Source organism: Schistocerca serialis, chromosome 6 (assembly GCF_023864345.2).
Source record: "Schistocerca serialis cubense isolate TAMUIC-IGC-003099 chromosome 6, iqSchSeri2.2, whole genome shotgun sequence".
NCBI classification, from domain to species: Eukaryota; Metazoa; Arthropoda; class Insecta; order Orthoptera; family Acrididae; genus Schistocerca; species Schistocerca serialis.
In genome coordinates, this window is record NC_064643.1 from 649,210,408 (window position 1) to 649,498,765 (window position 288,358).

The window sequence follows — 288,358 nt, forward strand, 5'->3', positions numbered from 1 at the left end:
TGACTGGATCGCTGTGAGTGAGAACATGTCGGTGATCTCAGTCCTTTGTTTTACTAGGTTTATAAGAATAACCAAGTTAAGCTAGGGCTTTTTAAAATTCTATTACCACAAGCGTACTGAAACCGGAAGACTTAGAATATGATGTAACAAAACACCGATTTACCAAGAAACACAAGTAAACCATAGCAAAATAACTCGTCAAATCAACTAATGAGTGGAAAAATTTTTTATTCTGGAGACTTGAGAGATAGATAGCTTTATTTGTAATAATGCTTACCCCCACACACTGTTACATCAGAGTATCCCACAACTACTTTGATTATACTAAGAAAACATTAGAACAAAAACATCTTTCCTAATGTCGACCTACATAGCCCAAGGGAAATATCTGTAGTAATAATATTCACTGGGATGGGGGTACAGGAAAGGCATGGAGCAGGGAAGGGAAGGGAAGGGAAAACAAGATTGGGGGGTGGGAGAGGAGATGCTGCGATTCTGCCTGTGGGAGTGTGCAGGGACATGGCAGACACAGGTAGGTGGGCTGCCAAGTGCAGCATCAAGAGGGTTGTGCTTGAGAACCAGAGAAAAGGAAAGGATGATGCACATGAGCTCATGTTAAGAGCAGGGAAGGAGATAGAGGCAGGCAAGGCACAGGCCTAGTCCTATTCACGAAGATGGCAGTCCATGTTGCTCCAGGCATGGACGGGGAAAGCAGTTTTGCCAGTTTCAAGAACTGTTTTGGTATGTGCATAGAGGGGCTTTGCACTTTAAGAAAGCATGTATCCTGCAAACTATGTCCCCCAGTTGCTTGTGCAGAATTTCTTGCTTACCACTATCACCCACAAAAATTCTCAACAAATGGAGTGACTTTCAACACACAACTTAAGTTGCTGATCATGTGTTTTCACAGTAGAGGTTTCAGAATACTACAGAACACCCATTTTCTGTCTGAGAATGTGTGATATCAGGTGTCAAGAACGAGCCTAATTCTACCATCAAACATCGCAAAGTGGTCTTTCATGCAGTCAGGCAGCTTGTGTGTGGTCATGCCCACAGAATGTTGCACAGTGGTTGCAGCTATGCTCATTTCACAGGCAACCTCCCTCTGATGGGATCTTAAATGCCTGTGGCAGGACTGGAGTAGTTTGTACATTGAGGATTTATGAGACATATCTTCCAGCTACAATTTTTACAGGGGTATGAGTTACAGGGCAACAGGTTCGAAGCAGCAGATTAATGAGGACAGACAATAAGGACATTGTGAAGGTTAGAAGGCATTCATTATCCAAGTCAAAGTAGGGTGTAACAGAACACATTCCCTTTATCATTTATTTGTGAAAATATTACACAGTTAACATCAATTTCACTTCTTCTTCTTCTTTGCTTCCTTGCCTGCCTTGCTTACATCATCTGGATTCTCAGCAGCATCCTTCAGCCGTTTAGCTCTTATACCCACCAAACGAGCATCAGCACGTGCCTGGAACACATGAGATTTGTTCAAGTTTCTCTACTACATGATGGCTATGCATTAAGTCAAAAGCAAAGCATCTGCTGTGTCATTAACATGGTACAATATTACTAGCACACACGACCACAGGCAAAACAAGACAAAACTATCTTTTAAAATATATGTGTAGACACAAACCTTGCGCAGAGCAGTAAAGGCAGAGAACTTCTTATCCTCTTCGGTAATAGTCCTTGCTTTAGGTTTCACAGATGGCTGCTTTATTGGCATCACTGTTGTTTTCAGTTGGCTAGCCACCTTCCTCTCCTCCTCCTGTTAAGGAATTAAAACATAAAATAAATTAAAAATTATGCCATTTGCAGATTAATACACAGGAATTAAAACATAAAATAAATTAAAATTATGCCATTTGCAGATTAATACACAGGTATTCACAACAAAAAATGTTTCTCTAGTATCCCTATTTTCCCCAATATTCTTCTTCTCTGTTAACTGGATTAATACTAACAGACTGAAATAGGATGGAGACCTTCAGGGACACTCCCATTTTCATGTTGAATTTATCTTCAAGGTAAAATCAAATAATAGAAAATCCAGGATGGAGTAATTACAATATTATGAAAAGGACGGATTGCTAATCACCATATAGCAGATATTATGAGTCGTGGATAGGCACAACACACACACACACACACACACACACACACACACACACACACACACACACACACACACACAATTTATCAAAATCAAGGATTTCACCATACTCTGCAACATGAACTTCCACATTTTTTCTGCTGTTTGCTATTAATTCAACATTTTGGAATACAAATTACCACAATTTTTTATTATCTTTTTGAATACCCCAAAATTTCTATCACATGGTAGGTATGAATGACCACGTTCAGGAAACTTGGGCAATTACTCAAATCGACCAACTGTATTCAGTCCTATACACAGTCTCACCATTGTGCAATTTCAGTTTTGTCCAGTACGTCCATCTGAAAACTAGATGAGATGATGGTGTCTGGAATGTAGCTTTTAATGTAGTGGTATAGGAAAGTGCACACATCATTCGCACCTTTCCTTCCATCACCCTCATGATAAAGATATACCATTGTGCTGCCATCTTTTAAATTGCAGATATTAAACACATTTACCCATAGTTGCTGCATATAAAATAACTCTTGCACAGGAATTTTTGGTAACGGTAAATTCTGCATACAGTCAAAGGCAATGGCACCTATTTCTTCATTTTGAAGATACTGAGATTTGGCTTCTTTCAGGGACTCCTAAAACTTTCAACTCCTTTGAAGATGAATCTGCTCCGACTGCAAGTCGGAGTTTCACAGAAATGGGCACTTTTTAATTTCGCATTACACTCCTCAAAAAGAGAACATACATCTGTGGACTGCTGAACTAACAATTTTCGCAAAAATACTGCCCTTAGAAGTCATATTTCACAACTATGGATACGCAGTACAGTACACCCAGTACAATGTTTTCACATACAATCACAAATCTAAGTACTGAATTTCTTTTCCAGGACGTCAGAGGAAAAGACTGTAATGTTCATCTATTGTTTTCAGGAATTTTACTTCCTTTCACATTCTGCCCACGTTTATCTTGTGGCAGTTTCCCATTTATTAACGTGTAACAGAACACCAGTTTCATTTCATTTCAAAGGAGTGGAAACTGAAATGCTTTTTGACACACTTGCACTCTACGTGAGCCACACATTACACATACTGAAAACTGGAACAGAGCTTATTTTTTCCATCACCATCTAATTTCCAAGGTCTGCACTTCTTGAAATTATAAGTATCAATAAGGCCCAGTAGGTACAAATCTTGAGCATCTTTGCTTGGAAGGTCATGAAATTTCGGAAGGATATCAATCTTCTCACAGTCAGCAATTATCTCGCAACAGCCTCTCTGGTACCTACAGTCAATACGATTGTTTAACAATATGTCATTTACTCAGTTTTCTACAATAGATGTTGGAAAAGAATACAGGTACACCAGCATAGCTACTTCGACATCAGAAAAAGGGTGGAAGTAAAGCTTATTATTGTCAATACTGATGTAGGAATTTGTACCGACCTGCAGTTTTCTCCCGTTTTCATTTCTGCACTGTGTTTCCTACTGTACTTAACTGTTACTGATACCATTACCCCCTTTGATGCTCTTCTTTTTTAGAGCTCACACGGATATTCTGTGAAACACAAAATCCATCATTGCTTTCTAATTCTCTTGGCTGTGACGATTGGTGAGATTTAGTGAATACTGTTAGACCGCAATCTTTATTTGATACCTCCACTACTGTGGTGCAAACATAAAATTTTTGTGACACCATAATTAAGCAGTCCATCAAAATAAAGACATCGGGAAACCTTATAAACCGAGATGGTGTCAATAATTCCGATGTCTGAAATTATGCTGAAAATAAGGAGACTTAGGATCCCCAAAAGTGTAAAATTTTATTAAAACCATGGCAACAATCTACGAGACCATTTTGAATTGACTAGGTGTCATATCCATGGCTGGTCAATTCGAACACTATCGAAAGGAGCAGTTTGTCAGTCATTTGCGCTTTTCATGCCATGTAAAACACATTAAACTGAACTAGCAGAATAGAAGAACATGCCCATGAGAGTGTTGCAAAATTTTGCTAAGTTGAAACTGTTTCTCGTATATTTTTGTGCATTACATGACTTACTAGTAACACAAAAAAAGTTCAAATACTATTCTGATGATTTATTGCAGTTTAGAGCAAAGTCAGATAATAAAAACCTGCAGAAACATTTTGAAAGGGTCCCTAAAATGCCTCCTGCATTTCTAGTAGACTAAAACAAATATATTATCCTACATGTCGTGCACAAGTAGGTACACTATGCACATTCCGCAATGTGCGTAGTGTACCTACTTGTGCACGACATGTCGGATAATACGTAAGATATTCGTTTTAGATTCTACTAGAAATGCAGGAGGCATTTTAGGGATCCTTTCAAAATGTTTCTGCAGGTTTTCATTAACTAACTTTAAACTGCAATAAATCATCAGAACAGTATTTGAACTGGGTTGGGGAAGAGAGAAAATACAGTTGGCAGAAAAATATACTGTTAGCTTGTTTATGTTTATAACGTTGGCCAGATACTAAAGTGCAATGTAGAAACAAACAGGAGAAAATAAGAGATAATGTCAAAATTTTTAAATCACACGTGTGGGGAAACTACTGACATGAAAACCAGTGGGCAAACCAGTGGGCACTGCTGGACCAAGTACTTGCTGCAGCAGCTGCAACTTTACTTCTCACGATAAATTGGTATATATATGGAACATTATCTTTTCCATGCAATATATAGTAAGTTTTCCATAACTAACATTGCAACAGTAAAATTGCCATCAGTATACACTCTATACTACCGCTACCAGCAGAAGCTGAAGAGTACGCCATAGTTTTTTGTGAGTTCTGGCGGTTATTTAAAATTGCAGTTACTATGTATACATCAGTAGCAGAATTTCCAATGACGGCGCTCACTTGTTTCTTACTGTTTTAATTTCTGAATCATGTACACATGTGTATACTTGGGTGAAAGCAAATTGCATTGTGCTAATGTAGTTCGAATAATCAATCAGCATCCTCAGCTTTGATGCTGATGTTTACAGACAGGTTGGACACAATTTTGCCTAACTGTGAGCTTCAGTATTCCCTTAAACTCCATGGCTTGGCAATTTTGCAATAGTGCTACATTAAAGTTCATCTTCAGACTATAGCCTGGTTTGAGTGCAGCACTCTTCTCTGGACTTTTCATTCATATGGGAACTAAGAACAGCAATGCACCTATTTCCATCTACTTTCTTTATTTAGCCCTTTAATTTTTTTACCCTCTCCTCTCATTTTACTTTCCACACCAAATTAACTAAGCCTCGAGGCCACAGGATGTCTCCTATTAAACTGTCCCTTCTCACCATATAGTTGCAGTAAAACAGGAAATGAGCATTTGGCATCATTGGCCAGCAGGGTCCCTACGGGGCAGGTCCGGCTGCCTTGGTGCAGGTCTTATTACATTCGACACCACATTGGGCAACCTGCGCATCAGATGGGGATGAAATAATGAAGACAACAACACCCAGTCCCTGAGTGGAGGAAATCCCCAACCCAGCCGGGAATCAAACCCAGGCCGCTTAGGACGGCAGTCTGTCATGTTGACCATTCAGCTATCGGGTTGAACATAGTTGCGGTGATGAGTGGTCAATATGCATATAAACAAGACTAAAATGTCACTAAGCTTTGACAACTATTATATCTGTATTCGCAATGAAGTGCACGAGTTTGAAACACTGTGGAACCCTCACTATTTTAGGTAAAGAATGCTGGTTGAAACCCAAAATTGATAGCAGTGTGATACTTGGGGAAATTTTTTAGGATAGGCTAAAGGCAGATAAATGTTGTGTATATTTCACAGTAGACAAGAAACTATCTCACCAAGATAGAAACAAACCGCATGTGATACTGCTTGGGCAAAACTTAGTATCATGGGTGGGCATAAAATCATGTTCAATTCTTTTACTGACCACCACTCACCTCCAGATGCAGCAGAAAACTTTATAGAAACCAAAGTTCAAAATATGTTTGACCTAAGAGCAACAAACAGACTTGATATCTGAGGATACCTACATAAAAACTTTATCAGTGGCCATGAGGTAGTTGCAGCAACAATGATTACCAAAATACAAAGGGTAACTAAAAGACATTGGATTTATATTTTCAGTGAACTAGATACAGAAGCTGTAATGATTTATCTTTATGAGAAACTCTGAGATCTTTAGCTCTTTAGAGGAACATATAGATGAACTGTGGCTCACATCTAGAATAGATGACCACACAGTAAACATATGTACCCAGTACAATAGTTCATGATGGGAGGGACCCCACCATTGTATATGGTCACTGTAAAAAAAACTTCTAAAGAAAGACTACTGCATAACAGGTGTAAAACAATATACAGGACTAGAGACATGCCAAAGAAAATATGTTTGGCTCTCAACTGGGTACTGCATGAAGCCTTCAATGAGTACCACAGCAAAATATTACCAAAGGATCTCCCACAAAACCCAAATAAATGATGGTCATACGTAAAGGGTGTTCGTGATCCTGAAATTAGTGTCTTAACACTCAGAGATAACGAGGATCGAAATTGAGGGTAGCAAAATGGAAGCAAAAATGCGCAACTCCATTTTCAGACATTCCCATAAAAATGAAAAAACCCGGCTTCAGTTTAATTCTCGCACCATTGCACAGAGAAGTAAAATCAGTGACTGGAACTGAGAAGTGGCTGAAATCTAACAAAGCTCCAAAGCCTGATGGAATCCCTATTAGATTCTATACACAGTTTGCAGTGGAGTTAGCCTCAATTAACTACAATCTACCACAGACCCCTCCAACGAAGTAGTAGGAAGAAAGCACAGGTCGCACGGTGGGGCTGGCAGCAGCCCACATACTCAGAGGTGTGTGGGTGCATGTCAGAGTATGGTGCAGAGAGAGAGAGAGAGAGAGAGAGAGAGAGAGAGAGAGAGAGAGAGAGAGAGAGAGAGAGAGCGCACGCGCGCATGTGTGTGCAGTTTCAGATGTGCTAAAGGCGACTGTGTGTTGAAAATGGCTCAAAGAACACATATTGATGACGTTATGAGGGGTAGAATACTAGGGCAACAGGAGGCTGGTCAAACAGCAGGTTGTAGCACGGGCCCTCCGTGTGGCACAAAAGTGTGATATCAAGATTATGGCAACGATACCAGCAGACAGAGAACATGTCCAGGCACTACAGTACGGGACGTCCACAGTGTACAACACCACAAGAAGACTGATATCTCACCATCAGTGCCCACAGACAGCCACGGAGTACTGCAGGTAGCCTTGCTCGGGACCTTACCGCAGCCACTGGAACAGTTGTCTACAGACACACAATCTACAGACAATTGAACAGATGTGGTTTACTCGCCCGGAGACCTGCAAGGTGCATTCCACTGACCCCGGGTCACAGGAGGGCCCATAAAGCATGGTGTCGAGAACACAGTACATGGTCATTCGAACAGTGGTCCCAGGGTATGTTCACGGACGAGTCCAGGTATAGTCTGAACAGTGATTTTTGCCGGGTTTTCATCTGGTGTCAACCAGGAACCAGATACCAACTCCTTAAGGGCCTTGAAAGGGACCTGTATGGAGGTCATGGTTTGATGGTGTGGGGTGGGGTGGGCTTGACTGATGCACATACACCCCTGCATGTCTTTGACAGAGGACCTGCAACAGGTCACGTGTATCGGTACGTCATTTTGCACCAGTATGTCCATCTTTTCAGGGTGGTAGTGGATCCCACCTTCATCCTGATGGATGTTAACGCAAGACCCCACCGAGCTGCCATCATGGAAGAGTACCTTGAAACAGAAGATATCAGGCAAATGGAATGGCCTGCCTGTTCTCCAGACCTAAACCCCATCGAGCACATCTGGGACACACTCTGTCAAAGTATCGCTGCACGTCTTCAAACCCCTGCGACACTTCAGGAGTTCCGACAGGCACTGGTGCAAGAATGGGAGGCTATACACCATCAGCTGCTCGACCACCTGATCCATAGTATTCCAACCCGTTGTGTGGCCTGTGTATGTGTGCATTGTGATCATATTCCATACTGATGTCGGGGTACGTGTGCAGGAAACAGTGGCGTTTTGTAGCATGTGTTTCGGGACGGTTTTCTCAACTTATCACCAATACCGTGGACTTACAGATCTGAGTTGTGTGTGTTCCCTATGCATCTATGCTATTAGCACCAGTTTTGTGTAGTGCCACATTGTGTGGTACCACATTCTGCAATTATCCTTAATTTATGAGCATGAGTGTACAATCTTATGGGGGTCGAGGGAAATCTGTGACTGGACTGATGATTTTTGAGAAGGATGATGAAGAATGTTATCTTGGATGGAGTGTCAACAAAAGCAGGTGTAGCTTCATGGGTGCCTCAGGATGGTGTGTTGGGGGCTCTTCCTATTCATGTTGTATATAATGACCTTGCACATAATATTAATAGCAACTTCCAACTTACTGCAAATGATGCTGTTATCTATAATGAGACTTCAGAGTGGCAGTAAGATGGAAAATACCCGAGTGTGACAATGCACAGGGAAATGAACTGGAACTATCACACACGCTCAGTAATAGGTAAAGCATGTAATAGACAAGAGTCACTGGTAGAATAGTAAAAATCTTTCAGTTTACAAAGATTTCTTACGTACCACTTGGGTGATCCAGCCTCTAATGTTGCTGAAGTGTGTGGGACTCGTACCAAACAGGACTAATAGGGGATACTGAATGCATACAGAGAACACCACATGTTTGGCCCATGGGAAAGTGCCACAAAGATAGTGAACTGACAGACAAGTAAGAGGCAAACTATCCCTAGAAAGCCTATTTACGAAGTTCCAAGAAATAGCATTAAATGAAGGCACTAGGAATATATTACAATCCAACATATTGCAAGACAAGCTTACATTAACTACAGTGCATAGAGAAGCATTTAAACATACTTCCCATACTTCATGAATGGAACAGGAAGAAGCTCTAATAGCTTGCAAATTGGGAAGTATCCTCTGACAAGCACTTCACAATAGTTTTCACAGTATGAACATATATACAGAATAGCTACATTCATGAAACTCCACTGCAGTCTCAGATAGTGTGGGCACACATTAACATTTTTTAGCCCAGAGGGACATCAGAAAGCTCAATGTTGTCGTCTTGATTATGTCAATACTGAATACCTAATGCCTCAACCAAATTACTCAATCATGATATTATTGCACTTTGCCATTATTAGAACCACATAATGCTACAGTAAACAAATACAATGATGATGGAGTAAAAATCATTACACTTAAAACTTGCAGCTCAGTTATGCATATATTATCAACCTAAATTAGGCACTACCTCACAATAAGCCAACTGAAGAGCTCTCACTACATACAGTAACACCAATCAGCTTATCCAGAGAGTGGTTATCTACAATCCTTGATTTCCACTAATGACTTCCCATTACTGTATTTACAGGGTGTTTCAAAAATGACCGGTATATTTGAAACGGCAATAAAAACTAAACGAGCAGCGATAGAAATACACCGTTTGTTGCAATATGCTTGGGACAACAGTACATTTTCAGGCAAACTTTTGAAATTACAGTAGTTACAATTTTCAACAACAGATGGCGCTGCAGTCTGGGAAACTCTCTAGTACGATATTTTCCACATATCCACCATGTGTAGCAATAATATGGCGTAGTTTCTGAATGAAATTACCCGAAACCTTTGACAACGTGTCTGGCAGAATGGCTTCACATGCAGATGAGATGTACTGCTTCAGCTGTTCAATTTTTTCTGGATTCTGGCAGTACACCTGGTCTTTCAAGTGTACCCACAGAAAGAAGTCACAGGGGTTCATGTCTGGCGAATAGGGAGGCCAATCCACGCCGCCTCCTGTATGTTTCGGATAGCCCAAAGCAATCATACGATCATCGAAATATTCATTCAGGAAATTAAAGACGTCGGCCATGCGATGTGGCCGGGCACCATCTTGCATAAACCACGAGGTGTTCGCAGTGTCGTCTAAGGCAGTTTGTACCGCCACAAATTCATGAAGAATGTCCAGATAGCGTGATGCAGTATTCGTTTCGGATCTTAAAAATGGGCCAATGATTCCTTTGGAAGAAATGGCGGCCCAGACCAGTACTTTCTGAGGATGCAGGGACGATGGGACTGCAACATGGGGCTTTTCGGTTCCCCATATGCGCCAGTTCTGTTTATTGACGAAGCCGTCCAGGTAAAAATAAGCTTCGTCAGTAAACCAAATGCTGCCCACATGCATATCGCCGTCATCAATCCTGTGCACTATATCGTTAGCGAATGTCTCTCGTGCAGCAATGGTAGCGGCGCTGAGGGGTTGCCGCGTTTGAATTTTGTATGGATAGAGGTGTAAACTCTGGCGCATGAGACGATACGTGGACGTTGGCGTCATTTGGACCGCAGCTGCAACACGGCGAACGGAAACCCGAGGCCGCTGTTGGATCACCTGCTGCACTAACTGCGCGTTGCCCTCTGTGGTTGCCGTACGCGGTCGCCCTACCTTTCCAGCACGTTCATCCGTCACGTTCCCAGTCCGTTGAAATTTTTCAAACAGATCCTTTATTGTATCGCTTTTCGGTCCTTTGGTTACATTAAACCTCCATTGAAAACTTCGTCTTGTTGCAACAACACTGTGTTCTAGGCGGTGGAATTCCAACACCAGAAAAATCCTCTGTTCTAAGGAATAAACCATGTTGTCTACAGCACACTTGCATGTTGTGAACAGCACACGCTTACAGCAGAAAGACAACGTACAGAATGGCGCACCCACAGACTGCGTTATCTTCTATATCTTTCACATCACTTGCAGCGCCATCTGTTGTTGAAAATTGTAACTACTGTAATTTCGAAAGTTTGTCCGCCTGAAAATGTACTGTTGTCCCAAGCATATTGCAGCAAACGGTGTAATTCTATCGCTGCTCGTTTAGTTTTTATTGCCGTTTCAAATATACCGGTCATTTTTGAAACACCCTGTATAATTTGAATTAAGTTATTCCATACAGCTCTTGCCTGTCAAAAATCAATTCAGTACCTCTTGATTAATTATTTGGTCTGTCCATCTAATCTTTCACACTCGTCTGTTATCACCACATCCCAAATTCATCTTCTCGTGTGGTCTGTACAATATATCTTCCACATTTCACGTTTGTATCAGGCTACACTCCAGACAGATACTTTCAAAAAATATTTCGAACCAAGGATTCTCAACGAACTCGTAAAACCCTTAGAACATTGCCGAGAAAGTCACATTCTCAGCATCTGAAAACTGAATCCTACTGATCTCCACAAATCAAAATGACCACGGTGCCCCAAACTCCACAACAGGTAGGGTGACTTGGGGTTAATTTTTAGACAGGCAAATTTGGGGTAATTAACAGACGGCCCTACAGAAATTGAATTTTTGTCAACTTGTTTTCTCATACAGCAGTATTTGCCATGTAGTTTTACACACTTTGGATCAATTTTTAATTCCATAGTGTTTACATTAGAAAATGTAGCATAAAAATGTCAATCTTTTTATTTTCAACTTCTAACTTAAATTTCCATTGTACCAGTGCACCAACGATGGTTAAATTACATGGAGAGTTACCAGCCTACATCACACACTCTTGAAGCAAAGAAAATTTCCAGATAGTGTGGCAAGGAAGGAAATTTTACAAATACTGAAGTTCCAGACAGCATATTGCTAGTGGTTCTACAAGACAATTTTCATTATTTCAAGCAAAAAAGTGTCATAAACACACATCAAGAAAGGTAAATCCTACTCAGAGGACCAACTATTAACAACATCTACAGAAGTGAGTGAAAATCAGAGCAAGGATCAGAAGCACTGCCGGGAAGTACGAACTACAGGATATATGTTACCTCAAAGGACAAGGAAGTCACACAGCTGACCACCCGTTATGCCAGAAAATGAAGGTGGAACTAGCAAACTCTCAGAAATGTGGCCAAGTGGCAATAGAAAAGTAAAGGACACTATGAAAGTGTATGGGACTGAATAAAACGTTCGTACTCCTTTTACCAATTACAGACCACAAGAAGGCTTGTTCCGAAGTGATGAAATACCACAATTTGATAGTGAAGAAAGCAGAGCCCTTACAGCAAGCCAGAAGACATTTCACAATTGATTCACATCATAACTTACAATTTTATGATTTGTTAACATGCAAAAATGGCATGACTTGGTATAAAAGAGAATCAAAAATGAATTTACAATCTTTATGCCAATTTTTGCTTAGAACCATCTAAGATAAAAGTGATGAAAGATGAAATGAGGATTTTGGGGTGGTTACAGGTTAGATATTGGTCACTAGAAGCTGTTACAAAATTCTCTCTTTTTTTTTAAGCCAATCACGACAATGTTTATCAACCCTTTTCATGTTAAAGCCACCAAATGTCAAACATCAATGCAATGTAAAAAGCATCAGAGTTCTTTAACTCTAAGCAGTTATGAAGGATATATCCATACACACACTGATAATTCACAGTGCGTTGGACAGATATCCATCCACTGCATCCTGAGGCTAGCAGCTAGTGGCAATGACAAGTTATCGGTCTGATGTATTAGATGGCAGCTCTCTTCATGCAATACAGTATATTCTGTGTAGTTACATTATCCATTTGAGCACATGACGACAGTATGTGCCCATTGTTGCAGGAGCAGTGTTTACTGGCGCTTTAGCGAGTGATCTTTTGCAATGCAAAAAGACGTAGTTTATCAGATTAGGAGATGAGCAGCTGCTTTTAGAAAGTGACAATTTAAGTGACAGTTCTCAAAGTTTTCAAGATACAAATGTAAAGGCTAGTGAAAGACGTTTTGATTCAGAAACTTTTGATGACAAAACACTACTGCAACATATGGTACCTAGTGCATTTGTGCATGCTAGTTCAGTTCTTGATCAATATTTTCTCAGTGATAATAGTGGTACAGTTGTGCCTCAAACAATATGACGTGATGAGTTGTTTCATGTGTTTTGTGGATGATTCTTTCTGCAAAATGAAAACTGAATAGACAAACTTGTATTCACAACAGTTCTTATCTCAATTTAGCAGCGCACACAGTGTTGACAGATGGCAGGATATTCCAAGTGATTTGTTGGAATACTCATACTTCAATTCCTCCACTTTGCTGGCAATACCACTGATGGTACCCTAAAAACTATTAGAAGAAAAATATTCAAAATTCACATGACTATGGAGCATCTGCAGCATAATTTCAGATCAGGATGCAAGCCAGAAAGGAACATCATTGACAAATTATTGTTGCTCTGGAATGGGCAGTTTGGTTTGAAGCAATTTTTTTACACCAAAGTGCAGCAGATTTGGCATCAAATTCAATGAACTGTGTGAATGCAGCTGTGTGTATGTGTGGTTTACAGTCGAAAGAACATTATTTATCTAGAGGAAACAATTACCTCTACTTGTTTTGGAGCTTGCACATTATACATTCAGAAAAAGCCATTGTTTTTATCTTGACAGTTCGTACACCAGTCCAGATTTTGTGACAATACAACAGGAAAAACTTCAGCAGTTTCAGCAACTGATGTTGGTTGGTTTGTGGGGGTTGAAGGGACTAGAAAAGCCATCGGTCCCTCAGCACCTTAAGTCTACTGACTGTTCTGGACACTGTCAGCTTCAGCTGATGGTACTGTTCTGAAGATGGCCTAAGAGTAGGCCAAAACAAGTCATTTTAAATAAAATAACCAATGCAACCTAGGTTGTTTTTCATTAATTTTATAAAGCAGAATGAATTTCATGATTAGTCTTTGAGAACTGGCCAAATCTTCACCACAACAAGGGCCATCAATAGGATACCCACCAAAAGCAACACACTTTACAGCCAGGCATTTTCCAGACCACCACCTTTACAGCCAGGCATTTTCCAGACCACCTGACACCCACAAAGAATTGAAATTTAAGGAGGCATGAGAAAAGGTCTTCACAAAGACTTCATACTGGCACACAGTAGGTGAAGTTTCCTTGAGGGCAGCACCTTGCTTTAAAATGTTTTATGCTGGATAGTTGATTTTCGTTAACTTCGGCAATATATTTTATCCACTCCCACCCAATATTAATTTACATTCAAAAACAAAAATATGAGGGAAAACTTGTGTGAGAAAGGTGTACAGCACTGGTGCACATAACCAATTTAAAAAATTAATGTATAGAAAAATACTGCAGGAATACTATTTCAGTTATAAAGATTTTTATCTTCTAATGCCTAATGTTTCATAATTGTCTAAAAAATACCCAAATACAACACATGTTGCAGGCAGGCATAATTAAAAGAGACTTACACAAAGCTTTTGGCCACAGCCTTCATCAGAAGGAAAACCACCATTCATTCATATAACATGACAAGATTACAGCATATTAAGAAAAGACGACAGAAGATGAAATAAACGGGATGTTGGGAAACTCAAGAATGAAACTTAAAGGAATAGTTCAAATGACTGAGCACTATGGGACTTAACATCTGACGTCATCAGTCCCCTAGAACTTAGAACTACTTAAACCTAAAAAAAAACCCTAAGAACAGCACACACATCCACGCCTGAGGCAGGATACAAACCTGTGACCGTAGCGGTCGCGCGGTTCCAGACTGAAGTGCCTACAACCGCTCGGCCAAAGGAATAGTTCAAGTCTCGGTCCGGCACACAGTTTTAATCTGCCAGGAAGCTTCGAATAGTTACTATGTCTAAAATAAATTGGAACATGTAAGGGGAAGTGCAGAAGTCTATGAAGAGTGGAATATTGTTAGAAAGACAATGTTGGAAGGAGTAAAGACAGAAACTGTCGAAGTGGAAAGTACAAGGAAACGAACACGTTGGGTAAAATGGATAAGCACAGGAAATGAAAAAATGACAGTAAAATTTTACTTACAGCGGCATCAGTTTAGTGTTCTAATGTTGACAACGCGAAATCTGTGCGAGGACACTACGTGGATCAATGTTTTCTAGTATAATCAATGTGCAAGTATTATGAACACATATTAATCCACCTACCTTCTCCCACAAGTTAATTAAAAAGCATGGATCCACTTTGTGTGCTTGTGCAGATCGATTGCACTTTGCTAACATTAACACAGTACACTGCTGCTGCTGTAAGTAAAATTTAACTCAACCGATGATTCTGAAGAAGCCAGAAGACAGTACAGAAAATTAACCAGCAAACTAAGAAGGTTAACTGACCAAGCTAAAAAGGACTGGGTGAGGAAACTGAGGAAGAATTTTAAAAAAAGGAAAGTTGGAAGTGATGTACAGAACAGTGAAGTGTTGTTTTTTTTTTTTTAAGAAGAAAAGGAAGATAGGAAAATAAACAAGGAATGTTAAACATGGGAAGAAGACAATATAAACAGAAGAGAAGAATGTTTGGATGGGTTATGTGGAAAAGTTATAAAGAGCACAGATGGATAACACCAGGCAGATTTTAGAATAAAGGGAGACTGAATGAAGAAGACTGAGGTCTTAAGATACTGAAATGGAATTTGGGAACAATTCAGGAACTCCAGGAAAAGAAAGCATTAATCTCTGACAATACAATCTGAGCTACTAAAAGTCTCAAGATCCTAATGCAATAGCCAGACTGAGATAGGAAACAATTTATAACAAATTAAGTTCCAAGATCTACCTAAGACCACTATACTACCTAAACCTAAAAAGAGCACTGCAAAAGAATGCAAAGACTATAGGACAATTAGTTTTGTCAGTCATGTCACAAAGTCTGTATATAGGGTGATACTAAGGAGAAGTTAAAAGAAAATTGAGGAAAACTTAGGGAAGACCTGTTCCATTCAAGTTCAGAAAGATCAAACAAACAAGAGGTACCACAAGTTGCCTGAAAATGATTTGAGACAAAGTTGGAAATGAACAATGTTATTTCATCACCTGGGGAAGGAATTTGGTATCAACTAGAGCACACCACTGAGAATTTCAGAATGTTGGTCTAGACTGGAAAGATAAAACGTTAATAAAGGAGATGTACACAAAGCAGAAACTGACAGTAGCAAATAAGGAAACAGAAGAGATGAGCAATGGAAGGTGTCAGGCAAGAATGCTCATTGTCACTGAAGCTGTTCAAGAAATTTATTTTATTATTTATTTAAATGTCAAGTTCCGTAGGACCAAATTGAGGAGCAAATCTCCAAGGTCATGGAACGTGTCAGTACATGAACTTACAACATAAAAAGTAACAACAGATAAAAATAAATGTTCATGAACCTGAAAGAAAATCAGTCCATAAGTTTAAGCAAACGCTATCAGCAATACAATGAGAATCATCTTAATTTTTCAAGGAACTCCTCGACAGAATAGAAGGAGTGACCATGAGGAAACTCTTCAGTTTCGATTTGAAAGCGCGTGGATTACTGCTAAGATTTTTAAATTCGAGTGGCAGCTTATTGAAAATGGATGCAGCAGTATACTGCACACCTTTTTGCAACAAGAGTTAAGGAAGCCCGATCCAAATGGAGGTTTGATTTCTGCTGAGCATTAACCGAGTGAAAGCTGCTTACTCTTGGAAATAAACTAATATTGGTAACAAGAAATGACAATAAGGAATATACATATTGAGAGGCCAATGTCAAGATACCCAGATTCGTGAAAAGAGGTCGACAAGAGGTTCGTGAACTCACACCACTTATTGCCCGAACCGCCCGTTTCTGAGCCAAAAATATTCTTCTAGAATGGGAAGAGTTATTCCAAAACATAATACCATAAGACATAAGTGAATGAAAATAAGCAAAGTAGACTAATTTACGTGTCAAAATATCACTCACTTTCGATACCGTTTGAATAGTGAAAATGGCAGTATTAAGTCTTTGAACAAGATCCTGAACGTGGGCTTTCCACGACAGCTTACTATCTATCTGAACACCTAGGAATTTGAACTGTTCAGTTTCACTAATCACATGCCCGTTCTGTGAGAGTAAAACGTCAGGTTTTGTTGAATTGTGTGTTAGGAACTGTAAAAACTGAGTCTTACTGTGATTTAACGTTAGTTTATTTTCTACAAGCCATGAACTGAGGTATGTACTGCTCTACTTGAAACCGAGTCAATGTTGCACACAACATCCTTTACTACCACGCTAGTGTCATCAGCAAACAGAAATATTTTAGAGTTACCCATAATAGTAGAGGGCATATCATTTATATAAATAAGGAACAGGAGCGGCCCCAACACTGATCCCTGGGGCACCCCCCACTTGACAGTACCCCACTCAGATCCCACATCACAGCCGTTATCAACATTGTGAATAATGACCTTTTGCTGTCTGTCGCTAAAGTAAGAGGTGAACCAATTGTGAGCTACTCCCCTTATTCCGTAATGGTCCAACTTCTGGAGCAATATTGTGTGATCAACACAGTCAAATGTCTTTGTTAAATCAAAAAATACGCCAAGCGTTCGAAACTTTGTTTAGCCCATCCAGTACCTAACAGAGAAAAGAATATAGCATTTTCAGTTGTCAAACGACTTCTAAAGCCAAACTCTACATTTGATAGCAATTCGTGTGAAATAAAATGATCAATTAACCTTACATACACAGCCTTTTCGATAACTTTTGCAAACACTGATGGCATAGAAATAGGTCTAAAATTATCTACATTATCCCTTTCTCCCTTTTTATAAAGCGGCTTTACTACTGAGTACTTTAATCGCTCAGGAAACTGACCATTCCGAAAGGAAAAATTACAAATATGGCTAAATACAGGGCTAACATGTGCAGCACAGTACTTTAATATTCTACTAGACACTCCATCATAACCATGAGATGAAGAACTGGTAGATAAGATAAGAAAGGTTGGAAGAGGCATTTTAAAGGGAGGAGGATGGATACAGACTAACATACAATGAAGCAGTACTAGAAGAATCAGCAGATGGACAAGAGCAAATGTTTAAGAAAGACAGGAAGATTAGTACGCCAACTTAAACATCCCACCGAGAAGGACATTAGAGATGGAGCACAAGCCAAGAATAATGACAGTTGAGTAAGAAAAACCACTCATCCCCTTCAAAAGAATTATTTACTACGAGCAATTTAGAGAAATTGAACAAAATCAAAATCAGGATGGCTGGACAGAAAATTTGAAATGTTGGCATCCAAATGTGAGTCCATGTCACTGCCTTGCTCAGTCAGATGCTCAAAAGCATTGCATAATGGGATGATGACTATTGAATGAAAAGGAAACAAACGTCCTGAGCATAAGCAAGAGAGAAATGTCCACTCTTACATGAAAAAAAATCCTTCTTGTATCTGCAAGCTGTACAGGAGAACTCATGAGGATGGTGTCCATGGAAAAGTGCATTTGAGTGAAGTAGTTACTAACCAATTCCAATGGAACAGAGGAAAAGATTTGCTAATTATTACGCCTGGAGTGTAGTGTTTTACTGCAGGGAAGGATAAAGAAGAATATTTTATACTAGTCATTGGCTTTGACTAGAACCATCGGGAACACTTCAAATGTAGTAAACATGGCAACTGCAGTGTAGCAGGTTTTTCAAACGGGCTAAGTACATATAGGCTGTCACAACCAGGACCTTTGCTTCCACAAAAACATGCACCAAAAGGCATGACAGTAGCCATTAACATTATGTCACTGGTCAAGCTGACAACTAGTAACCAATAGTCCTCTTGACCCATATGTATCAGCCAGTTTTAAAAAGAAAGATATCTAGACACTTTTAAAATAAAGTGCAGGAGAATGCATAAGGTGCAGTGGAGTGACAATTAGGAGTGACAAAGTAATGAAAATAGGGCTGAAAGAAGATTGGAAGTGACCAGAAAGAGGAAAAATATTTGTCAGGACACATACTGTGTAGAAACTGTAAGCAACAAAGAATTATAGAGGAAAAGTGGGAGGAATGAGAGGAAGAGTTGTGAAAAGTATCTGAAGGGACAAAATTAGAAATGGGCAAAAATACAAATAGTTGATGCTATGAAAAGGGTACAACAGACAGCCACCAGTTCAACTCTATCATAAGACATGCACCACAGAACCACCCTAGATATTTAATTTATGAAGCAAGGCATTTTATACTGCATTTATATTTTAAACAGCTTTTCTACAATTTCATTGAACATGTTTCAAATTTTAAAACCAACAGGTTTAACACTGCTATTCCTTCCACATGGGAGAATTTTCAACTTACAGCCAACGGAATTGAAGACCTGAGTAACATTTTTACGAAACTGGCACAACTGAAAGGTTCTACATTTAACATAGCCTAGCCATGTAAAAACAAAGCTCTCAACTCTTAACATTAAGTGATTAAACTACGTAAAACAATGCTAAGAGCGGAAAATAACATACCGTGGCTTCACCCTTCCTTAGTCGCTTATTTTCATGAACAGGGAATAGTATGAGTTTAGATCGGTACTCCTTCAGACGTTGAACATTCTGCTGCAAGGATTCCACTGACTTGTTCCTACGACGATGATCAACAGCAATGCCAATCGATCTTGCAAAATTTGCATTGAGTCCAGCACCCTGAAATAGAAAGATGTAACTAAGTAAAGAAACCACAATAGGTAGCACAGCAGCACCAGCTGATAAAATTATACCTTACTGTTTGCTGAAATCTCTCAAACTTGATCATGAGAGCTTTCATAGTGCCACAATGGTTCATGAAAAAAAGTACTTTCACCTCAAAACCATATCACTCTATTCATTCCCAGTGACGCTAACAATCCACAGAACTAAAAATAAACAATTTTCACCAACAGATAATAATATATACGAAATGTACATATGATCCTATAGTTTGATGGTTTTAAATATTTTCCCATGTAATCACCAGCTCTCCAAAGCTAGCATACATTAATCTCAAACGCCAGCACTACTTACAAGACAAGCTTCAGCAAGAAACAGTACTAAACAGAAAATAGAGACTACCTAAACAGCTGACTACACGAAACAAGTCTTGTAATCCGCATCGTTCTTGAACGTGTTTTCGGTTAATGAGCATGAGCTACAATTTAACGGCAATACTACTGCTGCAACATAATCCTTCAAAATACCCGCAAACATAGCTACAAAGAAAACTCACATCTGAATACCTACATCACATGTTCATGTTCATACATCACGTAACATTACATAAACCACATGGTCATATTACACCTACCTTTATTTCTTCCAATGTGAAACCACGACCTGCACGTAATTTAGTATGATACCTAAACGTTGGACATCGCACAACGGGTCTCAAAGGACCGGCTGCTGGCCTTGGAGCAATAGCCTTTGCCTTCTTAATTCTGTTTTGTCTTCGCCTAATTTTTCTTGCTGGTTGGTTGAACCAAGTTTTCACAAATCGCTGCCAATCCTTATGAAAATGCCCATTAGGGATCATATTATTCCTCTTGGGCGCCATCCTGGCACTGAAAAACAGAGGTTAAGTCTCATTACAGTGGATTAACAAGTTTTAACACTGGACTTAGCAACATGCTTGTTCTATCTACAAAGCGATGAAAGAATATACTATATGAAGTATTACTGCACTTAAATATCGTCGAAAAAAACCGATGGCATGCGATACAACTTACCACTATTATTCTCACGTCTTCTCCTCACCACCCTCAGCCGACACGAGGAAAGACCAGTTTGTCAAAGATCTTATAAAAGACTGTGTTAGTAACTTTGGCAGTAGGAAAGTTTTCAAATAATATGTAGTTACTTTATATCCGTTAACCCTGGAAAGGAAATATAATTATAAGCACAAAATATTTCTCTTTATTTTTCAAATTTCTTACGTAGATATGTTGACGAACTTGATAAATTGCGATTTCACCTTTGGCTGCCATCAACAGGATCTTTGGCGAACCAGGTGCTTCCTAATAGTTTACAAAACATTAGGGGTAAGGGAGTGTTGGGATGAAGCAGTAGCAAATGAAAAGAAGAAATAGACCGAAAGACTCAAGACGCCACAATGTGCCATCACACATATGACAGATGTTTGTAGTACAACATTTAAAATATAACGCTAGGCTGTGTTATTCAAAAACTCGTAAGAAAACAAAACTTCAGAATGGTACCTGTGCCGGCGAGTATTTCGAAAGCTTTTTCAAGTTGTCTTCTCGAGAAACTTTCAAAGTATGGGAAGAACAGCAGGTGTATATCTAGTGGAATTAGGAGATGGGTAAGTAAAAGTATAAAAGAGAGACACCCCGTTTTGAGAATCAGGAGTTACATTATGGATGAATTTAGGAAATTTGTAGCGTTTCCAGCAACGTTTTGAAATTATAGGTCGATAAATTTCGGAGAAATAATCTGCTTCTTGCTGCATCGCAGTTAACTACTTACCCCCCCCCCCCCCCCCCCCCCAGTTGACTTCCAGTTTGAGTTTTTTCCCCAAAAATATAGCATTCAACTCTTAACGAGCGACAGATTGGATACAAAATAAGATTTGAACTGTAATGAAGCAATAAAAATAAACGCCAAATTTGATTTCCCAGACGTGTTGTTTTAGGATAATGCTTCAGGGTCCGCCCCCGGTAGCTGAGTGGTCAGCGCGACAGACTGTCAATCCAAAGGGCCCGGGTTCGATTCCCGGCTGGGTCGGAGATTTTCTCCGCTCAGGGACTGGGTGTTGTGTTGTCTTAATCATCATCATTTCATCCCAATCGACGCGCAAGTCGCCGAAGTGGCGTCAAATCGAAAGACTTGCACCAGGCGAACGGTCTACCCGACGGGAGGCCCTCGTCACACGACATTTCATTTCAGTGTCTGTGTTAGATACTAGTAGGCCAGTGTTTCCACTGATTAAAATAAAATATTCCTGTAAACGTGATGGTCTCCATAAAACAAAGAGAGCACACTTTGTATTGTATGCATGGCAAAATTTTCTTTGCAGAACAAAAATGTGCGTCCCCTGTGGAGCTGTCATTATGAAACATTAGGGCACCAAATACAGATTTCTTTTTCTTTCCATCTTTCAACACCTTTTGTTTGATTACTCCTTGTACTGATTTAGAATCTATAGGTTGTTTTTCGTATATGATCCAGAGGTTACAAGGGAAATGCATCCAGCATCACCAGTTTAATGTCATATTTGTTTAGAGGGTAATCAAACATGTTAACTGGTTCATAAAGTTTTTGTGCTATCTAATCATTTTTTTCTGAGAAATTGCAGAGCAAGCTGGTGTAGCATTAAGACACACCTTTTATTGGGAAATATGCTAGTTCAAATCCCCACAGGACATACATTTCTCAAAACTGCATACGGCAAATGATGGAATCGTTCTCCTTGGCCGTGGAAGAAACCCTCTTCTCTGGCACCTGGTGGGTATCAGGCTCCCTGCCCAGCATCTCTGGGACAAGAAACCTGTTACTTTGAGGACCAGTGCTCTGTGGTCCTCAAGGCTGCTCATTCTCTTTCAATTCCTGTTGCAATTTGCTGTCTTCTCGATTACACCTCCTCTCACCTTCCGAAAGAGAGTATTATGACGACGATGGTGCGTAAGTCTCAGCACAAGGGCCCCCCCCCCCCCCCCCAACATCCCAGGGGTTGTCATCCCCCCCTCTCCATCAGGATCTGATCTTACATTCATGGATGTAACCCCATCCTTACTGGTGATGGACACTGACTCTGCACAATGGCTGATTATGGACTAGTTGATGTCCATCAAGCCTCTTGTACTACTCTCCTCCAATGGAACTGTACTGGTTACTATTGTCACCTTCTAGAATTGCAGTCTCTTCTTTGTTTCTACTATGCAGCTTGTTTTATATTGTAGAAATCACATTTTCTGCATACTCAATTGTTGGCCCTTCATGTTTTTAAGCTTTTTGCCAGAACCGGATTGGCCATTGGTGAGTTGCTATTTCTGTCTGTACATTGGTCCACATGGACATTGTTAGATCCTGGGTTCCTCCTCGTACTGCACTGGAGCAGTGGTGCTCTGGATCCATTTAGACTCTGTGGTACAGATGAGTGATCTTTATCTTCCCCAGAGACTAACCCTCCTACCCTTCTTGCCACCCTTCTACAGCTCCCTTCACCCTTTGTTCTCCCTGGGATTATAATGCCCATAACCCTCTGTGTGGTGGTTCTGTTACCACTGACCAGGGCAGGGTTGTTGAAGACATGCTGGCAGACTTTGATCTTTGCTTCCTCAACACTGGTGCCCCTACTCACTTTAGTGTGGCAAATGACACTTTCTTGTCCACTGATCTTTCCATCTGTAGCCCTTGATTCCTCCCCTCAATTCAATGGGGGGTTCATGACAATTTGTGCAACAGCGATCATTTTGTTATCGTCGTATCTTTTCTCCAGAATCACTCATCTGGACACCTTCCCAGATGTGCTTTAACTAATGTGGATTGAGATGCCTTTTCCTCGGCTGTCATAGTAACTGCTCCTACACACAGTGACATTGATGAGTTTGTACAGAGTTTGAGCAATGCCATCCTTTCGGCAGCAGCTTCGGCGATTCCTTCTTTCTCAGGTTCTCCCCAGTGGAAGACTGTCCATTAGTGGACCCCTGAAATTGTTGGGGTTATTAAAGACCACCACAGTGCTCTTCAGTGTTACCACTGGCATCCATCCCTATACCACCTCCTGGTATTTAAATGCCTTTGTCACTGGGCCTACTATCTTCTTAAACATCAGAAACAGATTGTTGAGAATGATATGTTGCTGCCATAGGGCTGCACACTCCCTTTTCGCAGGTATGGGCAAAGATCAGGTGCAATTTTGGCCATTGTCCTCCTATAGGTGTCCTGGGCATTTCCCTGAATGGTGTTACCCTCACCAGTGTGAGCTCTATCGCTGAGCATTTTGCCCAGGTCGTAGTGTCTGTTCACTATCCACCTATATTCTGTCTTATCAAACTCTGTGTGGAATGACTTCCTTTCTAGAATGAGATTTTCACTCTGCAGCGGAGTGTGCGCTGATATGAAACTTCCTGGAAGATCAAAACTGTGTGCCGGACCGAGACTCGAACTCGGGACCTTTGCCTTTCGCGGGCAAGTGCTCTACCAACTGAGCTACCCGAGCACGACTCACGCCCCGTCCTCGCAGCTTTACTTCTGCCAATATCTCATCTCCTACCTTCCAAACTTTACAGAAGCTCTCCTGCGAACCTTGCAGAACTAGCACTCGCAGCTTTACTTCTGCCAGTATCTCATCTCCTACCTTCCAAACTTTACAGAAGCTCTCCTGCGAACCTTGCAGAACTAGCATTCTTTCAGGAGTGCTAGTTCTGCAAGGTTCGCAGGAGAGCTTCTGTAAAGTTTGGAAGGTACGAGACGAGATACTGGCAGAAGTAAAGCTGTGAGGACGGGGCATGAGTCGTGCTCGGGTAGCTCAGTTGGTAGAGCACTTGCCCACAAAAGGCAAAGGTCCTGAGTTCGAGTCTCGGTCCGGCACATAGTTTTGATCTACCAGCAAGACTTCCTTTCTGTTTTGTTCCCCCATTCCCCGCTGCATGTGTAGTGAGTGCGAATTCACAAGTGCCCTTGCATTTTGCCCCACCATGCTCCTGGACCAGGCTGAGTGCTCAACCAAATGCTTCAGCACTTATTGGTGGCTAGCCACCATCATATACTTGCCCTTTTTAACCACCTCTGGAGCAAGGGGAATTCCCTTCCCAGTGGCAAGAAAGTATCATTATTACAGTTTTTAAATCATACAAACTGCCTCCTCAACTGAACAGTTATCCTCCAGCCAGTTTAACCAATGTCCTCTGCAAGTTACTTGGTCCAGCCGATTTAGGCTACAGGTGTCTCGAATGTGGCTCGGTATCGCCTTTGATGTTACAGGTTCTGGAACCAATACATTATTGTGGTGTATGACTGGCAACTGGTGCCCTTTGGACTAGCCTTGTGATCGGTTTCCTTGGGGAGGCAGATGTCAACATTGCAGGTTCTGAACCATCAATAGATTATCCTTTATGTCCTATGCATACGCTGCTCCACTTTCTAGATATGGAGATCCACCTCCCACAGTGGTAGCCCACGTCTGTGTTTATGATTGCCATCCACATGTAATTCCTCTTTTCTGAACTACAGCTTTCCACTTTTATCACCTCTTCTATGGGCCTGCTCACGTACACCTCCATGGCGCATCCCTTGTCCACAGCTCTGTCTTGACCTATCACAAGTCCAAAAGCCTTATCTCATCGTAAGGCCCTCCGTTACCAACTCTTCCCCGTTCTCAATGCATTTGGGGGTTTAGAAGTAGTATATACTTATGGCTCAGTGGTTTCCTGTCATGCTGGCTTCACTTATATTCATGCAAGATGCAATGAACTCTGCTCCTTGCTGGAGAGTTGCAGTGATTTTACTTTGAAGCTGGTAGCCATCTCTCGTGCTCTTGAGTATATCTGTTCCTGCACTGGTGAGTCCTTCCTCATCAGTAGTGACTCTGTGAGCAGTTTGCAAGCACTTGACCTCTGTTACCCTCACCATCCCATGGTCCTGACGATCTGGGATTCCCCTCTTGCCCTCGAACAGTGTGGACACACTATACCCTTTGCTTGGATCCTGGGTCATGTTGGGAACCCAGAGAATGAACTCACTGACACACTGGCCAAATTGGCAGATTCGGTCCTTTGATTGGTGTTATGCCATCAGATTCTAAGGATTTGGATTGCAGTGTGGCAGACTATGACCTTGCTGAACAAATTGTGGCCAATTAAGGAGACCAGAGATTTGTGGAGGTCCTCCATGCGCGCCTCTCACAAGGACTCCATCGTCCTTTGCCAGCTCTGCATTGGTCATACTAGGCTGACTCTTGGTTATCTCCTTTGTTACAAGGATCTGCACCACTGTCATTGTGGTGCCTGTTTGACGGTGAGATGTGAAGATGAGGCTGCACAGCTAAAGTCTGAAAAAACTAGATCAGTGGAAATAATAAAGGTGGATTTTTTGTCTTCGGTGATGTGAAGATAGACTTTCAAGAAATGTATCTATGAACTGGAATGTAGAACGCTGTCTGACTCATATTTTAGGGTCTCTTGAAAGCTTCTGAAATTGTCATCAGGTTGTTGATTCTTTACTGCAATATCACTCCTATTGATGTGTAAGAAATTCAAAGTGCTAGAGGCATTGATGCTCTTGATCGTCCTCCAAATGACACATTTTGTGGGACTGCCCTAATCTAGCTGCCCTGCGACGGACACTCAATCTTCCTGACTATCTAGCCCTGCTGTTAGTGGATAATGCCTCAGTAGCTGAGCTTGTTTTACAATTTATTCATGAAAGGGGTTTTTACCAATCTCTCGTAGGGAAGTCACGTCAGCCTTGTTGGCTCTTTGATGGGTTGGCAGGAGACTCTGTTGCTTCCTTCGCCCTGACAAGGCTGTCTCGGTTTGGTGGTCTGTCCCAGACCTTGCCCTACCCACTCTTTTGTTCGTCATCACCCTTCTCGCATGTTCTGTTTGACTTAGTGTTTTTCCACTGCTTCCCTGTGCCTCTCTCATCCTGTCTGTGTCATTCTTTTCTGGGTAGTGTTGGGTGGGTTGTGTCTGGTAAGAGGCCGGGGGGGGGGGGGGGGGGGGGGGGGGGGGGGGGGAACGGAATATGTTCCCCATTGCACTTACTGCCTTTGGGGACCTCCAGTTGCTCTCTGGACAATGCACCTTGCCTGCCTTTCTTCCTTTCCCCCCTTTCTCTTGGTTATGTTGACATTTGGTAGATGTTGATGTTTTCTTTGCATGGATTTTGCACACTAGGTCCTTCTTAGGTATGTTGCTTTGTTGAATTGCCTGCTCCAGGTAGGATGGACTGATTACCTTGTAGTTAGGTTCTTTTAGTTATTAAACCAACCAATATCATGACTCCTCAAGGGGGACCAAAATAATTTGTACCCTGAAGCCAGTGAAAGATCAGGTACACATTGCGGTGTAACCCTAATTATTTGTGTGGGTAGAATCGTTAAAGAGGATGCTCACCAGCCACTTAAAGGTGTCTTATGCAATTTATGAAGCATCTCACTCCTCTGGAGTGTAGTTTCAAGTGGTAGCAACCCACCACCAATAGCCTGATTCTCTTGAAAGGAACAGTAGCAAAGGCATTGCTCTGCGCCTTATTTAAATAGTGTTTGATTTTCTTCTAAAAGTAAATTATCATGAAGATTATATTCAAAATATTAAAATGATATATTTGATATGAATGGGAGACAGAGTTGAGAACTTGCAGTTGTACATTTGCTTATTCTATTTTACACTGTATTTGTGTTTCATGTTGCAGTATTTGTGTTTTGTAATCACATTTATCTCAATTTGTTAGGTAAGGGCACTAATAATTGTATTGTCTAGGGCTCTAAATTATCATTCTCTATGATGAAAAGGCTTATATGTCATCTGCTGAAGGTGTATAACCTAACTGACTAAGTGATTCTGTAGTTGCTTCCTCCCTGTATTGCAGTGTGAGCTACTTCAGGTGATTGATATCAAGTTATAGTTATTGTGTCCTTCAAACAAGAGCTGTTACACTTTTTCTCTGCAGTTATCATCAGTGTAGAGTCTGCCTCTCCCCCTCCCCGACAAAATCTTCTCTCTTATCAAAATGAATCATTTAACGCCGAGGAAGCAGGAGGCTCGATTAACATATTCCTATAATAGGACTGAGGTTGTCATCCTGGTTTCTTTAGTAACATATGCAAGAAAACTGGGACCATTTTTCCCTCCCTCCCTCCCTCGCTCAACGAGGGTGGTGGTGGTGGTTTATTTCTCCCTCTAGAAGAGGGGGAAGAGAGAGAGTTGTGTTTGCACAGATACAGGTGTATGTGTTCTAATTTGGGAGAAGACATTTGGCCAAGAGCTTACTTTTCTAACAGTCTTTCTGTGACTCAATATCTCTGCTATATGGTGAGTAGCAGTCTACTGTTTTCATAATATTGTCCTCATTCAGTCTTCAATTTTCCATTGTTCAATTCTGATAGAAGTATTTTGAGCTTCTTGTACTTCACACATTGTTTGTTACTCATTACAGAAAAGAAAACTTCAAATGTTTTCTTTAGGCAGCTGTCAGCACTAGATATATGTTTCAGGAAATTCGTGAAGCTTGGCTCCATTACAACAATTTGTTAATTCGCTACCGGTTTTGGTCACTGACCATCATCTGGCACGAGAAATTGGCTACCAGAAGTCGCCTGTCAATCATGCTGAACTGTACAGTCGTATTAACTGTCAGTTTCATGAGTAATAATGTAGAACAATACTTTTCATACATCAGCAACCTTCATCATGCACACATAACAGGAAATTGGCCAGGTATAGTCAGGAGATGGGATGAGAAGCCTAAGCACTTGTAGATTCAAAGAGCCTGACTACATATGGCCAGTTTTCCGTTGTGTGTACATTAGGAAGGTTGCTGATGTATGAAAATCATTGTTCATCGATATTATTACTCATGAAACAGACAGTTAATATGATTGTCTGGGTTAGCATGATAGATATGTGACTTGCAGTAGCCACTTTCTTGTGCCATTGACCGAAACCAGTAGTGAATTAATAAATTGTTCTAATGCAGCCAAGTGTCATGATTTTCTGAAATAAAACTTATTACTAATCTGTTATCTTTCTCATTTATGCTGCAGAATGAAGACCTCAGCATTGACATAAAACATAGCATTGAGGAATACTGGAAGGATAAATTGAAGAACCCTGTATTTGATGAAAATAGTGATAAACCAAAATGTTATGTACTTTCTATGATACCATATCCTTCTGGAAAATTACATATGGGCCATGTGCGTGTCTATGCAATAAGTGATGCAATGGCACGGTTTCACATGATGAATGGAAAAAATGTGAGTCAATATTTTTATCGTTGTACACTGAAGTTGTTCTTAAGTAGAAGGAGTATATGTAACAATGCAGGGTCATTGCAGCCAGTTTCAGATGTTTACTCTGGTATGTTTTAATGTCTTTGTGGCATTCAGCAGAAACTTTGTAGTCAGTATGTTAAGTGGAATAACCTATCCTCTCCACTTGGACTTCACATGATAATCAATACTGGTAAACCCAGCAATGCACTACTCATGCTAAATATGTACGGAAATTGGATATTCATCCTAATCTGGGTTATCAGCAGGAATTGTATCAGGACTCAAATTTTGGCCCATTTTGGAGCTATTGGATTCAAATTATAATAAATGTTGCAGTATGTGAGTGAAAAAGACTTCTTCATTTTTGTGAGACCTGAGTTTCTCCTGGCGTATACAATTTTCAAACAACTTAGGTGAATTCAGCCAGGTAATATTTACAGTGACTCCTCCATTTTCAAGGCACGAACTGCAACAGAAAGGCGATGTACAGGCAAATTTAAAACCTCTGTTCTTAGAGTAATTCAGCAAAGATGACACACACACACACACACACACACACACACACACACACACACACACGCACACACACGCTGAACCCTAGTGCCACCAAAGATGACCATAGTGAAAGACTACAAACTAGCAGTTACTCTGTCCATCTGTTTTCTTGACAAGGGAGAGAGCAGGATTCCAAGCAGAGTTTAAACAAAAACTTCCATTCCTGTTTACAAGGTTGCTCACTAATTTAATCTCAGCAGCTTCCTTAATAACACTGTCCCAATAGCTGGACGTGCATGCCAATATCTTGGTATTGTTATATAACATAGGGTGACCAGTATCCAAACAGTGTTAGGCAGTAGCAGATCTACTTGGCTGCTGTAATCATGTGTGCCATTTATGCTCAGTACATTGGTCCTACATGGTCCTGATAGTCTGACCAATATATGCCATGCCACAGCTATAAGGAATGTGATATACACCTGCCTTACGCAAACCGAGCTCATCCTTTACAGAACCCAAAAGCACTCTAATTTTAGATGGAGGTCAGAAAACGCACTTCACATCGTATTTCTGTAAAATACAACTGATATTGTTGGAAGTGCTTCCTTCATAAGACTTAGGTGTCAACTCAATATTATCATCAATCACCTGATGTACAGTTGGTCAATAGTGCAACGCATGTTCACTCTGCCTTTCAAAGACAATCGATACCTCAGACTTTGGTCATCTTTGGTGGCACTAGTGTGTGTGTGTGTGTGTGTGTGTGTGTGTGTGTGTGTGTGTGTGTGTGTGTGTGTTTTATCTTTGCTGAATTACTCCAAGAATGGAGATTTTTAATTTGCCTGTACATTGCCTTTGCCTTTCCATTGCAGTTTGTGCCTTGAAAATGGTGGGATGTACTCCCGCCGAAATATCAGGGCTCGCTGCAAATATTATCTGGCTGTTGTACCCGTAAGTTATTAGAAAATTCTTCATTCCTGTTTTTGGCTTTTAATGTTTTTTAAGGTTTTTTTAAACTTTTTGAACACAATGCAATTACAAAACTTCAGAATGTACAATAGTTTTGGATACTGTGTGGTAAGAGTATGAACAGGTTTTTCTGAACTACCTGTTTGTGAAATTGATCATGCACAAACAATCTGATCACAAACCACTTTCAATGTATTTGAATGTCTGACTTTACTCTTTTTTTATTGTTCCTGCAAAGGAAACCTTTATTTGCTTAAATTGAATGGGTAAATCAGTTATGATCATTGGTATGAGAAAGATATCTACAGCTCCTGGATCTATGAGGATAGAAGCTTCAATGACATTATTTCACATAGTTTTAATCTGCAAACAGATAGCACTACAAAATTTTCGATGATTCATCAGATTGCAAAGTAGTATTCTAATAAGTTGATAAGCTAAAAAGACAACTTTCCAAAATACCGGTTTTCTGTTAAAACTGGCTGTGAGGAAGAAAACAAAATAGCACATTGCTGTGTATACCATTTTTGTTTAAAATTATGTATTGAAAGAAACAATTTGTTGATGGTTTAAATATCCAGCAATTGTAGCTGAAACCTATTGCGAGAAAAAACGAAGCGGCACATCTTCACAGCATAGCATTTTCTTTGTCACTACCATTTTTGAAAGAAAACCTCTATGTTGTTTTTAAAAAGATATATAGACTATGTCTGTCCAAATGTTTACTAGAGAATCATGTAAAAATTTGAAGTGAATTGATCAAGAACTTTATAAGTTCTTTGCTAACATCATTTCCCCTTTACATATTAGTATAGATTATTTTTTGCATTATATCTGATAATATAAAGTATTGTTGTTGTTATGAAGTATATCATGTAAGTTTTTGACCAACTTACTAACGACATGTTTGTGATATTACAGGTGAGGGGATTGTGCTATACACTAGCCTACTTATTATAAATGTTAATTGTAAGAAAGCAGGTGTTGACAGATGCGAAAATTACCGAATTATCAGTTTAATAAGTCCCAGCTGCAAGTACTAACGCGAATTCTTTACTGACGAATGGAAAAACTGGTAGAAGCCGACCTCGGGGAAGATCAGATTGGATTCCGTAGAAATGTTGGAACACGTGAGGCAATACTGACCTTACGGCTTATCTTAGAAGAAAGATTCAGGAAAGGCAAACCTACGTTTCTAGCATTTGTAGACTTAGAGAAGGCAGGGGTAAAATACAGGGAGCGAAAGGCTATTTACAATTTGTACAGAAACCAGATGGCAGTTATGAGTCGAGGGGTATGAAAGGGAAGCAGTGGTTGGGAAGGGTGTGAGGCAGGGTCGTAGCCTCTCCCCAATGTTATTCAATCTGTATATTGGGCAAGCAGTAAAGGAAACAAAAGAAAAATTTGGTGTAGGTATTAAAATCCATGGAGAAGAAATAAAAACTTTGAGGTTTGCCGATGACATTGTAATTCTGTCAGAGACAGCAAAGGACTTGGAAGAGCAGTTGAATGGAATGGACAGTGGCTTGAAAGGAGGATATAATATGAACATCAACAAAAGCAAAACGAGGATAATGGAATGTAGTCGAATTAAGTCAGGTGATGCTGAGGGAATTAGATTAGGAAATGAGACTCTTAAAGTAGTAAAGGAGTTTTGCTATTTGGGGAGCAAAATAACTGATGGTGGTCGAAGTAGAGAGGATATAAAATGTAGACTGGCAATGGCAAGAAAGCGTTTCTGAAGAAGAGAAATTTGTTAACATCGAGTATAGATTTAAGTGTCAGGAAGTCGTTTCTGAAAGTATTTGTATGGAGTGTAGCCATGTATGGAAGTGAAACATGGACGATAAATAGTTTGGACAAGAAGAGAATAGAAGCTTTTGAATTGTGGTGCTACAGGTGAATGCTGAAGATTAGATGGGTAGATCACATAACTAATGAGGAGATATTGAATAGAATTGGGGAGAAGAGGAGTTTGTGGCACAGCTTGACTAGAAGAAGGGATCGGTTGGTAAGATATGTTCTGAGGCATCAGGGGATCACAGATTTAGCATTGGAGGGCAGTGTGGAGGGTGAAAATCGTAGAGGGAGACCAAGAGATGAATACACTAAGCAGATTCAGAAGGATGTAGGCTGCAGTAGGTACTGGGAGATGAAGAAGCTTACACAGGATAGAGTAGCATGGAGAGCTGCATCAAACCAGTCTCAGGACTGAAGACCACAACAACAACAACAACAACAATTGTAATTCTATACATCAAAGCATACTGCTTACCTGTCAACAAGCATTGGAGATGATGTGAAATTCATATGTTATTTTTAAGAAGACCCCACACTATCCTTAATATTACACAGCATTCCATACTGTGCAATATTATTGACTGTCTATGGATAAAATAGGAGGTCATGCAATATATTGAACGATCTACTGAACTTAGATTTTTATTGCACAGAATACTGAACCATATATTCTCGGGCTAATATTGTATTTGTTTGTCTGTCACTCAGTCTCATATGATAAACTGTTTATTTTCTGCAATTTGTACTATAGCATAAATTGAATTGTGGAAGTGGCTTAAAAATTAGTGGAACACGTGTTCGTTTTAGAATTATTGGCAGTAAATAGGGTTTGTCAACCTTGTGGTGTGTAGAATCAAACAAGTGTATATTCAGTTAGTAAAGAAGTTCAATTCATTGTGGATGACTCACTGGAAAGAACTGAAAAAGGATTAAAAGTGTAATGACATGCAGAGCTTCTGCTACCAAGTTACTGGAGCCAACACTTTGGTAATTCAATGCCGTGAACTTTTTGCAAGAACAAGAAATCCCTTTTAATTCGGTAACTTCCATTAACATAAAACCATATGGATGAGAGGAAGCAGAGGATTGAGAGAGGTGTGATGTGGTTGTACTTAAGCAAAGCATTGTAAATAGCTTTATATCAATTTTATTTCGTATATTACTCTATACATTGGTATTTATACATTTTATCACCTAAGTAACAGCATGTACCCCATTACATACGTTATACCATATGGTTCTAATTAGGCTGAAGGTGTTAGAAGTGCTTCATTGTGGGCTGTATACATCGTAGTATGCTGAAACCTCATAGGTATGTTCATAAATCAGTGTGCTCATGAACTATGCTGAAAAAATTATAGTTCCACTTTCTGCTACCAGCCGAAAATATGGTGCTGTAAGCAATCAGAATGTGGTGTGGATGTAGGAAAAGCAGGACAACAGACAGACACATGATAACGGTGGTTCTGGCATGTTAATTAGAATATGATCAGTTGTTACGACGTTTTTTTAATATGGTCTCCTAGCTCGGCAGTATTCAGCATCTGTAACACGACATGGTCGCCAGTTGCTTGCGACAGGTCTAGTGTAACCAGAGCAACATGGTGCCATATGTTGTGCTTCAACAGGTATCATTAAAACCAGAATTTATGTCGGGGGATCTGGTAGGGCGCACACATCTTCAAATTGCCTAAGGGTGAATTGGTCATTACCAAAAGTTTCTCTAAGTAAATGTTTCACCTGGCAACCGAGATGTGGTGTCGCCCAACCTCGTATGAAAATAGTGGTGTGGTCACAATTGTGTCCTTGCTAAGTTGGAATCGCGTGTTTAACAGGGAGCAGATGTCACATGCAAATGTCACTGTACCCCCTGCTGCTTTGGGGGCTAGAACAGGCCCAAGGTATTCCTGCCTGTCGTAAGAGTTACTGAAAGGAGTCTCCTACTTTTTGGCCTTAAGTATTATGGTCCCCTTTTAGGGTTGGATCCCCACCTTTCAAATGCTACAGAAGTGCGGGCCATTTGGGGAAGGACGCCTTATGTGATGCATTATATATCGGTTCTAAGCTGAGACCTTCTGCACCAATTATTGTAATGGAAATGTAATTACACCTGTCATCCAGCCTTTTGGGCAAGGATGTCTTATGGGGTGCACCCACGATAATACTGGATCATTTTGCACCCAACTTCCAGCACATCATCTCTTGGGGGGCGGGGGTCATGTACCATCTTGTTTGTAGCCCCCTGGCAACACAGGGATTTCACTGCTGATGCCTGAGCTGCAAAATCCTAACAGATCCCAAGGAGTAGATGCCTGAGGCTTTGGGACTCCTGGCAACAGCCATTCTGCCAGGTGGCCATTGCTGTGGCTGGGTGGCACCCTTGAGGAGAGCTCCTGGTCGGAGTGGCGGAGTGGGTGGCACCAGGGTGAATGACTCACAATAAAGCAGACCAAGTCATCTTTTGCTGGTAGCTGAATGGCCCCAGAAGTCTCTAAGAAAGGAAGGCTAGATTTCAGCATCAAAAAGTATGACTTCAAATAATTCCCATCCCTAGCTACCAGGGCACATAGGGCTACAGAAACAAGAGAGCCATATTCGCCTTCATACTTAGTTTGCAGGAGAACCAACAGGGACTCCTTTCTGGCTACAAAGCCTCTATTTTTTGTTGAAAACCTAGAGGATAAGTTTGGGAAAGTGGTGGCACTGTCCGAAATGAGATATGCATCAGTTGTGATTAAGACAGCACCCCCAGCTGGTGATATTTCCATTTCAGTCACTCCCCATAAAAGCCCAAACATGGTTCAGGGCATTATTTTTCATCAAGACCTCCTATTGCAGTCCGATGATGAGTTACGCACCAATTTAGAATGATGGGCTGTTCACTTGGTCCAGCACATCTATAGGGGACCAAAAGTAGGACTGCTATTGGTGCCGCCATCTTGGCCTTTGAGGGTGATTTGTTACCTGAAAAAGTCAAGGTGATGGTATAGTGATGTCAAACCATACATCCCTCCCTCAATGTGGCGCTTCAAGTGCTGGAAATTCAGGCACATGTTTTTCCGGTGCAATTCCGGTGCCACATGCAGAGATTGCAGGCATACATCACATCTGAATACTTCCATGTGCCACTCCTCCAACCTGTGTCAACTGTGGAGAGCATCACTCCCACTGCTCACCAGGCTGTATGGTTCTTCAAAAGGAGAGGAAAATTATGGAATACAAGGCCCTCGACAGGCTGACTTACCAAAAGGTTAAAAAGAAATATGACCAGTTGAACCCCATTCGATTGATATTGTCCTATGTTGCAGCTACAGTGATGTCGTCCTCACTGGCGACTGTAGACCCTTCATCTATGCCTCCTACAGTGGACCCTCAGGGCTGTCCAACTACACCCCCACCCCACCCCCATTTGGTGGTTGGAGGCATTTCTTCTTCCATTGCTCCCGAAACACCTTCTGTGGGGGCAGTGCCACTGCCGCCCCCTCCCCCCCCCCCCCCCCCCCCAAATCCCGATGACATCGGTCCCCCCCCCACCTGCCAGAGAAGAAACAGCCTTTCCAACTCCTCTCGCATGGACGGGGTTCCTTGGGACTTTACATTCCAAGGTCTCCATCAATTCCAAAGTGGACACCAGCCAGTGGCTGAAGGCGCCACAAGTTGCTGCTCAAAGGGCTTCACACTCTTCATCTGTTTCTGAATCCACTTCAGAGAAGCCCTCCCAGCGAGCCCATAAAGAACAGCAAAAGAGCAAGCAGATGAAGAAGAAGACTGTTAAGAAATGAGAGACTCTGGTGGTCCCCACCTACAGGTTCCGCGTGTGAGGATGAGGTGGAGATTCTAGCATCCCACAAGGACCTCAATCTCACCGACGCCTCAGAATTAATGGTAATGGATACAAGCACTCAACTGGTGGCCACAGATGACCTGAAGTGTAAACTGTCTCCTTGGTTCAAGAAAGCGTCATCCTCAAGTGGAAATGTGGTGGTTTTTTCCCCCACCTAGCTGAGCATTACAACTCTTGAGCATTACACCTGATTTCTGCGCTGCCCTTCAGGAAACCTGTTTCCAGCAATGCAGAGTGCCGCTCTTTGTGGCTATTGGAGGTGTTACAAAAATCATAGTGACTGTCATGTAGAGTATGTGTATATGTCCTTGACCTCTGTCTGGAGTGTAGCTGTGTCCCTTCATACAACTTTAGAAACTGTGGCTGTCAGGGTGAGGACAGCACGGAAAATTACCATTTGCAACGTCTACCCTCCTTTTCTACTTTTAGGTGATTTCAACATCTATAACTCTTTTTGGGGTGGAACCGAGATTACTGGCCATGGTAAAAATGTCAAGAATCCACTAACTCAACCCAACCTTTGCCTCCTAAATATAGGTGCCCATATTCATTTCAGTGTTGCACAGGGTACATATTTGACCATTGATGTCTCAATTTGCAGTCCTAGCCTTCTACCATTTATACACTGGAGAGCTCATGACGACTTGCATGGCAGTGACCACCTTCTGCCCATTCCTTTCCCACTTGTGGCCACTTTTCACTCTTCCGTTCCCTCTTCCGGTGTGTCTCACCTGGATGCTTGCCCAGGTGAACTCTTACCAGGGCTAACTGGGATGCTTTTGCCTCTGCCACCGCTATTGGATCTCTGTTTCATGGCAACACTGATGTGGTGATCCAAAATGTAACTACAACCATTGTTTCCCCCCTGCGGGTTCGGGGGTTAGAATAGGCCCGTGGTATTCCTGCCTGTCGTAAGAGGCGACTGAAAGGAGTCTCAAACGTTTTGGCCTTATGTGATGGTCCCCTGTCGGGTTTGACCTCCATATCTCAAAATTTTTCCGAAGAGCGAGCCGATTGGGGAAGGGCGCCTTACTTGGTGCATTGTGTCCGTGTTGTGTTGAGAACTTTCGCCATCTTATTCGTCGTTGCATTGCAGTCTTGCCCGCTCTCCATCTCTTGGGCATCGATGCGCCCCTGCGTGCACTTTCTGCCAAGCACTGTGCAGGGCCATTTTCTGCACTGACGACGCCCATGGACCACATGTCACCTAACATCCAGCACGGTAGCCAGTCCGTTGTGGTGGGGCCGCCATGTACCCTCTTGGTTGTAGCCCCCTGACAACACAGGGATCGCTCTACTGATGCCTGCGCCGTTCACTCCCCACATATGCCAAGGAGTAGATGCCCATCTCCCTGGGGCATCAGGACTCCCGGCAATGGCCATCCTGCCAGGTGGCTATTGCTGTGGCTGGGTGGCGCCCGTGGGGAGGGCCCTTGGTCGGAGTAGGTGGCATCAGGGCGGATGACCCGCAATGAAGCGTGGTACATCATCTCTCGCTGGCGGCCAGCCGCCAGCAGTCTCTAAGCGTTCTCGGGCTCAATTTAATGCTCAGAAGTACGATCCGAAAACGTTCCCTTCCCTGGCCACGCCGTGGGAAGAGCGTAAGTCGCAGGATGGAGTTAACAGTTATTCGCCCCGATTCTTAGTTTGCACGCGAGCTGATGGGGAGTCTTTTCTCTCCACAAAGCCTCAGTTCTTCGTCGAGCATTTAGAGGACAAGTTTGGGGAGGTGGAGGGCTTGTCTAAAATGCGCTCTGGGTCAGTACTGATACAAACGGCATCCTCCGCCCAGTCCCGCAGGTTACTTGCTTGTGACAAGTTGGGGGATGTTAACGTTTCTATTATGCCACATAAGAGTTTAAATATGGTCCAGGGTGTTATTTTCCATAGGGATCTCCTTTTGCAGTCTGATGACGAGCTGCGCGCCAACTTAGAACGTAGAGGTGTTCATTTCGTCCGGCGCGTTCATCGGGGTCCGAGGGACAATCAGGTTGCTACCGGTGCCTTCATCTTGGCCTTCGAGGGTGATACGTTACCGGAAAAGGTCAAGGTGATGGTCTACCGATGTGACGTCAAGCCCTATATCCCTCTCCCGATGCGGTGCTTCAAGTGCTGGAAGTTCGGCCATATGTCTTCCCGCTGCACTTCCAGCCTCACATGTCGCGATTGCGGACGCCCGTCTCATCCCGATACTCCATATGCCCCGCCTCCCATCTGCGTCAACTGCGGGGAGCACCATTCACCTTGCTCGCCTGACTGCAAAGTCTTTCAGAAAGAGCGCAAAATCATGGAATATAAGACCCTGGACCGGCTGACCTATACTGAGGCCAAACGGAAATATGACAGACTCCATCCTGTGAGAATGACATCTTCGTATGCAGCTGCTACAACAACTGTGCTAGCTCCATCAGTTTCGAAACTTCCAGCCAGCTCGATAAGCAGTACGACTCCTTCTGCCCCCTTGCCCGTGGGGGGGCTCTCCCCAACCGGTTGCTCCTGCACCACCTACCTCAGGAGCAACCTCCTCCCACCCGTCGGGGACGTCCGTCCCCGCTTCTCAGCCGGAGAAGCGTCTAACTTCTTCGGCTACTCTCGCCCGTAAGAGTTCCCTTGGGACCCTCCCTTCCCAGGGTTCCACCAGCGGGAAGGATGACGGCCACCAGTGGCATAAGTCCTCACCAGCAGCTGGGCGTAGGGCTACACGATCCTCCTCTGTCCCGGAGACTGAATCGGTGAAGCCTTCCCAGCCGGTGAAACCCAAGGTTCAGCGAGAGAAGTCCAAGAGAAAGACCTCTAAGGCTAAAGAACTTGCGGTGGCACCAACCCCACCGCACCTTTCGCGCTCTGCGTCTGAGGATGAAGTCGAGATTCTAGCGTCCGCTGAGGACCTTGATCTCGCTGGTCCCTCAGACGCCATGGATGCCTCTCGTACGGGTACTGAATCGGTGGCAGTGAGTGAACAAGCGGCGTCAATTGCCTTCCCAGTCCTTTCACGCCTTTCTCAGCCATGGACAATACCATCCTCCAGTGGAACTGCGGCGGTTTTTTCCACCATTTAGCTGAGCTCCGCCAACTTCTCAGCCTTCGCCCTTTCTTCTGCATTGCTCTCCAGGAAACTTGGTTTCCAGCGATGCGAACCCCCGCCCTCCGTGGCTATCGGGGTTATTACAAGAACCGAGCAGCTTATGAAAGGGTGTCTGGTGGCGTCTGCATATATGTCCTTCACACTCTGCACAGCGAGTCTGTCCCTCTCCAGACGCCTTTAGAGGCTGTCGCTGTACGCGTGTGGACGCCACAGGCTGTTACCGTCTGCAGTCTTTACATTCCACTGGATGGTGATGTCTCGCAGCATGTCCTGGCTGCACTGGTCGCCCAATTGCCGCCACCTTTCTTGCTATTGGGCGACTTCAACGCTCATAACCCTCTGTGGGGTGGGTCAGTGGCAACAGGTCGAGGCGCCATCGTTGAGCATTTATTGTCGCAGCTCGATCTCTCGCTGTTAAATGATGGTGCCTTCACACACTTCAGTGTGGCGCATGGCACCTACTCCGCCATTGACCTTTCAATCTGTAGCCATAGCCTCTTACCGTCTGTCCAATGGAGTGTGCATGACGACCTGTGTGGTAGTGACCATTTTCCGATCTTTTTGTCACTACCACAGCGCCACTCTTCTGGGCGCCCTAGCAGATGGGCTATGAATAAGGCTGACTGGGACTTGTTCTCCTCCACTGCCGCTTTTGAGCCTCTCTCTACCGATGACATTGATGCGGTGGTTCAATCGGTCACCACCGGCATCGTTACTGCCGCCGAATCTGCCATTCCCCATTCCTGTGGGTCCCCTCGGCGGAAGGCTGTGCCTTGGTGGTCGCCTGAGATCGCTGAAGCGATTAAAGATCGCCGGCGGGCGCTCCAGCGTCACAAGCGACACCCCTCCCTCGACCACCTTATCGCCTTCAAACGGCTGCGTGCGCGGGCCCGCCTCCTTATCCGCCAAGGCAAGAAGGAGTGCTGGGAGCGGTATGTGTCCACCATTGGCCTCCATGTCACTCCCTCGCAGGTCTGGGCCAAGATTCGACGCGTCTACGGCTATCGGCCACCTGCCAGCGTCCCTGCGCTCTCACTGAATGGAGCAGTTTGTACTGACTCCGACGTCATTGCCAATCGCTTAGCAGAGCATTTTGCTATGAGTTCCGCTTCTGCGAATTACCCCCAGGCCTTCCGCTCCATTAAAGAGCGGATGGAACGTCGGAGCCTTTCGTTTCACACCAACCACCCAGAATCTTACAATGCTCCATTTAGTGAGTGGGAATTTCGCAGTGCCCTCGCTGCTTGCCCTGATACCGCTCCTGGGCCAGATGGCATCCACTGTCAGATGCTGAAACACCTTTCAGTGGACTGCCAGCGGCGCCTTCTCGATCTTTACAACCGTCTTTGGGTCGAGGGGGAGTTTCCGTCGCAATGGCGGGAAGGCATTGTCATCCCCGTCTTGAAACCTGGAAAGAACCCTCTGGAGGTGGACAGCTACCGTCCCATTAGCCTCACCAACGTTCTTTGCAAGTTGCTTGAACGGATGGTGAGCCGGCGCTTGCATTGGGTACTGGAGTCTCGGGGCCTTCTGGCTCCATCTCAGGGTGGGTTCCGTAAAGGCCGCTCCGCCGCCGACAATCTGGTGAGCCTGGAGTCGGCCATCCGTACTGCCTTTTCCCGCCGTCAGCACCTGGTCGCTGTCTTTTTCGACATGCGGAAGGCGTACGATACGACGTGGCGTCATCACATTCTTTCTACGCTTCATGGATGGGGTCTTCGGGGTCCTCTGCCGATTTTTATCCGCAATTTTCTGTCGTGTCGTACCTTCCGCGTGCAAGTCGCGGCCTCGTATAGTTCCTCCCACGTCCAGGAGAACGGTGTGCCACAGGGCTCTGTTTTAAGTGTCTGTCTGTTTTTAATAGCCATTAACGGGCTTGCTGCGGCCGTGGGAAATTCTGTCTCCGCTTCCCTGTATGCTGACGACTTCTGCCTTTATTACAGCTCTACTGGCATTACAGCTGTTGAACGTCAGCTACAGGGCGCTATCCGTAAGGCGCAGTCTTGGGCTGTAGCGCATGGGTTTCAGTTTTCGGCAGCCAAGACCTGCGTTATGCATTTCTGCCGGTGCCGAACAGTCCATCCTGAGCCGCGGCTTTATCTTGCCGACGAACTCCTTGCTGTGGTGGAGACCCACAGGTTTTTGGGGGTGGTTTTCGATGCCCGGTTGACTTGGCTGCCTCATATCCGGCAGCTGAAACAGACGTGTTGGCGGCATCTAAACGCTCTGAGATGCTTGAGCAACACCCACTGGGGCGACGACCGCTCTACACTGTTGCGGCTCTACCAGGCGTTAATTCAGTCCCGTCTGGATTATGGGAGCCTGGCTTATGGCTCAGCATCCCCATCTGCGTTACGGGTGCTGGACCCGATTCTCCACAGCGGGATACGCCTTGCCACTGGTGCTTTCCGCACCAGCCCTGTGGACAGCGTACTAGTGGAGGCAGGTGTACCTCCACTGCGGTTCCGACGCCAACGTTTGCTGGCCGCTTATGCTGCCCATGTTCTAAGCTCGCCCGGGCATCCAAACTATCGTCTCCTGTTCCCGCGGTCGGTCGTCCATATGCCAGAACGTCGGCCCCGGTCTGGTTGTACAATAGCGGTCCGCGTCAAGGAGCTTCTCTCTGGGCTCCAGGGTTTCACTGTTCCACCTCCTTTCCGGGCTACTTTGCATACACCCCCATGGTGTGTTCGTCGCCCTAGCCTTCGGTTCGACTTTGCACAGGGCCCTAAGGACTCAGTCCCTCAAGAGGCCTTCCGCCGCCGCTTTTATTCCATCCTGGCCACGTATCAGGGCTCTGGTGTTGTTTACACTGACGGTTCGATGGTTGCTGGTCGTGTCGGATATGCGCTCACTCTAGGGGACCTTTCCGAACAACGTTCCTTGCCGGATGGCTGCAGCGTTTACACTGCTGAACTGGTCGCCATCTTTCGTGCCCTAGAGTATATCCGCTCCTGCTCAGGTGAGTCCTTCGTTATCTGTAGCGATTCCCTGAGCGGTTTACGAGCTCTCGACCAGTGTTTCCCTCGTTCTCGTTTGGTGATGGCTATCCACGAGTCTCTGCATACTCTCGCCTGTTGCGGCCGCTCTGTGGTCTTTGTGTGGACCCCCGGTCATGTCGGTATCCCGGGTAACGAACATGTTGACCGCCTGGCGAAAGAGGCCACCAGTAAGCCATCTCTGGACGTTGGCCTCCCAGATACTGATTTGCGGGCAGTCTTCCGCCGCAAAATCTTGGCGCTATGGGACGATGAATGGCGCGAACTGCCAATGCGCAATAAACTCCGTGCTGTCAAGGAGACGACGGCTGTGTGGCGGTCATCCCTGCGAGCCACTCGCAGGGACTCAGTAGTTCTTTGCCGGCTCCGCATTGGCCACTCCCGGCTGACACACAGTTATTTACTGCGCCGGGAGGACCCTCCTCTATGTCGCTGTGGGGCAGCTTTGACAGTGGCCCACATGTTGCTGGCCTGCCCCCTTTTAGCAGTGGTCAGGCAGACATTTGCGCTGCCTGCTACGCTCCCTGCCCTTTTAACAGACGACTCCACTATGGCTGACTTAGTTTTACGTTTTATTCGGGCAGGGGGATTTTATCATTTACTCTGAGTGTTTCTGTTGTATTTTATTGTTTTGTGTTGATTCTGGCCTTTGGCCTATGGTTTTACACTGATTTTTTAATGTGTTTCTAAGTGGCTGGCCTTTCCTTTTTTATGTCTATGGTCGGCCAACCACCGTCACACTCTGTGTGGTTTTAGTTTGTTTTGTCTTGTCTTTGTCTCAGTATCCCTTGTTCTGTATCGTCTGTGGTATCTTCTGTTCCTTGTTTTTATTCTCTGTGGGTGTTCTTTGTCTTTGGAAAAAGGGACCGATGACCATGGCAGTCTGGTCCCTTTAATCCCCCAAACCAACCAACCATTGTTTCTGCAGCTGAATTGGCAATCCCTTGTTCTTCAGGTTGCCGCCGGCAGAAGACAGTGTCTTGGTGGTCACTGGAAATCACTGTGGCCATTAAAGATCGTAGGTAGGCACTCCAGTGTCATAATCGGCACGCATCGATGGAGCACCTCATTGCCTTCAAACAGCACTGTTCCTGGGTCTGTCAACTAATTAAAACACAGAAGCAGGAATGTGGGGGAAATGGTACATATCCACCACTGGAACACAAACATCTCCTTCCCATGTTTGGACTAAGACCAGACGACTTTACAGATATCAGAACCCTGGAGGTATACCTGGGATTTCCACACATGGAGCTGTATATACCAACCAGAAACAATCACAGAGCATTTTGCTGAGCATTATGCTTGAACCTCTGCGTCTCAGAATTACCACCCTGCCTTTTGTTCCCTAAAACAGCAGGTGGAATGACAACACCTGTCTTCTGCTACACGCCACCCTCAGTCATATAATGTTCCATTCAGTGATTGGGAATTTCTTAGTGCCCTTGCGCATTGTCCTGACACAACCTCTGGGCCAGACTGCATCCATCACCAAAAGATTAAGCAGATTACCAATGCCACATCCTTGTCATCTTCAACTGCATCTGAAGTGACGGCAGTTGCGTGCAAGTTGCTCAAACATATTGTGAGCTGGCAGTTGTGTTGGCTCAGCTCCTTTAGTGTCGAGCCTTCTGGCTCTGTCCAAGAGCAGTTGTTGCCACGAACACTCCACCATTCACAACTTGGTATACCTGGAGTCTGCGATCTGAGTGGCCTTTTCTTGCCGTCATCAACTTATTGACATCTTTTCTGACCTGATGAATGCCTATGACACCACTAGGCGACACCACGTCGTCATTACATTACACAAGTGCAGTCTGTGGGGCCCACCCCCTATTTTAATACAGAACTTATTGTCACTCCACACCTCCAGAGGTAGAGTCAGTGTTCACACAGTTCCCACCATATCCGAGACAATGGCATCTCACAGGATTTTGCACTGAGCATCCCTCTCCTTTTATTGGCCATTAATGGTCTTGCAGAAGCTGTGGGGTCCTCAGTAGCAAACTCCTTATATGCTGACAACTTTTGCATTTCCTTTTGCTCATCTACTACAGGTGTGGCTGAATGTCAACTGCAAGGAACCATATGGAAGGTTCAATCACGGACCGTCACCCACGCCTTTCAGTTTACAGATGCCAAGACTTGGATCATGCACTTCTTTTGCCATTGTACATTTCACCTGCACCCACAAATTTACCTTGATGACTCTCTCCTTACTGTAGTGGACTCTTAAAGCTTTTTAGGACTGGTTTTCAAAGCCTGCTTAACTTGGCATCCCCATCTTCATCTCTTAAGCAAAAGTGCTGGCAGCATCTTAACATTCTTCATTGTCTGAGTTACACCGACTGGGTTGCAGATTGCCCTACACTGTTGCAGCTGTACAAAGCCCCTGAACAGTCCCATCCTGGCTATGGAGGCATGGCATATGGTTCAGCATCACCCTCAGCATTGCAGATGGTGGACCACATACACCAGGAGTTTTCCAAAAGAGACCTGTGAACAGCCTGCTCATGGAATCTGCAGTTCCTCCATTGCAAATCCTGTGACAACAGTTGCTTGCCAGTTATACTGCACACATTCCCAGCTTTCCTAAACATCCAAATCACTGTCTCCTTTTCTCTAACATGGCGATCCATCTCCCACAGTGGTGACCCAGATGGGGGCTCCAATAGGCTATTTTCCTGTGTTAAAAATATGGTTCGGATTGTTATTTTGGCTCATTATAACATATAAATAGCATTTATGGTAAATATTCTCACAAAATAGCTGTTATTTTTATTTAATTTAAGCTTAAAAATCATTTAGCATCAGGATCTGGTCACATGATTAAAAATGCCCTGTTATTGGCTAATGTTCTGGTAACATCACAGGCTAGGAGAAATATGAAGCTATATGTGTGTGAAGGAGCGTTAGCCGAAGTTGTGAGCTTTATACGTACTTTTGCAATTGCAACTTTTGAATAATGAAAGGAATTTTGTGAACGCTGATATATAGCTTTAAATTAGTCTTGGTTTGGCCAACAGAGGATAAATGCATTTACTTTACAAACAAACAATTCACTTTTTGGGAAGCTTTGCTAGTAGTGGAGATATGGCATATGTCCAGAGCACAAAGAGGTGTGGGACGATGAGATTATATGGAGAGATATAAAGCATGTACAGTGTGCAGGTAGAAATAGAAGTAGAAGTTTATTGTCTCATTACATACTTAATTAAGCAGTTAATAATTTTTCTTCAAAAGTAACAAACTTTTAAGATTATCAGTCCTAAGTATTTGCTCTCTCCTGCTCAAATTTTCAGGTTGTCATTTATGAATTCTTCTACTGAATAGTACCATTTCTGCACTAGTTTCTCATATATGGATTTTTTCAGTGTTTCTAAATTTATGCGGAGCAGTTCTCTTCCTTTCACTTTGTTATAAGTTTTCATACCCATATAAGTGGAGTTTGAGCATTAAGTTTTAAACAGTGGGTGGGCAGCATAAAATTATTTTGATTTCTGGTGTTGTAATCATGTTGAAAATGATTTGCTTCAAATAAATCAGGGTTATTGTGTACAAAGATAATCAGCTCATATATGTATAGTGAGGGAACACTTAGTATACTCAGATTTTTTAGTAGTGGGCGACATGATTTTCTTCGCACTACATTGTACATATTTTAATGATGGCTTTCTGAAGTTTTAGTATTCGACACATATGGTTTGAGGTACCCCAAAATACAATTCCATTCCTTATTACTGACTCAAAGTAGCTGTGATATACTACTTTTCTTATGCCCATACAATATTTTCATCGCATATGCTAGGCTATTTAATTTATTTGCAGGGTACTGTATGTGTGACCCCATGATTGATTTTTATCTAGTTGCATTCCTAGGAATTTCACACAGCTAGCCTCCTGCAATTCTTGGTTTCTGTGACTGACCTGAATATCATTAATTTTGCTTGTTTTGTTTTAAATTGCATTAACTGAGTGTTTTCCATGTTTAATTTTAACCTATTTAAATCAAACCAGATATCTAAGTTTTCTAGAGTATTTAATACAGTTTGTGGAATTTGATCTGTAATGTTACTTTCAGTGATTAAAGATGTGTCATCTGCAAATAAAACTGAGTGTCACTCAATATTAAGTGGCAGATCATTTACGTACAACAAAAACAGAATGGGACCTAAAGACAGAACCTTGGGGTACTCCTTGTGAAATGGTTTTCCATTCTGAAGTATAAGTTCCTCTCTCTGATGTCATAACCACTCTTTGTCTTTGGTTGGTTAGATAGGATTTAAGCCATTCTAATACTGTGCCCCTAATTCCATACTTTTCCAGTTTACAAAGTAGCAAGGAGTGATTCACACTATTCAAGGCCTTTGATAGGTCACAAAAAATTCCTGTGGCATGCAGTGAGTTGTCTAGAGACGAGCTGATTTTATCAACAAAATTATTTATAGCAGATATAGTGGCTTTGCCTTTTTGAAATCTATACTGATTTTTTGAAATTATTTTAAATTTTTCTAAGAAATTTTGAATTTTTATGGTGACTACCTTCTCAAATATTTTTGACAGTGATGGAAGAAAAGAGACTGGATGATAGTTTCCCATGTGTTCTTTTGTGCCTTTTCTGAATAGGGGCTTAACTACTGCGTACTTCAGTGTTCCTGGAAAATAACCATCTTGAAGGGACTGGTTAACTATTGTAGTTAGTGGCTGCGCAATTATTTTAGAGACTGTTTTTAACACTTTTGTTGGTATCCCATCCCATCCTGCTGATGTTTTACTTTTTAGTGACAGTATCACATTTTCTATATCTTTTACTTATCTTTTACTGTAGTTTTTGTAGAGGTACTGAAAAATTCACTGTCAAGTTGCTCACCGTGGAAGAAGTTTACTGTGTCTGGATACTCTGCTACATTGACATTAGATTTGTTTACATGTATAAAGAATTCATTTAACAATTCAGAAATTTGAGCAGGATTTACAATAGTTTTATCCTCTATCTTGATTTCAGAAATATCGTGGCCTCTACCTGTGGCACCTGTTTCAGCTTTGATCACTGACCATAACGCCTTTGATTTGGTTTCACTATCCAATATAAATCTATTATTTGCCAGTTCTTTGGCTGCCTTTACAACTTTTTTAAAAAATATTTTTGTAATCTTTTACATCGGTAACAAAATCAGGACTTTTATTATATTTTAGTTCCCTATGTAGCTGTCTTTTTCTTGACACAAACGTAAGGGCTGTGATGTTAATGAATGTAAACTAACTTTAGCTTCTGAAGCAGACTTACTTCATCTTTATGTAAGATGATGTAACTGCAAAAGTTTAAACAGTAAGGATTCCAGCTGGACAGTATGAAGATAAAAACATTGTTTCTAATAAAGTGAAAAGTGTGTGGTCACACTAACTAGAAAATCTCTTCTTGGTCATGACCTGTGGACAGCATTGAATGCAAATGTAAGTGCATGTAAACAGCAAGGAACACACAATAATAATCTAATTCTTATCGGTGTGGTGAAGTTTTATAATTGTGATTTGGTTTTCACATGGGAAGGCAGTAGAGTCATTCTACAAATAAGTTAAAAAATGTTCTTTCACATTAGATTCGAACCAGCGATCTTTGGACATCGTGTTATAAAATTCGACTGTCTACCGCTGTAACAAATGAACTACTGAATAATTGAGGTGTAGTTGGGTAAAACAACAGTTTTCACTAGATGTTTAATTTCGTTGAATGACGCAGTCCTTCATTGTAACAGTAGGAGAACGTGTCTCAGAGGTAAATTAATGTTAATTCACAGTGCTACACATTTTTAGTTAAGTTAGTGAACTTGTGCATTGACATGATGACAATTTGTCGGTAGAGTGCAACCACATCTTGCACATCTTATTCTCTGGAACACTCAAAAACAACTTTTTAGGAGTTTTTGTAAATGTGTATACTGTGCACAATTTGTAAACGCCAAAACAAGACATCACTGTGAATTAGCATTATGACAGTAGGAGCACCGAGTTAACTATTGACGTCACTGGCATCACTTGACTTGGATGGAGCATTTTAGTGGACTTTCAAATTATTTGAATTTCATGTCCATTTTTATAAAATAATACTGAATTTCAAGAGGGAAAAAGCAAGGTAGGAGCATAACATGACACAATTAATCGTTGAAGATCATTTCCAGAAAGCAGTAAATACCCTACTGCAGTGCGTATCTGGTCCCTTCTCATTGAAGCTAAGTCTTTCCCTCTACCACCTCTTCTCCAGGTTCACTAACGTACACCTCCATGGTGTGTACCTCAACTACAGCTTCATCTAGACATATTACAAGGCTCAAAAGACTTGGTTTATCCTGATGCCCTCTTCCACCAATTTTTCTCTATTCTTGGTGCATTTCAGGGATCAGAAATAGCGTACACTGATGACTTGATGGTAGATGGTTAGGCTGGCTTCTCTTGTGCTCAAGCTGGACGTAACTGAACAGTGCTCCTTACCAGATGGCTGCACTATTTTCATCGTAGGGTTGTAGCCTTTTGTCATGCTCTTGAGCATATCCACTCCTGTACTGGTAAGTCTTTCCTCATCTGTAGTGGCTCCTTAAGCAACCTGCAAGCTTTCAACCACTGCTACCCTCACCATCCTTTGATAATGACTATCCAGGGATCTGTTTATGACCTTGAACAATGTGGATGTTCGGTGACCTTCATCTGGACCCAAGGACATGTTGGAATCCCGGGAAATAAACTTGCTGACAGACTGGCAAAGCAGGCTACCAATAAACCAACTCTGGTGATTGGTGCAACCAGAAACTGATCTATGTTTGGTATTATGGCATAAAGTTTTCAGGATCTGGAATACCAAATGGCACACACCTAAACTATGCCAATAAATTACTTGCTATAAGGGAGATAACAAATGTGTGGAGGTCATCTATGTGAACCACTAGCAGGGACTCCGCATCGGTCCTGCTTGGCTGACGCACAAGTAATCTCCACCCCAGTGTTTCTGCAGTTTCTTGATTGGCAATAGTCCACATCTTGTTGGACTGTCCCAATCTCGCCACCCTGAAGTGGATTTTTAACCTTCCTATCACACTGCCCAAGGTGTTAGGTGACAATGCCTCAACGGCTGATCTAGTTTTAAGTTTTATTTGAGGGATGGGAGGGGGTTATCACTCAATCTAAGGATGGGTGCCTCACGCTGCCACCCGGGCCCTCGCTCTACCTACATTTTACCACTTCTTGCTCCCTCTGGCACTGTCTGTTCAACGTGGTGTTCATGTTTTCACTGTCTGTGTTTTGTTTTTAGTCTGGAGATTTTAGTGTGTTGCAGAGCTGCTGGCTCAGCCTTTTCTATTCTTGTGATGAACCAGCCCAGGCCATCTGCTGTATTGTTTTAACACCTTTTACTGCATTTTTCCTATTAGTTAATGTTTTCTGTTTTGGCTTTCTACTTTCATTTTCCATACACACAAAGTTCTACACATTGTGTTTCTTCCTGGGACCTAGCGAGGTGGCGCAGTGGTTAGCACACTGGACTTGCATATGGGAGGACAATGTTCAAACCCACGCCCAGACATCCTGATTTAGGTTTTCCATGATTTCCTTAAAATTGCATCAGGCAAATGCCAGGATGATTTCTTTGACAGGGCACGGTCAACTTCCTTCCCCATCCTTCTCTAATCTGATGGAACCGATGACCTCGCTGTTTGGTCACCTCCCCTGAATCAGCCAACCGGCCTTCCCCAGATTTCAGGTGATAGGATTCTTTTGGGGTATGGTTTTAATCCGAGATCTGAGTAAGGGAAAAGGGAGTGATAACCTTGCAGTTTAGTCCGCTTAATCAACAAACCAACCAACCAGTGTCACTATACACCTAACAGCTGTCATCTCTTCGAAGAAATGCTGACTGAGAATGAAGGAGCTTGTGAAACCACACTGGACAGTGACACAAGCTGTGTGCAATAGATATTTCTGCACAGCGTGTGGCATAGTAGAACTCCATGTGCGATAGTTCTGTGCATTCACAACACTTTGCAGAGTAAAATGTGCCTCTTCTGACCAAAGAGTATACCCCAGCCACAAGTCATTCATTTCCATGCATCTGAATAAAGAAAGGGCAAATACACAGGTTTTTAGCGTATCTTGGGGCTTCATTTGGTGTGCATTCTGAATATCATTGGGATACAAGTGTAAAATGTGCCGCAATATCGTTTTAACTGTTGAGCGGGGGTTAGAGAATTCCCATGAGACAGCTGAAGCACTGGCTGCAGAATTTGAGGCATGTGTTGCACAGCTGGCTATAGCTACAGCTACAACAACAACAACAACAACTGCCATGAGAATGGGCTGTCTCCCTCTCCTGGCTGCACCACCTAGTTCACCTGTTTCTTCAAATTTCTTGATCATATTCTTTAGCCCATTCATTGACATGGAGCAGCTCTTTTTGTTGGTGATATTCCTGCAGTGCAGCACTGTTGTTGCTGCCTTTCTGATAAAACAACTTTACCAGCAGTGCACAGGGTTTTTTCTCAATAGCCATGGCATTTTGTACAGAAAACTTCAACTTTCTTAACCCTTTACACCAACAGTAACCTCAAAAAAGAAATTGACGTGTGTCACCAGAGAGCAAACAACATCCTGACAGCAAACCATGGAACATTTCACTTACTGACTGCTTACAACACCATATTTTCATCTTGTGGCAGGAAGCGGAACTTTCTTTCTCAGCATACTCTGTGAGTGCACTGATTAATGAATATACCTACAGTGTTTCAGAGTCCTGCAATCTACAGAACCCACATTGCACCATTCAGAGCACTGTCAGTTTATTTATATCCACCCAGTATGTATTACATGAAATTTGTTTGCCTTGGAACCTGGTGTTCAAAATTGAAGGAAGAAAAAAAAGTGTCCTTCACTGATTTTGCATGTCAGGAATGAGTGCTTCACTGTCCTGCTTCTCCTGATTCTCCCACCAAGTTCCTCGTGTGACATGACCAGACTCCACATATTCCATATTTATAGATCCATTAGCCATTTATGTGTGTTCTTGATTTTCCTGAGAAAGTAGAACAAATGGTAACAGACTAATACTACAATTTGGACTTCATTGGAAGACACATTCGCAGGTCTTTGAAGTATACTAATTCGTAAGACCAATATTCCAAATGCACTCTCTTCAATACAGCGTGCTTGATGTAGTCGATAATTAAAATTTTGCTGTTGTATTTATAATCCAATTTTGTTGAAAGGATTCAGGAAATTGTCAGTGGCAAAAAAAAAAAATGAATGAAAGATTCTTGTCACTATTTGGCAATATACAGGGTGACAGTTATTGAACTGTATGAAATAAAATCATCATAACTTCTGAACAGTTTACGTTAGGACGTTCAGACTGCATGGTTGGCCATGGGGCATGATGGAGATTATTATGCGCATGCGCCTTAGTGACAAAGCCTGATTTCATTTGGATGGGTTCGTAAGTAAGGAAAACTGGCGCATTTGGGGGACTGAGAACCCACATTTCACAATCAAGAAGTCTCTTCACCCTCGATGGATGACTGTGGTGTGCAGTGTCCACTAACAGAATAATCAGTGCAATATTCCGTGATGGTACGGTAACTACTGAACACATACGTGAAGGTTTTGGAAGATAATTTCGTCCCCCTTATACAAACTGACCCTGATTTCGACAGGATGATGACCATGCAAGACAGAGCTCGAACCAATTGAAGCAGGAGAGTGTTTGATGTCATGGAGGAGCACTTTGGGGATCACATACTGGCTCTGGAGTATACAGAGGCATGGGCTTCTATTGGCCGCCATATTCTTCAGATCTGAACACATGCGACTTCTTTTTGTGGGTCTATATTAAAGACAAGGTGTATAACAATAACTCAGAACCATTGCTGAGCTGAAAACGGCCATTCAGGAGGTCATTGACAGCATCAATGGTCAGACACTTCAGCGACTCATGCAGATTTTCACTATTCTTCTGCGCCGCATCATCACCAATGATGGCATGCATATTGAACATGTCATAACAAAAATTCGAATATCCATAGTGACATTTACATGTTGAATAAAGTGTGTGTATGCCTTAGTTTGTAACTAACTTACTTTTTTTCAGGTAGTTCAATGATTGTCACCCTTTACATTGTGCAGGGATTTTTTATTGCATTGTCAAGTAATGATTTTCAGAAATCAGTGTAGCTCAAAATACCTCTGAAATTCTGCTGTTAATGCAAGCATCAACCATTATAAATTCACAGCTAGTTTACAACAGCCATTAGTACTATGCTGAAAAACTTCTTATAGTTATAGTAACAGTAATCAGTCTGAAGTGATCTTTTCATGGAAAATTCTTCCTACCCAGTGCTCCCAAACGGTTTGGAAAACTCCATTGATATTGAAAGCCTTGGGCAACAACTTCTCATTTTCCTTCTCTTTCTGCAATGTGCAATAGATGACAGAAAATCCCATTAGTAGCCAATAGAGCAGTTGAAACTATTACACTAACGCTTGTACGTTATTTTTTTATGGTGTGGAAATCAGGGGTACCCACAAGAGGGGGGGGGGGGGGGGGGCGGTGGCAGTTGTCTCCAGTGAGAATCCATTTAGTTTACTATTGTGAACAAGGATCTGTAGCTGCAGGCCCCAGCTTTCATCTAGATAAGATACCTTTAAAGTTATAGGTAAATGAAGTGAAGATACTGATAAAATGTAAAATTGATATAAAATATGTATAAAGTGACCTTTACAATGAACTAGAGCAATTAAAAAACTGTAGGAGGTTGGAACTGGAACTACAAAATGGATAATTAATTTAAAATTGCTATGCTTTTCATAATTAAAGTCACTCTTTTAAGATTTATGAAAATTGTTATATAACCAGTGTAGAGTCATTGCAGTGTGTGTCAGTCAGCATGCAGATGTTTTTGAAAATGAGAGAATGTCTCTAGTCAGACAACAAGTGCTTGTGAGCAAGAAAATCTTTCAACATTTGCTGGAACAACTGGAGCGTGCACTTTGATATTTTCTTTTAGTTTCAAAAGAGAATCTAAAATATGGACACACAAATGTTGACATTTCCCAAATGTACATTACATTTTGTACAATATCAATACAAATTATCAATATTTTTGTTTCAATACCCATACCTGGTGCAAGGTAGCAACAGTAAGTGACATGACACTCATAATAAGCAGATGAACCATCAACTTACACTGATGTGCAAAACTTGAGAACAAAAGTAACTTTTGGACAATGTGTCAGTGCCAGATATCATAGCTCAATGAAACTTGACAACACATAGAAAGAACTGTTGCAGTTAGTACAGAAGGTAACAACTAAACATGCAATGGGATGAACAGAAAATACACTTTTTTCAAAGTCAGTAATTGTACTGAAGTCACCTAGATTGATATGCTCCCCTGTACATTACAAAAGATGGAACATGTTTCGTAGTAAGGTATTTCAGCACCAAAGATGGCAATGCATGGTCTGCTATGTACTCCCATGCTGGCCACAAGGTTGTCAAGTAGTTCTTGTGGTAGGACATTCTATTTCTCCACCAGCATGACTTACAACTTCCGAATGGTCATTGATGCATGTAATCTGGGTGTAGTAAGCGGGTGACAGTGCATGACAGCATTGAACAGTACAGATGGAGGAGCTCTCGGAACTTGAGGACGTTCGACGAATGGGCTGGCTTGCCTGGTCCCCAACTTGAACCCCACTGAGTACTGGGGAGATACATGGCAGCATGTCCACATCCACAAACGACCATCCACCATTTGTCAACCAAGCTGGTAGAGGAATGGAATGATCTACCACAAGACCATTATGGGTCATGGTGACATTGGCGTAATTATTGTCTCTGAATAAAAATGTCATTTCTGTTCATCTCATTGTGTACTTCTTTGTTACTATCTGTACTATACTTAAGCAGTTCTTTCTCTGCACGTTCCATGCTTTATCAAGCTATGTTACTTGGCAGTGCACATCGCGCAAAAGTTTACTTCATCGTTAAGTTGCGCACACTAGTGTATTTTCAATTTCCATACATATTCTTGAGCCAGATTGTTGCACTTTCCCAAGAGACATGTGCATTGTGTGTTCTTGCCAGCAGTAAAGGAATTATTGTCTTAAATCAATGCTGAACACAGACATGTAAAAACATGAAGTAAAACATTAAAAGAAAATTCGTCCTTAAAAAATTAAATGCAATGTGGTACCTATATGACGAAAAATACAAAACTAAATTTACCTTCCAGTAACCAGAATATTTGGGATTTTATTACTTGTGAACAGTAAAAGAAAGACAGATCACATGTCAACAAACTCCAGGCATTACTGGTAAGCTATAATAAAATGAAATGAAACTGCCAGTTGACTGGGTGATGAAACTACATCAGTACATTGTTCCATTAACAAGGATGTCCATGTTGAGAGTTCTGTCTCAGAATTGTTTCCTTCCTAAGGAATGAAAGTAACTCTCCTGTTTATCACATCACTAGGTGTGCCAAACTATCAGTTTAATAAGTCACAGCTGCAAAATACTAACACGAATTCTTTACAGACGAATGGAAAAACTGATAGAAGCCGACCTCGGGGAAGATCAGTTTGGATTCCGTAGAAATGTTGGAACACGTGAGGCAATACTGACCTTACGACTTATCTTAGAAGAAAGATTCAGGAAAGGCAAACCTACGTTTCTAGCATTTGTAGACTTCGAGAAAGCTTTTGACAATGTTGATTGGAATACTCTCTTTCAAATTCTGAAGGTGGCAGGGGTAAAATACAGGGAGTGAAAGGCTATTTACAATTTGTACAGAAACAAGATGGCAGTTATGAGTCGAGGGGTATGAAAGGGAAGCAGTGGTTGGGAAGGGAGTGAAGCAGGGTTGTAGTCTATCCCCCATGTTATTCAATCTGTATATTGAGCAAACAATAAAGGATACAAAAGAAAAGTTCGGAGTAGGTATTAAAATCCATGGAGAAGAAATAAAAACTTTGAGGTTTGCCAATGACATTGTAATTCTGTCAGAGACAGCAAAGGACTTGGAAGAGCAGTTGAACAGAATGGACAGTGTCTTGAAAGGAGGGTATAAGATGAACATCAACAAAAGCAAAACGAGGATAATGGAATTAGTCGAATTAAGTCGGGTGATGGTGAGGGTATTAGATTAGGAAATGAGACACTTAAAGTAGTAAAGGAGTTTTGCTATTTGGGGAGCAAAATAACTGATGATGGTCGAAGTAGAGAGGATATAAAATGTAGACTGGCAATGGCAAAGTAAGTGTTTCTGAAGGTGAAAAATTTGTTAACATCGAGTATAGATTTAAATTTCAGGAAGTCGTTTTTGAAAGTATTTGTATGGAGCTTAGCCATGTATGGAAGTGAAACATGGACGATAAATAGTTTGGACAAGAAGAGAATAGAAGTTTTCGAATTGTGGTGCTACAGGTGAATGCTGAAGATTAGATGGGTAGATCACATAAGTAATGAGGAGGTATTGAATAGGATTGGGGAGAAGAGGAGCTTGTGGCACAACTTGATAGAAGAAGGGATCGGTTGGTAGGACATGTTCTGAGACATCGAGGGATCACCAATTTAGTATTGAAGGGCAGTGTGGAGGGTAAAAATCATAGAGGGAGACCAAGAGATGAATAGACTAAGCAGATTCAGAAGGATGTAGACTGCAGTAGGTACTGGGAGATGAAGAAGCTTGCACAGGATATAGTAGCATGGAGAGCTGCATCAAACCAGTCTCATGACTGAAGACCACATCTTCATATACCTCAAATGGCTATTGTCATTTGGGATTTATTTCAGTATTACACCCCAAGACATGGAATTAACTATCCAGCCATTGATCAAAATGGTATGACAGTAATTGTTGAATCATGATTATCGAGATAATGATGGTTTAGATGTGATAGCTTGAAATGAAAATGACTTGGAAATGAGTGGTTTCAATCCCTTAACAGTCACAAGGGCTGCCTGAGCTTCCAGGTTTTGTTACTGTCATACCTCCAAAGGTTCCAGATGTGACAGTTTCGAACCATACGGCAGGAAAGGTAAAACCTAATTGCCATTATCTTGTAGCCCTGGGGGAAGGGTGTGATGTCTTGATCATGGGCAACTCAACAACCTTACTGAAACACATAGCATGTGGTGCTCGTCACAAGACTATATTCTGTAGCACTTACAGCTTCGTTTTGTATAGTCTAAAGCTGCATGGGCCCAATTAGGCCATTCTTGAAACACTCTGAGCTTGTGTTCTGTCTCTTATGACCTCAAAGTCAATAGGACATTAAACCCTAATCTTCCATCCTTCTTTTTGAGTTCCAAAAGGCATTCAGTGCAAATAAGCTTTTTGTGAGATAATTTTGAATGTGTGGTTAAAAGCCACTGACTTCAGCATCGAATATTGCCATGATTAGCGTAAATATATTTGAAATGTAAACTTTTCAGTTAGGTCCTCATCTAATTAGGCTCAAATTTCACCCAAGACCTATTTACACAAGAAATACAGTACAGCCTCATTATGTTACATGTTACTGTTTGTCCACTAGTACCTGCTGAAGGACACTCAAATGCATGCTTTATGGCTACAATGTGCCAGCACTGCAGCTTGACTGGACTGAGGGTTTTTGTAAAGTTGAGTGAGTGAGGGGAGAAAAGAGGCGAGTGATGGGAGGGAGGGTTGAAAAAGGGTGGTGATGGCAGTGAGTAGGAATGTGGCACTGGTGAGATTGTTATGGCTGTATGCAGGGTGAGTTGTGCATAGTGCACAGCGACATGTAGGACTAGATTGGAGGGGGAAGACAAAATAGAGACTGTGAGGGAGAGGAGGTGGGTACAGGATGAGTGAAGTTAGGGTCCTGTGGCTTCTTTGAAACTGGTTCCCAGGGATGGCCAGATAGTTAGCATGTATCTGTCTACTGACTAGATTTTGGGGATATGCCTTTTTGTGAGACCTTCAGCATACTGGGCAAGGGATTGCTTTTCATTGCAAATGTACTGTCCATGGGTGGCCTGCCTGTATTGGAGTGACTTTTTGGTGTGAAATGGATGGCAACTATCAAAGTACAGGTACTGTAGGTGGTTAGCTGGCTTCAGATGGACCATCTGAGAGGTGGAGTTCAATGTCCAGGAAGGTGGTATATGGGGCTGATGTCCAAGTAAAGCAAATCGGAGAGAAGGTGTTGAAGTTATGGAGGAATGAGGAGAGGGTGTCTTGGCCCCATAGACTGGTGGATTACATTTGGAAACCCTGTTATGTTGTTAATGGATGATACTGTAGTATATAGTGAATCACAGAGCCAGAAAATTGTAGCAGAGTGCAGGAATGCCTCTAGTGGAGTGACACTTCGTGTGAGGACTGACAGTTGACTCTTAACGTATCAAACATTATTATTTATCGCTGTAAACGTGTAGGAGTTGGTGCCTGGGGCACCCTAAAGTGATTCGTATACATAATATTACTTGAAAAATAATCCCTTCAAAGAATCGTAAGGAAATACAGTTCAGAACAGAAAGAAATGGCATACAAAACAATCGTTTGACCAGTTTTTGAGTATTTTTCACCACTCTGGGAACCATACCAGGAAGGATTAATAGAGGAGACAGAGGAAATTCAAAGAAGAGTAACATGTTTTGTCACATGTTTCTTTAGAAACCACATGACTTTTGAATCAAACAGGAACGAGATATGATAGTGGTTCCTAAAGTACACACTGCCACACATTGTAAAGTGGCTCACAGGATATAGATATAGTTGTAATGAGGATGTGTAATCAGGGTAATTAGTATGAGAGTCATTGTATAAAATTGACATTTAGGACTTGTTGATATTTGTTAGTCAGATTTACCAGTTTGTAACTAACTACTACTTCTGTTGCTCCTGCCTGGGTTTTAGAAAAACTTTCCTTTCAGCATATATTTATTTTCCATGTCAGCAAATGGTAAGTAGGCTGTCATTCCAGACAGTGTATGTTGGTAATGAGGATCACCCTGTGGCTAAACATGCCTTGGTGCACGGCCAGCACATCTTGGCACAGTGTTACACCGTCCAGGTTATCTGGATACTTCACACTAATACCAACCTGTCAGAACTCTGGAGATGGGAACTTGCCCTTCAGTATATCCTCTCTTCTCGTTATCCGCCAGGCCTCAACCTCCTCTAATTTCAAGTTGCCGTCACTCGTACCTCACCTGTCTATCAACAACATCTTTGCCTCTTTACTTCCGCCTCGACTGACATCTCTGCCCAAACTCTTTGCCTTTACAAATGTCTGCTTGTGTCTGTGTATGTGCGGATGGATATGTGTGTGTGTGTGTGTGTGTGTGTGTGCGCGAGTGTATACCTGTCCTTTTTTCCCCCCCAGGCCTCAACCTCCGCTAATTTCAAGTTGTCGCCACTCATACCTCACCTGTCTTTCAACAACATCTTTGCCTCTTTACTTCCGCCTCGACTGACATCTCTGCCCAAACTCTTTGCCTTTACAAATGTCTGCTTGTGTCTGTGTATGTGCGGATGGATATATGTGTGTGTGCGCGAGTATATACCTGTCCTTTTTTCCCCCTAAGGTGAGTCTTTCCGCTCCCGGGATTGGGGTGACTCCTTGCCCTCTCCCTTAGAACCCGCATCCTTTCGTTTTTCCCTCTCCTTCCCTCTTTCCTGATGAGGCGACCGTTTGTTGCGAGAGCTTGAATTTTTTTTGTGTGTGTGTGTGTGTGTGTGTTTGTGTTTGTTTGTGTGTCTATTGACCTGCTAGTGCTTTTGTTTGGTGGGTCTCATCATCTTTGTTATATATATAAAGATGAGGTGACTTACCGAACAAAAGCGCTGGCAGGTCGATAGACACACAAACATACACACAAAATTCAAGCTTTCGCAACAAACTGTTGCCTCATCAGGAAAGAGGGAAGGAGAGGGGAAGACGAAAGGAAGTGGGTTTTATGGGAGAGGATAAGGAGTCATTCCAATCCCGGGAGCGGAAAGACTTACCCTACCTGTCCTTTTTTCCCCCTAGGGTAAGTCTTTCCGCTCCCGGGATTGGAATGACTCCTTATCCTCTCCCATAAAACCCACTTCCTTTCGTCTTCCCCTCTCCTTCCCTCTTTCCTGATGAGGCAACAGTTTGTTGCGAAAGCTTGAATTTTGTGTGTATGTTTGTGTTTGTTTGTGTGTCTATCGACCTGCCAGCGCTTTTGTTCGGTAAGTCACCTCATCTTTGTTTTTATATATAATTTTTCCCACGTGGAATGTTTCCTTCCATTATATATATATATATATATATATATATATATATATATATATATATATATATATATATATATATATATATATATATATATATATATACACACACACGAAAGTGCTGGCAGGTCGATAGAAACACAAACAGACACATACATACACACAAAATTCAAGCTTTCGCAACAAACTGTTGCCTCATCAGGAAAGAGGGAAGGAGAGGGAAAGACGAAAGGATGTGGGTTTTAAGGGAGAGGGTAAGGAGTCATTCCAATCCCGGGAGCGGAAAGACTTACCTTAGGGGGAAAAAAGGACGGGTATACACTCGCACACACAAACACATATCCATCCACACATATACAGACACAAGCAGACATATTTAAAGACAAAGAGTTTGGGCAGAGATGTCAGTCGAGGCGGAAGTGCTTCTCAGGCTTGTCTGACATTTGGCATTACCCCCAAAGGCCTCACACTTAAAGTTCCCATCTCTGGCTGCAACCCTTCTTTCCATCAGTCCCTAAACCAGTTCCAAACAGAGCAATCCATTGCCCTCACCCACCTAATCCTTCACCTACACATCAACTCCTTCCGCCTCGACTGACATCTCTGCCCAAACTCTTTGTCTTTAAATATGTCTGCTTGTGTCTGTATATGTGTTGATGGATATGTGTGTGTGTGCGAGTGTATACCCGTCCTTTTTTCCCCCTAAGGTAAGTCTTTCCCTCTCCTTCCCTCTTTCCTGATGAGGCAACAGTTTGTTGCGAAAGCTTGAATTTTGTGTGTATGTATGGGTCTGTTTGTGTTTCTATCGACCTGCCAGCGCTTTCGTATGGTAAGTCACATCATCTTTGTTTTTAAATATATTTTTCCCGCGTGGAATGTTTCCCTCTATATTTTTATTTATTTTATTATTTTGAGCTTTTCCTCATTACAGAGGCTTATCTCCAACATAACAATTTACCTGGAAATGACAATACAAACAATAAACGTTCTTAAACTATACTCTCAAAATATTTCTCCATGTGTTTCGATCTTGCGTGTCCTCTTCCTCTGCGCCCATTCTCCTCATTGTGTGCTGTACATTTTGGAGCCAGGTGGTCACAGGTCGTCGTCTTCTTCTTCTCCCCTCCGGTTCCCACTCCAGTATCAATTTTGGTATTCTGGTTTCCTCCGTTCGTCGTACATGCCCGTACCACTGTAATTTCTTCCTATCCATTACGTCATATATTCTTTCTTTTATTTCAATTCTCCTTATTACTTCGGTGTTCCTTATCTTTTCTTTCCTGGAGATTCTTGCTGATCTTCTCCAAAAGTCCATCTCTAGAGCTTGTAATTTTTTAATGTGCTTCATGTTAATTGTCCAGGTCTCCGTTCCATACAGAACCACACTCTCTAATATGGATTTGTATATTAATTTTTTTGCTCTGCTCATTACATTCCTGCTCCATAAGACTGAGTTAAGCATCCCAATGACCCTCCGTCCGCTACTAATTCTTTTATTGATTTCTGACTCTGATTTTCCCTCGATTTCTAAAATGGATCCCAAATAACAGAAAGTGTTTATCTTTTTGATTTTCTTTCCTTCAATGTATAGCTCATCTGAATCATTAGTCAAGTATTCTGTTTTTTGGTAATTAATCTTCAAACCCCAAGTTTTGTATGCTACTGCTAGTTGATTGCACATATAGTTAGCATCCTCCCCATCTTGTGCTACGACTACTTGATCATCAGCAAATAATAAATGATGTAGGTAAACTCCATCTCTTATTTCTAATCCCATACTATTACGTTTACGAGACCATGTTCTAAGGCTAATATCTATATAGATTTTAAATAATGATGGTGACATGGGACAGCCCTGTAAAAGGCCTTTGCTTGTTCTAAATTTCTGTGAAAGTTTATTACCAACTTTCACTTGGCAAATGTTATCTTTATACATCTGTTGTATTATTTTAATCAAGGAAGGGTTTATGTTTGCCATATGTAGTGCTCTCCAAAGTAATTTTCTTGGAACAGTATCATACGCTTTTTCTAGATCTATGAAAATTAATCCTATACTTTTTGATTTTTCCCTATGTTTCTCCAAAATCTGTCGTAATGTGAAAATATGGTCTACACATGATCTCCCAGCCGTGAATCCACATTGTTCTTCTTGGGTTCTAAAATTTTTTTCCAGTTTGTTTTTAATTACTTTCGCAAAAATTCTCATTAATGTGTTTGTAACACAAATTCCTCGATAGTTTGAACAAATTTTGCGATCCCCTTTCTTAAATATTGTATTAATGTAACCTAGCTTCATTTCGTTGGGTATTGAATCTCCATGTATCATTTTGTTGAAGAGCTGTGTTATCAGTTTCACAATTTTGTCACCACCATATTTCAGACACTCCAGATTGATATTGCCTGGTCCCGGTGATTTACCATTCTTTCCTGTTCTCAATGCCTGAAGTACTTCACTTTCTAAAATATGGATCTCATCATCTTCATGTCCTTCATCTTCCCCTGTTCCTTCTTCTAGATATTCTTCTCTGTCCTCATTTAATAATTTTTGGAAATACTCTTCCCATTCCTTTTGTTTTATCAGTTGGAGATTAGTTTTGCTTTTTGTATCCTGTCGAAGCCCTTTCAATACTGACCATGCTTCTTTTGCTCTCCCAAATCCTAATTTGCTATTCACCTTGGCACATGTTCTTTCCCATGCTTCATTTTTTGCCATCCTTATTTTTTTCGTCACTTCATTCTTCTTTTCCTTGTATATTGACCTTGTTTCTTCTGATTTATCATTCAACCACTGAAGGAATGCATTTCGTTTTTCTCTAATGAGGACCTCTAGTTCCTCTGACCACCACTCTGCTGCACGGTTGTGGTTGCTATCTTTTTTACCCAACACCTCTGTTGCTATGATTTTCACATTAGCTTTTATATAGTCATATATTTCCTCTGTACTTCCTTCAAATGATTCAACCAGTTTCCTTTCCATCCTGGCCGCAAAGAGTGTTCTGATACTTTCGTCTTGTAGGCTGTCAATATTAAAAGGTAAATTTTCATCTTTCTCAGTCTGGTTCGTTTTATTTATGTTACTTGTATCACTCCTTGCATTCTTCCATGGCCAGAAAGACTTCATTTTAACTAGATAGTGGTCTGATCCACACTGGGCTCCTCTATAAGATCTGACGTCTACTGCCTTGAAACTACTTGTTTGCCTAATGATAATATAATCTATTATAGAACGAAGTTCTTTGGTGTTCTGTTGCCAAGTATATTTATGAATGTCCTTATGTTTGAAAAATGTGTTGGTAATTTTTAGATCAAATTGTTCACAAATTTCAATCAATCGTTCTCCATTGTCATTATATTCGTCCTCTCCATGTTTTCCTACTATTCTACAAGATTCTCTTATTCCTACCCTTCCATTCAGATCTCCCATGATAATCAGTTCCTTTCTTCTTGGGATTTTTTCAATAGTCTCCCTGAGGGTGTCCCAAAATGTATCTTTCTCCTTATCTTTTGTGTCGTTCGTGGGTGCATATACGCCAATAATCACAACTTCCCTAGCAAATAATGTCATTTCAACAGTTATTATACGTTGATTGATGAATGTCCAATTTGTGATTCTTTCTTTCCATGATTTTTTTATCATAATGGAGACTCCTGCTTTGGCTCTTACTGCTTTTGATACCCCACTCCAGATATGTAAATAATTATCCAGTTCTTCTTCTCCTTGGCCTTTCTTCTTTGTTTCAGAGAGTACGACAACATCCATGTTGAACATGTCAAGTTCTGTGGGGAGTAAATTTATTTTAGTGGAAATACCTTGCACATTCCAGCATCCAAACATAATTTTCCGTTTCTCATTGCCAGTTCGTCGTCCAAAGTTCCAATTTTTCCGAGGCATATTATTAGGTTTTTTAGCATTTTTATGTTTTTATGTGAGTGAGGAGCTGGCCCACTGCACAACCCCCAACCTGGAGGACCAGGTAATTTTTACTCGAGGTTTTCTTCCTTTAGCCTTTGATAAGCCAATATCATACTACAAGGCAGCAGTTGCTAGTTTTGGTCCACCCCGGGTATTTTATTTCCCCGGTACCCACCATATCTGGTGAGCATTCCCCTATCCGCCACCTGGGGAGGCGCCCGATGGGAGACCAGCAAACTCCACACGGGTTCCCTCCACTCACACACACACACACACACACACACATATATATATATATATATATATATATATATATATATATATATATATATATATATATATATAAAAAAAAACAAAGATGATGTGACTTACCAAATGAAAGTGCTGGCAGGTCGACAGACACACAAACAAACACAAACATACACACAAAATTCAAGCTTTCGCAACAAACTGTTGCCTCATCAGGAAAGAGGGAAGGAGAGGGAAAGACGAAAGGATGTGGGTTTTAAGGGAGAGGGTAAGGAGTCATTCCAATCCCGGGAGCGGAAAGACTTACCTTAGGGGGAAAAAAGGACGGGTATACACTCGCACACACACACATATCCATCCACACATATACAGACACAAGCAGACACATTTAAATGTGTCTGCTTGTGTCTGTATATGTGTGGATGGATATGTGTGTGTGTGCGAGTGTATACCCGTCCTTTTTTCCCCCTAAGGTAAGTCTTTCCGCTCCCGGGATTGGAATGACTCCTTACCCTCTCCCTTAAAACCCACATCCTTTCGTCTTTCCCTCTCCTTCCCTCTTTCCTGATGAGGCAACAGTTTGTTGCGAAAGCTTGAATTTTGTGTGTATGTTTGTGTTTGTTTGTGTGTCTGTCGACCTGCCAGCACTTTCATTTGGTAAGTCACATCATCTTTGTTTTTAGATATATATTTCCTACGTGGAATGTTTCCCTCTATGATAACTATATATATATATATATATATATATATATATATATATATATATATATATATATATATATATATATATATATATATCTGTGTGTGTGTGGTGTGTGTGTGTGTGTGTGTGTGTGTGTGTGTGTGTGACTTGCCAGGCGAAGGCACTGGCGGGTTGATGGACACGCAGACAAACACAAGCATGCACGCGGGATTCAAGCTTTTGCAACCAGCGGTTGCTTCATCGGGGGTAGGGGGGGGGGGGGGATGTGGCTTTTGGGGGAGAAAGTGGGGAGTCGTTCCAGTTCCGGGAGCGGGGGGACTTGCCTTAGGGGGAGGAACCGCTCCCGGGATTGGAATGACTCCTTACCCTCTCCCTTAAAACCCACATCCTTTCGCCTTTCCCCCTCCTTCCCTCTTTCCTGATGAAGCAACTGCTGGTTGCAAAAGCTTGAATTTTGTGTGTGTTTATTTGTGTGTCTATTGACCTGCCAGCGCTTTTGTTTGGTAAGTCTCATCATCTTTGTTTTTAGATATATTTTTCCCACGTGGAATGTTTCCCTATATTATATTCATATATATTGTATATTATTTATGTATTATACCTTGTATTTAAATATCACATTCTTATACTAGCAAGCTTTTCTTAGAGCACACCTTTGAATGATGTAATGAAATACCAGTAAAGGAACAATGAGCTAGCGTACTCTGAGCAACCCTTCTTGAGAAATGACCACTGTACAAGCTTGTGAATCATCATGGAGGAACTGCAGTCAATGACAAACTGAAATTTAAGTCTTTGTGTATTTCTCCAAACAGTGGATTACATTAGAGTGGACAGACTGTTCATTCTATAACCTCATAGTTAGGTGTTCCCCATATTAGGAAAACAAAAAATACATAATACATATTTATAGAGCAATTGATATGTTAATGTACTTTTTCCTTTTATATTGCACCAAAACAAGGAAAGCATTGTCAGAAACAAAAATAGTTCATGAGGTTTACTCACTTGGATTGCATTAATGCACTGCATCTGTGCGGAAGTTAGCATGGCATTCATGTTACTTGATATGGTTAAAAATAAGTTCATCTATTGGTTCTGTTACTGGATTCATCGATGGAGTGGGAGTTGGCTATTAATAAATTCATTAGGCTCCACTTAAATTCTACTTTATTAGCAGCCAAACTTTTTATGGATGCTGGCAAGCTATTGAAAATGTATTTCCCTGATTAATGGGCAATTCTCTGGAGTGAGCAATTGGAACTCTTTAATGAAGATCATTCTTTTTCCGGGTATTGAACTTGTGAACTGAGGTATTGATTTCTCGCATATGACAAATTTCATCAAGAATAAATTCACTGGCAGGCGGTAGGTAGTATACTCAGTTCTTTCAACAAGCTTCTGCACAACATACTAAAATTTACTTCCCAATCAAGTCATACTTTTGGAACCAGAAAAATTTAGTTCAGCTTGATGAATTACCACAAAATACAAAACCTGGAGCATTGAGTTATGATGTGCCATATTATATAGTATGATCTATTTAATTTAAATTTACATTTGCAGTTTTCTTTGCTACTGTGAGTATAATTTTCAGGTAATGCATCCAATGGGGTGGGATGCCTTTGGACTTCCTGCAGAAAATGCTGCCATAGAGCATAAAGTGGAGCCTCACCAATGGACTGAGAGCAACATTTCTCACATGAAAACCCAATTGCAGAAACTTGGTTGCAGTTTTGACTGGAAAAGAGAGCTGGCAACTTGTGACCCTAAATATTACCAATGGACACAATACATTTTTCTAAAATTGTATGAAGCTGGCCTAGTCTATCAAAAGGAGGTAACATATTTCAAGTGTAATATTGTTAGTATTTAATGTGATCCTCAGTCAGTAGGAGTTTGTGAAACATTTTGAAAATAAGTGTTCTGTCATTTATTCACAAGTTTTATATCTAGCTATTCCTCAAATATTTTCAGTCTCTAGTAAGTAGTCTTACATTTGTATCTTTCATTTTGCTTATGGAGAAATCATTTTGCATACCAAAACCCAATATAATTATTTTTCAGTTCTATAGGGTTATTATTCTTTGTTACTTGCTCCAGTTTTGATACCAGTAAAGCTATTTGTTAATTTGTCCGAGTGTAAATACCATAATTCTATAAATTAAGAAAACTGTTTATCATAGCTGCGAATGTTTTCATACACATAGTAATCAAGATGATGGAAAAGATTTAATATGTTGTGATTTGTTGTCAGTTACATACTCAGTGCAGAACCCATAAAAATTCCTGTTTCTGTGACTGGCCAAAAATTAATAATGTTGTTTTAAGTAAAATAATAAACTGTCATGAATTCAGTTAGAACCCCATTGCTATGTCTGTGATCCAGATTTTGTACGAAACATTGTCACTGTCACAAATATTTTACATTGAAAATATTGCAGAGGCGAACTAAGTAGTACAAATAACTAGTGTGTAATGTAATAAATAGCACAAAGTTGCTGCTGCTTTTTGAATATATTGAGTCACTAAATTCAGAACTAGCTTTAAGTTCTCATTTGAGTTAGTACCTTATATTTGGGACTGTCAGTTCAACATGTGGGATACACAAAGGTCATTTATATGAGGATATGTATAATCTAATGTGCAGAAACTTCCTGGCAGATTAAAACTGTGTGCCGGACCGAGAATCGAACTCAGGACCTTTGTCTTTTGTAGGCAAGTGCTCTACTGAGCACCCCATGCATAATTCACGACCCATCCTCACAGCCTCAATTCTGCCAGTACCTTGTCACCTACCTTTCAAACTTCACAGAAGCTCTTCTGCAAACCTTCGCAGAAGAACTTCTGTGGAGTTTGGAAGGTAGGAGACAAGGTACTGGCGGAATAGAGGCTGTGAGGATGGGTTGTGAGTTGTGCTTGGTAGCTAAGTAGAGCACTTGTCCATGAAAGATGAAGGTCCCAGGTTCGAGTCTCGGTCCAGCACACAGTTTTAATCTGCTGGGAAATTTCATATCACCGTACACTCTGCTGCAGAGTAAAAATCTCATTCTAATGTACAGAAGTTTGAGTTATGAAATACTTTTACTGTAGTTTGTGCTGCAGCTAGTATTTGAGAATGGAGGATTCAGTGGTGACCTGTCAACTGGATGTTAAACCTCAGTTACTGAAAGTTACAGATTTTTTTGTGTCTGTGTGGGTGGGGGGGGGGGGCCCTCATGTGGGGGTGCGGCAGTGGCATGGAGACATGGTGTGGGCATGCACAGGAGGGAGAGGGAGAGGGAGAGAGAGAGAATATAAACTTATCATTTTATTGGTGAGGACTGCAAAGTGGTAAAAGATATTCCATGTATTTTGTAAGGGTCCTTCTTCTTCTTCTTCTTCTTCTTCTTCTTCTTCTTCATTTTCATCGCCTCCTCCTCCTTCTTGCTTTTCAGGTTTTGGCTAAGATAAGCTTATTTCTGTCATCATTCTCTCCTTGGTTTGCCCACTGACCTCCACAGTGGTTCATAATGCAAAGTTTCTTTGGTATCCTGTCATCCAAAATATGCAGAACACATTCCTTTTATTCTGTTTGATCTGTGCAGCAGCTTTCTCTGTCATAAATTTTATGCATATTTCTACTCTTATGTAGTTGTTCCTGATTTTGTCCTGTCTGCTGCAACCTTTAACAGATTTGGAAAATTTCATTTCTAATATTTATAGTCACATAAGAACAGTGAAACACCGAATTCCCTTGGTGGGACAGTTTGCATGCTTCCACAAAACAGACTGTAGTTGTAGCTACATTGGAGAGGTATGTGTGGAAGGGCCAGACAAACATTTCATTTCTATAGAGGTGCAGCAGCATTTTCAGTAATTTCAGGGGCAACAGTCTGGAGTATGATTGGTTATTCTGGCCTTGTCACATTAGCCAACATAGCCTTGCTGTGGTTGTAAAGCAAACAGCTGAAAGCAAAGGGGAAGTGCAGCCATTATATTTCCCAAAAACCTGCCACTGTACTTTATGGTTTAATTACAATGGCATCCTCTTGGATAAAATGTTCAGGAGTTAAAACAGCCACCCTTTCCATTCTCCAAGTGGGGACTACTCATGAGGCTGCTGTCTTTAGGGTAGGGGGATTAGTGTTTCCCAGTTCATAGTGAGGAATGTTAACATCATTTAATAATGTAAGTAAGTTAGAGAATTTCAAAGGGAAGATAGAAAGGCTGAAGCTGTAGTGAGAATTAGTGTAGGGAGGTGGCAGGAGAAACAGGACCTCTAATCAGATGAAGACAGGGTTACAAATATAAAATCCAATAGGTGTAGTGCAAGAACAAGTATGATAATGTATAAGAAAATAGAAATGCTGGTGATCTACTTTCAACTACATAGTGAACCTATCATAGGTATGAAGCCACAGTGACCAACAGTAGGAAAAGTATACAGGGTGATTCACAAAGATATGCAGATATTTTAATGTGTTATTTTAGAAGTAATACTAAAGAAAAAAGTTCAGATAAACATAGGTCCGAAAATGTTTAGTTACAGAGTTATGGCTAGTAAAAGATTTTGCCTGAAATTTAGCAACTTCGCTAATATGAAGCCATCGCAAAACTGAATGAGGTTAAAGTAAAGCACCTAAATCAGGATGGTGGACGTGGGTTTGAACTGTCGTTCTCCCGAATGCGAGTCCAGTGTACTAACCACTGTGCCACCTCGCTTGGTACATAAATATTCAGTCAGGTCTTGATAAGATGGAGTGGTGCAAAGATTGGTGACATGCTTTTAATGTTCAGAAGTGTTAGATTATGCATTTCACAAAATGGGGAAAAAAAAATGTCGTATCCTATGACTACAATATCAATGAGTCACAGTTGGAACCGAGTCACAGTTGGAATTGACCAACTCACAAAAATACCAGGATTGAACACTTTGTAGGGATATGAAATGGAATGAACACACTGGTTCAGTTGTGGGTAAAGCAGGTGATAAACTTTGGTTTATTGGTAGAATACTGGGGAAGTGCAATCAGTCTGCAAGGAGATTGCTAACAGATGACTTATGCAACACATTCTAGAACATTGCTCAAGTGTGTGGGACCCACACTGTAGGACAAATGGGGGATATTGACCTTATAGAGAGAAGGGCACCATGAATGGTCACAAGTTTGTTTGACCCATAGGAGGGTGTTACCGAGATGCTGAAGAAATTGAACTGGCAAACTCTTGAAGATATGTGTAAATTAACCTGAGAAAGTCTATTAATAAAATTTTGAGAACCGGCTTCAAATGATGACTAGGAATATGCTACAACCCCCTACGTATCGCTCACTTAGGGATCATTGGAACAAGATTAGAACAATCACAGCATACACAGAGGCATTCGAACAATCGTTCTTCCCATGCTCCATAAGTGAATGGAACAGGAAGAAACCCGAATAACTTATACAATAGGACGTTCCCTCTGCCAAGCACTTCACAGTTGATGCAAAGTGTAGATGTACAAGTAGATATCATTCTGTTACTCAGATATCAATGTGTAACCCTACATCTACCTAATTGACAAATGGTGATTGCAGTAGTTGGAACAATTTATTCATTAAATAATTAAAAATAGGAAACTATTTTGAGGTTTTTGTAATTTGTTTTTGCATGTGACGTGATACAGATGGACGCCACACATTTTCTTTTGTGTTAGCAGAAGAGCCAACACCGCGTTAGAGTGGAGGCCGAAATGCACGCGTTTTAGCTCATGCAGGCTTGCGTGAGGAGGGAAGAACTATACCGACATGAGGCCTGGAACATGACAAGGAATGAGAATTCAGAAAGCGGACGTAATTACTTTGATACTTAACTTTAATCCATTAATGATGAACGTTGCTCTTGAAGGTACATGATTCACAATATTATCTGTTCAGAATACATTCTTGAAGTAATTATAGTAACTGAATAGGGCGCCTTGCTAGGTCGTAGCAAATGACGTAGCTGAAGGCTATGCTAAACTGTCGTCTCTGCAAATGAGAGCGTATGTAGACAGTGATTCATCGCTAGCAACGTCGGCTGTACAACTGGGGCGAGTGCTATGGAGTCTCTCTAGACTAGACCTGCCATGTGGCGGCACTCAGTCTGCAATTACTGATAGTGGCGACAGCGGGTCCGACATATACTAACGGACCGCGGCCGATTTAAAGGCTACCACCTAGCAAGTGTGGTGTCTGGCAGTGACACCACATTTTCAATGTGTGACAGAGTTTGCAGTATTATCACGAATTACAGTGCCTGTGGCCATTTGTATTTGTTCTGTGATGTGCCATCTCGTCTTGGAGTAATAAGGTGCGCTACGAGTAAGGAATGTGCCTTGACAACGCTGACAATGTCACAATGAGCAAAAGACGTCCACAGAAATGTTAAATCGTTCTTTTGTCCACGTAATATCACAGTCTAATGTCCAATGCTAAACTGAATGAACAAGTAATATTTCTTGTTATTAACTGTTGTAATGTTATATGTTGGGATACAATACAAGCAGTTATCAGAAGTAGCAGTATGTGTGTTCCTTTATAGAAATTTGAGAGACACACTGCACTGATGTAGTCAGGAAGAATATTAACTATAGATGCAGCCTGTTCAAAACTGAAGATAACAACAAATCTGAAAGTTAATAAACATAGACAGGGCGTCTCTTGAATGAGTGATCTGGCACATATTTTTTCCAAATGTTTGTACCTTTATTTATATCCTGGTTCTCCACATTAAAGAGTATTCATCTGTTACATTTGAGCTAGTTGCTGTCGTTAATGACCAACAAGATTTTCTCCTATTTTTCAGCTTTTTTTTATATGTCAGGTTTATAATTTGCAGTGCCAACATTGTTGATATATGATCAAAAGTATCTTTCATGGAAGTTTCTCACTGTATTTTCTAACTCATTTTATTTAGTTATTTTTTTGCATTAGTTCCTGTTGTTCCCTCTGGAACGTAGGGCCGTGACAAAATTCCTCCACCTGGTACAATTGCTAGCAAGTCTCTTCACTTCACTTCACTCCAGGTTTTCCCATCCTTGCAGCTTCTTTCTTGATCACCCTTTTACTGGTCTGTTTGGGATGACCACGTTTTCTAACTCCTTGAGGGTTCCAGTCCAATGCCATCCTTCCAACAGCTCCATGTGGTTTCCTCAATATATGCCCAATCCAGTTTCATTTTCTTTCCTTGATTTGTATATTGATTGGTTGCTGATTTGTCTCCCTCCAGAGATCTTCATTTGTCATTGTATCTGGCCATCTCACATTTTAAATACGCTGGAGACAGCAGTTGATAAAAACTTGGAGCTGGTTTTTGATGTGATTAGTCACCTTTCAAGTTTCGCAGCCATACAACAGAACAGCTTTCACATTACTATTGAAAAGCCAGAGTTTGGTCTTCTTTGAGATGTTCTTATTTCTCCAAAAAGAGTACAGTTGTACAAACACACCATTTGCTTTGCGGATGTGCCTACGGACGTCCTCCTCAGCACCTCCTGTAGTCATGACTATACTTCTGAGATAGAGGAAAGATTGGACCTGTTCTACGTCCTCTCCAATAACAGCCAGCCTACTCATGATGGTGGAATTTACCCACATTTCTTTGGTTTTGTGAACACTTATCTTGAGGCCTGCAACTTCTGCCTCTCTCTGTAACCTGGCCTGTTTCTCTTTGATGTCTCGATATCATTGTGCCATTAAGCAGATGTCGTCTGTGAAATCTAGATCTTCGAGCCTATCCCGCATCCCCCATTGCACACCTCTCTTCCCTCCCCCTCCCCCCTCCCCCTCCCCCTCCCCCTCCCCTCACTCTCTTCATCATATGGTCCAACACCAAAGGAAATACTCCTGAATTAACATGGAAAGGCTCTGTTAGTTCTCCATTATATAGTACTTGGCATTCATAGTCTTCATACATTTCCTTGGTGATTTTAATAATCTTCAATGGAATACCATATTTTGCAAGTGTATCCCACATGGCTCATTGATTGACAGAGTCAAAAGCCTTGATAAGGTCCACACAGCTTCGAAGTTTTCTAAAATGCGCCTGCTCTCTCCTCAGTTGTGCTTCCACAGAATCCTTAATGTGGTTTAAAATGATTCTTGAAGGTACCTTACTCAGTACTGACAACAGGGTAATGCCCCACCAGTTGTTGCAGTTAGTAACATCTCCTTTTTTGGGTATTTTCATGATAATACCTCATTTCCAATCTGTTGGCAGTTTCTCCTCTCTCCATATCTTCTCTAAGAGGATGTACAACAACCAGACAGTGGTGTCCAAATCTGTTTTCAGCATCTCAGATATATTATCTGGTACTGGTGCCTTCCCATTCTTGAACTGCTTCAGAACTATCTTAATTTCTGCTTTCGTGGGTGCATTTACACCAATGCTAGGACTACAATGATTGTATTCCCTTTGTTCTTGTTCTTCTACCTCCCTGCCAAGGTCTCTATTTAGAACTTTGTTAAAGTGTTCCTTCCATCTATCTGATTGTTCTTCATTTTTAGTTAGTACCTCCCCTTTCTTACACCTTATTGGTCCACCTTATTGGTCGGTTCCTCTGGAAGCTATCCTTGGAGAGCATCTTAGAGATAGCATATATTTCTTTCACATCCCCCCCTCGGCGCTGCCTGTTCTGCTCTGTCAACCTGTTCATCTATCCATCTTCTGTGGTCTCTTCTCACACTGCTTTTCACTTCCTTATCTGCTGCTCTATAATCAGCTTGTGCCTGTGCTTTTTGTTGCCTGGTCCTGCTCTGGTTTACTATTCCCTTGGCCTCCTTTCTATGGGTGATCTTCCTCCAGGTATGTTCGGACATCCAATCTCTCTGTTGGTGATTTTTCAAACCCAAGTTGTCTCTCACTCACTTGCACAAAAGTATTCTTAACTTCTTTCCACATTTCCTCCATGTTCTTATCCTCAGTCATCTCCATTTTCAGTGCCTGGAATTGATTCTGGAGTTCCAGCTGGGACCCCTCAGCTATCTGTAGATCTTTACTTACGCCAAATCTTCTACTCTTTGGCTTGAATTTCTTTCTGGAAGCCACACTCTTCCTTCGGAAACTGGCAGTAACAAGGTGATGGGTTGCTACTTGCATCTACTCCTCTTCTACTCCACACATCTTCCAGGCTCCTCCTGAACTTCTTGGATACTGCGACGTGGTCAGTTTGATTTTCTATGATATGATCTGAGGATACCCAAGTTATCTTATGACATCTCCAATGAGGAAATAAGGGCCCTTGTATTACAGGGTCATGGCTTGTGCAGACGTCACTAAATCTTTCCCCATTGTCATTCATTTCACCCAAGCCATGTACCCCCATTATCTGTTCTAACCCATCATTGTTATCTCCCACCCTGGCATTTATATCTCCCATAACAATGAGAATATCTTTCTCGCTCACTTTCCTTACAGTCTCTCGTAACAGGTACTTCCTTCTTCTCGACCTCTGATGTGTCTATGGGGGCATAGCATTGGATAATCATCACGTTTAGGATCTTCATCCTAGAAGGCTCTTCTTTGCTGCCTTGGTCAACAATAGCCCAACTCCATTCCAGTGTTCCCCCTCCTCTTCACCTCCTGAGTATAAAAACATAATTCCATCCGATGTCTGCATTTCACCAAACTCTGGCCACCTCACTTCACTCAATCCCAGGATATCAGGCTTATAGTTATTCATTTCCCTGGTCACTTGTTTCAGCTTGCTACTCTCCCTCAAGGTTTGTATATTCCAAAAGCCAATTTTCGTTTTCCTTTTCATGCCAGAGGTCGTCACGAGTTTATCCATCTGCTTTTTTATTCTCATCTTGGTTTCAGTAATCACGTTATTTAAGATTGGCCCACCACCTCTGAATGCCTTGGTGGGGCTGCCTCCTTATCGGCTAGGCAATGACGATTTACCAGATGTTCAGCGTATGGGCTTAACATTTCCTCCGTACCCCTATATGTGGTTTAACCGCCAGCATCGGTTAAGTGAAGGAAGTGGAAAGGAAAAGAAAAAGAATGGGCTAGGGATAGGAAAAGGACAGGAGACAGGTTTCCAATAGGCTGTTATGGGACACACTTTGTCTGGCTCCTCGCCTTCGGCCTGTCTGGCATGGGTGACCCTGCTGGTAGCTACAATACCACCAGCATAGCCCTCCAGATCCAGAGCACACAAACCACCTCTCCCACACGGACAGTGCTACAGTAAGGCGGTGTCCCCTTAGGAGGGTATTTAAGGAGGAATACTGTTTCGTATTGTTAAATTGAAAAGGTGACATCTATATTCGTATACCATCAACCAAAATATGTACTTTATTTATGTTAATGAAGTATGCTTACCTCTTTGGTATCAAAGTAATCTACCTCCAAAAAACATTGATTTGAAACTATCAATTGTTTGACATGTAATTTGTTTAGTATCAAACAACAAGAAGTCTAGAATTGAATAACAGCAATATTATGGAAAGTGTAGATTGCTACTCACCACATAGAGGAGGTATTGAGTCGCAGGCAGACACAATGAAAAAGATATGTATTCATAAGTTTTTGGACAAATTCCTTCTGTAACAGAGGGGTCACACACACACACACACACACACACACACACACACACACACACACGAGATGATTGTCTCTAGGCACTTGGGCTTCAGCTTCCGGAGAGAATTGCAATGTGTGTATTATTTTTGAATGTGTGTGTGTGTGTGTGTGTGTGTGTGTGTGTGTGTGTGTGTGTGTGTGTGTGTGTGAGAGAGAGAGAGAGAGAGAGAGAGAGAGAGAGAGAGAGAGAGAGAGAGAGAGAGAGTCCTACTTCAGATTGAGAACTTTGTCCAAAAGCTTACAATTGTGTACCGTATTTTAGCAGTCTTTCTTTTTTTACCTGCCTGTGACTCAATGCCTCCTTTATTTGGTGGGTAGGGCAATCCACCCTTCCCATAATATGTTTAGTAGACTTCTCGTAAAATTTAGGTCTTAAACACAATGAATCAGCTATATCAAAAATGGAAATTTCGCGATCTTGCCTCCTCTTGGGCAAATTTATTTGAGCAGCTACATGTCTGTTACCTGTGGCTGCTCATTTATAGCCATTCCATGTAATTGAGTTGCATTGTTATCATGTTCTGTGGCCTGTTGTATTGTCTCTTGTTCCACTACAATCCATGTAGACTTAAGTCTGTTATTAGAGTTACTGATTCAGACATAATGTTAATTTTCTTTGAATTTTAATAATATTTCTTAGATAATCCTAAGTAGTTTTTGTAGTGCACAACTAATGCAGGATCTTTACTTTTCTTGCCAACACATACATCTCCCTTTTTCTTTCACGAGATACTTTAGTCCCTCTAGTGATCCATGCATTGTTACATTGCTGAAAAACATTTGTCCTGAGTTATAAATTATTCTAAGTGATTTCCACTAAGGATAATTGATATTGTAAGGCACTGTCATATTGTAGAGGGGGACCAAAGGATGAGGATAGTAAGCTGGTTCAAATGGATTTAGGTCACAGTAGGTATTCAGAGGTGAAGAGGCAGGTGAAGAGGCTCGCAAAGGATAGAGTAGTGTCGAGAGCTGCATCCACCCAGCCATCAGACTAAATACGAGTACCACAACAATACTAGTCACATAACTTATTCCTGTCAACAAAATCAGTTATTTTTTCCAAAATCTGAGAGACTTAATTGTGTCTTTAATTTATATGTCAGTAATTTTTAACAATTATTTTAATGTAAACTGTACAATACTATGGAAAAGAGAGACTGCTACTTACCATAACGATGATATGTCAAGTAGCAGGAAGACATAATGAAAAGACTGTTACACATTAAGCTTTCAACCAAAGCCTTCTTCAGAAAAAAATGTGTGTGTGTGTGTGTGTGTGTGTGTGTGTGTGTGTGTGTGTGTGTGAACAGTCTTTTCATTGTGCCTGTCTGCAGTTCAGCACCTCATCTTTGTTGTAAGTAGCAATCTATCCTTCCCATAATATTGTTGATATTCCAATGTGGAGTTTGCATGTTTTGAATACCCTTGGCCGGCCATGGTGGCCGAGCAGTTCTAGGAGTTTCAGTTCGGAACCGTGCGACTGCTATGGTCGCAGGTTCGAATCCTGCCTTGGGCATGGATATGTGTGATGTCCTTAGGTTAGTTAGGTTTAAGTAGTTCTAAGTTCTAGGGGACTGATGACCTAAGATGTTAAGTCCCATAGTGCTCAGAGCCATTTGAAATACCCCTGTACTATTTGGGATAATTCATTTTTTAAGGTGCTGTGCCTCAGTTAGTAAAAATGGAACCCATATAAGATCTCTTTGTTGTCCATCCGACTTTTAAAAATCCGCCGGCGCGGTGGCCGAGCGGTTCTAGGCGCTTCAGTCCGGAACCGCGCGTCTGCTACGGTCGCAGGTTCGAATCCTGCCTCGGGCATGGATATGTGTGATGTCCTTAGGTTAGTTAGGTTTAAGTAGTTCTAAGTTCTAGGGGACTGATGACCTAAGACGTTAAGTCCCATAGTTCTCAGAGCCAGCCATTTGTTAAAAATCCTTTTTCTCAGGAATGTATCAAGCTGAATTTAAGTCAGTTCAGTTAAAAAGATATGCCCATTTGTGTCACACATGTTAATATTTAACAACTAAAACAATCAATTACTGACAAAATAATTTAACTGGATAGATAAAAAATTTACTCTCCAAGCGGCGGAAACACACACACACACACACACACACAGAAGACGGTTGTAATTGGCATGCTTTCAGATCCAGTGGCTCCTCCTTCAGGCAGAAGGATTGAAGGGGAAGGATGAGGGGTGAAGGAAAAGGACTGGAGATGTCTAGGAAAAGGGGTATATGTTGGGAAAGCCATCCCAAATCACGGGTCAGGGAAGGCTTACTGCATGGTATGAGAAGATATATGAAAACTGTAAATTTGTAATTATATCACATGATATTTCTGTCTGTTTGTCCATCTGTTAAGACCCCTTTTTCTCTGGAATGTGTCGACATATCAAGCTGAAATTGATCCCTTGGCAGTACAAGAAACATTAGGTTCTAAGTCAGTGCAGCCAAAAGGTATGGCTATTTACGTTGCATATTTTGATACTCACAAACTCATCCATCAGAACCTACAGCATACTTCCCATTGATCTAAAATGATGAAATTTAATGGTAAGTAAGGTTTCACAGTACAAGTAAGGGAAACAATCTGAAAGTATTGATTTTTAATTATATCACATGAAAAAAAATGTTTCTTTTGTTACTTCTTATCCAATGTCAAACTTGAAATTAAAATAATCAAAGTTCTGCATTCAGGCTGACTGGGTCACAGTGGTAAAAGTCAAGCATCAGGCAAGGAATGACTTTATTGCTCGTGTGACACGTTTCAGAATTTATCAGTCATCAGATATACAGGAGCAGTTACTGTACATAGGTTAGTATTTCAAGTTGTATGCGAATGTTTGTGTCACATACAACTTGAAATGCCATATCTATATGCAATAGTTGCTTCTGGATATCTGATGATGGATAAATCCCAAAACATGTCATATGAGCAATAAGATCATTCCTTGCCATTTGTTTGACTTTTACCATTGTGCCCACTCAGCCTGAATGGAGAACTAATGATTATTATAATATTCTCACTTGCCTCCTGCGTGATTTTGTCACATTTATATCATTAAAACATTCTCGAAAATCTTCAAATCCCTAGGCCCGATATCTTGCCACAGTATCAGTCTTGATGACAGCCAAACATTGTAGAAATTCTCTGATTATATCACATTGTGTAATGTGGTGGACCAGTTCTTTGAATATTACATCTCAGCTTCCATTAAATATTGAACTGCGAAAGTCAATTGCCAGGATCTGTGTAATGGAAGAAATATGCTGTGATATTGTATGTAATATACAACCACTATTACAGTTACATGTATTCTGCAAATATTATTTAATGTCAAATGTTTGCAAGAACTGTCTACTTTCAAATGTTTTTCTTTAAGCCAACACCTACCCTTAAGCCACTTTTGCTCTTTCTCCCCCACCTCGTTTCCCTACCTAGGACAGTATAATGTCAGCTGTTTGCTGAAATTTTCTGTACTTAGTGGCATTTGTTTTTTCACTTTTTAGTCCATGGTGAACTGGGATCCAGTGGATGAAACAGTTTTGGCTGATGAACAAGTTGATGTTAATGGCTGTTCGTGGAGATCTGGAGCAAAAGTGGAGAAAAAACTTCTTAAACAATGGTTCATTAAAACAACACAGTTTTCAAAGTTAGTTTAACTGTTTTTGTTGATACAGTTTTCATATTAGTTAGTAAAAGGATGTTTTAATTGTAAATAAACAGTAACGTTTCTAGTATGCACTTAAAGCATGGTCAGAAAGGCTGGCTGTCTTCGTTTCATAAGATGGAGCACTCAGCAGTATGTGCACGTGCAGCTGCCAACCCCTGCCCCTCCCCATCGACACCCCGCCCCCTCACACATACACACACACACACACCACTCCCTCCACTACCATCACTCCCTGTGCTGTTTGGCAATGATGATAAAGTTGACCCTTGGCATGGCTGGCCAGAAAAGCCAGAGCTGTGCCTTGCTCTATGTTCATAATGGTGAGACAAGAGAAGAGGTGAGGTAGGAGGGTAGAACTGTCTCCGTCCTGCAGTGCTGACACCATTGCCCTGGTTTTGTTCTTATACAGAAGCAGAGGTGACATGTGGAAATATTGATAGCACTTGGAGACAAATGAATGTCTTCCAACTAGTGCCAGTTTTCTCAGCCTGCAGTCAGCACCAGTAAAAAAGGGTCAACTTATCACGGCCAGATAGTATGTTGTCTTTCCCCATCTCCCTTTTAGCATGCGGAAAAAATTTCTGAGGTGATGAAGTGCAGAAACTCCCCTGTTATGAGACAACTTTGTACTTGGTATTTGAGGCTCCCAGCTTTTTAACATATTACTGCCACATACCTACCAACATCCATACCTTAAAAATCTATGCCCTTAACCCACACACAGAAACATACACCATAAAATCTGTGAATTACAGCACTGTATTACCTTTAACAATCAGCTTTATTTACTTACGCAAAGGGTTATAAGATTTTGCTAATTTCTGTAATTCTTTTATTGCTTCTCGGCTACTGTTACAAGTATGATCCTTTGGACATTGCTTCAGTCATTCGTTCATAATAACATTAATATGTTGTATTTGTAACTGTGTCATTCCCATGTCTGTCTCTTTTAATATGCTTTTTCAGTTATATAAATAAAATATGTGGAGCATGCAGTTATTGGTTCATATGCATATTAAGCCATTTTCTCATTGTGTAATGAAACCTTAATTTACATCACACTGCCTTAAAGTTAAAATCTACAGTTTTTTTTTTTAATTTTTAGATTTGCCAAATTGTTCATGTTCTCCTCAACAAAAAAAGTATATTGTGTTTCAAATACTTACATTTAATGTCCGAAAAAAACTGTTATCGCTCATTGATAAGTTGACTGACTAGCACTCATAATAATAATAATAGTAGTAACAATAACAGCAGCAAAAGTAGTAGTAATAATAATAATGATAATAATAATGTAAATCCTTTCAGATCCCTACTTGATGGTCTTGATGACCCTTGTCTGAAGAACTGGCGTGATGTTATTGACTTACAGAGACACTGGATTGGTGAATGTAATGGAACCACATTACAGTTTGAATTAGTTGATGTGCCTGATGCCAACACCGATAATAATTCCAAACGAACTCTAACTGTGTGGACTGAAACTCCGGAGTTCATTTTTGGTGCATCATTTATTGCTGTTTCCCCAAACAGTGTTTTGGACCAACTATATGGAAGATGTGAGCAGAATATTTGTTCAAAAGGCTTTGTGAAACTTCCAATATTTGCCAAAAATCCATTTACTGCTCAGTTGCTTCCAGTATTTGTGACTGACCAGGTGGAGTTCAGCGAAGGCACGGACACTCACCTGGGCATACCAGGAATTTCTGACTCTGATAAAGACTTTGCCCTTTCTGCCAATATTCCAATATTTAGCATTCCTGAGGAAGAATGTAGTACTCCTGAGTTTTCAAGTAGTAACAGTTCTGTACGAGAACAGATCTGCCACATTGCCAGGCAACGAGGCATTGGTGGATACCCGACAAGTTCAAAACTTCACGATTGGCTGATATCTAGACAGCGATACTGGGGCACGCCTATACCAATGGTACATTGTTCTAACTGCAAAGGGCCCCAGCCAGTTCCAGTTGCCGAACTGCCTGTTGTATTACCACAACTGCGAGGGAAAGAGAGATTGTCAATGAAGGAAGCAACTGCTTGGCTACACACGAAATGTCCCAGGTAAGTAACTTATCAATATCTGATGTAAAACAAATGTTAGAGTATCAGCATAAGAAATGTAGACCCATTTATTTTCTTGTTGAGATTTTGTATAGATACAGGTAATATTACCCTTCTAAGTACTGTGTTTCCAGACTTCATTATATCATCTACTAGGGTCACTGAAGCATGTGACTCAAGGAGGTGCAAGATTAAGACAGTCTCATTTCATATAGTAGTAAGGAATGAGGTTCTTATGGCAAACTGACAAGCCAAATAAGTACAGATGAATAATAGACCCACACTGAGGAAATCCTCAAGGATGTGATACAACTTGGAAAAAGATATGTAATACTTGTTTATAAATGAACTGATATATTAATGTTAAACAAAAACAATTTGGGAGCCATATTTACACAGATTTACTTACTTGTTCATTTAAATAAATACCGTACTTACTCGAATCTAAGCCGCACTCAAATCTAAGCCGCACCTGAAAAATGAGACTCGAAATCAAGGGAAAAAAAATAAAAAAAAAAAAAATTCCTGAAGCTAAGCCGCACCTGAAATTTGAGACTTGAAATTTCAAGGGGAGAGAAAAGTTTTAGGCTGCACCTCCAAATCGAAACAAAGTTGCTCCATTGTAATATGAGACACAATTTAGGTCGAATGAATGACGATACAGCTACAGTGGTGTGGTTTGAGTCGTAAGCTTAGCAGTTAAGCTTTACCAGGTAGCCATTGCTATGCGTCAGGCGCTCTGTCCGTATTTATATGGGTACCCTTCTTTTTTCACGTGCTTCGTATGGTTTGAATTGATTGCTTATTTTTCTTTGATAAGTGTCGTTCTCTTTGTTTTAGGTGTTTACGTCACTCTAAGCTGAAAATGCATGTATATATTGTTTGTCGCATTCTGATAATGTGTGTTTAAAAGAGAGGAATCGTCTCATTAGCGAAACAATGGCAAGAGACTGCTGTTTGTTGTTACTGCTGCTTTCTTCGATAATGATCAACAAGAACCAAATAATAGACTGCGTATGAAAGATGTTCTGAACGCGAGTGCAGCGAAAATTTTTCTCCGTTTGAAAATCTTTGCAGACGCCTCTTTAGTACATTATATTCTGCACAGAAATTAGAGTCATCTTAGATTTAAAAATCTAGTCAATTGCCGTGCTTCATTTCTGACTGTACCACTATTAGGCATAAGAATAATACGAATATAAACATGACATGATATGTATATTCTTCCTCGTTTGCTGTTGTCTCACTCAAGTTTCGTAGTTTATTAGGCAGACAGGATTTAAATGAGATGGCAGCAAACACGAAACAATACATGGCAAAATGTTTATATTCGTATTATTCTTATGGTGAAGAGAATACTGCACGTGATTCACAATACATAAAAGTTCCTATTAGCAACCATCTCTTCTCTCAGGTAGGAAAAAATTCAGAACGTAGAGTTCTGACAAACATCCCAAACAGTCTTGCCAGTCGGATTTTCATAGTACATTGAAATGCTGCGACATTCGAAGATGAACAATACGGAATTTGTATTTACTTCGTTGGATAATGTATGAAAATGCAGTGGTCGAAACTCGGAGCGGAGAAAAAAGCTCATCTTCCACCTTTTTTTTTAATTTATTTACTGGCGCAGAGGTTTTGACGCCAGTATTTATCTTTGTGTAGTGCCTCGTATATTCGACGGCAGAACTTAGTTGTGGCGGCACGTACCAACATTTTTCAGAACTTCCGCTTACTTTGCACTTGATTCTAAGCTGCAGGCAGTTTTTTGGATTACAAAAACCGGAAAAAAAGTGTGGCTTAGGTTCGAGTAAATACGGTAAATTTATTATTGTACTGAAGCTGTGCCAATGTTGGATATTTTGTAGCAGTCACATTATAAGATAGAGTTTGTAATAAGTACATCAAACAATGGAAACTCCAAGTAGGAATACAATGATTGCTACTTGCCATAAAGAAGACACATTAAGTTGCAGTATTAAAAACACACACACACACACACACACGATTTATACACACAAGCAAGCACACCTCACACACACGACTGCTAAGTAGTGCAGCTTTGACAGCAATGCAGCTATCATGTGGGTTGCAAGCAGCAATTGCAGTTGGGGCTAAGAAGGGGAAGAGGGAAAGAGATGATAAGATAAAGGGGTGGAAACTGTTGGGTGGAGGTTGTGGGGACAGTAGTTACCATAGGTTGAGGCTGGGATAATTATGGAAGTGAAGAATGTGTTGTAATGATAACTCCCATCTGTGCAGTTCAGAAAAGTTGGTGTTGGAAGGAGGGATACAGAGGGCTTGGGTAGTGAAGCAGACATTGAAATCAAGTGTTTTATGTTCAGCTTCATGTTGAGCCACAGGGTGGTGTACTTTGCTCATAGCCATAGTTTGGCAGTGGCCGTTCATGCTGGTGGACAGCTGGTTGGTAGTCATACCAAAGAATTCACTCAACTACGAGGTGAGTTGTTGCCTTTACTGTGCATTCTGCCTGTCACTTTCCAGTATATTTTTAAGTCTGATAACCTCTGTAAGAAATGAAAAGAAAAAGAAAAAAAATTGAGAGTATAAATTTTGAAGTGATATGGGAGTATAATGTTTGTAACATTAATTGGATTTTCTGTCTGTGCATGCTGTTCTGTAAAATTATATTTGTTTGGTCATGAACCAGCTTTTGGCTTCACCATCAGATGACAACTGAATGTTGCAAATACAGATAAAATTTCATGCAATTTACACAAATATTATTCATACTGAGGATAGAAAAGATTCAAAAATAGTAACATGTGGAGTGTTTACATAGGAAAGTATTACATTTTTTTGTCATGCAGAAATAGTTCTATTAAATGAAAGAGGAAACATGAAGTGTGTGTGTGTGTGTGTGTGTTTTTTTTTTTTTTTAATGTGGAGATACATTTAACAACTAATGAAAAGTAGAGTTGAATTTTTGTAATAACTCTTCTTATTGAAGCTGAGTTTAGGTTTTCCATCTAGTATTTGTAACTAAAACATATTTTAACAGAGAAGAAAAAGGAAATTGAGTTTGGTCATTTAATACTAACCTTGAATTCTGTCATACTTCCTTGATTTCCAGTAGGATCATCTTTCTGATTTTCTTACCAGAATACAAATCTTCACATTCTAAACCAGATGATTGGTTTTCTGTAAAAGATTCTATCAAAGGTTTGAAAGTATCTAGACATAAAAAACTTTGTTTCATCTCTCAGTTAGCGTAACAATTTCTTAGTGACAAAACAATTAATACTTTCCTTTGTTAACACTCTGCATGTAATTATTTTTGTATCTTCTGTATAAATATTATCTGTGTAAATCCTTACCATGTTACCTATGATACCAATAATAAATGACCAAAAGACAGGCCATCAGTAATCTTAATAGAGGTGTCACTAGATTGCAGGACATAATGGCTGAATATGTTACCCCCATTGTAGCAACGTCAGCAAATTACCTCCAAACATTAGATATTTACATACATAGTTCAAAGTCAGCTTAGAGGAATGCTGTTGTTGAGAAGACAGTGACTAAGATAGAAAAGATATAACCAAAGATTAAATTCGTTTTAAAAAGAAATATATTCCAACCTATATTTTCTATTGTCACAGTTTTTCAGGAATACAGCAGTATTTAGTGAGCTCAAGATAAAGGGAAAAAGACAAACAATGGACTGTTATTCAAACAGAAATGAAACATAACTAATAATAAAATAATATGAATATAATAGAGGGAAACATTCCACGTGGGAAAAATATATCTAAAAACAAAGATGATGTAGTTACGTAGGCTTTCCCGGCGTAATAAGTCTTGAAAGTCTCTTCAGGTTTGCTGCCGGATCCTAAAATCAATTTGACTTCATCAAGATGATGTAACGTACCAAACGAAAGCATTGGTATGTTGATAGAGACACAAACACACACACAAAATTCAAGCTTTCACAACCCACGGTTGCTTCATCAGGAAAGAGGGAAGGAGACACAAGCCAAGTCTGTATATGTGCGGATGGATATGTGTGTAAGTGCGCGAGTGTATACCTGTCCTTTTTTCCCGCTAAGGTAAGTCTTTCCGCTCCCGGGATTGGAATGACTCCTTACTCTCTCCCTTAAAACCCACATCCTTTCGTCTTTCCCTCTCCTTCCCTCTTTCCTGAGGAAGCAACTGTGGGTTGCGAAAGCTTGAATTTTGTATGTGTGTTTGTGTTTGTTTGTGTTTCTATCAACATACCAACACTTTCGTTTGGTAAGTTACATCTTCTTTGTTTTTAGATATAATAATAAAATAAGATGAACAAAAAAATTTAGAGTTATATTTTCAGAATGCCTTTTCATCCCTTCTTGGTTGAAGTAATTTGTCACTTTTTAAAACTTCTCTTTGGTTTATAAGCAGCGAATTTTTTGTGTATTGTACACTGCAAATGTATGAAAACTTTTCCTTGCAGGTGCAAAGGCAATGCAGTTAGAGAAACAGACACAATGGATACATTTGTAGACTCAGCATGGTATTTTCTCAGATTTCTCGATCCATATAATAAAGATGTACCATTCAACCCTGGAAAAGTAGACGGCATGATGCCTGTTGACATATATGTTGGAGGCAAAGAACATGGTAAGTCATATTGTTCCACCAACTGATTTCTCTTATGTAAATGAACTAGTTCTAGTTTCATGCCCATATTCTTAAGCCTAGTTTACACGACGACATTGGGTTGTGCCACTCGTTGCGTGGAATGAGTTACACGCAAGTGGTTTCATATATGACTGCAGACACGGTGACACCAGTGTACACTTCAGTTTCGTCGTTTTGTGGGTCCCTGAGTCATCTCTGAAATGAAAGTTTTGGCAGCTGCACGTCTCACGAGTTGTGATGGAGTTAAAGCTTGTTGTGTGGAATCGCTGCATAAGAAAAAAATAAGAAATGTGTTTCAATTCATGACTGGATGAAGAAAAAACGTCAGCTCGGTTGCTCAGCATCCTTCCTGAAATAATTTATAATGGAAGATCCAAAAAGTTCTTTTAATTATCTTAGAATGTCACCAGGACCGTTCATGTTTCATCTAAATAGAGTTAATTATGCAATAAGGAATAAAGGTACTGTTTGTGCATGAAGCACTGTTGCCAGAACTGAAATTACATATAGTGCGTGCATTACAGTCGAGAACACTCTGCATCCTATAAGATACGGTTTTAGTTGGTCATGACGCTTTTTCATTAACACCAATAATTATTGACATTAACAGTAATAATTATTAACATTAGCAACAGTAATTATTCAAAGCAAGCTGCATTAAGAAGAGAATGGTTTGCAAACTACTCTCTTGAAGATAGACCTGTACAGTGGCAATATTTCAAAATTCTAACATATGTGAATGGGGAGCACTGCAGCGACGTTTTAAACAGATGAATATTAAATAAAGAATGCAGCTTTTGAATTTGTATAGCCTTCCCTCCTGTCAAAAATATCTCTTAAAAAAGAGTTGACCAACTGGAACAATGGGATTTTAGTCTTGTAGACGAAAGCATTGCCACAGCTAGAATTGCACTTGCTTGTATTTTTCTTAATTCAGTTGTATATGTGCTGCTAACTCAATAAAATTTGCCCTGCAGCTCAGATACTGTCAAACCATCTATGTTTTGATCGCACACGACGGTCTCAGCGGCAGCAATATGTTGCTTATTTTTGTAATCAGTATCACTGAAATCCCACAAACACCTATGCAAAGCAGAGACAAACAAAAAGTGAACATTATTCTCCGTTCCCCACTTCATATTTCAGTTTGTCTACACTCTACGAACACACATAACCTCAAAACTCATGCAGCTAGTGTCTTCAAAGTTGGAACATACCGAAAGTGTTTAGTTTCACCAATGAGTTGGGTAAACGTGCGGCGCGCATGCACAGTGGCCGGTAGTGCAGTTCCCTGCAACCTAGTGTCGTCATGTAAACTAGGCTTTAGAATGAGATTCAACCCAAGAGAACCACTGGAGAACCACTAAAATCACAAGAGAGATGAATTAATAGCAAGTTTAACCCTTAAATGCACGATTTTTTGTTTCAAGCTGTAAAAATTACCATGTTTAGTTTATAATGCCTAAATTACGAAAAAATATTGAAAAAGTTTTTTAATTAAATTAACAAAGCACTATTGTTGACAATCGCTTTGTAGCCGATCAGCTACATATTGAGCTAACACCTTACGAACCACAATAAATGTGCTTATTTTGCTACCTCATTTGTTACCAAGTCTCTCATAATTTAATTGTTGATTATGATTAAATACTTTGCACGGGAAGGGAAAAATGCTAGAATAAATAAATAGGACATTGGTGTTGTGAATACTGAGCATTTGTTGCATATTTTTATACACTTTTATATATGAACAATATAGTATCTAGTTCCAAAAGGTTTGTACTCGAGCACGTGATAATCACTTTACATGAAAAGTTTGAAAACAGGTCTTTTGTTTGTGCAAACACAATGCAACTGCACATTTATTACACTGAACCCAAAAAACTCTCTTGCATCCTGGCATTTTGCACCTTTTTCTCATTCTCAAGTATGAAGGCAGATGACCTACTTGATCCAGCCTTACATCTTGTAGAGGTACACATGCTGTGGTCCCCGTTGTCTTCTTAGCTTGTATTTGGTTTTCGAGTTCCCTTTGGTTTCTGCTACTCTCCTACACATCAGCCAGAAATGGACTACTCCCATGTTCAGAAGATGGTAAAACAATCTTATATATCATTTTCGACTTTTCATCAGAATTTTATGTCGATCCGTTCTGCTGTCAAGAAGGTCAACACCTCCCATATGTTTATTGTAGACCGTAATTATTTGTGGACAAGGTATTGTTATTCTTGACTGTGTTTTTTTGTCATACCTCCCTGCTTCGTGAGTAGGGTGCTGTCCAGCAACGTAGAAAGCAACATCACACTCTTGTCATCTTTCCACACTACATTTGATACTTCGACACCATCCACTATTGCAATGTGCTCTACTAATGTACTTCGTGCCACAGTCTTCAGCTCAGCTCCTGAAGGGAGCTTGCAGTCTGGCACTCTGTTTCTTCTCACTGTCCCAGGTGAGTAAATTCGTTGCTTATGTAACCATACATGCAGCGCCAGACTTGTGTAATAATTGTCACAGTTTGTGGTTTATATTTCTTGGTAGTACTCTACTGAGTTGAACAACATCATTTGCACTTGCTCCCAAGTCTTCCTCCCCAGTCATTCTTTTTTCAGGGGAATTTTCATCTCCATTGAAAATCTCAAAAGTATAGGCGTAGCCATATATGCCACTAATAACAAATAATTTATATCCGTATTTATGAAGTTTGTTTTGCATGTATTGTTGCAGATAACTTCTAGCCTTTGTTGAACATACTGTTCACCAACAGAAACACACTCCTCAATAGGGATGGTTTCAAAGTTAGATCTCATCAATTCTATTATGGGTCTTATCTTGAAGAGTCTATCATGACCTTTTTCACCCCTGGATATCATTACACTGTTGTCACTGAAGTGCAGAAACTTAAGTATTTGCTCATATTCATTCACTGTTGTCATTGACTTGATCAGATGATTACCAGTAACTTCTCCCCAGTAATCCTTTGTATTAGGTACATGAGCAATTGACATTATGAGACAGATGTCTATAATTTTTTTATGTCATCACAGGACAAGTCTACTGGTCTATGAGGATTACACTGCACACAGGATTACACTGCACACTGTATCCATGAGACTCTTCAACAATTATATCAAAAAATTACATGTAAATATGTGTTTAAAGAATTGGTATGAAGTATCTAAGTTTAGTATTTCTTCTGGTAACAAAACATTGCCACAAAATTTTGACTGCAGTTCTGGAATAATTAACTGTTTATCTTTCCAAACCACCCTCCTGCTGTTTTTGGTCACACTTTTGCTGCTGTGTGGGAGTTTCAGAGAATTATCAACCAATTGTTACATTGATTCCTTCATTATAAAATCACATTGTCTTGTTCCAGAAACATCTTCAGTCCTAATTACATGAATTTCTTCAACATTATTGTCATTATCACTACCAACAGATTCTGGAGCAATGTTTGTCTCATCTTGAATGGAATCATCAGAGAAACACTCAAGATCATCATCACTGCTTACTGGAATCTCTAACCACTCCATAAGCAGTTCTTCGTCACTCTTTCGACATATTTTTAGTTAGCGCCTGAAATGCAGTAAATGCAAAATGTAGCTGATAAGCTACAAACACAAAAACAGACCTCATTTCAAATCTATCGTAAAGACACTCAAATTAACTGTTTACACCATATCTACTTATGTTTTCAAAATAAAAAAGTAGTTTTCAAACCCACAAATCAATGCACAAACTCCAAAAAAATCTCAACTCTCCGCCAAAACACACATGCGCAATATGTCCACACAGCTCATTGTTGAACTGCTTCAGTTCGTCCTGTCATCTATGTTTGATGCAGTAGAGTGTATACACTCAGATACATAATGAATTTGTAAGGAAATGTTGCTCAGTATAGGTTACATTGAAGAACTGAAGCCTGTAGCTGATCAGCTACACTATGCATTAACAGGTTAAATGTATAATGTAGTCATCCTTTTTCGGTTGCTAGTTCATTGCTGGTTATCTTGTGGATAAGAATAACTATTACTCATGTTCTGCATCTGAATTTTATCCTGTGTCTTAGCCAAACCTGTTTCAAACAATTGTTTTAGGCATCTTCAGTGGCTTTTATCTCTGCTACTTCTGTCATTGTCCATAGTTCCTCTGTTTTCATTTCTGGACAGAAAACCATAAAATTTCTCCCAGATAAAATTTCCCCATAGCTAAATGGATTTGCAACTAATACTACCTACTAAGTCTTTAATGTATAGCAGCAACAACAGTGATCTTCATATTCCCCTTGTGCACACCAGTTATTACTGCAGTGTCTGCACATGGCACCCTATCCAGCATAATATGCTGTGTGCTTCCTGTCAGGAAATTTCTGATTCCGTCACAAACTTTGTTACATAGCCCATAGTCTTGTGTTTCCTTCAGCAACCACTTCATCTATCCATGGCATTGAAGATATCATGTATAAAGAGTGCAAGTAGATTTCCTGGACAATCGACCATGGTGCTTAATCTGTCCATGTAGGAAGCCAGCAGGCATAGACAAGATTCCAATCTCAGTTCTGAAGGGATGCGTAGGAAGCATACAAGACCCATTAACAAACCCAATAAATGAGTCCTTTAGTTCAGGTACTTTTCTAAAGTACATAAAGCATGCCTAAGTTGTGCTCTTACTAAAGAAAGGTAACACAGAAGGTACTGAAAACTAAAAGCTAATTTCACTACTGTCTTTATTCTAAAAAATAATTGAATCTATCAAGAAGGATAGACTAATCAGCAGAGCCAGATTTTCATGCCCTGTCAGTATCGTATTGCAAAGCATGCTTGCATTCATGCATTATCATATAATTAAACATGCACAGTAAGACAGCAAAACAATAAAAATGTGTGGAATCAAAATTCAGTTCTGTAGTTATCCTATTTTCTCCAAAAACAGTACACACCACCATATTCTCATGATCTTCTTCACTTAGTTGCTTATCAGATAAAAGATTTTTATGATATTATGAAAAGGGTAGATTGTTACTCACCATGTAGAGTGGAGATGTTGAGTCGCAGAACGGCACAACAAAACAAATACACGCGCACACACACACAACTTGTACACACATGATCACTTTCTCTGGCTGCTAAGACCAGACTATAAGCAACAAAGTATGATGGGAGAATCATTCTGGGTGGTTGGTGTAAAGAGGAAGCTGGATCGGAGAGGGGGTGGGATAGTAGTGTAGGGGCTGCTTGTGGATGCATAGAAGGATGGGGTGGGTAGAGGGTAGGGCAGCTAGGTGCAGCTGGGAGATTACACGGAGTGGGAAGAGATGTGGTAAAGGAGATAAGGAAAAAGACTGTGGGTTCATTGGTGGGATAGAAGGCTGTGTAGTCCCCTCAGGGGCTCAGTGTTCATTTGCTGAGTAGGGGCTTGGTGACCTTGGGGTTCCTGAGCTGGAGACTGGTAAGCACCGCCAGCCCTGTGTCACCATAAGCTCTGGACATGCTTCAGGACCACCATCCATGCAGTGCAGCGGTGGGATGTTGTGTGTTTTGGAGAACACGACTCTTGGCTTCACCACCTGGATTGCAAGGAAGGTACACACATCTATTTAAAAAAAAAAAAAAACTCAACCTCAAGGTATGCTATGTGCTGATGAGGTGAATGGCTGTTGAGGTAAAACTGTCTCTAACCAATGGGGCACCTGCCTCCCCCCAGTTGTATAAGGCTTGCTGAGGCATGCAGGGCTCTGCCCAGGTCGACGGTTGTTTCCTCAGCATCTCATGGGATCCCTTTAAAACAGCCTCATCAAACTACTACTCCTGACAGGACAAGTGTACCGTCAGGTAGTACCTACATCCACTCATCGAAGAGAGCTCAGTTGGTCAATCTTCCCGAAAAGATGTATCAGCATCATAGTAACAGGGCATCAGTGTGCCATAACACTTTCATTGTAATCAAAGAAAAGGGGGGGTTGGGGGGGGGGGGGAGTGGGGAACCCTTGAGAGCCTTGTCTCACTGTGACACAAGGCAGTGAAAGACTGTCTCATAAAATTCCTGGGGCTACGGTATTTACCAGTTCAGCATGTACAGCTGGATGTCATTGCCCAAGGTGAATCGTTTGCCCCTCAGAGCCTTTTTAAGAAAATCAAAAATGGCATAATCACAGGGAGAGAAGTCTGGACTGTACGGAGGGTGGCCGAGAAACTCCCATTTGAATTTCTGCGGGAGTGCCACGACTGTGTTGGCCGTATGAGGCTTTGGAGCAGAATGACCCCATGGGTGAGATTGCATGGTTGTTTTGATTTGATCGCTTGGCGAAGGGTGGTCAAGGTTTGCGAGTAACACTGGGCATTCACTGTTGTCCCATGCTGCAGGAAGTGAATCAGAAGAGGGCCATCTTGGTCAAAGAAGAATGTCAGCGTAGGGGCAAATGATTCACCTTGTACGATGATGTCCAGCTGTACGTGTGGAACTGGTTAATGTTGCAGCTCTGGGAATTTTATGAGACAGCCATACACCGCCTTGTGTCACAGTGGGACAAGTATCTCAACAGCTAGGATCAATACTTATAACATACAGATACTGGTTTCTGTAATTATGCCTCCAGATCATTTATGTTTGAATGCCCTGTATATATTCACAAGGCATCCGAATGTACTGCTGGGTTTCTAAAAAGTGTCAATTGACTTTGTAATGGAATACTTCTAGTTGAAACTGCTAGTTCAACCCAAGTATCTAAGTTCCTGTGATGTAATGCCTGAGGTGACTACCCAGTTGAGGCTAAGTTGAATACCACCCTTAACTTTAGTAAAGGCGTGGTTACCTGCTCCGATATAGTGGAGGTGGACCCCCTGGAGTTATGTGAAGAGTGGAAAAATATGGGCATCATGGAAGTGCAGAACTGTATGAGGAGAATGAGATTTTCACTCTGCAGCGGAGTGTGCGCTGATATGAAACTTCCTGCCAGATTAAAACGGTGTGGCGGACCGAAACTCGAACTCGGGACCTTTGCCTTTGACGTGCAAGTACTCTAGACCACTTACTCGCGAAAGGCAAAGGTCCCAAGTTCGAGTCTCGGTCCGGCACACAGTTTTAATCTGCCAGGAAGTTTTGTATGAGGAGAGTCAATGGAAAATTGGAAAAATCAGCAAAATTTATTCTAACGTTTAGTACTCCGGAATTCCCTAAACATATCCTTCCCGGCTATGTCCATCTTAAAATTCACCTGTTTGTTCCTAACCAAATACAATGCTACAGATGTTAAAGTTTTGGCCATTCCACCCCCTATGGGAAGTAATGGGAGGGCTAAATGTGACAGTTGTGGAGACTCAGCTCATGAATCAGGCAAAAACTCTTGTACATTTCCTCCAAAATGTGTAAACTGGTCTGGGGATCACCCAATCTGGAGCAGAAAGTGTGAGGTTTACAACGAAGGAAGGAAAATTCAGGAGTTGGAAGTCAAGAGACGCATAGCCTATGGTGAAGGTAAAAAAGCTTTCAAAGCTGTGCAACCTCTGGTTTTCGCTACTTCTTTTGCATCAGTCGTTAGGACGCCAATCGTCAAGTGTGATGCCTCCACACAAACTCAGACCACACATTAAAGTATGAGCACATGCACTTGTTGGTGTACCCATGGGGGAAGTGCTCCACTTCAAACTGAAGTCATTCAGAAGCCATCAGCAATGGGCTTATCACCTAAGCCACATATCACTACCCACCATCAGAAGCCAACTAAGCCATCCCCACAACCCAGGCAACCAAGAAAAACATCCTGTGAAAAGTAATTCAAAGTTCAAGGAAGTGGTAGTTAAGCCTTCAGATCGGCGAGCTCTCTCCCTCTCTGATAGGGACTATGCCCTGGAGGATATGGACTTCCAGTCGGAGGAACCGGAGAGCTGGGAACTGGCTAACATTCCCCCCGACCTCCCCGGTCAATCACCACCCTCGAGGGAGAAAGAAAAGAACAATCGCTAAACAATGGTTTCTGTGGAGACTTTTGTATTGCAGTGGAATTTAAATGGATATCACTCACATTTGGAAGAATTACATCTCCTGGTCCAGGAGAAACTGTTTTGCATCTGCTTACAAGAAACGCATCTTGAAGTCATTGACACACCTACATTACAGGTTTACCACCTGTACGGAAAGGATGATACCATTGGAGACAGGGCTAAAGGTGGAGTGGTTGTTTTCATTGATGACAGATGCCACTCCTCTCCTGCCCCTCTTACCATTTCAGCCACTGACGTTTATTTTTGTTCCCCAGCTATTGCAGACTCAGTTCATTGGTAAGTGGCTCCAGATTTACATTCTAGTGACACTTCCCGGTGTGGATCCAACAGGCTGTCGCAGATCCATCCCCGGATCCGAACCACCTCAGATGATGGCCTGTACCTTGGTGGAATGATGAATGTTGATTGACAATCAGGGCCAGATGAACAGATCTGCCAAACTTCACACACTGTCCAACTACAGAAAACTGTCATACCTTCATATCTGCGAGAGCACAAGTGAGAAGAGTAATAAAAGAACAGAAGAGGGCTTCCTGGAGGGAATTCATGACTTCCATTAGTTGGTCCACTTCCACTGTGCTGCTTCTCAGGTGTTCCATAGGACTGCAGAGATGGGGAAGCTCAGTTTCTTCTCGCATAATAGGGAAGTCTACAACCTTCTGTTCTCCAAGTGGGAACTGAAATCAGCCTTGTCTGCAGCCAGACACACTGCTCCAGGACCTGATGAGATCCATTATGACATGGTTTGTCATCTGTGCCCTGAATTCAAAGGACAGCTCCTCTCTTGTTTCAGTCAGATCTGGTTTGATGGACACTGCCTCACAACTTGGGCAGAGGCAATATAAATTCCATTCTGGAAACCAGGCAAGGACTGTAGTGCCCCTAACAGTTACCAGAGTGTAGCCCATACCGGTTGTATTGGGAAGACTCTTGAAGGCATGGTCAACCCCCACCTCATCTGGCTGCTCAAATCCCGAGATAACCTGAGCCACTCCCAATGCAGTTTCAGGTGCTAACATTCCACTCTTGACAACTTAATTCTACTGGAGACAGCAATACAGGAGTCCTTCTTACACCGGAACCATTTGGTTTGTGCATATGACACTGCTTGGAGGTACAAGATCCTTCACCAACTTCATGAATGGGGACTACATGGACGCCTGCCATTCTTATCCAATTCTTTCTCGAGGACTGTCATTTCCAGTATCGCATTGGCAATGCCTTGTCTGACTGCTATGTTCAACGCAGTGTCCTCAGTGTCACATTGTTTGTCATCGCTATCAATGGCATTTCCTCCACAGTCAGATGCCCTGTCAAATGCTCTACTCCTCCTCTGATCTTATAATGACAATGAGGCAGCTACAGCTGATCATTAATAGGCTGAAAATGTGGGCCAGGACAACTGATTCTCGGTTCTCGCCTGAGACTACATGTGTCAATTTTACCCATGTTTGTTGAAGTTTTAACCAACCAGAGCTCACAGTGCGGGACAATATTTTATGTTTTCAAGAAACTGTGCACTTTTTAGGTTTATATTTGACTCAAAATTAAGTTGGCTCCACACCTGAAAGACCTACAAAGAAAGGGCTTCCGGTCATAAATATTTTTGAACTGCCTTAGCGGAAAAATATGGGAAACTGACAGGTGCCACCTCCTGCAGTTTTGTAGGGCATTTGTTCAATCATGTTTAGATTATGGCAGCATGGTCTGTGGATCGGCCTGTTCTTCTTACCTCAAGAAGTTAGATGCTGCCCACCATGAAGGCATTCAGATGTTGACTGGAGCCTTTTGGAGCAGCCCAGTCCCAAGTCTGTGTGCAGAGGCTGGTGAACCATCTGTCTGGATTCAGCGACGTATCCTTTTGGCTTGACAGGCACTGAAAATTTCAGCATCACCTCAATCATTTGACATTTTGTTTAGTGATCCAACCCACCTATGAACGGCTGTTCAGGAATCGGCCCCATGTGACCAAGCCATTTGGGATAGGTGCTACAGCCTGTCTGAAGGATCTGAATCTATCAGGCATCAAAATACCTGCCAGGGATGGAACACATTGCTGCCTTGATGTCTTCAGAGGCCCAAAGTGGTTTTAAGCTTGACACAGTACTCCAGGTTATGTTTTTACAACTTTGTTTTCGTCCATTCTCAGTATGTACCACAGTTTCATTGTTGTTTATACAGCTGTATCCCAGAAAGAGAATGGCCTCGGTTTTTCTGCTCTTTCCCTGATTGGGTTTGTAAAGTGCATCTTCTGGAACAATTTACAAATTACTATGCGGAGTTATATGGCATTCTGATGACACTGGAGAGGGTTCATAGACATCACCATACAAGGTTTCTTGTCTGTTCAGACTCGCTTAGTGCACTACAATCACTTCACTAAATGTATCCTGTTGATCAGCTACTTCAGCTCATCCATAGCTCCTTACAGCAGCTCCAACATTGTGGTAAGGTGCTGATCTGCTTACCAGACTGTATAGCGGACATAGCCCTTTAACACGTGGCTTTCTTCTCAGGTGGGAGGATCTACCACTCTGTGAAGTTCATGGCATGCCACTTTCGGTTCATCATACTGTGGCAGCTTGTGTCCTATATACTGATGTTAGGGGAGCCCTCAGTCTCAATGGAGATCTGCCCACCATTCTCACAGATACTGATTCCAGTGTTACAAGGGTGGTGAAATTTTGTGGACTGTCAGGCCTCACCCCTCAATTGGTGGGGAAGGGAGGCAGACTTAAATACATTATATGCTGCTCTACATGTGAGGACAGCCTTCACTCCCACCCATGAGATTAGCATGCTGACTTTTTGTCAGGGAGCTGATGACCATGATGTCGAGCACCTCTCACCTCAAATCATCATCATCAAGGCATGTGGTGCTGAAGTACAAACAGGGAAGGGGAGAGGTGAGTGAAGGACAGTGACTAACAAAGGTTGAGGCCTGGAGGGTTATGGGAACTTAGGATATGTTGCAGGGAGAGTTCCTGCACAACTCAGAAAATATGGCGTTGGTAGGAAGGATCCAGATGGCAAAGGCCCTGAAGCAGTCATTGAAATGAAGAACATTGTGTTGAGCATTCGTGCTCAGCAGTTGTTTGGTCAAGCTGTTTCTTGGCCGCAGTTTGTTGGCGGCCGTTCATGTGGACAGGCTGCTTGTTGGTTGTCATTTCCATGTAGAACACAGCACAGAGACTGCAGCTTAACTTTTAGATCACATGACTTGTTTCACTGGTAGCTCTGCCCTTGATGGGATAGGTGATGCTTGTGACCAGACTGGAGTACATTATGTGATCAAAAGTATCTGAACACCCCCAAAAACATATGCTTTTAATATTAGGTGCATTGTGCTGCCACCTACTGCCAGGTACTCTGTATCAGCGACCTCAGTAGTCATTAGACATCATGAGAGAGCAGAATGGAACGCCCCACAGAACTCAAGGACTTCGAACGTAGTCAGGTGATTGGGTGTCACTTGTGTCATACGTCTGTACATGAGATTTCCAAACTCCTAAACATCCCTACGTCCACTGTTTCTGATGTGATAGTGAAGTGGAAACATGAAGGGACATGTACAGCACAAAAGCATAAGGCTGACATCATCTGTTGACTGACAGAGACCGCCGGCATTTGGAGGTCGTAATGTGTAATAGGCAGATACCTATCCAGACCATCACACAGGAATTCCAAACTGCATCAGGATCCACTGCAAGTATTAAGGCAGTTTGGCAGGAGGTGAGAAAACTTGGATTTCATAGTTGAGCGGTCGCTCATAAGCCACATATCACTCCAGTAAATGCCAAACGACAAATCGCTTGGTGTAAGGAGCGTAAACATTGGACGATTGAACAGTGGAAAAATGTTGTATGGAGTGACAAATCACGGTACACAATGTGGCTATTCGATGGCAGGGTGTGGATATGGCGAATGCCCAGTGAACTTCATCTGCCAGCGTGTGTAGTGCCAGTAGTAAAATTTGAAGGCAGTGGTGTTATGGTGTGGTCGTGTTTTTCATGGAGGGGACTTGCATCCCTTGTCGTTTTGCATGGCACAATCACAGGACAGGCCTACATTGATGTTTTAAGCACCTTCTTGCTTCCCACTGTTGACGAGCAATTCGGGAATGGTGACTGCATCTTTCAATACGATCGAGCACCTGTTCATAATGCACAGCCTGTGGTGGAGTCGTTACATGACAGTAACATCCCTGTAATGGACTGGCCTGCACAGAGTCCTGACCTGAATCCTATAGAACACCTTTAGGATGTTTTGGAACGCCAACTTCGTGCCAGGACTCACCAAAAGACATCGATACCTCTCCTCAGTGCAGCACTCAGTGAAGAATGGACTAACATTCCCCAAGAAACCTTCCAGCACCTGATTGAATGTATGCCTGTGAGAGTGGAAGCTGTCATCAAGGCTAAGGGTGGACCAACACCATATTGAATTCCAGCATTACCAATGGATGGTGTCACAGACCTGTAAGTCATTTTCAGCCAGGTGTCCGGATACTTTTGATGGCATAGTGTAGATGGTGGTGAGAGGATGTATGGGACAGGTCTCGCATCGAAGTCTATTACAGGGACATGAGCTGTGAGGCAAGGGCAGGGGTTGAGTAGGGATGGACAATGATATTGTGTAGGTACAGTGAGCAGTGGAATACCACTGTGGGAGGGGTGTGAAGGAGAGTGGGTAGGTCATTCCTCATTTCAGGGCACAGTGAGAGGTAGTCGAAACCCTAGCAGAATGTGGTTCAGCTGCTCCAGTCCTGAGTCATTAGGTGGTACTGAGTCATCTGTGGAGGAATGTGGACAGGGTGTCCTCGCCCTTGATCCATATCATAAAAATGTTATCAGTGAATCTGAACCAGTTGAGGGATTTGGGAGTCTGGGTAGTTATGAAGGATTATTCAAGATGGCCCATGAATAGGTTGGCAGAGGATGGTGCCATGCGGGTGCTCACGCCATACCCCATATTTGTTTGTATGTGATGCCTTCAAAGGAGAAGCAATTTTGGGTGAGGATATAGTTGATCATGTGACTAGGAAGGAGGTTGTAGGTCTGGAACGTGCCATGTGTTGTGAAAAGTGGCAAGGCCATGGGCATTAGAGATGTTAGTGTAAAGGAAGGTGGCATCAGTAGTGACAAGCAGCTCATTGTGTGGTAAAGGAACAGAAAGTGTGGAGAGTCAGTAGAGGAAATGGTTGATATCTGTTATATAGGAGGATAGCTTGTGGGTATTAGGCTGAAGGTGTTGGTCTGTGAGAGTGGAGATTCTCTCTGTGGGGGCACAGTAACCGGCCTCAATGGAACGTCCTGGTTAGTTGGGTTTATGGAATTTAGGAAGCATATAGAAGGTAGGAGTGCAGGGAGTGCTAGGGGTGAGGAGAGATATGAACTCTGGGGAGAGGTTCTGGGATGGGCCTAAAGATTTGAGGAGAGACAGGAGACCGTACTGGATTTCTGGAATGGGGACAATGCCAGGTTTTGTAGGTGGGTGAATCAGACAGCTGGCAGTCTTTCTGCAAGGTAATCCTTGTGGTTCAAAACAACAGTGATGGAGCCTTTTTGAGCAGGTAGGACTATGAGGTTGGGATCAGATTTTAGGTGCTGGATTGCAGTTCTCTGCAGAAGTAAGGTTTGGTTGCGTGTTAAGGGATTTGGGGAATGATGGTGAGGCAAGTTTCGAGGTTAAGAAATTCTAGAAAATTATCAGGATGTGGGAATGGATCACAGTTGGGTGGAAGAATGAACTAAGGCAGGCAGAGTTCAACATTGGTATTTGGTTGAGTCTGATCAGTAGGGTTGGTGGCAAAAAGTGTTTCCATTGTAGGGACTAGGCGAAGGAGAGAGAACGTCCTTAAAAAGTCAAGCATGATTGAATTTAAGAGTGGGGCAAAAGGTAATGTTGTTGGAAAGGACTGATACTTCTGTAGGACTAAGGCCTTTGGAGGAAACTTCATGACTACATTTTGAATCTACATAGGTTCTGTATTCTCTCTTGTGGTGGGAGTTTGTGAGGATGGAGTAGATGTAGTAGGACTGTGAGGCAGGGTTTGTCAGTTATGAGGGGATGTAGGTGAGGTTTAGAGACTGTTGTAGAGGTGGTGCATAGTGATAGTCCAAGGTGGCAGTAGAAGGTGAACAGGTTGGAGAGTTTTTCGAGGTGCAGAGCAGGAGAATTTTATGGCTGGAGAGGAGGTAGTGCAAGGAGGTTTGAGTCTGATTTACATGTCGGTGAGGGTTACTATGTTGGTGAGGGTTAAGGACTGGTAGAATGTGACCAAAAGGAGATCATCGCGGAAGGAGGGGTTTGCAGTCGGAGATGAGTAACTTGACAGTAAGACTGTATGGGGAAATTCCATGAGTGAGGCAGCGGTGCAGGAACAGTATATGGGACTTGGTTCTTGATAGTGATTTTATACATAGAAAATGTACTTAGATAGGGAATTACCTTTTGATGTCGTAAGGAGTGCTAGGTGTTTACTTAAGTTAAGACATTTTGATAAAGTCAGACAAAGTTGAAAACCTTTTATATTTTTGTCACAAAATACTTTTCGATAACTTCGTAAATGCAAAATCACAATTTAATGTGATAACTCTTGCTGCAACAACCATTTCTCCATAGTATGACTGCAAAGATTTTTTCAACCTCTTCAGTAATCGTCAAAGATTCCTCCTGTTAGCTGTAGCTTCAGCTTTGTTATTTCCGCAGGCAAATGCACAAAATGTGATTTGATGTAAATCTGCTTTTTCTTAAAATGTGTTTACTTCAGTGCCACTTCTACAAGCTGCATTCATGGCTTCGGAAGTATCTATGACCCAAAAAAGTATTGGGTGCAGTATCATAAGGCTTTTCAATAGAGTGAAGCAAACAGGTTTTAACTATAATAAATTTGAAGGAATTTATAGTTTCTTACTGACTTAACTTCATTGAAATTATCATAGTAAAAAATGGCATCATTTATCCAGCTACTCTGCCCACCACCCCATCCCAATCCCCATCTGGTTAACATAGGCTATGGTGGAGAACTAAATCTGACAGTAAACCTCTAATTGCGGCAACAGAGATGACTTTGTTAGTTGTCAGAATTATCAAACCTTTGTATTTTGTGTGTACATCAGTGTATTCATGTTGTCAATTTAGACATACTGTTTCAGCTACATGATGTAGCACATGGGTGAAACATATAACATGCATTAGGGTAGGATAAATACTTTACTTTCGTTCCTGGCCTTCAACATATTAGGGGACAGCATGACTCATCAACAATAGAATTCTTTTTTTATTTATATTTGTTGGCATTAAGTATATTGACTTCTGCATACATCTACCAAGCCAAACTGGGGCACTTGAGCTCATTATGAAGTTGACAGGCTAACAGAATTAGTGAGATTACTTGTGTTCTGCATTTTCAGCATAATTCTAATGTAAAAGATGCTGTTATGCAACTTGTTGCAATACATGCACTGGGTTAAAAAAAATTATATATTGTGCGTTCTAAATGTCTAAGTTCATGCATTTATATTGATGATATCTTTGAAGTACGCATTTATTCCCCAAATGCTAAAAATGTGCAAGCATACATGCAATATGCATTTGTACAAGTATGAGGGGTGATCAGAAACTGAAGTTACAAGGCTGATGTTCCTGGAGTTTAGTCTGTTATAGAGGAATTAGTAATCTGCTGTAATCTTGATACATGTGGTTGGCAACTGTGCATAGTTGTTTCAGCCACACGCCTTCTACGTGCTAGTTGTAAGTAAACAGAAATGTCAAATTGTTTGGAAGAAATCCACTCAGTTATTTGATTTATATGGGCAAAACAAGTAATCGTAGTTGAAATTCATTGGCAGCTAGTAGAGGCTTACAGAGCAATGGTAATATCTCATCAGCATGTTGCAGAATGGTGTCGAAAGTTTGCAGTCAGTAGAGAAAATCTCACAGATAAGGATCGCAATGGCTGACCCAGCTCTGTGTCAACAGATCTACAGCTTGCTTGGAAGTGCTGATTCGGGACAACAGCAGGATAGTGCTAAAGCATATGACAGTAGAATTAGGAGTGTCATTCAGAAGCATTCGTCACATTGTTCACAATACTCTGCAGTATCGGAAAGTTTGTTCCCAATGGGTTCCATGAACTCTGACCAACTAACACCAGGAGAAGCTCATGGGAGCAAATTGGCAACTTTTGCAATGGCTCTCTTTGGAAGGGAAAAGTTTTCTTCAGCAGATTGTCACAGGCAACAAAATGTGGATCCACCACTCCATCCCCTGCAGCAAGCAGTTGTGGTGGAGTGGAAACACCCCTTCTCTCCAAAGACAAAAGTTTAAGACAATGCCATTTGCAGGGAGGTGATGGCCACAGTGTTTGAGGACAGTGCGAGTGTCATACTCTTGGGATTTTTGGAAAGATGAAGACAGCGACTGCTGACTGGTACTCCGAGACCTTGACACGATTGCAAAGAGCAATCGGGAAGAAATACAAGTAGCTAGGACTTCTCACCAAGAACATCATCTTCGTTCATGCACCATGAGACCCTGTACATCCAAGATCACTACCACACTGGTTCACTGGGATATCATCGACCACCCTCCCTACAGCCTCAATCTTCCTCCAAGTAACTTTGACCATTTTCCTCACTTGAAGGAGCACCTAGGAGGCCGACAATTTGCTTCAAACAAGGAGGTGAAACACTTTGCAGCAACATGGCTGAACAAGCAAAGAAAAGATTTTTACCAGGAGGTTATATTCAAGTTCATCCTATGAAGCAGCAAGTGCCGAAACTGGTACGGAGATCATTAAAAAATAACCTAATATGTGTACTATCATTTACGCCTTGTACAATATCAGCCATTACGGAGGTTACAGAAGTGTACTTGAAGCTGTTGACAAGGATGAATGTGTTCCAGGCATATTCTTGGTCATGTCAAGACTTTTGACACTGTTGACCATAAAATAATGCAAAACGAGCTACAAACACTAGGTGTAAGAGGAATAGTGAATAAGTGGTTCCAGTTTTACCTGGAAAACAAGATGCAAAAGGTAGAGAGAGTTCACACATTTTCTGGTGATAAATTTTTAGTGACACAACTATCCCACAATAAACACACAAACATAGCTGCTCCTTGTGGTAGTTTAGTGGGTCCAGTTCTGTTCTTAGTATAAAATGTGCACTGCAAGTATTGTGGGAATGGGAAGTGCTATTGACGTGCGGTTTTCACCAAATGGAATGGTAGCTAGGGGCTCATATTGCTATCCAATCAACAGATTCTGATAATACTTAGAAAGTGTATTATTTGTTAAACTTGCACTTTTTTACAAGGAACAATGGCAGTTTGCATTAACAAACTAAAAGTATCATAAATTAGAATGACAGTGGTGTTGGTTGCAGGATTCTAGTGCGAGTCATTTACAAGATATCATATTTTGAAACGTTCCCACACAAACACTTGTGCAATACCTGTGGCTCTACGCACCAAAGAACAACGCAAGTGGACACACCAGTTATGTGGATTCGGAGCAGTAACAAGACAATCGACCATCATAGATTGTGTTCAAATGACTACCGGCAGCAGCAATACAAGTTTCCAGCCTGGTGTGGAACGATAGCTGCACATGTGCTAACTTTTCAACAGAGATGTCTGAGCAGGCTTCAATAATATGTCGCTGCATATCATCGGATGTAGTTGGTATGTCCTTGCAGTCAGCACCTTCCAACTTCCCCTGCAGAAAAGTCTACAGATGTCAAATCTGGGGAACAAACTAGCCAAAGTACAGGTACTCTGTGTCCAATCCAATGATTTGGAAACAATTCATGAAGACATTCTATAGTATTTCGTACACTCTGGGCTGGATAGCCGTCATATTGTTCATCGTAGTCTGCAGGGGAATGTCTTGTGGCATCCATGTAAGATAGTATGTTAGGAGGCTACGATATTTGTGCATGTTCAGTGTTCTGTCTATGACAAATCGGCCTATGAGCTGATGGTTCACTATCCCACACCACCTGTTTCCTCTACATGGCCACTGATGGGCTACATGATGAAGCCAACAGGGACTGTCAGCAGAACAATAGCGAATGTTTCGGCAGTTTACTTGGCCATGGTTGGTAAATGGCTTCATCTACATATACATCTACATGATTACTCTGCAATTCACATTTAAGTGCTTGGCAGAGGGTTCATCGAACCACAATCATACTCTCTCCCTACCGTACCACTCCCGAACAGTGTGCGGGAAAAGCGAGCACCCAAACCTTTCTGTTTGAGCTCTGATTTCTCTTATTTTATTTTGATGATCATTCCTACCTATGTAGGTTGGGCTCAACAAAATATTTCCGCATTCGGAAGAGAAAGTTGGTGACTGAAATTTCGTAAATAGATCTCGCCGCGACGAAAAACGTCATTGCTTTAATGACTTCCATCCCAACTCGCGTATCATATCTGCCACACTTTCTCCCCTGTTACGTGATAATACAAAACGAGCTGCCATTTTTTTGCACCCTTTCGATGTCCTCCGTCAATCCCACCTGGTAAGGGTCCCACACCGCACAGCAATATTCTAACAGAGGACGAACGAGTGTAGTGTAAGCTGTCTCTTTAGTGGACTTTTGCATCTTCTAAGTGTCCTGCCAATGAAACGCAACCTTTGGCTCGCCTTCCCCACAATATTATCTATGTGGTCTTTCCAACTGAAGTTGTTCGTAATTTTTACACCCAGGTACTTAGTTGAATCGACAGCCTTGAGAATTGTACTATTTATCAAGTAATCGAATTCCAACGGATTTTATTTGGAACTCATGTGGATCACCTCACACTTTTTGTTATTTAGCGTCAACTGCCACCCCATACAGCAATCTTTTCTAAATCGCTTTGCAACTGATACTGGTCTTCGGATGACCTTCATCAGTGAAGAAGATACATGACAAATCTGGAGTATCCTGTCTTAGTGCCCATGTACAGAAGTTAACACAATTCTCATAACCATTACCATGAAGCACTTGATGGAGGGATGTGATTGGGATGGAACCTATGTCTACAGAGGAAATGTAGGAGACTTCCCTGACTCATGCCACTTCCTCATGCGACTGCACGGGAGCCAACATGTATATCAACTGCAACAGCAACAAGAACATTGTCTAGGTCTTACATTGTCACTTTCACATAACTGGTTGTAGGGGGTAATAAATAATTGCCAAGATGGTTGATGTCGGTTGGGATATCTTGCTGCAAACACCATAAAAGAACAAGCTGCATTCTTTCTACACTCTCCATATACAATGAGCATATCAACTTTTTCTGCACTGGTAAATCTCATTGTCCACTCACGACCTACTACACAGACTATCACATGCTGACTGAATAGCAATCGCAATCGCAATGCACTCAAAGAACAAGCAAGCACACTGTAAGAAGACATAACATACCTAGCAACTATGCTGGTTGAATGGCACAAACAAGTGTTGGTGCAGAAACTTTTCACAATACAATATCTCACAAAAGACTCACTCTAGACTCCTGCAACAAACACCACTTACATTCTCATTTACTCTATTTTTAGTTTGTTAATGTCAATAGGCACTGTTCCATTTAAAAAGTGTATTTTTGCACAAAAGGACACTTTTAAATATTGTTACAATCTCTTTACTGGTTAAAAATATGAGCCCACTGACAACCAATCCATTCTGTGAAAACCACACATCAATAGCACTTTCCAGTTCCGCAATATTTTTGGTGCACGTTTTAGGTGATGCACCCTATATATCAATGATTTTCCAGATAGTATAAGACATGGAGAAAGAATTCTATTCGCTAATGACAGTTACATCATAGACGCTGATAAAACACTAGAGCTCCTATTAGAGAAAGCAAAAGAAAACCCACAGGGTGTTTGACTGACCAACATGTACAAGAAATCAACATTGAAAGAAAAGAAAACAAACAGTATGCTCTCCAGCATAAAGAGGGAAAACAACTGTTGCATTAAGCATAGATGATGAATCTATAGTGTGTGTAAGAAGCACAGAGTTTTTGGTATCAGTATCAACTGTCAGTTAAAAACTCACAGAGATACTAGCAAAAGGGAAGTCATCGGCGTGTCATGCTCTTAGGGTTTTGTTGTCTGTTTGTAACAGACTATGTCTTGTGGTGACATACTATTCTTACATAAATTCAGTTGAATGTTAGCTGTAGATTCTTTCCTGCCAATCAAAAGCTCAAAACATAGCTGATTGACAACTAAAGTTGCTGCTCACTTTGTTCATGACATAGTTCATCATTAACTGACCAATAAACAAATATGTAATAAGGCCATAGAATCTCAGGTAAGTAATAAAAATAAATAAAATCATAAATTTCAATCTACAACTTTAAAATAAACTCCAGGCCTTTTTTTCAGTTCAGTTTTTGGTTAACTTTAGGCCTAGGCTATGCTGCATAACTACCTAGTCTGTTTTACTCTAGACCTTCTGCTGTGGCACAAAAACAGATGAACACTTGACAGCATTCCACATATTACCTAAATACTTAATCTTTTTTAACTTTATCCTGTTCATTTATCAACAAGTAAAAAAGAAAATAAGACTTACTACACCTGAGGCATGTAAATATTGTACGAGTCTTACTAAATAACTTTTGGAATAATTAAGTCATTCCAGCTCTGCCACTGATTTATGTGAGGCACATTACACCCATAATGATCGTCAGGTGCCCTCAACAAAATATATGATAGCTTTCTGTAAATCAGGAGAATAAGTACATCATAAGTCTTCACTTTCAAGCATTACACTAAACACTACACTTCTTACTAGTAAATACACTGCATTGATGTACTGTAGCATTCCTAACATAACACAGAGTCCACTAATAATAAACTCTGCTGTTTCAGCAGACAATAATTTGCATAACATGCTATGTAAAATACACTGACAGAAAAAAACATCACAACACAAAAAAAGAATAATGTAGAGTAATAAAATTTCAGGAATAAATTTGTGCAGGTAAAAATCAAACAATGGAAAATCCAGGCTGGAATGTAACAACATATTTAAGTGATTAACATTGCGAGATCACAGGTTATAATGTAAGCACAAGATAACCCATTAAAAATGTAAAATGCTGGTACATTAATAACCAGTGTAACTGCCAGACTGTTGAATGCAAGCATGCAAACATGCATACATTGTGTTGTACAGGTACCTGGTGTCAGTTTTGGGATGGAGTTCCTTTGTCTGTTGTCCTTCACCCGTTCCAATACAGGAACAGGTAATGCTGTTTGTGAATGACAATGGAATTATCTTCTGATGATGTCCCATATGTGCTCGATTGGAGACATATCTAATGATTGAGATCGAGCAGCCCAAGACAATATGTCGACATTACTGTAGACGAGGATATAGTCGGGAAGGGAGGGAGGGAGGTTCCGGACCATCCTGCCCTACAACCCGAATGAAATTACATGTGACCTAGTTGCCCTGTACTGAAATTGAAAGATATTTTGATTTTCAATCCTGCAATGAAAACAGAATATGCATCATTGGTAATCAATAAGCCCATCGAACAACAGTTCAGTTCTTACTTGTGCTTGAATTAAATGTAATAAGTGCTGGCATTCATTGTTTTTGTGCTGTGTGCTGTCATGATAGTTTTTAATTATCAATAAGTTTGTAAAAAGAAAGAAAGAAGAAGAAGAAAGACGATTTTGATTTGTCCACCAGCATTACGGACAGCTAAAAACATGTACACCCTACTATAATAGTCTAATTACCTGCCTGTAGCAGTTTAATGTTAGCACTGGAGTCCTTATTTGGAGACTGGTAAAACTTTGGGTTGCAATATTTCAGTATTTCACAAGGCAGCAGAGTGGTAAATATATCTGTATATAACATGAAATGGAAATCAGTGCATCAAAATAGACTTAGATTTACCTGTGTCATCCAAAAATCACATCAGTCAACAGAATTATTGCCCAAATTACAGTGGTTGCATTTCTTAAAAAAATTTGCTTGAACTTCTGTCACTAGCCCAGATGGCAAAATATTGTCTAATGTGGTCACATGGGTGGTACTCAATTATGAAAACCAGTTTCAGTGCAGAACGATGGGGAGGGGTTTGTGGAGAGTGAAAAAGCAAAATGGTTGTGTGCCAAAAGCACATTCTATAGTTCATTCATTTCTGAAAGCAGTTCTCTCGGGGCTGCTCGAATTTTTCCAAGCCAACAGTGTGCTGTATCCCCTCCCTTTCATCCAGAATCTAATTATGCCCCTATAATAACTGAGCCTGGAGTTCCATGCACAATTAAATCTCAGTTAGTTACATATTCCATGGATCCATGGATCATTTTACATGATAGATTGTAATTATGTGGAACAAGTCATTTTATATTCAAATTGCAAATTAATTTTTACATATGGTTACATTCTGATTCTGAACTACTTTTAAAGAAAAAGAAAAAAAGGGGGAAATATGGACTATCAGAATTGCATCTTTTGTTGTGATGCATTTTATTATTTTAAAACATTGTACAACAACCAGTGTTACTGAGCAAAGGGGCACAGTGGTTAGCACACCTGACCTGCATTCAAGAGGATGACAGTTCAAACCTGCATCCAGCCATCCTGATTTAGGTTTTCCGTGATTTCCCTAAATTGTTCTAGGCAAATGCCAGGATGGTTTCTTTGAAAGGGTACAACCAACTTCCTTCCCCATCCTCCCCTAATCAGATGGGACCTATGACCCTGTTTGGTCCCCTCCCCCATATCAACCTTCAACCAACAACTAGTGCTTCCACATTCTCCATCGACCGGGTAGCGCTGTTCATTGAGGCGCTGAGTTGAGGCAAATCCATATATTTGAGAGATGAGGTGGTTTGAATCCATCAGCTGACACGTTGCACGCGTGAAGTTTGGTGTGCCGTAACCAGCCCTGGTTTACAGTATAGCACTTAATCCATCATTCCACTGTGAAGATGATGGTTAAGTCATGGGTCTTATTGAAATATTCCTAACAGTCTTTCACTTTTTCTGTATGTACCAGTGTTTTACTGTCTGGAATTAGCATTTCTTGAGTGTGTGCATGTTCATATCTTCCTGTATGTTTGTGTAACATTTCAAACATACTATTTTGATGGATTGTGCAAACAGAACTGTAGAAATGGCTAACTTCCCCCCCCCCCACCCCCTCCTATCTCTCCACCCCTCCCTCCCTCCTCCCCCTCCTCCCCCTCCCTCCCTCCCTCCCTCTCTCTCTCTCTCTCTCTCTCTCTCTCTCTCTCTCTCTCTCTCTCTCTCTCTCTCTCTCTCTCTCTCGTTTAAAAAAATCTTGATGAGCATGTCTGCCCTTAGTTTATTATATAAGCTGTGATTAAGCTGTAGTTAAATTAATTCGCAGTATACATTGGCATCTCATGTATTTGTAACACTGTGTTCTTATTTAGTGACAAATCCTTCAGAATATAATCTATGAATGTTTTATTCATTACTTTTGTATTATTACAGCTACACTACACTTGTATTATGCTCGATTTATGAATCATTTCTTGCATTCTATAAAACTTGTACCACACAAGGAGCCATTTGCAAGACTCATTGTGCAAGGTATGGTGATGGGGCGAAGTTACAGAGTGAAAGCAACAGGAAAATACATTCCAGAATCAGAAGTGGACTTATCTGGTAAGTACATTGTCTGTGTATTGTTAGACTCAACAATTTTGTAGTTTCCATTGACTTGTACAAAAACAAGGCTGTTGCATTTTTCAAGCAGGATACAAATGTTTTAAGTAGGTATTGAATTGATGCAGAACATCCTAAGTATCTCATGAAAAAGTATTGCATTCACCAGTATGTAGTGAAGACAGAGAATTTATTTCAAACCACAGTAAACTTTAAGGTATATTTTCTGTTATAGTGCAAATTATTGTTGTTACATGCCTGATATTATCTCTAGTTGTATAAGGGAGATTTGAAATGGACTCAAGCATTTAAAAGAAACTTCTTTGAAGTTTGTGTGTATGGTTAAATGATATCACTGCTGATTACAAACTACATACAGATAAGCTTTATGATGTATGACAGTAAGTATATAAATACTACATACACTTTGGCACTCAGTATACAAGCCTTTGGTATTTCAGTTACAAATAGTATGAAAATTTCCAGAAAGGGAAGTTCTGAGCATAAATGACTTTAAACTATAATGTAACAGATGTAAATGAAAATGGGTAGAATGAGGAGGAATAACAAGGAAAGAAATTGGAAAAGTTTACAACATATGAGTATTCTCATGACCAATTGAATTATAAATAGCTGTTGTGTTGAAAAAAGAGATGGACACAGCATGTGGTGTGACTGGGATATTGTAATGGACATCTGCATGACAATCAGGCACAAAAAGAGCAAGGTGCGCAATGCCGAAGCATTTGTTAGTGGGCATACAGTGGATGCCCATCACAAGGGACTCTCCAAGGTTCTGCAGCACTGGAATTTCCATAAGACACTGTGTTCACGCTGTACTATAAGTACACCAGTCTGAGGAAAAACCACCCGTACCAGTCAGCAGCCATGCACAACACCATGTTGATGGCAATGACGCCCTTTGGCTAATGTGAATTGTAATAACAAATACCCATGCCACGCGACAGCTTAGTATTGAACAACAAAAACAACTGGTGAGCATTTCCTTCCTCATTGTTGTATGGTACGGAAGGTACCACCACTCATGTACATCTACTAATCACGTTGCATGGTACAGAGGTTGAGAAAATGGGAATGTGGACTGGCAAGTCATATTGATGTAATTGTGCCAATGGCATTGAAAACCACATGGTATTATGTATCCCTCTTGCTAGCAGGGCACTGCTCAAGCTGTTCTTGGAAGTATTTTTGTGAAGATGATGTTTACATGGAATTAAAAATGGTCCCTTGAGTGTCTGCTCAAATATCACTGGCAGTCAATTGTTGCATTCATTTCTTCATATAGTGCACCACCCATTGTTTGTGAATTGTGACAGAATAGTGTGAGCAGCACTGGATGCAAACAAGGGTGGTTGGTAGCACTTTGGTCCTGGCTCTGATCAGCCTCCAGGAGTTGTGATTGTTGGTTGAGTGGTAATGGGTCTGAATGTTTCTCTATTGCTTTTAATTTTTTGTGCAGTCCATGACTCAGTACACTGCTGCCAGTTTCAGAACAAATGAGTGTGCTATGAGGCAAGTGTTTTTAATTCACTTGTTCTTCACTGCAGTGTATTGCTGATAATGGGCACTCTGGAAGGGATGCACATTGTGAAAATAGCTCTGCAGTTGCATTCCACAATCTCTACTTCCCTCCCTCCCTCTCTCCCCCTCTGTCTCTGTCACCATCTCCCCATCCCCCTCCCCCTCACACTTAAAACTTGGATGTTAAACATCATTTTCCATGCTTGTCCCATAGCTTTTTGCCTAAGTTCTCATTAAATATTCTAACTCAGTTATTAATTATAACAGGATCCTGTGAGCATTCTAACTGGACAGCAATGCTGAACATTTTTATACATAAAACGATATTGTCAGCAACTGTTGCACTACACCCTTATTGCTAAGATTACTATGAAAAGCAGTCCAAAGCAATATCCATTCTGAAAATTTGGCAGTCAAATATTAGTTTGTATTGATTTACATGTATCAGTTGAGATTGCATCATTTCTAAGACTTTTTGATAAACCTTCATATTTCTTGTGTGTCCTTGGCTGAGGGGTGTTATGGACTACAAGTGAAATGCACAAGGGCCATGACAGCTGTTTATTATTTTTGTAAGAAACAGAACTCAAATACAAGGTCCATGGGTGAATGTCCACACAATTTAAATACAAACAGAAATATCATTCCTAGACATTGCTTGGGATGTGCCTACATGTTGAAATCCACAAGTCCTAGTAGGCAGCAGAGCAGACTGAGCCGAAGATGATCAGTGGTAGGCTCCAACAGGGCGCTTGGAGTGTGCCCTCGAGGACAGTGGGCTTCACGGATGTTGGGCATCAGTAGACATCGGAGGCAATGTGTTAGTGATGACAGCTCCTGGTGAGACTGTGGTGCTTCTAGGGCATCGGGTGTCAGCAGATGTCTGAGGTGATAGCTTGACAATGGCGGCCACTGGGTAGATGCAATGTAGCGAGGCGTGGCACTTGGGGCAGCAGACAGTGGTCCAGAGTAGTGTCAGCGACCAGTGCTCAACAGTGAGGGTGATTACTCTGATCAGTGAGCTGCTAGGGTGGCCGACATGAAGCCTGTAGTGGTACTGGCTGAAGCATGGTGAGACAGTGGCCTAAATATGCTCCAGCAGAAGGATACCACCAGTGTGGTGTTGAATGGGCATGTAATAAAGGTGACAGAGTAGTGCCCTGACTACAGTGTTCTCTACCACAATGGGCACACTGCCTATTGATGAGACTGGCACCAACAGATGCCACGGAGGCTGTGGGAAGCTGTGGCATAAAGAGCCTGAGCCATGCATTGCTAGGCATGTAAACAGCTCAGTGAGTCATGTTGATATGAGCTGTTCACTCACTTTTACCTGGAGAGGCGGCAGCCCGCAATACCTCCCTGGTATTGTACTTTGGACCTCGTAGCTACAAACAGGCCAGACCTTATCGATGACATCAGAATGTAGACAGGGAGTAGTCAATATGATGTCATTGTAGTGACTATGGTTACATAAGTTAATAAATCAGTCAAGAGTGCTAGCAGAGTGTTTCTGTTAGAAAGAACAGGTAAGCAGTTGTTAGCTTCTCATTTAGTGAACTGCACTCATTTTGTTCCAGAATGATGGACATAGAGGAATTAAGGGCAAAGTTTAAACAGATTGTAAATCATGCTCTGCACAACTATGTGTGGATTAACGATGGAAAAGAGCCACCATGGTTTAATAATGAAATTCAGAAAATGCTGAGGAAACAAAGGCTGTTGTACTTCTGGTTCAAAAGAAGACATGCAAATGATGACAGGCAAAGATTATAGAGATTAATGCATCTGTGAAAAGATTTATGCACGAAGCGCAGAACAGCTACCACCATCATGCCTTCGCTAAAGATCTAGTGGAGAACCCGAAAGAATTCTGGTCCTATGTAAATTTGCTAAGCAGGTCTAAGGCTTACATCCAGTCACTTATTTGATCAGTCTGGTTTGGCAGTAGAAGATAGCAAAAGGAAGGCCAAAGTTTTAAATTCCATGATTAACAAATTTTTCACGCAGGAGAATCATACAAATGTACTGTCATCTGATCATCGCACAGAGTCCCATATGGATAATATAGTAATAAACAACCCTGGCATAGAGAAACAACTGAAAAAGTTGAAAATAAATAAGTTGCCAGGTCGACATGGAATTCCAGTTCAGTTTTACAAAGAGTACTCTTAGGTCATTGGCCCCTTACATAGTTTGCGTTTATTGTAAATCTCTCCACAAGTGCAAAGGGGCAAGCGGCTGGTGTATAAAAAGGATAAAATTACAGACCAATATCCTTAATATTGATTTGGTGCAGAATTCTAGAGCACATTCTGAGTTCAAATATAATAAATTTCCTTGAGACCGAAAAGTTCATGTCCACGATCAGCACAAAAAAATTGTTCAAATGGCTCTGAGCACTATGGGACTTAACATCTATGGTCATCAGTCCCCTAGAACTTAGAACTAGTTAAACCTAACTAACCTAAGGACATCACACAACACCCAGTCATCACTAGGCAGAGAAAATCCCTGACCCCGCAATCAGCACACATTTAGAAAGTATCGCTTGTGCAAAACCCCAGCTTGCTCTTTTTTCACATGATATACTGCATACTATGGATGAAGGGCAACAAGCTAATTCCATATTTTTAGATATCCATAAAACATTCGACATGGTACCCCACTGCAGGCTGTTAATGAACGTACAAGCATATGGAATACGCTCCCAGATATGTGACTGGCTCAAAGACTTCTTAAGTAATAGAATCCAGTATGTTGTCCTCAATGGTGAGTGTTCATCACAGACACAGGTAATGTCAGGGAAGTGTGATAGGACCTATATACATAAATGATGTATATACTTCTATACATAAATATATCTAAAAACAAAGATGGTTATAATAGAGGGAAACTTTCCACGTAGGAAAAATATATCTAAAAACAAAGATGATGTGACTTACCAAATGAAAGTGCTGGCAGGTCGACAGACACACAAACAAACACAAACATACACACGAAATTCAAGCTTTCGCAACAAACTGTTGCCTCATCAGGAAAGAGGGAAGGAGAGGGAAAGACGAAAGGATGTGGTTTTTAAGGGAGAGGGTAAGGAGTCATTCCAATCCCGGGAGCGGAAAGACTTACCTTAGGGGGAAAAAAGGACAGGTATACACTCGCGCGCACACACACACACATATCCATCCACACATATACAGACACAAGCAGACATATTTAAAGACCAATATGTCTGCTTGTGTCTGTATATGTGTGGATGGATATGTGTGTGTATGTGTGCGCACGAGTGTATACCCGTCCTTTTTTCCCCCTAAGGTAAGTCTTTCCGCTCCCGGGATTGGAATGACTCCTTACCCTCTCCCTTAAAACCCACATCCTTTCGTCTTTCCCTCTCCTTCCCTCTTTCCTGATGAGGCAACATTTTGTTGCGAAAGCTTGAATTTTGTGTGTATGTTTGTGTGTCTGTAGACCTGCCAGCACTTTCATTTGGTAAGTCACATCATCTTTGTTTTTAGATATATAAAAACAAAGATGATGTAACTTATCAAACGAAAGCGCTGGCATGTTGATAGACAACTTCTATACATAAATACGAATATACATAAATACATATATACGTAAATGATCTGACTGACAGGATGGGCAGCAACCTGCAGTTTTTTGCTGATGATGCTATGGTGTACAGGAAGTTACCAAAGATCAGGGACTGTAGGATGATACAAAATGGCCTAGACAAAATTTGTAGTTGATGTGATGAATGGCAACTGGCTCTAAATGTAGAAAAATGTTAGTTAATGCAGATGAGGAGGAAAAACAAACCCATAATGTTGAGATAGAGCATTAGTACTCTCCTGCTTGACACAGCCACGTCATTTAAATATCCGAGCATAAAGTTTCGAAGCAGTATGAAATGCAATGAGCATGTAAGGATTGTGGTAGGTAAGGTTAATGGTCGACTTCGGTTTATTGGGAGAATTTGAGAAAAGTTTGGTTCATATGTAAAGGAGACTGCGTGTAGGACGCTAGTGCAACCTATTCTTCAGCATTGCTTGAGTGTGTTGGATTCACACTAGGTCAGATTGAAAGAAGACGCCAAAGCAGTTCAGAGGCAATCTGTTAGATTTGTTACTGGTAGGTTTGATCAGAATGCAAGTGGTACAGATATGCTTTGGGAATTAAAGTGGGAGTACCTGGAGGGAAGAAGACACTCATTTCGAAGAACACTGCAGAGAAAGTGTAAAGGACCAGCCTTTGAAGCTGACTGCAGAATGATCCTTCTGCTGCCAGCAAACATTTCACTTAGGGGCCATGAAGATATGATACGAGAAATTGGGGCTCATACGGAGGCATATAGACATTCGTTTTTCCCTCGCTTTATCTGCGAGTGTAACAGGAAAGGAAACCACTAGTAGTGGTACAGCATACACTCCACCACGCATCGTTTGGTGGCTTGCGGAATATGTATGTGGATGTAGATGTAGATGTTGATGTTGATGGTATGCGTAGCAGTTTAGTCCCTGGCAGATGCTCTATATTCTATGAAACTTTGGGAGAAATACAGGGTATCAGTAAATTACTGCCACTGTATTTCAGTCATTTGTAGAGTCTTCAGGCCATCTTCAGGTTATAATGCCAAAAGTACACTGATTTACTGTTTTATCCTGCCAGCACAAGCATGGTGTACTTGCAAGTCATTAAACAGGTGTTACTGGAGCACACACGCTTCTGCTGTGAGACTGTCCATTGTTCTGAACACATTTCATGACAAAAGCCCACCTCATTGATATCGGATCAGTCAGTTGGTAAAATCTCACAAGAACTCTGTTATGCAGAGCACAGAGTTTCCCAATAACATATCCCTCTGTGTCATCTAAATGGTCTGTTATGTAGAGCACAGAGTTTCACAATAGCATATATGTCATCCAAATGGATACCACTGTTATGGTTGGTCAGGTCCTCAGATGTATTTCTGCTGATCTGTTGACAGTGTAGTCCCAATATTTCAATGCGTGGGGCCACAATTTTTGTTTCAGAGCATCCATTGAATGACTAGTAGAAATGTAGTGGTTGGCAATAGCACTTTGGCTGCCTTACAGAAGACAAGTATGCCACTAATACTCCAGAATGTGGGTGGTTTGCCTTATATACAATTTTCCAAACTTGCACAGAATTCTGTAAACCATTGCCTTGCACAGTACCTAGTTGTCTTTGACCAATCTCAGAACTCCCAAGATTATTGCTGGAGGACCAAAGACCTCTTTAACCTGATGTTTTCTCAGTACTGTACATATGTTCATAGAAACATTCCCAATACATGACAAGTAAACTGCAATCCTGAAAGTCTCATATGCTTTCTTCCATCATTTACTTCTCTTTAGTGTCATATGCATCTGAAAAGGTGAAATATGTTTTTGAGTAACAAATTTAGTAGATGTTCCATTTCTGCTTGCAAAGCTGTTTGCATAGTCGAGCAATCTGTTGATTTGTGACTGACTGAGGATGTAATCAGTAAGAACAGGGGTTTCCATGTTGATATTGGATTGAATCCTGTCATTGGGAAGTTTCATTCTCTGCATAGTCAACATCTTCCTGTAATTTCACCAAATGCAGATGACCAGTCTCATATTGATAACATGAGAGTGTGATCAGAGCAGTGCACGAACTGTCAGCAGCACCACAGGCACTTAAATAAGTCTTGTGTAGCAAGTTGCAAGTACACTGTGTGCATACTGGAGGTGTCTTTCAGCAATGTACACCTGAGAATGATCAGAAATATTGTGACATCAAGTTACAGATGTCTGACAGTTCCGCCAAAATTTCATGTAACTACCTGTTTGCTAAGGAAGTTTTAAATGAATTACCTCTATATGTTTATGACTTTATGAAGGATGTACCGAGCAGCATTCAGCTTGGTTCTTGTTGACCCTTAGAGAACCTGCACTACAGAATTTGCTACCATGTCATAATTTTCTGTGCTGATTGAAAATTTCATTGTGGGTGGAACTCAGCTTGCCAACCTCATGCACAAACAGCACTGACAACAGAAGTGTGATGTCATGGTTATTGTTTACAAGATGCTGTGTAGTTCAGTGCTTTATTTATTAGTGCCACAGCTCAGCCGCTAATCTGATTGTTAAGCATTTGGCTCACAGTTGGATTTAAAAAATTTTTGAGCACACTATGTGACTCGTACCCCTCCTCCTCTTCTGCCTCCGTGTACCTCACACCCACTGTTACTGTGTGTGTGCGTGTGTGTGTGTGTGTGTGTGTGTGTGTGTGTGTGTGTGTGTGTGTGTGTGTGTGTGTGTTGACTCCAAAGGAGGACATTGCTTGTCAGCTCAGCAGCTGTTTCAGTCTCGATTGGGTGCATATCAACCACTCAACACTTGACATCTATGGTGAGTGGTCACCTTTATTCTTTCTGTTATACAGGGTGTTAGGAGTATAATCACAGTTTTTTGGTGGCTGAGGACAGTGTACTGAACAACATTGCATCAGTATTTACTTCATTTTTAGGCTAATAATTATAACTATTAGTAGTAGTATGTTCTGAAGTTGGTTATTATCTCCAAATACATAGGGCAAAAGAAAGCCATTAATGCTTACTTTCCACTGGACAGCAGGTCAAATGATGAAGTGTGGGCGCAAGAACATAAAACAGTTAGTCTAGAATGACAGGCATAGTCCACTTAGTGGTACAGTTATGAATATGCGGAAAACATCAGGTAGTAAATTATGTGATGTGTTTGCAGAAAGCCTGTTAGATGCAGCAAAAAAATCAAGTAACTCACTGAAATGGCTACGTATTAAGGTACCAATGATCACAGTATCTGCAATTACACCCCTAACACCCGCTATGTAATAAAACTGGCTTCTACCATCCCCAGTAGTGTCAAGCGTGCATCCAAGCAGTGTTTCTGATCACAGGTAGGGTTCATGTATATCTACAGTGCAATATTCATCTTGTTTCACAAACTGTAATAAATGTCTTGGAAACCACCCAACTTTAGTGTTGTTGACTGATCTTACTACACCCATAATCATAAGATAAAGATCAAATGTCCACAAACAAGTGTGTGTGTGTGTGTGTGTGTGTGTGTGTGTGTGTGTGTGTGTGTCACACTTCTCTTGCATGTTACAAGTTAATATTTTGGACATAGTGAATTAATTGCATATTAGTGCTCAAAGCATGTAGTGGAGAAAAGTTTCTCATCGAGATGGTCATGCTGCTGGTTTTTCAGGGAAGAAGCCTAAAGAGAAGAAAACTGGAGAACCTGTCATTGTTGCATGGGAGAAAATGAGCAAGTCAAAACATAATGGAGTTGATCCAGAAGCTGTATTCAAAGAGTATGGAGTTGATACAGCTCGCCTTTTGATATTAGGAAGTGTTGCACCTACTTCCCATAGAAACTGGTCTCCTGAAAGTAAGTACACACTGAGTAGAACATTCAGTATGTGTCGTGCCACTTAGTGTAAATCATATGTCAATGAAAATTCAAACTGCGGTGACAGAAGACTGAGTGACTTTGTGTTTATTAGATTTCTGAAATATTTGTTTGAAAGCTCTGCTGGTAATTGTCTTCTTCTACACATGTGTCTGCGGTAAGTGATTTGTACTTTGATAGATATGTCTAATACGTCATAAATTTATACACCCCCCACAAAAAATTTTCTTAAATGAATATTTGAAATTCATCAGTAACTTTTGCAGTATCTACATCATTTGTCTACACAGTACTTCTTTTATTACATCTACATCTAAACTGTGAAAACCAGTGTGAAGTGCTTGGCAGATCATACATCCCACTTGTACCCATTCCATTCACATATGGAGAGCAGGCAGAATGATTGCGTAAATGCATCTGTGCGTGCTGTAACTCGTGTTCACACTCCCTATGAGAATTGTATGTAGGTGGTTGTTGTATATTCCTAGGTTCATCACTTCAAGTTGGTTGTAGAGATTTCCATCTATTTTCAGGTGTCTGCCATTTCAGTTCTTTCAGTATATTTCGACACAGTCCCATGGGTCAAACAAATTTGTGACTATTTGTGCTGCCCTTTTTTCATATGTTTAGTATCCCCAGTTAGTCCTATTTGGTATGAACCCGACACACTAAAGCAGTGTTCTAGAATGGGACACACAAGTGTTTTGTATGCTATCTCCTTTCCAGACTGATGTATTTCTCTGGTATTCAACCAATAAACCACAGTCCACCACCTGCTTCGCGTACAACCGACACACAAAATGACTAAATTTAGATGCAAGTCGTGTCCATCCAACTAGTAACTAACACAAAATGTGTTCAGAAATACTATTTAGAAACATTAAATTGCACTTTCATGGTTAAAGCAGACACTACTTAATAGCAACCACCTCACTTTAAGTAAATTTATAGTGTGGAGAAAATTTAAATAAAATTTTCAATGTTTATAACACACAAAGCATTGTGCCATATACAGCTATCAAGATGTCAAATAATACAATTAAAAAAAAAAAAAAGAACAAGTACTATACAAGCAGCAAACATTCACTTGCATAGCAAGAAAAGCAAAATAAATTTAAACATTGATTACTCATGAATACTTACTTTTTGCGGACAAGATATACCTGTGTGTCTCACAGTGTAGTTATCTTGGACTAATAATTGATATGCTTTTGCTATCAACAGACTTTACATTTTTTGAACCTCCTTTTAAAATAATTAGAAAATCATTTATGTTGATTAGAAACATTAGTAGCACTCCACATGTTTTCCTATCTTCTGAGGTTAGTTTCATGCCTGTGATACATTCTGTTAGTGAGACCTCTATATTATGAAGGTAAGACTCCATCGTTGCAAGAGAGTACCTTTAATATGACAACACTTCAGTTTGCCTACTAGAATTTTGTGGTACAATGAACAGCTGTGAGGTGTTCACAGAGTATACCAACGGGATAATTTTAGTTGTTTAAATCAGCAAGCACTTCATTTGTGAGATTTTGTATTGCTTTCCCTGTGGAGAATCCGTCATAAAAGCCAAATTTAGAGGCAGTTAACAAGTTCTGCTTGTTTAGACGTAAATGCATCAGTATTCTATCATAGGCTATGTTCTCAAACACTTTTGAGAAAAACTGGGAGGAAATATACTGGTCTTCAGTAGAGGTAGTCTGCATATATCCAGTTTTGTGGATAGGTCTTATTACAAGCAATTTAAGTCATCATAGAAGCAACTCTACTAGAAACATCATTATAGCTACCAGAAGTATACCTTTTTAGTGACCTGATGAACTTTGTATTCTCTTTAATGATTCTGTTTTATCAATGTGTAGGTCCACACAAAGCAGTTTTATTTTATTCCATTGATATTTGGTATAGATAGGCCAAATTACAGCAGTAATACATCTGATGACTTCAGTAAATTATGTACAAACAGAACAACAGTAACTAATAAGATTGTAACAACATATTGTAGTAACAGGTAACAAATATAATTCTTTTAGATTATTGAGGGAAAATGATAAACAAAAATACAAATGTACTGATTTGTTCTGGAGTGATATTGCAGATATATCTTCAGGTTATACAGTAACTTATAAAGGGTAAAGATTAAGCATTTTATAGTGAAGGTCTGACAGTCAAGCCATAGAAGAGTGCAGAAAATACAGTCTTTTCAAAAAGTTTGTGTTTATCTTGTAAGTTTTTGCCTTTTCTGTTGTGAAAATGTCAGGAATATAAAAGACCTAACAAATATGCCATAGGGCTGAGTACTGGTCCATCCAACCAGTTAGCCTGGTTAGATTATGGTAACTAATGCACGAACAATATCTCCTTTGCTGGGATGACAACGACTTTATTTGTTCAATGGTCAAAGTAGCCAGAACATCTTACAGAGGCAGTGTATGCCAAAACAAGTCTTGTGAGAAAACAAATAAGACTTGTGGACTGGTTTAAGGGCTATGAACAATGACAAACATGATAGAACTCAATACAGCGTAAACATGAAAATATAAATTGCCATAAACTAAGAATAACTGGCATATAGTTAATAGACAAAACGCAGCACTCCTGGCAGCCAGTGCAGAACTAATTTGACAGCGTGAAATTGAACACCCACAGCGCAACACTCATGCACTACACTGTACAGAACTGTTAGCCATGGTTTCTATATACAGCCCCCTCGGCAGAAACAGAGCGCCATTCAGCAAGTGCACCGGTAAGTGGATGCATCGCCCACAACTTGTAGTGCACTGATCCCCTGGAGCTGAAGTTGTGGCTAGTGCTGGTGCCAGAGTTGCTGATGCTGGCCAAGTGCTGGGCGAGGCTGTGTTCGTCGAGTCTTGGTGGAGGGGCCGCTTGTTGGAGATGTATGGGGGCTTGACCCTGTTTTTAGTAGCAGCAGTGTGTTTGCCATTGACCAGAACAAGTAGGGTGTGATCTCCCCTCTTGACGACACAATGTAGCCTGATGTCTGGTGGTTGTAGGTCCAGTTTGACACCATCAGTACTCAACATAATGTGTGTGCACGTGCCAAGATCTTTGTGGACAAATGTGGCAACAGTTCCATGTCTGGACAGCTGTGGAGGTCAAATCTTCTTGGTGTGATCTCTAAGGTTACCCCCTAAGGTATCAGGCTGTGGAGCCATATCTACACATTCACTAGGCAGTCATAGTGACACTCTATACATGACTTCTGCAGAGGAACCATCCAGATTGGATTTCTACACATACAGTAGGTCAAGTAAAACCATCGACAGAGCTTCTGTACACCTGACAGTGTGCAGTGTGGCACATCAGAGCTGCTTGTAGTGTTCAATGCCAATGCTCCATCAGTGCATTGATGGCTGAGTGGTAGCTTGTTGTTTGTGAAGGATCATGCCACAGAATGCTGCCAGCTTGGTGAACAATTCCAATTTGAATTCCTTACGATGGTCTATTTTAATGTGCAGAGGAAAGCCAAAATGTGATACCCAGTTCAGCACGAAGACAAGCACCAAACTTTCCACAGAGATGTCATTCACTGGTGCTACTTCTGGCTGGTGAGTGAATCAGTCAGTCATTGTCACCTGGTACCGCTGACTGTTCGAAGATGGTAGCAGCCCCACGATGTCCACATGCACATGAGTGAAACACATGGTAACGTTTGGGAAGTTGCCGATCAGCACATGTACATGCCAGCTTACCTAGCAATGCCGACATTGTATGCAACATGGTCTACTCATGGCAACCTTTTTTCATTCCTGGCCACATAGGGCAATCTGTGATGAGGTGTAATGTAGATCACACACTGGAGTGACACAGGTTGTGTAGAGATTTAAAGCTATTCTTTGGAATATTGCTTGTAAAAGAGGCTTTGGTTATCAGTTGATAAATCACAATCACTTGAAGCCAGCGCTAGGAACATTGACTGATTGCAAGTCTAACATTGAAGTTGTTTCCAACAACAACTCTTGCAGTTCCTGATCAGTACATTGTGCTTCTGTGAGCTCTGCGTAGCCAATAGTGGAGTCACTCCTGACTAAGAAGAGACAGTCTGCTACCACATTCTCAATCCTGGACATTTGTTGCATGTCCATGCTGCACTGTGTGATAAACATAAGTGTTATGTGCTAGCCAAGAAAATCGACTTGTGACTTATTGAAAACACTCTTTTCGGTGTTATGAACAATGCCATATTTATCCAGCCATTTGAAAACTTCTGAGAGATGCTGGCGATGATCTTCTGGTGAGGCTGAGAATACCAGTATGTCACGAACGTAAGTGAAGCAGAATGGCAGGCCGTGCAACACGGAGTCAATAAATCTCTGCCATCAAACTTCCTGGCAGATTAAAATGGTGTGCCGGACCGAGACTCGAACTCAGGACCTTTGCCTTTCCTGGGCAAGTGCTCTACCATCTGAGCTAACCAAGCACGACTTACGACCCGTCCTCACAGCTTCAGTTCCCCCAGTACCTCGTCTTCTACCTTCCAAACTTCACAGAAGGTCTTCTGCATACTTTGCAGAACTAGCACTCCTAGGAGAAAGGATATTATAGAGACATGGCTTAGCCACAGCCTGATGCATGTTTCCCGAATGAAATCTGGAATCTCTGCCATGCCTGTGTGCTCATGAATTTTCTATCAAAGACGTCAAACAGTATAATGATGACCATCTTTGGGATGTGTGCCTGGGCCACAGGTATCTGTGTGTATGTCTTGATGCAGTCCAAACCACTGTATTGGTGAGCACCATTTAACTCATGATTGTAATCATGGAATAACATCAGTGGATAATGATCTGGCACTGTACAGGCATTAAGCACTCTATAGTCCCGCAAGAGTGCCATGCATCACAGTTTTTTGGCATTAGGTGCAACACTGAAGATCGATGACTACTGGACAGTTGCATGATGCCCTCTCAAATTCTGCCTTTGCAATTGCTAGCCAATGCGGGGCTAACCATCGTGGATTACAAATTATTGGGGGTCCCTCAGTAGTCTTGATATAATGCAAGATGTTATGCTTCTCATCTTTAGGTGTACCTGGCAGTCTCATCAGTGCAGTGTACTCTCACTGTCCGCGGTTTCAATCAGTTTGGTGGACTGGGTCGTCACATGGCACTGAAATCCTGCAGCCATTGGTCTGGTGGTTTGATCCACCAGGCATGTGTTGGCAGTGTCAGGCAGAAGGTTGTAGTATGCCAGGAAGTCCACTCCATTATTGGTTCTGCAACATCCACAATCGTGAAGTCCCACATGAATGTCTGGTGTAGGCATGGATCTAGCTCAAATCAGTGTGTGCTCTACGTCACAATAAAAGAACTTGCTTGTAGCAGCTGGATAGAACAATGTATATGGCATACACTGATGTAGCATTGTTTGTGGGAATATACACAGATCAGAGCCAATGTCAACCAGATATTTCTGTCCTGTACACTCGTCACTTACAGACGGACACTGTGGCTCAGACCAGCAATTGGACGGAGTGTGTGTGCATTCAAGTCCTGCTGGCATTTGGATATGCGCAGGGTTTGGCCCAGCGATGTGCTTCATTTAAATCTTCTGTGGTACCAGTGTGTCTCCTGCTGTGTTTCTGTCCAGGGTATAGTCGAGGTGGTTAACGATCTCCTGCGTGAGTGCTTCCAGAATCCGGCTCAGCCCCAGTCACTGTTCGTGTCACAGAGAGATAACATCTGATCTGCTTAGTTAGTACATCCACCTGTGCTGTCAGAGCATCGTAGTCAGTGCACAGTACCATGGCAGATGTGCATGTTACACTGATAGGTGCAGGTGATACAGCATCTTGCTCCTTGTCTGTTAGCTCTGCCAATGTGTCTAAAGACATGTTAGATTGTGACCCAATGATTGCTTTAACGGCAGGCGGCAACCGACTACTCCAGATGGTTCTCAGCAGGCTGACCAGTACTGTGCCATTGTTGATCTTGCTTCACAGGTACTGGGATGACTTGCAATCCCCATTGTCTTCCTGCATCAGGACCTGGTGGAGGTGTTCTTCTTGTGAAGCAGATACACAACGGATTAGCTCTGCTTTGATATGGTCATAGGAACCACTGTCTGGCAGCAGATTTACTACATCTTGCAATTCATCCGTGTACTGATGACCAAGTTGGCTCACAACCAGCACAAACTTGGTAGTGTCGGTGATTATTCCCAAATAAATGACACTGGCTTCAATTTGAGAAAATCAAAGGGCCTGGTTGTGAGGCCAGAATGGTGGTGGTAGTACTGTGAGTCTGGACACAGCAGATTTTCTGTTATCCTGCAATAGTACCTCCTCTAATTTGTGCATCAGGCAGGCATAAATCACATCAGTGTCACCAATTTGGCCATAGGGATGAATACTGACCTGTCCAGCTTGGTTAGTTTATGACAGATAATGCACAGACAATATCTAATGTGTTGGGACCATGATGACTTTATTCGTTCATAGGTCGAATAATATAGAACATGTTTTAGGTGCAGTGAGAAAACCCAAAAGACTCTTGACTGGTTACTAAGGGCATGCACAATGACTGTCATGATAGAACTTAACATAGAGTAAACATGAACATGCAAATTCCTGTAAACTAGGAGTAAATGGCAAGGAGCTAATAGATGAAAAACAGAACTCCTGGCAGCCAGCGGAGAACTGATTTGACAGTGCGAAATCAAACACTCGTGGCACAACTCGAGCGTGAAACAGTCGTACACTACACTGTACAGAACCGTAGGCCTCAGTTGCTACGTGCTGCTTAAACAAGATTTATTCAGTGTTTTAAAATCAGCAACTTCACAAAACAAAAACAAACACACACACACACACACACACACACACACACACACACACACACACACACACTCCAACAACTGAGAACTTCAAAGAAAGAGAAATTACACAGCAACACAGGTACTGAATCTTTAACTGTCTCCCGCAATATTCATATTTTATTATCACATCAAAGATTTAACTCAATCATTCCAATCAAAGTTTTCATTATTCATAACATCTTTATGGGTGAACACACAGTAAAAATGTCTGCTGCCTGATCTGCTGCCCTCAGGAGCTCAGCATTCATTTGCTGGGTACGGGCTTGACGACCCCGGGGTTCCTGGGCTGGGGACTGGTAAGTGCCACAAGTTCCCTGTCACCGTAAGCTCTGGCTATGCTGCAGCAACCGCCATTTGGCACAGTGGTGGAACATTGCGTGCCACAGGGAAAGGGACCTTGGCTTCACTGCCCAGATCACAAGGGTGATACAAACCTCTAAAAAAAGAAAAAATAAGAAAAAAAAAAAAACAGTCTTGAAGTGTGCTGCATGCCGATGAGTTGCGTGGCTACTGAGGTGGAACAGTTATTAGCAGGCAACCTCTGGGGTCCTGGCGCACTTCAGTTGTGTAAGGCTTACCCAGGCATGTGGGGTTCTGCCTGAGTGAACTTTCTTCCCTAGCTGCTCATGGGAACACCATGAAGCATAAATCTCATTTTTCTACTACCAGTGGTTCGGGTGGGCAGTTGGGTAGTATTACCACCCAAAATCTTAAGAGGCCTCTTGTGGCTAGTCCACATGGGTCATCTCTGACTGTCAACAACAGTAACCAAAGTAGCAGTACACGGCCTGTGGTGAATAATGTTTTTGTTGTTGTGAAACATGTGGAAGGTTCTTTTGAAAAATTGTCACCATTTTATATCCATAAAGTACTCGAGAGACTTGCTGGGCAACTCAAATCTACGGAATGGTACTCTTCTGCTGGAGACTATGAAGGTGCCCCAAGTACAGAAGCTGTTGAATGCCAGTCTACTTGGGAAATATCCCATCACTAGTTAGCTGAACACCGGGTTGAATAGTGTTAAAGATGTTGTTACTTGCCAGGACACTATGGATATGGATACAAAGAACTGCAACAGGAATGGGGAAGTGCACGGGCGACTGACGCCCAAAACATTATGAAAATGATTGTTCGAGAGCTCCGAAAGTCAGCATCATTTATCCTGCCATTCAATCTTCCGAAGTTGCCAGACTGCATTGCAGCAGGTTTTCTCCACCTTAAGGGGACAGAAATGAAAGAGGAAACCGCCTGGTAGAATTTTGCACAGAGCACAACATAATCATAACTAACACTTGGTTTAAGAATCATGAAAGAAGGTTGTATACATGGAAGAACCCTGGAGATACTAAAAGGTATCAGATTGATTATATAATGGTAAGACAGAGATTTAGGAACCAGGTTTTAAATTGTAAGACATTTCCAGGGGCAGATGTGGACTCTGACCACAATCTATTGGTTATGACCTGTAGATTAAAACTGAAGAAACTGCAAAAAGGTGGGAATTTAAGGAGATGGGACCTGGATAAACTAAAAGAACCAGAGGTTGTACAGAGATTCAGGGAGAGCATAAGGGAGCAATTGACAGGAATTGGGGAAATAAATACAGTAGAAGAAGAATGGGTAGCTTTGAGGGATGAAGTAGTGAAGGCAGCAGAGGATCAAGTAGGTAAAAAGACGAGGGCTAGTAGAAATCCTTGGGTAACAGAAGAAATATTGAATTTAATTGATGAAAGGAGAAAATATAAAAATGCAGTAAGTGAAACAGGCAAAAAGAAATACAAACGTCTCAAAAATGAGATCGACAGGAAGTGCAAAATGGCTAAGCAGGGATGGCTAGAGGACAAATGTAAGGATGTAGAGGCCTATCTCACTAGGGGTAAGATAGATACCGCCTGCAGGAAAATTAAAGAGACCTTTGGAGATAAGAGAACGACTTGTATGAATATCAAGAGCTCAGATGGAAACCCAGTTCTAAGCAAAGAAGGGAAAGCAGAAAGGTGGAAGGAGTATATAGAGGGTCTATACAAGGGCGATGTACTTGAGGACAATATTATGGAAATGGAAGAGGATGTAGATGAAGATGAAATGGGAGATACGATACTGCGTGAAGAGTTTGACAGAGCACTGAAAGACCTGAGTCGAAACAAGGCCCCCGGAGTAGACAATATTCCATTGGAACTACTGACGGCCGTGGGAGAGCCAGTCATGACAAAACTCTACCATCTGGTGAGCAAGATGTATGAAACAGGCGAAATACCCTCAGACTTCAAGAAGAATATAATAATTCCAATCCCAAAGAAAGCAGGTGTTGACAGATGTGAAAATTACCGAACTATCAGTTTAATAAGTCACAGCTGCAAAATACTAACACGAATTCTTTACAGACGAATGGAAAAACTAGTAGAAGCCAACCTCGGGGAAGATCAGTTTGGATTCCGTAGAAACACTGGAACACGTGAGGCAATACTGACCTTACGACTTATCTTAGAAGAAAGATTGAGGAAAGGCAAGCCTACGTTTCTGGCATTTGTGGACTTAGAGAAGGCTTTTGACAATGTTGACTGGAGTACTCTCTTTCAAATTCTGAAGGTGGCAGGGGTGAAATGCAGGGAGCGAAAGGCTATTTACAATTTATACAGAAACCAGATGGCAGTTATAAGAGTCGAGGGACATGAAAGGGAAGCGGTGGTTGGGAAGGGAGTAAGACAGGGTTGTAGCCTCTCCCCGATGTTGTTCAATCTGTATATTGAGCAAGCAGTAAAGGAAACAAAAGAAAAATTCGGAGTAGGTATTAAAATTCATGGAGAAGAAATAAAAACTTTGAGGTTCGCCGATGACATTGTAATTCTGTCAGAGACAGCAAAGGACTTGGAAGAGCAGTTGAATGGAATGGACAGTGTCTTGAAAGGAGGATATAAGATGAACATCAACAAAAGCAAAACAAGGATAATGGAATGTAGTCTAATTAAGTCGGGTGATGCTGAGGGAATTAGATTAGGAAATGAGGCACTTAAAGTAGTAAAGGAGTTTTGCTATTTGGGGAGCAAAATAACTGATGATGGTCAAAGTAGAGAGGATATAAAATGTAGGCTGGCAATGGCAAGGAAAGCGTTTCTGAAGAAGAGAAATTTGTTAACATCGAGTATAGATTTAAGTGTCAGGAAGTCATTTCTGAAAGTATTTGTATGGAGTGTAGCCATGTATGGAAGTGAAACATGGACGATAAATAGTTTGGACAAGAAGAGAATAGAAGCTTTCGAAATGTGGTGCTACAGAAGAATGCTGAAGATTAGATGGGTAGATCACATAACTAATGAGGAAGTATTGAATAGGATTGGGGAGAAGAGAAGTTTGTGGCACAACTTGACCAGAAGAAGGGATCGGTTGGTAGGACATGTTCTGAGGCATCAAGGGATCACCAATTTAGTATTGGAGGGCAGCGTGGAGGGTAAAAATCGTAGAGGGAGACCAAGAGATGAATACACTAAGCAGATTCAGAAGGATGTAGGTTGCAGTAGGTACTGGGAGATGAAAAAGCTTGCACAGGATAGAGTAGCATGGAGAGCTGCATCAAACCAGTCTCAGGACTGAAGACCACAACAACAACAACAACAAGGTAAGACCTTATATCCCAAACCCAATATACTGCTTCAAGTGCCAACGCTTAACGCTTTGGTCACACCACTAAGGGTTTTAACAGTCAGGCTACATGTGGCCGATGTGGCAGCATGGCCCACGAACATGGTTTCCAGTGCACTGCACCACCCAGGTGTGTTAATTGCTCCCAGGCCCATCTGGTTTGGAGCAGGGATTGTCATATCTACGCTGAAGAAAAGAAGATTCAGGGAATTAACGTCACCCAATATGTCTTATACTCTGATACAAAGAAGGAATTTAAGACCACCCAGCCACCAATTTTCGTCAAGTCTTTCATCTCGGCATTGATGCAGCCTGTCCAGAAGGGCACATCTACCTGCAACTGTAAATGTAGCTGCCAGCCTGCACTGCTGCTTCCTATAGCTGAAGCACTGAATGTTGCCAAACATAATGTCAGTGTAAGTAAACCTTCATGGCACACATCTTAAGAGATTACCAGATTGTTTCTGTACCATCAGCCTTGCCAATGTCCCCAAAGTCCAAACTGGTGACGAAGACCAAATTGCCAAAGCGGTCCGCTCCGAAGCCATCAGAACATGCACCCTTGTTATTGTCTGATGGATCTGAAGATCGTACGATCACTGGTATGGACATTGAATTTTATCTGAGGGTACCAGCTGTTTCACACCACCATGGAATGAGAAGGGGATAGACAGAGTAAAAGCTCATTTTTAAAATGGCTTTCATACCACAATGGAACTCAGTGGGTTCAGAACTGATGCAGAGGAAGTGAAACTGCTAGCATAGGTGCACCCCTTGTGCTTGTGTTTACAAGAAACACATTTTAAACATACATCCATCCCTGTACTACAGGGTTATATGCTGTAACTTAAGGATGACCTATCAGGGGAAAGAACCAAGGGAGAGGAGTGGTGTTTGTCAATAATGCGTACCACTCCTTTGCTCTCCCCCTGGCTTCTGACCTGCAAGCAGTTACAGTTGAAATTCATGCCTGTCAGAGGATTACAGTTTTCTCACTGTATTTACCTCCTCTAGGTGCAGTAGACTCTGAGGCTCTCACAGCTCTTGTGGATCAACTCCCTCGGCCATTTCTCTTCCTGGGAGACTTCAATGGCCATTGTGTCTTGTGGTGCTTAACCTCTACCTGCCCTCGGGGTCAGGCTTTGGAGGGCCTCATAACACGATCTGTGCATCCTGGAAACTCATCTCAGCCATTGACCTCTCTTTCTGCTCTCCCACCCTCACAAATTCTGTTCAGTGGAGATCATTGATGACCTTCATTCCAGTGACCACTTCACACTCTACATCCACCTACTGGATAGAGCACTATCTGAAGTGAAGCCACCTAAATGAATGGTCAGCAGGGCTAACTGAATGCACTTCAGGCAGCTGGCTGTGTTCGAACACTGTGACAGTGTCCATGGAGGGGGGGGGGGGGGGGGGGGGAGGACCACATCAGACAAGTGCTCCATTCGTGCCGCTGACTTATCCATACTGAAGTCCTCAGGCCACCTTAGGATGCAACCTGTACCTTGGTGGATAGATGAATGCCGTTCAGCAATGCGGGACAGGTATGTGGCTATTAGACATTTTAAATGCCGACCAACAGCAAACAACCTAATGGCCTTTTGAATTCCAAGGACGAAGACTCGACACATCATTAGGGAGAGTAAGAAAAGGTCATGGCAAGTGTTCCTGGACACCATCAATTTGTTCCATTTCTTCTACAACAGTATAGGAAGCTATCTGGAGGATTTCTGGTAAACACAGTCGTTTACCAATAGGAGCAGTGCTGAAACGGGGGTGCAGGTCCTCCTAACAACATCCGGAGACATTGCTCAGACAGGGACCAAGCATTTTACAAAAACTCTACTGCCAATGTAAGCTAGGATCTGGCATTTCATTTCTACTCTGCGACTGTAGTGAGAGGGGAGTTGGACTTCAGATCCAACAGTTCTGAGGCCTATAACTCTCCTTTCTGCATGTGGGAGCTTGAATTGGCTCTGACTGAAACTCGTGACACTGCACCCGGTCATTACCAAATCCAGCACTGTATGCTTCATAATTTTTCAGTCGTGTCAAAGGATATCCTCCTAGAATGTTTTAATCCCATTGGCAACAGGTAACTTCCCCAACTCATGGAGGGAGCAATTCTGATACCTCTCCTCAAACCAGGAAAGGAATGCACATTTCCGAGTAGTTATTGGAGTATCACCTTAACAAGCTGTGTAGGAAAGACAGTGGAGCGAATGGTTAACTGTCATCTGATCTGGTTGTTAGGGACCAAGCAACACCTTAGCTGCTCCCAGTGTGGATTCTGGAGATTTTGGTCCACTGTTGACAACGTGACCTTGCTAAAGGCAGCTATTCAGCAGGCTTTCTTATGTAAGCATCACTGTATCGGCTTATTCTTCGATATAGATAAATAGTATGATACTACTTGGAGACACTGTATTCTCACACAGCTGCTTCAGTGGGGCTTCCGTGGCCACCTCCCCATCTTTATATTGTCTTTCCTATCTCAGAATTTTTTTAGAACCTGAGTTGATGACGTTGTCAGATTGATTTGAGCAGGAGAATGGTGTCCATCGGGGCAGTGTTTTAGGTGTTACCCTCTTTACCATAACCATAAACAGTATCACATCTACGGTAAGGAGTCCTGTACTGTGTTCTTTATTTATGGGCCATTTTGCTTCTTTCTGTTCCCTCCTCCAGTGTTGCAACGGCAAGCTGCCAGTTGCAACTTATAGTGCAGGATTAGAGGAGTATGCTGCAAAGAAGGGTTTTCATTTTTCTGCAGATAAGTGTGTGTATGTTCATTTTAATCATTCTCATCATACTTTTAACTTACCTCCCTTGCATATGGGGGATACCATCCTATGTTTTAGAGTCTCAGTGAGGTTCCTGGGCTGCATTTTTGACTCCAGATTGTCGGGATTGCCACACCATAGACACCTGACAGCCAGTACCCTGAAGGCACTGAATATCTTAAAGTGGCTTAGCCACAGGTCTTGGGGAGCCGACAGGGTGTGTCTCCTCCATTTTTATAGGGCTTTCATGCATTCGCGGCTGGACTATGGTGTATGGTGTATGGTGTATGGGTCAGCTAGGCCCTCTTATTTGAAGATCATTGACACTGTTCACCATGAGGGGAATCGGCTGGCCATATGTGCTTATTGGACCAGTCCTGTACCCATCCTCTGTGCTGAGGAAGGAGAACTGCACTTAACCATCCGGTGAATCAGGCAGTTCCTCGCAGCTCTGACTTTTCTTGCACTCCGTCCTGTTGCCTATCCACCTCGGGAATGACTTTTCTCCAACCGTCCACAAGCCACAATGCTATTTGGGGTCCACATGCAGCATGTGCTAGAGTCACTCAGTGTGGAGCCAGTATGATCCCAAATCCAGGGTTTTAACCATCTGCCACCTTGATTACTTGAGAGATCCAGAGTGATTTTAGATTTGGTGCGGTACAGGAGAGATTGCTCTCCTGCTTCCATTTTTAATGTGAAATTTTCTGACATGGTATCTGAGCACCACAACTATGTCCCGGTTTTACAGATGGGTTGAAACGGGAAGTCTGTTGGTTGCTTATTGTTTTCCCAGATCATGACCTCAAGGTCCAGCTGCCTCCAGACTTTACTATCTTTGATGCAGAATTGTATCCAATCTTGCAGGCACTGGAGCAGATGAGAAATTCTTCTAGTGCTAAGTTTCTGGTCTGTTCCAATTCTCTGAGTTCCCTTCACACTCTGAAACGTTTGTACCCAGCAGATAAAGTAGTCCAGACTGTCCTGGACGCCCTCCTCCATGTACAATGACTGGAAAAAGAGGTGTCTTTCTTCTGAGTACCAAGACACCTGGGAATTTTGGGAGATGAAAGGGCAGGTCTCGCAGCCAAGGAGGCGTGCCTTGATCCTCAGATATTTTAGTGTGCCAACCCCCTTCATGCTATGATGTCGCTGTTGAGCTCCAGAGTCTTGCGTCAGTGGGAGGACGAGTGGCTGTAAGTGATTGACAGTAAGCTCTGTGCTGTAAAGCCCATAACTAGGCCGTAGCATACCTCCTTCCAGCTGCATCGCCAGGACGAGGTCCTCCTCACTCACCTTCACATAGGCCACAGCCTTATGATATTTGAGACTACCAATAATATCTTGGTAAGTGTCAGTTTCAGTGGCTGGCACTGGATTGCTAGGTATCCATCCAGGTTCAGTCAGTAATGGTATCGGGTTCGCATTAGTCATACCACACCTTGCCACCATTCTCTTTGCATTTGCCATTTGATTGATCTTCACACAGTTTTCAAATCTCTGGATTTGAATGCCAATATAGGAATCCACTTCACTTATCACGATATCAAATTCTTCTTGCGATTTTTTGTGCAACTATGAACCATTTCATCAGGTCACATCATCAGTCCATTATACCCATGAAATAAAAGGATTAAATTTTCATTCAAATACACATAGGGATCAGCACTGCTCTCCTTTAAAGTGGATTTCTTAGGATATTCTTACAAACACTGAGACCAACATTTTCCTACTTGCTTCAGTCCATACAAACTTCAAGGCAATCTGCCCACATGACCTGTACCATCACCATAAGCTTGTGGCTGTCACATGTAAATTTCTTCTTCCAATGTGCCATGCAGCAATACTGTTTTAACATCAAATAGTTCAGTGTTACAGTTTTGTTGAACAGCAACACAAGAAAGAGCTCACATAGTTTCAAACCTAACCGCAGGGCTAAATGTTTCAGAAAAATCAATTCTTGGCCATTTTGCAACTAATCTTGCCTTGCAGCAGATGAGGTCATTATTATTATTATTATTATTATTATTATTATTATTATTATTCAGTTTTGTTTCAAAACACCCATTGATTAGCAATAGTTTTCCTTCCGGCTGGTAAATCATCTAGTTTTCAGGTATAATTTTTTTTTTTTTTAACTGCATGTCTTCATCCATCAGATTTCCAGTTTTCTGCATCTGAAGACTTCATTGCTTCATCATAGTCTTTTGGAGGTTCCCTCAACATCATCACCTTTGATTCATGTTGATAACATATTGGCTGTCTAATCATTCTCTGTTTCTCAAAACTCGATGTCCATCTGTACTTCCATCTCCAGTTAAAGCGATGTTATTTCCATCTACATTCACTTCAGCACCATCATGATGATGATCGAATCCTGCAATGTAGTCTTCAATGGTTTCTTCATCATTCAGATTATATGGTGTCGTATATGTAAAACCATTCATAGACAAGATGTCAGCTAACTTGGTTACATCATTTTTCAATGGTTGTAATTTTTCATTCTTGAATTTTACATCTCAGCTGGCAATAACTACATACCTGTCTGTAAAGTAGACGTGATAGCCATAGCCATGATACCCAACAATATAACCTTTCAAAGATCCGGCATCAAACTACTTCTGTTTCTGTGCTGCAATCCAGACAAAACATTGTCCCAGGTACTTTTAGATGTTCAAACTGACTCTTCTTCCTCAAAAATATTCCAATTAGTGTATTTCCCTTGTCCCAATTCAGGTAAGAGTATGAGTTGCTGCAAGTACAACTTCATTCCACAATGCTTTTGGAATATCTCTTGCTGATTATAACCATCAATATAACATCTCACAAATAATCATGTTCTCACCTTCAGCAACTCTATCGTGCTGTGGTGTGTATGGAACAGTCAGGGAATGTTTGAATCCATATCTTTTTACATCGTAGTTATCAAATTCCTTGCCACCATCAGTTCGCAGTTCTTTAATGTTCACTTGATCTCCTGTTTTCACCGTCTCAATAAATATTAGTAACTTCCGTTTAACTTCGTCTCTTTACCTTAAAACATATGTCACCCTGAAACCAGAAAGACCATCCTTGAAAAAAGAAAACATCAGTAGACAGCAAAATCCTTTTCTACCATTGGACCACAGGCCTTGGCGAAGACTAATTCTCCTGGGCTAGTTTATTTACTTACTCGGTTACCAAAAACTAGTCAAGCATAAAACTTCACAAAATTCACCATCAACCTTTACATCAGTACCATGTGCTGTCAAGGCTGATAGTACATGGTTTTTAGTCCGGTGCCCAAGTAGCTACTTTTACAACAAAATGCTTTTCTTGCTAAATCACTTTTGCTGACAATTGATAAAGTTCATTCTCGCTTTCTGATAGAGCAGCAGCAATTGGTATGTTGTCTCTGTAAAATAACCGTATTTTACCACCATTTTTGATACTTTGATCAATACCTTTTTCTTCACCCTTTCTAAGAGAGAATAAAATACAAGCACCATCTGGGCAGTGCTACACGTCTTCAAAATATCATTTAGTCCACCTGTGTCCATCATAGGCTTCAACAACAGTACAACCTTCTTCCAAATGCTTTGATGTGGATATTAGTCTTAGCTCTGTCCATTTTCTTTAATGCCTCAAAAGGATTGTACAAAACAAACCAACTCCTTGGTTTGTTACATGATGTGTAGCACCACCATCCCAATTCCCCATTCTTCACACACTGCTATACCTTTACTTGGAGATAAACCATACATCTTTGATGAAATCTTTCTTGGATTTACTTCTGATGGTATTTTCACACCTGGTAACATTGCAGAATCACCACAGTTACGACAGTTCCTATATAAATTACATTTTCCTTTGCGAAATTCCAGCAAGCTGAAATATTTCAGCTCAGTAGTTTCCATTAATCAGTACAAAGGAAAGCCATCCGAACTTGCAAACTCCACTTTTTAATTTACTTGATGATTGGTTTTGGGCTGGGACCCATTTTCATATCGTGCGGATAGTCGAAATGGTATTTCAAAAAATACAAGAGTCAGCAGCACCAGAGATGCTTTGATAAATATGACCAACACATTCAGTATGATCCCCACAATACATTGCCCAACAAGATTAACAGAATGCACAAATTCCATTATTGACCAAATATTCATCTCAGATATAAATTACAGTTTCGCAAGCAGAGTACTGAGCATGGGTTATAGTGATCATGAGGCACAGCTGCTGTGTATAGAAATGCCAACAAGTAGTAGTAGTTCTGAAAAAGTGTTGAAAAAAGAACCTTTTCTGAAGATAACATTATAATTTTTAATCTCTTACTGGGAAGGAAAACTGGAAAAGCGTCACCACTCAGAACAATGTTGATAGCACCTACATGAGTTTTCAGAGCATCTTTCTTCACTATTTTAATGTAGTATTTCCAAAAGTAGTAAAAATGGTAAAACCTAACAGAGAAACAGATTTCTGCAGTACTGTTGTAAGAAATATAAAGTGACCCAAGAATTCACAGATTATTCAAAAGCCTACAAAAGAATCTATGGTAGAGTAGTCAAAGAGGAAAAAATTATGTGGAATGACAATTTGATAAGGAACTCATCTAACAAAATGACATCCATGTGGAGAGTTATAAAGAAAGAAACTTGTAGTTCAGCTCCAAAGAAAAAGAATGTATCATTAACACTAGAAGCCTCAAAAGTGACAGACCCAAATTCAGTTGTGGAAAAATTCAATGAATACTTCACTTCACTAGCTGAAGACCTCATCCAAGTACACTGTGTCAGTGATCAGTCCCAAGTTTCTCCAGCAAGTCAGTGATCTCGACTGCTTCTATGTATGTTTATGAAACAAACCCCAATAAAATTATAAGCAAAATTAAATCATTAAGCAATAAAATGTCAAGTGGTCTTGATGAAGTACCTGATTTAATATTAAAAGCATGTGCTCACCACATAGCAAACCCCATGGCAAAAATTTTCAACCTCTCTTTAAAAACTGGTGTATTTCCAGATATTTTTAAAATAGCAAAAGTTTCACCACTGCTAAAAAAAGGTTCTTCTGAAAAAATATCAAACTACCGACCCGTGTCACAGTTAAGTTCCTTCTCAAAAATTCTAGAAAAGCTCTTCTATGGCAGGCTTTTAAGTTTCATAAATAAATATACACCTCTTACAGTACAACAACATGGTTGTAGAAAGTCTAAATCTACACAGACAGCAATTTTCGAATTCATAGACTGCATTTTAAAATCCCTTGATCAACATAAGTTAGCTGCAGGTGTTTTTCCCAGATCTATCAAAAGCCTTTGATCTCCTGGACCATAACATTCTGCTCGAAAAATTAGAAAGACGAGGAGTAAGAGGTGTAGCACATACCTGGTTGTGTTCATATCTAAAAAACCACAGGCAGAAAGTATCACTTCAGTATGAATTCAACAAAATGAATAAAACAAGAAACAACTCTCTTTCTTTCTAGCGAACTACCAATAAAATATGATGTACCACAGGGCTCAATCCTATGTCCACTACTCTTCTCGATTTATGTGGACGATTTAGTTGAATATATGAGTCCCACAAAAACTATCCTGTTTGCCGATGACACCAGCATATTGCTCAATGGATCCAGTCCAGAAACTTTGCAGTCCACAGGAGAAAGTTCTATGAAAAGACTTTCTGAGTGGCTCACAAAAAACAAACTCATTATAAATACTGAAAAAAATGTGTGTGTCGATTTTCATTTAATTCCTCCAACTAATCAAATGTCTATTCAAGCACAATTAAAAAATGATCCCCTAGAAAATGTAAGTGTCACAAAATTTTTGGGTCTATGGGCTCAGCAAGACTTAAAGTGGGACACACATATAAATAACTTGTCTAGAAAACTATCACCTGTGTGCTATGGCCTAAGAATTTTAAAGGCTACAACAAGCAAAACAACTGTAGTGCAGGCATACTATGCGCAGTTCCACTCACTAGTCCGATATGGGATCGTTTTCTGGGGATACTCAGCTCACAGTGTAAAGGTTTTTGGAATACAAAAAAGAGCTCTAAGAATAATTTGTGGCCTTAAAAAGATGGAGTCCTGTAAATCCCCTTTTACTGAGCTTGGTGTCCTGAAAACAGGCAAACTGCTACAGAACAAAAATGTACACAACTATAGTACCAGAGGGAAATCAAATATACATCAAAAGTATCACGGAACAACCACCTGTCAGAGGAGCATAATTAACATTAGTGTAATACTACACAATAAGATACCAGAGGAAATAAAAAATGCTACTCATCCAATATTTAAAGCTAAACTAAAGGCATTTCTAATAAGGCACTGTTTCTATTCTTTCAGAGAATTTCTGAATACGTAACAAAATTAATTGTAATAGGAACCTATTTTTAATTTGCCTACTATTTTGCTAATACTATGTATAATTGTAACTTATCTTTGACCTGTCCAACATCAATTGTACAATTTGTGCTGTATGATAAAACTGGACCAATAAAAAATCAAATCAAATCAAAACCATATTATGAAGTGTAAATCAACAGTATCTGTATATGCTGTAACTGTTCATTTGCATTTCGTAATACGTGCATATTTATCATGACAGTATATTTTTACCTTGGAACGCTTCCATTTGGTCCGTGTTTGCATGCAAAAACAATAATACGGAAATTGTGGGCCTGCCTTGATGATTCCCCAAGCTAGTTTCGCCGTCTTCAGTATGTTTTCCTGTGTATAAAAGTAGCTGCAAGGTGTCTAATGAATGTGAGTACATTAAAAACTAAGGAACAACCTAGTACACATCAAAACTGTATCCACAACACTATCGTAATCCCAACTGTATAAGTTCACGTTTTTGGATTTGTTTACTAACAGCTGCTCACACAGTTGCAGATGACATTATGCATGCAGAGAAAAATGGCAACAGAAAAACACAGAAACTATGGTGCAAACAGCGACAACAATCTTAAAACCATGTTGTAATGTATAATAAATAAGGTATTATGAAAGTCTTCACAGAAAATAATATTTAAAAGAAAAACAGTACACCGGTAATAATGTTTTACTGTGTTTTGTAACTACGCTATTTTCTGTGTGTTTTAGATTTAAATAACCCACTGATGATGATGATTTTTGTCACTGAAACTAGTTTGGGGAATAAATAAATAAATAACAAAAGTGTTTTACATCAAGACAGACCCACAATTCCCGTATTGTTATCATGACATAGTTCTTGTATTTTTGGAAATACCATTTTGACTGGATGAATTAAAAATGGGTCCTGGCCCGAAACTAGTCACCAAGTAAAGAAGAAAAAGCGAAATCTGCTAGTTTGGCTGGTTTTCCATTGTACTGCTTTACCTTTCTGTTTACACTAATCCTGTGCTGCAGTGTTTTGAAATGTGTCTGCTTTTACAACAGGAAAAACATTTCCGCACTTCTTATTTTCTTGAATTTTCTCTTTTTGTACACTGATCATTGTATTTTTGCCTCATTGCTGGGATGATACATTCGCTTTTCACTTTGAAATCATTTCAGTTGCTACATTTGTTTCATCTCTTCCTTATATCTGCAACTAATAATTCAGACATCTTTCCTGCAATTTATGCCTTTTTGTTTTTCTTCTTGTGGAAGATCATGCCAAATCACATAAGTGTGATCAGATTCCTTTGTCAGTGTCTGAAGGAAATGGGCACACAAATCAGCTTCATCTGTAGGTTTATTTAGCATAGGTATCTATGTTTAAACTTCATCAAATTTTGCTAAATGACCTTGCATACCACCTGGCCATTCCCGTTCAATATTATCAAACTTATGTGATAACAAGTCGATATTTACTGCAGACTGACCATTGTAGATCTGTTGCGACTTTTACCGTACATATTTTACGGTTTCACATGTAGCAACTTGAAGTAATAACTTTGTATCTAATGAGAAAAAAATACCTTTATGCCGTGGAATTTGCTTTTGTCTACGCATCTAATTTTGCAACACAACCTTCAATGTTTGCTTCTGGTTCGATTAAAATGCACATCATCAAAAACTGGATCACATTCCAAAATAACCTTCATGAGAATATGCCAGGTTGCCCAGTTCTCTTTGCTGACTAATTTTTCAATTTGTTTTTCTTCTTCACTCATGATTTTCGTCTTATCCACTCACATTAACTGGAGTCCTTTTCCTCTTCTGTGTCTTTTTTTTGAGCTCACAAAGATGTCCTGTGACTTCATAAGCTGTTCACAATAATTTAGTATAACATCGCAAGCTGTCTGCTTGAATTCCTCCTTTCTTAGAACACGTTATTTAATTGTGCAGCTCAGTCATACATCAAATCAATGTTTTGTAGGACCATGCACATCTGCTATCATATCAAGAATACAAAAGATCTAATAAGTATGCTGCTTAAACAAAGATTTATTCAGTGTTCTAAAATCAACGACACATTACTTTTAGCAAGACACACATCAACAACTGAGAACTTTAAAGAAAGGCAAATTACACAGCAACACAGATACTCTTACAAATATATAATAGTATATGAAACTGTTATTTATGCAAGTTTTCAACAGCAGATATTAGTGGGAAATTGGTACTTCAGTCATGTGGACCATTGCAAGATGGAATGCGATTGTCACATCCAGCATTATAGATTTCACCAGTATCATGTATTGCATAACTGTAATCATTAATGATCTTAAGTTATCTGATTTCCAACTAAACTTGTAGGTTTAAGTACATAGCACAAAGCTGTTCATGATCTCTATCAATGTTGGTTTCTTAGACTGAGTTTGTCGTGTTATAACAACCCGATGTTGTTTCACCATTTCGTAATTTACCAGTTATATTACAAAAATGATGATAAAGGGGAAGCCAGCCAGTCACCTGCAGTTGGTTGCACACACATTTCTTCTCACTTTGTTTGCTTGCATTTTAGTTTTGAGTGTAATTTTATGAAGGAGACAAGCAAGCTTATTTTACATCCCTCAGTGTTGAACATAAAAGGTTGATTGTGCTTTAAAAATGATTTGTATGGATAAAACTGAATTTAATATGTTCCATAAGCCTGAAGTACTTTGTCATCAGGCGTATAGGCCAACTATTGTATCCATGTGTGTGATATCCACAACAAATTTACTTCCTTTTAACAAGATTGCATCAGGTCATCCTAACCAACTGAGACAGTGTGCATTTCCTTAAGATACATTGCTTCTTCATCTGGAGAGAACACCCATCATTTGCCAAAGTTTGCAGCATATTGTACACCACTTTCAACCAATGGCATTTAATTTGCTGAGAGAGGAACAGCACATAGTTTTCAGATGGCATGTGATGTCTGAATGAAATAAATAAGAAAAGAGTTTGAAGTATTTCAAAATGTATGAGGAATGAGTAGCGTTTTAGAATTAATTGAGTGGATGAATAAATGAATCTGCTTGGATTTTTGTTATAATCTTCTTCTTCTTCTTATTCTTATTGGTATTATTATTACTACTATCATCATCATCATCGTTGTCGTCATCATCATCACTGCTCTAAGTCAAGTATCCTTCAGTCTTTAGTTTTATTTGATACTTATATCTTTTAATGAGCATCTTTACAAAGATAGGTTTTTAAGCATGTAAGTACATCATATCTGTATGTCATAGAGACACTGCTGCCATTTGCTGTTCACTAAAAACCAGTAATTAGTTGCATCTGCTTTATTATAATTCATACAACTGATATTATTTTGTTTTTATCTTGAGTATTGATATGTATACTATATAGACCAGTGTATGATTGTAGGCTTCTGTTGGCAACATAATTAGATCTTGTATCTGACTTATGAGTGGAGAACCTAAAAAGAGAGAGTACCACATTTACGTCCATACTCAGGCGTACTCTCAATTACCATTGTAATATTTCTACAATGGGTGCATAATCTATTCTAGTCTTGTGGAGGGTATCTTCATAAAATGTCACTAATAATTTCCATTACCAAGCAGAAGCTTTCTTTCATTGTTACACCCACACACACGCTTTTGTATTCTACGAAAGAAATTGCTTTCCAATTCTGCGGACTTTGTTCATTTCTTTGTCATCTTTTCTTTTAGCATCTTTATTCCTAAACTAACTGAGCAGAGTAGGAAATAATTATTCCAATAATATGAATTCTAATAATAAATGTGAGATGGGCCTTGGAAGAAGGATAAAATAGTACAGAATTTTCTGTGTATTAATTTTCTGCCTAATACTTCTATCATTTACATTCTGTCCCTAATACATTCAGTGCTTCCTGGTCATAAGATTACTCTCAATATAAGTAGTATCAAAATATGTTCATACAAATAAGTGACTGTTTTTGTTTCTAGCCTTTCCTGGCATACTGAAATGGCAGCATCGCCTCTGGCTTACAATAAGAACATTTATAGAGGTTCGTTCCTCTCTCAGCATGGAACAAAAGCCTACAGGTCCTGCAAAACTCGAAGAGCATGAAGCAAGGCTGTTAGATGCCCGAAACTATTACCTGAAGAGTATAACATTCAACTATAATGAAACTTATCAGCTGAGTGTGGCTATTTCCAAAATGCAAGGTCTCACAAATAGTTTACGAGTAAGTTGATGATAATGTAACAGAACTTCTTAAAGGCAGAGAAGAGAAAGTATTACTTATTTTTTGGGCTTGGGCGATGGTTGTAACAATCTTTAACAATCTGAGCCATGTCAAGCTACACCACCGCTTTCTCAATGGGATGGTCTGTAGTTAAAATAGGACTTTGCTTTGAAAGGACCACTACTTGAATTCTTTGTCCATGATTTTGCTGTTTTACATTTTCTGTGGCTTCTTTGAATATTTCCAGGATGAAGCTGAAATGACTTCTAAAGAAATGATGACTCCTACACAACAGCTGTAAAACAAAATATAGACTACAGATAGAGAAATGCTAAATAAAATGTGTTTGACTGTCAGAGTCATTGTGTGAAGCCTTCATCATCCACTGTGCCAAAATGTTATCAAAAGATCTCTCACAAAGCCAAAGAAATTCTTGTCATATGCAAAGGTTGCTCAGTGGCATCAAAGTTAGCATCCAGAAATTCAAAGATGTTACTGGAACTGATTATAATTAAATTTCACATAAAGATTATAGTGTTTAAATCACTGAAAATACAGGCAAGCCTTTTACAAACCCGAAAATCTGAAATGATTTCATCTTACGTTTGTAGACACTGAATCACAAAGGATAATGCTACTATAACTAGTTCATTCATTTTCAGTGCTCTATGTTTTTCAAAGTATTACATGTACAAATAACATTGATGCATCAATAGAACTATAAACTTACTACATTTGCATTTTGCACTCAACAAAACAATCATATAAATGGTGTTTTAAGTATCTGTTATAGGAGAAGTTTAGCACCACAAGTCAGTAAACACAACAGTACATATGACAATGCTGCACCATGTGCATACATATTTCCAACAGTGTGGAAGTATACATAAATGGTTTTACTGCCCTCCCCCCACACACACACCTTCACAAAGTACGTGTGAAGATCATTCATATAAAACCACTTAAGTGCACTGCATATGTGAATGGAATCTGAAGATCTAGATGACATGACCAGTGAACCTACTGACATTTTATTCTTTGATCCTTGTGCATGAGTCTGAAGTAGTGATCTATCTTTGATGTCTTTGGTATCAATGACTCTAACAAATGACTTGAAAATGAGGATAACCAGAAAAAATGAATGGGCACAATAGTCACAGAAGTTTTAATTATACAGGAAAAGTTTTAGAAAACTGAGAAAAGTATAATGTTTATGCTCTACTACTTCTTAAGACTGTAAGCAAAAAGTTGTCTCCATACCTAATCAGATAATTGGCCTACGGTGTTTGACGGTCAGACTTTAGTGGTGTGTCAGGTCAGAGAAATTTTATGATCTAGGGGAATTATTTCTGTTGAGAATCAGGGCAAAGAAATCTCAAGATGCTAATCAAATGTTGATAAATACTAGACTCTGGACTACATTGTCTAGTAAGGAGCAAACAATTGATGTTGGTGTGTTGTGTGACTCTAATAGTGTTAATGGAAATGTTTCATGTGCTGATGTTCTGATGGCAGGGCAAAAGTGGTATTATTATTCTGACATAAATAGAGGTAGCTTCAAGCTGCTCAGTGACTTGTCAGAAAAGTTGATCTTTTAAGAGCGAAAGACTACTTTGCTAGATGGCTATGATTTGTGAGTATCTAAGTGGTAGTTATTGGTAGCCACACCAGCTGGGCTCACTTGTCAGTGATACTCAGTGTTAACAGCTTATAGACTGCTGGAAGTCAGGTTATGTCATTCAGCTTCTAAATCAGTAAAACTTGATATGTTAGAATAACCCTGGTCTAAAGTTGAGTTTCCATGCCCCATGTCACACTGTCCCTTCCATCATGGAATTTCTGACCTCAAAAGGCATCCCCTTATTCACCTGATCTGAATCCTTGTGATGTTTGTTTCTTTTTCCAAAATTGAAAAAGTCTTAAAAGGATATCATTCTGGGACTCTGGTACACATTCAAAAGAATGTGACTGACATGTAAAAGGACTTACCAGTTGAAATCTTACAGCACAATACCAAAACTGGGAGCAATAACTCCGCCAGTATGTACCTGCCGAAGAGGACTACTTTGAAAGGGACAATGTTGTTGCTTGAAAAAAAATAAAAACTTTCTATATTTAACCAAACAAAACTTATAGTTACAGATCTGCCATGAAATTAGATGGTACAGTTACATTAAAATGTAACCCTGTTGGTATTTTTAATACAGTGGATTCTAATTCCGATATTTTATTAATTATTGTTGAATGTTCTGCATGTAACTCTGTAATATATTGATTGAGTTTGTGATTAGTTACCAGCAGATCTATTTTTAAATCACCTCCTTGAGCCTTTAATTGTTCTAAAAATTCAACTTTATTACTCTATCTGACTCACTGTTAAATTCATTTTTGAATTCATTGCCCTAAGCTTTTATTCTTGCGTTAGTAGTTTAGTACTTAGTTCACTCAAACTTTTAAACAAACCTTTTAAGTTCCCCTCCACACCTCTCATCACTATTGGCATACAGTGAAAACTACAATAAAATGTTTGCAATTGATCTTAGTCTACTGCTAACAGTTACAGTATTTGCACTACTCTGTCAAACAACTAATCAACATTGGGTGTCAAATCCCCTTGTAATTACCCATGCAACACACACACACACACACACACACACACACACACACACACACACACAATCAATAAAAATGTGCTTGGATTAAATACAGCCCACCAGGCAATGTTTGCTCAGATCATCATATTGCAATACTGCCAGGAAGCTGGATCTGTGTGGTGGGCAAACTGTGTTGATGCGGGAGGGGGTTTGCATGGCTGAATCTGCCATTCTTTAGGCTGATGAGCCGCGAATGTGATTATTATTACTAGGGTGTCGTTGTGGCCCTGACAATCAATTGTAGCTCTTAAAAGCTGCAGTTGATGAACTTCTGACGCGTGGATTTCTTAAATTCTCTTTGGACACCATGAGACACCATGAGAAAAAGACTGAATAATTAAGGAAAGGGTAATGTACGAGGGGTGTTCAAAGGTAAAGGTAGGAAATAACACTGTGGGTATAATTGAAGTCTTCACTCAAAAGTAATCACCAGAGACCTGAGCACTACTATCCCACTGTTTCGTGAGCTGAGAGATTCTCTGTTTCCAGAATTTCTCTCATTGTGACAGGAGCCAGTCCTCCATTGTGTCCCCAGTTCGGCAGTAAATTGAAACACTGGCTTCTTTTAGTAGTAGACAAAACATATGGAAGTTACAGGGTGACATGTCCAGGTTGTAGGGCGGATGCTTAAGCTGCTCCCACTTGAACTTGGCCATTTGAGACATTTGGATGGATGTCTCACTATGTTATCCCAAATCGGTACATGCAAATTTCAACGAGTTTGGTTGTTATGATGTTTTATACCTTTTCATTTGAACAACACTTAAGTGTGCGATGTCTGAAGTTTATAAGTGATAGGGAAGCAAACACATCTGAAAAGGTGAACTCTAGACATAGTGGAGATCAGTGAAGTGAAGCTGAAGGAAGATTAAAGATTTCTGGTCAGACAAATGTGGGGTAATATCAACAACAGCAGAAAATGTTATAAAAGGAGTGCTGTTCATTATGAATAGGAAGGTGGGTTGAAAGTGAGGCAAAGCAAACAGTTGAGTGATAAGGTTGTTTTCATCAGAATCAACAGCCAGCCAATGCCAACAGCAATAGTTCAGGTATTCATGCTGATGTCACAAGCAGAAGATGGATGGAGAGAGAGAGAGAGAGAGAGAGAGAGAGAGAGAGAGAGAGTAATTGTATAAGGACACTGAATGAGTAATTCAGCATATAATGGAAGCTGAGAGATGATGATGTAATAGTGATGGTGAATTGGAAGACAGATAATAGGGTAAGGAATGGGAGGAGCAGTTATGAAAGAATATGGACTTGGTAGTAGGAATGAAAAAGGAAAAAGACTAATTGAATTTCACAATAAATATTAGCTAGTAATAGTGACTACACTGTTCAAAAATTGCAAGAGGAGGACATATACTTGGAAATCCCGTAGGTACAGGAAGATTCCAGCTGGATTACAATGTGGTGAGACAGAAATTGTGAAAATAAATAGTAGATCATAAGCCACACCCAGGAGGCGATGTAATAAGGAAGAGTAGGCTGAAGTTTAAGAGGATTGTCTGGAAGAATCAGTACACAGAGAAGTGGGATACTGAAGTGCACAGGAATGATGTGGTGCATTCAAAGGTCTCGAAGGATATATATAATGTAGCAACAAATACCACAGTAGGCAGTTCAATTGAATAGGTACGGACATTTCTAAAAATGGCAGTCACAGAAGTTGGACAGACAAATACAGGTACAAGGTAGGTAACTGTGAAGAAACCTTGAGTAACAGAATAAATACTTCAGTTCATGAAAGAAGGAAGCCCAAAAAAGTTCACAGAAATTTTGGAATACAGAAATATGTTACATAGGATTGAAATAAATAGGAAATGCAGAGAAACCAAGGTGAAATGGCTACAGGAAACATGTGAAGAAATTGAAAAAGAAATGTTCATTGGAAGGATTAATTCAGTGTACAGAAAAGTTAAAAAACTTTCAGTGAAATTAAAACCTAGGGCATCAAAATTAAGATTGCAGTGAGAATTCCACTGTTAAATGCAAAGGAGAGAGAGCAGATAGTGGAAAGAGTAAATTGAAGGCCTTACAAGGGGGAGGGGTGAAGTGAAAGTGAAGGAGAATTACAGGATGTGTTTCAGGGAGGGAACAGTCTAAGAAGTACAGAATAATGGATTGAAAGTAAACCAAAGGAAGACAAAAGTAATGAGGAGTAGCAGAAATGAGATGAGTGATAAACTTAACATCAAACTTGGGGACCAAGAAGAAGATGAAGTTAATAAATTCTCCTACCTTGGGAGCAAAATAACAAATAATAGATGAACTAGGAGGATATGAAAAGTAGACTAGCACAGGCAAAGATGTTATTTTTGGCTATGAGAAAACTACTAGTTTCAAATATTGGCCTTAATTTGAGAAAGAAATTTTTGAGAATTTGCTTTTGAAGCACAGAGTTGTATGGTAGTGAATCACGGACTTTGGAAAACCACAAAAGAGGAGAATTGTAGCATTTATGATGTTGTGCAATAAAAGAATGTTGAAAATAAGTGGAGTGACAACATAAGAAATCAGGTGGTGCTCTGCATAATCTGTGAAGAAACGAACATATGCAAAAAAATTGGTACAAAGAAGGGACAAGATGATAGGACATGTGCTAAGACATCATGGAATAACTTACATTGATACTACAGGGAGCTGTAGAGGGCAAAAACTGTAGGGGAAGACAGAGATTGGAATATATCATATAAGTAATTGAAGATGTAGAGTGCAAGTGCTACTCTGAGATGATGAGTTTGGCACAAGAGAGGAATTTGTGGTGGGACACAAGGTGCTGTATCATTACCAGTTATCACAGGGTGTGCACTGTGGGTGCCTGTACAATAGTCAGTCAAAGTAATCTCAGACTATTCAGACATATCGTGATGGTGCACTGTTTTGCTGATTTGCAATCAAAGTTCATTGAATACCAGCAAACTGCCACATCATCACTGTGGGGTTCAGATAATAATAACAATGATGATGATGATGGTGATGGTGATGTCCATTACACTAATGACAGTACTGCACACTACTCATATACTGTAACAAATTAAATTCATCTTCCCATACCATGCATAGTTTGTTGTTGACACCTCAGAAGATTACAGTTAATTGGATGATGTGTTTGCTTCTCGTAAAAGCTGCTTTTGAAGCTATGAGATTCATATGTCCACATGAATATTCACTGTTTTTGCTAACACTTGGATCATTCCTTGTGTGCATGCTTTTTGTTCTGTGGACAGTGGCTGGATGGCTTGGTTTTGGTATGATCACAGCCACAGATCATGCCCCTGACAAACTGTTATGTGTGGGATACCTGTTTCCATACTGTAATACCTGTCTGGTTTTGAAGAATACTGAAACAGAGCTTACTGTATGACTATAATGTTCGTGTTAATGGTGTTGACTTCAGTCTGAATACTGGTTTGATGCAACTCTCCACACTAGTCTAACCTGTGTTCTTCATTTCTGCACGACTACTGCAACCTATGTCCACATCAAGCAGTTCACAGTACTTAGGCCTTGGTCTCCCTCTAGAACTTATACCACTCCCCCCCCCCAAATCTATTCACACACACACACACACACACACACACACACACACACACACACACACTACTACTACTACTACTACTACTACCACCACCACCACCAAATTAGCTGTTCCTTGATGACTCAGGATGTGACCTATCAACCTATCACTTCTTTTAGTCAAGTTTTGTCATAATTTTTTGCCAGTTTGATTCATTATTTCTTCATTGCCTACTGCTAATGTGTACTGCATAGGCTAATTTGTACTGCATATACTTTTTACTTCTGCAAGTATGTGTTATTTTGCTGCCTAATTAGCTTAAGTTGTCTGCCGCCTTTATCATCTCACTTCCTAATCTCATTTCTCCAGTATCACCTGACTTAAATCAAGTACACTCATTTACCTCTGTGTATTACTTTTGTTGACATTCATCTTGTAACCTGTTTCCAAGACACTGTCCAGTTTATTCAACCGATCTCTGAAGTCCTTGCCATATTTGAAGAACAACAATTTCATAAGCAAACCTCAAAGTTTTTCTTTTTCTTAGTTTCCTTTAATACTTGCTCTACATTCAAAGTGAATAACATGGCACATAGTTTACAATCCTATCTGACTCCCACCTCAACAACTGCCTCCCTGTAACGTCCTGTGACTCCTGTAATGGCCACCTAATTCCATACTAGTTGTAGCTAACCTTTCACCCCCTTCATTTTATCTTCATAACTTCTCCCCCCATGAACCATGGACCTTGCCGTTGGTGGGGAGGCTTGCGTGCCTCAGCGATACAGATAGCCGTACCGTAGGTGCAACCACAACGGAGGGGTATCTGTTGAGAGGCCAGACAAACGTGTGGTTCCTGAAGAGGGGCAGCAGCCTTTTCAGTAGTTGCAAGGGCAACAGTCTGGATGATTGACTGATCTGGCCTTGTAACAATAACCAAAACGGCCTTGCTGTGCTGGTACTGCGAACGGCTGAAAGCAAAGGGAAACTACAGCCGTAATTTTTCCCGAGGGCATGCAGCTTTACTGTATGATTACATGATGATGGCGTCCTCTTGGGTAAAATATTCCGGAGGTAAAATAGTCCCCCATTCGGATCTCCGGGCGGGGACTACTCAAGAGGATGTCGTTATCAGGAGAAAGAAAACTGGCGTTCTACGGATCGGAGCGTGGAATGTCAGATCCCTTAATCGGGCAGGTAAGTTAGAAAATTTAAAAAGGGAAATGGATAGGTTGAAGTTAGATATAGTGGGAATTAGTGAAGTTCGGTGGCAGGAGGAACAAGACTTCTGGTCAGGTGACTACAGGGTTATAAACACAAAATCAAATAGGGGTAATGCAGGAGTAGGTTTAATAATGAATAGGAAAATAGGAATGCGGGTAAGCTACTACAAACAGCATAGTGAACGCATTATTGTGGCCAAGATAGATACGAAGCCCACACCTACTACAGTAGTACAAGTTTATATGCCAACTAGCTCTGCAGATGACGAAGAAATTGAAGAAATGTATGATGAAATAAAAGAAATTATTCAGATTGTGAAGGGAGACGAAAATTTAATAGTCATGGGTGACTGGAATTCGAGTGTAGGAAAAGGGAGAGAAGGAAACATAGTAGGTGAATATGGATTGGGGGACAGAAATGAAAGAGGAAGCCGCCTGGTAGAATTTTGCACAGAGCACAACATAATCATAACTAACACTTGGTTTAAGAATCATGAAAGAAGGTTGTATACATGGAAGAACCCTGGAGATACTAAAAGGTATCAGATTGATTATATAATGGTAAGACAGAGATTTAGGAACCAAGTTTTAAATTGTAAGACATTTCCAGGGGCAGATGTGGACTCTGACCACAATCTATTGGTTATGACCTGTAGATTAAAACTGAAGAAACTGCAAAAAGGTGGGAATTTAAGGAGATGGGACCTGGATAAACTGAAAGAACCAGAGGTTGTACAGAGATTCAGGGAGAGCATAAAGGAGCAATTGACAGGAATGGGGGAAATAAATACAGTAGAAGAAGAATGGGTAGCTTTGAGGGATGAAGTAGTGAAGGCAGCAGAGGATCAAGTAGGTAAAAAGACGAGGGCTAGTAGAAATCCTTGGGTAACAGAAGAAATATTGAATTTAATTGATGAAAGGAGAAAATATAAAAATGCAGTAAGTGAAACAGGCAAAAAGGAATACAAACGTCTCAAAAATGAGATCGACAGGAAGTGCAAAATGGCTAAACAGGGATGGCTAGAGGACAAATGTAAGGATGTAGAGGCCTATCTCACTAGGGGTAAGATAGATACCGCCTACAGGAAAATTAAAGAGATCTTTGGAGATAAGAGAACGACTTGTATGAATGTCAAGAGCTCAGATGGAAACCCAGTTCTAAGCAAAGAAGGGAAAGCAGAAAGGTGGAAGGAGTATATAGAGGGTCTATACAAGGGCGATGTACTTGAGGACAATATTATGGAAATGGAAGAGGATGTAGATGAAGATGAAATGGGAGATACGATACTGTGTGAAGAGTTTGACAGAGCACTGAAAGACCTGAGTCGAAACAAGGCCCCCGGAGTAGACAATATTCCATTGGAACTACTGACGGCCGTGGGAGAACCAGTCCTGACAAAACTCTACCATCTGGTGAGCAAGATGTATGAAACAGGCGAAATACCCTCAGACTTCAAGAAGAATATAATAATTCCAATCCCAAAGAAAGCAGGTGTTGACAGATGTGAAAATTACCGAACTATCAGCTTAATAAGTCACAGCTGCAAAATACTAACACGAATTCTTTACAGACGAATGGAAAAACTAGTAGAAGCCAACCTCGGGGAAGATCAGTTTGGATTCCGTAGAAACACTGGAACACGTGAGGCAATACTGACCTTACGACTTATCTTAGAAGAAAGATTAAGGAAAGGCAAACCTACGTTTCTAGCATTTGTAGACTTAGAGAAAGCTTTTGACAATGTTGACTGGAATACTCTCTTTCAAATTCTAAAGGTGGCAGGGGTAAAATACAGGGAGCGAAAGGCTATTTACAATTTGTACAGAAACCAGATGGCAGTTATAAGAGTCGAGGGACATGAAAGGGAAGCAGTGGTTGAGAAGGGAGTAAGACAAGGTTATAGCCTCTCCCCGATGTTGTTCAATCTGTATATTGAGCAAGCAGTAAAGGAAACAAAAGAAAAATTCGGGGTAGGTATTAAAATTCATGGAGAAGAAATAAAAACTTTGAGGTTCGCCGATGACATTGTAATTCTGTCAGAGACAGCAAAGGACTTGGAAGAGCAGTTGAATGGAATGGACAGTGTCTTGAAAGGAGGATATAAGATGAACATCAACAAAAGCAAAACAAGGATAATGGAATGTAGTCTAATTAAGTCGGGTGATGCTGAGGGAATTAGATTAGGAAATGAGGCACTTAAAGTAGTAAAGGAGTTTTGCTATTTGGGGAGCAAAATAACTGATGATGGTCGAAGTAGAGAGGATATAAAATGTAGGCTGGCAATGGCAAGGAAAGCGTTTCTGAAGAAGAAAAATTTGTTAACATCCAGTATTGATTTAAGTGTCAGGAAGTCATTTCTGAAAGTATTCGTATGGAGTGTAGCCATGTATGGAAGTGAAACATGGACGATAAATAGTTTGGACAAGAAGAGAATAGAAGCTTTCGAAATGTGCTACAGAAGAATGCTGAAGATTAGATGGGTAGATCACATAACTAATGAGGAAGTATTGAATAGGATTGGGGAGAAGAGAAGTTTGTGGCACAACTTGACCAGAAGAAGGGATCGGTTGGTAGGACATGTTCTGAGGCATCAAGGGATCACCAATTTAGTATTGGAGGGCAGCGTGGAAGGTAAAAATCGTAGAGGGAGACCAAGAGATGAATACACTAAGCAGATTCAGAAGGATGTAGGTTGCAGTAGGTACTGGGAGATGAAAAAGCTTGCACAGGATAGAGTAGCATGGAGAGCTGCATCAAACCAGTCTCAGGACTGAAGACCACAACAACAACAACAACAACAACTTCTGATTCCAAAATAGTGTATTCCAGTCAGAATTGCCAAAAGCATTTCTAAATCTGCAGATGCTATAAAAGTGGGTTTGCCATTCTTTAACCTACCTTCTAAAGTAAGTCTTAGGATCAGTATTGCCTCTTGTATTCTTATGTTTCTTCAGAACACAAACTGATCTTCCGCCTGATTGGCTTGCGAAGTTCAGTCCAACCTTCTGTAGGTGATTCATGTTAGTATTTTGCAGCCAAGACTTATTAAACTAATTGATGATTTGTTTAACCATTTTGGTATTCGGTTCATGACATTTTTCTTAGAATCTGAGGTTATTTTGCCTGGCTCTTATATCCTAAATACCAGGTGGAACAGTTTTGTCATGGTTGGGTTCTCCCAACTATTTGAATGATTCTGAAGGCATGTAATGCACTCCAGGTGCCATGTTTTGACTTGAGTCTCCCATCATTTGTTTCAAAATTCTTCTTGCAGTGCTGCACACCCACCTTAACTACATAATCTTCTCTTTCCTTAATACTGTTTTCAAGTTTATTTCCTTTATGTAGTACAGCTGTATACTCCATCCAGCTTTCAGCCTTTTCTTCTGTGCTTTATACTCACTTGCCATCACAACTCTTGCTATTGATACAGGTCCTTCAGTTTTCTGCAAATGTTTCTTTAATTTTCTTGTACACGGTGTCTAATTTTCATATAATCATTTATGCTTCTAGAGCTTTGAATTTTTTCTGTAGCCGCTCTTGCTTTGCGAGTGTATTCCTTTGTGTCTGTCAATATTATTTTGAAACACCTGTATATGTACGACTTAACAAGATTAATACAGATCTCTCTTATCTGCCTGTGACACAAGCAGAATTGTTACAGATCTATGTAGGGGCTGAATAACAACACAATAATAAGTTGTTTGATATTTGTAATTAGTTTATAGCTAATAGATCAACTCTTGGTTGCAACAAAACTAAAACACTATTAATGTAAGGGTGACATTATATGGCCTTACAATAATGACATGATAAAGGAAGTGGAAGACAGCAAATTTTTATTCTGAGCATAGCTGGGACATTTTTCATAATATCCAGCACAGTTTTGACACAGCTTCTTTATAGTGTAAATACTGTTTACTACCAACTACTGCAATACACTTAAAATGGTTTACATTTCACTGTCTCCCCATTGGCTAATATTTTGGAGCAACTCAGATGAAGCACAAAGTATATTTTTTGTAGAAAAGTGTGCCACCTATGCCACATGCAATTAATGAATCACATTACATTTGTTGTTGAGAACATGCACTGTTTTAAAAGAACTCTTACATCCGTTTATTTGACACAAGGCATAGAAGCAATCTTTGTGTGTGCATTCCATTCTCTACCATTGAGCAGAAAGTAACTTTAAATGTGCTCAATAAATGGAAAATATTTATAATATAGGTTGAGGAAGTCCTTCAAGCAGCATAAGATACAAACCCTAAAAAGATGTAAAATTTGTAGGTGGCAGAACCAGGAGTCTGTTCTGAAATAAATAAGGAAAGGCTGGTAGGAAAAGGAACTGGTAACATTTGAGGATACAAGAAAAGTATTTGCCCCAAGACCAAGGGAGACCTACCACGTGATTTTTAATTACATATCACCACCACTGCAGGAGTGGCTAGTTTGATTTGCAGTTCAGCAAGTCTTGTAGTTTTATTGGTGACCCAATAACTACCACTGGCTGGAAATACGACTCTGAATTCAGTGCGTTATGTGATTGTGCCATGTCCATTGTAGTCACTTGTTAAGTATTTAGTCTCATCCTGTGTAAAAGTACTTAAGATTCATTAAACAGCGTCTTTTTTTTTTTCAGTGGCTCACTGAAATGAATGAAATTTTGGAAATATGGTTTCTGTAATAGGATTTCAGTTGCAGCCATTTTAATTGAGATTTTCTGCTGTTTTCCCATTTTATTCCTGGAAAATGTTGAGATGCTGACAATACATTATTGTTGTCACATATCCATTATTAGTAATTTGAAATTAAGGTCTTGTGGAGCCACACTATTGCTATTGATTTTGTTTCTTCTGTTAAAGCATTAACCACTTATGTAGTGACATGTGGCAATTTAAAGTGGTTTTTTGGACATTAATAAGGGCTGTTGCACATAAAGAGACACCACATTTAAGGAATGTGGCTAGTTAGTATTTTTAGAGATTGTATAAGTACTGCATAAACCTCTAGCTGGCCTTGCATTACATATTAGAATAATGAAATAACAGCATTATACCTCATTTTTGTTTCAGCAAACACCAAAGGAAATCATTGCAACCAGCCAGCAGTTTGAGAGGGCTCTTGCCACTCTTATTGTAGTACTTGCTCCAATGGCACCACATTTTGCATCTGAATTGTGGGCTGGATTTTTAGCAGCACCTCACAGGATTGACACCACCTCGAGTGAAATTCTCTGGGATGCCCCAGTTCACCAGCAGAAGTGGCCTGATGTTGATCAACAGTATATTTTGGACCTTCTTTGCAAGGTTAGCAGCCAGTTCGCCAGGTCTTTCTAGATAGTGACAGTTAACAAGGCAAAGCTATGTACTAAATTACAGATACAAAAATTTCATTTGCTCTGTGACAAGGGCCGAGCTGAAAGTTTTGAGCAAGTGCACAGTTAATATTTTTCTGAGAACTTATCTCCGCTTCTTCTTAGACTGGGCAAAGTGATGCCGTGGTTAAGAGAAAAGTTGTATTTGTAAGGTAAAGGATTCAACTCCCACCAGTCGTTTTGCGATTTCCCTCCTTCAGTATGGTTATGGCTGATTTCCATCCCCAACCTTGTCCATTCCAAGCTAACATTCTGTCTCTGATGTTACGCATCCTTGAGAAGCTTGTCACAAATGTTTAATAGGCAAGCACAAAACAAGTGTGTGTGCATATATTTTTTCTTTTTACTCTCATTTTAGTGTGTGTGTGTGTGTGTGTGTGTGTGTGTGTGTGTGTGTGTGTGTGTGTGTGTGTGTGTGTGTGTGTGTGTTTGGGGGGGGGGGGGGGGGGAGGAGTGCTCTTTGAACGTGTGTGCTGTACATTGCTTGCAGGAGTGTTTGGATTCAGGATTATTTTCAGGATTATTTTCAAGCAGTGTTTGTTACTTGGCTGACCTATAAGCAAACAAGTTACAATTCTCAGTTGTGATTCTGTTAATTTATCTACTTGCCTACACTCCTTACTGGCTCTATATTGGTTAGATAAACATGTCTGTGATAAGATGAGTCACATGACCATGGAAGTATTTGATACCTGTATCATTCAGAATAACAGGGTTGGGCATAAAATCAGTTGAATGTTTATTAAAAATAGCTGAACATTACTAAGAAGTTTATTTTCACATTTCCGTTTGGTCAGCATTCAACAAATACTATACTCATCTTGCACAGAGGTTTCTCATAGACAATTTTCTTTGTAAAGTGTACCATATAATTTATTTTGTTATTCCACTAGTGTCAGCAATTTCACATACCTGTAATTGCCTATCATCCAACAACATATTGTGCACTTTCCCAATGTTTTCTTAGAATTTCATTCATTTGGAATTTTCAAGAGAAATATGGCCTGTTTTTGTTCAGTTGCCCATTTTTTAAGAGTTGAAAATAAAGGATTAGACTTCTTATAAGCCTTAAGCAGTGAAAATCTATTGGTGATAAATCATCCAGAATATATAATTTTAGAATGGCTTATTATTTCATTTTATCTTTGCAAAGAGATTTGTAAACCAAGACATTAACATTTCAAGTTTACACTTGCCTTACATTAATGTGCAGTTACCAACATAACAATATCAAACTTTCAATAACTGTGCTGATTGTTCAGCATTTAGTGTCCACTTCTCACATATAAAAACTAATCAGAGTTAAGGAGACAAAAATGTGTACTGTTGGATTGTACATTGGGTTTGGTGTTGTAGTGGTAAAACATCTTCCTGGAAACTGAAATGTCATGAGATTGAATTTCAGTCAGACCACATAATATTTCAGTCTGTCTTTAAACTAGCCTTCACCTCCGTGTGACACGTAGGTTTGCCAGGAATGAGACATGGTTCAGATTCCACATCAAATTATACATCCTTTTTCCATAGTGGGATTACTGGGGTAGTTTAGATACACACAAGTCGCGAAAGTGGCATGCTATTGAAAGACTTGCACCAGGTTGTTGAACCTCATAGTATTATTACATACAAAGTTTTTACGACTATGGAGTTTGAGGGCAGTACATTCTGAAAGAATGTACTGTAACTTAAACATAGGTTAGCAGTTTACCTTAACTTAAACATAGGCTAGCAGTTGCATCAGTAAAGAATGTCACGGCTCTCTTTCCGTTGCAGCAAAACATTTGGGGAGGGGGGATGCGATAAATAAAGGCAGAACCTAACTACTTCTTATGCACATGACTCCATGAGTGCTATTGAGTATTATGTGATTTGTTTGATAAACACCGATAAAAACGTGAAAAAAATATGTACCTTCCACAATTGAATATAAATGGATTCAAGGACTAATAATTTTTACTACAGCAATAGCCCACATGGTTTCTAGACACACGCTTTAAATTCCTTCTCAAGCAAGCAAGGGTGGTGATGTCAGAGCCGAGTAACATGTTTATTATTGATTAACACCACTATTTAGTTGCATTGATTGTGTCTGATTTACAGGCAATTATTATTATTATTATTATTATTATTATTATTATTATTATTATATTATTACTGCTGAAGATTGGTAATTGCCTATTACACTGGTTTGTGGTTTGCTTGTGCATGTCATCAAAATTCCTTCCAGTAACAATACTCTTTGACATAAACTGGAAATTCCCTTATACTGTGTGTGTGTTTTGTGTGTTACAGTAAATTAAGGACAAAAGACTGTCCAGTAATAATATTTGCCTTCTTTGTACTGAAAGATACAGTGCAGCCGTTATCTTTATGTAGCCAAAAGTGTGTATGTTGTGGACTCAGTACCCTCAGAAAGGTAGCCCATGGGGATTTAAATAGTTTTGGAATATAAAAATTGAGAACAGAAAGCTCAGGATGTACAGCAAGAATCACAACTAATATTTACAATGTAGGGAAAGATACCGTATTTTAAGGACTACAAGACACACCTTAATTATTAAGCATTAAAAAAAACATTTTTACTATTTTTATTATTTGAGTGCAAAGCCACACTAAAAAAAATCTTAGCTCATAGAACCGAACTGCCTTTAAAATCCCTGAAAATCGTCATCTGAATTTTCTTCTTCTTCTTCTTTCTCTTCATAATCCTCATCATCATCATCATCATCAAAGATATATAAGATTGTCTTCACTGCTATTGAGTGCATTACTTATGCTGCAATTCTGGACAAATTTAACAGTAATGTCTTCTCTCACTCTAGACCACAGCTGTTTTATCCACTGACACACTTGTTTGATTATAGGCCATTTTAAAGCTCCCTGCATCCTGAATTCCTCTTGGTTTTCATCCATAATCCATTTTTCCATCCCTCTCTCATATACTCCTTAAATGGTTTATTAATCGAGACATCAAGATCTTGCAGTTGCGAAGTAAGTCCCACAGAATAACAGCCAAGTTCCGCATTTCCCTGTCTCAATTTCTCTTTCACAGAATTTTTCAAATGACTGCTAAATTGATCTAACACAAGAAGAGAACTTTTCTTCAATACAGCACCTTTCCTTTTCTCCCACCCTGTAGGCACCTGACAGTATTTCAAAAGGTTCTGACATTGTTTTGCGTTTGAAAATGATCATTGGATTAAGTTTAGTACCATCAGCACAGCATGAAAGAATAAAAAGTGTTGTGCATTTTTTCATGTCCAGTTGTTTTCATGGCAACAATTCTGTCACTCAGCAAATCAGATGTCAGAGGATTGTTGCCCATATTCGCTATTTGGCTTAGTTCCACACTGGTTTACTTTTGATGTTGAATAAAAAAGCAATGGAAAGATAATATTTTGTGACATTTTCTGAGATATTTTGTTTTGGTCCACATGCTAAGTCCATGATGCTTCATAAACCGGTAGCATCAACCAACTCCACTCTTAAAGTCTGTTAAGTTTTATTGTAGTGCAAATGTACAAGCATATCTTCGAATCATTTTTGTATTGATTCCAATGCCATTTAAACAAAGATGATGTGACTTACCAAATGAAAGTGCTGGCAGGTCGACAGACACACAAACATACACACAAAATTCAAGCTTTCGCAACAAACTGTTGCCTCATCAGGAAAGAGGGAAGGAGAGGGAAAGACGAAAGGATGTGGGTTTTAAGGGAGAGGGTAAGGAGTCATTCCAATCCCGGGAGTGGAAAGACTTACCTTAAGGGGAAAAAAGGACGGGTATACACTCGCACACACACACATATCCATCCACACATATACAGACACAAGCAGACATATATATGTCTTTAAATATGTCTGCTTGTGTCTGTATATGTGTGAATGGATATGTGTGTGTGTGCGAGTGTATACCCGTCCTTTTTTCCCCCTAAGGTAAGTCTTTCCGCTCCCGGGATTGGAATGACTCCTTACCCTCTCCCTTAAAACCCACATCCTTTCGTCTTTCCCTCTCCTTCCCTCTTTCCTGATGAGGCAACAGTTTGTTGCGAAAGCTTGAATTTTGTGTGTATGTTTGTGTTTGTTTGTGTGTCTGTCGACCTGCCAGCACTTTCATTTGGTAAGTCACATCATCTTTGTTTTTAGATATATATTTCCTACGTGGAATGTTTCCCTCGTTTTCTCTATTGGTGAAGATATGAACTGCCCCTCAGTTGTTCTGTTTCTGTGTTCTTCTGCATATGCTATTACTTTCAATGCATCATATGAATACCTTTTATTTTTACCAATAGCACAAGTCATTTTCAGTTCAAGTTCATGGCACCGTAGATTGCAATGGCACATTGTAGTGATGGGTTTGTGATGGCAAAGCGGGAGGGAGACAATTTTAGCAAGCTTGTAAATCCCCACAACTCATGTTCGTCATAGCGGTGCACTGCTGCTGCTAGTTGAATCCATTGTTGCCAGATAGATATAGGTTTCCCGTGGCATTGAATATATGGCCATTTTTAAGACTGATGGGAATTTTAAATCAAACACTGGACATTTTTATATTAATTTTGAGTGAAAGGTGTTCCTGAATTTTTGAGGCAATTTTTCAAAACAAAAAAAGTGGGTTTTAAGACACTTACAGAAAGCTTTCAGCAACAGCCTTCATCAGCTAAAGAGAAACACACACACACACACACACACACACACACACACACACACACACACACACACAAGCCAGAGTTGACAGTCTTGTCTGTGAGATGTGCTAGCTTGTGTGTGTGTGTGTGTGTGTGTGTGTGTGTGTGTGTGTGTGTGTGTGTGTGTGTGTTGCTGATAAAGGCTGTGGCTGAAAGCTTTGTGTAAGTATCTTTTAATTGTACCTGCCTGCAACTTAATGTCTCTTCTTTTTCCAACACAATTAATATTTGATTCATAATTTTCATGAAATATCTGTTAATACCATGCTATCTGACAGTGAAAATGAGTACTTGTTGAACGCTATGGTGTTATGAAATCCAAGGTGCATCAGCACAATAAGAACAGTGGCCCCTACCAATTGTAACAGTATCACTGTCATAGAAATGAACACATACACTGAAGCAGTGAAGAGACTGATATAGGCATGCGTATTCAAATACAGAGGTATACTAACAGGCAGAATACGGCACTGCAGTCAGCAACACCTATATAAGACAGCAAGTGACAGTTGTTACATTGGTTACTGCTGCTACAATGGCAGATTATCAACATTTACGAGAGCTTGAAGGTGGTGTTACAGGTGGCGCACGAGTGATGGGACACAGCATTGCCAAGGTAGCGGTGAAGTGGGGATTTTCCCGTACGACCATTTCATGAGTGTACTGTGGATATCAGGAATCCAGCAAAACATCAAATCTTTGACATCATTACAGCCAGAAAAAGATCCTGCAAGTTCGGGACCAGCGACAGCTGAAGAGAATCGTTCAACATGATAGAAGTGCAACCCTTCTGCAAATTGCTGCCTATTTCAGTGCTGGGCCATCAACAAGTGTCAGTGTGCAAACCATTCAATGAAACATCATCGATGTGGACTTTCGGAGCTGAAGACCCACTCATGTTCACTTAGACAAGTCTCGTTTCAAATTGTATCGAGTGGGTGGACGTGTACAGGTATGGAGACAACATCATGAATCCATGGACCCTTCATGTCAGCAGTGGACTGTTCAAGCTGTTGGAGGCTGTGGGGCATATGCAGTCGGAGTATTATGGGACTCCTGATATGTCTAGATATGGCTCTGACAGGTGACACGCATGTAAGCATCCTGTCTGACCACCTGCATGTAAGCATCCTGTCTGACCACCTGCATCCGTTCATATCCATTGTGCATTCTGACAGACTTGGGAAATTCCAGTAGGGCAATGTGACACCCCACATGTTCAGTATTGCTACAGAGTGGCTCCAGGGACACTCTTCTGAGTTTAAACACTTCCGCTGGCCACCAAACTCCCCGGACATGAACATTATTCAACATCTTTGCAACCTGCTGTCCAGAAGAGATCTCCACCCCCTGGGGGTATTTTTACGGATTTATGGACAGCCCTGCAGAATTCGTGCTGTGAGTTCCCTCCAGCATTACTTCAGACATTAGTTGAGTCCATCCACATCGTGTTGCGGCACTTCTGCATGCTCACAAGGCCCTACATGATATTAGGCAGGTGTATCAATTTCTTTGTTTCTTCAGTGAATATTTACAATATATTGTCATACATTGTCTATTCTGACCGAACCAGTTCTAATCTTCTTACACAACTAATGTAGAAAATGATCCAGTTATCAACTGCCTCTGTCACCTTATCACTTGATGGAATTTGTTAGGTAATCAGATACGTGAAGCTATTTAAAGACCTCATTCATTTATCCACTCATTGTGACTGAGGAAGATTTAGTTGTTTGCCATAGTGTATATTGATTAGGCATTGGTAAATAAGCTCTTTTAGGTCGTATATTTTATTGAGTTTTAACACAGTTTTCAAGAAATAGCCCCACAGAAGAAATCTTTGTGCCGTAACCTGAAAACCATCTAAGCTAGCTAGTTGTATGGGGCCTACAGTTCAACTTAAAATCCAAACTAAGATTCAATTTGGCACTTCTGCATATGCAGGGTGTTGTGTCTAAATTGAGACTAATTTAAATTGAATTTCCGACTAACGTTTACTTCCACAATGGGTGCTACTCTTTATAATCTTGAACATATCCAAAGAATCAGTTGCACAGTCCTTTAATGGCTAAATCCCAATGTAAAGTATAAAAGTCTTTCATTACACAAATTCTTCTGTTTAGACCACACTAAAAAATTCTTTGTTTCTGAATTCCAAAGAAAATAGGTATGAACACCCACAAAAAAAGGTATGAAAATAGGTGAGAATCTCAAAAATAGCTTATAAAGAATACTGGTATACCATTTTAAAGATTACCTTCAGTTTTGAGTGTGAAAGAGAGTACTATACAGAGATTTACAAAGAAAAATGTACATCTTACAGAAAGAAATTTCAAGAGAAAGAGCTTTACAAATTGAGCAAGTCAATAATGCATTGGTCCACCTCGGACCTTCATGCAAGTAGTTATTCAGCTTGGCATTGATTGATAGAATTGTTGGGTGTCCTCCTGAGGGATATCATGTCAAATTCTGCTCAGTTGGTGCCTTATATCATCAATATCTTCAAGGTAGTTGGAGAGCCCTGCCCATAATGCTCCAAACTTCTCAAAGAGGGTGCGGGGGGGGGGGGGGGGGGGGGGGGATAGAATTGTTGGGTGTCCTCCTGAGGGATATCATGTCAAATTCTGCTCAGTTGGTGCCTTATATCATCAATATCTTCAAGTTAGTTGGAGAGCCCTGCCCATAATGCTCCAAACTTCTCAAAGAGGGTGCGGGGGGGGGGGGGGGGGGGGGGGGAGATCTTGTGACCTTGCTGGTCAAAGTAGGGTTTGGCAAGTACGAAGACAAGCAGTAGAAACTCTTGCTGTGCAAGCAGGCATCACCTTGCTGGAACATTTGTCCAGAATGGTTTGCTGTGAAGAGCAAATATACCACTGTGCTGTAAGGCTGTGAATATACCACTGTGCTGTAAGGGTGCTGCAGAAGACAACCAAAGGGGTCCTGTCTTGAAGTGAAATGGCACCCCAGACCATTACTCCTGGTTGTTGGGCCACATGGCGAGCAACAGTCAGATTGGTATCACACTGCTGTCAGGGGCGTCTCCAGACAAATCTTCACAGGTCATTGGAAGCAGTACTCATCACAGAAGACAGTTCTACTTTAGTCAATGAGATTCCAGACCTAATGTGGCCGGCACCACAGCAAACGGACTTCGTGGTGCACAGAGATCAAGGTAGTCAGTACAAACCCCTTTCAGTTAGCTACCTGTTAATGGTCCTTGTGGTCACTGAAGCACTAGTTGCATGTCAGATCCATCATAATGATGAATATGGGGCTCTCTGATGATTGCTCGGTCTTCTCATTCTATAATATCTCTAGGTCAACTGCTTCCTTCTTGACCTGTTTCAGCCATGGCTCCCCCTTTCCTACCAACATTGTTAAATAGTGGCATCACTCCTATTCAAATGTTGAGTGATTTGTTGATTACTCCAACCGGCTTCTTTGAGCGAAACTACATTACTGCCCATTAAAATTGCTACACCACGAAGATGACATGCTACGGACGCGAAATTTAACCGACAGGAAGAAGATGCTGTGATATGCAAATGATTAGCTTTTCAGAGCATTCGCACAAGGTTGGCGCTGGTGGCAACACCTACAACGTGCTGACATGAGGAAAGTGTCCAACCAATTCCTCAGACACAAACAGCAGTTGACCGGCATTGCCTGGTGAAACATTGTTGTGACGCCTATTGTAAGGAGGAGAAATGTGTACCATCACGTTTCTGACTTTGATAAAGGTCGGATTGTAGTCTATCGCGATTGCGGTTTATCGTATCATGGCATTGCTGCTTGCTTTGGTCGAGATCCAATGACTGTTAGCAGAATATGGAATCGGTGGGTTCAGGAGGGTCAACACGGAACACCGTGCTGTATCCCAACGGCCTCGTATCACTAGCAGTCGAGATGACAGGCATCTTATGCACATGGCTGTAACAGATCGTGCAGCCACATCTCGAACCTTGAGTCAACAGATGGGGACGTTTGCAAGACAACAACCATCTGCACGAAGTTTGATGATTTTTGCAGCAGTATGGACTATCAGCTCGGAGACCTTGGCTGTGGTTACCCTTGATGCTGCATCACAGACAGGAGTGCCTGCGATGGTGTACTCGACAACGAACCTGGGTGCACGAATGGCAAAATGTCATTTTTTCAGATGAATCCAGGTTCCGTTTACAGCATCATGATGGTTGCATCCGTGTTTGACAACATCGCGATGAACGCACATTGGAAGCGTGTATTCGTCATCGCCATACTGGCGTATCACCTGGTGTGATGGTAAGGGGTGCCATTGGTTACACGTCTCGGTCACCTCTCGTTCCCATTGATGGCACTTTGAACAGTGGACGTTACATTTCAGATGTGTTACAATCCGTGGCTCTATCCTTCATTCGATCCCTGCTAAACCCTACATTTCAGCAGGATAATGCACGACCGCATGTTGCAGGTCCTTTACGGGCCTTTCTGGGTACAGAAAAAGTTCGACTGCTGCCCTAGCCAGCACATTCTCCAGATCTCTCACCAATTGAAAACGTCTGGTCAATGGTGGCCGAGCAACTGGTTTGTCACAATACGCCAGTCACTACTCTTGATGAACTGTGGTATTGTGTTAAAGCTGCATGGGCAGCTGTCCCTTTACATGCCATCCAAGCTCTGTTTGACTCAATGCCCAGGCGTATCAAGGCCGTTATTACGGCCAGCGGTGGTTGTTCTGGGTACTGATTTCTCAGGATCTATGCACTCAAATTGCGTGAAAATGTAATCACATGTCAGTTCTAGTATAATATATTTGTCCAATGAATACCTGTTTATCATCTGCATTTCTTCTTGGTGTAGCAATTTTAATGGCCAGTAGCGTACATGTCCCCTCTCAAATGGTAACACCTGCATATGTTGAAACTTCCTGGCAGATTAAAACTGTGTGCCTGACCGAGACTCGAACTCGGGAGCTTTGCCTTTTGCGGGCAAGTGCTCTACTCGGTCGGGCACACAGTTTTAATCTGCCAGGAAGTTTCATATCAGCGCACACTCTGCTGCGGAGTGAAAATCTCATTCTGGAAACCTGCATATGTTGTTCATGTGCCTGCCTGTGAGGCACAGTTACTTTAAAACTGAGTACACAAAATGAAATTTGCAAATATTTTGTGCCCTAATAATAACATTCCCATTCACCATCTGTGCCAGGTGCATGGTGAAACTGCGCTGCAGCATCACACATTGATCTGTCAGCCACCGAAGTTTACAGTTTGGATTCTCGATCAATACCCATATGAATATCAATTTGTGACCAGTTTCCTGAACTTCTTTGTGGTTTGTCTTTTTTGTCTTAGAGTGCATTTTAAAGTTTTGCAGTAAACCTTGAAGAATGATAATGATTATTTTAGGCTGATCTTCCTTGTGGGCAATGACGTGAATGATAGGAACAGTCTGCAGTTATCCATGTCCTTGGTGCTGATCCTGTTGGGTTCACAATCAAATTTCCACTTAGTAACCTGCTCATGTGAGCTGTCTCATGTCCACATCTCAACAGTGAGCAAATGACCAGCTCACAATGGCTAATGCTGGGGGAGGAGAGGGAGGACTCAGAATAAGGTAGAATTACAAGAGAAACTTTTGTTAACAAGTCTAATTCTGCAGTCACTAAAATCAAGTTCTACTAAGCTGTATCCCTTCATTGTGGCTCATCAGTATGTTTCATGCTAAATTTATTTTCTAATATTGTTGAATTGATAAGAAATGATAATGAACTGAAACACATTTCTTTTAATATTCTGATGAATCCAAGAACTTGAGGCAGCTAAGTACAAAATATATTTTTTACAGTGGATGCAAGCCTTAGAATGAATGAAGTATAAATTGTCAACAACTTGTATTTCGTGACTATTTTATTCCCATGTTACACATAAAAACCTAGGATGTTGGTGAATATTCCTAATTTTGCCTTTCACTAAAGCATCAATCTCTGATGCCACTTTCTGAACACTGCTGCTTTGAGGATGAGCTTTTGAGGTGAAGTCTGTCAGTGAGCTTCTGTTGGTAGATTTTGTTCTCTTAAATGCAGAAAAAAGGTTGCTTGCACAGGTATAAAGAGCCAAACATCAATATAATTGTAGCTGCAAACTTTTGGTCATGTAGATGTATTTTGAAGAAAATCCGTATAAAAGCCTCTCAGACTAATTTTGTTATGAAATTTATCAAGCAGAAATCTGTTACATTGTAGGTCTAGAAGTTCTAATTTGTAGCTCAGTTTCCACACTGTCAACATCAATTGAAAAGGAAAGCAAAACTATGTTAAAGTTCTTTTGTAACTTTTGAAAATCCTGGACACAAATATTAAATTTGTGGAAAAGATCAATGAGTAGATTTTGATTCTGTTCAAAATTCCACTTTGCCCCCATCCGTTTCCATTTCTTGTCCACTCCACAAAGAGATGTTCACCTGAAGCTCCTAAATGTAGTCATACATCTCTGAAATGACAATGGTTTTTTTTTTCATGAAAAGTTTAAAACACTTATGTAGTGCATAATATTACAAAGGAAACCCTAGAAAATGCAATAAATTTTTTGCAAAAACCACTGCCGTATCAGAAACTTTATTGGCTAATCCTGAATTCTGATGGTTGAACGAGAAAAACTAACTGCCTGCATCTCTTAAAGTCTCTCTGCTGCAGATCCTGAACATGTCTTTATAAAGTCTCCTTCATTGAAACTGTGCAGTATTTTGTTAACATGAAAAACAATATGGTAACTTGCTCAAATTGCAGCTTCGTTTCTTGAGCGTTCGTTCTGAAAACAAAAATATATTTTCATAGTGAAAATGTTGGGGAAAGACATTTATTTTTCTGCTCTGACGTATGTAACATTTGTTTTCTCACATAACTTAATAGTGTTTTGTTGCTCTTTGCATTCCAGGTGTCCATAATCTTTTGCATGGAAGGTATTGTTGATGTGAATTGTATTCAGAGCTTTGAAGCACACAGAGTACCTCAGGACACTATCAGATACTATAACATATAGTCATCCTGCACTGAATATGTAAATTGATGTTGGTATGTTTGACTTTTGTTTTCGAGTTTCTAAACTGGCCACCAAGCTGCTTTTCATCAGTATAAAAGAAGCTACTCTCCGCTTAAAAAGCATTGCGTCTTGAGTACATATGCCCATGGGCTACCATGACACTTAACACATGGATATTCCTCTGAAGACAGTACACAATTTGCATTTCCCCTGCACTACATAACAACTGTGGTATGTGGTTGCATCCAATGAAAGTAAAAGCATAATACTTATGTTACAACAGTTTTAATAAACAACATCAAAAGTAATACTCTCAATTTCTTCCTAGATTATCTGCTCCACCTGTACATTGCATGAGGCAAAAGTCATGAAAAAAACTAGAAAATATTTTAAGTCTGTCTGGAAACTGAAAATACATACCTTTGGATTTGTAGTTTAACCCCCACAGGGCCATCAAGGCAAATGCATAAAACTGATAGCAAGGAGAGAGCAGAATGAAAAGTTCACTCTGCAACATTGTGTGCACTGCTCTGAAATGTCCTGATAGATTCTGGGTCCAAGTTTCAGCCTAACATACAATTTTAATGTTGGGAAGTTTCATTAAATAAAAGCATAATCATACTCGGTTTAATCATTTGTTTCAGGTAAATGGTGCCGATAATGCTACAGTCCGTATGCCTCGCTATGAGATGGACAACATAACGCATGATGAGGCTTTGGAGTTAGCATTAACACAGACAAAAGTGCAAGAAATGTTATCAGGATTCAAGATTATAAACACACAGTTCACACTTTATCCAGGCTACAAAGCTATTATCAACATTATAACTGAACGATCTGTGAACAGCATGAAACAACATCAAGAAGTGTAAAAACACTACTATCATTTCATTAGCCTGTCTTTGTGAAACTGATACATGATATTTCTGTGGTGCTCTGTTGGCACATTATGCTTATACATAAATGATGCAGAAACAAGTCTCAAATACAGATTTTCTATATGCTTTTACAAATTTGAATAATTTAGTAGCTTTTATCATGCAAAATATTGACGAGAAATAATTAAAGTAACAACTTTACTTTTGAAATGGTTGCCTGTGAAGGTTTCTTTCTGATAGAAAAATGCCTTAGCTTATAATAAGTAATTTAACTATGGGATTAAGCAATAAGTTGCATTAGTGAAAGAAGTATCTGTCATAGAATTGCTGAGTGTTTGAAAGTTTTTAAGCCTGATTAATAGTTCCAGATGTCCAGATGGATTCAAGATTACATTCTGCTGTACAAATATGAACAACTGACTAATCTTTTTCATCAGGTACTGCAAGTCATTACTTTAGATGTTGCCGCTGCTTGAACTCGTATTAGTCAGTCCATTTGCAGTCTAGACAACACACCTGTTTAAGAGAATTTTTTGCATCAATTGACAGAAAGATAAATTGTTGAAAGTACTGCATAAGAATGGATCTGTCAAACCACCTAGATGGTAGAGAAATCTCTCTTTCGCTTATGGTAAGGAAATACAATTTTTTTGAGATCACTAAAAGTCATTCACACTGCTCAAATGAAGTCTTGGGGCTGTAGCTGTGATATACACCATAACATTTCTCAAATATGGTTCTTATTTGCTACTGTGCCACCTTTATTGGTGACAAATATCGTGTTTATATTTGACATTATTTGAGGATACATTTTCTGTGTCAAAATTATATTTCACATAAGAAAATTATAAAATGCCAAAGAAAGAGAATGGCCGACCAGTACTTACCTTCAGGAAATGTAATTCCAGTTACTGCTTATAGACTTTTGTAACTGTTAGTTCCTTTGTCAGAGAGGAAAGGGACACAGACTGGGGATGGCTGTAAAGGAAGGCAAGTCATTCAAATCCTCAGGTTCAAGAGACCTACATGTTGCTAGGACAAGGTGAAGACAGGTGTGTCAGAGAACTCAGTTGGTACATCTTCAGACCAGAGATGATAGTAGGACATAGTAACAAGCAAATATTTATTAAGATGAAGAGAAATGAGAATTGGAATGAATAGTACAATTAAAAACTAGGAGGAAAGGAAAACCAAAAACAAAGAGAGAAAGAAGGAAAGATATAATGAAATTCTACCAGGACTTCTACTTTCTCAAGTCAAGTTCTGAAATAAGATCATCTCTCCCTTATAGCCTTCCCACACCATCATCCTACCCTCTGTAACATTCTTATAAAACCATATGACGTAACCAGTCCTCTATCCGTTCACAAAGGTTCCATCCCTTGCAGTAGTTTTACAATCAAAACATGTCCCATGGACTTGTACCACTTCCACCACCTGCACCGTTGGTAAACCCAACATCATCAAAGGCAGAACAACATGTGAAGCCACATGTATTATTTTTAAGTAACGTGTTCACTGTGTGGTGTGGTGATTTTGCCACAAGAGCTTGCAGGTTACTTTGCTGAACTCCTAGAAGTAGCCTGAAACTTGATACTTGTAACTTACATTCCCTTGTCCACATTTCAGCTCGCCTAGACTGAAAAATGAAGTCATGATGTCTACTTTGAAAAGCGATAAAGCAATGACTGATAATTTAAAAGGATACTGTTTTCAAAAGTATCATATATTTTAAAATAAACTGTTTCACATGCACTGAAATATTTTGTAAAACAAATCAATTTTTACTACCCTAATCAGCACTTGGCATGGTTCAGAGCCTAAATCTCATCAACATTCTATTTCATATTACTCCCTGTTCTGAAACAAATAATTCAAAGTACTATATATCACTCACCTAACAGTGTTAAATTTTTACTCTGCTTGCCACTTGGATTTTTAATGTGACAGACAATGTACAAACCACGTTAGATTGAAATGAAAGAGGCTTTACAAATATTGCAATTCATGTGAAAGTTCGCTCCTCCCAGTTGTATAATGAGCAATCCTATAGGTTTTTGGCATCACTCGAAGTGTTTGTATACAGCTATCTGATGTCTCTTGTTCCCAGTTGCAGATTATATCACAATGCATTTTGTCACAGAGTACAGCACAAACAATGTGGCGAAAGATTTGAACAAATGAATCATAATAAAGCTTTGAGATTCCTTAAATACCATTGGTATTACTTGGACCTGACCGCTAAAGGGAATACTTGCCTGTAAAATGTTAGTGCATCTAATTTGGTGCTCAAAGAGCATATTATAGTATTAATAACTTCTTCTATTGTGACTATATCCCCTATGTAATTTAATTCTTTTGTAAATATATGTTAGGTCATCATCTCATGTCTAATCAATTATGACTGTTATGACTTTTCCCATGTAATCTCGAGTGGGTGCTAGTCTCTGAAATATCTCTTGTATTAATGCTGTTTCCTTGAAAAGTTCATTAAAAGGACTGTAATTTGGTACATCATGAATTATTATATCAAATGTAGTGCAGTGTTTTCTCCATTCTGGCTTTTCTCTAATTATATGATAATATACTCCATTTTACTGGTTTGTAGCTCGAAATTTACATTTATTTAAAAATGTCAAACACTATTTAACAAAATTGCACCAAACCCTCTGAATCATACCTTTATGCCAAAATACATACATTCTCTAAATTTCAGCTTTTTCTCTCTCTTCCCTGCCACTAAAAATTATGGAAAACATCAATTTTTGTAGAAACTGCTTAGTCAGTGCTTCTCAAAGTGTATTTCTTACATCTTTATCATTCTACACTAATCTATGAACAAATTTTAAAATTCTAGCAATATTTAATTTCTGTTATATAGTTGCACAGTGCTCTCTCTCTCTCTCTCTCTCTCTCTCTCTCTCTCTCTCCCTCTCTCTCCCCCTCTCCCTCCCCCTCTCCCTCTCCCGCCCCCCCCCCCTCAACCTCATCACTTTTCTGTGCAGCTAAAAGTGCTTGCTTCCAACTGCACAGCTTTTTATGTGCGAATGACCACCACCAAACTGCCTGAACTCATTAGTGGCCCCAGAACAACTGTCTGCCTTAGCACACCAATACCCTGATGCTAAGCATGCACAACAACATGACTCAAAGGACCTGAGTGCCTACTACAACACACAAGCCATCTTGATCCTTCCAACCAATACTAGTTTCCCTGAATTCTAGAGAGGAACCTGCTCTTCCACATCTCCCCGCATCCCTACACCATCCTCCTGTACTTAACCCTTTCACTGGACATTTTTTTATAAAGACTCAGTGAAGATAGTTTTCTTGGTATTGTTTTAGAATTGTGATCAATTGAACATATTTATTTTTTTTATAATTTTATTTTTGTGATTTAGGGCCAAAAACTATTTTTGGGGAGGGGGGGGGGGGGGTAGTGGCACGGGTGGCATGGACTCAGCCAGTCTTTGGAAATTCCCTGCAGATATATTGAACCATGCTGCCTGTATAGCCATCCATAATTGGTGTTGGCAGTGCAGGATTTTGGGCACAAACGACCTCTCAATTATGTCCCATAAATGTTTGAACTGTTTCATGTGGTTAGTCTAGGTGGCCAAATCATTCACTCATTTTGTCCAAAATATTCTTCAGACCAGTTGGGAACAATTGTGGCCCGGTGACATGGCACATTGTCATCTATAAAAATTCCATCATTGTTTGGGAACCAGAAGTCCATGAATGCCTGGTCTCTAAGTAGACAAGCATAACCATTTCTAGTCAATGATTGGTTCAGTTGGATCAGAGGATCCAGTCCATTTCATGTCAACACAGCCCACACCATTATGGATCCACCATGAGCTTGCACAGTGCCTTATTTAAAACTTGGGTCCATAGCTTTGCAGGGTCTTCTTCACACTAAAAACTCCACCATCAACTCTTACCAACTGTAATTGGGACTCATCTGACCAGGCTATGGGATTCCAGTCTGGGCCCAACCAATATGGTCCCAAGCTCAGGAGAAGCATTGCAGGCAATGTACTGTTAACAAAGGCACACACATTGATCATCTGCTGCCATAGCTCATTAATGCCATATTTAGCTATATTGTCCTCACAGATATGTTCATCTTATGTCCTACATTGATTTCTGCAGTTATTTCATGCAGTGTTGTTTGTCAATTATCACTGACAACTCTGTACAAACGCCACTGCCCTCGATCATTAAGTGAATACCATTGACCCCTGCATTGTCCATGGTGAGAGGTAATGCCTTAAATTTGGTATTCTCTTGACACTGTGGATCTTGGAGTATGGAATTCCCTAACAATTTCCAAAATGGAATGACCCACACATCTAGCACCACATTCAGAGGCTGTAAATTCCCATTGTGCAGTCATAATCATACTGGAAACATTTTCATACATGAATCACCAGAGTACAAACAACAGCTCCACCAATGCACTGCCCTTTTGTACCTTGCGTATGTCATACTACTGCCATTTGTATATGTGTATTACAAGGCACGTTTGTGAGCTTTTAAGTTATGGGGGTCAGTGAAAGTCCCACTTCCCTCTGTGGAGCTGTTGTGTGTTGCCATTTCAAAAAAAAAAAATAAAAAAAAAATACAATAAATAAAATAAACTGCATTTTGTTGTTTTACTTTACTTTATTTCAAAAATATTTACTTTAAAAAGTTCAAATGATTGTCACAATTTTTATTTTCCATATATATGCAGGAGCAGCATAAGTATTTTGTTTTTTTCTCAAGCTTTTGTAGAACACTTTCAGCACTGTATGTACATTTTTTTCCCAAAATAGGCATATGATCTCCTATGTTTGCCAGTCAAACATGTTCTGCCATGGTGTTTTTCTTGGTTATTTACTGGACAGCCTTTCTTTATGCAGGATGTGAAGCCATTGGAACAATTGTTTTGCAAGTCGTAATCGAAAGTTCAGGTGATCTTGTTGCCCTTCTTGTCCTTTACTAATTTGATACAATATAAACACCTTTCTAAGTGCCATGTGTAGCAGAAAGTAGAGAATCCAATGCCATTATGTACAAGAACATCAACCTACTGCATAACATTCTCTAAGTTGATTGAATTGATCGGCACCTCCCTCTGTACTACTGTATGTTGCTCCATTTTCTGTAGGTACAGCATCTGATATTTCCTTCATGAATATAAAATTTTGTGACATTGCCTCTTTGAGTCTGCTAAACACAACACTTTGTATATTCATTTGATTGTTTTCAAAGGCACTTACAGCTTGAGCAATGTCCTTTGAAAGATGTCATGCTTTCTTCCATAGCTAATATCTTACTGGCAGTGTATGATTTATGTGTTCAAAAGGTTATAAAAGGTCTGACCTTATGGAGTGTGTTGTGATTTGTATGCTCTCTTGGAGGATTCCAAATACTGTCATTTACATGAGTAATTTCATGTATCTTCCTGAAACATTTGAATCTCACAGGCTTCGATATACAAGACTGACCTAGACCAGGTGCTGAGCTCTAGTAGTGCATTACACTTGGCAACACAATAAAACCCATCAGGATATTTGTACCAATCCAAGCCTTTTAACTCATCTGCTGATAAATTTGTCCAGTTGTTTATCGCCTGACTTACAATCTGAACAGATTGCTGTTTTTGTGTAAATTGCTCTGCATATGCATTTGTCTGCCGAATCACATGCTCTTAACATCTCAGTGGTAAATAAGGAAGGAAGTAGTCTCTCTCTGTGCTGTGTTTTGTCAGTGGGTGACATGACAACTGTTCTCCTTGTGTATCAATGTCAAGCAAGTCGAAAACAGAAGAGCAGAAGTGTCACCTGACCATTTCTCTTCTACCAATGACTATTCTACACTTACGGTACTGTGACTAGAAACCCAGTGTCCATAGGACAGGAACTGTCTGCACTGTTATTGATATCGAGCTGTGGAACCAGACACAGATCAGTGTCCTGTACAAGGCCTACAATGAATTCATTTTCTGTAACTTCATCACTTACTAGAATGAGACTTTGACTCTGCAGCGGAGTGTGCACTGATAGGAAATTTCCTGGCAAATTAAAACTGTGTGCCGGACCGAGACTCGGTTTGAGTTTCGATCTGGCACACAGTTTTAATCCGCTGCCAGGAAGTTTCGTATCAGCGCACACTCTGCTCCAGAGTGAATATCTCATTCTGGAAACATCCCCCAGGCTGTGGCTAAGCCACGTCTCTGCAATATCCTTTCTTCCAGGAGTGCTAGTTCTGCAAGGTTCACAGTAGAGCTTCTGTGAAGTTGGAAAGTAGGAGACGAGGTACTGGCGGAAGTAAAGCTGTGAGGACGGGGTGTGAGTCGTGCTTGGGTAGCCCTCAGATGGTAGAGCACTTGTCTGCGAAAGGCAAAGATCTCAAGTTCGAGTCTTGGTCTGGCACACAGTTTTAATCTGCCAGGAAGTTTCAAAGTTTCATCACTTACTGTTTACAAATCCTCAGGATTGGTAGGAAGTGAACATATCAATTCCACTGCTTCTTCTGTCATGTATTTCCTTGTATAGGTTTGCTTCTTTTACATTTTTGCCACAAAAAGTAATGAATGCTTGTGAGATGAACATTAAATCATAAACTAATTTTTAAGTTATATTTGTAATTAGCATTAATGTTTACTTACCACTCTGTGAAAGCAAACTTTGTTTACACACAGTAATGTCATGAGCAAATACATGTTGTTGTTGTTGTTGTTTTCAGTCCTGAGACTGGTTTGATGCAGCTCTCTATGCTACTGTATCCTGTGCAAGCTTCTTCATCTCCCAGTACCTACTGCAACCTACATCCTTCTGAATCTGCTTAGTGTATTCATCTCTTGGTCTCCCTCTACAATTTTTACCCTCCACGCTGCCCTCCAATGCTAAATTTGTGATCCCTTGATGCCTCAGAACATGTCCTACCAACCGGTCCCTTCTTCTTGTCAAGTTGTGCCACAAACTCCTCTTCTCCCCAATTCTATTCAATACCTCCTCATTAGTTATGCGATCTACCCATCTAATCTTCAGCATTCTTCTGTAGCACCACATTTTGAAAGCTTCTATTCTCTTCTTGTCCAAACTATTTATCGTCCATGTTTCACTTCCATACATGGGTACACTCCATACAAATACTTTCAGAAACAACTTCCTGACACTTAAACCAATACTCAATGTTAACAAATGTCTCTTCTTCAGAAACGCTTTCCTTGCCATTGCCAGTCTACATTTTATATCCTCTCTACTTCAACCATCATCAGTTATTTTGCTCCCCAAATTTTTCTTTTGTTTCCTTTACTGCTTGCTCAATGTACATGTAACAATAACATATACTGCAAAAATGCAGTACTGTGTTCCAACAGCAGTGATCCCACAACAAACAAACTGATTGTTGTAACAGTTTACGTGCACTTGTTGCAGTGTACTACCACAATCAGGTACATCCAGAGTTGGTAACATATTCCTAACGTTTGGCATACCACTATGTTTTCAGTAAGTATGCTTCATATGGACAACAGAAGACAATAATTTTGTGATATGAATTCTTCCCAAGCCCCTTTGAGAAACTACTTTGTGGTAAAGATACTTCTGAGGAACCTTTAAAAACACTGTTGTTTGCTGGGGTTTGAGGGTATATTTCACACCAAACAGAAACTACAGCTGGTGCAGTGAAATACCACTACATGCCAGGAGTACAAAGAAGCAGTACAGCATGTCCCCATAAACATAGTGAAGTAACACAGTTATTGCAAAGTATATCCCCCACAGCATTAATAACAATTCTGTGCCTTTCTTCCTCAGTACAATTTCATTATTTACTCAGAGCATGATGTGAAACACCAACAAAGAAGGTTACTTTCCTCGTTTTGTTACATTGCTGGCTACTAATGCATAGGTCACAGATTTGATTCTGGATAACCACAAAACTTTTGTGGAACTAAGTCTACTCACCACCAAGAGGCCAAAGGAAAAGTTATATGGATAAAAAAAAGCAGAAAAATTGACAGAAAAGCCAACAAAGTGACACATCAAATTGAAGCATTTGCATCAAGCTGAAGACCACACGACACTTTATGTCCCCTCTATCACAAGAAGTAGTACAAATAAATAAGCACTGCTAGGTGGGTTTTTATACTAAGTTGGTATTTTGGGAGTTTGCAGGAAACACACACACACAAAAGGCATTCGAGTTAAAAGAGCAGAACTAGAAATGAAGACCATAATGTATACGAACAGTTAGTATGACAACAGGTGTTGTTTTTTCCCGCAAATCAAACACAGGAATAAGTGTGGCTTGAACTGCTGGTAGCTTTCTGTCAACTTCCATAATGGACAAAGGCTGGTGAAAGTGTACCGAAGAAGGCAAGTACCATTTTATCAGCTGATAAGGTGATGCTCACTGTTTCTGGGATTCCTAAGGACTAATTCTCCATATTATTCAGAAAAAGGTAGAACCATGACTGGACCAAGTTATGCTGCATTGTCGGATTTTCTGAATGGTGCCCAATTTTGATTGCAACACTGGCCTCTTAGGAGATGCATGGTGGTACAACCCCTGGATGAAGAGCAGCCAACAGAACTGACTTCGAAATTTTTTTGCTGCCGCATCCTCATATCAAATCTGGTGTTCAGACCATAGAATGCTGACAGTTTCAGACATTGATCACCTCAGATCTGACTTGAAACGCCTTCACAATGTCTTCAGGGAAAATGGACACAGACCACATCACAATAGAGCTGCACTCACTGGTAAATGTGGGCACAAACCAATCCAGCCAACAAAAGAAGATAAACCTGCACCATTCCTTGCATTCTACTGAGCAGTGTCAAGCAAAATTGGGTGCATATCATATAATTCTGATGTTAAATCAGTATTCTGACTTCTGCAGAAAATTAACAATTTGCTGTACCCAGTGAAAGGCAGACTGGTTGGAAAGTATGTTTTACAATATGCCATGTGAGTGTGTGAAAAAATTACATAAGACAGACAGTCCACACTGTAACCGAGTGCTGCGCATTACATAAACGCTACATAAAGTATAGAAATCTTGATAAATCAGCGATAGCAGACCGCAGACTTATGGGAGGGCAGAAGGTCAACTTTGAGTAAATGGAAGTCTTCTCCCACACATCAACTTGCTGGAATTTTGTGATAAAAGAAGCAGAGGAAATTTGCATGTGCAGTGGCAGTTTTAACATAGATGAAGGTTTTAATCTGAGTGGTGCCTGGAAGTGAGCACATGAGACAGAACATCTTCAAAGGTGTGATACTGGGGGTAGTATCCCTTCCCCTTTCCCCCTCAATCATAGGAGGTTGGCATGTTGTGACATTGCCAATTTCCTGCATAAACGCAAGTGAATCCCGCTTTCCAGATGAATGTCACACTGCCTATAGAAATTAGAATTCCAAGTGATATTCCCTGACTAAAGACAAATGTGAATGCAACTATAAGGGAAGCAGATTTTGCTAACAGCAGACAATCATCTCCTGATGAAAATGAGGCTAATAATTTTCAATAGCTCAAGTTTTAATCCTGCTCTGATGCTGTCTCAACACCAAGAAGGCCACTGTGGTGATTGAGTGTGGTACTTCTGTTGTGGTAACTGTGCTTTACTTGTGCCTCCTCTTCCCTCCTTGCTTAGGAAAGAAAACAGCGGGGAGAGGGTGGCATTGCCTGGACAATAGTCCTGCTGATGCAGTGTCTGGATGATGCTGTGTCTGTAACATGTATCAGAGCCTCAAAGCAGGTCGTCCCTGGTCAACACATGAGGTGTGGTCTCTGTACAACAGCTCTATGTAGCTGGAAAGGATGGTGTAGATGTCTGTCAGCAAATGGGCTGATATTCCAATGTCTTAGGCCAGAGGATAACTCCATAAAAATAATCAACCTTCTGAGCAAACATGTTGTTGACACCTGGCAGTGACAGCTTGTTCCTTTTCTTGATTAAAAATCAATGTTTTCCGTGTGCTGTTCATGACTGTGTCTGTGTTGTTCCAGTCAAAAGAAAGTGTCTTCCTCCACAGACACACTACTCCACATTGCTCTTGCATTACATCTCCCAATTTAACCATTTCCACTGAAATGCCATTATCTTCTGAAACCTTTCTTTTCTTTGTATCAACAATGGCTTTAGACACACCTTTAGGCATTATTTCAGGAATACTGTTGTTTTCACTATCAACAGCCCAACACATTTTTTGTGTTTTTTTTCTTCATAAATTTATTTTTTTCAATTATTTTGCTTACTAAATTGTCTTTAAGTTTTTATCACAACGTATCAAAGAGCTTTCCAACTAGTTTTGGTTAATTCAGCATATTCTGCCATGCTTCATTTGCTTGAAATTCTCCCCTTTTCTTTAGTAGCCATCTTGTTCCATTTCAGATTCTAGATATAAAATTGACTATTTTTCTTCTTTTGCCTGGTCTTACCCTGTATGTCCATGGGGTTGGCATGTTGTTCTTGATTTGGCGATGTTAATGGTAGAGGTTGGCCAGACACCCTTCTTATTGCCAACTATTTCCTTCTCAGGACAAAATTTGTGTGCCCTGTCCCTCTGCGCCTAGTGTCACCATTGTGAAAGTGTGAAAGCATTTTCGAAATGTTCGTGAATTGTGTAAATGAGGTGGATGTGGGTACCAGCCCTGTATTCACCTAGTTGGATGTAGGAAGCAGCCTAGAAACCACATCCAAGCTGTCCAGCACACCAGTCATCATCAGTAACGCACCAGGTCTGGTGCTCATCCACGAATCCTGGATCTGTTTCAACGTGCACAGATATCTGGGCGGGTCTATGAAGTGGACCATCACTGACATTTTTCCCAAGTATGATCCACATAAAGGTCTTTTTTTAATGAAGATATCCAATGACCTCAATTAACATAATACTGTAGAGCATGCTCAGCAACTGGGTACTGGGTCACCCCAGTACAGGGAGTAGTTCTGTGTCCATTTATACACTCAATCAGTTTAGTGGTACTCTTTCCTGAGTAAAAAGTTGTGCTGTGTACACATGTTGGTAACAACTTGCATTGTTTTACATTTAGCTCTGCCTTTGGTTGTGTAGTTTCACATTGGTGGAGCTGGGTGGATGCTCAGGTTAACAGTGAGAACATTTGCAGGGGTAGTAACCTTGTGGTAGGAATAATGGTCTGGGAAGGATGTAATGGCGTTTGGGGGGGGGGGGGTGGAAGTCAACAGTTGGTGGTGTCTGAAGGATCTCAGGAAGAGGTGATCTCATTTCGAGGTATCACTTGAGAAAATCGGTTGTTACTGGGTGACAAGTGGGATGCTTCTGAGTTTTTTGGAGATTTGTGTGCAGAATCAGTGCTATAGCTGTAGAAGAGAAAAGCCACGGAGAGGTTGTAGATTAGATGTTGAGGAATTGTGCATAGGCTGTATAGATGGGAACATTTGATGTAGAAGGGGTGGCATCTGTCACGTATTGGTTGTGTATGATCTGGAATATGAATGTAAACTTCAGTGAGTTGAAAGTCAATGTTAAGAAGAGAGTTGGGGATATGGAAAAGGGCCCAGTGAATAACACTTGATAAAAGGAGCTAAGCTGTTGCAGAAAGTTTAGAAGTTATTCTTCACCGTGAGTCTAGATGAGCAAAGACGATCATCTTCTGGATGTTGAGAAATGCCTCTTCCATGCAGTTCATGAAAAGGTTGATATAAGATGGGTCATCCTAGTTCTTATAGCAGCTCCACTTACATGATAGATCGGGCCCTCAAACATGGAGCAGTTATAGTTCAGGATGAAACTGGCTAAGGTGGTGATAAACAGAGCTTCTAAGTCTGCTGGGACAACAGAGTGATTGTAAGCGGGTATTTTGGGAAATAGGTTGAATAGAAGGATGCGTGAGTCAGTCAGGAAGAATAAAGAGTTATATGTAGGCAATTGTGAATCCTTGTGAGAGGACTCGGCTTTTTAAGATTCTCTGCAGCTGTACTGGATTGAAGAAATGGGTTTAGTAGACATAATTTTATATGCCAAGGTGTAAGAGCTGACAAAGCCCCTCTGCTTCTACCTCATTCCTTTCTTTTACTATAGTTTTCTAGCCTTAAATACAAAACTCCCATTGTGCATTATTCAATGTGCCAATTTCTCAGTTTCCTCTTGTATTTGCATCAGTTTATCATCTTCTGCCTCCATGGTTTACAAATGCATAAAAAATAAACAAATTTTCCATTTTCAGGTCATATGAGATACAGCCATATAAAAACATATATGTAAATGTTGGTTTTTGGAGCCAGATGTTATATTATCGAGAAAAATGATGAATAGTGAGAACAACATAGACTGATCAGAGATCCATTGTTCCAAGTTGTCTCTCTTTTGCCTACTTGTTTGCAAAATACTATTCGGATTTAACTTATGCAAGTGTCCATATTTTCCATCATATTCCAAATAAACTCATCTGTAATTCATTCTAGTTCCATATGACAAGAGTAGTAGTTTGTTTCATTAATTTCTTCACAGTGTATCTCGCTATTGTTCCATTGATGACTCAATGTTATATGACTTATGTATTTCAATTTTCGTCATGTTTCTTGGTAACAATTTGTCAAAGTGTGCTATGCAAAGGTGATTTGATAAGTCTGGTAAAAAAGAAAGAAAAAAAGTTTGTTTCATAAAAAACACATGATACTCCATCTCTTTCGTCCCATTGGAAAATAGGTTCTGTCAGACTCTGCAAAATACTTGTTGACTACACTATCACTTCTTCATTTGATGAAAATTTCTTGCCAGCACACCAAAGTTTCAAGTTAAAGTAACGGGAAGAAGTCATTTGTGGGTGAATAGAGTGGATGAGGAACAAGTTCAAAACCCAGTTCATACATTTTCGCTATTGTTATTGCTAATGAATAGGATGGTGCATTATACTGGTGAAAAAGCACTTTCGTGTGTAGCAACCGTGGTCTTTTAAATCAGGTAAAGATGGTACCCCATTTTGTTTTGACTGCCATTTTGACTTTGGTGTGTAATAATGGATCCAGGTTTCATCAACAGTCACAAATTGGTGCAAAAGATCTTGCGGATTGCGATTAAACTTCACCACACATTATGTTGAGACATTGTGCCAGATGCGCTTTCGGTCAACTGTGAGCAATCGTGGCACCAACCTTGCACACAGCGTCTCACAGCCAATTTTCCATGCAGGACACTACACATTTACTCAGTTGGGATGCCTACAGTCTTGGCAGTCTCACTCATTTTTATTTGGCAGTCTTGCATTACCATATTCTGGAATTTGTCAATCGTTTCCTTTGTGGTGACCTCAATTGGAAGCGTGCTATATCCTCGGTGCTTGTCTGATTGTCTGACATCGTTTAAACTCATTAATACACAAGTAGCTAATCTTCAGTGATGATGTAGGGTCCATGTGAACTTCATGCAATTCTACTCTGATTTGTGCAGCAGTCTAACCCTTCAAATGAATTTTTTTTTATAACAGCACGAAACTCTCTTTACTCCACATTCAATCACTGTTGACACACTGACCAATTCAGACAGTTTTCAACAATAAATTGTACACTGTACATTGTTGAAATTCTTTGTATGATCCTTGAAATAACCAAGTTTACCAACAATGAAAGTACAACAAAAATGTTCCAGTCTTTCATGGAAATTTCAGAGACTTATCAATTCACCCTCATAGTATTCTGCTGGTGTAAAACTGTTGCTGCACCACTGAAAAGCTGGATGAGGTACAATATTACCTGTACTGCACGTCAGTGCTGCACTTAGCTTACCTTCTTGACTTACCAGGCAGTTACGTCTCCTAGTACTTTATGTAGCCAAAGGAGACAGTAGAAAGAATGTTGAAGTCTTGTGGAAGTTGATATTCTATGCGAACATTCATTTTTTACGTGATTTATCTTCTCATAAAAGCAAAACTGTTATGTCTTTGTTTAACCCACAAATTATGATGTGCATTCAGACAACATTACAGTGGGATTTAAATTACCAGTACAAAGATAACTGAAGAGAGTGCTCATCTCACCATGACTGTAAGAAAGTGTTGCTACACCTTTGTCAGCATATTCTATCACTGAGTTGCTTCCATGCAAGTTTAGATGAAAGTTCCATCAGGGCCTTTCGCTTATTGTACACACTTACACATGCAATTCAGTGCCCTTTATATTGGTCACTGAGCAAGTAATTACACTCCTGGAAATGGAAAAAAGAACACATTGACACCGGTGTGTGAGACCCACCATACTTGCTCCGGACACTGCGAGAGGGCTGTACAAGCAATGATCACACGCACGGCACAGCGGACACACCAGGAACCGCAGTGTTGGCCGTCGAATGGCGCTAGCTGCGCAGCATTTGTGCACCACCGCCGTCAGTGTCAGCCAGTTTGCCGTGGCATACGGAGCTCCATCGCAGTCTTTAACACTGGTAGCATGCCGTGACAGCGTGGACGTGAACCATATGTGCAGTTGACGGACTTTGAGTGAGGGCGTATAGTGGGCATGCGGGAGGCCAGGTGGACGTACCGCCGAATTGCTCAACACGTGGGGCGTGAGGTCTCCACAGTACATCGATGTTGTCGCCAGTGGTCGGCGGAAGGTGCACGTGCCCGTCGACCTGGGACCGGACCGCAGCGACGCACGGATGCACGCCAAGACCGTAGGATCCTACGCAGTGCCGTAGGGGACCGCACCGCCACTTCCCAGCAAATTAGGGACACTGTTGCTCCTGGGGTATCGGCGAGGACCATTCGCAACCGTCTCCATGAAGCTGGGTTACGGTCCCGCACACCGTTAGGCCGTCTTCCGCTCACGCCCCAACATCGTGCAGCCCGCCTCCAGTGGTGTCGCGACAGGCGTGAATGGAGGGACGAATGGAGACGTGTCGTCTTCAGTGATGAGAGTCGCTTCTGCCTTGGTGCCAATGATGGTCGTATGCGTGTTTGGCGCCGTGCAGGTGAGCGGTATAATCAGGACTGCATACGACCGAGGCACACAGGGCCAACACCCGGCATCATGGTGTGGGGAGCGATCTCCTACACTGGCCGTACACCACTGGTGATCGTCGAGGGGACACTGAATAGTGCACGGTACATCCAAACCGTCATCGAACCCATCGTTCTACCATTCCTAGACCGGCAAGGGAACTTGCTGTTCCAACAGGACAATGCACGTCCGCATGTATCCCGTGCCACACAACGTGCTCTAGAAGGTGTAAGTCAACTACCCTGGCCAGCAAGATCTCCGGATCTGTCCCCCATTGAGCATGTTTGGGACTGGATGAAGCGTCGTCTCACGCGGTCTGCACGTCCAGCACGAACGCTGGTCCAACTGAGGCGCCAGGTGGAAATGGCATGGCAAGCCGTTCCACAGGACTACATCCAGCATCTCTACGATCGTCTCCATGGGAGAATAGCAGCCTGCATTGCTGCGAAAGGTGGATATACGCTGTACTAGTGCCGACATTGTGCATGCTCTGTTGCCTGTGTCTATGTGCCTGTGGTTCTGTCAGTGTGATCATGTGATGTATCTGACCCCAGGAATGTGTCAATAAAGTTTCCCCTTCCTGGGACAATGAATTCACGGTGTTCTTATTTCAATTTCCAGGAGTGTATAAGGAAAAGTGATCTGTAACGAAAAAAGAGTTTTTTCATCAATTATCAGCGAAGCCAGAGACATCAGAACAGACTCTTTGCCAAAGTCAGCTTTGTTACTTCCTCCTCCTGATGCTTGGATGAGGCCTAATATAGCTCACTGACCCTTCATTGAGTTTACAAGTCTTCCTTTGCTATATTTTCCTATATTTAATTACATCTCCAAAATCTGTTCCTGTGGGGGTGATCTTCAGCCGTCCAAAGCAGCAGTACTTTGTTTTCCACGATCCTGATACACTAATGAAGATGAAGATGGCACTCTCTTTGGACAGAGAATGACTTCATTCTTCCTGGTGTGGAAGGAGGGTGCTGCTTCTGGTAGAGAAACTAGACAGTTTCTTTTTGTCAGGCTCTTATATCCCTTTGCTTGGGGGATACAGAAAAGACTTTGCAGGGCACTGAACTCATCTTCAAATCATCAAATTGCCCACTTGACCAGCCTTGTCACATTGGGCAATGTCAGTTGCTCCATTAGTACAAACATAAAATGGTTCTCTACACAGTGACATCAGTAAAAATTTACAATAGCTGTCACGCATATTAAAAATGTAAATGACAGTAATCGTCAAAAAATGGAAAATCCAGGATGTAATGTAACAATATTATGAAAAGCAAAGTTGCCACTCACCATATATAGTGGAAATGCTAAGTCGCAGATAAACCCAACAAAAAGACTCGCAAATAGTAACAAGGCAGTCACATGTAAGTTTGGCCCAAGAGCATCTGACATACTACAGTCAAAGTTGGTATTAGTCTAATAGTGAAATGAGTGAGCTTAAGACATTACTGTATAGTATAATGTCGATTTTAATGAAATGATTTTGCCACCACCATTTCTGTCTACCTGTACGTCATTGTCACATGTGATGGAAGTACAGCACACACGTTTTAATAATTATCTGATTTCACTTTACTGGATAAGACACAAAGATATTAGGTATGCAGTCAGCTTAGTAGCAATTCATTTCTCCCTTGTGCTTGAAGAGCCATATAAATACTTCTTGGAATTATGATAGTGAAAGATGTTGTACAGAAATGAAATTAAATTTATCGTCAAAGAAAAATATATCCATGCAGTTCTTTCAACAAATTATCCCCTCCTAAAGCTATTGCAAAATCAAGAAGCATTTTTACTACTCTAATTTCATCAGTTTGATTTGTCAAAGCAGAACACGAGTCGGGTAAGCATTATCTCTCTCTCTCTCTCTCAACCTTTCCAACAAACCTCAACCTCCTCTCATTGTGCACAGACCCAGTCTCTTCCATCTACTCCGTCCGCAGCTCATGGTCTAGTGGCTAGCGTTGCTGCCTCTGGATCACGGGGTCCCGGGTTTGATTCCCGGCCGGGTTGGGGATTTTCTCTACCTGGGGACTGGGTGTTTGTGTTGTCCTCATCATTTCATCGTCCTCATTTGTGAGAGTTGCCAGATTGGACAGAGTTAAAAATTGAACTGTGTGAAAACTGGGACTTCGAACGGGCGCTGATGACCGTGCAGTTGAGCGCCCCACAAACCAAACATTATCATCATCCCATCTACTCAATCTCCCACTTCCAGCTCCACTCCCCCCAAAACTTCAAAACTCTAGTCAACACAATCTGGAACCACAACACCCCAATTCAGTAGTTAACATTTCCACCAAACCTCTCTCCCAATCCGAAACCTCTGTCCTATCCAAAGGCCTCACCTTCAGCCCTAATCCCAGATTCAACCAAACAGCCCTCGTCAGAGATTTACTGTCCTACACTCGTAGTCTCTGCTGGAAATATCACTTTGCCATGAAGAAAAATAATCCTAATCCTACTCCTAATGATCCAACTCCCCAAGACACTATCCACATTGAACCCTGTCTGGAAGAGTTCCATCCTCCGTCACAGTGGGAGAACCTTAGGCCCCCTACAAAACCTTTCATCTGACTCCATCAACCTCCTGACACCACACCCCGCCCCTCTACCTTCTTCCTAAAATTCACAAACCCAAACATCCCGGCCGCCCCATTGTAGCTGGTTACCAAGCCCCCACAGAACGTATCTCTGCCTACGTAGATCAACACCTTCAACCCATTACATGCAGTCTCCCATCCTTTATCAAAGACACCAACCACTTTCTCAAATGCCTGGAATCCTTACCCAATCTGTTACCACTGGAAACCATCCTTGTAACCATTGACGCCACTTCCTTATACACAAATATCCCGCACGTTCAGGGCCTCACTGCTATAGAGCACTTCCTTTCAAGCCGATCACCTGCCACCCTACCTAAAATCTCTTTCCTCATTACCTTAGCCAGCGTCATCCTAACTCACAACTTCTTCACTTTTGAAGGCCAGACATACTAACAATTAAATGGAACAGCCATGGGTACCAGGATGGCCCCCTTGTACGCTAACCTATTTATTGGTCGCTTAGAGGAAGCCTTCTTGGTTACCTGCCAACTCAAAGTTTGGTACAGATTTATTGATGACATCTTCATGATCTGGACTCAGTGAAGAACTCCTCCAGAATTTCCTCTCCAACCTCATTCCTTTGGTTCCATCAGATTCACCTGGTCCTGCTCCAAATCCCATGCCACTTTCCTCTACGTTGACCTCCATCTGTCCAGTGGCCAGCTTCACACATTCGTCAACATCAAACCCACCAACAAGCAACAGTACCTCCACTATGACAGCTGCCACCCATTCCATGTGAAACGGTCCCTTCCCTACAGCTTAGGTCTTCGTGGCAAACGAATCTGCTCCAGTCCTGAATCCCTGAACCATTACACCAATAACTTGAAAACAGCTTTTGCATCCGCAGCTACCCTCCCGACCTGGTACAGAAGCAAATAACCAGAGCCACTTCCTCATCCCCTCAAACCCAGAACCTCCCACAGAAGAACACCAAAAGTGCCCCACTTGTGACAGGATACTTTCCAGGACTGGATCAGACACTGAATGTGGCTCTCCAGCAGGGATACGACTTCCTCAAACCCAATAACTTGAAAACAGCTTTTGCATCCGCAGCTACCCTCCCGACCTGGTACAGAAGCAAATAACCAGAGCCACTTCCTCATCCCCTCAAACCCAGAACCTCCCACAGAAGAACACCAAAAGTGCCCCACTTGTGACAGGATACTTTCCAGGACTGGATCAGACACTGAATGTGGCTCTCCAGCAGGGATACGACTTCCTCAAATCCTGCCCTGAAATGAGATGCATCCTTCATGAAATCCTCTCCATTCCACCAAGAATGTCTTTCCGCCATCCACCTAACCTTCGTAACCTCTTGGTTCATCCCTATGAAATCCCCAAACCACCTTCCCTACCCTCTGGCTCCTACCCTTGTAACCGCCCCTGGTGTAAAACCTGTCCCATGCTCCCTCCCACCACCACCTACTCCAGTCCTGTAACCCGGAAGGTGTACACGACCAAAGGCAGAGCCGCGTGTGAAAGCACCCACATGATTTACCAAGTGGCATGCCTACACTGTGAAGCCTTCTATGTGGGAGTGACCAGCAACAAATTGTCCATTCGCATGAACGGACACAGGCAGACAGTGTTTGTTGGTAATGAGGATCACCCTGTGGCTAAACATGCCTTGGTGCACGGCCAGCACATCTTGGCACAGTTTTACACCGTCCAGGTTATCTGGACACTTCCCACTGACACCAACCTATCAGAACTCCGGAGATGGGAACTTGCCCTTCAAGATATTCTCTCTTCCTGTTACCCACCAGACCTCAACCTCCACTAATTTCAAGTTGCTGCCCCTCGTACATCACTTGTCATTCAACAACATCTTTGCCTCTGTACTTCCGCCTCGACTGACATCTCTGCCCAACCTCTTTGCCTTTACATGTCTGCCTGTGTCTGTATATGTGCGGATGGATATGTGTGTGTGTATGTGAGTGTATACCTGTCCTTTTTCCCCCTAAGGTAAGTCTTTCCGCTCCCAGGATTGGAATGACTCCTTCCCCTCTCCCTTAAAACCTACATCCTTTCATCTTTCCCTCTCCTTCCCTCTTTCCTGATGAAGCAACCTTGGGTTGCGAAAGCTTGAAATTTGTGTGTGTGTTTGTGTGTTTTTTATTGAGTCTATCAACATACCAGCGCTTTCTCGTTTGTTAAGTTAAAGCATCTTTGTATATAGAGGAAACATTCCATGTGGGAAAAATATATCTAAAAACAAAGATGATGTAACTTACCAAACGAAAGCGTTGGGATATATACGATTAAAAAAGTCAACAGATTCATACTGACTACGAACTGCAGGGTAACTTCTCTTGGAAGTAACAGACTCGCCAAAGGGAAATGGCTTGTAGTACATTGCAACACAAGAGGAGGGAGAGTTGGTTAAAATCTCAAAACAGGGGATATGGATCGAGAAAACTACCATACTGCAAGCAATTAACAATTGACAGTATGAAGTTTTCTGATAACAATGGTAAAGAATTCTGTAATACAATAAAAAGAAAGTGTCCACCCTCAAAGATGGCTTACAACTCATTTGTGAGCAAATGATTGTAGAACATGGGTCTTCAAGTTTTTTGTCGTACTATTTCCCTTTCCGTGCTGTAAGCCAAACCTGGCTGCCCTATACATTACCCCCAGAAGTTCAGTCAGTGAGGGCTAGCTACGGGTGTAACATATCAAAGGTTACAGAGATGTGAGCTCGTTAGCTCCACGTGCCTTTTCTTACGTTAAGCTCGGGACATGGTGAGGCATGATGATGCAGCATAGTGTGCCTTGGAGAGTCAATGTCATGGCTTAACTACGGAGATTGCAAAGATGGGACCAACATATGTAACAAAAATTTTTAAAAATTATCCTCAATCTCAAGAGGAGCAGCATGCCAATGGGGTGGATTACTGTTGAGACAAAACAGTCATTACAGGGCGAGCTGTGCAAACAGGGCTCTGCTTGGGTGGATTGTATAGATCCCTAGCTGTTCATGGGAACACCTTGGAACCTCACAAACACAAAATCAAATCTCTTGACGGTATGGGTGTGGTGGGACAGTAGAGATCACTAAAACCAACACAAATTAGAGGGCTTCACAGAATAATCCTCTGGAATTGCATCCGGAAGCTGAAAGCTTGGTTATTGTAAGAAAGCCCGACAATGTAAGAATGTTTTCTGTAGTGGTAGGTTGTTGCTATAAAGTGTAGTGGATGAAAGATGTACACATTGAAAAACATGACTGTAATTAACAGTAGTGTAAAGATCTACTGTGCCCAAGTTTGTTGCAATTTATGTGCAGATATGAGATAGAAAAATGCAGGCACAGCACAGAAAGTGACTACAGATTTGTACTTTGGACTGGCCATTGAGTGGTCGTGCACGTTGCAGTCCTGCTTTGGGGATGCAGTGGACTTCAAAGAAGAAAGGGACCTGACGGCAATGGTAGGGCACTAAAAAAAAAAAAGAAAGAAAGAAAGAAAGAATGTTGTTATATAGACTCTATCCTAAGCTATCTCAAATTAAGTATGAACTCACTTTTAGTCAAGCACCGAAGCATCATACATAAAATGTCCTAAAAGCTTTCTTAATTATCAGCTGTTGTGAGTTGTGAACATTTCAATACAGAAGAATTACAGAAACTGTGTTTGGTGATTTTGTAGTGAATTGCTTAAATGCAAGCTCTCTTATAGCCCTTGGCCCGCTGCAATCGGAAATGAAGTCAACGGTCAATAACGTGGCACTGTATAGCAGAACCACATCATCACGAGAAAACAAGATGGCACCCAAGAAATTCAGGAAAGACTCTGTAAAGACTCGGTATCTTGCAATATATCGATCACTTAAAATCAACCCACAACAAGAAAAAAGCCTAATGTAGAGACTGTGACAGGATGTTTAGTCATTTAATCTGAAATAATTGATTGTGTACGACATTGAATATCATTAGGTGATGGTGTAAAGATGTTGATAAACAATGAAGGTTATTAGTGTGATATAGGCTTAATAAGCTGTATCATAATTTAGATTACATGTCTATCACGACTGTAAGCACAGATTGTAAGTTCTTAGCAGAAATTCTAGTTAAGTTTAAAGCATTAGGAAAACGAGATGAACAAGCAGATAAACTAGATGAGAGTCTAATAAAATGGAGCAATTAGATGAACTACCTCAAAATAATAAAAAAATAGATGATTTAGCCACAGAAATAGATAAAATTTCCAAATTAGAAGAAACCTTAGCTAATTTACCTAACAAGTTCAAAATGAAAATAGTCAAGCATTGTGATACTGTTAAACAGGAAGAGAAAATACGGTTTAAAAATGTAAATGATGATACAGTCAGAGAAATCATCTTTGAGCAGTTACTTAACTATATGTAATCAAATCTCAGAGACTCAAGATAGGTTAGAAATATTAGAACTAAATAAAAAACTTATTGAAATTTCCAGCATTCCAAACACTTTAACTGATTCGGAGAAGCATCTAGAAGAAATAGTAGAGCAAAAAGTGCATGAAAAAGTAGATATCAACAGTGTTATCTCTAATTCCGTGGACAGTACTATTAATAATAAGATTGATTTATTGAAATTATGGATAGAATTAGGAAACACTAAATAGGAAATTAGAAGCAAAATATCTACATCTAACACAGGATTATCAGCACAAGTATTAGAAGAATTACAAATAGGAAATGGAGTTAGTTGTGCTAAGCAGTTTCACAAATTTAAGCCAGAAGGAGAAGTACATTCAATATGTTTATGAGTATTTTCTCGATTTATGCTACAGAACTCAAATATATAGAAACACGTAAGTAAGTTTTTCCCAAAATATGCTGGACTTTTCAAGATAATAGGGATGCTACAGTCCAAAGCAGTATTTGTTATCAGTCCCAAAACAGGCCATGAAAAAGGACTTTATAACTTTGATACAATAAAATTGCTTAAGTCCTCAGGATAATCTGCCCTCTTTGCAGATAGGTGAGGTGATGACCGCTGAGCTCCGAATTAATTGCTTCAGTTTCCCCCCCCCCCCCCTCCCCCCCCTCCACTTTAGCGTTCTATGAGGCTATTTCTTCCTCTTTAACTATTCTACTGTCTTTCGACTTTCTCCAACTATCTTAGAGATATTGTGCCAACATGAAGGGTATCTGTTAAACAGGTACAAACAGCCCATATTTTGAATACATTAGTTTAGCATAATCTTCGTAAGCCATTGCAGGAAGGTAAAGATTTACTATAATTACTGAAGAAAATACAAGAGTACCATAAGATTAGGTACCTTATTTACCCAGTATAAGACGACACCTTATTTTTGGGAGGCTCCTTCAGAAAATTTATTTTTAAACATATTCTGTCTAAACAAAATTAGAAAATTTTACTGACGAGATATCTGCTTAAAAAGTTAACATCCTACCTGTTCTAAACTTCAGCCATTTATTCATTGTCTACATTGCATACTTGATAGTACAGGAGTAGTAAAATAAAGTAAAAAATTAATGTAAAAAATTTCTTTTTTTAGCCTTTTATTTGTGTGTGGTAATACCATTTTTAATCATCACTGTCATCACCTTAACAGGGCAGCTGTGGAACTTATTTCTCCATTGTCACAAATATTTTGCTATTTCTTCCAAATATGTTGTGATTTCTGAAGTTGTGGTTAAGGTGGGATCTGAGAACACAACGCTTCCATATTGATGTGAGAATGTTACATTTCTTGCTTCTAAACATACAGTCTTCCCACCGCTCTCTCTTTAACAACATTGAACCTTTCATTTGTGTCATATGTCACGCTGAGGGTCGACAACATTGCTGCACAAAACACATTAAGTTTGCCACTAGCCCCAGTCTAAACTCTTAGCATCTTCTGCAGAAATGTATTTGTCCAGTTTTAAAGTCTGTCAGATTCCAAGTACAAATGGATTCATCAAACTGTAGTTTAAACACGGTAGACGTTCATTAAAAGCCAAAATACGCTGTACTGTATGGATTCCCATGGTTAGCAGCATGGCCAAATTTGCTGCCCGCCCACCACTCCCCATCCTGCAGTCATCTTACTTGTTAGTTCTCTGCCAAACTGGTATCACTGTCCACCCTCAACCCTTTCATAGCGCTGTGCTGGAGCAGTAGTGAAACACAGACAGACAAACTAAGAGCATATGAACTTTCAGACAAATTCTGTGATTTGATTGAAGAATTCCTAGATGACAGAACGCAGCATTTCATTCTCAATGGAGAGAAGTCTTCCGAAGTAAGAGTGATTTCGGGTGTGCCGTAGGACCGTTGCTATTCACAATATGTATGAATGACCTTGTGGATAACACCGGAAGTTCACTGAGGCTTTTTGCGGATGATGCTGTAGTATATCGAGAGGTTGTAACAATGGAAAATTGTACTGAAATGCATGATGATCTGCAACGAATTGACGCATGGTGCAGGGAATGGCAACTGAATCTCAATGTAAACAAGTGTAATGTGCTGAATACATAGAAAGAAAGATCCTTTATCATTTACTACAATATAGCAGGTCAGCAACTGGAAGCAGTTAATTCCATAAATTATCTGGGAGTAGGCGTTAGGAGTGATTTAAAATGAAATGACCATATAAAATGAATCCTCGGTAAAGCAGATGCCAGACTGAGATTCATTGGAAGAATCCTAAGGAAATGCAGTCCAAAAACAAAGGAAGTAGGTTACAGTACACTGCTTGAATACTGCTCATGGGTGTGAGATCTGTACCAGATAGGGTTGATAGAAGAGATAGAGAAGATCCAACGGAGAGCAGCGCGCTTCGTTACAGGATCATGTAGTATTCGCGAAAGCGTTAACGGAGATGATAGATAAACTCCAGTGGAAGACTCTGCAAGAGAGAGATACTCAGTAGCTCGGTAAAGGCTTTTGTTGAAGTTTCGAGAACATACCTTCACTGAGGAGTCAAGCAGTATATTGCTCCCTCCTACGTACATCTTGTGAAGAGACCATGAGGATAAAATCAGAGAGATTAGAGCCCACACAGAGGCATACCAACAATCTTTCTTTGTACAAACAATACAAGGCTGGAATAGAAGGGAGAACCGATAGAGGTACTGAAGGTACCCTCCGCCACACACCGTCAGGTGGCTTGCGGAGTATGGATGTAGATGTAGAATATCTTCTAGGGCAGGTAATATGTAACGACAGCAACTAATGCATAAATAAAAGATTGCAACAACCATTCAGTGCAATTTTCGAACCTTTGCTCGTCCCGCAATCTAGTGACGTCTGTTCATTCTATCCTGGGCAACTAAAGATACTGGCCTGGTAACTGGAAGCCATATTGTTTGTGACATAGACAGAGTAGATCTGTTGTTCATAAGCCATGTGTCTCAAGATGTACTGCTCAACATGTTGAACTTTGTATTGACTTGTGGATTAAGTACTGTTGTTGTTGTTGTGGTCTTCAGTCCTGAGACTGGTTTGATGCAGCTCTCCATGCTACTCTATCCTGTGCAAGCTTCTTCATCTCCCAGTACCTACTGCGACCTACATCCTTCTGAATCTGCTTAGTGTATTCATCTCTTGGTCTCCCTCTACGATTTTTACCCTCCACGCTGCCCTCCAATACTAAATTGGTGATCCCTTGATGCCTCAGAACATGTCCTACCAACCGATCCCTTCTTCTGGTCAAGTTGTGCCACAAACTTCTCTTCTCCCCAATCCTATTCAATACTTCCTCATTAGTTATGTGATCTACCCATCTAATCTTCAGCATTCTTCTGTAGCACCACATTTCGAAAGCTTCTTTTCTCTTCTTGTCCAAACTATTTATCGTCCATGTTTCACTTCCATACATGGCTACACTCCATACAAATACTTTCAGAAATGACTTCCTGACAAGGTGTCTTTAATTTTCCTGTAGGCAGTATCTATCTTACCCCTAGTGAGATAGGCCTCTACATTCTTGCATTTGTCCTCTAGCCATCCCTGCTTAGCCATTTTGCACCTCCTGTCGATCTCATTTTTGAGACGTTTGTATTCCTTTTTGCCTGCTTCATTTACTGCATTTTTATATTAGCTGCTACAATCTTCTTTTAGCAAAGAAAATTTTATGAATTTGCAGTTCTTTGAACAGTAAGTACTTTATAAATGCCAATATAACTACTTTTTGTGACTACTCAATAAGCAGAGAACACTTGTGTTTGAGAGGTTATGCCAAAAGCTGCAAACTAACTAAATGTGTACAAATAAATTTTGAAATGTGTATATCTTCATTGCAAAAGCTACTCTAAATTTCTGTTTTCAGATACTGATCCTAGAAATGCCAAGGTGCTCTAGTGTGGCTGGCCGTAAAAGTAATTTCAGATCTCAAAACAAAGCTGTCAACACTCTTTTTGTTACCAAACAATGAGGAACTAAAAAGGAAATGGCCAAGGAAAACTCCCACCATTTTCACAAAGCTAAAGAAACCAGTAATATGCATAAAACATTTTACTGAAGAGTGCATAATCACGATGGAAAAGTTTGTCATTGATGGAGAAATAGACACATTTTAAAGAAGATATCCAAAGCTGAAACCAATGCAATGCCTTCAATTTTTCCAAATTTACCAGAACACTTGACAACAGCTGCACCCTCATGTAGAAGATTATGTGATGTAGTACGTGACAATCTTGAAAAAGCAGTGCAAGAAGTTTGGATGACTGCAGGCAATATGAAAAACAAATCACTATTAAAAATGGGTACAGTACTGCTGTATCAAGTGTGAACAGAAGATAATGCTCTGTTTCATTGATGTCAGTAATGAATTACCAGCTATTTTAGGTTCTGTAACTATTAATATTAATTTAAGGATCCTACTTTCTGTCAACAGATACAAAATTCCCCAGCATAAAGTGCCCACTGAATATAATTCAGTAAAAACCAAGCAAGTTCTTGATAGAATATTGAGATATGTTGCGTTCAATAGTGTCTGGGGGTGACAGTTTAAACAAGTGTTTGATAATTGAAAATATAGTGAAAGTGCTAGACGATAAATTTTCAGGTGATACATGTTCACAGCTGCAGCTGATAAAAATTCAGTTCCTAACAAAAAATGATAACAGTTGTAGATATTTTTGGAATACATTATTACTGGCCACTTGTCTGTATGTTCATTCATCAGCATACACAGCTATGCACAATAGTGGTTACTTATATTTGCCACAGTTCAGTTTAAATAGTATAAATGTAGATGGGAGTATAGATTATTCAACAGTTAAGACAAAATTTTTAAAAGATCATGAACTTGGGATAAATGTGCTCCTCAATGAAATTTACATTGAGGCTCACTTGATCTTCAAAGGAGGTACAATTTATGGTGACAGTAACACTGATAGCCATGATCTTGCCAAAACAGCTCAGCCTTTCATGATATCCATTTTATTTTCAAAATTTAAAGATAATGTGACATACCAATTAATAATTTAACTGCTGAACAGCTAAGAAATATGTTACAGAAAGAGTTGGGTTAACTTCAGTTTTAGATAATAAAGCAGTAAATCGAAAAGCGTTTGAGTTACTTACTCCAAGTGGTATTTTGCAGCCTCATATGCAGTACTAGGAAGCTGTTCCTAATTTTTAACACAGTACATATACTGAAATGTATCCGTAACAACTGGAGTACTAAATCTGACAGTCTTGAAATTTCCTGGTTTTGACTATTTTGAAGTTGCAGTTACTGCAGACTAAGTATTTAGAATGGATGTACAAGAAGGAAAAGGGTTTGATGGTGAAATACAGTCCTTTAAGGCCTTATCTCCTTCCAATATTCAGGAGCAAAATGCTAACCTTGCATTCAAGATTTTGATGATAGAAATATTGCTGCTTTAAAGGTCTTAGCTTCAAGAGAGACAGATGTTGCAGTCTCTGAACATACTTCATCACCTTTTGTACAAGTAATTTGTAACTGGTGGCACATTGTTAATGTGAAAGGTGCATATGAAGATGAAAGGTTTAATGATCAATACAGGCAGTCTATTAGGGTAAACAGCTTTTTACAGTGAGGTTTTTTAAGAAAAATATCTTTTTGGTTAAAAAAAATTGGAGATAGTGTGTTCATAACTACCTTACTTTGTGCTCTCAAACTTTTCAGGCACTGATCAATACTCTTGACGGGGTTTTACTACTGAGTCCACATGTATGTGAATGTTATAAGCCAGATTATATGTTACTGAGTAAGTTTCAGAATGACAATCTGGAAGGTAGATTAGAAGTTACTGTCAAATGAGTGGGGCAAATTATTCTGTAAGTTACATTCAGATATTTGAGAGAGAAAAGAAATTAAAATTCAAAGATACGGTACTTGGATGCTATCTGCTAAAGAAGTTGAAATATCCATCCCAAATTACTTCATAACAGAATATGACCATCGAAAGTTGACAATTCCCACTGAAACTGCTGTTACGGTGACTAGCCTTGCTTGGTTCGAGCTGAAAGCAGTATTACGATTTGTATTTGGGTAGTTTCATTGGTGATTCACACAAACTTTCTGTCTTGCTTAAAACTGGAGAGCTGGGTTCTTACTGAGGCTGACTTAAGTGATGTTTGTAAATGTCAGACAACTTTGAAGAACATACTTCCGATCCTGTAAAGTAATGATAAACAATCTCAATAAAAATGTCAATAATTCTGTAAGCAGTAATAAACGTGGCAGGCAGTTAAAGAAACTGAGGACAACATATAATATTTTTGTGTACAATATTTTTTTTGATTTGTTAACTCACTACATCAGTGGAGAAATTCTAACGGTTTCGGCAACAAGAGAAGCAGTGCAAAACTGGATTGCAAACTTCACACTTCTCTTACTACAGTTGACTTACTTGAAATGTTTAGCCGATCCCCTTCTCTGGATATGCGACTGCGTCGATCTCCATTACTTCTTCTCTGAAGAAATAATGCTGGTTAGAGGAACCAAAAAATTACTATCTCTTCAATATCAAATTCTAGTTTTTTAGCTAAATCCTGAAACTGGTTACTATGGGTCTGACTAAAGTCAGTGAACAGTTGGTTTACATGGATAGTCAGGGAATTACTTGATTCATTCTTTAAATCTAATTGCAAACTCTTCACTTCATCATTTAAGGCATTGAACTTAGAATTTCAAACCTCATGCTGTGCTTCTAGTTTTTCACTTAAAGTAGCTCTTAGTTCCTTTCTTATAGCAGCTGAATCCGCCTTCTGTTCATCTAATCTATCATTTGACTGAGTATTTATTGAATCTAACTTAAGACCTAGTTCTTGTCGTAAAGTAGCTGAATTTTCACGCTGTGCATCCAATCTATCATTTAACTGAGTATTCACTGAGTCTAATTTAAGACTTAGTGCTTTAATTAAATTTGCTACCTCAGTCCAGTCCGGCATTTCTTTTGTCACCATCATGGCCGTGGCTGGTTCTGATGTTTTTAGTATTATCCACGTTTTTCTTACTTTTAGATCAAGTTATCAGTAAAAAAAAAAATCACCTCTGAGTCTTATTACTGAACAGTGTCTTTAATTGCACACTCAAGTAATTGTCTTTCGCTCACCCGGCGTAGAGTTTTAGGCTGCATCAGTGAGCAGGTGGGGAATAGCACCAGTGAACAGCACGGGCGCCGGCAGCGTCAAAGGTTGGTTTCAGCGTCGGTGTCAATGAATGGATTTGTAGTCAGCACTGGTGAGCAGCACCTGGTGCCGTTGGCGTCGGTTGCTGGTTATAGAGTCCACGCCCTCGCGATGTGTGTGAGGGCTGCTTACTCTCCGCACTGGATCTTCATCGTCAAACAGATCTCGTCGTAACTCTTCTTAGTCTAAACTGTTGAGATTTTCCTTGCATCTTTTCTTGTATGGTATTTATTGATTTTCAGCCCTTTTTACCATTTATGCAGAATCCAACTCTGTGAAACAATTTCCTTGTCATGTTACCATTGGTTGCTATAGCAACTCACAATATCTTTTTATCTTGATTTTGTTTGGAAATTCCTCTTTCTTAGAGTCCTGATCATGTCAGTCGCCACGTTCTAACGGTTTCTGACGATAGAATGTGTGGAGTAAATATACAAGCTTCATGTTTTCACCAATTAACGATGTATTGGATTATGCAGAATAGCATTCTCGCATTTCACATGTAAATATTTCTGTCTTCTCGTATTTCACTCATATTTCGAGCTTTTAACCCATTTGACACAATTACATATAATCACAACTGCCTGGTTTTAACAACCAAATAATTTATAGACGTCCCATGTATCTTGCTTCATTCAGAGATAAGACGTGAAGTTATTTAAAAGTCTATAGGCAAATGTTCATTTTTCTTTTGTTTCAACAATCACAGTCACTAACACAGCAAAGAATAGCATTTAATTACTCCGTGTTCTCACACACAGCATCCGTGGCTCTTGCAGCAAACACTTGTCGGTGCCTTTCAACTGCCCCGCTTATCATCTTCTCATTACAAACTTCCAACCTGCACACAGAAACAGGCAGCGCAGTAGATACGTTTCCGCTCTCTTACTTACTTTTAAACTACCGGGTGTTCAAGACGGTGGAAGGCCAAGTGTCTCTAGAATTTACACCGAAATTCTCGAGTCACTACAAAGTGTCTACTGTTAATTAATGTGTGACAAAATAAATACAATTTTCTAACACACATTCACCACAAAATGAATTTTGTAGTTAGTAAGATAATGTTTAACACACAACGTGGAACAATGTCCATGACAGTTGTAAATAATGTATTCTACTACTTTAAAAATCATGGAATGTGTAGTTTTTCAATAAATTACTATGTAAATACTAAATACATTTCTTTGAAAAAATAATTAATTTCCCCTTGTCCTTTACAATAAGTTTTCAACTCTAATTTTGATGAAGTGTCTGCCAAGGAAAGACAGAGGATTCCACTTTAAGGATTGTATGTTTGACTTGTACAGTTTTTGGAGGTAGTTCATTTAATATTTGTATCTGAACACTCAGTTCCTCAATGTATGAGGAGATAAGACAGAATTGAAGTACAATGTTTCATGTTAAATATGCTGTAGTCTGATATAAAACAAAAACCATTTATAATCATATGTATATGACGATTTTTTTGCACTTTTATCGTGTTATCTAACATACGCTCCCACCCTCACTCTCTCTCACCCTTCCATAACTACGAAACTTTGTTTGTGAAAATTAAATGGTGAGACTGAATGACATTATTTGATAAACAAAATGCATCAGTAAAGTGTAAAACAGTTATTTATGAGCATCATTGTGAGTTAGTTTCACACCTTTTCTTTTTATAAAAAGTTGAAACAGTACAGTGTGTTGTTAAACTGTATTAATCAAACTCTTTTGAGGCCAAGGATTTGAAGTAATTTAAAAATAATAGTATTACTAAGATTAGTATTCTTTTAGTATCAAGAGAAAATAATAATGAACAAACAGTAACATCATTTGCAATTTTGTGAAGCAGAAATGGCAAATATGCGGGATCTGTGCATGCAAAGCTGGGTGACTAGAGCGCTGTGTTTTGGTTGTAGCACTACAAAGCTGACGTCGTCAGAGTGCACCCAGGCCAGTATCTTTAGTCAGCCGTGGTACTATCTTCACAATAGGTCTTTCCCTTGTAATTATTTTTGTGATGACAATTCCAGTCAGTTTAATGTTATTTATTTCATTTGTCCTACCCCCATGAACCATGGACCTTGACGTTGGTGGGGACGCTTGCGTGCCTCAGCGATACAGATGGCCATACTGTAGGTGCAACCACAACAGAGGGGTATCTGTTGAGAGGCCAGACAAACGTGTGGTTCCTGAAGAGGGGCAGCAGCCTTTTCAGTAGTTGCAGGGGCAGTCTGGATTATTGACTGATCTGGCCTTGTAACACTAACCAAAACGGCCTTGCTGTGCTGGTACTGCGAACGGCTGAAAGCAAGGGGAAACTACAGCCGTAATTTTTCCCGAGGGCATGCAGCTTTACTGTATGGTTAAATGATGATGGTGTCTTCTTGTGTAAAATAGTCCCCTCATTTGGATATCCGGGCGGGGACTACTCAAGAGGACGTCATAATCAGGAGAAAGAAAACTGATGTTCTACGGATCGGAGCGTGGAATGTCAGACCCCTTAATCGGGCAGGTAGGTTAGAAAATTTAAAATGGAAAATGGATAGGTTAAAGTTAGATATAGTGGGAATTAGTGAAGTTCGGTGGCAGGAGGAACAAGACTTTTGGTCAGGTGAATACAGGGTTATAAATACAAAATCAAATAGAGGTAATGCGGGAGTAGGTTTAATAATGAATAAAAAAATAGGAGTGCGGGTAAGCTACTACAAACAGCATAGTGAACTCATTATTGTGGCCAAGATAGACACGAAGCCCATGCCTACAGCAGTAGTACAAGTTTATATGTCAACTAACTCTGCATATGATGATGAAATGTATGATGAGATAAAAGAAATTATTCAGGTAGTGAAGGGAGACGAAAATTTAATAGTCATGGGTGACTGGAATTCGAGAGTAGGAAAAGGGAGAGAAGGAAACATAGTGGGTGAATATGGATTGGGGGAGAGAAATGAAAGAGGAAACCGTCTGGTAGAATTTTGCACAGAGCATAACTTAATCGTAGCTAACACTTGGTTCAAGAATCATAAAAGAAGCTTGTGGAAGAATCCTCGAGATACTAGAAGGTATCAGATAGACTATATAATGGTAAGACAGAGATTTAGGAACCAGGTTTTAAATTGTAAGACATTTCCAGGGGCAGATGTGGACTCTGACCACAATCTATTGGTTATGAACTGTAGATCAACTTATGAACTGAAGAAACTGCAAAAAGGTGGCAATTTAAGGAGGTGGGACCTGGATAAACTGACTAAACCAGGGGTTGTACAGAGTTTCAGGGAGAGCATAAGGGAACAATTGTCAGGAATGGGGGAAAGAAATACAGTAGAAGAAGAATGGGTAGCTCTGAGGGATGAAGTAGTGAAGGCAGCAGAGGATCAAGTAGGTAAAAAGACAAGGGCTAGTAGAAATCCTTAGGTAACAGAAGAAATATTGAATTTAATTGATGAAAGGAGAAAATATAAAAATGCAGTAAATGAAGCTGGTAAAAAGGAATACAAATGTCTGAAAAATGAGATCGACAGGAAGTGCAAAATGGCTAAGCAGGGATGGATAGAGGACAAATGTAAGGATGTAGAGGCTTATCTCATTAGGGGTAAGATAGATACTGCCTACAGGAGAATTAAAGAGACCTTTGGAGAAAAGAGGACGACTTGTATGAATATCAAGAGCTCAGATGGAAACCCAGTTCTAAGCAAAGAAGGGAAAGCAGAAAGGTGGAAGGAGTATACAGAGGGTCTATACAAGGGCGATGTGTACTTGAGGACAATATTATGGAAATGGAAGAGGATGTAGATGAAGATGAAATGGGAGATACGATACTGCGTGAAGAGTTTGACAGAGCACTGAAACACCAGAGTCGAAACAAGGTCCCGGGAGTAGACAACATTCCATTAGAACTACTGACGGCCTTGGGAGAGCCAGTCCTGACAAAACTCTACCATCTGGTGAGCAAGATGTATGAGACAGGCGAAATACCCTCAGACTTCAAGAAGAATATAATAATCCCAATCCCAAACAAAGCAGGTGTTGACAGATGTGAAAATTACCGAACTATCAGTTTAATAAGCCACAGCTGCAAAATACTAACGCGAATTCTTTACAGACGAATGGAAAAACTGATAGAAGCCGACCTCAGGGAAGATCAGTTTGGATTCCGTAGAAATGTTGGAACACGTGAGGCAATACTGATCCTACAACTTATCTTAGAAGAAAGATTAAGGAAAGGCAAACCTACGTTTCTAGCATTTGTAGTCTTAGAGAAAGCTTTTGACAATGTTGATTGGAATACTCTCTTTCAAATTCTGAAGGTGGCAGGGGTAAAATACAGCGAGCGAAAGGCTATTTACAATTTGTACAGAAACCAGATGGCAGAGTCGAGGGGCATGAAAGGGAAGCAGTGGTTGGGAAAGGAGTGAGACAGGGTTGTAGCCTATCCCCGATGTTATTCATTCTGTATATTGAGCAAGCAATAAAGGAAACAAAAGAAAAGTTCGGAGTAGGTATTAAAATCCATGGAGAAGAAATAAAAACTTTGAGGTTCGCCGATGACATCGTAATTCTGTCAGAGACAGCAAAGGACTTGGAAGAGCAGTTGAACAGAATGGACAGTGTCTTGAAAGGAGGGTATAAGATGAACATCAACAAAAGCAAAATGAGGATAATGGAATGTAGTCGAATTAAGTTGGGTGATGCTGAGGGAATTAGATTAGGAAATGAGACACTTAAAGTAGTAAAGGAGTTTTGCTATTTGGGGAGAAAAATAACTGATGATGGTCGAAGTAGAAAGGATATAAAATGTAGACTGGCAATGGCAAGGAAAGCGTTTCTGAAGAAGAGAAATTTGTTAACATCTAGTATAGATTTAAGTGTCAGGAAGTCGTTTCTGAAAGTATTTGTGTGGAGTGTAGCCATGTATGGAAGTGGAACATGGACGATAAATAGTTTAGACAAGAAGAGAATAGAAGCTTTTGAAATGTGGTGCTACAGAAGAATGCTGAAGATTAGATGGGTAGATCACATAACTAATGAGGAGGTATTGAACAGAATTGGGGAGAAGAGGAGTTTGCGGCACAACTTGACGAGAAGAAGGAACCGGTTGGTAGGCATGTCCGGAGGCATCAATGGATCACAAATTTAGCATTGGATGGTAGCATGGAGGGTAAAAATCGTAGAGGGAGACCAAGAGATGAATACACTAAGCATATTCAGAAGGATGTAGGTTGCAGTAAGTACTGGGAGATGAAGAGGCTTGCACAGGATAGAGTAGCATGGAGAGCTGCATCAAACCAGTCTCAGGACTGAAGACAACAACAACGTTTCATTTGTTGGACATTTAATTCTTGATTAATTTTTTTTTTCTCATTTCATCTGAACGTCACCACCTTGTTCTGAGGCTGATTGCAAATTTGTGACATTTTTGCCCTGTATTCCAGTATTCTCATTTACAACCCCCTTTGTAGTTCAATAAGGTTCTCATAACCAAATATAATACTGACTTTGGTTCAGAATCAAGTAATCGGTTTTGAAGGACAAAATTTTTCGTCTTTGAATGTTACCTTTACATACACTATATATACACTATCAAGACATGAATGACAACTTTCGTTGCAAACCTGTTTAAATACAACGAAAGTTTGTAATTTGATGGAATTTAGTGCTGTTTCCTCCTGTATAGCACTGTTTCTAAGGGTGCTCGCCTTCGGAATCTTCAAAATAAATTTATACAAAACCTAAATAGCTGAAAGCTTCGTCTATAAATGTAAGACAATAATGTAAAACTTTGACCTCAGCAGCAATAGTTTAATCTGTGAATATAAGATGACCCCAATTTTTCAAATGACAGATTTGGAAAAAACTTTGTCAGGTAAATATGGTATTTATTTGCACAATATTTTTAAAAATGATCTAAATACTTTTATATAGTTTGTATGTGAGATTTTGTCTTTTTTATCCTCCACATAAACAATATGCAGATGTTACTATTGCTGTAATCCTTCTCTTATCTGGCCATATACTGGTAATGACACTGTTTTTACAGGCAAAACCAGAGGTCATGACAGACATTGTTTTCTCCAGTAAGTTAAATGGCTGTAGATTATATTAGTGACATCATGTGAATGGATAAGATCACTATGCTGAGGAGAAATCTTCAATATGAGACACGGTAAAAACCATATGGTCAGAGACTAGGTATATGATTGTAAGCATGAAAGTGGAATGTATCCAGATTTGTAGAGAGGTATGACGATGAGAGTGTAAGTTTACCGAGGAAAAAAGGCACCTGTACCTGAGCTCAGGTGAATCCAAAGAAAGACGGACCTGAACCAGTTTGGTACGAAAGAGAGGGTAGCTTTACCTATGAAACAGGGAACCTACACCTCAGGTCAGGTGGGTCCGAAGGAGGATGGACCTGGAACTTCCTTTTAAAAAAATAAATAAATGCATACACAATGAAGGAGCACTTACCTTGTGAAAGCAATACAGCATGTTCAGTGTATCTGTATAGAGACTTAGGTGAGAATGCAGTGAATATAAAAATACAAAACTGGGAAAGTAAAGTAAATGGAAACTGGAAAGTATTCTCCAAAATAGTTTAAGCATATGACTTAGTGGGACTTGATTGATTCCTCAGACTTTTCCCTTTTGCTTACAAGTTGAACGAGAGCAACTCCGAGATTCATAAAAGTGGAAATTAAGGTAACATGAAATGCCGTAAATAGCATGCTAAATTTAGCATCTCATGTTAATTAAACAAACCATGCTATTAAAATAATGATCTTAAAAAAGTATAGTGTAAAGTTGGACAAAAAGTGTATATGAAAGAGAAACTGCCTCTTGTTTAATTTAACTTTATCGTCTTTCTGCAAAAAAAAAAAAGAAAAGAAAAGAAAGAAAGAAATCTTTACATGGTCAGAGAGCAAATGGGTTTTAAATCATGGTGATTGATATAAGAAATCAGTCTTAAATGCCTTACCGAGGCAAATAGGGCTATGCTTGGGTGGATTGTATAGATCTCTAGCTGTTCATGGGAACACTTTGGAACCTCACACACACAAAAAAAATCTCTCAATGGTATGTGTGTGGTGGGGCAGTAGACATCACCAAAACCAACACAAATTAAGAGGCTTCACAGAATAGTCCTCTGAAGTTGCATTAAGAAGCTGAAATCTTGGTTATTGTAAAAAAGCTCGACAGTGTAAGAATGTCTTCTGTAGTGGTACGTTGCTGCTATAAAGCATAGCAACACATCTCATTTTCATTTCACTACACCAATGAAATATGTGAATGTGAAAAATGTGACTTTAATTAGCAGTAGCGTAAAGAACATCTACTGTGACCAGGTTTGTTGCAAATATCAAATGTGGGCACAGCATAGAAAGTGACTACAGATTTGTAATTAGGACTGGCCAGTGAATGGTCATGTGCTCTTTGCAGTTGTGCTTTAGGGGTGTTGTGGACTCCAAAGAAGAAAGGGACCTGACAACAATAGTCGAGCACTAAAGAAAAATGAATTTTGCTATATATATAAAACAATTTTGCAATAGAATGCTTGTGATGAAACTGTTATGATCACACCACCATAGGTGGGAAGGCAACAGGGGGCAAATACAGGAAAGACACTCACCAATCAAGGTCAGTGTGTTCAAAGCCAAAATACACTGCCTGACAAAAAAAGTGAAGCATCCAGATAACATGAATAAATGTTTCACACAGTTATTGCCACATCAAAAGACAAGGTCAGATGTCAAGGTAACTTCATACATTTACACACCGTTGCCTGGTATGTACATACTTAGAGTTGCAGTTACCTGTGACAGGCAGGCAGGACAACCCCAATGCCCATTACCTTCGTACCTGTTTATTGTTTTTACCAGGCGTGGTAGGGTATATAAGTGCTGCGAACAGTATCAAATGTTGATTACTACGAAGGACACAAAGGTGCCGCACTCTCATCTGAGACACAACAGAAACAGCTGAGTTTGGAGTGATGCCGTGACCAGGAAGTGTGGACTGCTAATGAATGTCATCACACTGTGGTCAGCAATGAAGCATTCGTGTGTGTGTGTGGCCTGCAGACAGTGTCTCAGTGTAAAATGTGAACTCATATTATTAAGTATTGAAGTTGTGACTGTATCTTAAACAATGGAAAAGCCAGGATGGAATGTAACAATATTGTGAAAAGGAAAGCTTCCACACACCATATAGTGGAGATGCTGAATTGCAGATAGGCACAACAAAAAGACTTTCACAAATATAGCTTTCAGCCAGTAAGGCCTTCGTCAAAATTAGACGACAAACACACACATACACAATCACGCAAACGTAACTCACACATACAACTGTAGTCACAGAAGACTGCACTCATGTGCGTGATCACAGCTTGCTTTTCAGTTTACAAACAGACTATACCTTCCCAAAATATCATGTTCAGCTCTTTCATGCAAGTAGACAAAACAACCTCACTGAGCTTGAGAATAGTGGAGCTACTTTCAATTTATTGAGTGATTTGCAGTTGTTATGTGAGCTTTTATGTAAAATTGCATTCCTATAAACAATGGGTGAGAAGTGCTTAATTTGTAATTTTACTGTTGTCGGTGACCTATGTAGTTTTGGTGGGAAAGGGACTGAACTGGTAAATGTGATATCTTCAGTCACTGACTGTATATTGTAAAGCGATTTAATCATGTTGTAGTCACGGTGATGGATTAGTGAATGACCAGGTAGTTACTGCTCTTCTCTCAACATTAATTGTGTTACCGACAGGCTGCACAAACCTCTACAATTCAGGAATTCCTGACACTTGTAGAGTGAGCTGCACTGAGCAAAGTCACTTATCACACATCCACAGTGTATGTATCAAGTGTAGTGTCAAACGTGTCTGATGGAATAGGACTGAACACATTTATATCTGCAACAGTAATCTGCTGAAATCCATTGCTTGATTATGCTGAAATATCTGAAGTTCCATAAACCTAGGTGATCTACTGCTTTTACAGAGGGAGCCAATTTAAGTCTCTGGGCTTCTTCAGATGCTGGGAGAGCTGAAGATGGGGTGAGGCAATTTAAGTCTCTGGGCTTCTTCAGATGTTGGGAGAGCTGAAGATGGGGTGAGGCATTTGATAGCCTCAGCATGCAAAAAGAATACCAGCCATTAATAGTGGAAAAAAATTAAATCGACATAGTCGTATACATATCGACTATGTGTTACACTTGGGGTGGGGGTGTGGTAAACTGTTGACAGCCCCAGCTGTTGAGCTTTGTTTTATATTAGCTTATTTAACAACTGCAAATAAATACTCACTCAATGAACAGAAAATAACTCCACTGTATAAACAAGAGGTCAGTGAAGTTATTTTATCTACTCACATGAGTGAACTGGGCAGGAAGTTCTGGGCAGGTATAGTCTGCCTGTAAACTGAAAAATGAACAGCAGTCATGGTGGGGGTAGTTGTCTTTCCCAGAAGAATGCTACAGCAGCCATGCAGGATCACTGAGAATCAATTTCCCCTCTAGCACTGTAGAACAGTGAGCACAGATTTACATAGTATCTATTCATATGCTTTTCTTGCATTAGTATTATAACTCCACTTTGCAAATCATATCTATATTGAATGTAGAGTTAACACACTATGTGGAAAATAGACGCCAATCTGCAAGTGTCTGCACACTGTACCGCCATTGATTCTTAACGCGAGCTGCGGAAGGGTCGACTTAATGTTGTGAAGTACCTAGTAGTTTCTTTTTGTGACATAGTGCGGTAGAAATTAGGGAATTACCTGCTTGTTCTTCAGTTTACAGACCTGTAATGATGGAACTTTAGGACCATGATCCAGTAACCTACTTTCCCTCACGCTTCTAACTTCAACCCTGCCCAACCCCCCCACCCCTTTTTCACCCTGTTACACCTCCAGAACACAATTCATCCTTTAACATGGTTTCCCTGAACTTAGATGGAGTACACACATTTAATATTTGTTCTTAACCCACTTCACTTAACATAAATATTATGCCATTAAAATACTGTTTTTAATAATATGTGATTTTTCCGTCCCTTGCAACATGGAGCAGTACTCATGGTCCTAGGGAAAAAATGAATAGGACCTTTCTTGTACGAAATTTAATTTAGTTTAATTTTGTACTGGAAAACATTTCTGTTCAATGCCACATTTTTCGAGATAATTACGAAAAACATAAAAATGTGACCTCTAAAAAGAACCCTCATCTCTGCACTCACACCCCGCTGATCAGGATTTTTCGTATGTTGTTCATTACACTCCCCCCTTCACTCTACAAAAGTTTGTGACTATACAAATTTTTCCCCTAATTTTCCTTTGCTGACTGAACTATGTGTGGGAACTCTTGTTTTGAGGAATTCCACAAATTAAAAAACCTATAATTACTATTAGTAACAAAAGAAATTTTATTTTCCAAAGATAAAAAATGAACATATTTTAGTTTTTCTACAAGCCAATGAGACCACAGTAACAGAATTATACCAATATCTCTTTCGAAAATTAAAAAAAAAAGCCAATGAACACACAATTTTTAAATTGTTTTTGAATATGGTAATTCTTTCCAATAATTTGTCAGTAATGGGATTACACAAAAAAGTTATGCAGAATCCTCATTCACGGGAGAGACAACGTGGCAGGACTAGACAGAATTGGGAACTACCTCTTCCTTGACAAAAAGACTTTAATTTTTCTGAATCCTACGGTTAAGATTTCGTGTTGCAAGAACACACATTTCCAGAGAAAGGCATATTTTATGAATCAGCAGTACACATTTGTTTTCTGCAAGAAAATGCTTGTACTAATATTTATTGTATGTCCCTTCAGACTAGTGACTGTCACTGCCTGACTTCGTAAATCAAATTAAAAAAAAAAAAAAAAAAAAAAAAGACTGATGACACAGCATTATCAGTTCCACCACATAGTATTCAGCCATGTGAACATATTTTTTTTTTTTTTTTTTTTTATTTTTAATTTCCCTCTCCGTACATTCCTTAATGTTCTCCAATTTCTCAGCTATATTAACTACTCACCTTACACTAACAAATACTGCTGAAAAAGTAATTTCAATTTTTCCCTGCTTTCATATCTTATGTTTAACTTATATCCCTTTGCTGATAACTACTGACTTGAAATCAAGAACTGTAATTTATTACCAACACCTTCATAACCATTATGCTGTATTTTTTTCAACTGATTTATGTAATCATCTGGTAATCCACTTTCAATTGCTCCTTGTATGACAACATCCAAATAAAGTGCAGATGGCAGCCTGTTTTCAGGAATGATATCTCCTTCAGATATCTTTGTTGGCGTATCACAAAGCTGATATGAGCGACAATTTACAAATTCTCCTGAGGGCTTCTCCACATCAACTTGCATGGGAAAATAAAATCCATCGTTTACACCTTCTTGCCTGAAAACAGAAAAAAAAAAATGAATGACACAACTGAGGGAATTAGCAAATGATATATGTATAGTAATTAAACTGAAAGCATTGTTAATTTTCAAAGTTTACACATAAAATTTATTCAATTGTGGAGATTGTGTTCATCTACTGCTGACACCTCATAAAGCAAGGAGTAAGACTATCTTGTACAGGAGTAAATATTAAGCAATTATCTGATAACCAGACCATGAGTTTTAGCATCATATGGAAAAAATACAAAGAAAATTAAAAGAACTATATCAGCATTCCTCCTACAGGCATGTCATAAATTACTTAGTTGAAACAGGTGTTTGGCGAGTGTTAGTGTTTGAAAACACTCTTTGTGCAGAGTTGTACACAAATTTTTATTCATGGCTGTGATGTCAATCAGTCACATTTAGCTGCCTATTCTGCAAAACAAGATTCTGTGAACGTGCTTCTATTTTGTGGAGAGACATATTCATGGTAGGTACTGATAAAATGGGCCACATAAATCAAGAAAAAGAATGACACATGCAGCAGAATGCTCCATGTCAATATCTTGCATCACCCTGAAGCACCATCAACAATTAACCACTGTAAATAAAGAGGCAACAAGGATTCTAGTATTTGAAGACAAAGTGATTTAAAATGGAATAACCATGTTGAATAAATCAATTACAAGCTGAGTGCACAGTTAACTTTCAACAGTTCACGATTGTGCATAGGCAAGTGCTTACTATGAATATTTTAATGTGCATCTGAAATAGGGCTTAACATCCTGGGGAAATTCTACAGCAGCTCACAGGTCATTCGCAACCCAAAACTGAAACTTAAATCATTATAGGGAATAGTTGTGTGAACCATTACTACCATTAGCATGCATTTACATTACATTATATTGACACACTAATTCTTTTGCGTAGAACTGTTATGGGAATGGTGGCAGTACATGAAAAAAAATTGTTGCATACTCAATCACAATACACGATTAAAAGGAAGAATGGTGTGTCCAACGTATAAATTATCTGACAAATCTGTTTGAGAATATCTACACTACTACTGCTTAAGTGAATATTTAGTATACGTACATATGAATATATTATTTCTCTTTGTAAAATTGCACAGCATAACATCTAACAGGTAAATTTACATAAAAAACGCTGGCCCCAATGTTGTACCGTGGTGGGTAGCGCATTACTCGTTTCAGTCGTTGAGAAATTATACTTCATGCGTCTCTCTATATGGTGTGATAATGAGAAATTTTTATAATTCTTGCAATAAAGATTTCTTTTTTATAACAATATTGGGAATCTGACACAATTTGTTCTTTTTCTCAAGAAATCTATTACACGAATTTGCACCGCTGAATCACTAGTTCAGAAATACTAGTTCACTACAGTTTCGCATTACCGTAATTCTCAGATTGCTTTTGCAAACACTAACTGTATTTTAAAATTATTGACCTGTCTAAATCCGCCAAATTTGATTTATCAATTTCCCACACCGCTCCCCATACGTGTTTGCCCTGTTCTGGCACTAGCGTTGCTACTGCACCTCTCCATCTCTCGGCCCACGTTCCGAAATCCAGTCGGAAATCCTGCAAAAAGGCAATGCAGTACTAACAATTTTCCTAAATCCTTCTTTAACTGTACCTCGCTTTCCAGATTTTCGGCAAGCTGATGTGTCAATAGTTCTCCCATAATTTTAACTTTTTCCGATTTACCTTAAGCTTTGCTGCTGATATCCTTATTGCTGATGGATTGTTTATGTGAATCCTTTTTGCTAGCAAATTACTTCCGTATGCAAAATAAAAGAATTTTCCGCCCATTACTGCTTATTTAAGCGCATATAGTGTAAGTGACTTTAAGCACTAACGTGGTATTTTCCAGCAGAATTTATTTTGCTAAACATTAACCCACGACGCTCGCAAAAGCGACTTAACAGTCAAACACAGTTCCTTTGCCCACAACCTACTCGTGATCACGACACATACAATTAAGTACGTGGAGTGCTGTAGTCATATGACATTGTCATACACACGCTACTTCGCCATACGGTAGAAACCTCTCTGGGAATGAGAAGGATGGGCTAAACTGCGATTCCCCGATATCAGTGACTTCTGTAACTGCTGCTTTTCAGTAATTGTCATTCTGAACTGCGATTTGTCGCAGTGAAGAGTCGCAGTTAACGAATTCACAACTTGTATCCCTCCGCTATTTCTGCTACACCTGCGATTTCTGTTACTTCTGCGATTTATGGGCTTACGCGATTTATCACTGTGGATGCCACATTGTCATTAGGCGCAAGTAAGAAGTAAACTGTGTCAATGCAATCGAGAAATGTTCGCGCCTGTATATACGATTATTTATGATGGCCTAATGTAACGTTTCAGCTGACAAAAGGTTACCTGAAATGGTATTATTAATATTTCCAACGATTCTTGCTCAGTTGTTACGTGGTATACGAAAGAAACGTTTGCCCACAGACAAAATTTAATATTACAAAAAACAGTCAGTATTAAGAATGTTTTACGTATGTTATTCCTGTGCCTTAAGTTTTACATTAATGAAACAAGGGTGAAAATATTGATAGTGTTATGTTGAGAATCATAACATAAATACCACACAGTATCATAGAAGTTCAAGTTTAGAATACGGATTCTAACCACGTCGATATGTTCACAAGTATCTGAACAACACTGTCAGTCACTCTATATAGCAATAATGCAAAATATCAGTGACAACGAACTGGAAAAGTTGCCACAGCGACTTTACAGTGTTTTCGTCAGAAGTAAGGTTAGTTTTTATGTTCGTAAAAAAACGTAGGGGGTATCGTTTACGCAAAGTGTGAAACCCCCACTCAACTGCTTTCATTATTTGATTTTTCTTGCCGTGGCTTTTCCTGTGAGGATTTTGAATATCAGACAACAGATAGATAATAATTATTAATAATGGTATGTGATAGGTTTATACAAACTTTGCGCGCTTAACAATGGGTTTTTGCGTAAGGTCCGTTTATTGTAAATTTACTGTGATTTTATGGTAAATATCGGACTTCGTAGTTTGAATAATTCCAAAGCTTTGGTTCGTAGTGGACCTTGATATAAATTGTAACACAAAACCTTTAGCCTTGCCAAGATGCAGTTTAATTGGAACAATAGCTTGCAACATAAATGAAACACAAGATTAAATAATATCACTGTATTTACAAAATATTATACTAAATTGAATAACACAACAACATTAATTCTGTTGCTGTGAGCAGCTATGAGTACGCCTAATGAGATTGCGTTTTAATATATATAATAGTGGCGGTGTGTCAAATAATTATCTGCAGCGATGGCAGATATGCCTCCCGTCAGGACGGCTTCCAGATTAAAAAATGTGCGATCTTCTCAGCAAGACAACTGAACTGCGTAATTGTTCTATTGTTTCAGCGGTTGCACAGCACATTCGATACAACCACTTCTACTAATTAATATCTTATGTAATTTTTTATTTATATTCTGAACTTATATCTACGTTTTTGCTATATATCCACGCCTGTTCTACAAGTGTGCCTTTAAAATTCCCACAAGTATTATTAGTTGTATAATGTGAATTATATTATTAGTAATTAGTAGCAGTATAAAAGTTTAGTAATCCTCATGATTTTCCGGAAGCAGTTCCCATTTCGATTACTGTCTGCTCTATGTACCCATCCACGTCTAGAAGAGAGAATCGTCAAGATTCAAAACGACCCTTGAAGAATTCTCAGAATATTAGAGCCATAATTGATAAAATGAGTATTGGTACAGTGTGTCATTATGTGATTTGAAAGGGATAATAAATTAATATTTACTAACTTGTGAGTGAATTAAGATAATGGCAATTCTGATCTTTCATCCCATACCCCAGAATTTTCTGCCATGTATTTAGTGATAAAGACTTGCTAGAGTGTGATACTGATCCGTCCATCTCTCCCACCTTGAATGTCGGTTGTGGTGACTGTGAGTTAACGAGCATGTCGTTCTCATTTAAATATATGGACAAAAGAGACAGCCTTCCAGGAGTTGTGAAACGAATCCTGCAGTCCAGGACCGTGTGCCACAAAGAGCGCAGATTCGCCATGAGATGAGGAAACTCACAGGCATCTATTGTGCTGAATGAGGTCAGGCTGATCAATCCTAAGCACTGTAGTGTGCAAGTGAGACAGACGAGAACCGACATCATAGGGAAACCTTTAGGAGCTGTTTTTGTCCAGGGAGGCGTAGCAGTGTTAAATATGGTGGACATAAGCTCGGCCATAAAGGGAAACATTTACGAAAACTATTTAATCCTGTAGTAATTCAGGGAATCAAGCCACAGTAATTTTAATCTACCGTTTTTCTTAAATTTTCATGGCGATCCCAATAAAACTTGAGTATTGATCATATCTATTATAGTTTAGATTTACTGTTAAAGTGAAATTAACAAGTTTTATAACAAAGACCTGAATGCTAAAATCTCAATTTAACATTTATTATGTAATGGATATTATTATTCGTTTATTTAGGATGTGACAGTGGTCAGGCTTTGATTATTTAAATATGTTAAAATGTAAAATAATGTAGAATAAGCTGTAGCCAATCAAATGGACGGCTGCAGGGAAGGGAACTGTACTAATCAGTTGAGCGACGATGTTCAGCACATGAGAGATGCGGCCAGAGACGGGCAGAGGGACAGTGCTGGCGGAGACGTGAAAGCAGATGATCGGTCTTTAGGTAGCTAGGAAGTGAAACGAATTAGAAAATTTCGCGTTGTATTGTATCGCAGGACTTAGTCTCGGAGTGGTGAGCAGCTGTGCGCCTTGTGTGAACTCTAACTTTTCACGTAGATAACAAGGGGGAGCATTGGACTTGTATTTCGTGATGAGATTGTGAATGATCGAACTGTGTATATGACGGTTTTTTTGCACTGTTATCGTGTTATCTAACATACGCTCCCACCCTTGCTCTCTCTCACCCTTCCATAGTTATAAAACGTTGTTTGTGAAAATCGCATGTGTCAAGAAATCAAATGGTGAGACTGAATGACATTATTTGATAAACAAAATGCAACTGTGTCAAATGGGTATGCTCTTGAGTGTAACAGTAACTCTAAATACTTGCTGACCAATCCAGCAGTCCTGAAATGTTTGTGCCAGATGTATGTAGTATTTCTAGAAATGAAAAAAGAAGGAAAAAAACATAAAGTGAAGGTGTTATGTGGAATGTTGGATATTTTATAATCATTATTATTATTATTATTTATTTGTATAACATTTTTTTAGCAAACCCTTACTCTGTTTTAGCTAAGTAATCCTAAGTATTGCATAATAGATACTTTTTAGTTGCCTTTTTAAATAAGTGTATTTTTGCAATTTCTTTAACCCCTTTTGGTAATTTATTGTACAGTTCTATTCCTTGGTAGAAAATGCTGTTTTGAGTTTTATGTTTATTTTTTCTTGGAAAATGTAAGTTGAGTCTATACCTTGCTGCATGGTCATGGACAGAGCTGTTTGTGCAGTAATTACCAATATTATTTTTGATATGTACAACTGACTGGTAAATGTATTCACATGGAGCAGTTAAAATCCCCAGTGTTTTGAACAGATCTTTACAATCAGCTCGAATAGTATTATTGGTTATTATTCTTATGGCTCTTTTCTGGGGTTTGAAAATTGTGTTCATATTTTGTGCATTTGTTCCCCCCAAAAAAATGCCATAGCTAAGAAGTAAGTGTACATATGAATAGTATGTAACTAAAAGACACTACATGCTACACACTGATGATAGGATTCTAAGGGCATAACATGCTGATGACATTCTGTTTGTGAGTTCCTTTGTGTGTTCACACCACTTCAACTGAAAATCAATATCAGTACCTAGAAATTTTGCATTTGTTACACAGGCTATAGAGGTGCCATCTACATTTAATTTAGCATTGTCATTTTTCGTCTTCAAACTGAAATTAATGGCATTAGTTTTCTTTATGTTCAGTGTTACTTTATTGCTTATTGACCAATCATAAACTTCCTTGAGAGTTTCATTTTCCTTCTCGGCAAGGAGTTCTCTTGTTTTCTCAGTGACTATAATATTGCTGTCATCAGCGAAGAGAATTGTTTCACCATGAGTAAGTCATTGTTGTATATCAGGAACAGTATTGGTCCTAATATGCTACCTTGTGGAACCCCTATATTAATGTATTTTGGTTCTGGTAAGTGTTTTACTAAATACTTAGACCTATTTGAACTATGTGTTATCTCTACTCTTTGTACCCTATCTGTTAGGTAAGATCGAAACCAGTCATGCTTCTAATTTATTTAATAGAATCTTGTGGTCGAATGTATCAAACACCTTAGAAAGATCCAAAAATATACCTCTGACACACTCATCTTTATCAAGAGCATCAAGTGCAACTAAACTATGATTCGCTTAAAAGATTGTAGTTGTTCAGGTAATTCATTAATCTGTCTTTTATAATTGCTTCTATTATTTTTGAGAATGGTGACAGCAGGGAAATGGGCTGGTAATTTTCTAAGTCTTCTGCATTACCTTTCTTAAGCAAAGGTACAACTCTTGCCTGTTTTAACTGCTCTGGAAATGTCCCTGATGTGAAGGATTCATTTATTATATTTGATAAAGGGCCTTGTATAATCCCTATGTATTGTTTCCGTACACACATTTTACTTTTTAGTTTTTGAACAGTTTTATTGACTTCATTCTCTGTGGTTGGGAGTAACATCATTGTATTTAGTGCAACATTATTTACAGGTGCTATTTTAGTTTGGGGGAATTTTTGCTGTAACTTCTCTGCAGTACTTAAAAAAATGCTCATTTACATAGTTTGCTAAATGTTGTGAATCATTTATTACCTTATCTTTCTCCCTTAGCAGTATGTTATTCTGCGTTTGTTTGTCTCTCCCCATTTCCTTTTTTATAACATCCCAGATTGCTTTGCTTTATTCTCTGCATTATACACTCCTGGAAATGGAAAAAAGAACACATTGACACCGGTGTGCCAGACCCACCATACTTGCTCCGGACACTGCGAGAGGGCTGCACAAGCAATGATCACACGCACGGCACAGCGGACACACCAGGAACCGCGGTGTTGGCCGTCGAATGGCGCTAGCTGCGCAGCATTTGTGCACCGCCGCCATCAGTGTCAGCCAGTTTGCCGTGGCATACGGAGCTCCATCGCAGTCTTTAACACTGGTAGCATGCCGCGACAGCGTGGACGTGAACCGTATGTGTAGTTGACGGACTTTGAGCGAGGTCGTATAGTGGGCATGCGGGAGGCCGGGTGGACGTACCGCCGAATTGCTCAACACATGGGGCGTGAGGTCTCTACAGTACATCGATGTTGTCGCCAGTGGTCGGCGGAAGGTGCACGTGCCCGTCGACCTGGGACCGGACCGCAGCGACGCACGAATGCACGCCAAGACCGTAGGATCCTACGCAGTGCCGTAGGGGACCGCACCGCCACTTCCCAGCAAATTAGGGACACTGTTGCTCCTGGGGTATCGGCGAGGACCATTCGCAACCGTCTCCATGAAGCGGGGCTACGGTCCCGCACACCGTTAGGCCGTCTTCCGCTCACGCCCCAACATCGTGCAGCCCGCCTCCAGTGGTGTCGCGACAGGCGTGAATGGAGGGACGAATGGAGACGTGTCGTCTTCAGCGATGAGAGTCGCTTCTGCCTTGGTGCCAATGATGGTCGTATGCGTGTTTGGCGCCGTGCAGGTGAGCGCCACAATCAGGACTGCATACGACCGAGGCACACAGGGCCAACACCCGGCATCATGGTGTGGGGAGCGATCTCCTACACTGGCCGTACACCACTGGTGATCGTCGAGGGGACACTGAATAGTGCACGGTACATCCAAACCGTCATCGAACCCATCGTTCTACCATTCCTAGACCGGCAAGGGAACTTGCTGTTCCAAAGGACAATGCACGTCCGCATGTATCCCGTGCCACCCAACGTGCTCTAGAAGGTGTAAGTCAACTACCCTGGCCAGCAAGATCTCCGGATCTGTCCCCCATTGAGCATGTTTGGGACTGGATGAAGCGTCGTCTCACGCGGTCTGCACGTCCAGCACGAACGCTGGTCCAACTGAGGCGCCAGGTGGAAATGGCATGGCAAGCCGTTCCACAGGACTACATCCAGCATCTCTACGATCGTCTCCATGGGAGAATAGCAGCCTGCATTGCTGCGAAAGGTGGATATACACTGTACTAGTGCCGACATTGTGCATGCTCTGTTGCCTGTGTCTATGTGCCTGTGGTTCTGTCAGTGTGATCATGTGATGTATCTGACCCCAGGAATGTGTCAATAAAGTTTCCCCTTCCTGGGACAATGAATTCACGGTGTTCTTATTTCAATTTCCAGGAGTGTATATTATTTTGTCATTAAATGACTTTTTGCAGCAATCAGCACCTTCCTATATATCTTTTTGTATCTATGATAGAAATTTAAGAATTCTGGATCATTGCGAATCTTTTTCATGGAACTGAGGTGTTTAACTGTTTGGGAGGACTTCTTAATACCTGCTGTTATTGATACAGACAGGCATACTTTTGGAAGTGCCTTTTCAAAGTTCAATTTAAACAATGTGGAGAATTTAGAGAATTTCATATTCACATTGGTTTCCTTATACACTTCATCCCTGCTTTGTTTTTCTAGTTATTTTGAAAAATCTTTTATTTTCATTTGTGATAGATGTCGTTTGTAGGCTTGGAGTTTAGGGAATGATTCGATGCCTGATTTTACTGTTGTTATTTGACTGAGATGGTCTGGTAGTCCGAGATCTTTTACAGCTACATCACATTTTTCCCTGTCCATATTTGTGGTCACATGGTCAATTACTGATGTCGTTGTAGTAATCCTTGTTGCACTATTGACCAATAGGGAGATGCAAGAACTTTGAAGGATGCTTATGAAGGTGCTGCTGGATTCATTTGTGATATTAGTGTTGATGTTAATGTCCCCACACAGAATTATGTTGACCTTTGTACTTGAGACTTTATCTAGAACTTATTGAAATAGTGTCCATACTACCACTGGGAGATCTATACACACACAAAATGATTAATTTCTTGGTGATATCAAGCCCTGTTAATTGGCTGAGATTTCAAAGTGTTTGTCTTCACTTACTGTACTGAGGTCATGTCTTGATTTGAACTGTGTTCCTTTTCTGCTTTAAATGCATGATCTTCCACCCCCTGAAGTAGTTCTGAAGTAAGAGTTTGCCTTTTCATACAATAATAATACTACATGTTGGATTTCTGTGTCTCTACACCAGTACTCAGTAATACAAACTACTGTGCAGTTCAAAGATTGAAGCTCAACTTGTATGAGTTGTATTTTATTTTTTATTGACTGCATGTTTTGATGGAGGATTGTTAAGTCTGTGAAATGCCCCATGTTACTCTTCCCAACGGTTTGTTTTTCTTCGTGACATCTGGTATGTGTGATATTTGATATGTTAAAATCTGTCTTGTGAGTGGCTGTTTCAGTATTTTTGAAAGTGCTGGAGATACTCTTTAGGCAGGGGAACTTGTCGTCCGGATTTATCCTGCAAAAGACCTACTTTTCCTACCTATGACAACAGGTATTTGACCATGTGTGGACCGAGATCCACCCCCAATACTCTCATGAATCAGCTCTACCAATCTTCCCTTCCCAATCGTGTTAAGGTGTATGCCATGCCTAGTGAAACCTCATCTGTTAGTTAGTTAGTTAGTTACGTGTTCCATTGATCAATAGCACAGAAAACCGTTATGATGTGGAACATGTCAAACGCACAAGAAATGCGCACAGGATACAAATTTTTTTGTTTCGTTTACATTATAGTGTTATACCGAAATGTTCCTATTATCTATCACATTCCCTTAAATGGCACAAAATGCACATATTATATCTCCAGATTTAATTCATCTGTGGTATAGAAGGAGTTGTCAAGGAGGTATGATTTCAATTTGTTTTTTAAACTATTACTGCTGTCTGTCAGACATTTGATAGCCCTGACAGGCACCAGGGAAACACGAGCAAAGTTGACTGTCCTCAGAGTCATCCCTAACCCCACATTGATTCGCCTCACAGCTCCATCAAGTTGTGGCCAATCATGACGCCAGAACAGCTCAACAAAGTGTACGTTGGTGCCATGCGTCAGGGAAGCTATCTTGTCCAGGTTACCACCTATGTCATATGCCCCATTCCTGTCAAAACTACACTCCTGGAAATTGAAATAAGAACACCGTGAATTCATTGTCCCAGGAAGGGGAAACTTTATTGACACATTCCTGGGGTCAGATACATCACATGATCACACTGACAGAACCACAGGCACATAGACACAGGCAACAGAGCAGGCACAATGTCGGCACTAGTACAGTGTATATCCACCTTTCGCAGCAATGCAGGCTGCTATTCTCCCATGGAGACGATCGTAGAGATGCTGGATGTAGTCCTGTGGAACGGCTTGCCATGCCATTTCCACCTGGCGCCTCAGTTGGACCAGCGTTCGTGCTGGACGTGCAGACCGCGTGAGACGACGCTTCATCCAGTCCCAAACATGCTCAATGGGGGACAGATCCGGAGATCTTGCTGGCCAGGGTAGTTGACTTACACCTTCTAGAGCACGTTGGGTGGCACGGGATACATGCGGACGTGCATTGTCCTTTGGAACAGCAAGTTCCCTTGCCGGTCTAGGAATGGTAGAACGATGGGTTCGATGACGGTTTGGATGTACCGTGCACTATTCAGTGTCCCCTCGACGATCACCAGTGGTGTACGGCCAGTGTAGGAGATCGCTCCCCACACCATGATGCCGGGTGTTGGCCCTGTGTGCCTCGGTCGTATGCAGTCCTGATTGTGGCGCTCACCTGCACGGCGCCAAACACGCATACGACCATCATTGGCACCAAGGCAGAAGCGACTCTCATCGCTGAAGACGACACGTCTCCATTCGTCCCTCCATTCACGCCTGTCGCGACACCACTGGAGGCGGGCTGCACGATGTTGGGGCGTGAGCGGAAGACGGCCTAACGGTGTGCGGGACCGTAGCCCAGCTTCATGGAGACGGTTGCGAATGGTCCTCGCCGATACCCCAGGAGCAACAGTGTCCCTAATTTGCTGGGAAGTGGCGGTGCGGTCCCCTACGGCACTGCGTAGGATCCTACGGTCTTGGCGTGCATCCGTGCGTCGCTGCGGTCCGGTCCCAGGTCGACGGGCACGTGCACCTTCCGCCGACCACTGGCGACAACATCGATGTACTGTGGAGACCTCACGCCCCACGTGTTGAGCAATTCGGCGGTACGTCCACCCGGCCTCCCGCATGCCCACTATACGCCCTCGCTCAAAGTCCGTCAACTGCACATACGGTTCACGTCCACGCTGTCGCGGCATGCTACCAGTGTTAAAGACTGCGATGGAGCTCCGTATACCACGGCAAACTGGCTGACACTGACGGCGGCGGTGCACAAATGCTGCGCAGCTAGCGCCATTCGACGGCCAACACCGCGGTTCCTGGTGTGTCCGCTGTGCCGTGCGTGTGATCATTGCTTGTACAGCCCTCTCGCAGTGTCCGGAGCAAGTATGGTGGGTCTGACACACCGGTGTCAATGTGTTCTTTTTTCCATTTCCAGGAGTGTATTTCCTGCCCCACCCACTATCACTACATGGTCCTCTTTTGTAAAGTCCTTACATAAAGACCCCAGGTCCTCTATAACATGACAGCCCTGCATTTGGCTAAAGATACTGGTGGCCTAGTACGCTGCCCCTATACTTTCCTGTAACTGAGGGCCTACACCTCGCCCATGGCTACTACCTAGCAGCAGCACTTTTTTCTTCCTAAGACTTTCTACATTCGTAGGCTTCTTGGCCTCAGTTGAAGTGTGCTGCACATTTCCTGCTCCTTGTTCTACCTGAGGCTGTTCTCCACTTAACTCTGGCAGTGGTAGATGCCTGTTTTTGGTGTTGATGATAAAACTGTCAGATCGGGTTCTCTTTCTTCCTATCCTCCTTCCAGCTGCCAGTTCCCAACCACCCTCCTCACCCTATCTCCCTTGATCCTTATGATCTCTCCTTCCTTGCTTCCTCCAACTGTGATAGCTGCTTCGACCATAGGTAGTATCTATCATCAAAGGGTAGCCGTGATGTCTATGAGCTCTTTGTTTTTGTGTGATACATGTGTGTTTAGTAAACTTGTTGATCGTCCAAGGTTCGTTTGAGCAGTTGCCAGCGGGATCACATGTGCAGCGCTGAATTTGCGAATGAGCGGTGTTTTCACCCGCTTCTGGCTACTTGAATCGTGGCTGTTTGGAGTGTTTGCCATATGAGCAGTAGTAGAAAGTAGCCAGATGCTACTGGGAAAAATTTTTCTGGCGCGCCCAAGCTGCCAGATCTGCGCATGTACAAATCAATCTGAGTTATAGTGGGAGGGAGTCATTCTCCACGTGACCTGTGTATATGTTTTGTGATATTAGCAATGGAAAATCCAGGATGGAATGTAACAGTACTGTGAAAAGGACAGTTGCTACTCAACATATAGCTCAGATGCTGAGTTGCAGATAGGCATTTGTGACAGTCTTTTTGTTGTGCCTATCTGCGACTCAGCTTCTGCGCTATATGGTGAGCAGCAACTTTTCACAGTATTGTTTCATGATATTGCTGTTCTCTCTTTGTTTATAGCTCCGATGTCAAATGAAAACAAAACCAGGTTTATGTGGCTGGAAGCCATCAAGTGAATTAATATACATTCCCATTATCATGGAAGACTAAAACAAGTTAGCAGTTTCAGTTTTCTGATTTTATATTATTTCCACATTATTAGCAGTCAACCATCAATCGTCTTAACGAAGTTATTTTTATTGGTGTGGTAGAGAAATTTGCTTCTATTAATCTTTTCTGCCAAGACAGTCGGTTTATTTGAAACGAAGTGTTTCATTTCACACTATTGGCTTGCTTCAACTTTGTTCAATTTCAAATGCACATTTTCATTTTCTGGCTCGAATGGCAATATACCATAATAAATAACCAAACATGAGATAATACAGTACTGGTTCTCCAAGAAAACTGGAATCCCAAAAGCTACATAGAAAATCTGTATCTCAGGTACTTCAGTGTGAATCTGAACATAGAAATGTGCACTTTAAGCCAAATTAAGCATTTTAGTATGGTTTACGAAATTCTGATGCTATTGGAGTAGTGGCTGATGTCCTGTTCCTTTTATGACACTGTAATATCTTTTAATGCTATATATATATATATATATATATATATATATATAGGAACTGTTTTCCTTTTTTTCTCTTTTTTGTTGCAAGAAAATTGTATTCCTTCTTACTAGTTTCTTTCAGTGCTGTGTAGATGTAAACCTGATTGGAAATTCTACATAACAATATTATACAATACAACTAAAAAATTTAAAAAATTCTATGTTAAAGTCACCACATAGCAAAATGTTAGGGTACTGTGAGCTGTAGAGTCTAGTTTTGAAATGACTGTTACGCCAAAAACTGTTTCCTTATTTGCAGCCGGGCGGAGTGGCCGAGCAGTTCTAGGCGCTTCAGTCTGGAACCGCGCGACCGCTACGGTCGTAGGTTCGAATCCTGCCTCAGGCATGGATGTGTGTGATGTCCTTAGGTTAGTTAGGTTTAAGTAGTTCTAAGTTCTAGGGGACTGATGACCTCAGATCTGGGTAGAAAATGATAAAACAATTGCTCCAGGTACAACTCCTGAAGTCCTTTCAACAGCATGCTGCAGGGCTGCAAACGGCCTCATGAAGTCCCACAAGACACGAAATTCCAAACAGAAATGCGACGAAGAGCGTATGAGCAGAACAAACACCAAGCATGTCATCGTAGCTGCGCTTGACCAGTATTCCCTGTTTTCTGGTGCTTTCTGGCAACTGCTCAAACGAACTTCCAGCTGGATCTTTACTTTCCGTATTCATCCTATTGGGTAAGTTTCATGATTTTCGAAATATAGCTTGTGGCACAGAAATGTACTTCAGTTTTGTGAGTGAAGACTTTTTCATGCAGTAGCTGAACAATGCGTTTTGTTCATTCTTTGTTTCACTTTTGTTTAAGATAATTTCTCATCATGCCAAAGAGAAAATGTGCATTTATGGATAAATTCCAAGAAAAATATCCTAGCTTTCGTCCTGGAAGAGTTCAATTAGAAGCAGAATGTATGGTTTGTTCCCCAGGGACCTATGCATTTATAGCAAATCATGGCACCAGCGACCTGGAAGTACACATGAAAGCAGGAAAACATATGAGCCATGATGCAACTTCGACTGGGAATGTGAGTAATAATAATAATAATTATTATTATTATTTACAAAACCTTGTGCTGAACTGGTCAAAGAAGTAAATGCTGCTGAAGGAACTCTTGCTTACCGTACTGTGTTTCACCACAGCAGCTATAAATCTATGGACTGTGCCAGAGGACTTCAGAGAAATTTTTTACATCTCATCCACATCATCAAAAATTTCGTGTGGACGTATGGAAACTGAAGCAGTATCGAATCCAGTTCTAGCACCTCATTCAGTAGAATGTATCATGAAAGATCTGGAGTGCATTCCTTTCACTGGTGTCTCAAGAGATGCTGGCAACCATGGGAATACTAAATTGATCCCATTACAATTCATTACTTTGATCACAGGAATGGAGGACTGTAAATCAAACATCTTAATATAGAAAGTAGACGAAATGAAACTACAGAAACTATTTCAACATATTTCACTGATACACTTAAGTTTAAAATTAAGGAAAAATGAGTGGCGTTTTGTGCTGATAATTGCAACACAATGTTCAGTGGTATTAAAAGAGGTGATGAAAATAAAGTATTTGCTACCTGAAAGAGGGTACTTCACACAGTATTGGTTGGGCATCCCACTCATCAGAGGCGCCGACTCCATGGGGCCTGAGGGGGCCTGAGGCCCCTCAAAAATTCGTATTCGTTATATTATGCTTCGTAAAATCACAAAATTATGTCGGAATTTTTATTTTCCTTGTTTGATGATAGTTTCCTTTTAAAATAAATTCAGTAATGAGTTAAAACAAATAATAATTATTAGGATAGTAAGCAGGTTAACTGAAAACTAGTGGTGTGAATCATGTTAGTGTTACAGACACGCTTAGAATTTGTCCTGGCGCGTGGCCACGGTGACATCAAAAGGATTGGAGCTGAAGCGCCTGGAACCCTCCGCCTTGCGTCGCCTTGACGCTTCAAGACATTACGATGTCACGGCTATATAAAGCCCACGCTGCTCTCGCAGTCATTTAGTGTTGATAGTTTCGTTCAGTGCATGCTGCAGACGTGTTTAGTGGACTATTTTATATGACTATATTTTATTCGTTTACTTTAGTCTCTTAGTGTATTGTGACTTAAGTTTGCAATGGATAAATTTGTTACCAAAAAGGCGCGCTTGGAAGTTGATGATACTGCAAGTCAACCTCCAACAATTATTGTGTCGTCAATTGGTTCGTCATCTTCAGGTAAGAACTGTTCAGAGCCAAAACCTGGACAATCCGGTAAGGGAAGATCATTTCAGAAGTCTTGGTTCATCAAATATACGAGGGCTATCCACAAAGTACATTACGTTTTCGTTTGTGTCCGTTAGGTGCGGGGCTAGCGCGGCCATCTTGGTGTCATGGCATTCCGCCGCTCAGTCGCCATCCTGCCGTGCTAGTGAGAGGTTCGTGCTGTACTCCGTTGAGTTACTGTGACAGTTTGAAATGTCAGCGATAATTGAAAATGCCGCGAAGTGTGAAGTGCGTGCTGTAATAAGGTTTCTGACTGCAAAAAATTGTACACCGATAGAAATCTATCGGCAGCTTTGTGAAGTGTATGGGGACAACATAATCACTGAAGGTGGAGTGCGTCAATGGGTCATAAAATTTAAAAATGGCCGAACTAACGTTCACGACGAAGAGCGAAGTGGAAGACCCAGCATAGTGACTGCCGAACTTGTCGAAAAAGTCGATGCCGCGGTCCGTGAAAACCGTAATTTCACAATAACGGAACTCTCTATGAGTTTTCCACAAATTTCACGAAGTTTGTTGCACGAAATCACTACCGAAAAGCTTGGTTACCACAAGTTTTGTGCAAGATGGATACCAAAAATCTTGACAGAGATTCACAAAAATCAGCAAATGGCTGCAGCGTTAACGTTTTTGGACGCTTACGAGAAAGATGGCGACTCATTACTCGATCGCACCGTTGCTGGTGACGAAACATGGGTTAAGCATGTGAACTGCGAGTAAAATTGCAGTCAATGCAGTGGGGGCACACAAATTCCCCCCCAAAACGCGAGAAATGCATGCAGACAATGTCGGCAAGGAAGGTGATGGCAACTGTCTTTTGGGGCAGAAAAGGTGTGATTTTTGTGGATTTCCTGGAAAGAGGCATTACAATAAACTCTCAAAGGTATTGCCAAACTCTGCACAACCTCAGAAGAGCAATACAAAACAAGCGCAGGGGAAAGTTGGGCTCAAAGGTATTGCTGATTCACGACAACGCCCGGGCCCACACGGCAAATGCCACTCGTGAAGTTCTCGAATCTTTTAAGTGGGAGTTGTTTCCTCATCCGCCGTACAGTCCCGACCTGGCACCGAGCGACTTCCACTTATTCCCAGCAATGAAGAAGTGGTTGGCTATGCAGCGTTTTGATGACGACACACAGCTTCAAGAAGAGGTAACCACGAGGTTGAAGGCGCAGGCGGCCGAATTTTACGACGAAGGAATTTCCAAGCTCGTCCATCGCAACGATAAGTGCCTTAATTTAAATGGCAACTATGTAGAAAAGTAGTATTTAAGTGTGGCTTTCATCTGTATATAATAAAAAAATTTCCAATACTTTATTTATTTTTAATTCCAAAACGTAATGTACTTTGTGGATAGCCCTCGTACATGGCTAGAATATGAAGCATTCACCAACAAAGTTTTTAGGAAAACCTGCAAAGAGGGAGATGCTAAAAATCTATTACAATTTTCTTTAAAAAAAAAAGAAGACGCATTGACTTCTGTAGTGTTTTCTAACTGGAAAAAGGCTTTGGAAAAATTCCGTCTTCATGAAAATATGTGAGCTCAGCATTTTTTATTTACCCGCGAGATTATTTCACTTGTTTTCGCCGCAGTGAGAGGGGGCGTGATCGCTGAGCGCTGCTGGCGCCGGTGCGCGAAGCGACAGTTTTGAGAGGACGGCTCGGTCGGTATATGGCGACAGGACGGAAGCGGCAGGGAGTCAACACGTGCCTGCCGATTAAAGACTGCGATAAGTGTGGCTGTTTGCGAGCATGTGGGGAGTGTAACAGGAAACTGCGTTGGTGTGGTTGTCGTCACCTGGCTAAAGCCGAAATTTTCGTATACTTTTATTATATTTCATAATCATTACTTTATTATGGGGTTGGTACTTGTAGCCAACATTTCGTGATTTGAAATACTTCAGACTCTCATCATGTGCCAGGTGTCTACTGTGAATAATTCTTACTTTGTTTCATAGTGTATGGCACGGTATCCACTATCATAGATCATTTTAAGAAAGTTCTGTCCAAATTATTATTACATTAGATTTTGTTAAAATTGGTGCGTTTAAATTGCAAATTTCCTAATTCTACTAATATTGCTTGGGATAAAGCCATCTACTTCTTGATATTGCCATAATACATTTACGCATTAAGAAGGTCTTCTGAAACTAAATTCCATCACTAACCGAATTGTGGCCTCCCAATTGAATGAACAGTTATACTGATATGAAGAAAGGCCGTTTAGCTCTTGAGACAATTTTTACTACCGTGCAATTTCTATGCCGACAAGGACTAGCAATTAGAGTGCACAATGAGGTAAACTCAATTTTTTTCAATTGTTGGAACTCCGAAAGAATGACATACCTGAATTTAAAGATTGCTTAGGACATTCAGGGTATAAGTGGAGGTCCCACGATATTCAAAACGAGATCATTGATCTACTAGGAAAGTCTGTGTTGGGAACGGTACAGGCTTCAATCAAGAAGACTGAACATTTTTCTATTATGGTTGACAAAACAAGTGATTCTTCGATTCATGAACAAGTGTCACTTTGTATTCGTACTGTCAATGATTCCTTACTCATCAATGAAGACTTTATTGGCTTACACGAGACCCACAAAACTGAATCACAAACTCTGTTTAGTATTTTGAAGATGTTTTTTCCCGTCTTGATTTGTCAATGGATAACTTAAGAGGAAAGTACTATGATGGTGCCTCAAATATGAGAGGTAAGTTTAAAAGACTAAAAAAGTTAGTTTTGGATATACGACCAAAAGCACGTTATGTGCACTGCACTGCTCATAGTTTATAATTGGCTGTTGTAGACAGTCTCCGCCATTTTACGTGTATGAGGGATATTATGGCTTTAGCCAAGGACTTATCAAATACCATAAGGGAATCCAACAAAAGGATGGGACTTTTCAGAAGCATACGCAGTGAGAGGACCAACGACCAAGCTGGTCTACAACCCCTTTGCCCCACTCGATGGACTATCTGAGCTTCTAGTATCCTGAGAATATTGAAAAACTCTGAAGAACTTCTAGAGTTTTTTTGAAACATTTTCTGCAGAGGACAAAACAGAGGCAGGTTACAAATGTGCAAGCTACCTTATGTCAATGTTACAATTTAAGACTTATTTCTTTTTACGTCTTTATTGCCATGCAATGAACCCAGTAGGGGATGTCAATGAAAAAATTCAATGTCCTCATCTGAGTGTTGCTGGTCTGGAAAAAAATATATGAGGGCTTGATTTGTGTATTGAATGGAAGCGTGATAGTTTTGAACACTTTTGGGAATTGTGTTTAAAAGAAAAACCTTCACAAGTTGATGATCCTTCGCTTCCTCAGAATCGAAGTACGCCAAAGGAGTATGTAAACAACGAAGCCAGCTCACTGCACACTTTCGAAACCCCAAAGGAATACTACAAAGCTATTTACATTGAAATTTGTGAAACGGTACAGTCTTGCATTACTGAGCAGTTTGCTTCAACTGGACTCACACAGGTCATTGCAGTTGGACAAATTTCGAAAAATCAATTTGTTTTTTTTTTTTTTCAAAAATAACCTAGACATTGAGAGACTGCACTTACATTTGAAAATGTTAACCGATATTGCTAACAAATAACAACTGGTCTTAAAATACATGTGCGATGTAAGAAAGTACATTCCACAAGAGCCTGCAGTTGGAGAAATGTTATGCGAAGTAGTGAAGTACAGTAGGCTTCTCCAAGTAGTTCAGATCACGACAGCAACAACAGAACGGTCATTTAGCACCCTTAGAGGTCTGAAATTATATCTCCAATCAACAATGGGACAGAAGCGATTGAACAACTTGGCTGTTCTTCATGCTCACAGAGATGTTTTGGATGAACTGGATATCTAACCAGTCATCAACGACTTCATATTTAGTAATCCAGTCAGACAGTCGACATTTGCACCTTTCTAAAGACACTCTAGCACTAATATGAGCATTTAGAACAATATTAAAAATCTTTATAAAATAGAGAATTAAATATATACATAATGTTAAATTTTCAGTTTCGAAATATTAGTACTAGTTTAGTACTGTATTATTATATTTCTATAGTACTATATTAGTTATTTTCAAATACTTAAATATTTTTACGATATATGACCCAATTAAAACCCGCTATTTACATACTTCTTGACTGAAAGTATTAGTCATATTGTATTAGCTTTATTAACTGTATTAAAGCATTAACTTTGAGATATTGTTTTTATTTAATGAACCCTGAGCCTTATTCAAAGTAAGCTAAAATTATGATTTGGTTAGAACAGCTCAGTGTCAGTTAGACCGTCAGCGAGACGCACCTCTAGTTCCTGCTACTAATAAGGTGAGTGCACCGTTCGCTTGTTACATATTTTTACGAACTTCAAACAGGGGCTACTGCAGTAATGGATAGGAACTGTGATTGTTGTGAACAGATGTGAGCTGAGCTGGCGACACTCCGCTCACTGCTTCAGGCTGCATTGGCTTCTATCACACAGCTTGAGGCTGCTGCCAAGGGGCGTCACTGTGGGGGATCAGACGTGGGGATGCGAGGGACATCGAGCATGTCCCACGTGTCCTCCGATTGGTCCACTGCTGTGACCTCCCCGGGTACTGCCTGCACTGAGGTTGACCCCTCACCAGTGGTCGAGTGGGAGACCATTACAAAGTCTGGGAGGCAGCAAAAACTTTCCGAGGGGCCGATTGTAGGGCCTCCCCAGTTCGTTTGACGAACAGGTTTCGGGCGTTATCTGTGGCTGTCGATGTCTCTGAGCCAGATGGAAGTCGTCCACCCTGTTCCACAGGAAGCTTCTCGGCCCGCAAGGTCTGGGCATTCACAGAGGGTGGGTTTGGTGGTAGTTGGGAGCTCCAACGTTAGGCGCGTAGTGGGGCCCCTTAGGAACACGGCTGCCAAGGAGGGGAAGGAAGTCAGTTTGCACTCCGTGTGCATTCCGGGGGGGAGTCATTCCGGATGTGGAAAGGGTGCTTCCGGATGCCATGAACAGTACAGGGTGCAGCCAACTGCAAATGGTGGCTCATGTCGGTTGCAATGAGGTGTGTTGCTTTGGATCAGAGCAGATTCTGTCTGGTTTCGGGCGGCTAGCGGAAATGGTAAAGACTGCCAGTCTTGCTTCCGAGATTAAGGTGGAGCTCACCATCTGCAGCATTGTCGATAGAACCAACTGTGGTCCTTTGGTGCAGAGCCGAGTGGAGGGTCTGAATCAGAGGCTCAGGCGGTTCTGTGACCGTGTATGCTGCAGATTCCTTGACTTGCGCCATCGGGTGGTGGGTTTCCGGGTTCCGCTTAATAGGTCAGGAGTCAACTACACACAGGAGGTGGCTACACGGGTAGCGGGGGCTGTGTGGAAGGGACTGGGCGGTTTTTTAGGTTAGAGGGTCTCAGGGAACCACAGAAGGGGCGTCCGTCTAAAAGTGGTCAGGTAAAACAAAGTAAGGTAGTTGTAGAAACGAATGGTATTGCAGTTGTAAATTGTCGTAGCTGTTTTGGAAAAGAACCAGAGTTCCAAGACCTAATAGGAAGAACTGAAGCTCAAATAGTTGTACAAAAATGTCCAAATGTGTGTGAAATCTTATGGGACTTAACTGCTAAGGTCATCAGTCCCTAAGCTTACACACTACTTAACCTAAATTATCCTAAGGACAAACACACACACCCATGCCCGATGGAGGATTCGAACCTCCGCCGGGATCAGCCGCACAGTCCATGACTGCAGCGCCTGAGACCGCTCGGCTAATCCGCGCAGCTCAAAGAGTTGTAGGTACAGAGAGCTGGCTAAAGCCGGAGATAAGTTCAACCGAAATTTTTTCAAACGTTCTAACAGTGTTCAGAAAGGATAGATTAAATACAGTTGGTGGTGGAGTATTTATTGCTGTCAGAGGTAGTTTGCCTTGTAGCGAAATTGAAGTAGATAGTTCATGTGAAATAGTATGGGTAGAGGTTATACCTGACAAACAGACTAAACTATTAACTGGATCGTTTTACCGAACCCCGACTCAGAAGACATAGTTCCTGAAAGTTCAAACAATTACAGTCGGTGGTGACTTTAATCTACCCTCGATATGCTGGAAAAATTATACGTTTAAATCCAGCAGCAGGCATAAAACATCATCCGAAATTGTACTGAATGCTTTCTCAGAAAATTATTTTGAATAATTAGTTCATGAGCCCACTCAAAGCGTAAATGGTTGCGAAAGCATACTTGACCCTTTAGCAACAAATAATCCTGGACAAACAGTGAGTGTTGTGACGAATGCAGGGATTAGCGACCACAAGGTAGTTGCTGCTAGGCTCAACACCGTAACACCTACCACCATCAAAAAGAAACGCAAAGTATATCTATTAAAAAAACTGATAAAAATGCTCTTAACGCCTTTTTAAGAGACAGTCTTCACTCCTTCCGATCTGATCATGTAAGCGTAGAAAAGTTGTGGAATGTTTTCAAAGAGATAGTACCAACAGCAATTGAGAGATATATATACCACATAAATTAATAAGTGATGGTACTGATCTCCAATGGTTCACAAAACGGGTCAGATCGTTGTTGCAGAAGCAACGAAAAAAGCATGCCAAATTTAAAAGAACGCAAAATCCCCAAGATCGGCAAAGTTTTACAGAAGCTCGAAATATGGCGCGTACTTCAATGCGAGATGCTTTTAATAATTTCCACAACGAAATTCTGTCTCGAAATCTGGCAGAAAACCCAAAGAGATTCTGGTCATACATAAAGCACACAGTGGCAAGACACAATCAATACCTTCACTGCGCGATAACAACGGTGAAGTCACTGATGACAGTGCCACTAAAGCAGAGTTATTAAACACGGTTTTCCGAAACTTCTTCACCAAAGAAGACGAAGTAAATATTCCTGAATTCCAATCAAGAACAACTGCCAAGATGAGAAACATAGTAGATATCCTCAGTGTATCACTTAATGAAGGCAAGGCCTCCGGTACAGATTGTATACCAGTCAGGTTCCTCTCAGAGTATGCTGATAAAATAGCTCCATATTTAGCAATTATATACAACCACTCGCTCACAGAAAGATCCGTACCTAAAGATTGGAAAATTGCTTAAGTCACACCAATACCCAAAAAGGGAAGTCGGAGTAATCCGCTGACTTACAGGCCTATATCCCTAACGTCGATTTGCAGTAGGGTTTTAGAACATGTACTGTATTCGAACATTATGAAATACCTCGAAGAAAACGATTTATTGACTCATAGTCAGCACGGATACAGAAAAAATCGTTCTTGTGAAACACAACTAGCTCTTTATACTCATGAAAAAATAAGTGCTATCGACAGGGCATGTAAAATTGATTCCATATTTTTAGACTTCCAGAAGGCTTTCGACGCCGTTCCTCACAAGCGTCTTCTAACCAAACTGCGTGCCTACGGAGTATCGCCTCAGTTGTGCCACTGGATTCGTGATTTCCTGTCAGAAAGGTCACAGTTCGTAGTTATAGACGGAAAGTCATCGAGTAAAACAGAAGTGATATCCGGCGTTCCCCAAGGAAGTGTTATAGGCCCTCTATTGTTCCTGATCTATATTAATGACATAGGAGACAATCTGAGTAGCCGTCTTGGGTTGTTTGCAGATGATGCTGTCATTTATCGTCTTGTAAAGTCATCAGATGATCAAAACGACTTGCAAAATGATTTAGATAAGATATCTGTATGGTGCGAAAAGTGGCAATTGGCCCTGAATAAAGAAAAGTGTGAAGTTATTCACATGATTACTAAAAGAAATCAGCTAAATTTCCATTACGCGATAAGTCACACAAATCTGAGGGCTGTAAATTCAACTAAATCCCCCATCGGATCTCCGGGCGGGGACTACTCAAGAGGATGTCGTTATCAGGAGAAAGAAAATTGGTGTTCTACAGATCGGAGCGTGGAATGTCAGATCCCTTAATCGGGCAGGTAGGTTAAAAAATTTAAAAAGGGAAATGGATAGGTTGAAGTTAGATATAGTGGGAATTAGTGAAGTTCGGTGGCAGGAGGAACAAGACTTCTGGTCAGGTGACTACAGGGTTATAAACACAAAATCAAATAGGGGGAATGCAGGAGTAGGTTTAATAATGAATAGGAAAATAGGAATGCGGGTAAGCTACTACAAACAGCATAGTGAACGCATTATTGTGGCCAAGATAGATACGAAGCCCACACCTACTACAGTAGTACAAGTTTATATGCCAACTAGCTCTGCAGATGACGAAGAAATTGAAGAAATGTATGATGAAATAAAAGAAATTATTCAGATTGTGAAGGGAGACGAAAATTTAATAGTCATGGGTGACTGGAATTCGAGTGTAGGAAAAGGGAGAGAAGGAAGCATAGTAGGTGAATATGGATTCGGGGACAGAAATGAAAGAGGAAGCCGCCTGGTAGAATTTTGCACAGAGCACAACATAATCATAACTAACACTTGGTTTAAGAATCATGACAGAAGGTTGTATACATGGAAGAACCCTGGAGATACTAAAAGGTATCAGATAGATTATATAATGGTAAGACAGAGATTTAGGAACCAGGTTTTAAATTGTAAGACATTTCCAGGGGCAGATGTGGACTCTGACCACAATCTATTGGTTATGACCTGTAGATTAAAACTGAAGAAACTGCAAAAAGGTGGGAATTTAAGGAGATGGGACCTGGATAAACTAAAAGAACCAGAGGTTCTACAGAGATTCAGGGAGAGCATAAGGGAGCAATTGACAGGAATGGAGGAAATAAATACAGTAGAAGAAGAATGGGTAGCTTTGAGGGATGAAGTAGTGAAGGCAGCAGTGGATCAATTAGGTAAAAAGACGAGGGCTAGTAGAAATCCTTGGGTAACAGAAGAAATATTGAATTTAATTGATGAAAGGAGAAAATATAAAAATGCAGTAAGTGAAACAGACAAAAAGGAATACAAATGTCTCAAAAATGAGATCGACAGGAAGTGCAAAATGGCTAAGCAGGGATGGCTAGAGGACAAATGTAAGGATGTAGAGGCCTATCTCACTAGGGGTAAGATAGATACTGCCTACAGGAAAATTAAAGAGACCTTTGGAGATAAGAGAACGACTTGTATGAATATCAAGAGCTCAGATGGAAATCCAGTTCTAAGCAAAGAAGGGAAAGCAGAAAGGTGGAAGGAGTATATAGAGGGTCTATACAGGGGCAAGGTACTTGAGGACAATATTATGGAAATGGAAGAGGATGCAGATGAAGATGAAATGGGAGATATGATACTGCGTGAAGAGTTTGACAGAGCACTGAAAGACCTGAGTCGAAACAAGGCCCCCGGAGTAGACAATATTCCATTGGAACTACTGACGGCTGTGGGAGAGACAGTCCTGACAAAACTCTACCATCTGGTGAGCAAGATGTATGAAACAGGCGAAATACCCACAGACTTCAAGAAGAATATAATAATTCCAATCCCAAAGAAAGCAGGTGTTGACAGATGTGAAAATTACCGAACTATCAGCTTAATAAGTCACAGCTGCAAAATACTAACACGAATTCTTTACAGACGAATGGAAAAACTAGTAGAAGCCAACCTCGGGGAAGATCAGTTCGGATTCCGTAGAAACACTGGAACACGTGAGGCAATACTGACCTTACGACTTATCTTAGAAGAAAGATTAAGGAAAGGCAAACCTACGTTTCTAGCATTTGTAGACTTAGAGAAAGCTTTTGACAATGTTGACTGGAATACTCTCTTTCAAATTCTAAAGGTGGCAGGGGTAAAATACAGGGAGCGAAAGGCTATTTACAATTTGTACAGAAACCAGATGGCAGTTATAAGAGTCGAGGGACATGAAAGGGAAGCAGTGGTTGGGAAGGGAGTAAGACAGGGTTGTAGCCTCTCCCCGATGTTGTTCAATCTATATATTGAGCAAGCAGTAAAGGAAACAAAAGAAAAATTCGGAGTAGGTATTAAAATTCATGGAGAAGAAATAAAAACTTTGAGGTTCGCCGATGACACTGTAATTCTGTCAGAGACAGCAAAGGACTTGGAAGAGCAGTTGAATGGAATGGACAGTGTCTTGAAAGGAGGATATAAGATGAACATCAACAAAAGCAAAACAAGGATAATGGAATGTAGTCTAATTAAGTCGGGTGATGCTGAGGGAATTAGATTAGGAAATGAGGCACTTAAAGTAGTAAAGGAGTTTTGCTATTTGGGGAGCAAAATAACTGATGATGGTCGAAGTAGAGAGGATATAAAATGTAGGCTGGCAATGGCAAGGAAAGCGTTTCTGAAGAAGAGAAATTTGTTAACATCCAGTATTGATTTAAGTGTCAGGAAGTCATTTCTGAAAGTATTCGTATGGAGTGTAGCCATGTATGGAAGTGAAACATGGACGATAAATAGTTTGGACAAGAAGAGAATAGAAGCTTTCGAAATGTGGTGCTACAGAAGAATGCTGAAGATTAGATGGGTAGATCACATAACTAATGAGGAAGTATTGAATAGGATTGGGGAGAAGAGAAGTTTGTGGCGCAACTTGACCAGAAGAAGGGATCGGTTGGTAGGACACGTTCTGAGGCATCAAGGGATCACCAATTTAGTATTGGAGGGGAGCGTGGAGGGTAAAAATCGTAGAGGGAGACCAAGAGATGAATACACTAAGCAGATTCAGAAGGATGTAGGTTGCAGTAGGTACTGGGAGATGAAAAAGCTTGCACAGGATAGAGTAGCATGGAGAGCTGCATCAAACCAGTCTCAGGACTGAAGACCACAACAACAACAACAACTTAGGGATTACAATTACAAATAACCTAAATTGGAACGATCACATAGGTAATATTGTGGGTAGAGCAAACGAAAGACTGCGATTCATTGGCAGAACACTTAGAAGGTGCAACAGGTCTACCAAAGAGACTGCTTACACTACGCTTGTCCGCCCTATTCTGGAGTTTTGCTGTGTGGTGTGGGATCCGCATCAGGTGGGACTGACGGATGACATCGAAAAAGTACAAAGAAGAGCAGCTCGTTTTGTATTATCGCGAAATAAGGGAGATAGTGTCCCAGGAATGATACGTGAATTGGAGTGGCAATCATTAAAACAAAGGCGTTTTTCGTTGCGACGGGATCTTCTCATGAAATTTCAATCACCAGTTTTCTCCTCCGATTGCGAAAACATTCTGTTGGCACCCACCTACATAGGGAGAAACGATCATCACGATAAAATAAGGGAAATCAGGGCTCGAACAGAAAAATTTAAGTGCTCATTTTTCCCACGTGCCGTTCGAGAGTGGAACGGTAGAGAGACAGCATGAAGGTGGTTCATTGAACCCTCTGCCAGGCACTTTATTGTGAATAGCAGAGTAATCACATAGATGTAGATGTAGCTATTTAACTTATAAATCAAAGTGCTATTACTGTGCAACAGCAATATTTTATGTTTTATTCTTTTAATGATAGTTTACGATTTATTTAAATATAATTTCAGTCTTTTCAGAGCTATACATTCACTGCTCTGTAATAGTCTATAAGCTTGATTATTACTGTAAATTAAATTAGCTTTTTCCGAAAATACCATGTGTGTTTATGTTTTGTTTCTTTTTTCAAATCCAAAAAATGTGTCAGGCTTGTCAAGTTTCCCGGAGTGTCGAGTTATCGAGAGTCCAGTATTCGGAGTTCTAATGTTGATCATATGACTGTAAAATACTTTTAAAAATTTTAAAACTCACTATTTTTCATCTAAAATCTAGAAATTTTCCCGGGGCAAGACCCCCAGTATGGACCCCCCAATATTTTTTATAAGTCGGCACCCCTGATCACACTAATATACCACCTAACAAATGCCAGTTATGTTGGTTGAACCTAATTCAAAAGATCCGCATTTGCTCAATCATACAAGAATGCTGAGGGTACAAATGCTATCCAAAGGCTTGTATATGTTTAAAAAAGCCAGCTGTACCCTCACAAGCTGTGATTCCAGCAATGTTGGAATGTGCAGGCTTTCTCATTTTTTCGTATAACAGAGAAAGTAAAGGAACTGAAAACTGGAGACTTTACTCCTATAGAAAATTAAGTGAAAAATGACGCTAGTAAAGGGCGCATCTGCTGCCCTGGACGCCTAATATCCAACATCATCTACAAGACGAGTCCCTTACTACAGAGTACACAATCGCGGTGCCTGTGTGTTTGATGCTTTAGAAATACACCATGTGGTGCCTCTGTAGCTGTTAACTTCGTCATAGAATGCACCATGAGGAAATGATACACTAGCACTATTGCTGCCGAAGACGCAAATGCAGAGATAGAATGTGCTGTACTTAAACTGTCAACAGCCTTCAATATTTATTTCAGTCTACCGCACAGCTTCTTTTAATCTATTTCAGTTATGCCCATCCTTGTACCTCGCTATACATATATCCTCTATTTACACTATAACTTTCCTGCCACTAGCTGATCGCCATGACGGCAGCAATATCCCACCCTCTCTGTAATACACTGTACTTGGAATGTAATAAGGGTCTCTTCACCAAATGATCCGTGTTGTGATCAGAGAGAGAACTTAACTGCATATTTACCCTCTCAAAAGTAACTGAAAGTATAGTGCTCGTCGGATTCCGTTTCGGAAGACTCACCCGTCATTCAGTTTGACTTCGTTTGGCTCCCATCCAGCTCAGGAGATGACACCATCCTTAGGCTGAATAATTTTGCTTCTCCTATTTCACTAGGAGTGCAGTATCACGTTGATTTAGTGAATTCAGTCACGCAGGCCGGTATAGTAAATGGGTATGCGCGTCCCAGTCGAAGTTAGTAAACAATGCTTTACTGCTTTTCAATACATTTTAGATTTCCCCCCCCCCCCCCCCTCTCTCTCTCTCTCTCACACACACACACACACACACACACACACACACAAACATTCTGCTGTGATCGGTTATTTTCGCAGCAAAATAGTCAAAGTTTTTTTCCTGATTCTACACATGGTGGATATGTCTCTGCTGATCATTTGTGATCGGTGGTGTTGCACTTCGCTGGACGTCTCAAAATAATGAGCTGCGAATTGTATCCTGCAGTCTAACGTAAAAGCTATACCGATTTTGCTCATAAAACTAAATGAAAATAGACTTTGCCTATTTTCGTGGAAAAAGGACATTTATTACCGTCGCAATTGTGTTTTCCTTTATTATAAGAGTCACGCTGATGTTGAATTGTCCAGTGCAGAACGGCTGTCTGCTGCTGGCGAGTTCTGTTAGAGACCGCAGCTCTCCCTTTAGATTAACAACTCGCGGTCATTTATCACGGTTCTGAGGGTGCTTTGTACTGAAGACACTGTGATGTGAGGCTGTGCTCACTTTTGGCTGCAGGGGCTACAAGTTTCGCAAGCAGTCGACTTTTGAAATAGCCGTCTGGAGCGTTCTCTGTATGGGCGGGGTAATGTTACTGAATTTCCCTTTTGTGTTGTCTACTACCATCGCCTCAAGGCGTGCTGTGTTTCGCGAGTGACCGCGGAGGGCCTGGTGAAGCCTGCGGCCTTAAGGCCGGTTCCCACTAGAGCGCGGCAGCGCGTCGTGCGGCAACGGCAGCGGTAAGCGTTTTCCGCTTTGACGCGGCGGCTCGCGGAATTGGCGTTCCCATCTGGAAGCGGCAGACGCTAGCGGTACCCAATGAGGGACAGCCCCTGAGGTACGGGGCGGGACCCACTGAAACGCCCGGTGCGTTTGATTAACTATATCTTACACCTACATGAAGGAAAGACGAAGTTGGGTGAAGACATACCAATTTTTCATTTTCTGTACAATGTACTCTTTCACGTATTTCATTATTCATGTTTTCTCATTTCACCATAAACAGATTTCATGACTACCGTTCATGATTGTTCACTGTCTCCTAACACACTGAAACAATGTACGACAAAAGAGATTATTCAGATAGTTAAGCGAGACAAAAATTTAAAATGTGACATGTAGCAGGTACAGGAAAACAGTAAGATCACAGAGGCTTGGGGGAAGGGATGAAAGTGGAAGCCACCTGATAGAATTTCCCGCAAAGCATAATGTAATCATCGCCAGCAACTTGCTTAAGAATCACGAAAGAATAATACATATTTGAAACAAAGTTTTCGAAACCAGATTTTAAATTATAAGACATTTCCCGGTGCAGACGCAAACCTGCAATAATTTATTGGTTACGAGCTGCAGTTTACAACTAAAGAGACAGTAAACGGTAGCAAATGGCTCTGAGCGCTATGGGACTCAACATCTGTGGTCATAAGTCCCCTATAACTTAGAACTACTTAAACCTAACTAACCTAAGGACATCACACACATCCATGCCTGAGGCAGGATTCGAACCTGCGACCGTAGCGGTCGCACGGTTCCGAATGAAACGCCTAGAACCGCTCTGCCACACCAGCCGGCACATGCAAATTAAGGAAATGGAACTTGAATAAGTCAAGACCCACAGTTTTTCGATAATCTTAAAGTTACCGTAATGCAACGACTGACTGAAACAGAGGAAGGAATCCGCTAGAATACGAATGGATATCTTTGAGAGAAGAAGTGGTGAATGCAGCAGAGTATGTGAACGGGAAGAAGGTACAGTAGAAATCGTTAGATAAAACGTGATATATTACATTTGACAAGAGGGAAAAATATAAAAATGCAGCAAATAAAATAGGCCATGGAAAATAGAAATGTCTAAACATGACGTTGACAGAAAGTCCAAAATTTCAACGCAATTTTGCACTTGGAAAACATAGGGGAATGAAAATGAGAAAGAACAAAGAAAACTTTGCTTAAAGGAGAAGCAACTGTCAAGAACTCATTTGGCAAGCCAGAACTAAGCAAATAAGAGAAGGCTAGAAAGTGGAAGGAATATGTAGAGAGGAGAGGGGGAGCAGTTGTACAAACTAACATAAGCACAATGTTAGATTCCTGTGAAATGTCTGAGCACATGAGGCAATACTGATTCTACCACTTAGCTCAGTAGACACACTGAAGAACTGCGAAACTGTGTTTATAGCATTTGCATGTTTAGAGAAAGGTTTTGAAAATCTTAATTAAAACATTCTTTGAAGCTCTGGAGAGGTCATCGATAAAACACAGTGTCACAAGATTATCTACAACTTGTACAGAAATCAAACTGCATTTCTAAGAGTTCAATGACTTGAAAGGGAAGCAGTAATTGAGAAGGCAGAAGGAGAGAGGATATAAAATGAAGACTGTGAATAGCAAGAAAAGCGTTCTGAACAAGAAAATTTGTTCACATCGAATATAAATTCTAATGATTGGGTACTATTTTACAAAGGTATTTGTGTGTAGTGCGGTATTTGTGTGGAGTGCAGCCTTGTATGTAAGTGAAACGTGGGTGATGAACACTTCTGTCAAGAAGACAATGGACGCTTTCAAAACGTGGTGATCAATACGAATGCTGATGATTAGATATGAGGATCGTGTAACTAAAGAAGAGGTACAGAATTAAACAGAGGAGGAAGAGGAAATTACGGCACAAATTTGACTACAAGAGGGGTACGTTGACAGGACATATTATGAGGCGTCAAAGAGTGAGGACAAAGGGGTTGGGTGATACTATTCTGATAATAATCATCTGTTGAAATACTATTCTACTATTTTATCTATTAATGTAAGCAGTGAATTTACTCTTCCATGCACTCCTCCACAAAACATTTAAACCAAAACTGAAATCAGCTGAACACCAAATCTTCCAACCACTGTCTGACAACTACTGGATTTACTTTCAACTTTCTATAACTATCACTGGCTAGCCACACACACATACAGATATAAAGAGAACAAAGATAAGCAAACATTAGTTTTCAGCATATAATTCTGCAGGTTGGCAACATGTACATAAACAAACCAGACAGGAAGGGACATGAGGTGAACACACTGTAGTTACGACTTCAAATCAGAGTTTTTGGTAAAACGTCTACTGCTAGTGACAGAAGAAAAAAGAGCGAACATGAAAATGTGCTTATGTTCCATAATCTAAGTTTTAGTTCAACCTCCAGCATGTGACCAGGTGAGGCGAAACGTGTATGTCCGCCAAAAACTCGATTCACTGTAAGTAATCAGTCATTCACGTAAAAAAAGATGTGAACTGTTTTATAATCTGCAAGTATCACATATCAAAATAAAACTGAATCATTCTAGATTCCACCGAAGATGCCTTAAAGTAAAAGGCGAAATGCGTCTTGAATCAGTAAAGTTCACTGGACAAAGAAAAAAAGTTTGTTACTTACGAAAGGAAATAATCAATAGCTGTAGATACTTAGTAAATTACATCTTATGACATACCAGCAAATTAGTTTCGGTTTAACTTCTCATTCCACATGCTATTAAATGCTGTTTAAAAAAATTCATCTATCCCTTCTGAAAAACTGTAGTTACTTTCATATCTCGGTAGATAAACAGATTTAGGATATTTATCATGTGACGAAATACATGACTTTTCACAAGTTATCGTTTGCAGAAAAATACGTTTCGATTTCTTGAACCGTTTACGAAATTTGCGGTTGATACAACCACATGATTTACGACGAGCAGGACGAAGTACCGGTCGCGTCGCGAGCAACCCGCGCGCAGTCACGGCACAGCCCGTCCGCCGACATATCATTCAATATCTCGAGAACGGTGATAGCTATCGATCTGCTCTCAGCTTTAAAAACAATTTCAATATGTTGACTAAATTTCATAAGCAATAATGTATTACCTAAAATGAACTGTACGCAAAGTCCACGCAATGCGTTTTTATCTCTGCACACTCATTAAAATTTCGTGTAAAGGTTTACGTAAATGCGATACAGCAAGTAACCACGACGAATAACGAAAAGAAATTTGGTCCTTTATCGAGAGAAGATATCAGGCTGTAACATGCCCAAGAACCAAATTTTTCTGCCGAATAGTTTCCTTGGAATCGGATGATAAGTATTTCATAGCTGCCGCCGCGTCCGCGCCAGCGGTTCGGCGAAAGCTCGTGTGGCCCGGGGTTCCGTACCTGACGTCACGCTCAGCGCGTTCTGTGATTGGCGGCGCGCACCTGGAGCGCGGCAAGGAAATTAAACCTTAATCGTTGAGCTGGATGTAAAAACTTTGCACCGCCTGTTTTGTGAGAAATATCCGCATTATGCATTTAGCGTCAAATACGATTTTTATCAGAAATATTATAATGAGAACCATGGATATAGATTTGGAAGGCTCCAAATTGACGTCTGTAGCACATGTAAGGAATTGGAAACGAAGATCAAATCACCAGTTCTCAACGACACCGCAAAACGTGTCGCAGTCGCTGAAAAGATGGTCCATTTACGTCGAGCCAAGAAATTTGACTCCAAACAAAAAGAAGTGTTGCAACTGTGCAATGAAAAAGAAGAAGTAGGGTGCCTCGTCTTTGACTACATGCGAAATTTTCCACTGCCGAAAACTCCGGTACAGGAGATGTTCTCTCTAAGAAAGCTTTGGTTGTACGTTTTCTGTATCCATGATGTGAAAACAGGATCAGCAAATTTCTACATATATCCAGAAGGTGTGACTAAAACAGGCCCTGATGAGGTATGTACCCTACTTTGGTTGAAGATTCAGGATATAAGTCCAACTGTTAAGAAACTTCACATTTTTAGCGACGCTTGCAGTGGAAAAAACCGAAATAATACTGTTGTCAGGTTTCTACTTGCCTTGGTATCACTTGGCTGTTTTGCTACACTTCATCAATATTTTCCTATTCGTGGACATTCGTTCCCGCAGTGTGATAGGATCTTTGGTACCGCCAAGCGTAAGATTACGAAAATGGACAGAATATACACTTTGGACGAGTACTGTGAGTTGATACAAACAGCGAGAGAATCTGGATATTCTGTGAGAAAGGTGACTTCAGAACAAATCGTGAACTATAAGGATTGGTGGCGAAAGTCTTCAAGAAATCAACGAAAAGTACTGACAAACATTCGAACTTTTGTATTTCTAAATACCGTCACCTTCAGTATTCAACTGATTTGAAGGTTTCTGTAATAGCCTCCGAATTAATTGATGGCATCGTTCAGACAAGATTTGTCCTTCAAAAACCAAAGTTAGTGGATGAAATAACGCTTCCTACAGAGACTGCATACACAGGAAAAATACTCATAAATAAGAAAAAATGGAAGACGTAGAGAAGATAATCACCTACATAACTACAGAAAAGAAAGACTTCTACGAGGACTTAATGATCTGGCCTACCATCTCAGATCCAGCTGATCATGAGAGTTTTTTTTTCTCTAAAACTTTCTGCTCATTCTTGGGGTAAAATAATTTTTCAACTATACACATTGTTCCAACAGCCTATAGTATTATGTTTTTACAAAAAAAATGGCTCTGAGCACTATGGGACTCAACATCTTAGGTCATAAGTCCCCTAGATCTTAGAACTACTTAAACCTAACTAACCTAAGGACATCACACACACCCATGCCCGAGGCAGGATTCGAACCTGCGACCGTAGCAGTCCCGCGGTTCCGGACTGCAGTGCCAGAACCACTAGACCACCGCGGCTGGCATGTTTTTACAATTTTGAAAAAAAATTGAAAGGCGTTATTGACTTATTTCTTTATTTTTAGTCACATTTTCAATCAGTTGGAAAAAGGAAACAAATCCATCAACTTTTTTTAATTTTACGAATCAAATTACAATACCCGGAAAATGTCTGAACACTGCAAACAGATGGAAATTGTAATATTATTGGATTTCAGATACTTTGCATATGAGATATTTGTCATAAAAGGAAAGGACAGCCAACGAGCTGTAGTTCTGAAAAATGCTAAGCATCACAGCGCAAGAGTAAAGAGACAATTTTTTTTTTTTTATGTGGGCCTATACCAAGACCCGCGTCCAGCATTTAAATACTCTAAATAAACACTATGACCCGCTGAGCGCAAATATTTAAAATCATTGCCGCAGCGCTTGATAGCAAGAAGCCGAGAAACCGAAGAAAGAACAATATATCTTTTGTTAAGAAATATTCTAGAGACTTTATGATCCCTTGTACTTTTGTTCGCCGACATGCGAAGACGTACTACGTAGCATTGCTACAAGTTGTATTTTTATTTTGTGTAAAAACTATGTGAAACGACGAACAAACGTTTCGGTAACTCGGGTGGGGATATAATGTACTTACGCACACTCAAGGACATTTAATTTTAAGAAGGAACGGACTGACAAAGCAGCGATTATTGGACTGCGTCATGTAGAAAAGAAATGTCAGATGTAAGTCATGTATTTATTGTGTATTTGTCAGTGTCTAGAAGTTTAAAGCCAATTTTTTCACAATATGTTAATATCTTACGCTGCAGTAATTTTCTTCTTATTCTTTTCTTCCACTAACCAAAAATGATGTTCAAATTGTATATGAGCTTAGTTACAGGTTCGCTCTTTATCGCGGTGTTCAAATGGCTCTGAGCACTATAGGACTTAACATCTTAGGTCATCAGTCTCCTAGAACTTAGACCTACTTAAACCTAACTAACCTAAGGACATCACACACATCCATGCCCGAGGCAGGATTCGAACCTGCGACCGTAGCAGTCCCGCGGTTCCAGACTGCAGCGCCTAGAACCGCACGGCCATATCTCGATTGTGTTTGGAAGACCACTAATGTGTTTAACTTCCGATCTATTAATCTGTCTCTTACGAAATTACACTAATTTGCTTTCATTTCCATTTATATATTCAAATAGGTCCCTTAGGTATTTTCATCGAAGATGATTAAACACATCGAAAATTGCAAATATATTTATAAATGTTATTTAAATCTGTAACTACCGTAATCTACTCTAATTCAGATTGAAAACGTGTTTGGAAATCAGAAACAAGAATACAGAAAGCATGCTCAGAGAAAATTATATACTGGAGGCAGCAAATTTAATTTTCAGTGACAGTTCTGTAATTAGAAATCCTGTCTTCCCCATCTTTGTAGAAAACAATGTGTCTTATTTTTATACTCAAAACTAAGTAAAAACAGATTTCAAAGAATATTTTCCGTGACCCCAGTAACAAGCTATTGGGTTTGTGCATACGTTCATAGCATTTTTCTGCAAGCTTAATAAATGCAACACATACAAATAACAGAGCCTTTTGTCATCAATAATGCAGAGAAATTATAATTCAAGTTGAACTTTCAAACTGTGGTGGAAATAACGCCACTGGTCAAAATGATGTCAAACTGCAATGGAATATTATCAGAGAAGGGGAAACACGTATGGCAGAAGGAAAATAAACAGTTAGGCCGGTATTACACTATCAAATTTCTATGTCAAAGATATTTGATGGTGTAATAGGGAACTTTGTCAAATGACATCCAATATTTGATCAAATCTAGCGCCTTGCTGTAGATTTGATCAAAGAAGTCGCTTGTCTTCTGTTCACTGCAATGTGACATATTACCACATTGAGCGCTAGCATCGCTGCAACGTTCTGTCGTCTGTAGTGTTTTTATAAACATTGCCGGTAAATAGAATTGTGGTGTGCCAACAACTACAAAATTAACAGAGATGTATGAAGCTGATGAGGCGCTTTACAACGTGAGGCACCCTGAATACAAAAATAGATTAAGAAGATTGGAGACGAGACCTGACCTGACCTCACATAACATAACATAACCCTCTCCTGCAGCAATGAGTCGGAGTGTTACAGTGAGCCTGTCTTCTGCAGTTGTAGCAGTTCTTAAGTGAATATTGTGCTTTGTGATATGAGGATACACTTCACTGAGCACATACAGAAATGTATGCTCATCCATTCTTAAGTAATTGATGTACGACTTGACGTCCTCCACTATAAGCTCACATAACAAGTTTTATTGAATGCTTTTATCGTGTCGCCGTAAAACCCACGGCTTCACCCAAGTTGTAACAACAACGACTCTGTACTATTGTACATAGTTTCTTCTGATTTACGATAAACTTGTGTAATTGATGCTCTGATTTCATTTCTTTTTGTTTCATGCCATTATGTTAAGCAAAACAGTAAATAAGTTTCAATGTGAACATTAATGTTTATGTCAAATGTCAAGCAATATCGTAATAGAATTGAAATGTAACAAATGTTGAGACTGTTGTTAGATGTTTAAAATTGTAACTGTGCGTCTGGTCCATACCTAGGCAATGTGTTAGGATATGTAGAATGCAAAACCTCGGGTGAATTCCCGGTCTGTCAGGGAGCGGTAAAAGGTGGATGGCAGGCGAGCGCAGGAAAATGCACGCGGGCACTGCACGGCACAACGGGAACAGTAGTTGTTGGAGTTTGGCACTGGTTTTAGCAACACCTTCTGGAGCGAGGAGGCTATCCTGGAAGACATAGCTTCACTGAGCCTCGGGTATGCTGTTCCAATGCCCACACAGCATGGCAAAATTCCATAGGCACTAAATGGAAAAGCATTGCGACGCTAAGAAGAATTAAAGTGCCAATACATCAAGAGCCATAGCTGTGGTTATATGTGTGCTCTGTGCCTCGCCATCTCGCCGCCTGCCAACCGCCGCATCGATACTAGCAGGTTGAAACTTTTAGTACTGTATGCGTGTGGATCACAGAGTGAACTGTGTTTGTTTGGTGCAATAATAACCTAAATTTTACCAGAACTTTTCCATCATTTAATTATCCTCACAACTATCCTAGACAGGGTCCTTTCCAAATGTTGTGCAATCCGAGTGTCCCGAAATGAAAATTAAAATTTAAAATAATAATTATTTGCAGAACTAGCTATATTAGAATGGTGTGTAAAGGCGTTTTGTTAATGAACCAGTAAATGAATAATGAAGGTCTAACGAAGTTGAAACATAACTTTATTATTGATATAGTAATGAAGTTTATTATTTCGAGACAGATTTAAAGGCATTTAAATGAGGAGTAAATAAAATGAAAAGAGTAGTAACTTATATACTGGAAATCTTGAATGCATAATAAATTCAGTAATCTTTTTTAAAAAAAAATACAGCGATCATAACAGTTTCGGGGTCCCCCCTCATTCATTTGAATTCTGAAGTGTTCTAAATTGGTTTGACCAGCAAAAGTTTAAGTCAATATAAAAGTCAAAATTTATCAGTTTTATCTTTATCAAAATTGACATTTTGTGTGTGGCACGAAAGTGCAATTTCTAGGGTAACCTATGCCCGATTTTAATCAGATTAATAGACAGTATAAAGTTTTGTAGTATACATTATAGTGTAGTGTTATGTATTCATGGTTTTCCATATCAGTACAGAATGTGAAACTATCAGTTCAATAGAATTTCTGGTTCTAAAATTCTACTATATTATGCAGTGTTACAACTTGTTGTTTTGCATGAATATAAACCAACTTGTTCAGGGAAGAAACTCAGTTAACGCCTGATTAGGCTGGAGACCGTATTATTATCAAATTGGTAGCATCTTCTGGGTTGCTTTTGACCCATCCTGACGTGTAATTGCATTTCGAACTTACTTGACGGATCATTGTTATTACAGAGTGGATGTAAGTCTGATTTGCCACCATTCAGGTACACGCGGTCGATATCTATACGAAAATCCTTTCTCATAAGGTGAATCCCGCTCACTTACCATAGCACAGGCTTTAACAAGTACTGTGTCACGATGGTTACAAGGTATGTTTCCTGTTTTTCCCCTGCCTCTCTTCTGCATGTGCACACAGTGCAATTGTGGTACATGCAACTGCTGTGGTTAATAACAAGTTGTTGTCAGCCATCTTGAACTTTGACGAAAAATATGATGACAGTGAATACCCCTTCTAGCGCTACGTCAAAGATCTTTGTCAAATATGTTTGACGGAATATTTGATCAAATCTTTGACAAGGAAATTTGATAAATACCGTAGTGTAATACCGGCCTTACAAAAAATGGCAAATGATTCATACAACAATGCCTAAGCTGTACGTTTGACGTTAAACGAACTGTAATACTCAGTGCGCATGGGTGTACAGGTGTGATACTGTTAGCTACATAAGCCCATCCATTATGGCAAGGTCATACACATCGGATGGGACAAATCGGTTTTTAATTCTCCTGAGGCAAAAATCCGCATAAAAAAGCATCAATCACATCGGTCTTTAATTGTCCTGGAGCCAAAAACCGCATAAAAACCATTAATCAAAATCAAATCGGATTATTAATTTCCGTGTGACTGGCGCAAAACATGTTCAATATGCAGTCCACCGTTATCTGCAACAAGTTGAAATCGAGAAACAGCATCTCCCACAACTGATCCAAGTGTGTCCGGGATCATGTTCAGAATGTGTTGCGCAAAGCGTGCCTTCTATGCAGCTAAGTTTGCAGTGCCACGAACGGGGCACAAGGAGGATTTCTCGTGCTGCTTGTTGCCTGCTGTGAACGAGTGAGGCTCGTCTCAGTTCGTACTCCCACCACAGCAACACGTAGTGCAGAAACATGGCGACCCTTCGCTCTCTGCTTACTTTCCTGAAGCTGCAAATGCAAAAGTAGAACTAAAATGAAACATATAAGCCGACCGCGGTGGCAGAGCGGTTCTAGGCGCTTTAGTCCGGAACCGCGCGACTGCTACGGTCGCAGGTTCGAATCCTGCCTTGGGCATGGATGTGTGTGATGTCCTTAGGTTCGTTAGGTTTAAGTAGTTCTAAGTTCTGGGGACTGATGACTTCAGATGTTAAGTCCCATAGTGCTCAGAGCCACTTGAACCATTTGAAACATATAAGCATGCCCAAATTGTTCAGCATTATTAGATAAAGTGCAGAAATAAAATTCAGCATGCATTACTGTACTTACAATTACTTTTGTTTGATGAAAAACATCTTTCAGAGAGCCCCACAGCCAAAGTCACACGGATTAAGATCAGGTGGTCAGGACGGTCAAGCTGTAGGGAAAAGGTGGCTGATAATTCTATGATTTCGGAAATGGCGCTTCAGAAGCTGCTTAACTGGATTTGCAATGTGCGGAGGTGCGCCATCTTGCATTAAAATGATCCCATCCACGCTGTTGGAAGGCTGGAATGACGTCGTTGTGCAAAAGACACTCATAGCCCTAACCAGTGACGGTACAGGTAACAGGGCTGAAAGCACCTGTCTCTTCGAAAAAATGTGGCCCTATGATAAATGATGCCGTAAGCCCGCACCACACAGTGACCTTTTCAGGATGAAGTGGTACTGGTTGATTTTCGTTTAAATTTTCCATTGCCCATATTCGACAATTCTGTTTATTGACATCCTGTCACATGAAAGTAGGCTTCATCTGTCCACAAAGTCTTCAATGGCCAATCATTGTCCACATCCATGCGAGCAAGAAATTCTAAAGCAAAGGATTTTCTTCCTGGCAGGTCGATAGGAAGCAACTCGTGCACATGGGTAATTTTAAATGGATAGCAAAGAATGATGTTTCATAGAATTTTACACACCGTGCTCATGGGTATGTCCAATGTTTGGGCAATTCTCTGTGCACTACACGTTTGCACAGTGTGGGGCGGCGATTAAGTTTGTAAAAATAAATGAAATTGCTGTATAAATGCTTGCATGTTGAATCAGTTTCTGGCTTTTAGTATGTTGTTAATGCTGTCTTTCGCCGTTCTCAACACTGGCTCTCTATTTACTTTTTAGCACCCAAAAGTGATTTAACAAAACGTGGAGCCAGTAATTAGAGATCCTAGTGCCCACTTCATCTGAGAATACCATTATAGCTGCAGCTTATAGCTCTGAGGAATTAGGAGATTGTCCGGGATTTCTAATCATAAACGGTTTTCCAAAATAGTTGAGTATATTCTGAAATTCACTGATAAAAAACACAAGTATCCCTACAACCTAACTAACAGAGCAGTTCAGAGTCTAATGCGCTGATGCAACTATAAATGTCCGAATTAAATGTTAAAAAGAATGCCCACCATAATTTGATGAAAATATTTCATCAAACGCCACGCTAAATATTTGGTAGAATGTCTGTCCCGCGACGGCACGTGAAAATACGACAATTCACAAACTGAAGCTAGATAATGAAAATCGTCCCAGAAATAACACTTCACTTGAAATGTTTTCATGGTTCCGCGTATCTCTAGTAACTTAATACAGCACCCGAGGCTGTTTGTAGCAGTGATACCGATGCGACGCGACTCCCGACACAGATGTCGTGTTATTCAGCGTCTGGAGAGAACTGGGGCCTTGCTTCCTCACGCAGCATTCTTATACATAAAGCCGCGGTGCGGATGGCTAAGGGAACGCCTGATCAAATCGGCTCTCCCGACTAGCTGCTGGGCTAGTAACGCACCACTTCAAGTTACATAATAATTTATAGCTTCTTTTGCTGATGGCCGATGAAGCTCTTAATTTAAACGTGCATTCAGCACGCAGGTAAGTATTGATAATAAAATTTTGGCGTGGCTAAGTTAAATATTTTGGGCGAGAGAATTAATTTAATTACACTGCACGCAGTAGATGAGCTCTGAACTGGCCTTTTTGAGATCCGCTATCGCTATAATTTTATAGGTATTCAAAAGAAACTTTTCACATCTTCATAGTCATAGCGGACCTCCAACCTATTTAAATCTAAACATCCTAGCCTTATTTATTAGCCTACTTAATCTATCTTGCTTCCTTCAGTTTTGAGACGAAAACCACAAAATCATGAATTTCCACTAAAATCTTAATTTGTGAAATCCAAAGTACTGTTTTTATTAAATCATTATGAAAGATGAATCTAAATATAAATTTTGAAGCTTCTAGCTCTTTTCTGTTGCGCCAATGATTTTTTTCAGAAAAACGTCCAAATTTCGAAAATGGCTGAAGTTATCGAACTGATATTAAACACATATTAATTTAGTATTACTTCTGACATGCTAGAAAAGTTGTAGGTCATTTGCTTGATTTTTAAGGTATTGCGCAACATTTATGACGTCAGAGCTAGTTACAGCAGACTGGCTGGCACACAATGGAAACTGATGTGAATTTACTACAGCGTGAGTAGGCTGCTTCCCTACATCACCCACTACTTAAATTTTTTGTTTATGAATGTTAATGAATGAAAAACAAATTTAATTACAAAAAGGGAAGCAAGAGTACAGTTTAACTCCCTATGAAAAATCAAAATTGAAATATAAACATATAGAAACATGAAAGAAAACTAATTACCTACATTAATTATTTAAATTGCAGGCATGTTCACTGCCTTTTAAACAATGTCATTACTCAAAATTTTAAGCAAAGTCAATGAAATATTTTGGCATACATATTGCCTTAGACAAACAAACACATACAAATTGAAAAATTATGAAAATCTTAGATCCATTAAATACATTAAATACATTTTTACATACACAAATTCAAAGAAAATAACATGATACATAAACAGATGATTATCTCTTATCAGTCTTTTCTAAACCTGAAAGAAAAGTTCACAAATAATTTTTACACACGTGGTTGTAGCCGCTTTGGCTGGCGTCCTACACTTCCATTCACAAGCGTAGAGGAGGGGAAGTTGCTATGGTGTGCGTCCTTCACGTTCTCTCTAAATTACATGGGGGAAAGGGGAGGGGTCACTGTGAGTTGTGTCCAAGTCACTCCACGCTTTCACGCAGCTACCAGGCTGGTTTGTCCTGTAGAACAAACAAAAAGAGTGCCTCAGACTCTGCTCACTTAATATCTATGGGTGGGTCACAATGAAATGGGGATATATACATTTTATCCTTCAATATTTTGCTGGAACAAAGTTAACAGAGCTTTTTCAGTATTACTCTCGCAGTTACTTAACTGTCATAAAATCGTTAAACAAATGGCTCAAAACGCCTTTAGTCATGTATTAGAGAAAATTTATGCTCCTAAGGCATACAATCATAAATCATATTTAATCTGAATTTATTATTTCTGGGCCGGAACACTGAACCAATGCTCGGTACATTCCTGACAAATCTGCATTTTAAGCACTTAACTGACTCATCTTTGATTACCTTATTCTTAGAGATAGTATGAGTATGATTAGTGGTTGTTTTCTCAGCTTCTTTGTACATGTGAGTAACTTTTGGTAATAGTACAGTTGTGAGTGTTCAAAACACACTACGTTTAGTTGACTACTAAATCCACTTATTGGTCCTCTGCTGTTGTCAGTTCCACATCTGCAATTAGGTACTTACTTACTTTGAAGTGTATTTATGCTGAACTAAAATAATGTTTCACGTCTGTCAGTATGTTATTTATTTATTTTGCTAGTGTATATACTTATTTAACACTCACTCTATTAATATTTAAAGCATAGGATAGCACATTTATTTCATATTCATAGTGTACTGCAGCTGATTAGTTTGCTCACGTGGCAATCCATTTCCACTCGATCGGACGCTGAAACCTCAGGTAGTCTCTCTCAGACCTACCACTAAAGTGCATCAAGTAATTATGGACGAGCGAAATGCTAAATTCCTTAAACCTACAGGACACCATGAGCTGCTCTGTCTCATCTAACATAAGGGTACCTATGGTCGCATTCACGCCTCCAACTCATAACCTCAATACGTGTAGGTGTATCCTGTCACACACTACACTAAAATAATGGCCAGCTCCAACCTTATAAATACTTCAGGGACGTGTCCTTCACGTCTCAACCACAAACACTGCTCAATTCTATTACACTGCCTTTCCTTGCTATACCAGGTGAGTTTAATCTTACAACTTATCTGCATATTTTTCCTAACACTAAGCAATCTCTTTTACAATTTCTTAGTTAGCTCTAATGCATACACTAGGTTTCACTACCACTTCAGATCCTGCTTGTACATGAATTCATATATCTTTTTAAATTACTGTTGGTGGACCATTTCAAATAAAACAACACTTTGTACTTACTATATTACCAGGGTACTATACATAATTATTACTCAAATGCATTTGTATCTTAATTACGTCATACTTCTCTATTGTTTGTCACTATTAGGTTTGTCACACTAGGTATTTTTCTTCACTAATCGGCAGATAGAATGGTTACATAACTCATGGCTTGGTAGCCGTGACAGAAAATTTCCATGTCTGGAAAGAAGAGGTCGAAATTTTTGTGGATAGGAAAGATGAAGAATGAGTGAGACCTGAAAGGGAAAGAAGATCTCACACAGCTGGGACTGCACAGCTGCCACACTGTGTAGATGTTACAGACCAACCTCCTCCCTACAGCATTCATTCGTTTAATGCTGTATTGATAACCATACCGGAAAATTTAATGTATGAAAGAAGAGGTCGAAATTTTTGAGGACAGGAAAGAGGAAGAATTAGTGAGATCTGAAATGGGAAAGAAGATCTCACACAGCTGGGACTGCACAGCTGCCACACTGTGTAGAGGTTACAGAACAACCTCCTCCCTACAGCATTCATTGGCTACCTATGAATCTGCCAGGTCGATCTGAAAATACCTTATGATGCCTTTTTAGAACCTGTCTCAGTTCTTCCTTCTGATTAGCTGAAATCTTATCGATTTCCTGCAATTTAGCTTCTATTCTGTCCACAATAATTGCTTCTTCTTCTTCTTCTGTGTTCAGCTTACTGTTACTAAGATTAACACCTTCGTCCCAATACCTCCTATTTTTCAGAACTCGTATAGGCAGCTCCCAAGTTTCATGATCAGTTACTACATGTTTATCATTAAAAGGTACTATAATTACTCCAGTTATTGGCAAGACCATTTTTAACTGGCTTCTTTCAAAGTCAACAACACTCTGATATTTTGACAAGAAATCTATGCCAATTAAAACCTCAATACTGAGATTGTTTACAATTAAACATGGATGATCAATTAAATTACCATTAATGTTAAAGGGTAGTAAAGCTTCTTGCTTTACCGTTTTTGAAACCTTGCCAGTAGCACCAATTTTTCTTAGTCCTGATACCCTCATTACTGTAAGCTTGTCCTTACCAGGTAATGCATCAAGGAAGGACTGAGATATTGCACTCACCTCACTTCCACTGTCTAAGAGACAACGTACATTGATACCCAACATATTCACTATTATTATAGGGTGGCTTATTCTAGGTTGTACAGGCGGTTCCTCAAATTCATCTAGTAGTTCCTTTTGGATTTGTCTCCAACTAAAGTGATCAACATCTGTCTTCATTACATTTAGGTCACAGTGTGTAGGGGTTTCCTGAATTACATTTTCAGCTGCCTTTTCCAGTCGGTCTATTAATTTTAAATCGAAACACCGCACGACTTCATTACATTTAGTTTGCTGAACATGACCCAGATTACTGTAGTCTGAGCGATTCTGCGTCTCCAGACCGGGCATAACACTAGTTACAGCTAAACCACTTTTACCATTATCGTCGGTTTCCTTCTCAAGTGACAACTGGTCACAGCTACTGGGTTCATCGACCCTCAACAGCCTACCCTCTACATTCTCACTTATCTCCTGTCCTAAATCTATTAGTACATTATCAACATCCTGCACAGGCACTTTAGATAAGAGCACATCATCCTCATCGTAAATATAAGCATGAATTTCTTCTGCTTCTTCGCCTGTCAATTCAGTATTTTGTAGCTCCTCCCTATCGTTACACTGCTGCGCCTTCTCTTTCTCTTCCCACTTAGAAAGCGTCTCTAACACGGTATCTATCAAATACTGTGAGTGATCTAATATTTCTGTTGTATCCTTAGATGCTACCGACACTTCATCCACCTGTTCAGTTTGAGTATTCTGATCTGTCTTACCAATTCCCGTAACTACTGGCTTAGCAAAAGTAACCGCCTGGTGAGCGCCAGTGTCCTCATAGACGGGAACTAGTTTTCCTGCCTCGGCCTACTACTGTTTCCTTTATTTTCATTATAGTTGACTGGCACAGCATTGCTTTCCGCGCTGTTGTTTACATGCATATTTCTGTTTGGAACAACATTATTATCCCTTGGACGCCATTGTTGGTTCTGATAATTATTTCCCCAATTCCTACCTCTCTTAGTATGGCGAACACCTACTGTTCTGATGTTTACATTGCCATTTTGCTCGTTCCTAAAATTACTATTATTGTTATTGGCATTTCGGTTATTGCGTGCTTGCTCCTCATTGGCAGCAAGACGTTCTACACGTTCCAAATACTCAATGAAACGATCCAGATTGTCTCTAGGGGCAGATATAATTCTAGTTTGCCAGTACCATGGCAGTTTGGCTTCAAGACCCAGTATTATCATTTCAGGTTTTAGCTTTTTGTCCAAATGTGATAAACGTGAAATCCATGACCTAGCAAACTCTTTAATTGATTCCTTGCCTGCATTGAAGCGTTTTCCACTCCAAAATTCTCTCAACACTTCATTTTGCTTATTACTAGACCAATATTCATTAATGAAAGCTGTTTTAAACTCCGCTAATGTTTTACACTTCAACATAACATCAGCTGACCAACGCATGGCGTCACCTGCTAAATGGCTTCTAACAAATGAGATTTTCTCTCGCTCAGACCAAGTTGGTGGAATCACATCTTCAAAATCGTTCCAGAAATCCAGCGGGTGGATACTTTTATCTGGATCAAACCGCAAGAACTGCCGACACCCGATAAAAGCGGCATTTGCAGCTACAACTTGTTGTAGACTACCATTACCAGAAGTTACTGAAGCTACTTTACTCTCAATGTTAGCAATGTTAGTACTGATATTTTCTACTTTCATTTCAACCTTATCTACTCTTTGTACACTATGAGTAGTGTCAGTTTTGATTGCTTCTACTTCTGCTTGACATATGTTTACTTTTATATTAACATCTTTAAATCTATCTGAGCACAGTTCAGATTCCGCCTCGATCTTTTCTGTTAACTTGTGCTCCAGCTTCGCATCTTCCATTTGGAAGTCTTTGCGAACCTCAGCGACTTCGGATTTTATTGTCTTATACATTTCAGAAAATTGTTGAGGAACCTTTTTCTTAATATCCTCATGATTGTAATCAATTTTACAATTCAAACTGTCTAGATCCTCTTTCAACTTATTGCAACCAGCCTTGAAGGTATCGTCCATTACCTCCAATCGTTTATTAAAATTAGTTTGACTGGCCACAATCCTGTTATTTACCTCAATTATATTAGATTTTAATTCAGCATTACTGCTTTTGACCTCAGTTATTCCAGACTTTAATTCAGCATTATTGGATTCTAATTTAGTGTCCATTGCCTCAAACCGCATATTAAAATTTGTTTGACTGGCAGCTATTGCTTGTAATATAACATTTAGATCAACAGCCCCAGCATCTTTGGGTTGCTCACTAGCTGGCTTTTTATCATACTCAGGTGACAAAAAACTAGCTCCAATACCAGAATCATCAAAACTAAATGAAACTTCTGATTGATTAGTCATATCTAACTTCTCCTTCTTAAACTCTACCATCTCTGATGACTGTTTCATTTTTAATTCATCAGAGAAACTATCATCCAATAAATTTACAATTTCTACTTTCTGCTTTACTACAGGGGTCTCTATTATTGAATCATTTCCCCTTCGCACACTACTGTCAGGAGACAATACTTCATATTTCACTTTAACATTACTACTTTCATGCATGTTTATACTTGAAACATTGTCTGAATTTACAGTTCCCTCAACACACATAGGTTCTAATTTAAGTTTAACCTCAGTTTCTTTTGGCGGTTCCATCGCCGACAGTCTTTTAGTGCAGGTTAGTAAAATTTTTAACAGCTTTTCACTTAACTTAGTTCCTTCTGCACGACGTTGTCGGCGCGGCGTACCAGGATTCCTGATGCGACGTGGCACGTTGAACTGCAGACGGCTCTCCGACGGCTGTTGTGTGTTTGCGTGGCCCGCAATTGCAGGCTCTGCGCCGGCTGCTCCAGCGGACGACTGCGGTGCGGCGAGACTGGCTTCTCGCGATGCCAGCAGCACCGCTAGACTCAGTGCCAGCTCCATCAATCCAGATGTGTTGTTAATCCAATTGCGTCGTCCACATGCACACGTAACACATTTTATACTCAGTTGCGTGTCGCATTTCACTCGCGAATCCGAATAGTTAAAAATCACTTTCACTTAGTTGATTTCCCGGCCGATGCACCATATGTGGGGCGGCGATTAAGTTTGTAAAAATAAATGAAATTGCTGTATAAATGCTTGCATGTTGAATCAGTTTCTGGCTTTTAGTATGTTGTTAATGCTGTCTTTCGCCGTTCTCAACACTGGCTCTCTATTTACTTTTTAGCACCCAGAAAGTGATTTAACAAAACGTGGAGCCATCTGAGAATACCATTATAGCTGCAGCTTATAGCTCTGAGGAATTAGGAGATTGTCCGGGATTTCTAATCAAAAACGGTTTTCCAAAATAGTTGAGTATATTCTGAAATTCACTGATAAAAAACACAAGTATCCCTACAACCTAACTAACAGAGCAGTTCAGAGTCTAATGCGCTGATGCAACTATAAATGTCCGAATTAAATGTTAAAAAGAATGCTCGCCATAATTTGATGAAAATATTTCATCAAACGCCACGCTAAATATTTGGTAGAATGTCTGTCCCGCGACGGCACGTGAAAATACGACAATACGCAAACTGAAGCTAGATAATGAAAATCATCCCAGAAATAACACTTCACTTGAAATGTTTTCATGGTTCCGCGTATCTCTAGTAACTTAATACGGCACCCGAGGCTGTTTGTAGCAGTGATACCGATGCGACGCGACTCCCGACACAGATGTGTTATTCAGCGTCTGGAGAGAACTGGGGCCTTGCTTCCTCGCGCAGCGTTCTTATATATAAAGCCGCGGTGCGGACGGCTAAGGGAACGCCTGATCAAATCGGCTCTCCCGACTAGCCGCTGGGCTAGTAACGCACCACTTCAAGTTACATAATAATTTATAGCTTCTTTTGCTGATGGCCGATGAAGCTCTTAATTTAAACGTGCATTCAGCACGCAGGTAAGTATTGATAATAAAATTTTGACGTGGCTAAGTTAAATATTTTGGGCGAGAGAATTAATTTAATTACACTGCACGCAGTAGATGAGCTCTGAACTGGCCTTTTTGAGATCCGCTATCGCTATAATTTTATAGATATTCAAAAGAAACTTTTCACATCTTCATAGTCATAGCGGACCTCCAACCTATTTAAATCTAAACATCCTAGCCTTATTTATTAGCCTACTTAATCTATCTTGCTTCCTTCAGTTTTGAGACGAAAACCACAAAATCATGAATTTCCACTAAAATCTTAATTTGTGAAATCCAAAGTACTGTTTTTATTAAATCATTATGAAAGATGAATCTAAATATAAATTTTGAAGCTTCTAGCTCTTTTCTGTTGCGCCAATGATTTTTTCAGAAAAACGTCCAAATTTCGAAAATGGCTGAAGTTATCGAACTGATATTAAACACATATTAATTTAGTATTACTTCTGACATGCTAGAAAAGTTGTAGGTCATTTGCTTGATTTTTAAGGTATTGCGCAACATTTATGACGTCAGAGCTAGTTACAGCAGACTGGCTGGCACACAATGGAAACTGATGTGAATTTACTACAGCGTGAGTAGGCTGCTTCCCTACAACAGCACCACTCGTCTCCTCCTGCATTGCTGTGGCCACTGCTTCCACTGATGTCAAATCAATTCGCTTCCTCCCTCAACCAGGTTGAACACTAAAAGAACCCCTCTTTACGATTTCAGAATCATTTTCTCCAGACTCACGGCAGGCATCGGATCAACGCCTTTTTGCAAACCCTGCAGCGTCTGGAGCTTTTGCAGAGCGACGTGTGCACAGTCATCATTCCTGTAATACAGCCTTACAAGCAGAGCGTGATCCTGCATTGAGACAGTCATGGCGAACGTCGAAGATGCGAAAGGAGGAAAAGCTTCTTGAGTACAATGACTTGGATCGTTACAGATTAACGAATTTAAAGGATGTACATTAAAGCGCGAAGATCTTCCTGAATATGGTGGGTGGCTAATGTCAAAACGATCCTCCTTAAAACGAAAAAAACATTTTTTTGTCATGCACTATTCAATAGGATTATCCACATACACGGTGCAAATGTTTCTTGCTGACTTCGCTGCTGTCACGCCTCTATTAAACTCAAACAGAAGAATATACGGGAAAAGTTCCGATTTTTCCACTTGGCACTCCATTTTCTAGCGTCCGCAACTTCACTCGCTGTCTCTAAATGACAGTATGTAAATTCAAATAGCAACAGTGAACTACAAAGAAAAAATGACAAACGATACGTAAACCCATAACAAACGGAATACAAACACGGCAAACGAAAATGCTACGAACTTATGCACCACCCTAATAACTTTAGTAGTTCACTGTTTCCTTGGTAAGAACAGCAACTGAAATAAAAGCGTCTAAAATCTGCCTGATGAGGACTGGCTTTTGTCTCGAAAACGAAGCAACTGCAAACACTGTATTGCTGGCAAGTAATGTTTATATTCTTGTCCTCTACAACAACAAGAAATTAGGAACAGTTACTCTGAAACGTCTCTGTATAAACTTGATGATCTGCATTAGAACATTGCACTATTTCTTCAGGGGCATTCGCTTTTTAAATACAGTGCAATGACATGTCACAGTATGTACAATTTCCTCTAATGTTTATATGGTCAGTAATACAGGACGACAATGCTTCCAGCATGCAACAAGAGTTAGTACTGATAATAGAGGCTCGATGATACAAGTGTGTATACTACCGCGCACTCTGAGTCAACCTACACTGACCACCACCTAACAGCCAGTATGTCCATGTTTGGCATGGAAGCAATGAGGTCTTTGGCATCACATCTGCAGCCGTAAGTCCCCTAATTCCCAATAAATTCTGGGCGGGGGGGGGGGGGAGGGAAGCAATGAGCTCTTATGCCACATTCAATTACATCCCAGATGTGTTCGATCGGTTTTAGATCTGGCGAATTGGGGGGCCAGCACATGAACTGAAACTCGTCACTGTGTTCCTCAAACTACTCCATCACTCATGGCCTTGTGACATGGCGCATTGTCTTGTTGGAAAAGGCCACTGCCATCGGGGAAACTTGATCATGAAGAGGCATACCTGATCTGCAACTAATGTACGATATTCCTTGGCCATCATGGTACCATGCACGCGTTCCACTGTACCAATGAATGCCCATGTGAACGTTCCCCACAACATAATGGAGCCACTGCCAGCTTGTCCCTTTTCGCAGTACAGGCGTTAAGGAGCTGTTCCCCTGGAAGACGACGGATTCGCGCCCTCCCATTGGCATGATGAAGAAGGTATCAGGATTCATCAGACCATCCAACACTCTGGCACTGCACCAAAGTCTGGTGCCCATTTCAGTCGCGATGTGATGTTAACATTGGCACATGCATGGGTCGTCAAATGGGGAGGCCCATTGTTGTGAGTGTTTGGTGCACTGTGCTGTTCAGTCATACTTTTACTCTGCCCAGTATTAATTTCTGATGTTAGTTCTGCCCAGTTCCCGACTGTCGCTGTTTTACCAGTCTGCACAGCCTGCAATGTCTTACGTCTGTAACAATGGATGGCCGTCCAACCCCACAAAGTGTGGACATGGTTTCACCTTGGTTTTGCCATGTGTCCAACACATTAACCACAGCACTCCTCGAACACCCAACCAGAAGTGACGTTTCCGAAATGCTCGTGCCAAGTCTCTGCAATAACACAATATGTCCTCAGTCAAACTCAACTAGATCATGTGTCTTTCCCATTCTACATGTAAACAGCACACTCACTGATAATACATCCACTGTGTGTGTGTGTGTGTGTGTGTGTGTGTGTGTGTGTGTGACTAGGAGTCATTCCTGGTTAGGTGACACTGATATCGCCTGGAGGGCGTTTATATCGAAATGGGTCGCTGGTCATAAAGTTCTTGCTGATCAGTGTATTGCGCCACGAACAGCTATTAATTCGCTCGAATTTTGCTGGCAATATATCATGTGACGTATAGTACCGTAGTGCAAAAGAGTGGAAAAACGCTCCTCTTGGAGTACAAAAAGGCGAACACGTCTCCCTTTAAGAGACTGACAGGAAAGTGGGGAACCAGCTGCCTCAGTCCTCCACCAAATTTCCTCACCAAAAATTTATGCATGCAAACATTTCTGCGCTTTTTTAACACAGGACATTGTAAATCCTATTATCCCGTCCCCCTCTCAGCCTTCATAATCAGCATATCCCTCCCATTGCCACTATGTCACTCTCCAAGTGTATTTTCTCCCATTGATTTACAGTATATCCCACTGTCACTGTTTCCGCTATCACTTAGATTGTCCTCTTTTGTCTTTCTTTCCCACTGCATGTGCCTCTAGCATACCTCAGCAGCTCAAAAACGGGGTGGGGGGGGGGGGGAGGGGCAACTAAATTTCTCCTAGAGACATGGTCTGGGAGGACCCGGACATCCCAAACCTAAGTATGGTCTCAACTCTTCTTTTTTTTTCATTTCCACTGTCTCCTCTCTCTTTTCCTACCACTGCTTCTATCTTTTGCTTTTTTGGCACTGTCTCTCACTATCATCAATATCTCCTTTCCTTCCTCCCCCCCTCCCCCCCTCCCACCTCTCTCTCTCTCTCTCTCTCTGTCTCCCTCCCCCCCCTCCCACTCACTGATGCTTTCTCTCTCCAACCACAACCACTGTCTCGTCTGTCCTCTCCCACTGGTATTTTCTCTTCCATCATCGTCTTTCTGCCATTCTCTTTCAGCATAAAAAGGCGCAATCATGTTCGAATGCAAAAATTTTTGGCAAGGGTGGCAGAATGCGGATTGAGGCAGCTGGTTCCCCACTTATCTGTCAGATTCTTTTGAAGGGGAAGATATTCGCCTTTTTTTGCGCTCCAACAGGAGCATTCTTCTGCTGGTTCCCTTTTTTGCCTGTGACAACAGTATATGCACCTCATTGTGAAGTTTACATCTTATACACTTAGACACAATTATATACTTTGGCAGATATAAACAACAAACAAGTATGCATAACATAAGCTTAACACAAAATCATTTGCTTTACGTTTTCTCTCAATACTTTTCTCATCGATCACAATTCATCGAAAATCCCCAGCTTTCGATTTTTTTTGTATGATAAAAGAGATAAAATGTTATTAGAAAATTTTTCTGAATTTGCAGCTGTACATAATTTTTTACGGCCGTTAAGTTCTTTCAAGTCTTTTTAGCCCATTTTTTGTTGCTGTAGTTCCACTTTGGGCATGTTTCTATAGGCTTGAAGTGTCCATTATACAGAGATAGTGCGCCATAAAATATTATTAGTGAACAAATGCTGGCTAGAAACATAGTTTGGTGACCTCAGAAACCTTGCGATGACCCTAGAACCCTTGTCAGGCGTTCAAATAATCAATTAAAACTACATTTATTCCTTGGACTGGATAGAAGTGCAACTCCGAACCCTGGATCTTGGTAATGGGTAACGATACCGAGAAAAGTTTCGTAGTTCCACGAGAACAATATCTCAAGAACATACCATATCGATTGACGATATGCCATCGGTAGAAATGATCGAAGTGACGATCTCTACAATTAGTACTTTTCTTGGCCAAAAAAATCCTAGTTTTTCGGGATTCTCAGGAATTGCCCATGAACAAATGTTGCTTGTATAAGCCACGTAGCCGGCCGCTGTGGTCGAGCGGTTCTAAGTGCTTCAGTCCGGAACCACGTGGCTGCTAAGGTCGCAGGTTCGAATCCTGCCTCAGGCATGGATGTGTGTGATGTTCTTAGGTTAGTTAGGTTTAAGTAGTTCTAAGTTCTAGGGGACTGATGACCTCAGATGTTAAGTCCCATAGTGCTCAGAGCCATTTGAACCATTTAAGCTACGTGAGGTCCACCCTAGACCACACCTTATGCAGCAGAACCATCAAGTTTGTCAATTTGCTTGGGATGGAGAAAGTTCGTAATGTTTAAATTTTGGCATTGCACTGTAGGATAGTTATACACATAATCGCTGGGCCATAGGCTGCCCAAAACAGTTGACCTCTTGTCTCTGTAATCAATAGAAGTCGACATATGACACTCTGAAAGACAGCTTTTGTGCATACGACTCTTGTGGAACATTTTGATGCCATGCACGGATCGATTGCATTTGTGAAGATATGTTTCGTGCTTAATAAGAAATTATAGTTATTCAGTATTTCATTCCAATGCGTATTTTTGTTTATGTCCTATTTTCCCCGAATTGCGTTATGTTTAAATTATGTCAAACCTTCATAAAAGTAACAACAGAATTAGGTTGCTATTTTTGGAGATGGGGTCCAGTCCTGGCTCTCAACAGTCCTGAATGAATCACAAAACAAACTTTTATTATGCAATCAATGAAAGGTTTTGCAGAAGCGACTCGAATTGTAAAATGTGCGACTCTAGAATTTCAAATCGACGCAAGCAGTCTCGCGCAAAAGAAAATTCCTAAGTCCTCTTTTTCCTGAAAAAATGAGAATTGCACAAATTTTTTAGTTAGCTGATTACGTGTCGACTTGTACACTGGCATGCCGAAGAACAACACTACAGCGTGAGTTTCTCAGTCAGAGTACAGAAAAATATACAGCATCTCTTCTGCTGTCACAGCTAATAATGCAATGTCTGAGTGAAAAAAAAAAAAAAACTATAAAACAGCGTCTTACACAAGGCCTCCCGCTTTTCTTAGCAAGCACGAAAATAAAAATCTCTGCAGCGTCCTCTCATTACTACCAGGAGGTCGATAATCAGCATTCTGACTGCGTCCCTACTGGTTATCAACCAGCCAAGCCTGTTTTTACTCTGACTATTGGAAACTTGTGTGACCTATTTGTAGAACGACTTTGACCTTCACTACTGATGTTACAGCAGTTTCGCTTCTCTTGGAATTTCTAGTGATTGTTCTGAGCTGACTATGGTGAAAGTTAGCAGCTGCCCCTGAAACCATTTAGGCATCCTCTGGGTAAATCAAAGAAGTCCTCATCTCACGGTCTATTGGTGGATATGTCCAACTCTCTGCGGACACGCCCAGCCAGAGATCTGGGCAAGAAACACTCAAAACAGTTGTGCAAAAGCTAAACAGTTCCACCCTGTACTCTGATAACAAACTTTCTTCGTATATCAGCTGCTGCTCAAACATATCTTTTTTCAGGGACCAATGTTGAACCTGTAGTATTAACCCTTTGACTACCAATGGGAAGTATATGTCCCTTAAAAGATAATCAGAGAATAAGCTGCAATTTATTGCAAGTTATTGATATGTACCAATGTTCCAATGGTAAAGTGAAGACTGTTAATGGTCAGCAGAGTATTGGAAAAAGCGGGTTATGGTCCCAAGTACCAAGATGGCTACGATGACGTCATCCAAGATGTTGGCGATGACATCATCCAAAATGGCGGCGATGGCGTCATCCAATATGGCGGATTTTGGCTGGAAGTTTAAACCTTGGCGGGAAGAAGGTCAACTCGGTTACCTCCACTAACCAGACACCCTCCCCTCTCCCAGAAAAATAGTGCGAAGTTCAAATTCCAACAGGATAATCCATCACACCCTGCTTATCTCTAATGAGCAAAGAAAATGGTGGGAAAATAGATCACTTGGGCTAACGTAAGTCACCTGACAGCCACTTCCTCCTACGAACTGGTGCCAAGTTTGAATTTTGGTAGGAAGATAGCATTTGGGGTTTCGCTGCTAATCTAAGAAAACTGTGGGAAGGAAAGGACACTTGTACTAACCTCAGTCGCCACCTCCTCCTAAGGATTCGCAGGAAAAAAGTACTTGTCTTTATTATTTACCCAATTTCATGCAGGTGTGTTCACCACTGGGTCTGGACTCCAACTGGCTTAGTTCGTATCGGTGCCACCACAGGGCGATACTGTTGAAACGTCCCCTTTTGAAGAATTATATACGACTGTGCTTATCCTGACACACAATATTTTTAGCGTAACGCAATCTGACTTTCAAAAAATCCCTACAAAAGAATGGCCCTGACTAACATTAACCTATACCTTTCACAAATCACTTACCTCACAAAAATCTTCGTTACTGGAACTACTGCAATACAGCGAGCGCCACTACTGCCAGCTAAATAAGAGATTCAAACTACGGAAGGCACTAACTACTGATAGGCATAGTTAGCAAATGAAAGATTTTAATAGAGAACAAACAATGTATTTACCTTAAAAGTCATAATATATATAGCAGTTCATGACAGTCTTACAAATTTCAAAACTCTGCCATCTCTCTCCCCACATCCATCACTGCTGGCGGCTCACCTCCAACTGTGCAACGCTACGCGCTGTTCACATCCAGCTGCCGCTGCCCAACACTACAATGGCAGACAACAATGCAAACTACCCACAGACTGCACACAGCACAGCCAGTGATTTTTCATATAGAGCGCTACGTGGCGTTACCAATAAGAAAACATAAACAGCCTACTTACATAGCCCCCATGCTCCCCACAAAAAATTTTACAAATTGTTTTGGTCAGTGGCCAATAATGATTTGATAAAATTTTTCATAATTACAGTAACAACGATATCAAATGCACACACTTATTGATACAATGTTGGTCAAAAGCTAAAATTTTCTCACAGTCCATAAAGACAGTCCTGATCATTCATCACAGTAACATTGCAGTGTTTTTCTCAAAGTCTGAGCAGTAAAAGAAAATGCACACGGAAGTAATGGATTTCCATGCAGTCTTGAAGAAGAAGTGTTGTCCTTCCAATGGAAAGACAGTGCTGACTCTTGACATGCAGACAAGTAATGGGCCACAACAGAGCAAACCCACAGCAGAGTCAATCGAAGTTTTGAAGAGTATTGGTAGGTCATCACAGAGCAGACCCACTGTAGTCCTGGTAGAGAGTATGGTATTGGTGAGTCATCAGAGGTGCAGACCCACTGTAGTCCTTGTAGAAATAATGGTATTGGTGGGCCATCAAAGATGCAGCCCCAATGTAGTCCTTGTAGAGATGGCCAGCAGCCATCTGCTGCGACTGTGCAGGTGCACAATCACCATCGAAGAGACTTGCAGAGAAGATAGCAAGTCCATAAACCACCACTTGTACATTCACAAAGTTTTTGGAATTGTCCTTAGAACCAGCAATGCTGTTATCCAGTCCCTTGCTGAATTATTAACACACGTCCAAACCCTAACGGTCCCTACTTCTCACATATAGTCCATATAGTATGACCAACAGAAACGTGTGCAGTGAAATGTAACTTACAAGTTACTTAATTTGATGAACTGGTGCAATTACAATTTTATAACATAAGAATATAATAACAAAGGTACAAAATACATCATTAAAGAACATAACAATACAGATAACATTTTTAGTAATACAGGCTTTACAAAAGAATCGAAATGACATATACATCAGTGTTACAGGAATTATGACATAAGTACATACATAAAAGATCAGAATAATTATTGAAACATCGACTTCACACATGAGCATTAAAACAGAACAGAATAAATAATGTCTAAACATCTTTACGAAGAAAATAACATAGTATTTGAAAAATTCTACAACATAAATCTTATTAGCTAAACACATAAAGACAGGAAAAAGACAAATAAACAAGGGTACATAAACACATAGTGGGATAACACATAGCGGAATAATACAAAAGGAAAGACAGGGTTCGTTTTCAGTGGAACATTTGGTACTGCAATCCAACCCAAAACTTCATTCCACAGATCTTCTCTCTTATTTCAACATTTGTTTCCACCAAAATAATCCTATCCAAGCATGCTTTCTGTATTTATATGTTCACATATTTCTTACCTCATTATTTATTTTCGATTATCTTACCTCATCATTTATTTCCAAGAAAATCCTACCTAAACCTGTTCTCCATAAGCCCTACTGTTTTGTTCATATCCTCTTTCAAAATACTTTTTTGGCCAAACCATTTTCTTATAGCTTCTCAATGCATTTCTTCCAATTCATCATAGTTAGTTCCTTATATAGTCTACCCCATCTTAAGCTAACTTAAATCTACTGAGCTCAGATGCTAAACTAAGGGACAAGAAAATGCAGCAGCACAAAACAATTAATACAAACAGCAATAAAAAAATGGAAATTGTCAAAGCAAGCAGCAATATTACAACTAATGGCAATGACCAGCAAACAAGAAAAATAAATCAGTAGTAAACTGGCTTAGCAGAGTAACACAAATTAAAATTCAGTAGCACTATGCCTGGCAAACAGCAGCAGCAAATGCTATATAACTAATACCTAAGCATGGCAAAGATCAAGCAGAAAAAATATTACACTAACGACAACAATGCAGATAAGGGAAATGTCTATTCACATCTTAATATCTATGTCATTAAAGTGGTGCACCACAAAAACTAATTCTACAACAAATTACCAAGTACTTGAAAAGAAACTTATATATGCAGTTAGTGTTATTAGTCCCTTCTTATTGTTCTTTCCATTCCAAGAGCTCCTTTTTCGAAGAATGTGGATCACAAAATAATTATTTAATAGATCTGTTGACAGAAAGTGTTCACATTAGCAAATGCAATTAATTTTATTTTATAAAACCAATGCTGCAACACAGCTGGAAACCAGATATTAAACAAAATGAGCAATCTCTCAACTAGAAAGACAATAGATGTAAAATGTTTCTCATCGTTTCATTAGGCATTTTAGTAAATATCATAAATTAAGAGCACCACAGTATAATCATATGTTTTCAAGTTCGAACGTGTCATATTTGCGTTGCTTTCTACAAAGGAATGTCAATAGCGAGGATAATGGCCTCCCCTTTTTTTTTCACCTGTACGATGAAAGGCCTTTTTTTTTCCAGGCGATTGTCGCGCAGCTGGGTGCTCACGACGCATTACGTGCAGGTGGTCACTTAACTTTCTTACCGAAATATTTACGACACCAGTTTCCGCTACAGTGACAGTCTCATATAAAAATATTTCGCAGGTCAAGAATTTGCATTACAAATCTGTAGAAACAAAATTCTATTGATATAACAGTGTCCAAAAAAATTTCGTCGGCATTGTAATACATTCACGCATTTACATACATTTCATAACTCTTAAAGTACAATTCTTGGTTTCCAACAAACTTTTTCACAAACCAGAGTCCCTAACCACTACTCATTATTCCTTACCTTATTCGTCGACACTTCTTCCATATTTTATCATAACAGATACATATCATAATCAAATAACTCATATAGCATTAGCTTACTGATCATAAACATACCGCAACAGCATAATACACATCGTAATAATAACATCATAACACCTCAGCCAACTCTCAAAATCGTCGTAGCTTCCTCCAATAATTTCAAAACATAAAAAAAATTCTCTGCTCATTTCAAGAGTGTCATCTACCTCAAACGTACTTTAAAATCATGCTCCCTTACCAAATATATCATTCAAAGCTCTCATAGTATCACAATGGTTCCGAAAAATATGAAGGGTTCACACAGTACAGACAAAATACACTTTCATAAGTGTGAAGTTATCCAGCTGTCTAATTGCGTAAACATCTGTCACTGATGTAGTAAAAAAAAATATTTGTCTCTCTCAGTTAAATGATCAGATAGCTGTGTAATTTGTGTTGGAGAAATATGGTACCGATGTGCAAAGTTGTATAAGCAAATACCATATTAGCTAGGGCTCCTTGTGCTTGCCAAACACATGATACACAAAGTAAGAGTGTACCCCCCTGAGGATTAATGAAATTATAGTCTCAGGTGTTACAGATTACTGCAATGGAATGAAATGTATCGCGGAAAACCTTTGTATCATTGTAATTCAAAAATCTTTAAAAATAAATTAATCACTCAAATACGTGTACTGTAGTGCTAAACTGTGCGTCTTGTAAGATAAACTCTGTGGAAGTGTCGTAGTTATCGTCCTCCGAAAGCTAAGTTCCGCAAAAGTCAATGTACTTACCTCACGATAAACAAAAGTGAAATGCTTTGCGTATAGATATCTTAGTTATTACGCTTATTGCCGTGATGAAGAAAGTACTGTGCTCAAACGTATTGTTGTGCTACGGAAAAGGCTGTCTCATTGTAGCTATACCACAAAAGTTACTACTAAAACATGTTTTACTTTCCAGAATAATATAGAAAAACTGTGCAGATATAAAACAGAAACACTGCAGAAGCAACATTGTAAATTGTCACTCATTAGTAGCGTCGTGATAAAATCATGTAGCTGTCACATAAACTAACCACTGTGTCATCTGGTATCTCACTGAAAGTACTTTAAATCCAGAATGTATTTTCAAGTAAACCAAAATGTTGCATTAAAATCTCATTAGCAGTACCAGTATATGTCCTAAGTATGTAAGCCTGATAGTCATTACGTAATCGTGCAACTAACAAGCAAGAATGTACAAATACAACACTGTGTCGTCTGTTCACTATAACAATGCATTTGTAATTTCTGTTTAAAAATGTTCCCTAGGTTCTAGACTGGATATTTAACTTCAAACATTGTTGCATGTTAACAGATTCTAAGTCTGACAAAGCATACTAGTAATGTAAAATGAAAAATTTTGCAGCAAAAATTAAGTTAAAAAAACAGATTATCTCTCAATAAATGGTTTTACATGTGAAGTGTGGTGCAATCCATTACTCTTCACAGTACTCAAAGTTTCAACTTGAATGCAATTATCATGCGGTATACGTCGGTAAGGAATGCTAAAATTTTTCTCAAGGTTAGTGTCTATGTCAGTTTTCTCTGAGCCGGCTGTCGCATGTGGCTGCCTGCGGTGCGGGTCATTGTCTGCTATCTCTTTGCTGGCGTGCGTCGTTATAGGGATTTGGAGACCTAACTTCTACAAATTCACCTTGTCGAGAGTGCCCTGCTCTGTTTGAATCCCGCCAGTTCTGATGGAATTCAGGTCTGTCGTTTTGTCGGTAGTTTACATAGTTTCTTGTTTGTCGGTCATTTGGTGGAGAATTTCTCCCGGAATCGTAACTGCGCGCTGAACTGTTGTGTCTTAAGTTATTCTGTCTCCCTTGATAATAATTGTTTTTGTTCCCATATTGTCTGTTTCTATGGTAATCTCTGTCATATTCATTACTACGGAAATGCGATCTTTCTCTGTAACTATTATTACTCTGCCAGTGGTTGCCATATGGGTGGTGTCTGTTTTGGTCAAGGTTTTCGTTGTAAGAATAGACTTGTCGTGTCCAGTTATTGTTTCTGTCGTCACGGAATTGTGACAGATGTGACCTGTAGTGATTGTTTTCCTGTTTTCGCATCCCGCGACTGTCTGAGTCAATTTCTAATTCTTGTCAGAGTCCCTGAAAAGCTTCAATGTCGTCTTTGCAACGTCCTGCTAAAATAATATGTCGTAAATGTTCAGGCAATTTGAGTAAGCAAATGCGGATGAGTTCTGAGGGGCTGTATGGGTTTGAAAGATACTGATTCTTATGCAACATGTCTTCAAAATATTTGACAAGACTGGAAAATTCAGATTGTTCAAAGTGTTTCATCATCATGATGCTATGTTTTACTCGGTCTTGTGTAGCTTGAGACCAATATGCTGAGAGGAAGGCATGGTAAAATTCTCCTTCACTGTGACAATCATGAATGACCGATCGCATTCTTACAGCTGGTTCATTCTCTAAGTAGCCACACATAAATTCTAATCTGTGTTCTAACGACCAGTTGGGAGGAAAACAATGAGAGAATTGATGGAGCCATGCTTGTGGATGAATGTCGTTGCCAAAATTCTTAAATGTTTTGAATTTATGTGTAGTAATGAACAGCTTATAGTCAAAATCATCATGTCGGCGAGTCGCATATCGGTCATTGTTAGGTCGTGTCGGCCGTTCCATCTCAAAATTCGGTGCACATTGCCAATTTCTTTCATAACTTCCGAAATGCCCTGTGTTATTATTTTGCGGCTTTTCCGTATTTCTAAGTCCCTCTTCCCGTGTTGGAGCGTGAGTGTCCTCTGAAATTTGTAATTTTTGTATTACTTGTGCCAACTGATCTTGTACTTCCCGGATTTCTCTTTTGTACTGTATATTGATTTGATTTTGATTGAATTTCCTAATTTGTTCGCACTCTTCTGTGTCATTAAAGACTACCGGTTTTCTGTCATTCAGATTATCATCTACCTTCGTAGATAAATTAGTGAACTGATCCGAAAGTTCGGCTACTTTCTCCGATAGTGTACTTATTTCCTCAGTGTGTTTTTCTGAACCAAGTTTCAGAGTATCTACTGTGTCCTTTAAGTTTTCCTGAGTTTTTGCAAGTTGCGTAACCGAATCGGTAGATGCAACTGAGTCAAATTTAGCTTGCATGGTCTCATGATTTTCATTAACAATAGTTTGCAGTTCTTTTATGGCTGCTTCGTGATTCTGTAATGCATTTTCATGCCGCGAAAAAATAGGTTGATAATGCTCACAAATTTGTGTTTTTACGTCATTACCGACTTTTTGACATTTCGATTCAATGTTACGTAACTCAGTAGTTAAATCTTCACGTGTTTGTTCAAGAGTTTGTTCCAATGAGTCTAACTTTTGAAGCTGTTGCTGTGTTTGTCTCTGATTTTGTTCCATTGTGTCTACCTTTTGAAGATTTTATTCCATTGTGTCTAACTGTTGCTGTGTTTGTCTCTGGTGTTTTTCCATTGTGTCTAACTTTTGAAGATTTTGTTCCATTGTGTCTAACTTTTGAAGCTTTTGTCCCATTTGTTGCATTAATTGTAATAACAATGCACTGGTGTCTGAAACATGTTCCTCAGTGCTATTCGACAATGCATTTTAACCGGCAATATTCGCATTTTGAAAAGCGGGAAATGTGTCTTGACTTATTTGTGAAAACGCCGAGGACGCAAAACCTGAATCTACCGTATTTGCAATGTTGTGTTCTGTCATTCCCGATTCCTGAGGCGAGCTGTTGCCGACCGATCGATCGATAATGCTTCCCTGTTCACTACCTGTTTCACTGTCTACACCATTATTTGACGTCCGCTCCATTTCCCTATGCACAATTACCAAATTACTACTTTGAATGTCTGTTAATTCATTACACAGCGGTGCTGGTAAGCTAGGCTCGTCGTCACTATTATTTCTCTGTTTACTTTGGAGCCTAGTGTTACGTTTTTCACACGCCATTATTGTCACAATATTTCACACGATAACACAGAAAATAAGAGAACACATTAACATAGCGCTGAAAATAATATCTAGTTAATTGCAAGCTGCGAAATACTTGGTGCAAATTTACATGCGTGCCACACCTGTTTTACTGTACAACAATGAAAGACTGCAACTACAAAGGAGATTCTCTCTACAATTACGCGCTAGCAATAAACAAAAGGTACACTAATTACACAAACTACAAGAAAAAATCAGAAGATTCCAGTGAGGTATCTTCGGCTAAGGGTCGACATATAAAACGTCCCCTTTTGAAGAATTATATACGACTGTGCTTATCCTGACACACAAAATTTTTAGCACAACGCAATCTGACTTTCAAAAAATCCCTACAAAAGAATGGCCCTGACTAACATTAACCTGTACCTTTCACAAATCACTTACCTCACAAAAATCTTCGTTACTGGAACTACTGCAATACAGCGAGGGCCACTACTGCCAGCTAAATAAAAGATTCAAACTACGGAAGGCACTAACTACTGATAGGCAAAGTTAGCAAATGAAAGATTTTAATAGAGAACAAACGAGTATTTACCTTCAAAGTCATAATATATATAGCAGTTCATGACAGTCTTACAAATTTCAAAACTCTGCCATCTCTCCCCCCACATCCATCACTGCTGGCGGCTCACCTCCAACTGCGCAACGCTGCGCGCTGTTCACATCCAGCTGCCGCTGCCCAACACTACAATGGCAGACAACAATGCAAACTACCCACAGACTGCACACAGCACAGCCAGTGATTTTTCATATAGAGCGCTACGTGGCGTTACCAATAAGAAAACATAAACAGCCTACTTACACTGTCACGTCGGGTGATGACGCAAGTACCATTGTTCGGTATGGCTGTATTCATTTTGTTCGCCATGTGCTCTAGGACACAGCCACTGCACGATCCCACTACGTAATCCAAGATCGACTGATCTTTCTCTCACACGTTTATAACGGGATACGCGGCGCGTGTACGCCTAGCGAGCGCACGACTGATGACGTCACAGCCTCCAGCCAGCACGTTCATACTCGCACCACAGATAGTCTTCTGCAAACACCCTAACGAAGGTAACTGAACACATATGACACCCACATCGTGCATCTAACGTATCAATTGCCTAATTTCATTTCAATTTTAGTAATATTCAGTGAGCAAATGAGAAGTTCGACATTTTCCCAGTAGTAGCGCGGTGTTCCTTCATGACCTAGCACCCCCACCCCTAGAATGCTGCTCTCCTGTTGGCTACTTCATTAGTCACGTGATTCGACGTCATAGAACCCCAGATGGTGGTCTGTAGAGGGTAAATGGCTTGGGTTCACAATACACAGTCTGCAGACACGCATACAACACCTAGTTTTCCGGAATAATTTCACTACAGACTTGCAAACTGTTCATAAATAATGAAGCCCAGTGATCAGTAGATACGCTCAGTACTTGTAAACTGTCCAAATAGCTCATGGCACAGCCTACAGGCCAGCTTGCAAAATAATGCAATCAACACGCGCAAGCACCATCCCCCTACACCCTGTCCACCGGACCGCGAAGTGACATGGCCGTCAGGTTTCAAACCACGTACAGACCCACGCTCGGGACCTCCAAGCATGAGGAAGCCACATCCCTTTCACACTTTATATTTCAAATTCCTATCATAACACGTGTTCACCTAGACACAGGTCCTGGCGCGACCGGCCAGTGATACGCGCGCGGTCACAGTCGCGAGCCACTGCCGAACGCAGGTGAAAGCTGCATCTTGACGCCATTGATAAGACGATCGGACGGGAGTGAAGACTTATTTACAGACAGCAGATGCTCCAAGCCTCGCCGCACGCGTGGGTTCGTCGCTACCCTCGCTGTAACTGCGGTCCGGCAAAGATGCTGCATATGTCCATTCCAGAATAGCACACGCTGCTTTCACCTTAGCAATTCTAACGGACAATGCGTCACGTGTAGTTGACTCTTCGCCATGTGTAGCTACTTACCATCGCAACCGCATCTAGCAATGTCCTCAATGTTATACTGAAGCCACATTGCTACCTAAAATAACAGCCAAGTCGAACTCTAGTAAATTGCATATTCCCCTCCAGAAATACTTAATGTGCGCTTTTCTAGGAGTCTTCATGTTGTCTCAGCTAGTATGCACGGAAATTCTCGCCCTAACAGAATCTCTTTGCGAAAATAACGCACAATAACGTCGAATGCAGTCTTCCTCGCTGACCTAACGTGGTATTCACTCCATCACAAGCTACCCTTCCTGTTCTCAACATACGCAAATGTTTGCACCACTATGTAGAGGATCCTATATCCCAGCACAAAGGATGTCGACGAGTCGAGCATTATTATTCGCTATTATCGAATTTACCCGCCGAATTACTGATACAACCGATATCAAAGCACTGTCCTCCATTTATCGGTCTGCAGACGAGAGTTTCAGCCATTATTTTCACATCGTCATACTGCACTGACAAGTAAATCATACAAACTAACATACATATCTTAAAATAAGGAAATACTCTCACTATACGACACACAGTCATCCTCTTTACTCTTGCCATAACATAAACCATACTAACTTTACAGTGCAATATATACACACATTTTACACAACAAAAGCCACAGTAACTTTAGGTGTAAAATGTGTATATATTTTATTGTAGAGTGCAAATATCTTTTATATCTGTACAGCACCCAAAAAAGTTATAGTGTGCCTACACTCGGGCTATATGGCACAATACTCCCCAGTCCTAGGAAGCACAGTCAGCCTTTTCTTTCTTTCTGTCTACAGACGTGACATTCAGCGCCATACAAAATCATCCCTTTTACATCAGAGCACCCTCAGCGGACCGAAGTCGCACTCAGAACTCTTCTACAAATTCGAGATCCTTCCCCCTAAGCACAAACGGGTTACTATTTCTGCTCCAAACCTGATCCCTATTCTACAGACATCTCCAGACTCGGGGATTACAAGAACACACTTATTTTAACCATAATATTATACCATTTTCGCGGTACTTGACGATATCAAGCACTAGGCAGCATCCTACCAATCGCTAGCACAACAGAATTCCCAAGGTATAGACTGGAAATTATTTCTACACAAACGCTAAACTTTAGCTGTAAACCACTCAGTAACTAGAAATAAACAGAGCAAACTGATATTTCCACTCTCAAATACCGAAGTCGGCAATGTAACAGATTCCAAATGAGTCCTATAATTTACAAGCCAACTAAGATACTTCCCATGTCTAGAGAGCAGGCAAACATATCTTCCACTCACCATCTTCTCAAATTTCCACTTGATTACGAAAGCCACTCAACACGTACTTAGTATCAGTTCGATATTCGGTCATCTAGAGGAGTGGAAAGTTAACTTACATACATTGCTACATTCCAACAGGCCTCTGCATTCGGATGGATGCTGCAGTTAATGGGAAACGTGAATCATTCCCACCACAGGCCATAAATGCACAGAATCATTCTAGGAAACCTTTCACAAATATATTTTATCATTATAATCACAATTAAATCTCATGATTGCGGTCTCAATTGAACGGCATTCAACAATGAGCAAAGTATTGGAAATACACTCTTCTGTCGGCAGTGACTCTGGAAATAGAAATGTCACTACCTTTCTTATCACTTGACATACTCCTCCCTTTGCTATCACAGTACTCCAAGTAAATCCATACCATCCTGATTACTGGACATAGTCATTTCCGTTCCACAAACACATACTTTATAAACCTAATGCTCAAATGCGAACATATCACACACACACACCACTACTACTAAGTGAGATGTCTTTTTTCTGGACAAATACCCTGAAACCTCCCAGCAAAAATTAAAAAAAATAACAATATTTAAAAAATGAAAATTAGCCAAGTGTAACCTCCCCACGGATTTTTTTAATGTCAATAATTAGATGCAAATGGCAATACTTGACCTCCCACAAAACATTGTTAAATTGAAATAAAAGCAACTGTACCTTCGCTACAAAAATATTGAAAAATAATGGCCCCATGTAAACTCGCCACAAAAATTAAGAAATGAAGATTGATCATTAAACCCACAATAATAGGCCAGCAGCGCTGACCTTCGGCCCTGAGAAAATATTAAACCTGGTAAATTGATTCTGGGAGGAAAAGCATAGGAAATATTCTTTAAATTCAAATGAAAATCTTTAAAACGATTACTTTGAAAAATTATTATTGGGGCATTTCTTGAACAAATTCATTACAATTAACATACCTTATCTGATGTGCGCAATGCTGCTTCATTATCTTCTTTAACAATAAACCTCGTCCCGAACCGTGACCAGAGATTTAAGGAGAGCACGCCGCCTACCCATGCAGACGCCCGCTCAGTACAACCGTCCACTCACTACTACAGTCGGCTGACTACATCCTCTCGCGACTCCCTACACACAACAACTGCTTCTGCCGACTCACTACGTGCTACTGCAATAAATAACTCTCTGGTCAGAGATTCTGTCATGCCTCGCCATTGCTGGTACTGAATACATACGCGGGGGGCAAAAATTTGGCAGTGATGGTGAGTCATTTGGACTTGCCATGAGCAACAAATTTTTCTTAACTAATTAACTTTACATTCACAGAATATATAGATGTAGAACATGAAGTAAATATGGTGCACATGCACCAAGTACAAAACATATTAGGCAATAACAAAATGTGAGTACAAAACATATTAACAAATGACATAAGTGCACATGTACTGAAAAATTCTTCAACGTTTTCACAACAAATAAACATAATGAGTACAAGTCTCATTGACAAATGACATAAGTACACATGTACTGTAGTTCAGAACATATCAGCAAATAAAAAAAATGTACATACAATGAGTAGAAATCATGTTAGAAAAATGACAAAAGTGCACATGCACTGTAGTTCAGAATATATCAGCAAATCAAAAAAAAAAAATGTACATACAATGGGTAGAAATCATGTTAGAAAAATGACAAAAGTGCACACGCACTGTAGTTCAGAATATATCAGCAAATCAAAAAAAATGTACATACAATGGCTAGAAATCATGTTAGAAAAATGACAAAAGTGCACACGCACTGTAACTCAGAATATATCAGCAAATCACAAAATGTACGTACAATGAATAGAACTCATGTTAGAAAAATGACAAAAGTGCACACGCACTGAACTCAGAATACATCAGCAAATCACAAAATGTATTGGTCATGAATACAAATCATGTTAGCAAAAGAAATGATTTTCACTATGTTACAAGAATTAGGATAGGAAAAGGAAGAATTGCATCATGGTTGTAGCACTTTAGGTTGTACGCAGCTGCACTGAAAGTCCATATCTTTCTACTGAAGCACAACACCAAGTGAGACAATCTGAAGTTCTTTTCCCAGAAGTATTTATCAGCGTAGCCAAGACACTGAAATGTCGTAGTAATATTCCTTGTTATCATTTTGGCAATACATTAGGTACAGCAAACAGTGGGACCATAATAACGTCTCCATCGCTTACAGTGGTGGACAGCATGTCGTGTCAACACCACGCTCTTACAAGGCACACCAACGTAGAATTAGTGCAAAAACCAAATATAGTGCTCCATGATCAAGAGGATATACAGGACAAATGGATGTTGCAGTAATTCCGGGTAGTTAGGTCGGAAGGTGAAGGACATTAAGTCACATACTAGTCTTCATTGAGAATTACATTAGTAGTTTGCGGCATTCATTGCCGAGTGATTGAACATTTCTGTACCATGTATGTAGTATTACAGACTAATGTTCAAGAATTGCTTTACAGAGAACATTGGCACTCATTGCCTAATTACAAATCATCAGTTTACAGAGAACATTGGCACTCATTCCCTAATTACAAATCATCAGAAGACATTATATAACAATATTCATGTGGTGTTTTACAGAGAACATTGGGACTCATTCCCTAATTACAAATCATCAGAAGTTATTACATAATAATATTCATGTGGTGTTTTACAGAGAACATTGGGACTCATTCCCTAATTACAAGTCATCAGAAGTCATTACTTAAAACAGAAGGTAGTGAATAACATAGTATTACAGAATAATGTTCGTAATTAATCATTGGTCATCTCAATACAGTAATCTGTAGTATTCATTTCCCAGTTACAAAGCATTATTATTTTTAATGTTCATAATTAATCATTGGACGTCTCAGTACAGTAATCAGTAGCATTCATATCCCAGTTACAAAGCATTAATATTTTTAATGTTCATAATTAATCATTGGTCATCTCAATACAGTAAACAGTAGCATTCATTTCCCAGTTACAAGGGTTAATTATTGGCATAGCATTCATAAAGGATAACAAAAATATTATTTACTGAAATTATGCGCATAGTATAGTATTACTCAAAATTCATTATTCAAGTGACATACTATTCAGAGCTGATTGGTATTACTCAGGACTTTCTCAAACTGGTATCATTATTTGGGACTGGTAATTCATTTTTTTGTTAGCAATGCATTGCGTTGGGTAATTATAGGGGAAAGAAATAAAAAAATTTTGCTTTTCGGTTGTTGCTGTAAATGAAAATGTGCAACGTCATTCGTTATGAGTTAGCTGTAGCAAGATTATGAAACAAGTAGAGTATATGTAATCACATTCATAAATGACATAGATTTAATTAACAACTGCTTATAGCACATTAATTTCATAAATAATTTCTCCTGCAAAAATATACAAAAATGGAATATTAAACTGAAAGAAGAAACGCATTTTATGCAGAAAAGTAGTGAACTTCGAATTAACAGGTAGTGAAATGTGTATAAAAAATGTGTTCCATAGCTGTCCCTTCCAAAACCTTCAGTCATCATACTATGCAATATAATACCTACTGTCAAAACGAACTGCAACAAATACTTAAATAACTACATAGCATAAATACATAACTTCAACATTATCCTCATCTGTAAAGAAAAAAAAACTTCATTATCCATCACTTCATTATCTATATTATCATAACTCCATTATCATCATCACCTGTAAAGAAAAACTTCATTATCCATAGTAGCATATTCTTCATCATTATTAATCAGCATTCATTATCATCTGCAAAAAACACTTCATTACTTATTACACAACTATTCCTTATCTCTAGCATATTTCATCACTAAAACTAAGATGTGTAGTTCTGTCTGACAGTCTGCATCAGTCACCTTGTATTCTGAAAGAAAAAATTAGTTAAGACTGCTATTCTACGATGTGTATAGTATATTCTTGTTAATGCTTGTTAATCCTGATCCATTTACTCTTCCACAAGAGGTTTGCATCTGCTTTCGATCATTCCAAAGGTGAAATTCCCATTTTTGTTTAATTTATTTCTTTCACGCACCATTTCTTTCTGAAATTGATGAACAAAGATTAATGTCTTGCATTTACATCATATACTCACTAAATAATGACTGGTTTATGGTAACATAATTAAACATACAGCTTAACATGACAGAAAACGTAATATGTGAAAAAACAGTGTTCATAGGCAAAAATGTACCCAGTCTATCATAATGTAGCAGTAAAGTAGTCACGATGTTGAGATATGATAAGGCAAAATGTCAAAGTCAACTGGCGTTTGCTATATCTCAACTATTTCATAGTGCATACAAACAAAACATGAAACAATCGTACATACATAAAAAATGGAAAATGTGCACTGTCTGATGTGTTGTTGTTGTTGTGGTCTTCAGTCCTGAGACTGGTTTGATGCAGCTCTCCATGCTACTCTATCCTGTGCAAGCTTTTTCATCTCCCAGTACCTACTGCAACCTACATCCTTCTGAATCTGCTTAGTGTATTCATCTCTTGGTCTCCCTCTACGATTTTTACCCTCCATGCTGCCCTCCAATACTAAATTGGTGATCCCTTGATGCCTCAGAACATGTCCTACCAACTGATCCCTTCTTCTGGTCAAGTTGTGCCACAAACTTCTCTTCTCCCCAATCCTATTCAATACTTCCTCATTAGTTATGTGATCTACCCATCTAATCTTCAGCATTCTTCTGTAGCACCACATTTCGAAAGCTTCTATTCTCTTCTTGTCCAAACTATTTATCGTCCATGTTTCACTTCCATACATGGCTACACTCCATACGAATACTTTCAGAAATGACTTCCTGACACTTAAATCAATACTGGATGTTAACAAATTTCTCTTCTTCAGAAACGCTTTCCTTGCCATTGCCAGCCTACATTTTATATCCTCTCTACTTCGACCATCATCAGTTATTTTGCTCCCCAAATAGCAAAACTCCTTTACTACTTTGAGTGCCTCATTTCCTAATCTAATTCCCTCAGCATCACCCGACTTAATTAGACTACATTCCATTATCCTTGTTTTGCTTTTGTTGATGTTCATCTTATATCCTCCTTCCAAGACACTGTCCATTCCATTCAACTGCTCTTCCAAGTCCTTTGCTGTCTCTGACAGAATTACAATGTCATCGGCGAACCTCAAAGTTTTTATTTCTTCTCCATGAATTTTAATACCTACTCCGAATTTTTCTTTTGTTTCCTTTACTGCTTGCTCAATATACAGATTGAACAACATCGGGGAGAGGCTACAACCCTGTCTTACTCTCTTCCCAACCACTGCTTCCCTTTCATGTCCCTCGACTCTTATAACTGCCATCTGGTTTCTGTACAAAATGTAAATAGCCTTTCGCTCCCTGTATTTTACCCCTGCCACCTTTAGAATTTGAAAGAGATTATTCCAGTTGAAACGTCCCCTTTGAACAATTATACAGGACTGTGCTTAACCTGACACACAATATTTTTAGCGCAACGCAATCTGACTTTCAAAATTCCCTACTAAAGAATGGCCCTGACAAACATTAAACTATACCTTCCACAAATCACTTACCTCACAAAAATCTTCGCTGCTCAAGCTACTGCAGTACAGCGAGCGCCACTACTGCCAGCTAAATAGAAGATTCAAACTACTGAAGGCACTAACTACTGATAGGGATAGTTAGCAAATGAAAGATATTAATAGAGAGCAAACAATGTATTTACCTTAATATCATCACAAGTCATAATATATATATCAGTTCATGACAAATTAGAAACCTCCGCCATCTCTCTCCCCACATCCACCACTGCTGGCGGCTCACCTCCAACTGCGCAACGCTACGCGCTGTTCACAGCCAGCTGCCGCTGCCCAACACTACAATGGCAGACAACAATGCAAACTAGCCACAGACTGCACACAGCACAGCCAGTGATTTTCATATTGAGCGCTACGTAACGTTGCCAATAAGAAAACATAAACAGCCTATTTACATAGAGAAAACATAAACAGCCTACTTACATAGAGAAAACATAATCAGCCTACTTACATAGAGAAAACATAAACAGCCTACTTACATAGCCCCCATGCTCCCCACAAAAAATTTTACAAAATTTTTTTGGGCAGTGGCCAATAATGATTTGATAAAATTTTTCATAATTACAATAACAAAGAAATCAAATGCACACACTTATTGATACAATGTTGGTCAAAAGCTAAAAATTTCTCACAGTCCATAAAGACAGTCCTAATCGTACATAACAGGAGAATAGCAGTGTTTTTCTCAAAGTCTGAGCAGTAAAAGAAAATGCACACAGAAGTAGTGGATTTCCATGCAGTCTTGAAGAAGTAGTGTTGACCTTCCAACAGAAAGACAGTGCTGGCTCTCGACATGCAGACAGGTAATGGGCCACAACAGAGCAAACCCACAGCAGAGTCATTCGAAGTTTTGAAGAGTATTGGTAGGTAAGTCATCACAGAGCAGACCCACTGTAGTCCTGGTAGAGATTACGGTATTGGTGGGCCACCAGAGGTGCAGACCCACTGCAGTCCTTGTAGAAATAATGGCGTTGGTGGGTCATCAAAGATGTAGACCCACTGTAGTCCTTGTAGAGATGGCCAGCAGCCATCTGTTGCGATTGTGCAGGTGCACATTCACCATCAAAGAGTCTTGCGGAGAATATAGCAAGTCCATAAACCACCACTTGTGCACTCACAAAGTTTTTGGAATTGTCCTTAGAACCAGCAATGCTGTTATCCAGTCCCTTGCAGAATTATTAACACACGTGCAAACACTAACAGTCCCTACTTCTCACATATTGTCCATATACTATGACCAACAGAAACATGTGCAGTGAAATGTAACTAACAAGTTAATAATGTCATGAACTGGTGACAATTACAATTTTATAACATAAGAATACAATTACAAAGGTACAAAATACATCATTAAAAACATAATAATACAGATAACATTTGTAGTACAGGCTTTACAAAAGAATAGAAATAAACATATACATTAGTGTTACAAAAATAGTGACATAAGTACATACATAAAATAATGAGAATAGTTTTCGAAACATTAATTTCACACATGAACATTGAAACAGAACAGAATTGTAAACAACTTTACAAAGAAAATAACATATTATTAATGCAACTTATATTTGAGGATAACAGTATTCGTCCTCATAGTGAATATAGCTTAGTATTAGAAGAGAAAAAAATTCTATGAAACAGTACACAGAGACAGGAAGAAAACAAATACTCAAGGGTACACAAACACATAGTGGGATAACACCAATAGGAAAGGACAGGGTTCGTTTTCAGTGTAACATTTGGTACTGCAGTCCAACCCAAAACTTCATATATCTTTCCTCTTATTTCATCCTTTGTTTCCACCAAAAAAAATTCTATCTAAGCATGCTTTCTGTATTTATATGTTCACACATTTCTTACCTCAACATTTATTTCCAAGAAAATCCTACCTAAACCTGTTTTCTCAATGCATTTCTTCCAATTCATCGCAACTCATTCTCTTAGAGGCTACCCCCTCTTAAGCTAACTTAAATCTACTGAGCTCAGATGCTAAACTAAGGGACGAGGCAATGCAGCATCACATAACAAATCAACACAAACAGCAATGCAAAAAATGCAAATTGGCAAAGCTAGCAGCATAAATGAGCAAAAGTCAAATTCAGTAACACTATGCCTGGCAAACAGCAGCAACTTATACCTAAACATGACATAGCGCAAGCAGAAAAAATATTACACTAAACAACAATGCAGATAAGGGAAATGTATATTCACATCTTAATGTCTATGTAATTAAAGTGGTGCACCACAAGAAGTTATTCTACCAAAAAGTTACCAATTACTTGAAAAGAAAATTATGAATGCAGTTACTAGTTCCTTCTTATTGTTCTTTCCTTTCCAAGTGTTCCTTTTTTTAAAGAATGTGGATCATAAAATAATTATTTAATAGATCTGTTGACAGAAAGTGTTCACATTAGCAAATGCATTTTATTTTATAAAAGCAATGCTGCAACACAGCTGGAAAACAGATGTCAACTGAAATAAGCAACTATGTAAAGCAAAGCATAAAAATATCATTCAATAGTCATGTGGCATTTCGTAAGTTAGTACAAATTCTCTCAACTCTCATAGAAAGACGCTTGTCATAATCAGGTGTGCAGATGTAAAAATATTTCTTGTCATTTTATTAGGCATTTCAGTAAATATCGTAAATTAAGAGCTAGTGTAATCATATGTTTTCAAGTTCGACCGTGTCGTTTTTGCGATGCTTTCTCTAAAGGAATGACAATGGCCAGGATAATGGCCTTCCCTTTCTTTTTTTTTTTTCTTCCTGTGCTCTGAAAGGCACGCGCTAATGACTTTTTCTCCAGGCGTCTGACACAGCTGGGTGCCCGCGACGCATTACGTGCAGGTGGTCACTTAACTTTCGTATGGAAATATTTACGACAGCAATTTTCGCTAAAGTGACAGTCTCACATAAAAATACTTCACAGGTCAAGAATTAGCGTTGCAAATCTGTAGAAACAAAATCCTATGAATATAACAGTGTCCAAAAAATGTTCAGTGGCATTGTGATACATTCACACATGATTCACACATGTCATAACTCTTAAAGTACGATTCTTGGTTTCCAACATCCTTTTTCACAAGTCAAGAGTCCCTACCCACTATTCATTACTCCTTACCTTATTACACATATACGTATCCATCGACACTTGTCAATATTTCGTCATTATAAATATGAAGCATAATCAAATAACTCATATAGTAGCCTCAGCCTATTAATCGTAAACATACCTCAGCAGCATAATACACATCGTCGTCGTAAAAATAACATCATAACACCTCAGTCAAATCTCAAAATCGTCGTAGCTTCCTCCAATAATTAAAAAAAATTCTCTGCTCATGTCAAAAGTGTCATCTGCCTCAAACGTACTTTAAAAATCATAATCCCTTTACCAAATACATCATTCAAAGCTCTCATAGTATCACAATGGTTCCGAAAAAATATGAACATTTTACAATGCACAGACAAAATACAGTTTCATAAGTGTGAAGTTATCCAGCTGTGTAATTACGTAAACATCTGTCACTGACGTAGTAAAAAAAATGTTTATCTCTCAGTTAAATGATCAGATAGCTGTGTAATTTGTGTGTTAGAGAAATATGGTACCGATGTGTAAAGTTGTATAAGCAAATACCATATTAGCTAGGGTTCCTTGTGGTTGCCACACACATGGTACACAAAGTAAGCGTGTACCCCCCTGAGGATAAATGTAATTATGCCCTCAGGTGTTACAAATTACAGCAATGGAATGAAATGTATCACGGAAAACTTTCTTTGTAATTAAAAAATCTTTAAAAATAAATGTTTTCAGTATAAAATTGATCACTCAAATACGTGTACTGTAGCGCTAAACTGTGCGTCTTGTAACATAATCTCTGTGGAAGTGTCGTAGTTATCGTCCTCCGAAAGCTAAGTTCTGCAGAAGTCAATGTACTTACCTCATGATAAACAAAAGTGAAATGCTTTGCGTATAGATATCATACTTATTACGCTTATTGCCGTGATGAAGAAAGTACTGTGCTGTAACGTATTGTTGTGCTACAGAAAAGGCTGTCTCCTTGTAGCTATACCATAAAAGTTACTACTAAAACATGTTTTACTTTCCAGAATAATACAGAAAAACTGTGCAGATATAAAACAGAAACACCGCAAAATCAACATTGTACATTGTCACTCATTAGTAGCGTCGTGATAAAAATCGTGTAGCTATCACATAAACTAACCACTGTGTCGTCTGGTATCTCACAGAAAGTACTTTAAACCCAGAATGTATTTTCAAGTAAACCAAAATGTTGCATTAAAATCTCATTAGCAGTACCAGTATGTGTCCTAAGTATGTAACCCTGATAGTCGTTACGTAACCGTGCAACTAACAAGCAAGAATGTACACACACAATAACACTGTGACGTCTGTTCACTATAACAATGCATTCGTCATTTCTGTTTAAATAAGTTCTCTTGGTTCTTGACTGGATATTTCACTTCAAACATTGTTACATGTTAACAGATTCTAAATCTGACAAAGCATATTAGTAATGTGAAGCGAAAAGTTATATGGCAAAGACAAAGTTAAAAAGCAGATTATCTTTCAATAAACGGTTTTACATGTGAAATGTGGTGTAAACCTTTACTCTTTCTAGTACGCAGAGTTTCAACTGAAAAGCAATTGTCATGTTTTATATGTTGGTAAGGAATGTTAAATCTTTTTTCAAGGTTAGCGTCTGTGTTATTTTTCTCTGAGCCAGCCGGCGCAGGTGGCTGCCTGCGGTGCGAGTCATTGTCTGTTCCTTTGTTGGCGCGCGTCGTTATTGGGATTAGGAGATCTAACTTCTACAAATTCGCCTTGCCGAGAGGGCCCTGCTCTGTTTGAATCCCGCCAGTTCTGATGCAATTGACGTCTGTCGTTATGATCATATCGTCTGTCGTCATGTCGGTAGATTCCGTAGTTTCTTCCTTGTCGGTCACGTGGTGGAGGATTTCTCCCTGAATCGTAACTGCGCGCTGGACCGTTGCGTCTGAAGTTATTCTGTCTCCCTCGATAATAATTATTTTGGTTCCCATATTGTCTGTTTCTCTGATTGTCTCTGTGATAGTCATTACTGCGGAGAGGTGATCTTTCCCTGTAATTATTACTACTCTGCCAACGGTTGTCATACGGGGGGTGTCTGTTTTGGTCACGATATGTGTTGTGAGAATAGCCTTGTCGTGTCCAGTTATTATTTCTTTCATCGTGGAATTGTGACAGATGTGACCTGTAATTGTTGTGCTCCTGTTTCCGCGTTCCCTGATTGTCAGTGTCAATTTCCAATTCTTGTAACAGACCCTGAAATGCTTCAATGTCATCTTTGCAACGTCCTGCTAAAATAATATGTCGTAAATGTTCAGGCAATTTGAGTAAGCAAATGCGGATGAGTTCTGAGGGGCTGTATGGGTTTGAAAGATATTGATTCTTATGCAACATGTCTTCAAAATATTTGACAAGACTGGAAAATTCAGATTGTTCAAAGTGTTTCATCATCATGATGCTATGTTTTACACGGTCTTGTGTAGCTTGAGACCAATATACTGAGAGGAAGGCATGGTAAAACTCTCCTTCACTGTGGCAATCGTGAATTACCGATCGCATTCTTACAGCTGGTTCATTCTCTAAGTAGCCACACATAAATTCTAATCTGTGTTCCAACGACCAGTTGGGAGGAAAACAATGAGAGAATTGATGGAGCCATGCTTGTGGATGAATGTCGTTGCCAGAATTCTTAAATGTTTTGAATTTACGTGTAGTAATGAACAGCTTATAGTCAAAATCATCATGTCGGCGAGTCGCATATCGGTCATTGTTAGGTCGTGTCGGCCGTTCCATCTCAAAATTCGGTGCACATTCCCAATTTCTTTCATTACTTCCGAAATGCCCTGTGTTATTATTTTGTGGCTTTTGCGTATTTCTAAGTTCCTCTTCCCGTGTTGGAGCGCGAGTGTCTTCTGAAATACGTAATTCTTGTATTACCTGTGTCAGCTGATCTTGTACTTCCCGGATTTCTCTTTGGTGTTGCGTATCAATTTGATTCAGATTTTGTTTCAGTTTCCTAATTTGTTCGCTCTGTTCTGTGTCATTAAAGACTACCGGTTTTGCGTCATTCAGATTATCATCTACCTTCGTAGATAAATTATTTAGCTGATCCGAAAGTTCAACTACTTTCTCTGATAATGAACACATTTCCTCAGTGTGTTTTTCTGAACCAAGTTTCAGAGTGTCCATTTGTGTTGAAATCGTATCTACTGTGTCTTTTAAGTTTTCTTGACTTTTTGCAAGTTGTGTAACCGAATCGGTAGATGCAACTGCGTCAATTTTAGCTTGCAAGGTGTTGTGATTTTCATGAACAATAGTTTGCAGTTCTTTTATGGCTGCTTCGTGATTCTGTAATGCATTTTCATGACGCGAAAAAATAGGTTGAAAATGCACACAAATTTGAGTTTTTACGTCATTACAGACTTTTTGACATTTCGATTCAATGTTATGTAACTCAGCAGTTAAATCCTCACGTGTTTGTTCGAGAGTTTGTTCCAATGAGTCTAACTTTTTGAGATTTTGTTCCACTGTGTCTAACTGTTGCTGTGTTTGTCTCTGGTGTTGTTCCATTGTGTCTAACTTTTTAAGATTTTGTTCCACTGTGTCTAACTTTTGAAGCTTTTGCTGTGTCTGTCCCATTTGTTGTATTAATTGTAATAACAATGCATTGGTGTCTGAAACATGTTCCTCAGTGCTTTTCGGCAGTGAATTTACACCGGAAACATTCACATTTTGACAAGCAGAAAATGTGTCTTGACTTATTCGAGAAAACGGTGAGGATCCAAAACCTGAATCTACAGTATTTGCGAGATCGTGTCGTGTCATTTCGGCTTCCTGAGGCGAGCTATTGCCGACCGGTCGATCGATAATGCTTCCCTCTTCACTAATTGTTTCACTGTCCACGCCATTGTTTGACGCCCGCTCCATTTCCCTGTGCACAGTTACCAAATTACTACTTTGAACATTAGTAAATTCATTACTCGGCGGCGCTGATAAGCTACGCTCCTCATCACTATTATTTCTCAGTTTAGTTTGGAGCCTAGTGTTACGTTTTTCACACGCCATTATTGTCACAGTATTTCACACGACAACACAGAAAAACACAATTTGAAGATCAAAAATAAGAGAACACATTAACATAGCACTGAAAATAATATCTAGTTAATTACCAGCGCAGCTGCGAAATACTTGGTGCAAATCTACATGCATGCCACAACTGTTTTACTGTACAACAATGAAAGACTGCAACTACAAAGGAGATTTTCTCTACAATTACGCGCTAGCAATAAACAAAATCTACACTAAATACACAAACTACAAGAAAAAATCAGAAGATTCCAGTGAGGTATCCTAGGCTAAGGGTCGCCATATGAAACGTCCCCTTTGAACAACTATACAGGACTGTGCTTAACCTGACACACAATATTTTTAGCGCAACGCAATCTGACTTTCAAAATTCCCTACTAAAGAATGGCCCTGACAAACATTAAACTATACCTTTCACAAACCACTTACCTCACAAAAATCTTCGCTGCTCAAGCTACTGCAGTACAGCGAGCGCCACTACTGCCAGCTAAATAGAAGATTCAAACTACTGAAGGCACTAACTACTGATAGGGATAGTTAGCAAATGAAAGATATTAATAGAGAGCAAACAATGTATTTACCTTAATATCATCACAAGTCATAATATATATATCAGTTCATGACAAATTAGAAACCTCCGCCATCTCTCTCCCCACATCCACCACTGCTGGCGGCTCACCTCCAACTGCGCAACGCTACGCGCTGTTCACAGCCAGCTGCCGCTGCCCAACACTACAATGGCAGACAACAATGCAAACTAGCCACAGACTGCACACAGCACAGCCAGTGATTTTCATATTGAGCGCTACGTAACGTTGCCAATAAGAAAACATAAACAGCCTATTTACATAGAGAAAACATAAACAGCCTACTTACATAGAGAAAACATAATCAGCCTACTTACATAGAGAAAACATAAACAGCCTACTTACACAGTCAACATTGTCAAAAGCTTTCTCTAAGTCTACAAATGCTAGAAACGTAGGTTTGCCTTTCCTTAATCTTTCTTCTAAGATAAGTCGTAAGGTCAGTATTGCCTCACGTGTTCCAGTGTTTCTACGGAATCCAAACTGATCTTCCCCGAGGTTGGCTTCTACTAGTTTTTCCATTCGTCTGTAAAGAATTCGTGTTAGTATTTTGCAGCTGTGACTTATTAAGCTGATAGTTCGGTAATTTTCACATCTGTCAACACCTGCTTTCTTTGGGATTGGAATTATTATATTCTTCTTGAAGTCTGAGGGTATTTCGCCTGTTTCATACATCTTGCTCACCAGATGGTAGAGTTTTGTCAGGACTGGCTCTCCCACGGCCGTCAGTAGTTCCAGTGGAATATTGTCTACTCCGGGGGCCTTGTTTCGACTCAGGTCTTTCAGTGCTCTGTCAAACTCTTCACGCAGTATCATATCTCCTCTTCATCTACATCCTCTTCCATTTCCATAATATTGTCCTCAAGTACATTGCCCTTGTATAGACCCTCTATATACTCCTTCCACCTTTCTGCTTTCCCTTCTTTGCTTAGAACTGGGTTTCCATCTGAGCTCTTGATATTCATACAAGTCGTTCTCTTATCTCCAAAGGTCTCTTTAATTTTCCTGTAGGCGGTATCTATCTTACCCCTAGTGAGATAGGCCTCTACATCCTTACATTTGTCCTCTAGCCATCCCTGCTTAGCCATTTTGCACTTCCTGTCGATCTCATTTTTGAGACGTTTGTATTCCTTTTTGCCTGTTTCACTTACTGCATTTTTATATTTTCTCCTTTCATCAATTAAATTCAATATTTCTTCTGTTACCCAAGGATTTCTACTAGCCCTCGTCTTTTTACCTACTTGATCCTCTGCTGCCTTCACTACTTCATCCCTCAAAGCTACCCATTCTTCTTCTACTGTATTTCTTTCCCCCATTCCTGTCAATTGCTCCCTTATGCTCCCCCTGAATCTCTGTACAACCTCTGGTTCTTTTAGTTTATCCAGGTCCCATCTCCTTAAATTCCCACCTTTTTGCAGTTTCTTCAGTTTTAATCTACAGGTCATAACCAATAAATTGTGGTCAGA

General features: G+C 40.3%; 3 protein-coding genes and 1 non-coding gene across 5 annotated transcripts; 1 reads left to right on the forward strand and 3 right to left on the reverse strand.

The window, feature by feature from the left end:
- Window positions 1–1,303: 1,303 nt before the first annotated feature.
- LOC126484575 (60S ribosomal protein L13) lies at window positions 1,304–20,812 on the reverse strand. The gene is made up of 5 exons (XM_050108136.1): window positions 20,675–20,812; window positions 20,257–20,509; window positions 19,443–19,619; window positions 1,646–1,777; window positions 1,304–1,477 (listed from the first exon to the last, which is right to left on the reverse strand). The coding sequence occupies exons 2-5, from the start codon at window positions 20,500–20,502 to the stop codon at window positions 1,364–1,366; spliced, it is 669 nt and encodes a 222-aa protein (XP_049964093.1). The 5' UTR covers window positions 20,503–20,509; window positions 20,675–20,812; the 3' UTR covers window positions 1,304–1,363.
- A 137-nt stretch (window positions 20,813–20,949) lies between these two features.
- LOC126484574 (leucine--tRNA ligase, mitochondrial) lies at window positions 20,950–167,275 on the forward strand. 2 transcript variants are annotated; one of them, XM_050108134.1, is made up of 11 exons: window positions 20,950–21,267; window positions 28,672–28,884; window positions 65,827–66,069; window positions 78,335–78,477; window positions 79,807–80,559; window positions 85,013–85,179; window positions 108,698–108,871; window positions 117,655–117,837; window positions 141,464–141,705; window positions 154,179–154,412; window positions 166,832–167,275. In XM_050108134.1, the coding sequence occupies exons 1-11, from the start codon at window positions 21,157–21,159 to the stop codon at window positions 167,057–167,059; spliced, it is 2,691 nt and encodes an 896-aa protein (XP_049964091.1). In that variant the 5' UTR covers window positions 20,950–21,156; the 3' UTR covers window positions 167,060–167,275. The 2 variants fall into 2 exon arrangements, with proteins under 2 accessions (XP_049964091.1, XP_049964092.1); XM_050108135.1 differs by lacking the exon at window positions 20,950–21,267 and adding an exon at window positions 27,354–27,940.
- Window positions 24,053–24,127, reverse strand: Trnas-cga (transfer RNA serine (anticodon CGA)). Its single transcript has one exon. It is a non-coding gene; the product is annotated as a tRNA-Ser (tRNA).
- Window positions 167,276–206,922: 39,647 nt separating the features above from the next.
- On the reverse strand, window positions 206,923–209,998 carry LOC126483841 (gamma-glutamylcyclotransferase-like). The gene is made up of 3 exons (XM_050107053.1): window positions 209,390–209,998; window positions 209,130–209,263; window positions 206,923–207,672 (listed from the first exon to the last, which is right to left on the reverse strand). The coding sequence occupies exons 1-3, from the start codon at window positions 209,492–209,494 to the stop codon at window positions 207,378–207,380; spliced, it is 534 nt and encodes a 177-aa protein (XP_049963010.1). The 5' UTR covers window positions 209,495–209,998; the 3' UTR covers window positions 206,923–207,377.
- Between the last annotated feature and the right edge of the window lie 78,360 nt (window positions 209,999–288,358).

Excerpts from the sequence above, each read along its gene's own strand:
- LOC126484575 (XM_050108136.1), bottom strand. The coding sequence starts at position 20,502 with ATGGCGCCCAAGAGGAATAATATGATCCCTAATGGGCATTTTCATAAG. Across the intron at positions 1,778-19,442 it reads TAAGGAAGGGTGAAGCCACG|GAGGAGGAGAGGAAGGTGGC; the intron begins GTATGTTATTTT and ends ATTCCTTAACAG. Across the intron at positions 1,478-1,645 it reads CCTTTACTGCTCTGCGCAAG|GCACGTGCTGATGCTCGTTT; the intron begins GTTTGTGTCTAC and ends CATGTGTTCCAG.
- LOC126484574 (XM_050108134.1), top strand. The coding sequence starts at position 21,157 with ATGGTACCTGTGCCGGCGAGTATTTCGAAAGCTTTTTCAAGTTGTCTT. Across the intron at positions 28,885-65,826 it reads ACATGATGAATGGAAAAAAT|GTAATGCATCCAATGGGGTG; the intron begins GTGAGTCAATAT and ends TATAATTTTCAG. Across the intron at positions 85,180-108,697 it reads TGTTGGAGGCAAAGAACATG|CTACACTACACTTGTATTAT; the intron begins GTAAGTCATATT and ends GTATTATTACAG.
- LOC126483841 (XM_050107053.1), bottom strand. The coding sequence starts at position 209,494 with ATGGGCGGAAAATTCTTTTATTTTGCATACGGAAGTAATTTGCTAGCA. Across the intron at positions 209,264-209,389 it reads TATCAGCAGCAAAGCTTAAG|GATTTCCGACTGGATTTCGG; the intron begins GTAAATCGGAAA and ends GCCTTTTTGCAG. Across the intron at positions 207,673-209,129 it reads AATTTGGCGGATTTAGACAG|GCAAGAAGGTGTAAACGATG; the intron begins GTCAATAATTTT and ends TTCTGTTTTCAG.